The sequence below is a fragment of the Ptychodera flava genome, chromosome 17, assembly GCF_041260155.1.
Source record: "Ptychodera flava strain L36383 chromosome 17, AS_Pfla_20210202, whole genome shotgun sequence".
NCBI classification, from domain to species: domain Eukaryota; kingdom Metazoa; phylum Hemichordata; class Enteropneusta; family Ptychoderidae; genus Ptychodera; species Ptychodera flava.
The window spans coordinates 37,717,567-37,948,853 of record NC_091944.1 but is presented as its reverse complement, the minus strand read 5'-3'; the positions used below and the strand labels follow the sequence as shown (position 1 = coordinate 37,948,853).

Sequence of the window (231,287 nt, the reverse complement as noted above, 5' to 3'; positions counted from 1 at the left end):
ACAAAAAGTTTGACCTTAGAATTTCACCAAAGATGTTCATCAACTATACATGGGAGTCAATGATAAAATTGAGAATAATTTTTTTTCCAATGAAAAACTTGGTAAACTTGTACATATACAGACGTTCAATAATTAACATAATTGTACTTGATTAGAATATGATGGTTAAAGGTGCATATTATGTGTACAAGGTATCTGATTATGGAATTTCACTGAAAGTGTCCATCCACTATACATGGGAGTCTATGAGGAAAGTATGAATAATTTTTTTCCAATACAAAAATAGGTAAACCCGTGTATTTATGTACTCTCGATTATAATATGATATTAATGTACTTGATTAGATTAGGGCGTTAACAAATGGATGTGTTCGCCAGAAATTGGATTTTGGAATTATACAACAATGTAGATTCACTGTACATGGGAGTCTATGAGGAAAATATGCATAATTTTTTTCCAACACAAAACTATCAAAATCTGTGTATTTATAGACATTTGATAAATCATTTTAAAGTACTTAGTTAGCCTAGGGTGGCTAAAGGCTGATATGTGTGCAAGAAATTGGATTTTGGAATTTCACCGAAATGTTGATTCACTATACATTGGAGTCTATGAAAAAAACTAAGAATAATTGTTTTACAATGTTAAACTAAATTAATTTGTGCTTTTATAGGTGTTTGATAATTGATAGAAATTGTTCATTGCACTCAGTGGTATGATTGCGATTGTTTTACAATAAGACAAGCTTCAGAGTTGTCAAGTCAAGATGTTCATGTGACAGATAATTATACTTTTGTTCAGATTTACAGTTGAATAACTTCAGAGAATGAAATCATGCACCGAATCATTTTTATCTCCCCAGAATATTTCTGAACACTGACTCTGCTTTTTGACAGGACGGATACTTATGAAAATTAAGTGACCCCCCTCTGAGCTGTTTGAAAAATACATGACTCCCCCCCCCCCTTTGCAGTTTTCAAATTTGAGGTGACCCCCCCCCTGGATTTTGCCGGCCCACCCCCGGCCATAATAACTGAACGCTCCCTAACAACCAGCTCCTGCAGTTGCTACGTTCGTCGCCGCTCATCAGCCCCTCAGAATGGAGCGCGTCGCCGGACCCTCTGCTCCACCTGCTGCTCCAACTGCTCCACCACGTGCTTCTAAATCAGTACCCACAACTGGTACGGCTTCGGCCAGCAATAGCCAGGATGCTCAACCCTCGAGCAAAGAAAATAAGCAGGTATGTGTATTTTCAGTCTGAGCCGCTTCTTTTCCGTATTGAGGATATTTTATTTTCTTAGTCCCTGTGAGGGATGAAATGTAAGGTGGCTGCATGCGATGCCCACCCTGTCTGCCCTGCGAGGGTATTGAAAATGCAGTGACTGAGGTAACGTCCGTATTAGACGAAGTTCTCCCGGGGAGGGATGAAACGTAAGCTGGCTGCATGCGATGCCCACTCTGTTTTCCCTGATAGGGAATCGGAAATGCTGTGAGTGTGGTCATGAAAACCTGTGACGAATTTCTCCCTGTGACGGATGAAATGTATAGTAAGGTGATGCATGCGATGATGCGATGCCTACCCCGATCTCCTCTGCCAGGAAATTGAAAGTGCAGTGACTGTGGTGACATGGGACGAAGTTCTCCCGAGAGGGATAAAATGTATAGTGAGGTGGTGCATGCGATGCCTAACCTGTCCTCCCTGCGAGTGCGATGAAAATGCCGTGACTATGGTCACGAACACCTGGGACGAATGTCTCCCTCTGGAGGATGAAATGAAGTAAGGGACTGGTCAGTTTCTTCGGCCTTGGGGGTGGATTATTTTTTGCCGACGTCAAAAAGTGGCTGACCCCCCTATTCCAAATTTTGAAAACAGGGTGACCCCCCTATTCCAAATTTTGAAAACAGGGTGACCCCCCCCGCACGCGACAACTGTAATATGTAATAATATAATACATGTACTGTAATATATATATATATATATATATATATGTAATATATATATATATATATATATATATATATATATATATATATATATATATATATATATATATATATGTTATATTTTACATATATTTATATTTTAAGTCATTCTGTGTTTTAATGAAATTGTTGGCATGTCAGTTGTGTTACGTGCAGAGAAAACGAACAAAAGGGTGAACTCAGCAGTTTCCGTTTAAAACAAAATTTATTACGAAAACAAAACTAATTGCTAAGTTAGGGACAGAGTACAAGCTTTAAAAGTGTACAGACTACTTATCTCAGCTGGGACGGCAAAGCTCCAGTCTCAGAGTTGTAACAGTCAGTTGGATGAATGAACAGTCCTTGCAGGCTTGAAGCTGCACAAAGTCCACAGTATAAATCCAGCGTTGGCAGTGAAGGTCTTGAAAGGTCTTGAGAATGACTACTGCTGGAGTTTAGTAACACACAAGAGACACGATCCCAAAAGTCTGACTGGAAGCTGTGCACGTCCCTTTTATAAAGGCATATAAGAACAATCTAGAACTTTTATGACATGCTAATTACTGTTCTAAAATTATCTCTCTTACACAACTAATCAACTTTCCAGAACATTCCAAACATGACTAATTGAATTCAAGGTTGTGAGGTCATTAAGGGCAGTGACTTGAGAATGTTCTAGACTAATTGAACTCTGGTCATGATGAGTGTGGGGTAAATGACCTACATAACACACCCCCTCTTCAAAAAAGAAAATTTTTCAAAGAAAAATCTTTCTTTTACAAATGTAATCTTGAAAAGGATTTAAGTACTCAAATTTGTTTTACTCTAAAGTAAAATTTCTTGAAAGTGAACAACAATAAACTCTAAATACGAGAGAGACAGTCTGCAATTAAATTGTCTCTGCCTTTGATATGTCTAATATCAAGATTAAACTCCTGTAACATTAAACTCCACCTTAGCAATCTCTGATTTTTGCCTTTAAATTTCTGCAGAAAAACAAGAGGGTTGTGATCAATATAAACCACTATTGGCTGATTTGAAGAAGTAACATAAACTTCAAAATGCTGTAAAGCTAATATCAAAGATAAACACTCTTTTTCAATTGTAGAGTAGTTTCTCTGGGATTTGTTAAATTTGCGTGAAAAATAGCAAACAGGATGATCTATACCATGACTATCCTCTTGCAATAAAACAGCACCAGCAGCCGTATCACTAGCATCTACAGCTAATTTGAATGGCAAAGTGAAATCTGGTGCAGACAACACTGGGCACTTTGCAGTATGGCTTTAAGTGTATCAAATGCCTGTTGGCATTGCTCTGACCAAACAAACTTTACTTTCTTTTTAAGTAAGCTAGTCAAAGGCTCAGTAATTGTGGAGAAATTTGGACAGAATTTTCTGTAGTAACCAGCCATACCGAGAAAGCGCATCAGTTGTCGTTTGCAGTTTGGTATGGGAAAACTTGAAATGGCACTGATTTTGGCATCAACAGGTTTTACCTCACCCTGTCCTACAGTATGTCCGAGGTAAGTTACCCTCGCCCAACCAAACTCGGATTTGGCAAGGTTGACAGTCAACATTGCTTTACTCAGTCTCTCAAAGAACTTCCGCATGAGCTTGATGTGTTCCTCCCAGGTGTCACTATACAGGACGACGTCGTCAACGTAAGCTGCACATCCGTCTAGCCCGGATATGACGTCGTTGATCATCCGTTGGAACGTTGCCGGAGAGTTCTTCATTCCGAATGGCATCACCTTGTACTGGAACAATCCGTCTGGTGTAACAAAGGCGGATATTTCACGAGCACGATCCGTCAGAGGGACTTGCCAAAATCCCTTCAGTAGGTCAAATTTCGTCACGTACTTAGCTTTTCCCACTCGGTCGATGCAGTCATCAATCCTCGGGATTGGGAAAGTGTCTGTCTTTGTTAAAGTGTTGACCTTCCTAAAGTCCGTGCACATACGATAACTGTGATCTGATTTGGGAACAAGTATGCACGGCGAACTCCAGTTACTTTTACTGGGTTCAATAAAGTCATTGTCCAGCAGGTATTTGACTTCTTCCTGGAGATATTTCGCTTTTGTTGGATTCAGTCTGTATGGATGTTGTTTACAGGCTTACTGTCCCCAACATCAACGTCGTGATAGATGACGTTTGTCCTCGTTGGAACATCTTGAAACAGGTGTTTATATTCATGGAGCAGTTCTTTCACCTGTTGTTGTTGTTCTGGCTGGAGGTGTGCCAACTTTGTAGACTCCAGCTTCTCCAGGATTTCTGAGTTCTGAAGCTTGACCGAGCCCAGCTTTGAGTTTAGAGTATTTTCACTCAAGTCGTTTCAGTATCACTATCTTCATAATGGCCAGAACTGACTGTACTGACAGGCTTTGTTTTAGTAGGATTATCCCTATCCAAATATGGCTTAAGCATATTTATGTGACATAGCTGTTTTTGTTTTCGCCTGTCAGGTGTTATTATGATGTAATTTAAATCACTCATTTCTTATCAATTAGGTATGGCCCAAAGTAACGAGCATGGAGTGGTTTGCCAGGAATTGGAAGTAGAACAAGAACTTTTTGACCTGGTTCAAACTTCCGTTTTGAGGTGTTTTTATCATATTTGGTTTTCATTGACTGCTGAGATGACTCAAGATTTTCTCTGGCTAATTCACATGCTTTAGAGAGTTTTGTACGAAAATCTGACACATATTGCAAAATATTCAGACAATCATCATCGTCTGATAGGAATTTCTCTTTAACGAGCTTAAGTGGGCCACGGACTGTATGTCCAAATACAAGCTCAAATGGGCTAAAACCAAGAGACTCTTGAATTGACTCTCTAACAGCAAAGAGCAAAAAATGAATTCCTTCATCCCACTGCTTCTCTGTGTCAAAACAGTAGGTCCTAATCATGTTTTTCAAGGTTTGATGAAATCGCTCAAGAGCACCCTGACTTTCTGGATGATAGGCGGATGACCTATACTGTTTAATGCCTAGCTGATCCATTACTTGTTGAAAAATACCAGACATAAAGTTGGAGCCTTGATCGGACTGGACACATTTAGGGAGGCCAAATAAAGTGAAAAATTTGACTAAAGCTCTCACTATAGTCTTTGTCTTTATATTTCTCAGTGGTATGGCTTCTGGGAACCGAGTTGATGTACACATTATTGTCAGCATGTACTCATTTCCTGATCTTGTTTTTGGTAGGGGCCCAACACAGTCTATTAGTATCCTACAAATGGTTCTTGAAATGCAGGAATTGGCTGTAAAGGGGCCTTTGGAATGGTCTGATTTGGCTTTCCTACCATTTGACATGTGTGACAAGTTTTACAGAAATGTGCTACATCCTGCCTGAGATTAGGCCAATAAAAGTGACTGAGAATTTTATGATAAGTTTTCCTGACTCCTAAGTGACCAGCCCAGGGCGTTTCATGGGCCAGGCGCAATATTTCAGCATGGTAGGGCTTTGGAACCACAATTTGATGTTTTATAGCCCAATCGTCATCAACCAAAACATCTGGAGGTCTCCATTTACGCATGAGAATACCAGATTTTGTATAATAGGAAACAGAGCTATCTGAAGTTTTACCTTCATCATCTACCCTGTCAAACAAAGACAAAATATCTGGGTCTTTGTGTTGTTCTGCAATGAGATTTGATCTAGAAAATGTCTGACTTTGGTCAGCAGAAGTTTTATTGGAAGTTTCAAATCCACGAGGGATAACGGAATGATCCGTGTCAAACACCTGACTGAGAAAGGTGTCATTTAAGTCAACATCTGTGACATTATTTTTGAGAGTATTTTGATTCTCAGAAGTTTTCTTGGACATGGCTCGAGTAATGGCACATGAAGGAAATAAATCGGGTATCTCTTGTTCAATTGGCTCTGGATCCTGATCTAAACTAGGATTATCAGTCACAAGTGGATTAGTAATGACCTTGTCCCCAGCAAGGTCGTTTCCAAGAAGAAGGTGAATCCCTTCAAAGGCAAAAAAGGCCTAATACCTAAAGTCACAGGTCCAGAAACAAAGTCCGAAGACAAATAGACATTATGGAGAGGAACAGGAATGTAGTCATTACAATCTACCCCCTTAATAAGAACTTTAGAACCTGAAAATGACTTTTCAGAAAACGGCAGGGTATCTGCCAACAAAGAGACTGGGAAGCCCCGGTATCTCTTAAAATTTTGACAGGGGTAGCGGAAGAAAAATCACTAGAAAGTGATATAAAACCATCATGAATAAATGGTTCGAAAATACCCATAATGCTATCTTGAGAAGAATTGACCTTGACCTCATTAATTGGGGATAAGAGGGGTTTAACCTCAGAAAATGTGTTGCACACATTATTAGACTCTAATTGAGTTGATGAAGAAATAAAGCCGGTGGGCTTAGATCCACTTTGACCACTTTGACCTTCACGTTTTCTTTTCAATTTGAAACACTCTGACATTAAATGGCCGTCTTTCTTGCAATAATTACAAGAAAGTGTACCGAACTGTTTGTCAGAAGGAGATTGAGACTTGGGATCTGATGATGTGGAAGTGTTACTTGAATTTTGTGAACTGTTGTCATTTGATTTCCTACTCTCCTTTGAAAAATTCTTGGATGAAAAGGAGGAGTTAAATTTACCTGCATTGTTTCTGTATGAAAAGGACTGGGATGGTTTGCTGAGAAATGAAGATTTGTGGGTCAATGAATAATCATCGGCCAAACGTGCAGCAACCTCTAATGTATCTGCCTTTTGTTCATTGATAAACGTCTTGATGTCACTCCGGATGCACCTTTTAAATTCCTCAATCAAAACAAGTTGTCGTAATTTGTCATAATTCTGACTGACCTTTTCCGAAGAACACCAACGATCAAACAGTTGTTCTTTTGTTCGAGCAAATTCAACATAAGTTTGATCCTTCACCTTCTCACAATCCCTAAATTTCTGACGGTAAGCTTCAGGCACCAACTCATAGCCCTTGAGAATTAATTCCTTCACAGAATCATAATCTGAAGCCTGCTCTACTGACAACTGAATGTAAATTTCTCTGGCTTTACCCACCAAAGCACTCTGCAAAAGCATAGACCAGGACTCCTTAGGCCAATTCAGACTCTGAGCAATTTTCTCAAAATGAAGGAAATATTTATCAACATCCTTTTCTTGGAAAGGGGGAACTAACCTGAAATGCTTAGTGATGTCAAACTTGTCTGAAGGGAAGAATTTTCCTGACTGTCCAAGCTCTAAACGTTTTATTTCTACCTGTAATCGCTGTTCTTCTAATCGCAATTCTTTTTCTCTCTGTCTTTCTTCCATTTCTAATCTTTCCTGCCTTTCTTTTCCCATTTGTAATTCTTTTTCTTTCTGTCTTTCTTCCATTTGTAATTCTAGTTTCTTAATCTCCAAATTTGTCTGCAATTCTAATTCTAATTTTCTGAGTTCAGAGGAAGACTCAGGCTCATAATCTTTTAAGGCAGACTCCTCAAAATGGCCAGAATTAACTAAATGTTTTGCAATCTTGAACTGTATTTCTCGCTTGCGCATAGATCTTTTGACATCTACTTTAAGGAAATTTGCCAGTGCTATGAGGTTGTCTTTTCTGAGGGAATTAAATGTGTCCTGATCAAGGTCATCCATAAATTTGTCTGGCTTGAATTCCGCCATGATTGAATTTCGCTGAGTTCACAGTATACAGTAGTTTTGAAAAGGCTGTCAAAATGTTGTCAAACGGCTCAAAATATTCGTATCCCGGACAAGCCCCCAATTTGTTACGTGCAGAGAAAACGAACAAAAGGGTGAACTCAGCAGTTTCCGTTTAAACAAAATTTATTACGAAAACAAAACTAATTGCTAAGTTAGGGACAGAGTACAAGCTTTAAAAGTGTACAGACTACTTATCTCAGCTGGGACGGCAAAGCTCCAGTCTCAGAGTTGTAACAGTCAGTTGGATGAATGAACAGTCCTTGCAGGCTTGAAGCTGCACAAAGTCCACAGTATAAATCCAGCGTTGGCAGTGAAGGTCTTGAAAGGTCTTGAGAATGACTACTGCTGGAGTTTAGTAACACACAAGAGACACGATCCCAAAAGTCTGACTGGAAGCTGTGCACGTCCCTTTTATAAAGGCATATAAGAACAATCTAGAACTTTTATTGACATGCTAATTACTGTTCTAAAATTATCTCTCTTACACAACTAATCAACTTTCCAGAACATTCCAAACATGACTAATTGAATTCAAGGTTGTGAGGTCATTAAGGGCAGTGACCTTGAGAATGTTCTAGACTAATTGAACTCTGGTCATGATGAGTGTGGGGTAAATGACCTACATAACAGTTGTAAGAAAGGAATTTCAAAGTGTCAATCTTAAAGTTTGAATACAGTACATTTTGAATGAGCTGTGAATGTATTTCACACTTTCTATGCTTAACCAGATGTCCTGAACTGTTGTACAGAAATGGATGTCAATCATTAATATCAAACAGGAAAAAGCAGTAAATCAAAAACTTTGATGGGTGTTACGACCTGCCAGTCATCCAATTAAATCTCCTGAGGGACAATAGAGAGGCATTTTAGCCAAATCTGATGTGTGCAGAGTCTGAGATGACCTTTTCTTGTAACATTGATATTTGTGCATGTTGCTTTCTCATACTGAATTCTCATAGAGAGAACAGAAAAGTATCAGGAATTTGTCATGCTTTTCATATGAAATGCAGATTTCAACATCAAGATATCTCTTGCATATATCTCTGATTTATTAAAGTATGGCATCCAGTATGGCGCGGAGAAAAATATGAAACATCCTGATATAGGAGGCACCGTGGCCCAGTGGTTAGGGTAACGGACTCACTATCAGAGGGTGGTCAGTTCGAGACCCGGTTCAAGACCCAGTAGATCCTGAGTAATGGACTCACTGTCGGAGGACGGTGAGTTTAAGACTCTAGCACGGTGTTGTGCCCCTGAGCAAGGCACTGTACTCCTCAGTGCTCCATTGGGGGTAGTGGGTTATGCGTACCTAATTGGGCTAACGCCTGTTGGATGATGGATAGATTAAAAAAAATGATATCTCTGATATATATGTCTTGTATATTAAAGTAATGCACAGGAAGGGTGTACTGAAAAATGTCTGATATATTAAAGTAATGCGCTTGAAGAGCACGCTGAAAAATATTGAACATACATATATCTCTGATATATGTATGCCTGATATGTTAAAGTTGGGCGTGCTGAAAAATATGTCTGATTATTAAAGTTACGTGCCCGAAGGGCGCGCCGAAAAATGCAACTGGATGAAATTTGTGGCTGACACGATGCATTTTAGGCAATGATGAGCTTGTGTCGAAATTCAAAAACACACTGACCCCCCCCCCCTATTGGGCATTTCAAAAACATGGTGACCCCCCCCTATCACCAAAGTCAAAAACAGGGTGACCCCCCCCATGAATCCACCGCCCCCCCCCCGGCCGAAGAAACTGACCAGTCCCTAAAGTCTATGCATGCAACGCCCACTGTTACAGTTTCTTGAGAGGAAACCCGTAGACATTTAATGCGGGTTTACAGATGCAGTTACAACTCTGAATTGAAGAGAAAGTTTGATGAGCTGGAGAAGTCTGCAAGTACGTCATCAGTTGAAGATGCTCTCCAGAAAGTTATGGAGCTGGCCCACACACCATCTTGGTATGCCCGTCCGCAATTATTTAATGCATTACGTGTCTTGGTCGATAGAGCCACTAAAATAGCTCACCCAGAGCTAAATCCCGTTTCAGAGCTGTGCTTGCCCAATTTGAAACAAATGATTTTGGCGATGATGCGGGTCATCTCATCCTCTTGCTTCTAGGTAATAAGGAAGAAGAGGAAATTGCTTCGAAAGTGTCAAAATTTTTGCAACGTTCTCAGAAATATACTAGGTTTACTCCTTATTGCAATCGCTTTCGACATGATAAAAGTACACAAATTTAATGAGGTGAAATGCTTTGTGTGTGGTGTTATTGGGCACATTGCAAGAGATTGTAAGAACAAAAAGTAGAATGTTGACAGAAGTTTGCAACTGTTTTGCACTTTTTGAGAAATCAAATCGTTAATTATAACTTTCTTGAAGATTATAAGCATAAATGCACTATAAATAGAATATGTTGTGTTATGTATTGATAGTGGTTCCCTTGGACGAGGGGGGGGGGGAATACCAAAAGCCCTACCTTATGACTGCCTGTCATTTGCAGGGATCCTGTCTGGGGGTGCCCTCTGTACGTTTCACTAGGGCTCTTTCCCTTTTTTTCCAGTTTGAAATTCCTAACTTGGAGATGCTATATCCGGTCGATCGCAGTGTACAGCGACGAACAACTTTCACTGGGTAACTCTAGAGGGCCTACCCAGACATGGATGAGACACTTCTGTCCCCAGTAATGAAGCAGCTCTTGCAGGAAGTAAAGTCTCCCCTCAAGACTTGATTTTAAGAAACCCCGATGATTTTATTGCTGGAGAAGTTCATAATTACTTGTCAACTTGGCAGTTATTGACGTAAAATCTTACAAGTAAATCTCAAATTTTACGTTGGCTCTCTGACGGGGTAAAAGTGTCTGAGTACATAACTCCCTTCAAGGGCACTAAGGGAATGTTATGATCACCCGTCCCCGCCTCCTGTGACACTTCAGAATAACATGTCAAGTAAAAATTTCGGCAAGTTTATTGCATCCACCATTTCTGAGAGATTTATATCGGGAGCAATATCGGTTCGGGGTAAAGTTGGTCGAGATGCTCCCCCTATGTTAGTTATGCCTATTACTGTTTAGCCCAAGAAGCCCCGTATGTGCATCGACATGCATTATTTAAACCTTTGGATAAAAGATGCGCATTTCGGTTTAGATCAATTAGTGGAAGTTACGAGATACTGAGCCAGGAGATTACCATTATAAATGTGATGATAAAAGTGGCTATGATCATTTAAAAATTTTCGATGACTACAGAAGGCTTTTGGGCTTCCAGTGGGCTGGAACATGGTATGTCTGTAATACGCTCCCCCATGGATGGAGTTTTCTGCTTTTGTTTACCATACTTTAATAGGCTATTGCATCACTAGTTATGCTAGGTCTCTTAGGAGTACCGTGTTTGCAGTATATCGACGATAGACATGGTGGCCCATTAGTTCAAACCCGCGATTGTCAGAACCGTCGTAACCGAAGGGAATTGGCCGATACAGCTGCATTCATACTCGCTAAATTGTGTATTGACGCGGGATATTTTTTGGCCTTGCACAAAAGTGTCCTGATACCTGTCCAATCACTTGTAATGTTGGGTTTTACCGTTGACACGGTAGCAACGGCATTTAGAATACCAGAAGAAAAACAAAAAACGTTCCTAGAGTTGCTTGATATCGTCCTGAACAGCCGAACTGTAAGTTTGGTTATGTTGCGACGTATCATAGGCAAATACATATCATTCACACTAGCAATTCCATGCGCTGGAATCTTCATTCGGCCCACACAAGCCGAATCGCGGTCAAGTTCCCTCATTCCATGACGGAATGATCTTCGTAATGAACTCAAAGAATGGAAAGACATTATCAGTTTATCGGGTAGTTTTAGGTGGCTTCCAGAACATCAATTGGCCATAAACATGTTCACTGATTCTAGCTTATATAAATGGGGGATATTCTGAAAAATGCTGACCCATATGATACGGATGTAGAAGTATGCGATATGTCGGACGAAAAGTGGCGTAACTTCCCCATCATAATCAAGGAAGCTGGAGCCCTGCACCGAGCTTTGATATCGTGGCAGGGCAAAATCGGAAATGCGAGCATGGAATAAAGGTGTACAGGGAGCAAAGTCTACTCAGCTCAATGATATCACCAGAAAGATTTTTTGGCTCTGCCCTGACTATCTATACAATATGTACAGTCGTGTAAAAACCCCGCTGACGCACCGTCAAGAAATTCCAGTTTGGTGCATGCATCTCTAGCCGAGGAAAAGTGGAAGTACATCGACGCCATGTTTGGCCCCCATAATATTGATGCTATGGCAAGCGAATCAAACACAAAACTCATAGGTTTATTAGCCAGTTCCAACAGCCAGCCAGCGAGGAAGTGATTTTTTTCGGCCACAGATTTCAACCGACGGACAGACTGTATGTGTACCCTCCATCTAAAAGGGTACGCTCTGTCGGAAGACATGTAGGCTAATTGAGAATAAATTTGACACGACAATAATCGTACCCAAGAGAGATTTTCTTGACGCAGCATGGCTTTCCATTCAGGGTTATGCCATAGAGGAGGTATTGATCGGAACAATAGGAGAAAAGGGAGTTATTCTTGCCCCTACCAGATATGGATACAGAGACATCCCACTCTCCGACGAGCTGTGTATGCGGTAAAATTCGCAACTGTTTCAATGAAAATGTAATCTCAGTATATAGAAGTAAGCTTATGCAGAAAATAGTTCAGTGCAAGCATAAAATTTTTTGGTTTGTTCATGTTTAATATTTTTTGTTGTTCGCTTTTTCGATCTTAATTTGTAGAAATTCTGCTGGATTTGTGGTAGTAAGACAACGGATGGAAATATTACATGCCTTTTATGCGATACAACACTTGTCTCATCTGCCGACCCACCCACTATCATGACAGGAACTGGCCAGGAGCCAAATCTTCACGCCATTGATCAACGCATGCAGGAAATATTGGGAGAAAACTCGGCATACGAAAAACAGAAAGATAGTTTGATTAAACAACTTGAAAGTTTCCTCGCTCTTCTCCCAATTTTTCAATCAGTAGTTGAAGCAGACCCTGACGATATCGTTAGATTTTTTTATCTATAAAGATAAAGATGCGAAAACGCATGTCCACAAAGACACGTGTGAGTTTTTTGTTTTTTTTGGTTTTTTTTGGTTTTCGGGAATGTCGCAATGCGCATGCCCAAAACGTCTAAAAGCGAATACATTAAAAAATATGGTCTCAAAATTAAAGGCGTACTACCGTATAATTTACAAGGAATACAACGGCAAAACCCAGCAGACTCTGTCATGGTTGACAGGTATGTGAAAACGACATCGGAAGAGCAGGCAAAGCTCATATAACGACAAGATAAGCGCCACCTTTGTTCATACAAAAGATGCAGCTAATGTTTGACCTCATATTAAATAAAATGATTACCGCAACTACTCCAGCTACTGTGTATATTCTAGCAAGAGACCTAGCATTCTTCAAACTGTTAATTTTTTCTGGGGATCGTGCAGGGACATGCTCTTTAAGGTAATATGCACCTCGAAAGTGAAAGACTTAAACTTTTGCTCAAACTTTCCTAAATGAAACTTTCGACCATTCTCTTACCAAAGCAAGAATAAAAATCAGGGGTCACCGTGCAAACTTTGGTACCAGAGAGACAAATAACTTGCGATTTCTCGATATTTGAAATTCAAAATGGCCGCCATCCCTGTGTTAACTCTATGGCAAAAAATAAAATTTTTGATTTTTGAAAAACTAAGACGGTGAAAACTTTTCTTTCGCCAAGAGCTTCAAAATGAGCCCCCACAAGTGGTAGGTCAGAAGAAAATTGATAAAATTTCAAGGCCCGAATTTCTGTCCCCGAGGTGCGTTCTACCTTAAGACCCAAGAGATTCTCCGTTTCCATGATAATTCGGGGCTGGTGTTGAACCACACCTTTGGGAAATGTGCAAACAAGTTCTTATGTCCCATTAATTCCTTAGAACAGTACATTATACTGTCACAAGAATTAGGCATTGATCTCAGTAGAGGTCATCTCTTTCGCCCGAAAACCCCAAGTGGGCAAGTGGAACAACGCCACATTTCCTCACAGGTCATATATCACCGCTTAATAAGTTAAACATAGATGCGGGTGAAACACGCCACAGTTGTCGCAGTGCATGCGCAGTGTCTTTGTCACTGGCAGGTACTATCTCATGCGTCACATAGGATGGCGCTCGGAAGAAACGGCCCATTACTACTCTAAATTATCAAATGTATTAGCAATCGGGAATGCTGCACAACTTGAAGATTGACTGACATGGTAGATGCCTATGTGCTTAGGCTTTGAATAAAGTAATCCGTAATTTCTAAAGCTGTACAAGTGGTAGATGATGACTTTGTCTTTTTTACTTTCGCCCTGGTGCCTGCTTTTATTTCATTAGACGCCTTTCTTAAAAATGAAAATTGACCAAAATTCACCTAAGAGATCTTTTTATAACATCATTACTGAGACGTGGTTTGCTCTCTTCAGTCACAGTCATTGTTCACTTTTCTTGGTAGATTTTCTATAAAAAATCAATGAAAAAATTTCAATCAACAATAAAGCAATCGATCTATAAATCAATCAATCAACATTTAATTTTCCCATTTTGGCAAATATTACATATCAGAAATGCACATTTGTATAGGTTTTAAGGGTAATAGGAGGCGGAAAAATAGTCGATGCTAGTCAAGTCCCTTTCCCCAGCCATTTAAAATTGAACCTAAAGAAAATGAAAATCACAAATCTTAAGTGCTGACAGGTAAATAATCATAATAAACCCTATGAAAATAAGTAAATGCATGCATAAGTAATGTATAAATAAATCAGCATATAAATAAAATAAATATACCTACCCGTTATTTACAATCAAATCTTGCATGAAGAAACAAATGAGGGAGTGTAGAAAGGGGTTTCGAGTTTGTTTTGATTTGATTCGCTGAGGTAAACTATCCAATCAGGACGAGCCTGTTCAAGATATTGCGAATTTGTGCATGGATGTGCTGATACGAGGGACATCAAATTTGCCTTCGTTTTTATGACGTGTACTGTATTGCTGTGAGGGTAACTGAAACGAAGTGCGCCACGAGAGGCGTCCTAAAACCGTACCGTCCTACCAAGCTAATAGGACAGGCACTACCACTTCAGACGTTTGCCATGAGCTAGTCCACAGAGAAGAGCAAATGATATATTGGTCTAGAAGTTATGATGAATAACTTGAACTGCAATGCATTAAACACTTTATCATACAAGCCTTACATGTGTCCTTTGTGTGCCTGCAGCTTTACCCTCCCTATCTCCGTATATTATTCAGAAAACAGTTGCACTTGGAGGCACACACTGACATGGGCAAGGCTTGTATACTAAAAATGTTTGATACACATTTGTTCATCATAAGTTCTTAACCAATATATTGTTTGCTGTACCTTGTGGCTCGACTGCTGACGTCATCTCGCGCCTTCTTACCCTAACATACCTACGTTGCCACCGTGGCAAGCGCCGTCACCATGGGAACACATTACATGCTTTTCTCCCCAGCCGAGGGCTGAGGCATTAGAGCTGGCGATACGAGCGAGTGCCCAATCTTGTGCCTTGCGAAAATAATGGGGAAGCAAAGGTCGCAATGGCACACTAGGCTGTCTAAAATAAAGCCGTGAGTACGTTGGACATGTTTCCGAAACCCTATTAAGGATTCCTAAATATGAATACCGTTGACACGATGTTTCTCTCCGATATATAACGGGATTCATTATGTAGGCTATCGATGGTAAAACAAGTATTGAAAATGACTGTCAATTTTGTCTGTTTTGTAAAGGACGAACCACGGTGAAGCGGGGCTGTTGACAAACTAACGAAATGCGCTGGAACACACAAAATTGTGATAAATAATGAATAAAAATAATGTAACAAGATGTACGCTATCTGCTGTTTAAGTTCAAATTCATAGAGTATTAGTATTAGAGGAAATGTTAAACGGCCAAATCTAGATTTATAATCTGTTTTCACGATTTATCATCATGTTACTCGACAGAGACTGTTGAGGCACAAAACTTATCATCATGTAAACATACCGGCATATAAAATAGTAATTGACATCGAATTTTAAGTTACTGCAACGCTGACTTTCAGTTTCACCGATGCGACATTAATTAGCAAGACAACATTGATACAGTTAGTTGATCTTCATACTGTATTCCGGGATTCTATTTGCAATAGAACAACATCGTTTGTAGTTGCATGGCCAGCACGTTAATCATTCCAGTGTAACGTTAGTAACCAAATGCTTGGAATGTAGGTTCAACAGATATTTAATTTAATGCGACGCAAAGTCGCCTAAGAATTAAATTTAAGAAAGCGAATCGTTAGAATCACCAAATCATCTGAGTACCTTGTCAGTCTTTACTCATCATTCATCATTCATCTGATATCAAAGAACATTCAACATCCTACAGCGCCCTTGCCTCACCTTACTTTAGATCTGTTAGTAATCTTTGTGAGGTAATCATGAAAGCCTATTAAACATTAACCAGCACCAAGCCCCTGGTACAGCGTTATGTACCATCCAGTGGGACTATTTACAAAGCACGTAGCAAAATGGCGCAGTGGCGTGTTTGGTTACTCCCCGCACTCTTGTTCACAGGTAAGTGCTTATTTTTAGCATTTGTAAAGTAGTTATAAAAATGAAAGAAAGATAGATGTTATTTCATGTTTCATTACTCCGATTAGTGTCGATAAATACCAATCTGTGCACCAAAATATATGGCGCATTTAAGTAACAAGAAGGTAAATTGGCGATGCTAGTTCCCCAACTAAATTAATCCCAAATCCAGGCGAAATCCACATATGCACGCTTTGTCCTGTTTCGCATTCTATATTCTACGGTTGCAGGAAGACTTTTTAAAACAATGACAAATGCCCTTGGCAAAGGTCGATCGACTACGACACTTCTGTCAGAATATCTTCATAAAAGTTTAGAACGGACGGGGTTAGGTCCAGAGACAAACCATGAGTCAAGAGTACTTAAATTCACAAACCGTTATATTAATAACTACCCAAAAGACCTAATTCCAACTTGACTATAACGGCCATTTTTAAACACACCTCTGTGAATGATTTATTCTCGCACACATTTCAGTGTTGAGGTAATGTTTGAGTGCCGATCACTGATAAGGTGGGGCTGTGCATGCTATTTATTAACAGAGTGTTTAATTGTTAACGTTTATAACTGCCTGTTAACCGCTATGCGGAGGAGCATCGTTATGGTGTTTACCAGTCATGCCAGTTATTTTCTTCCATTGCAAATTCATCACCGTTTATTAAAGCCATATATTTTTTACTCAAGATTATGGTTATAATCGAAAGATTTGCAGAGATAAGCATGTACAGTTGAATATCCTTCAATTGGAAAAGACAATCAATTCTCAATGGTTATTTTTTTCCAATCTACAGGTGTTTGAATTTAAAATACGACAAAAACATTCTGTAACTTTTTACTTCAGTCATGATTTTGTTTTGGACGCTCATGTGTTTCGATAAATTAAAATTGGTTTGATTTTAATGCCTCAATGTTGGATTGGTTTTCCTAAAAGAGGTATTATATAGTGCCCACAAAGCAATTAGTGTAAGGTTTTGACGTATCTACACAGCAAAATTACCCCTCTCTCTCTCTCTCTCTCTCTCTCTCTCTCTCTCTCTCTCTCTCTCTCTCTCTCTCTCTCTCAGTAATCGTCTGCTGTTCAGCCCAGGAAGACTTAAATGTGGTGACCAACGACATATCAGAGGGGGTCACTACACAGTCTGTAACATTAAAATGCACGTACCACATTCCGGGGTACTATAAGGACAATTTCATAATTACTTGGTTCTTTGAACCAAGTGATGGCGGTGAGAAAATGGTGATCATGAGCAAGACAGATGACGAAAATCCAATCTATTACGGCAGAGCTTCTGGTAGGATGGAACATGTAGGCACTCGCGCTGATTTGAAAATAAATCGCCTTGAACTTCTCGATGACGGTATCTACACATGTGACGTTAATTTCTACTTGGCAAAAGCATCTGGAGATGGCAAAACCAATCTGCTTGTACACCGTAAGTTGTTTTATAGGCATTATAATTGTTTAATTTTGACCTTTTCTTAACGATACAGTTGAACACCTCAAACCTTGATAAGCAAAGAAAAAAGCCTGAAAAGTTAATTATTTACCTACATTTGTTATGACACCAGAAGCACAGTTGCTTGTGATGAGGTAGAGCTTGAACAGCCTCTGTTACCTCTTCTATGCATGTCATGTCCTAATATTAGGCCACGATTAGTCCCCTCTGATCACAGTGGCTTGTGATCAAGTAGGTGCCGGACAGCCTATGACCTCCTTTGTGCATGTTTTTAAGGCTGTCCGGTGCATACCGAATCACGAGGGACTGTGATCGGATAGGACTGGTCGTGGTGTAATCATCTGTGGTCCCGGTCTGTGGTCTATCCCGCTCTGCGTCTATGCGCCCATAGACGCATATGTTGGCACGTCTATGGGGCTCATAGACGCAGAGCAGAATAGACCTCAGGTGAATGTGCATACATCTAAACTTTCTGCTTGCCTTTGAACATTCAGATTTCGTGGATTTCGTTGACATACTGCAGTACAACGAAGGTGATTACGTGTGGGCACCAGCAGGCCAAGAAATATCATTCGACTGTAAAGCGACAAGAGCTAAACCCGCCGCAGTTTTATCATGGTACAAGAACAACGCTATCGTTGAAGCTGAGCCAGACAAAATCACAGAGAATAGCGATGGAACATTCAACACAGAAAGCACCATGACTATGGAAGCAACTCTGAAAGACCATAATGCACGAATCAAATGTGAATCAAGACAGGAACCCAGGTTACTCCAAGGACAGAGAAAACACGACATTGTCGTATTGAACACAAGTAAGTATACTTAATATCGTACAATGATTTTCGATCGGCGGCTATTTCACTGAACAGTCCCTATGCCAATTATTGTCTCACTCTCAAGGGGTATCGTATCAAAGAAAAAAACTATGGTCAAGGTCAATAGAACGCACAAATACATACTACATTTGACCAATGTCATTAACTGTATATGTCTGCTATCACTTAAAAAATTACACGACAGCTGATGGTTGGTGGTGGTGATGATAATAATGATGTCGACAATATTGCTATTGTTGTTGTTGTTGTTGTTGTTGTTGTTGTTGTTGTTAATCCTTTGATCCTTTGTACTTCTCACCTGTAGGTGGCACCGTGGTCACCGCTGGCAGTGTCATAGTAATGACGCTTTCAATATTGTTGAGTCACATACTGCAATAGTGAAGGTTGGTATCTCTCATGCAAATCATTGCAGGAATCACATAGAGAGAGAGAGAGAGAGAGAGAGAGAGAGAGAGAGAGAGAGAGAGAGAGAGAGAGAGAGATGATACAGGCAGACAGATAGACATACAGAAGAGACAGATGCAAGAGTCTGCCCTCTGTCTCCATGCCTCTCTCTCTCTCTCTCTCTCTCTCTCTCTCTCTCTCTCTCTCTCTCTCTCTCTCTCTCTCTCTCATATCCCAAGATTTAAGGTGTGTGAGCAATCAGTTTCTGTCTGTATGTCTTCCACACTCCTCATATCTTTGGGAGACTGGCAGACAGACTTTTGCAGAACTGACATATTTTAATCATTAATATTCTCGTATTGATCGATCATCAAAATGGTAATTGTTTTTATGTTGACCTAACACTTTGTTCTGATCGCTTTCTTCCCTAGATGCCACGGCCAACGTTGGATGGAATCATGAACAGTAGACTGCCACTGAATCAGTAACGCGCCGGAAACTATTTAGCAACTCACTTTCGCTCCATATGCACGCATTTTGATTTCCGTCGTTTTTGTCAGTCACTGTGTTTATTTTCATATTATTTGATATTATCCCGTGGATTCTAAGTCTATATGTTATCAAACAATTGTCCATTATTTTATACGAACTCAGACAGCTACCGAATAGAGCTCACTTCTGTTCCCATGTTAATCTCCGAGCTCAAATTCAGTAAACAAATCCACTTAGTGAAAAGTAAACTTGGTCACGTGTGTGTAATTTAGACCACACCTTTTTTCTATTTTCAATGAACATCTTCAATTGCAAGTTTCTTGAGTAGGCCACACTGTATGCAATTTGCTTTCTTTCATTTAAATACTCTATCTACACTTTCCCGGCAACAGCAGAACTTAGAAAAAAGTAAGCAGCAGTGTTGCGCTGCCATTCATTCCTTGTTACATGTACAAGCACAATGACTCCCTCAAGGCTTTTACAAAGTTTAAAACACGTTGATGCCACATATTCCTAAACCCCTTGCCATGCTTGGCCTTGTTTGCATTTAAACCCACATTTCTTTCATTTGCTTCTCACTTCAATAGAGTTAGCTTTCCCTTTTGTTTTCTCTACAAATGTTTAATATTAGATGTCAAGATAGACAGCTCATAAAGTTTTTTCATATAGAGGTTATATAGGGCCATTTTAACTATTTCGTAAATGTTGTTTAAATAAAGTAATTTTATATGTAGCAAGATATGACAGTATTATGAAATGAAACTTAATCATTGTTTTACAGACTGAATACTTTTTAATTTGTGATAACAACTAAAAACAGCCAGTTTATTTGATGTCAGCGCCAACATTTTTGGACATTGCCCTGTCTTAGTCAAAATAATACTTCTTATAATTGCACTTCTTGTATAGTTTGTTGCTGAACGATTACGTGTACTAACGACAGGGATATAATTTAAAGAATTAATTTTTTGTGTTGTTAAATATTTTAATGAGATCTTTGAAAATAGATGCATCTGGAAAAGAGGGATTGCCTTTTATTTGCAAAACTAAGTTTCGTTCTGTATCATCATTGTTATCTTTGAAACATCAGATTTTCTAAATAAAGCTTAAAAAGCATTACTCTGTTTGTGTTTTTAAATTGTTGATTATATACTACGTTTTCCAAACTCAAGCCTTCATCATTTAGATATTGATGTCACTCGTGTTTAGTAATTTATGACGTTGACAGTGAGCGTTTGACTGTTATGACCCTAATAGGCCAGTATACTGCAAATGTTATCTATACTGATCAATAAAAACAGGGGTCAGTGTGTTTATTCACTACCCACTACAAATTTCCAAATTCAGTAATTGAACAACATGAAAAAGCTCAATATAGGCACATTTCACTCACGCACGTGTGGACGAAGTGTGGTACAAGCAAGTTGTAAAATACTCCCATATGGATCATTTCTATGTATGAATTTATAGTGTAAGTTTTCCTCGTTCCTGTCAATGGCGGCATCGTGCGAAAACATTTGGTCTACTTAAGTGTTGTGAAGAGACACGTGGTTACAGTTTGGCATGCGAAATTCGAATTTTCGTTGAAACTAGGTTTGTGCCTTGTTTCATTTCGTAATCCCGTGTATTGCTGCTGTATTTTGTATGCGAATTCTCATTTTAAGTGATGCCAAAGGATCCATTAAACAAAACAAAACACTAAACATCAAAACACTAACTTCAATTTTCATGATGAGCAAAGTCCAGTACAGTGCACCTTCAGTTGTATGTGTCTACACGATAAACGTACTCGGTGTTTGTCAGACCGTCCCTTGGTCTACTCGGAGCTGTCGATCCAATCTATTGCTGACAATGTGTTGTTGATACTTTGCTCCCTTGTTCATAAAAGGTTTAAACAAATCTTTTAATACATAAGATTCAAAAAAGAGCTGATGTTTGTCGTGTTTCTCAGAATAAATGCAAGCAAGTGTATGGATGCCCTAAAGTGAGATTCCGGGACCTGTACTCGCCCTTCCAACCTACAGTCTGCCAGGGCAAGCCCAAGTTACTTTTCTGTTGTTGCTGTTGCTGCTATTGTTGTTGCTGCTGTTGTTGTTGTCGTTTTTGTTGGCTTCGCGTCTTTACTTAGTTTGACTGTACTACACTCCCACAGATATTCATAATGTGAAATTCCACGCCCTATTTCGGAATGCGTCGAAGCTGTCGCTGTTGAGAGGCCTGTAGTTAAATACTGAGACTATGTTGAAGCAATACGTCATGTGTTTGTGCACAATAAACCTTTGTACGCATTCCTCAAAAAATTAAATATTAACTGAACCAGTGGGCTGCACTCTTTCCATTAATTTATTGACATGGGTTGGTCAAACCAGTATTGTACACTACCCTGATACCGACTGATACGGTATGATAAGCTGTGCCCTGGCACTGCATGTGTGTTAGTTAGGTAAACTATCTGTGATAAATTTCACCACCAGAGGTTGTTTGCAGCGACCACCTCGCTGCCGATGACAGGTTAATCACGTGACTGTTGCATGAGCCTATCCAGTGGGCATTGAATCCAGGCTGATTTCTCTGATTACAACGTTCAAACAGGTAGTTCTACCAATATGGCGTCTCGCTGGTTTTGCAGCATTGTGCTGTTGTTATCAGGTGAGTGTGTATCAACGATTATGGTGTTGAAAAGTTTAATAGTTCATCGGAACAAGCATGGATTGTGAGCTTAATTCAGTACAGCTACTTCCGTTGAAAAATAATCGCAAATGTACTTTTACGTCATAGGTGAACCCAAAAAAACAATATCGCAGAAAAAAATAATTTTGCACCACTGAATACACAAAGGTATGGAAAGACGTTTTCAGAGAATTTCGGATGGCATTTAGAAACATTTTTCTACAATTCATCAACGATAAGTTTACTCTGGGACCTTCAAGAAGTCGATTGGATGATTTTTACCGTTGCATTAATATAATCTGAACTTCTTGTCAGTATCATATAAGATCAGAAGCAGTTGGTTTAATTTTTAACTGAAATGTTAATGCTTGATGAAAAATATGTGGGTGACCTCACGGCAAAATGGGTGGCGTCACTGTGAGTGGGGGAATATTTTGCCGTCAATTTCAACAAGAACTAGCTTGCAAATATCTCACGTCAAGCTTGTTACATAATTTGAGGGTCTACAACTGTATACACAGTTTTTTACGGATTGGTATATAACTTTCGGAAGTGATATATTTACTCGATGCGATGATACAAAATTCTAAACGGACATGATTGCCATATGAAAATGACCATGTTGTAATTCAAATTAAAAATTAGAAAATGCAGAAATCAAAATGGAGACTTGTTTGGTAAGTTTGTGGATATAAAGTGCAATGTTCAAACGTTAAGGCTGAATGGTTATACCGATTTTTTTCTCTGTTTGTCGATAAATTAACTGACCAACTGTATTTCACATGTATCACCGTTTTTCATATACCTGTGAATAAATTCGAAATTTCTATTGACATTGTTCGATCACAAAACCTTTGCACAACAAGATGTAGGCTCTTTACAAATCGTTTAAACATATTTTATAATAACTAAAAGAACCTAGCGCCATGTTTATTTTGGCACTACAGTAATTATCAGCGATAAAAGCTTTAAAAGTTTAACCATAAGTCGTGCACTGAAAATTTTACTGCACTTTTTAGCGTCCGTTTGATGTTTGTTTGTTCTTTTTTCAGTCCTACACGTAGGAAATGTAGTCACCTTAAATATTGTAACAGAGCCACTGCACACCGGTAATAGACTGTCGTCTACTACAATCAAATGTGACTACGAAGTTCCATCAACGAACAATAAAAGAGTGGTCAAAACCTGGCGAATGTTGTCTGACAAGACTGGCAAAGAAGAATTGGTATTTTCAGAAACCGATCTTAAAGACGGGTCAGGATACGGCCGTTTTCGAGATCGTGTCAATATCATTGGATCAAAAGCCGATCTAAACATTGCCCGACTTGAAGTTGCAGATACTGGTGACTATACCTGTGAAATTGATTACTACGTCCTTGGTGAATCGGGTGAAGGCGAAACACGACTGGAAATTTATAGTAAGTCTAATGTCTAAAACTTCGTATGTAAGACCCCTCTTCAAAGTTTCTGATGTATATATCACTGTTTAACATCATTAAGATCATAAAAAATTACACATTTACATTGTATAATATAAATATACCGTAAAGGAGAAGCCTACTTTGTAAACGGACTGCTGTGTAATGCATAGCCTAGAATCTATTCGTCCGGTTGCCTCCGAGTGGGTCGGAGGTACGGAGGCAAGCGGACGAATAGATTCTAGGCTATGTAATGCAGTGTTGCCATTGGATATGTGACCAGAGTATTAACGTCGATACACGAGACATTGTATCAACGTTAAATACTGAAGATCAAATGATTGAAATAACATTAAAAATTCCAATACTTTGATTGGATAATCGCAAAGACGTCATGAGATATCGGGATACATATTAAGACCAATAGCAGTATTAATTCAACAACTAAGGTTTTAGTAGATTTCTGTCGTAATGTTTGGCATACTTTCATTTACAAGTTCTGTCATAAAAAAATTAATAGTTTTCTGAGTAAAAATAACGATAATGAATGGAAAAAGTCTAGGCCTTGATCGTCTTTAATATCAGCTTTGCTGACGAAAACAAGACAGAAACTATACTTTAGCTTATTTCGTTGATGTGAAAGGAGACACATGGAAAATTATGTTACAAGCTCAATTCCTAGGTCTGAGATTTTCCTCTTAAACTCTCCATCGGTTGTAATTTGCTAGAGTTACATTTTCATCCGGGCGCCTCCCCGGAAACCACCTGCCTCGGTGGCAACAACTGGGCACGTTACGCTGCATTGTGCAGCAGAAATGATGCGCCTATATTTCCCTTGCGGTGGCCAGGCCCGCTTTCCGTCCACATAAAACTTGACCGACCCTCCTCCAGCACAGCAGATCCATGTTTACTTAGAGCAGGCCAAGGACGATAGTCAGCTATGAGTTGAAGTGTCCCAGCTTAACATTGAGGAGAAAGAAATGACCTACCAGAAGACAAATGTGTTTATGAATTTAACAGTAATGTGAGCAAACTCTTGCTTGAGTACTAAAAGTTTTGCACTAAACATACATAGTTTGGGTTGTTACTGTTGTTAGCCTTATCGTAAGCATAGTTGTAGAGATAGCAACTGTCATGCAAGCACATGCCAACTTCAACCCACCATTTCCATGTGCCCAAAGTACCAGATCAAGGTTATAACTCTGTTTTTCAGTCAGTCTGTCCGTCCAAAGACTAAATTTGTGGAAAACTCAACGAATACTTAGCCACAAGGACAATATGTTGAATGCTTGGAAAGTATCTTAATCCTAATGCTGTCTTGTAGAGGTGACTTGCATAATTAAGAAAATTTGTAAATTAAGTATTTTCACAAAATCATATTCCTGAAGGTTACAATAAATGCTCAGTTGATTTTTTAGAATTTTTTAGAATTTTTAAATCAATTTTTTCCATTTATTTTGAAACATCTTCTCTTAAATTGTTTGGCCAATAAAATTATATTTAGTATGTAAGTTCTTAGGGATGCATTATCCAGTTTATGAAAAAAATGATGAAATTTATATATGCAAATATTTCAGACAATTTTCCCATTTTTGGTCAAAACGCTGTTTTCTCTGTTACCTCTGGTTCTTACATCATGACTTCAGTATGTAGCGTACCTAACGTTGTGGTCATGATGAAAACCCTATTGTTTGGCATTAGGCATGAGAAATTCCTGCATTTTTCCTCAGGGCAAAGTTCATGACCTGAAAAGAGAGTTGTAAAGGGTTACAATTAGTAGATGCATAACTCAGTAGAGGTTTCATAACGGAATGCATAACTGGAGATAAACACTTTATTGTTGTTTTCGGCAAAACCTGAGAACAGAGCTGTATCGGTGACAAGGCCGCTCGTCAGAATATTTTTGTCAAAAGTATTAGAACATAATTAGAACTCCTATTTCAATTTCTATCATGCTTTATATCCAGGTACTTTGTGCCGACTCAATTTAATATAATTTGGTGATATGTATTATTGAATCTTAGAAATCTGGCATGATAAGTCGTCGTCAAAACCTTCTTCATTTCACAATCATAACTAAATGTTTTACATAGGGGACGTGACAGACTTTCGTTATTTGAATGTGTGTACGACACGAAAGAAGCAATATCCATTCAAATTCAAACGAAAATCTTACATTTACAAGAAACACGCAATTTACAGATTGAAAAACTCACCAAATCTATTGTTTGCCAAAATACTCATTTCTTGACATTTTCTTTTGTCAAAACTTAACAGTGACCCTCTGAAACGCGGGCGTTAATTTATTGGGGTAACCTTTCACCGAAATCACGTGATCATGAGTTGGTGTAGAGGATACTCGGCAGACATACTGAGCTCTTGGGTGCTTAAGGTAGAACGCGCCTCGGGAACAGATATTTGGACTCTCAAACTTTTTCAATTCTTTTCTGATCTACCACTTGTGGGGGTTCGTTTTAAAGCTCTTGGCGTAAGAAAACTTTTCACCGTCTTAGTTTTTCAAAAATCGAAAATTTTATTTTTTCTCCATAGAGTTAACACAGGGACTGCGGCCATTTTGAATTTCAAATATTGGTAAATTTTGGATGATTTATTTCTCTAGTACCAAAATTTGCACGGTGACCCCCGAATTTTATTCTTAATTTTGAAAGAGAATGGCTGAAAGATCCTTTAAGGAAAGTTTGAGCAAAAGTTTAAGTCTTTCACTTTCGAGGTGCATACTACCTTAACTAACTGACGTACTTGAATTTTAGATCGATGTTGGTATATACAGTATCTGCTCTCCCTGACTTCTACCTCGGCTACTTGTTACTGCCCTGGTTTCAGTATTAAATAGTAGCGTAGCGTGTATCATTTGCATATCACTCAGAAGTATGTGCCCTGGGGCGTTTTGCACTAAAGTAAGAAATAATTAAGATTGCAAAAAGCTTCCATACTGTAGAATACTTCATTCCGAAGCAGATGAATTCCTTTGAAGATCCTGTCACAAGCAGTGGCCAGGGGAACCGTCTTCATTTATGGCCTTGGGTCGGAGGAGGAGGGGGTGGGCTTTGAAAATCAAAAGCTACAAGAGGGTACTCAAAAATGTTGAGGGCTTAATAAGGGGATACTGTGCAACTAAAATATTTTTACGCACCATTATGTCGGGCAAAACACATCTTACTCATCGATGAGAACTTACTTATTACCATATATCAAAATGATTGACTGCATGTTCATGTGTGGGGACTAGTAGCATATATAATATCTCGAGATATTGTCACATCTGCTTCTAGTTGAACTCTGAACTGACATTGGCTTTCAATGCAGTTGCACAATAATTATGTTTCAGCAAATGTATGCATCTGAGGTCAAGTAAAATTCCAATCAAACTAAATCATAATTGTCGGCGCTCAAAATAACAGTAAGACCAAATGTCGAATAAGGGATAATTAAGGTTTGCTGTGTTAATTTTTAAAGTATACAATTTACTAACATTGTTTCAACATTGCGCAATCATATTAATGTGTGTTACTATTGACGCTACTGTCATTTGAATGGAAAAAAGTTTATATTTTTCAAACCTAATAAATGGAAATCTCAGAGACTTTAAATTTGATTTGTTTTCATTACTAAATAATGAGTACCTCCGTTAACGAATCTTATAGGTTTGCAATTAATTTTATATCTTCGAAAATAATATGAAAATAGTGAACACTCTTAAAGGGACAAAGTCGGCCATTTGTCATGAATTTTGTTTGATACACGATACGACTTATAGTGTTTGACATGTTGAAAGATACTGAATGAATGGGTGACCATGCATATACTCGACCCCGGTTTTAGACATGATAACTGAAACCATCGTGAAAATGAATTACTGGTCATGACCATTTATTCATTTTCGCGATGTTTTCAGTTAATTTGTCTAAAACCGGGGCCAAATATATACATGGTCACCCATTCATTCAGTATCTTTCAACATGTCAAACAATGTAAGTAGTATCTTGTATCAAACAAAATTCATGAAAAATGGCCGACTTTGTCCCTTTAATTACATTTCTTGCTATTAGAGCAGTTTCTTGTAAAAATTGTTTGTGCAACCATAGAGGTAGCAGAGACTACTTCCATGGTGCAACATACTTATTAGCAACATACTCTAATAAGATTCCCAAAGATGTCGCTTTACTTCGGTACATCTAATGCGCTAGGGTCTTTGACACATAAATAACTAACCTTTTCAAAATCAATTGTCATTGAGAAAGTTCTAAAAGTACCAATCTGAAAATTTCTTCTTTCAGCAAAACACGGATGTTTCAATCGTTTGTGCGATTGCTTACCGGCAAATTTTGCATGCCACACTTACACAAAACCAGAACAAATACATGTAGTAGCACAGTATCATGTACGCATTTTACTCATTCCCATAGGTCTTGTTGACAACGTTGACATCATCGAATTCAGCCCTGGTGCTGACCTCGTCGTTCCTGTCGGAGGAACGGCCACTTTGGTATGTACATCCACACTTGCAGCCCCGGCAGCGAAATTAATCTGGTTCGTCGAGAATGAAAATTTAGGCCAGGGAGAGGAATCAATCACAGAGAACGCCGATGGAACTTACAACACCAGAAGTACTTTCGTATATGAAGGCAAAGCAGAACACCATCTTAAACCATTGAAGTGTCAATCAGACCAAGATCCACAACTCCAAGGACAGTACAAAAATGATTACGTCAGAATTATCAGTGAGTTGAACTTTAAATCCTTCTATATATATTAGTTTTAGCTGTTGTACAAATACTATTGCTGAGAACAAACTCTTCAGTCAAAGTCCTTGTTTCACGCCGTGTAAGGTGTGTTTTCATCATTTGACCCTTAGCATATATGGGCTACGTTATTAAACACCTCTGAAAGGGGGATTTCAGGATTTGAAGGGTGACTTGAAAATACTGTGGGACTGAAATAAGTAATTGGCAGTACTATAATTATCCCATAATATTGAGTAAAAAATCATGCAATAATGGGCAAATAAAAGGTACTTTCTTACACCCATAAAGATTCGCACAAACTGTTACAGTTGATAACCTTATATGTTTAAGAGTAGTTCAAGCATAATAATCTAGGTTACAGTGACCCTCTCGTCTGGAGCAGAATGTTTGGGAATTAATAAAACATACAATTTGTAATATTCTCCTACATAGACATGAGACAAAAGATGTGTGTGAAATTGCCAGACTGACTAGCACATGTTTGTTCTGACAGACCACAGTCACCAAGTGTTCTATTCCGCTCTGCGCCTATGCGACCCATAGACGTGTGTACATATGCATCAGGACATACCGGTATGCACACACGTCTTTGGGGCGCATAGGCGAAGAGCGGAATAGAACACAGGTGACTGTGGACAGACCATGTGAGACTCCTATAACAACACTTGACGACTGAGTGCAGTAAATTAGAGGAGTATGCAAATAATAACTGGCCATGAGATATTAATTGACCATATAATTCCCCTTTGGTCAGAGCTATCCGTAACAATTCTTTGATACGATCTCAAGAAATAGATGATTTTTGTGAGACTCACAGCCATAGATTAAAGATGAATAAGACGTTAGTTAGATTGTTGTACCTCCAATATAACCTGTGAATATATGGTTTTGCATGCCACTGTTCAAATACTATGTAGGTGTAGTATTTTGCATACAATCATCATACGGTTTATTGACTTTTGAGGGGAGGTCTCCTAGTTTCCAACTTAGCTTTTCTAGTGATCAGTTTTGCTTTCTTTACGAGGAAACGTGTTTCCCGCGTGCAAAAATTGAAGCCAGCAGCCAGCCACTGCCTCTGCAGACATAAGATATAAATAATATCGTTTGAGAGTACTTCAAAATAATATGAATTAGAAGGAGGTATCTGAAATTTTTAGGTCGATTTTGGGAAGTATTTAAACAATCAGAGAAAATTTCTCAGATTTTCCTTCCTCTCAGAGGTGTTTGTGAACACATCAGAAGCCATATCATCTGCATCATCATCACCATGACTACAATTTTCATGGTCGTTATTACAGTTCTGTCCATTACAGCTTGGACATTATATCATATTGCACTGTAACCTGCATATTGCAATACTGAAAACGTATGTGTATCATGTAGCTCCATACCTGATTCGGAAGCTATACAGTTTGATTTTTACTAAATTTGCAAATATCTTTCTCACATTTCTCTTCATCAGATTTTCTTATGGCCATGTCCGTTCAATCGCTTTCTTTTTAAGTATTTCGCAGTTTGTCTGACAATTTATCAACTCATCATCATTTATATGTTGCTCTGTGCTTCGGTCAGTCCGTCTAAACATCCAACATACCATATCAACTTGCGTGGGATAGCTATTATGTCACAAGATGGTTGAAAATCATCCAACCAACCGCTACTTTAATTTAAAACTGCTAAAACTGGAATTTGAGTAAATTGTTGCGGAAAACATACACACACAATGAATTATGTTTGGACTGATCGACGACTAATCGTATCCATAAATAAAATACAAACTGATACAACCGGGCGAAAACACTATGTTATTAACTACAACAGTTCGAGTGATGACAACAGGTATTTCAAGAGCAATTGAGTGTCCAGTCCTTGACTGAGATAGGGCGTAGCAAATGGCGACAGTTGATGTGTTGATTGCAGGCTAGAAAACGGGACAATGCTCGTTTTCTTGACCTGGACATACGCGTGGAAGACATGTTGTTATGATTAATTGTTGGTGGTCTACACGTCGATCGGTTGATATTGATATATGGTGGCTGGAAAATGACCATGATGCTCATGGCTGGCTGATAGTGATAGGTCTGATAAGAGTGTACATCGGGCATTACAGTCCGTGGCTGTACAACATAAATTATTGACCCCAGGGCAGGAGTGGACAACAAGGTCGTGAAAAACAGGCTTATATAATGTCCGCCTCTGGTGATTCAAAATCACAGCGACGGCGAAGCTGATTGGTGTAGTCATAGGACTGTGCTGTAGTTTACGTTAAGGTGTAGAATGCGCCTCGAGGACAGATATTAGGACAGTGTCAGCAAATTTGAAATATAAATCTTCGTCTTGTACATATTAAACAGTATATTAAATCCTTCACTGAGGTGTCCATGTATCATTACATCTAATCATTCATCGTCAACTCGAATTCGTATACCTACTGCCTGACTGTATTTTTCTATTACAGTTGTTATCAGAAGTTTAGGCCTCTTTCAAGGCCTGCATACACTCTAAATTAAGACATTACATTTTCTGCTAGTTCCATGTAAAAATTCTCACGACGCATAGTTTTGAACTGATTGACTTCTTTTTATGATTTCAGGTTCAGGAATATGGATCAAGGCAAGTTCATTGGTGATGTTCAGTTGCGTGTTAATGAGTCTTGTGACGTCAGTCCTTGCGTAGATGTATAGATGCCACCTTTTTGTCACCCAAAGTTTTTACTGTTTCTGAATTATTATAGACATTTTCTAAGCAAAGCTTATTTACGCGGGGTTAATATTTTACTTTTGATGCATTCATTTAACCTGTGATTGATTTTACCTGTATTTCGACTTTTTGCAGTAGATTAAGCTGGCAGTAAGCGACGACAATAGACACCTAGAATATTCAAAGACAGTTATTAGTTATTAGAATACACCTCAACTGTACTAGTTATTGGAATACATCTCAGCTGTATCCAGTATATAGCCTTCCTTTGTTCTATAACTAAAGTTTCCGATGATCTCACTGGGATACAGTATATTTCTTAATTCTGACACATGCGTCTCTTTAAGTCGACGTTCATTCTTTCATGTATATAAATGTCAAGTTCCCGATAAGATTTTTCCAATGTAGCCAACCACTTTCTAGTTGGAATGATCCATTGAAGTCGGTCCTCTCCTTTGATTGAGAGATATTCAGTGTTCTGAAGAACGGAATAGATTGAAAACGTCCCAGGAAGTAGTCAATTCCTAAGAAGTTTGTAGTTTTACATAACTTACAAAATAGTAGCACAGAGTTAACTCTAGCCGTATAGGCTTATTAATTTTTTATGTCCGAGTAAAGGTTTACTTATAACATTTTTTAAAACTGATCTTGTGATGATATGCGATAAGGGAACTTACTTTATAAATCAAAGTTTGTGTATGTGTATGAGAGAACCTTATCAAGTTATCTTTGTAAAAGGGCAACGAAGATCACTTATTTGTGTAAAACTAATGTTGAAGTAGGGTTTTTATAATAAATGCAAAATGCGAACAAGCAAGGATTTATATCTTTTCTATGTAGCATGAGATTGGGAGAGAGTTGGAACAAGTAGAAAGACGAATCATTACTCGTATACTACTGAACCATGAGGCTATGGCCATTAGTTCCATAGATTTGGTAACATAACATTTTCTCACTGTAAATACAGAAGCCAAATGGCAAAAGCACTCCATTATCAACATCAGGGAAAAATTTGTACATCAGGGAAAAATTTGTTTAATTTATTGAGATAAATTAGAAGCACATCCAAAGTTGAACGTAAGTGAATGTCACAATTAACAGCAAGCCAAAGGGTTAGTAAAAGACCCATGATGTTGACAAAGAAGAAAATTTGTCTGGTGGATCGGTGATGACGGAAGTCGTGAAAAGTTTGTGACACAAGTTTGATAACCAATTTTTCAGATTAGTATTTATGGACAATGTCTTCGGAAACTCCAGTATCTGGAAGAAAACCAATTCGAAACAAAAATGGAAGAAAAAGGACTGTCTATATTAGAAACGAGCAATTCTTCGGAACAAACTATGGCACTCTACAATGGTTCTTCATTTCTAAACGGACCGTGAAAGTCATTGTGCATTTAACTTGGCTGAAAGTGCTGTACATGAGTTAGTGTGGGAAGAAGAACTTCGATTGGATAGCATATGTATAGATGTATCTTTTGAAATCACCAGCAAAGAGGTCAAAGTAAATAAAACAATTGGACGGTGCTATCTCAAATGTAACACTACATTAGTAACTCTTTTCTTAGTCAACTATTCAGGTGCAGCCAAATGAGCTATTCATCGAAAAAACTATTCCAGGAGCAAATTTTTGAGGGCAGGGGAAATTTTAATTTTGCTTGGGCAGAGGACATATTTTTTAGCTAGCAGGAGCAGATTTTAGTTTTTTGTCGGGCAGGGCAGATATTTGTGAACGTTGATTGGCCTGGGGACCGGGATTGGGGAAAACGACAAGGGAAGTTACTTGCTTTTTCACAGGGCAGGGGAAAATCGACAGGTTTTTTAATCACAAGGCAGGGGAGCTTCATGTCTGCAGGGGAATGATAAAATTATTAAGGGGATTTTTTTCCCGGACAGGGGAAATCGACAAGTTTTTTTCGCCACAGGACAGGGGAGCTTAAAAAATTCACAATGGGGAGGGGAAACAGGCTAAAACATATAGGGAGTGGGTAAAAATGAAGTTTGAATGCGGGAGGGTAAGTCGAAAAATGTACAGTTGGAGGGCAAAATATGAACAGCTAATTAATTACCCTCTGGACTTAAAATTAGTTAGTTTACATAACTTGTCATGTACAATATATCTTATCATGAAAAGGACCCCTTTAAAAGTGCACTGTTCGTTGGCTGCACCTGACTATTTGCTTTACAGTATGTGCAGGTACAACGGGAAGTAGGACTAACACTATGACAGATTGTTCTCTGCCATTCCAAAAACTTGTGGAATGCCATGCGGAGGAACGCTAGTGTCCGTGCAATGAGGCAATTAAATCAAATAACATTTCAACAAAAAGCAACGTCGAGCACAATAGAAGGTGGGTATTCAGAGAGTAAATATTAAACAGCGTATCTAGTTGAACAGTTTTCTCAAGCTTTTCCCGATGATGTTGTAGAGATTTTTGAAAGCGGGTGAAGGCAGGTGGTGAACAGATATCAAACCTCAGACTTGCAGACGAAATAAATTGAACGAGTGGCACCGAAGACTGGTCTCAGCATTTTCACAAACAAATCGGACAACGGAGATATCTTATTGAATTTTGATCAGTGAAGGAAACTAGAAAATATTGATAGCGAAGAAAGATAAAAGAATGTAGAAAGGGAGATCAAAGTAGCCGGACGAAGTTCAAAATAAGTACAATCTTTCAAATGTTTAGTTAGTAGAATTTCATCCGAGGGCAATCATCAGAAGAGACACCTGTACGATTATTTCTTGCAATGTTGTCTCCTGCTGAACTAAAGCCCTTGTATGGAAAACTTGATAGAATGGTAAAGAAATACTGACATGTCAGCAAAAGGTCAAATTAGACGACTTTTGGTGCATTCCCCAGAGTGCAATTCTTCTACTAAGATATGGATACAAATAAGCAAAGTTTAAAATGACTAAGGTCAGAGCTCCCTTCCAGATAAGGTAAAGCACACTCGACCTCGCTTTCTCAATTTAAGGTCCAGTACCTGAAACTTTCAATGCAGATGGTTTGGATTTTATTGTCTCCGGAATTTAAGAAAGCAATTAAAGGAGTGCAAAGACAATAAACAAGTTTTAATCTACTATGCAAATACAATAAAGTAGTGCTAATCTGCCATGCAGAGTCAACAAAGTAGTGCTAATTCGTCGTACAAAGACAGTAAAATAGTGCTAATCTGCCAAGGAAAAGTGGTAAAGTAGTACTAATCTGCTACGCAAGGTCAATAAAGTAGTGCTAATCTGTAATACAAAGACAATAAAATAGTGCTTATCTGCCATTCAAGGGCAGTAAAGTAGTGCTAATCTACCATGCAAAGTCAATTAAGTAATGCTAATCTGCAATGCAAGGGCAGTAAAGAAGAGCTAATCTGTCATGCAAAATCGATGGAGTAGTGCTAAAAACCGTGAATCTCAGACAGTGACAAACCAGATTATATCTTTGAGTGTTTGCCTAGTGTACGTGTACAATGAAAAGGTTTATCAGCCCAAGTTGTCAGGCTTAAACAGTCGCATCACAAAATTGCGAATTTTTTTCACATTTCAAATTTACGTGAGTTCGATGCGATAATTACTGGCGAATGCTTGAACAGCTGAAGGTCTTGATGTCTAATAAATTATAACGCAGAATATGTTATAGATTCATCGTATGTGTACGACAGAGATGGTTTCAATGTTGAACGTGTGTCAACAGTCTGAAAAAAAGAGATTGGTTTTGTAATTTTCTTCTTTCTTTGTGTTGCATCTTTAATTTGCTATGTGTCAACAGCTCAGTCTGTTTTGAGGCAAATCAAAGCGAAATTCGAACACACAAATGCTGGTCGATGATCATACTTTAGCATTACCCGAGCCGCTTTTTCAAAGCTGTCATCCTTTGATTCAGATAACACACCGAATCTGACCATTTTCCTTTTACGTTTTCTATCAAATTATTGGACGACACTGAAATGGATTATGTACAGGACCTGCAGACAACTGTGACGATGCTCTAGCGATGCATTTTTAGGCTGCATTTGCACTAGCTAGGGTAATCGCGATTGAAATCTAATTTGTTTAGATCCCCTAAATATCAGTGTAGAGAGGTTGGATTTGAATTCAAATCCAACCTCTCTACATGATCAAAACTTTTCAAATCTTCCCCACACTATTATATGGCCAAAATATGTGTTATATCTTTGTTTCAAAATATCATGTTGAAAAATTCAGTATTCAGTATTCAGCATTCAGCTTATCAACACAACCTGCGTGTATTTACGAACACTAACATTGCTGGCAGTTGCATTTATGTGCGGACATAAATTGAACTGTCGATATTACTGCACAATTATACTCTTAGCGTGTAAACAAGATTAACGCATTTCAACGTGATTTTAAAGTTTTAAGTATTAGAAAATGAATAAAATGTCAAGTTTAAGAATAAAAGATGTCAAGTTTAACACAGCTGCATGATCATTCAAATCTTTGTTACTCTCTATGTACTATGTTGCAAAATCTACCAATCACATTTTTTGGTATCGCTGACAATGAATTTCATCAAAGACAGAGCAATTGTCATCATCATCATCATCATTACCATCATCAACAACAATGGTAAAAAACATATACTAGCTTTGATGACAAGTTGAATATTGTGTGTTTCAGAATACTGCAGGGAGATAGCATGAAACTGTAATAAATATATAGAATGGAAATATTGAAAAGAATATCAACAGGTACAGCTTCTGTCCCCTGTTACAAGGTCTATTTGTTGTTTTGTCTTCAGCAAATTCGATTGCATTCATCCTATTTTTAGATTTTTTTGAAATACATAAAATAATTTAAAATGGTTCCAGAATTTTTAAATTTCTTATTAACATTACAACCATTCGATGACTTAACACTGTGTAATGTGAAAATGTATATAAATAGGGAACCAACATATTTTCAAATCCCCAATACCTAGTGCAAGCTTTTCTAAATCCCCCTCTACTTTCAAGCCCCCATTGAATTCCTCAAGTCTCTATCAGTATTTTGTGAATGCAGCCTTTCAAAAATGTACCTTGGCACTCCATTAAGTCAGCTTCTTTTGTAAATCTTTATAAGTCAACTAAATGAAAGATAATCAATATAAAAGGTTTGTAGATGATAATTCACATCCCTGTACCTCCGCGGCATATTACTCGATTCATCTATGTTTGCTGTAGAGAAATATTTATGGGTGTCAATTTTTGTTAATTTTATAATCTATTTATTTTCTTATTAACAGCGCCATGATGCAGCCACTCACATGTAAATATGTAGAAAAATAAAAAAATACTGAAAAATAAGAATCACTGCCTATACTAAGAGCTTCATGACAACGACAAGAAACAGAACGTGAAAAGACCAAAGCGACCGACATTTGACAATAACAACAGCAAATGAACATGTATTTTAAAAAGTTATCAGTCACAAAACGTATCTTATCACAGGGAAGCCAGAAATGTGGTTGTTGTTGTTGTTGTTGTTGTTGTTGTTGTTGTTGTTGTTGTTGTTTGTATTGATTGTTTATGTTTATTAGTCGTGTTGTTGTTGTTGTTGTTGTTGACCAATAAATATAATGAAATTCAACGAACAAAACTGTTGTGTTGTTGTTGTTGTTGTTTCAGACGTAATGTAGATGTCATAAGAAACGCTACAAGGACACTATCATTACTTGCCCGATACAACACTCTGCTAACGTACACTCTCTTCATACACTTAAACGAGAGTGTACGTTAGCATGCAGAGAGTTGTATCGGGCAAGTAATGGTAGTGTCCTTGTAGCGTTTCTTATGACATCTACATTACGTCTGAAACAACAACAACACAACAGTTATGTTCGTTGAATTTTATTGGTCAACAATAACAACAACAACAACAACAACAACAACAACAACCAGATTTCTGGGTTCCCTGTGGTCTTATATAGTGACAGCAAGAATTCCTAGGGTAGTCATATAACCCAGTGACTGGGAAATGACAAGTCATAAAGCGAGATTGGAAGTAATTTGGCTGTTTATTTTTACCGGTAATGGAGTTCCTGTAAATACAGAATACCAGGGTTCATGTTCACAGCACACATGTTGCAATGTGTTATTGACTACCACAACTAACTGAGCTATCACGTCTTGCACCGCAGTCCTTCATTTTGAAAATATAACATTTACATGTAGTTTTGTAAATTGAAATGAACAACTGAGAAACAAAAAAAAGTTTTTGAATAGCTATTTCATAATAAATGTTTTTTATACACTAGAAAAGACACAGATTAACAGATATGTCTGCCGTGGCTATGGACACCTTATGGTCTGGTATTTACGGGCACTGCATAACCAGTAATAAAACAGATTGCCAGATTTCTTCCAATCTCAACGTATTACTGGTTATTTTGCCAGCCATTTAGCGATATGACGATCTGAAGAATTCTTACGCTTGATAGTAAATGGTTGTGAAGTTAAGATTCATGCCCAAACAGATCTAAACTCTTCAGTAAAGAACATATGGTACAGATCCATGTCTGGCTTGGTATCGAAGCACACACATAAACCTACAAAAACAACAGAATCGAAGGAAGGTAAAAACCATGTACACTTTTAAATACAAGTGACAATTTTCAACAAAGAAGCACAGGTCGAATACAAACCAAGTTACGGGGGAATTTGTTATCACATTCACACCAAGGTGAAGTTTCAGAAATAAATTTGAAGTGATTCTAGACAAGAATATAAATCAGTCGAGACTGTGGGACAGATAAACGGTCGGACAGTCGGATCTGACATGATGTTCAATTATTCAAAAATAACTGATGATAGTGACTTCTTGACTGCACACTAGGACAACAGCATCGCTTTCGTACTTCAATAATACTTTCACAAACTGCGATTCCCGATATAGCAGAACAATGCAATGCAGTCCTGTAATTTACACACAGAAAGACATCACCTCAGAGGTGTAAAATCCTTCCACTTCCCAGGTATGCGTGTCTCAGTTTGTTTTAAATCCATCCAAGGTTAATCAGAGCACAGACTGTGATCAGAATAACACAAGAATGAGATCCTCGTCCTCTTCAGGCAGAGATGGACACGTAATGGACAGTATGACGACAAAAGGATAATCATGTACATATGATCTGATCAGCACCTGTGGATTTTTTCCGACATCATGAAGATCACTGGTTCTGATTTACTGTACATTTTGTACATGTGTCATCCTGTGCATCTGCACACTGAGTGGTAGCGTCACTACTCCTGTGTAGCGACCAATCAATAGATAGGGACTATTTTATGACAATCCGTTGCGGATTGATACTTCTAACCACTTTGTCATAACGTATTAACTGCACAAGTCGATCAGTTCCCGTTGATGGTATTGCACGGTAACGCTTTACAACAAAATTTCTAGACCAAGATGCCCAGGTTACTTGTGATTTTCCTTCTTTCAACAGGTAAGAGTTTTTTTTTTGCTTATCATCAATTTTAACAGCATAATTCTTGCCGGTTTAGCGTTTATTAAGATTTTGTTCAACTGATAACATGCATAAAGATCAAGCTTCCTGCACCAGCATTAGCGTTGTCCAGCAGCAACGAGTACATTTCACAAAAGATTTCTACAATTTTATGTTTCCGAATTGATAAATCGATAACAGTTTAGTCTGTTATTTTGATATGTAACAAAACTGTCTACCCATTCTACCCATAACTGTCTACTTATTCCTGGTCGTGTCACCTGTTAAGGTTGGCCGTTAGGTTGGTGAAAAAGAGGCGCGGAAATTGTCGGTATCTAAATATGTTTAAGTTCAGTTATCTTGTCCTGAAATCACAACATAATTCAAAGGAGTAATAGGCACATCATCTAGAAAAGACCATGGTACAATGCTGTGCAGTATTTTGAAGATTTTAATGTTTATAACCGTTATATTGTGTGTTTCAATTCAGTTTGAAATTTTTACTTGTTACAATGGCGTCCTTGATGAGTTATGTTGGATGGTAAATTATTCACCTACTAGATAAAAAGGATGAGTTTAATTAATAACCAACGTGACTGTGATAAATATCTCTCCCGTACAACATGGCGATGCATCCTGTGGCGTGGTGGTGTTGTTCGACAAACAGATATCTGATAGAGGTTTTAATGAATTCGAGAAAGAACACAATCGTGAGATGTGCTACAGATAAGGAGATAATATATCTGAAACAGGGATGCAGTTTTTTGTTCATTACAATGTAGGAATTCCTGACAGAAATGTCCAAGTTTGACCTACACGACCAAAATTTTATCTTAACTGGCAGGTAACCCCGTAACTTTGAACAAATAACAAGGTTTAGATCGTAAATCACATGAAAGATAGTGTCTTACAACTGTGGGTACATTTTGATGTACGACAGTTTGATCAGTGAGTGTTGTGAAGAAACGAGAGCAAAACATCCCCATGTTAGTATTAGATGAAGTATATCATGGAGTGAAGTTTCTTTACAATTTCAAAAGGAAATACATTGCTTCTCTTTTGAGAGAATCAGTTGAAAGACAATCAATATTTGTCCGTTGACCACGTGAAAGATACCAGTTAGGCACTTTGTGATTATCTCTCTTGCATCGGAAGCCGGCATTCATCAAGGCACGTTGTCTACGTTTGCGACTTTTAATAACAGTCAAATGACGTCACATCCATCTGACATAGCGTTACAGATGGGGATGGCCGCGTGGGCGAACTAACCTTCAGAAAATGTTACATATTACTAGACTTATTGACTTCTTTTGGTATCGACTTTGCCATTACATCATAGTTTAGTTCGCAGGTAATCTCAGCGAATGGTACCATGCAGTTCGTTGAAAGTTAATTATTGTTAGATTTGCTCTATGTAAGTAACTTGCCACCCCCTTGTTAGATGAGCTCAGGTAAATATTAAACATAACTGCAAGATTAAAGTTCGAAGTAGATATGTATAGACAAAGGCGTCTTCTCAGGTCGGGGACAGTGTTGTTTGCACAGACGACATCGAGAGGTCAGTTTGGTGTACTGTTCGTTTTTCCAAAATTATGACAAGTGACTGCAAATATCTTCGTCAGGGTTGACAGGATGGTATGCATCACCAGAAATGTGGCTAACTGTACACGACTCGGTACTAATAATGAAAATTTATAATTGAAGAATATATCAGTCGAGTTGTTGAAACTTGACTTTACAAAAAATACCTGATGTAGTCAGCAACAAACGATATTGAGCTTATAAACCAAATGGATGTCTGTCATTGCTACCTACTTGTCCAACTTACAACTTAATCTAATTATCCTGTGTGAAAGATGATTTCCAATAGTTCAATAATCATCAATTTGTCAATTTAAGTGAAAAACTGTTTTCGCAGATAACTTTACATTTGGCTTGAAAATTCTCGATGAGAACCCTTATAAGCAAAAGGTTTGGTGGGCACATTTTGATATGTTTGGTCAAAAATTAGAAAATTTGAATTTTCTCATGTTTTATCAAAACATTGTCTCAGAAACTTCGTGGATGGTCACTTACAAATTTCACAAGTGTGTTCCAAGGAATGACGTATTTCAGAGGATTTCAAACGCTGACACCGACAAACAATTATTCAGTCAATTTTCTCATTTTTGGTTCCGAAGTCACTATTGTCTCAAACTGTTGCCCAGATCGCTTCCACAGTTTGTCAGTATGATCCTAGAGGCGACTTCATTTACAGATATACAATTAGTAAACTTCGCATACGCATGTGTAATTTCTAGTGACAATTTTTTCATTTTAATTAAAAGTCGGCTTTATGTTTTGATAAATATCTGTGGAACCGCTGTTTCATTTGTTTTCATATTTAATTTTAGGCTCTATGAATAATTTGGGTTTCCCCGAGCCATATCGTTATTAACGCACACTTTAAAATAGTCAGTGTTAAGCGTGTTCTGAATATTATTGAACAACATAGGAGTAAGTATAATGTCATAAATGTTTCCTTTGGAAGATCTGAGTAGCAAGATATCACTTGATATAGGTCGCTTATTTTACGAAATAAATTATTTGTTTGTTTGTTAAACTTAATACCAGACAAAGACGGTTCCCTATTTTTTTGGAAAACGCTGTAGATTAATCAGTCCATGTGATGACCTAACTAGGTCGACTTGACCCGTATTGCCTAGGTGGTATATTACATCTCATGTCCTATTTTAATTTACAATATTGCAATATTTTGCAACTTAAGTCATTTCTCGATTGTGACAATTGAGAAATTTTCATAAATATCCAATTAAATATTGAATGCATAAGCTGATTAGTTGATCAGATGAAATCTAGGGACTAAATGGTCCAATGATATTTGTACCAACCAATTGCAAAAACTAATGTTTGCTCAATTGACAGAAAAATATCTATATCGACTGATATCTTGTCTTTCTTTAATAGCTGCATAGAATGTCAGCCAGCCTTGAAGGTTTGCCCCCTGTTACCCACCTTTTAATAGTCGGAATTGAAATACTTGCTCAATGAGGTAGTCTACGTAATCAAAAAGGGTGGATGGGCTAGGGCTAGTCTACGTAATCACGAAGGGTGGGTGGGCTGGGGCTAGTCTACGTAATCACGAAGGGTGGGTGGGCTAGGGCTAGTCTACGTAATCACGAAGGGTGGGTGGGATAGGGCTAGTCTACGTAATCACGAAGGGTGGGTGGGCTAGGGCTAGTCTACGTAATCACGAAGGGTGGGTGGGCTGGGGAGATAGTGAGGTTAATAATGAACCGTTCCCAGCAAAGTATTTTCTGTATCAGGCCGGACAAAATCTACCGGTCACGGTTGGCATTGGAAATCGTTCGCAATAGTTGAGAAGTTCATCGTCTCAGAAGCATACACATGCACCTTAGACTCTCTCATATTTCCTCCCTGGCAACACACTAATGTGTCATGGCTCAGCAAAATGCTGGTCTAGCCGGTTCAGCGAGCTGGCGAATCAAGAGAGGCATAGATCACTTAGCTAGGCTACACTAGCCACAGTGTGTAGCCAGCAAGGGACTGTGAGAGTCTAACATCTTTGCACCTTTGACGTTTATTATAACAGCAAGAATATTTCATTGTCATGACAGAGACAGTTGAACTGACGATCTAAAAGGTTTGTAGGGAGATTATAAGTACATGGGAACATTAGAAATATTCACTTCAAAGTAAAGAGTTCAGTTTTTTTACAAGGATGACTATTTCGATAATGTAAAAGCAATTATACAAAGATTTTTCAGGCCACTGAGCAGTGTTGATTAGACACTATCGCAACCTTACATCAATCTAGCGCCAAATATTTGATGCAATTAATTACTCGAGATGATTCTTGGCTATCTTCAAAAAGCTAAAGGCTGTCGAAACATTTTGATCGCGACCTGTGATCAAAGTTTCACCATACTAGGAAGGAAAATCTTAATAAAAGTGTATTCCGTGCCAGCGAAAGAAATTTTGAGTGAACGCCACTTTAAAAATATGATCGGCATGTTATTATAAGTAGCCAACATGAGTACAATGAAGAAAAGAAATTTGCCTCTCTTATCAAAGGGTTTATAAACGAACATACAATCTACAACGATAGCATCAACATCAAGAATGTGACATGGGGAGAAAATTTGCTTCGAAGGTTCATATGTTCATTATTATATTCAAGTTTGGCCATACCACTTCTGGTGGTGGTTTGGAAGTTCGTCAAGTAAAAGTTGGTTTCATGTCGGCATTTGAAGAGGAAATGAGAATGCATGTTTAACAGGATTGACTTCTCTAAGCATTATCATGAATAGTTTCTCTGTTAGAAAAAATGCATTTCTGTGTTACATCGGAATAACAACTGTCTCTCTCTCTTGTTGGGATTGTCCGTAATATCTTTAATTGTTTGTTCTTGTATATACAATAAAATTCTAAACATTCTTTGCTATTAGCCTTGACTTTGTTTCGGTAAGATTAGACATGATTTTCATAGCATGGATGTAAAATAGAGTGAACAATTTGTCAGATTGTTTTTGCGTGAGCGTGGAAAGTGTAAAAACCAAAATCGGGAAAGCCATTTCCCGAAGGATTCAAAACTACACAAAGTTTTCAACAGAAATACAACGAAATCGATCGTGAACGTGCAAGAGCTTGAAAATCAAGTACTGTATATGTAGGAATACATGGAATCCGGTTTTCCCTCTGCTGTTGTTTGAACGGTATATTTCATTATCTTAAAGGTTGAGGATGAGTTTCCATACAAACTTGCCCATGATTTTAACCCTCAACATCCAACATCTAGCTATTTCAATGCAACTAGGGAATCTCACTATACCGCATGACCTGATGCAGCAAGTACGGGTCAGGGTCCAAAAATTTGCCGTACCAGGTGACGTCTGGCCTTGTTGATGACGTAGTCAGTTTCTAGGCCTCATGTTTGTGTCGACGATACGCTGAACAGTGTATCATTAGTAAATATGGATTACTGATTGGGTGACCTCCTCGGTATAAAGAGGGATTGAGTCTGACGCAGTTGAAAACTATTTTTCCGCCATCTTTCTAAAAACCTACATTCGTAGAGTTGTTTGACTTCCAGTATACGTAGGAAATGTTCAGAAAAATAGATCAACTAAAACATCTTGAATGGTTTATTCCATACTTCGTAGGAAGGTAAAACTTAGGCAACGTCTAAGAGCGTGCCTCCGCTGGCACACAGTCCATGTAGCCGACAATGATATGCGTAGTGAACAAGTTTAAGGTCGCCTCTACTAACTTTCAGTTTGTTGCTCACTTTCTACTATTTTACAGTATTTTATACAAAGTAACAGGCTTATTCTACCTGCAACTTAAAACTTATAGTGATTTTGTAGCTCATTCTATACTACTTTTCATAGTATTTGGTAGCCGGTATCAGACAGTTCGTGTTCGTGTCGGCTACATAGACGATCTGCCGGCAGCGGCAGCCGTTTGCTTGGGTCAAAGTTGGTTGTAATATTATCAGGGCAGTTCATGCTGTTATCAAATATAAGTCTGCCTGACGAGGATAACTTGGTTTATTAAATACACATCTTCCAGAGTCTCCTTGCATGACTACATTCGCCACTGTTCTGACAACAAAGATTTTGCAAACAAACCATGTCTACATGATAAGCTTAGAGTCATAGACACATTTTTCACCATCAGCAAAAACGCACATACACTTCTAATTTAATGTAATAAAACAAGGACAAGGTATTGCCTAAAATAGGATATGAAACAACTTTTCAACTCCACCATGACCGTGTTGTTTAGTCAGTTTCAGTGGCAACCTCATAAACTACGACAGTGTCTTTATTCGTAGTGGCTACGTCGACATATACTGACCCTGGAGTTTGCCATAGCGAATATGGTGATAACACACCTCGACAATCCTGCAATAGAGTGTATGAAACTTGTAAGATTCACGCTCGTCTTGGAGCGGTTTATTTGGCTGATATGGTCTTTTTGGCAAGTTAGCTTTGTGTTCACGGGTACCGTAGGTTACAGTATTTGAAGCCGCAATATTGATAAACCGATTGAGACCCACAGTCAACAAGTGGAAACGTATAGCCTATACAATCACAGACCCAGACAAAGTGTGGGCATTGTACCATGCAATACCAGTATCCGACCAAAATCACATCAAACAACATGCTAGAAATTCCAGAAAAACAATAAATTACCATGCTAACATCGCCCACTCTATTGCAGCACTTCCATTCTCTGAGTCACTTTAGGTATGTACCAGTTCTGAGTCACCGTGACCAAGTCTGTAGTTGACCTTAATATGATAAAATTTATGACCATTAAGATCATAGACTGTTTGTCTTGTACTAAGGCGAACCCTTATGGAAATTTCATGATAATTCGTAAATTGTATTGATATAAATAGAATTATTGGCAGTTGAAGTAAAAATTAGGCTGATAGATGAACGCGAAATGCTCATGCTATATTTTCAATATTGTTAGTGGTGCATGCACCGGTGTTGTACCAGTTCCTATGTTTCATCGGTCTTAAATCTATCAGAACTCGTAAGCTTACAGTTTTATTGTCAATTGAGCTAGAATCGATGGCATCATAACAAAAGCTGTACATTTTTTTAATTCCTTATTTAGCGACCAAGACGTATCAGGAGACATTATTCTTGAAGCATAAGTTTATGTGTTGTCGTGCAAATATGCGAAACTTTTTTCCGAAGCTGATCATTTTGCTCTGAACATACAGAATGCGTGAGTGTCTGCGAGTACGCTATCGCACAGCGTGCTTGTCCTTCTTTATCCCTTCGTTGGCAACAAACCAAAATACGTTTGGGCTGGGAACGTCAAGTGTGACAGAATGTGTGCACATCAATCAGTGACAATTACAATGGATCATTTTAGAGGTTGTCACCTAAAAGTCGACTACATCGCTATTCTGTTATGTCGTACAAAATATGCAATGTAATGAGTTTGCAAAAAGTAGACATTTCTGTGTCAATTAGACTTGCAGATATTCAAATTTGACGATTACATTTGTTAAGACATGTAGTTAACACGTGTAAACTATATACATGTGAAGGCAAGCTTTAAAGATACTGGGTTTACGAGGTTAAGTTGTGAGACACACCAAAACAATTGTGACTTGACGTGATAATCACCGGTACGTACCCTCCCATAATGCATTTTGGTTTGTTTGTTTGTAGTTGTCCACACTGCATATGGGTTGAGTGTTACAACGGACGCGCTGCATGAGGCTTTGCAGGACGAAACAGTCACTCTTAAATGCCAGTTTTCTCCGCCGAGTGGGGGCGGTAATCAGTATGCCATTACTTGGAAATTCAGCGGAGAGTATGCTTCGACGAGCAATGAGATAATTTACGTTCATGAAGGTAGCGGTTCAAGCACGGCTTACGGCCAGTTTGCAGGACGAGCCACTGTTAGTGGATCCAGGGGAGATCTCCGTATCAGTAAAGTCAAACTCACTGATGTAGGCGACTTCGTTTGTGAGGTCAACTATTACGTCATCAATGACCAAGGTTCCGCATCGACAAGATTGGAAGTATATGGTGAGTATTCTGTCTTCGTCTTCTTCTGTTCCTTGTGAGATCCTCGAAACTTAGTAGGTAACATTAATTTGAATGGGAAGGTCTGTAACTCTGAGTGTTCATAGTATGTGGAACTTGTAATCACAGACCACTGCGGGTTCGAAACCATTATTATAATGATTGTGAAATAACATATTTGTATGATTTTCCCTCGTGTTTTCGGTAAAAGATCTCTTAAACCGTTTGTTCACAGCCTTTGACATTTCATCTGTAGATGCTTTTGGACGAATCCATTCATATTTCTCAAAATGTTAATTATATGAGCATATATTTACATCATGTTTACCAAATTCACACATGTGCAAATTATGATGAAACAGACATGTATATGTTTAGCTCAATTTTCTGGTTTTTGACAGAACGCCCCCGAAACCGGTTGTCTACTAGCTATCAGTGTTGTTTGTTGGTTACCATAGAAACTCACTGTAATGAACGGAAATTGCGACGTTATTTGCCTGGATACATTTATAAGGGCAAATTTCCCCATTTTTCTAAGTCAAACCATCTATTTATACATTTGAATCATTAGAACTGCTGTTTCACTTGTCTTACACAATGTACTGATTCATTCCTCCTAAAGGACGTACAGATCGAAGTTTCTGACTTGTAACTTCAACGTGTTAGCATTGAATACGCTCTATGAATTACTGAATAACGGATCGGGATATAAAATATTATTTTTATCACAATTGAGCTTTATCGGTTGCTTGTTTACACTGCGTTGATCAACTCAGTTTGAGTCGAGCCTATCTCAAAGTTTTTATACAGATTATGTAGCATAGGGGTGATCAAAAGTTAGAGGGCGCTATCATGTAAACTGCTCCTGTCCCCAATTTATAATATCCAGATAAACTATGCGATTGGTTGGAAGCAAACACAGTGTTACTACACTAACCGATATTTTACCAATGTTTGCGTAAGTTTTTAAGATTTAATGTGTATTTTTGATGAGCGCCGGTTAAAAACATGTTACCTGTAGCTGGCAAAACAACCAGCACTTAAAAAAGGACCCCCCACGCCATCCCGAACACTCAATAACCCCACTCCCTCATCAATTCAACCGCCAACTTCTGAAGTTATGCCATTTACTCTTCAGCACAGCACATCTTTGGCACCGGTAATATTTTACAACGATGTATTTTTTCATTGCTATTAGTAATAATCACTTTGAATAACATTGATTTCAGCGGTTGTTCAGAGAGTGGACATCTTGGAGTACTACACCGGATCTTACGTCTACGTAAAACCAGGCAGAACATTGGATTTGACTTGTAAAAGTTACAGAGGACGACCACAAGCCAAACTCATGTGGTATTTCGACAACCAACTCATCAGTGGTGGCAGTGAAAGTGTGGTTGATAATAGGGATGGCACATATGACACAACGTCCACCTACAGATATGTTTCCAAGAGAGAAGACCATAATAAGATTTTGAAATGTCAGTCGGATCAATCACCAAGGATACAATATCGTTTTGAGTACGACCAGATCTTCATCAATACAGGTATGTCACAAAGTTTGCTTTATGTACTTGTGTACGTCAAGTAAGATTTGATTAGGACATTGGAAATGTGTAATGTTGCTTCAGACCTGTTTAACAAACCATAGATGCTCGGATAGTTGTGGTCAAGGACAATAAAGAAAGTCAACTCATCATTTCATAAAAATTGGTCATCAGGAAACGGTGAATAGTTAATGGATAAACTTGTCTGGGTTATTACATCCGCAAGAAAGAAACATGAAATATTTGTTCTCGTTCTGATCATTGACATTGTTCTATTTTGCAATCTATTTTCACAGCCGGTGCTTCCACGACAACTGTCAGCATTGTAGCCTTTATTCTGAGCTTCCTTGTCATCGCTGTACAGAAATTATGAAGGTAATATGGACGCACAACCTCCTCCCAGCTCTCCTGATACTGCAAGTCTTTGTTATGCAAATCAGCAAAATGTCAATGAGGGGAACAAACATTTCTAGAAAACGAAATCACAACTTATTGTTAAGAGACATCAACAGGAATGAAAAGTATGAAATGGTCCCATCATGTGAACCCACCGTGATTTAAAAGTGATTCTGAGAATCATAACTTTATTACGAAGAATCAATCCAACCATCAAAGGTTCTTAGGATGGTTTGACTGTTTTTCAGAATGCTAAATTCACTGGACAACATTCCATGTTCGGCAGATTTTCAAGTCAAGAATATTTAATTTCTGTCATTGTATTGTAACATATCAAACGGCAATACTATTAATCATAATCATATTTCCATTTATGAGAAATATGCTCCAAACCCAAAATGAGAGAGAATTTTTTTATCTAGATATGTATTGCGTGTTTTTAAAAATAAAACAGCTACATAGTATGCCAAATACGATGACTAGCAGTAAAGGGCTGTTAAAATTCATATTTCTATACCGTTATTTTAGTTTGCCATGATATAGTGGAAGGTGAAGTGAGCATGGATGTAGCAGTTTTCCGCTTTGAAGTGGATCCCATGGACAAACCAGCAAAAAACAATTTATTGATAACTTGCACATAGCATAAACAGAGATTGTACATTACTTTATTTCCTTTGCTTCTATACGTAGATAATAGAACTGCCGAACTTTAATTGTTTCAGCTTTTGAAAATGTATTACTATTACTGTGACTTCATTATATTCAGCTCAAGACGTGAATTCATTGACGTTGCATTTTGCTTTTTGAACCATTCCGAGTCATTTTAGTCAAAAGTTACGTGTTCTAGTTTTGGTTAGAGTAAACATAGATATAGTGAATATCTTTCTGTTTCGATAGTTGTTTAGATAAATTTCAGAAAAAGAAATACACACATATATACACAAATGTAGACAGAGACTGAAAAAAGAGAAAGGAGGATACAAGGACTTCCTGATAGGTGTAATCTGTAAGGGATTTCTAGAATATTAACAAGCTTGCGTAATGTAGAAAGCAAATGTATTCAAGTTGTACAACTCATGTTAATGGTTTTATTTTCTTAAGTTACAGTAAAGTGGACGTTTCAATCCTTTGAGTGCCAAAGTCAATTTTTGTCGCCTTATGAAATTTAAACACAGACAATTTTTTTGAAATCCAGACAATTACTTTTTCGCATTTACCAAAAATTTTGATCAAAAGCTGTATCCATTGAATAGTGATGTCCATATAGTCCAAAATTGTAACAAGAATTACAGAACAATTCACAAAAAGTGGTAAATGTTCTCCTAAAATTTAGTGAAAATAATTACAGCACTCAAAGGATTAAATATATAGGGCTCTGCAATCAAGTTCCAAATTTGTACACTCTAGTTGATGGCAGTGTTTCATGTACGAGGTCCGTTTATTTTATGACGTCATTAAAACTTTCCATATTTTTAGAACATTTACGTTTTTTCTGCCTGGTCCTTCAATTTGTGTTGGTGTTGTTTTCTGTGCGTGTCTGTACTCCATACATACATGTCACTCTTATAAACTTACCTGAGAAACCTTGCAGTTTATACAAAGGGCCTGCGTATGTTAAGTTTTAGCACTTTTTGAAAGCAAAATAAAGTTTTCCGCCCTTTTCAGTCGTGTTTTAGTTTTTCCTTAAATATTCAATCTCTTTCTATCAAAATGCATGTCTTTTCATAGACAAGGGCCTTTTGACCCTCACATTCGATAAAATTCTGTCTTGAAAAACGAAAATAGACATCCTAGCACCATTGTCACGCGTGACGTCATGCAGCCTTTCTTTTTTTTATGACTTGTGGCTTATAGTATTTATAATTTAGAAATATTTCTGAGTTGTAAACATTCATGGAACAAGATCATTCCATTGTTGAAGAAATGCCATGATAGGATATTATCAAAAAAAAGCCTTGTAGTTCATAACAGGCCCTCATTACTTAAGTTTGGGTGATGTTGGATAGCAACTCGAAGTTCCAACCATTGCTTTCTGCATTTATCTATTTATGTCTACTATCTATTTATGTCCATGCCCCGTTGTTCTATTCATTTACAGTTGGGATGAGTTTGCTATGAATACTTAACGTCAAAATTAGTCGATTTCAGTACATAGTATGTGAAGGCATCAACATCTGCAGCCCTGAGGTTAAAGTATGCTTGCGGGAAATATAAATTTGAACAGTTCTTTGATGTCAGATTAAATCATAAAAATCATCATTAAATGCAGCACATATGGTCCATCCATTCCTTAGATATTATACACATGCTAAATCAACAAAACCAGAATCAGCCATCTTGTTCACGTGATCTAAATGCAAATATGCTAAAATTACTTTCCGGAGAGGCCAAAATATTGGGTATTATTAAATGGCTACATGCATATCTGAGTTTTATATTTTTTGCAGAACGTTTTGGACAATTTTTCAATGAGCAGTCGTTTATTCATGAGAATTACCGATAGATAGTTTTTCGCAACAGAATTGATCATATCAAGTTCCTATCTGGCATTAAGTTTGGCCAATAATCTTCCTCTGTGAAATTCAACAACCAATTTGTTAGATGCTTATGTCTCAATACATTAGTTTTGATCCAATGGTAACCCAGTGTCATTGACAGTGTTTTTTCATTTTGTGTTCCGTCATCTTCTCTGAAGCACTTGCCTGATAACTTTGACAGACGATGGTCGAGATGCATGTTAAAATTCTTGAGAATAAATTTCTCACCTTAGCTAAAAAATCTTTCTCTGAAATTAGTGTTTACATTTCATATTTTGAAATAATCAGTTCGGATCAAATTTGAGGAAAGTTTCAACTCTCTATTTTACATCCCATTCTACTATATTTATGGATTACAGTTCGAATCCTGTGCTTTTCCTTGTATGTATGTATGTATGTATGTATGTATGTATGTATGTATGTGTGTATGTGTGTATGTATGTATGTATGTATGTATGTATGTATGTATGTATGTATGTATGTATGTATGTATGTATGCATGCATGCATCTATCTATCTACCAATCTATCTATCTCTAGTATGTATGCATCTACGTACGTACGTAGCTATGCATGCATACGTATCTATGTATCTATGAGAGTGTAATTATATATGTTTGTGTGTATATATCCACAAAATTGAGAACTGCTACGTGTTCACTTCAATCTTTGGTTTGTAGCTACATCCTGGATTTCAAATGGTAATTTAGTTACTGAAACAGTGTTCCAAATGAAAGAGTAGTCCAAATGAAATAGTAGTCCAAATGAAATAGTAGTCCAAATGAAATAGTGTGGTCCAAATGAGAAGGTAGTCCAAATGTAAATTAGTCTTGAAACAATGAAATAATTTCGGCAAACTTTCTCATTTTTGGTTAGATCATCTTCTGACACAACAAGTCAGATAACCTGTGGCGAAAAAAAACTTGCCAATTTCCCCTGCCCTGGAAACAATTCCCCTCAAAACGTTTTTCGCCAAGCCCTGTCCCCGGGACAATCAACCGATATCCGCCCTGCCCTACAAAAAAAACTAAAATTTGCTCCCCTACCACCTAAAAACATGTCCCCTGCCCTAGCAAAATTAAAATTTCCCCTGCCCTCAAAAATTGCTCCTGGAATAGCTTTTTCGATGAATAGCTCCGTTGGCTGCACCTGCCTGTCGTCCTCCGTCAACTTTGCTCTTCTTCTCAGATCTTTCATATTGTGTATATATATACATATACAGGTCACTCAGGATGACTGAACCTTTTAATACGGTGAGGACGTTTTACATAGTGCAGTTTCTTTTGGTTGATTTTCTCGTTTTTGGTCGAACATCATTTTCTCAAATACCACTGGTCAAATTGCTTTCAAATTTGTCATTTCTCTTTGTAACCATGCCTTTATTTAAGTGACTGTGTGAATGTAAGATAAGTTTTGCATATTATCATTTTGAAAATTATTTGCTCATTTGTTTCTGTATAAATAACTCTGCTGTCGTAATTAGGCGTTTGTGCAATTTCTCAATTCAAAGTTCATTATCCTATCATATTCAAACCCAATCAGATCTACCATAATCACGTTTTGTAAAAGAATGCATATCTGGAGATCTGGAGACAATCAGTGATTCTGTTATTGTAAGTTGTAGACGACAACTCGCAGCAGGGCTACATCGGCTGCAAGCTCGCCTGTGATAAATTTGCTGTGCATGAAAATTCTGACTTCGCCCTCTTTTTGTGTTATAACTCTTCGCCGAATTTCCATCTCTTAAATCCCTGTTTGGTAGAATCATAATTTTTATGTCAAACTGACTTCAGCTCTGATTGAATGTGAACAGTTTCATGGATGGTTTTTGTGTCATTATTGTCACAAATCTTTCTAGTTATGTAGCTGGGAGTAGGTATTTTCAAATCATGGGATCGATAGTGGAGAAAGGTCAGATTACAATTGAGAAATGTTTTAATTATGAACACGAGAGCACATTACCCCATGGCTGCTCAGAAAAATGTAGATCAACCTTTTCCTTATGTTAACCAAAGGAACAGGACAGTTTGGTTAGCTGCTTGAATGTATTCTTCAATTCAGCGAATTTGCGGTGATTTATGAGTAAGCTTATCTATCCGCATGTCTGTCTGTCACTCCGTCAAACTAATATTACCAGGTACCGATCCATATCACGTGACATTTACACTAATGTACACAAAATAGTCAATGTATACATGTTTAATTCTTAATTTTCTTGATCTCCGTACAGCTGTTCAGCTGTCCATGGGACAGAGCGATCATGATTTAAATCTAGTTACTGATCCACAAAAGGAAGGACTGGTTGATTCAACTGTGACTTTAAAGTGTGACTACGAGCCATCTCCAACTAACCCAAACAGCTACATTGTCGAGTGGAAATTCGAATCAGAAGCTACAGACGAAGAAGTACTCATTTTTAAAAAGGATGGTGCTCATGCTGGAACACCGTACGGTGACTTCGTTGGAAGGACGGCTATTGTAGGGAACAAGGCCGATCTGCAAATAAGTCGTCTGAAGCTATCGGATACTGGTGATTACGTGTGTAAAGTAGACTTCTACATGGATGACATCGACGATTCTGGTGAAACAAGACTTGAAGTATACAGTAAGTTAACATTTGATATTTATTCTTGTGTGCTTTACTTACTGAATCTTGAATATTTTAGCTCCATCATCAGTGATTTACATCAAATGTAAATGTACTACTGTGCTTCGTCCATCATCATCAGTCGACAGTTTGGTATGCGGGATTTTTTATTACAAGTTGCTGGTCAAAATGCTTTCATTTATGCTAAATTGTTCCTACAGACGGTTTAATGTCCTCAACAACATTTTTCCTTATAGCCCCAACAGCTTTCAACATCTATTTGTAGATGCCTAAGGATGACAAAAGACTTTCAATCATTATCAATTTTACTCAGGTAGACTAAATTTCTAGTCTGGCAGCTTTCAAATTTTGTTAACTTGGCAAAGGTTTCAGTGATTTTATTCTGAGTTTGTGAAAATGATAAATTTCTACCTTTAAACTTTGGAACTACTTTCCTTGTAGCCATTTATTGTCTTCACAATTGGTTAGTAGGATATGATCTAACTCAAACATATTTAAAAGACTATAATATTTGCAGGAGCTATTTTGGGAGACCAGTTTTCTCATTCTGTTAGAAACATAATCTCTTAAACTGTTAAAAGGTAGCTTGAGGCTGATTCGTATTTTTCTCATGATTTTTCCATTCCGATTTATTCATGTGTATTAAATATGCATATAAGTTCATCATTTACGAAGTTTTCGGTGAAATGATTCCATGTTGGTATTTTTCGTTAAACTAAATTAACTAAAGTAACTAAATTAACTTTGGATGTTTGATAAGAGTAAATGATAATTGATCTGGTTATAAAAAGTTACACCTTGACACTTTTCTGTCAATATAATTCATCTTCACCTTATTACCACTCTGACTGTTACTTCATAAAACACAAATACATGGATGTGTCCTTGGCCCTGTATTTTGGCAAAACCCTCTCTGTACCATTTCTTTGCATTAATCTAACATAATACAAAGGTTATTTGGCTATATTGAGAGACAGTGTTTTAGTACACAGAATTCCAAATATTTCGTATAAAGCGTTCTCTAAAACAAAAAGAACAAAATAAAGGTGCAAGCAGCGTTACTGAGGCCCATGAATGGTGTCAATTTGCAACAAAAGCACTTTTTAGCCTAGGTAGCTCAGATTGTAGTGGTCCATCCTGCCCCATATAAAAGCAGGAACAAGTTATCTAGCCCTATTTGTCAGCCTTAAATTAGGTATGCACGTACATAATTAATGAGTTGGCCTTGACGTGAAAGTGATTACCAAGGGTAGATACCTTATGTCTAAACCTGTTGCAGATTGTTGAAGATGTCGAGATACAGGAAAGTAGGTCACAGCTCATCCAAATCTTCATAAAATTTTGGAAGTTTTTGTTGCTTAATGGTCAATATGCAAATGACCAACTCCTGGCCCCTGTAGCTACTGAACATGAAGTAGGTGCAAGTTCATCTTACATTTTGAAGAAAAAAATTTGGTACCATACTGATTATTATTATACATCTACCATCGAGAACAATAAAAAATTGCGTGCGCTGAAAAAAAAACGTACTGAACGCCCGTTCCCTAACACGTACGGTTTCAAGGCGCCCCATCCCCGCGGCTGTATCTATACGTGTTCACTGTTGAACAGTTTCAAGGGACGCATTGGACGAGTGCCAGAACAAGTCTCTCGCGCGCTCCGTAGTGCACACACTACCCAGAACTTGCAGAAGCGAGCGCTCCACACTTGCGCTATAAATTGGAAGAAAAATTGTTGACATTGCACGAAAAACGGTCATTAGTCTGACAATTTGATGCCCCAGTCACGAATATAAAATGTATAATACATGTAATAAGGTTAAGTTATTACGAAAATACCGCGAAGGATGCACTCGGACATTGGCGCCACGCATCGCCCTCCGCTTCGCGTCGCGTCGGGCGATACGCTGCGCTAATTTCCTCGTGCATCATTTTCGGTATTTTCGTAATAACCTCATAATATACCTGTTGGCATAGGCCCCTATTATGTCAAAAGAGAATGCATTGGTTATTCTGTAGTCCGTGCCAGCGTGCGAAGAAAGCTACGCCTCGCGCCTGATAGAGCAAATTTTGAGGTACAGCGTAAAAGGGTTATTGTACTTAGTGAACTTCATGATCGGCCATTTTCTAATTAGGTTGTCATTTGGTCATCATAATCTTGATGTTGCATCAATTTTGTTTTATCGTTAATTTTGAGTTATTTGCAATAAAATATTGAAAACTTTGAAAACTGGCTAAATTAACATTGTTTAACGTTATCAGGCTATATAAAGGCGGCTATTTAGAATTTAGTCGGCCATTTTTGCTATATGACGTCATCATATTAATTACATTGCATCAATTATTGTTTCATTTATAATTTGGGATGTTTTTGTCAGTTTATTCAAACAAATATTGAAAAATGCCTGAATTAAAAGTATTGTAACATTTTTAACAGTATATTGGCGATCATTTTGAAGTTATGACGTCATCAGGCCCAGACGGCCCAAAAGTTTTTGAGCAATAGATTTTTTGATCTACATATATATGCTAAACTCTGTAAGAAATTTCGCACTTTTGTCGTTCGTGTAACGATCTTGCTGATTTGTGTTGCAAAGCCACCTGACTATCACGAGAACTTATAGCAATAGCAAGTGCATACTCTTCTTTCAGGCGTATAGGCCTACTAAACTTCAAGACTAGGCAAATGACCCAGAAACCACCCAAAGCCAAGCAAAACCAGCACAAACCACCCATTTCAAGAAGTAAACGACCTGAAATGAGCACATTCGGTATCCAGTGGCAAAATATAATTCCAAACTCAACAGAACAGCACCCAGCAACATTCCACCCAAGGCCCGGCGGTGGAATATTGTTCGTACTATGCAATACTAAGTTGAAGGGCCCAATTCTGCTTCACCTGTTGGTTCATGTAGGGCGCCTGGCATTGTTGAAGTCGCCAACAATGTAATCATTATCAAATCATTCATCTGTTCAAAGCGTGATAACCAGAACATACTAAGCAACTATTAAGCACCTGGCGGTCATGTGATGTACATTCTCATTCATTTTCCATCACACTGTATATTGTAGCACTATTTCCTACCCAGCTGAAAGACGGACACATGTCAGGAATTTTGCAAATCTATTCGTATTCATAAAGTTGGAAGCAGTAAAAGTAATTGAGAACGTCAGAAAAAAGTATCGAATAAAATTGTCTTGTGAGGGCGTGAAAAATTACCCACCAATCCAACTGTCTTCATCATCTTCCAAAGAAGAAGTGTTCATCGATGAAGAAAATTAGTATTTCAATTGCATCATGGTTTTAATCATCTTTGGTTCCTTTACACTTATTACACAACCTTTCTGAGGATAGCTTATCTTTGAAGGTATCAACAACGCAGTTGAAAATTATCACCACAGACACCAGACTCTGTTGGTTGCCTGATCTTTTGAAGTGTTCTCTATTTTATCCATCAATAGTGAGAATTAGTGTTTTTGTTCTACAGCAGAACTTGGAGCACAGATATTATCGAGCAAGATTGTACAATATGTAACATTGCAACTATTGTTCGCACTTCATTAGCATTCAGTGTAATTTATTTGTTTCTCATGTGAAGCATAGGTGTGATTTGTTTTTGATCTTTTCATCTTTTGCACCTTTGCGTAACTCTTCGCCTTACTGATTTTTGAATACCAGCATGTCAGTATATCAGAGATACATCCTAATTTATAAAGTTCTATAGAAACCCTGTGATTCATATCAGATCACCATTACACAAATATATAGAGCGCTTTTGCATACTATGATGACAACAAACGTTACCATATCGGTACCCGTAAGTTCCGATTGTTCCAGGAGAAACCACATAAAAACCATGGCAATGTGTTCTCTTTCGTTAGAACCTGTTGATGAAGCCGACATAGTAGGTCATGAGAGGGGTGCCTACATATCAGCTCCTGTTGGCGAAGAATTGACACTCACGTGCAGGGTTGGTAAAGGGCGCCCTCAATCAGAAGTAAAGTGGTACAAAGATGACACCAAATTGGATTCACCAGATGAGACATACACCGACAATCGCGATGGCACATATAACAGCACCAGTACTCTAGTGTACACACCAGTGGCTATGGATTATGGAGCGATCATTAAATGCCAGTCCGATCAAACACCGGAAATCAGTGATATCTACAGAAGTGACACCGTTGTTCTGAATACAGGTACAATTCTTGTTGTAACCATAGAAATACCGTAATTTATTTTAAATCAGGTAAATTGTAGCTGTCTCATTTTACGAAGTACAATTGTTCAGTTGCATGTGACAATTTTGAACACTGCAAGGAGATAGCTGACATTATTGTGACTCAAGAAAGGTTCACGACATTGTTCAAAAACACAAATGAATGTGCAAAGATTTTATCAACACTAATGATTGATATGTCTTATTTGAATCAATAATGCGAACATTGTCAGCGGCAATAGGGGTCAAAGTGTGTTTGAATTATTCAAGACAATATCCACACATTACACTAAATTTGATGAATAATTATTAGACATGCAACTTTTATCTATCGACGGATTTTCCAGCCACTATCACTCCCCCATGTTTTATTACAGTATCTCGATTGTTCAAATCTGCTAAAACGTAACATACGGGACATGCTATGCCTGACTGGTTTTAACCAACTTGACCTAATGGTAGCTGCAATAATTGTCGCTCTCAGGCCATAGGCCGGGTTCTTGTGTTATGTTGGCTGTGTAGCAGGTCTGTAGTGCTACGCAGCCAACACGACAGAAGAACTCGGCAGACGGCCCATGTGTTACAATTATTGTCGTTGGACCGGGTGGTGGCTTAAGGATTAAAGGTTATGACGATCAAATTATAATTTTATAGCATGTATACGTTGTGGTTTGGTGTTGTATATTCATCACAGTTAAAATTTATGCGACTTTGCTTCCGTTTTTAGGGGGTTCGGGTTCGACAGTAACCGCCAGTGTTTTCCTACTTCTTGCCTGCATTATAATGTCTGTCTGGTCATAAGTTTTAGGTGAGTGGGGTAACTTTCATGATCAAATCTATAACAAGTTTGCCTTCGAGTAGACCTGACCGAAATATAGAATTAAAGCCAAGGCAAACTAACGCAAGGGCAGCTGGAGTATTTGTGTTTAGTTAGAAACACGCGAAGTCAAATACTATATTTAATCTGATCTGAAATTGACTGGAAGAGGACAGCAAATACTATAAGTTAAAAAGCCTAGTAAAGTTTCTACAACTTACCATGAAATACTGGATGATGTCTGCTTACTGACAATAACTTACATGCGACAGTCCGTTGAACTATCCGTTGGCAATCCATTGCCTGTACGGAGCGCGTACGTCGACTTGACCGAAGACTACAGACTAAAGCGCTAACCGACGACTATGGCCAGTTGACTTGGAAACAATTCTCTAAACCGGAGTAGTTGCAGTTAAATCCAGTCCACAGACTTTAGCCAAGGCTGGTAGACTCAACCCACTACTCAACCCATACTAGCTTGACACTAAGTCTACCATGGCTAAACACAGGCAAAGTTCAGATGTAATGTCTTGATATCATATTCACATACTGACGACAGAGATACACGTGGCAGAAAAACACGTGTATTGCCCAGCCTTTTATTACAACTGCCTGGCTGTGAACAAGTAAATGTACGCCCGCAAATGACGCCATACTTGCAACTTGATGCTTGTTAGTAACGCGTACAGACCAGGTGCTACAAATCTGATATGCAAATGTCAAAAAGAGTATTTCAATGAAAAGTTTGACCGGTACATCACTCCTCAATGTAAATTAACTGCCAAGACATCTGTATACGCCCTTCCTTTATGTATACTATTCAATGATGTGCTTATTTTCACTTGACTTTGTCTCCATTGGCTGTGTTTAATACGGTTTATATCAGCTTCACAGGCCTCTATTTGAAATTGACAGAGATCCTCACAGTCCAGTGCCAGTGCTGCATCTTAGTAACTAGTTACCTTTATTTCAAAACCATATTGATATATTTTCATGTCACTTTCACGTTCACTGTAAATTACCTTCCTCTCCACAGGTACACCAAAGGTTGATGATGAAGACTTGAGCAGATTTTTTGCAATGTTTGGTTTAAGGATGATTTTAAGTAAACACACACACAGATTACGTACATACGTACAGGAAGACAGTGAAATAGGTGATTTTGTCTATCGTCCTCCGCCTTTATAATCAGGCAATGTTCTTCTTTATAAGTTCAGAGGAGTGATCGTTCACATTTTTTCAGACGGTCGCAAAACCGTATTTGTGACAGTATATTCGAAGAAAACGAATCTTAGAAGACTTGTATGGTTTATATTTAGAGATCATTAGGTTTGCATTCATGTAGACTAAGATTCTGCCTCAAATCAAATGTAGCGTTGTTGTCCGTAGGTTTTGGAAATCGAATAGTTTATGCTACTAGCATGTTCGGGATTATTCATATTTTTTTTATTTCACGTTCTTGTGACACAATTCAGTGAAACAATATCAGGTATGAGGTGACTGGGTTTTATAATGTCAGTAGTACTAGTAATGAAGAAGAGGGTTTTCTTTATTTCTTTCCGTCTTATTCTTATTAACAGTTTGGCTAAAAAATCTGTGATTTTATTGATCCATTTTATATAACGTACAGTGAAGAATCAATATTTGAAACACGCATTTACGTGTGTTTGTACTTGTACAGCATATTAATTCATCAACAATATGATATGTCTATACGAAAGAAATAACTGACATTAACTGACTAATGTCACTGAATTACGGTTATCTTCAAGGTGGTACAAATGGAGGCCGTAGCATAGGAATCGATTGTTTAAATTGAAGTCGTATATTCTCTGCTTCTAAAGCACCCATTACATTAGTCATACCTGAAAAGAAGCCGATCTTGCCTCTATAATGTTTATGACATGTCAACGAGGCGCATGTTCTAGACATACTTGCCTTATTTTTTTCTTCTGTATGGTTCCAATTATTGTTTGTACACACCTATGTCTAGACAATTTGTATTGCTCCTTCCTAAAGCTATTCGCTATTACTTGCCTTAATATACCCAAATTAAGTGTATTCTGTTTTCTTAAATAGCTTGCCAACAATTTTCAAAAGAAGCCAATCTTGCCTCTATAATGTTTATGGCATTCCAAACTAAGTTACAAATCTTTTTATTTTGACGGACGGACTACTTGTGATTATCTTTTAACACTGGCCTGTTATTCTCAAACATTTTGATGGAAAACAAGTCATATTTTTGTTTTTATATCTGATTTCAATTCACACTGAATCACTCCATTTTCCATTTTCTCCCTAGTTGTGGATATATATCAGCATGAAGTGCAATTCCTGCCAAACAAAATTGATTGCGTAACTTTATCTTGAGTCAGACTCACTATCGTTGCCTTGTTAAATTGAGAACCAAAATGGTAATTAACACAGTCGACGTTTACCTTGATTTTCCTATGGTAAAACCGTTGGGCGTTCCTTCACGACTGCACGGTTATGCACTATAGTTATGTAAGGTTTTAAGTTTTCGAATGTAAAATGTTTTATATCAATGAAAGTTTGTTATGTGTTCTTTACTGTGCCAAGTAGCTGTATAATGGTGTTTTGATTTTTTGTGTTTTATGAGATTTTTATTCTTATAAATAATCAGGTCAGTGTTAGACACTAGTCTGCTTCTGCTGAAGTATTACATCCCATAATTTTTACTTTGTCATTGCGGATCTGCTCTACAGCAGATGACAGAGAGTTGATCAACAACGCTGTATCTTCTTCCAGCTTCTACCACTTTTTTTTCTAAAAGTGACCCGTATCTCAGAGCATGATGCCATTCAGAACTAATAAAGTTACAATGAAATGACAATGTCGTATTTTATGGCTGTCTTGGTGATTTTCTGAAGAAGATTATTTCAACTTTCTCATCCAGTTTATGTAACGTTCAGTATCCCAGTGTTACAATAACTGCATGCGGATGAAGGGGAGCACAACACACTGTGGTGTTATGTGCAAAAGTGTCGGTTTCATATACCTTCTACGAACTTTTACAAAGAAGATACGCCTAAAAACTACGATGGAAAGGAAAAGGATGAAGGCATATAAGCGAAAAATATCAATGTGTGAGTTCTATGGTAGCTGGAAATTTGGTAGACTTTCTCACAGCGCATCGCTTGCTGCGTAATAGTGTGGCCTGGCTCAGCGAGCAAGGCTGCAGGAGCTCAATGAGCTAGGACTGAACAAGCCACATTGTGTAGTCAGCGAGGGACTATTAGAGAAAAAGTTGCTTGTAAATGGGAGTTAGGTGGGGTTAGCCTAATGTGTATCCCATCGCATGGACCAAACGTTTGGACAATCAGCGTCATTCATCACTAGAGGACACCCTCAAAGATGGTATCCCTAGAGGGAACTCTTCGATTCAGTAGGCGATGTACAGGAAGGTAAAGTGACATGAAAGATCACGAGATTCCCGGGCTGCGAAGTCCGAGACAGCACTGAAAGACAATGATGACAAACAATGGCACAGTGTATATTAAGTGTTAACTATGTACGAAACAAGTTAGACTAAACAGTATTACAAAGTTAACCTGTCTTATATGTTTGCAGTCAAGTTTAATTTTCAAAATTGATCGAGTTTAATGCTTCCCTGCATCTTCAATAAGCTCAAAGTAATATCTGATCTGCTAATCGGCCTAATGAAGCCTGAGCTATGGAACCTGTTGTTGATCGCGCCCTACGAGAGCTGTGACTTGAAACATCGTGTGATCAATAGGCAACTCAGCAGAAGAGACATCGGAACTTCGACACTGGTAGGTAGTAAGTTTAAAAAAGAAAATAGATACGTTCTGAATGCTAATACGAGTCAAAGTCGATTGATTGACATCAGTGACTCAAAATTGCGGTGTAAATATCAATGTCAATTTTGAGCTTGATGTCGTCTTTTATTTTGGTTGAATCTGACTTAGATGATGGAATTTAAATAGACTTGTACAAATACAAATTAACGCCGGAAAGAACTGACGGCGACAGGCTGAACGAGCAAAAACCTCGGGCGTATTGTGAGAGAATCTGTGGCACATTGTGGCCAGTCGATATTCCAACTTATTCATTCAAATAGAAAATAAAAATTAGGCTAATAATCAATTTTGAAACGTTTCTTCGCGTTGATGAAGTGCTTTTTGGCCCTTGTCGAAATGAACAAGTTTTCAACGCTGCTGAAATTATGAGAAATTGGTAAAAACCCTTGTGAGGATGGTACATAAGGTCCGTGTCTAATGGCGGCCAAGTAAAATTCTAATATATTCCTAAAATCGACGAATACGGTTTTAGGCGTAATTTCAATTTTTGGGGGTTAGTTCTTATTCAGATATTGCATGTTTTTGTTCTCACCATTCAGAATTCGACACGATTTTCGAATTTAGTTTTGTCGATATGATCTCGAATCTCAAATTCGTTTTTCAAATTCAGAAATCAAAATCGGAAAAACAGGAACGAGCAATGTTAAATTTTACAGGGGTGCAAGGGAGTCTCACGACGGATTGTCACATTTGGATAGCAACAGTGTGGTGAAGATCAGAGAAAAGCGATCCTAATTACTGTATTATACTAGGCCTAATATTTGTCGTGTTTTAATGGCAATAATCTTCATTATCACATAAACTAGCCCGAATCGCCACCTGTGTGACATAGAACAGGACGGATAAGAAATCTGAATTACCCCTGTTCTACCTCAACAACCGGAACTTTTTTCCTGCACTTCACCGTGACGCTTTCGTGCACAGACCGATCTGTCGCGATCGATGCCGTGATCTAGTGACATTTTCACGAAGATGTAATGCGATGAATTCAGTCATGGAAACATGGAAGGCATTTCCAACGAAATTTAGAGTCCCTAAAGCTTTTGTGCTATTCCAGAGAATAGAATGGAGGTGCCGTCGCGGCTAGCGCTCCAGCTCGGACGGACGGCTCTGTCATCGTCATCGTGACATGTTGAACCTGGTGTGGCGATAAACCCGAAAGCTGCACCTCAACGTAATTCAACTGAATAAATAATAAGTACCGTATGATCTTCGGAAAGCGACATAGAAGGCAAAACATCAAATCATTCGATGATCAACAATTAAGTTCCTTCATCACATAAACATTCCGTAAATTCTCGATTGAATCGAACCTGCAGCGTTGCACTGTAGCGGAAACATCATGCAGCTGTCAGTTATAGCTGTAGCCTGAACTCTTCAGTGCACACCGTGCAGCGCTATGGATGTATTATCGAAAGTTGACTCGGACAACAGAACAGTGTTTCCGTCAAGTGACAAAATTTGGAGGTATGTGTCATTGCAAACATCAAAGTTCGTACGACATAAACATTGACGACTGGGATCAGGACTGACAAGTTGACACCGGCGGAGACCGGTACCGGTGGTGATGTTCCTTTGTGGCCACGTAGATTTGGGTCACAGTTATCAGTTGATGCCATCGAACTGAATTTTGAAGATCGTAAGTTTGTGATATTTTGAAAGCCACGACACCTCCTAGAATAAGAACTACCATTTCGATCTTGTTGTTGCCTTTCCTTCATAAATATATTTGAAAATATTATTCTGGTTATGATACTAAGGCTGCCAGGCGCTAGCTCGGTGAAGGTCCCCCTTGCCAGCCTATGGCAGACTCAATAAAATACTTATCGTAATGCCATCAGTCAGTGACGATACTACTCTATAATGCGCAGAATCATGAACAAATTCTCGACTAAAACTTGTTCATTTGAAGGCTGATGAAAGCGTTTTGACAAACACATCTACAGGGCGGGAGAATTGACTGGTTGAAAAAAGTTTGAGGGTATGCCGGGACAGTATCGAAAAAATACTGAGATGGTAAGGAGAACTTGAAATTGTATGGGCGTCCATGTCAGAATGCACAAAAGAGCACCATTTTGTCTAACAATTAAAAAAATTCGACAGACCCCTCCCATATCCACCCCTACTCACACACTATGTGTACCCCTTTCACCTATTACAGAACGAGAGATGCCGGGTAATCAAAACCCCCTACCTGGTACTCATGCCACGTTTATCGTATACATTTGTAATAGATCATAGAAACAGAAAGAAGCTAGCCCATGCTGTCTGTAATATTGTGCACTTTTCAATACAGGAGATAGCAAATAAGTCACCCCAATATTAGGGACAATTGCTTCAACTTTTGTCATTTTTTTCTGTATTTCAAAGTTATGGAGGGAATGGAGTTCGGGAATAGCGCACTATCGCTGAGAGTCCCGTTTAGTTGGATGTCGGGCTGCCAATTGGTCCAGTCAATCTATGAAATTTTGGAATAAATAGACAGCTGATCTCGGCGGGACAAGTGCCTTGTAACGTCGACTTAGAAAACTCCATAATCGGCAACGATGTAGTCGACTGCAAACCTTTCCTTTGCGGTGAGTCCAAATGTTACAAGAGAAGGTCACAAGAGAAGTTGTCTGATAGAGTGTGAATAGACTGGTCAGGAAACCTGTTGCCATGACAACTCGGAACATATGTAACGTTTGGCTTTAATCTTCGCTACACTGTAGATACCCAAATGTGAAATTTTATCGAGAGACTCCCTTGCATCCGAAAGAAAGTTACGAGTTTTCGTTTCTGTTTTCTCGATTTTGGTCTCTGAATTTTCAAAAACGAAGTTTGAAATTCGAGACCGATACTGCAGAACCAAATTTGAAAATCGTCCTAAATTCTTAATAATAAGTACAAAAACGCAATATCTGAATGAAAACTAACCCCCAAAATTGAAATTACGCCTAAAATCAAATTCGCCGATTTCAGGAAATATTAGAATTTTACTTGGTCGCCATTAGCCACTGACCGAAAAAATGGTTGGCCGAATAATGTCACGGATTGCCATGGATTTGAGAGCCACATTTACATTTATTTTTTCAGAGGTAGCCAACTATGAAGCCAATTTCGAGAAAATGCAGGGACGTTTTACATTGAAATATACTATTCTAAGGTGTTTTAAGAAATTGTGAATTAGAAAAGAAAGTCTAAGCTGTTCGCAACTGCCCTACGAGTTTGAAAATTACCCTCTCGCCAACCCCCAACTTGAACTGCCCCTATAACCTATCACCATTCGAATGGCCTCCACTGCCCTCTCTCCATAGAAGTCCCCAGTCGTCCTCCCCTGCAACATAATTTTGTCCTCCGTATAGGCGATCCCCCCCCCAAAAAAACAAACAAACAAACAAACAAACCCAAAACAACAGACCCGACGACCAGTCCCTCCTGCGGCCCACCGGACTCCTTTCACGTCATCGGTGCGCTGGTCAAGACTGCCTGCTCATCTGCTATGAAACCTCACACAACATATCTTGTTTTCATGAACAACTTGGTTGACTGTCACGGACTTAGGGATTTAGAAGTCAGTGTGTCTTTCCTCATTGCCAGAAAAAAACTTACGCAAAACCACTGACAACACGAAGTAATTATGTGAGTCACCAAACTGACGTTTGAAATACAGTAAAAAAAAATTAACAAAGTCCATATTCGTACCTAGCAGAGATTGCATTTAAAACATAAAATAAACAATAGACTGGAAAAGATAAGGTTTAAAAATTTCATTTTTCGGCGAAATATACTTATGTCATCGTGTTGACTGTCCGTGCGAACTGGTATATCAACGTCTTGTTGGTTGGACTTTAAGCTTTAGGTATGATTTCAAATTGCTAAAAGTTTTTCGTGAATCTCCGTTTTAGACATTGACTAATGTTCTGTTGGGAATTTGTCCTAACTCAATTTCCTAGTTACTACTTCGTTGTAAAGTGAAAATGTCGACATTCTTTAAACAGGTTATTGTCGGTATTTTACTTGTTTCTAACCTTTTGGTGTCTATCCGTATATCCTTGTTAGGATTCAGTAATTATATTTTCCCTCCAGTTATGCAGCTTAATTACTTTCGTCATCATATCACTTATATTTCTTATTATGGTATTTGTAATTTTATCTTACTGAAGTGTTATATGTAGGAAAGTCGTTGATAGTAGACTAGCAACCCTTTTATCTGTCGAACTATGAAGAGGGCAAGAGCAATTTCACAGACTAAAATACGTGTTGGCTCATATCAATAAAAAACTTACATCAGATCGCCGTTTACGGGTTTCCATGTCGGAAGAAGTTACAAAAAACACCGTTGCATCCCCAACTGATAAAATTTAAGTTTTATCTCAAATTCATTTCATTTTGAAATTAGTCATGCCAAATGTTTGTGAGGCTTATGTTATTTTATTTTTATGTCATATTATTTCTTTACTGTTATAAAAAATGAAGTACAAGTTTTGGAAATCTCTATACCAGAGATAGTAAAGTTTTGAGGAACCTTTAATTCTATATATTTCATCGCCATGTTTGTCTGTTTATATTGCCGACTTTGTACCTTGTATTTGGATTTGTATTGTCATTCTTACCGCAATAACTGTGTCAGTCCTCGATGTGATTTTACCAGAGATAGTTTTTACACAGCATAGGATATTTTCAAATGTGTGATGTATCCTCTTGGATCTTGTCAAAATTAATCCATACACGAAAATGAGAAGTATATCTAGTAATATGGCACCGGAGCTTTCGCGAGTGTATTCAACCCCTCCAGTCGTTGCAATACTCAAAGTGTGTCACACAGCATAGTGAGAAAGTGAGAAGTAATTAACATCCAATTAAAAGCAACTGTCCAGAGCTGTGTGCACGTGTTGTCTATTGTTTTTGGCAAGGTACTTTCATTCTGATGTTCCTACTTAATTGACATTTACCTCTAAATTACATTTTATAATGTAATATAATCATAGCAGTTTGTTTCAAGTGAAGAAGGCCAATGAAGCCATATTTGATTCAACCCAATACCACATGTTAAGACAGTGTCTCAGATTTCCACAGTACTAAGTTTGACATCAAGTGTTTGATTTCCGAGTTATGGCTGAAATCACTAATGTATTCAAAACGTAAAAACAAAGACCCTGCCGCCAGCACGTCTGACCGCAACTTTTTACGGCTGTCAGCAAGACTTGTCAACCGAAAACATGAACCCGCCAAATTCAAAACATCGACGCGCGAAACAGAAAAGTTTGACTGCCAAGACCAAAAACATAAAACCACGCCCACCTTCAAAACGCCGACCACCGCACACTTACACTGTGTTTGAAGCGTGTTTGTGGACAGCTTTTCTCTCGATTTACTTACTGGTTTACTAGACTTGGTTCAAGTTACATGATTTGTGAACGCGTGAGTTGGGTGAACCCTTGGAATGCAATGATTTGTGTTCCGTTTTCATGTGAAACGTGTGAGTAGGATGATATGAACGCGTTGAGTGGGGTGAACGCGATACAGAGAAGTTTCACCCTGCACAAACTAACTCACTGTAGCTGCACAGACCATGCACAGACTAAATAAAAACGTGGGCCGCCAAATTTTACACGATGAACTTTTACAGATTATTTTATTTTTTGAAAATTCACTGACTTGAACCAATTCTCTGGTTTACTTCGTCCTGTGACACCCTAATGGCTAAAACGGAGATTTAGGAGTGGGAAGACAATCTTGCCCGAGTTACAGGATTTGATTGTCATGGAAATCTTACTGCGTGGTGGGGATAAAGTTACTGGCGATTTTCTCGTCATTCAGAGAGGTGGCGAAAAGTTCCGTTTCAGCGATCGTGGGCCACGAAATTTATGGTAACGCTTTTGTATCGTGTAAAGCGTTAGATATCTCTCAAAGAAAAAGAAAATGACGAATATGGCAATAGTGCAGAAGATGTCTCAACCAGTGCCGTCACACGAGGTTTGAGAAGCCGATGGTCAGTTTGGGAATGGACTTTTAAAAAACTGACGCCGCGCCAGTAGCCTATGAGAAATTCACTGATGAGAATATTGCTAACTGTGATGAATATGTGATTTTTTTTCTGAACAACACCCAAACAAAATCCAGTTCTTTGATTTCCAGTTCTTGCATATTTCACAAAGTCCTAGTCCATGATTTCGAGCCATGCTTCTAGTTGCTTCTCCCGCGGTGTGTTGATGTTCTGTTCGGGTAAATCCTGTGCATCGTCTCACAATTTTACAATTTTCCAAAGATGAACGACAGAATGGCCGCCAGCCGCGCCAGTCGACAGGACCATGACCATAATGTCTGAACAACGTCTGAGAAAGTGGATGATCGTGAAATTTGAGGTCAAAATGGAGGCGTGGTTTAACAGATTTGCTTTGGCGGGTAGAACTTTTCTATTTCGCGCCACGATCTTTTGAGTTTGGCGGGTCGATGTTTTCACTTGACAAGTTGAGTGACAGCTGGGAATATCTTGCGGTAAGACGCGCTGGCGGCTGGGCCTTTGTTTTGACGTTTTGAACACATCAGTGATTTCCGAGTTATGGATAAATTTCTTCTATCAGTGTGAATTCCAAGCAAGTAATAAGTTTACCATTGCTGGAGGGTGTAAGTTCTTTCGTATTGATATTTGCTGTACGGACATGGCCTGATCCTTGTAACCCTGCGGTGTCACCATTCGCAAGCACGAGTGTATCATATAATGATGCTGCTTACCATATTCTGGCACAAATGAAATCAACTTTCGTCGTTTCGCGCGGATTAACGGGCGAAGTCTCCTTTGATTTTAAAGTGTAAGTCCTTCAATGTTGTTCCACCTTTTGTAGGACCGTGGAACAGGTTTTTCACGAATATTCTACGAGGGATGTTTATAGTATTAAAATCGGTAAACGATTTACTCTTTTTTAATACAAATCACAGATTCATTGCATGTGTCTTCTACATTCAATTCGTCTATCAGCAATTTCCTATACTCACTTTCATCTCCGTTACCATTATTTTTTTCTTGAATGCTTTGAAAATCAAATTATTCTTACCTCGTGTCCCCTTGTCCTGTTACAATCATCCTCAAGTCTTTCTATTATCTACCGCGAATGTTTATTCTCTTCGAACAAGCGTGATTATAGTTTTCAAGTAAGGTAGCCATCGACTCGTTGATATTCACTGGTTCCTTGTGTACATCATTAAAAACGACCTTCAAATCAAGTCGCAAATTCTTCATTTCATTTTGAATGTCATTCAGTACGTTGGAAATCTGGTTGTCTTCCGTGCCATCCTGTACAATATGAGTATGGCTTGACGATTTGCTAGTAGCAACAGGTCATGGAGTGATACCCGAACTTGTCAGTTGTTTTCCCTCTGTTGGCTGCAGATAAATAGCGGTAAGGAGTTGCTCACGGCACTTATCCGATGAGCGTTTTTTGAAATTAATTCTAGAAAAGTCTGTCCAATATACAGAAGTTTCTTCCAGCCAGCCGTGGAAAATGTTCTATAGCGAAGAGAACGCTATTTGTAGCCACCATCCACCTGCATACGAGCCTGTACCAGAATTCGTTCGCCAGGGGTCACTCAGTGTACGGAGTATACTGTTGAAACAACTTGTAAACTTTTCGGGTTGCAAAATAAACTAATGACTGCTTTCCATGTCCATGAAATACCAATGACCACTCTCCATGCCAAACCAATGACCACTCTCCATGCCACGCCAATGACCACTCATCATGCCACATCAATGACCACTCTCCATGCCACGCCAATGACCACTCTCCATGCCAAACCAATGACCACTCTCCATGCCACGCCAATGACCACTCATCATGCCACACCAATGACCACTCTCCATACCGCGCCAACGACCACTCATCATGCCACACCAATCACCACTCTGCATGCCGCGGCAATGAACACTCTCCATGCCTCGCCAATGACCACTCTCCATGCCTCGCCAATGACCACTCTCCATGCCGCACCAATGACCACTCTCCATGCCACATCAATGACCACACTCCATGCCAAATCACCGATACCCATGAGTGAACCCGCGTCAACGACCACTCATCATGCCACACCAATGACCACTCTCCATGCCACACCAATGACCACTCATCATGCCACATCAATGACCACTCTCCATACCGCGCCAACGACCACTCATCATGCCACACCAATGACCACTCTCCATGCCTCGCCAATGACCACTCTCCATGCCGCACCAATGACCACTCATCATGCCGAACCAATGACCACTCTCCATGCCACAGCAATGACCACTCTCCATGCCACATCAATGATCACACACCCCATGCCAAATCACCGATACCCATGAGTGAAGGAAAAACACTATTTTATTTAGCAGCCTTCAACTCTACTTTTTATGACTTGTATACGCACATACGCACGTATTTTATCTCTGACAAGGTGTTTACTGATTCTCTGTTCAAAAAGAAACAGCACACCAGTCCATGTAAATAAAAGTCCTCCAACACAATATGGCGTGTCTCTTGCTAAACATTGTACATCAATGTGACTCAAAATTTCCCATTAACTTCGAAACTTTTTTCTCGGTATTCATATTTCACTGTCCGGTCTGAAATTCCCTTTACAACTCACATAGTACACTGACTAATGGTCAATTATAGTAAAATCACGAAAGTGAAAGGTCCACTGTGGTCAAGGTATATTCACAGAAGTGCATGTACAAAAACTGCAAGAAAAACTCTTCAAAAACCGTTGAAAGACATATTATACAGAGGTAAACAAAGAGCATCGACATGAGTTGTTAATCAAAAGTGCTCTGTTGTGTGCATGCGTCAGTAGCAGCTTGCAAGCAAAGGTTCAATCAAAGGGAACGGTACGAAAATTTAAGAAATTCATGTATCTTTTTGATGATATCTGTCAATCAGTCAGTCAACATCTCGCCATGTTTGTCTATTATAGAATATATAGAATATAAAGTATACTAATTCCCTTGGACACTGTGTTGTAAAGAGAAGGAAAAATACAAATGCAATTTTTGGTCTGTGCAATACTTTATAATGGCTCTTTCATACATTGTGACACCTACCTGTTCAAGATCACTAACACGCACAAGCATTCCTATACACGCAAAAGGAACTTTAACGAGTACATATATTAACAGTAAGAACAAAACCTTTTATTACTTAAGTCAAAAGAAACTGCTTTTGATTCTTTTAAATTCGTTAATAAAACAAGATTTTTTCAATTCATATATCTTGAAATTCTATTTTGGCATTACATATATTTAATTTGGCAGTATGGTGATGGTCAAAATTACAGAGATGGAACAACATACTTAAGAAGTAATTTGTAGAAAAATACAGAGTGTATCAGCTTACAACAATTTCACAAAAAAAGGTAGCATTCAAATAATCCAATCATAAAAATGTTTTGAAATTAATTTCAAAAATTCTTATCTAAATTCTTAACATTTCTGTTTCCATAATGGTATTCACTTTCATTGACAAAGTGTTTGTCTGTTGTTGATGACTTAATTATCGTACAGTTAAATAAAACATCTATATATTACATTAGAGTTCTTACACTTTGAATTCAGGTCAACCTATCCGTTTATTTACTTTAACGAATGAGGAAATAAACAGCCCTGGCAAAGTGAATGGCTGTAACTTACTAAATTTGTTAATTATCGCAAAATATTGGGTACATGAACACTTAATCATTGCCAAGATTTACATCTTAGCGACATCGTTCAGAGATCTAATAAAATATGCAATCGGCAGTTCTTTATGTCTATTGCAGAATTAGTCACTGCAGAGTGACCAAAGGCTGACCAACTTCCATGTCTAAAATCGATGGCTAACACTCAATTCAACTCAATAAAATCTCACAGAAACATTGACATAAGGTTTGAAGAAAATACGACACACATTACGATAATTGCATTGGAGTAAATAGGTACTTTGCGACAGGCTTTAACTTATGACCCTGTCGAAAACATCGAGCGAAAATCACGTGATTTTACATCGATTGCTTCCCATTGGGCATGCGTCAAAAGTCAGCAGTACAAAGATGTACGAAGAAAGATAAACATTTCGTATTTGGCAAATCTTCACGATTGCATACCAGTGCAGGACGCCCTTCTTAGATTATGACAAAATAGAGAACAACGAAAATGTAACAACTATTTTTTACAATAAGAATCGGTAATAAGTTGCTTTTGTTCTCACTTCTCGTTTCACAGTATAAAATGAAATGATGTCAGTGTTCGCCTGCCAATATTTTGCGACAGTACGACGAATTCTACGTATGTACATACGTATATATGCATGTCCGCATCTATCTATCTACCTGGCTGTCTGTTTATCTATCTAGCTATCTATAGTTACGTGAAACTAGCTGACCACCTAGCGAGAGATGTGCAGATGGGTGTATAGATATGAGACACGCTGATATATAAAACCGAAAGGCAAACAAGGCAAATCACCAAAATATCAGCTTTCAGTAATCAAGGTAAAAACAAAACTTCAATTAATAATTGACAAAAGTTGATAACGTTGTTTTGGCTGATCAAAACTCATTTAATGACAGGTTGCACTGGGAATGGGCGGACACATATGCTGCATCTCATTAGGTATCACTTTCTAACACAAGGATTTCGGTATTACCCATAATGGCTTGCAAAGTCTCCACGAGAACCTTTTAAGAATTTGGCTGAAAGCTCTTCATCCAATGTTCAGCTGAGTGCCATTAAATTGGAGTCTTATAAATGAGCATTTGTTTGTAACATCACGATTGGGAAACAGCAAACTGTATTGTGTCTCTTATCAAAATGGCTGAAACATTTCAACAAATATTCAATTGCTCTGTACAGTGATCTCTGTTGCATAATCACCATGGCGATTCATCAACGTAAATTTAAGGTACATTTACAACTAGGACGAGAACAGACATAGTTTCAGGATGGGAGTATATCGTAAATCAGTAAATTCATATGGAAACCCTGAGAGACTGTTCAATGATCTCTCATGTACACGTTTGCGGATAATAACACATTACCAGTTTATCAAACTAAATAACAACTTTCAATGGAATTCCACATGTACAACAATATTGTTTATATGAGTATTCTAAATCAAAAACTGTTTTCCCCATAATAATAGATTATAGTGTTTGGTTTACTTATTTTTTTAATTTGGCGTTCTGCAAACTCAAATGATAGAATTCATTAATCATAACAAGGTGTCATTTTGTCAAGGCATCGGTGAACATGTTGATATGTGCATCATACGTCATTGGACTTCATTCAAAGCTTCAGAAACAAACAAAGTGAATAAATAACATTAAATATGCCAATGCATTTACTTTATCGTGAAAAAAACCAGGTAATAGAGCCTGGGGCTTCCGAATATATGATTACAAAAACCTGCTGACAAGTTGAGCGATCTAGGTGATTTGATGACTAAGTATACATAAAATAACTATAATAACACTGTTCTCCCATATAATTAGAATCCATGTAAGTTTGAAAAATAAAATTTAAAAGCTTTTTCAAAAGAGCTTTGTGCAGACAGTTTGCCTAAACGTGAGAAATTATCATTATTATTGCAGACTTTATCATTATTTGAACAAATCCCACAACCAAGTTTATATGCCATAGGGCAAATATATGACAAATATAATGATTTGACCATAGAAGATTGGTGTCTATGTTTTGATTTTAAAGAAAGTAGCCCTAAAAACTTATATTTGCAAATTTCATCATCTGCACAATCTGAATGAGATCATCCTAAGCGAAGTAAAATCATAATTTAAAAGGTATTCTAAAAATTGTTTCAGTGAGTTGTTTTGACAAAAAAAAGGGACATAAGGACCGATATGGCTCTACTAAACAGCAACTGACATGGCTCCCTCCTTGACAGAGATTTGTGTAATGGTATGTCTTCAAATTGCTTGTGAAATCTGAGATATGTCAAGAAAAGCACTCCATGAAGAAAAATGTAGCCCCTAAAATTTTCCTCATTATAAATGAATCAATCCAAATTTGGTCATTTTGAGTGACTTGCATACAGGTATGAAAGCTTTCTGAGCAGTTGTTTAAGAGAAGTGCAAAGTTGATGGAATGATGGTCTATGGATGCTAAGGCCAACCAACCAACCAATTTCTTGGCTAAAATCTCTTCTTTTTCAAACGTTGTCATCATTTGAACCTTCAGACTACAAATTGAAAGCCATTAGATTGCAGGGAAGATCATCTTTTAAAAAGACAAAGACAACTATTATGATAATTTGCACAAATCAGGGCATTACTAAGAACTATGTATTACACATCAAAGCAATTGGACTGGTAATTTTGAGTTTTTATATTTTGACAAATTTTCACAATTGTTCTCAATGCATAATTCTCAACTGTGCAGTGTGTGAACATGCAGACATACATACAGACGACATATGATGACTGGTCATATTAGCTGCCCATGCCCTACATACATATTGCAAATGGGAGCTAAATTCTGCTTTCTTCATGAGGTTCTACATAGCTGTCTATATACTGACATAATTTAGAATTCATTACTTAGTTGAACATGTTAAAAATAGCATAAGTGTAAATTTCATTAATTATGATAAAGGACTAATTACAATAATTGTAAAATTTGCATAATAACTAAATGATTAACATTCATAAATGATTGGTACAGTTACAATGATACTAGTGATCACATTAAAATATCAACTAATAACCAAGGCTGCTAAAAATAACACCATTTCTCATCATCAAAATAATTAATGAAATGTACATAAAATAGCAAAAAAATATCGCCATACATCTCCATTGGTTGTGTGATGTGTGCAGTTTCCACACATGAGAAAAGGTACTTCTTTGGGGCTTTAAGTCTAGGTAAATATCAATGCAATCCTATGCTAACATAACATGCATGAAAACTGGTTGGCAACTTTGCCGAATTTTTTTTGGGTAAATGCAATCATTTGAAGAGTAATCTTCACAATCTTTTATGGCATAAAATGGCATAATCCAGGTGACTCAAGAGTGAGAGGGAAACATCTTTCAAATCAAGAATTCTTTGTTAGTTACTGAATTTTCATCATGCAGCGAGATTATTCAATCTAAAACTGTCTTTTTTGTGATACCTTTTTCAAACTGTTCAGCATTGCAAATTTGGCTTCAGTTATGTACTTTTCTAATCTTGCCACTGTAACAGATATATCTAAAATCTGGACAGAAAATGCATCAACTAATTTCACTGTTACCAAAAAGAGTTATATTTGAATCAGCTCACATTTCCTTAGAAAAAACTTTCGCTGTGTGCTTCCTGTGAATTATATAACAGTGATAACAAAATGCCAGTGACGTGATTTCTCAGTGTAAAGACTTTCTGATATACTTTTGTGGCAGTTATACACTGGACAATTGACAGAGAACTCAACAAATGGTGGGAGTGTTGCTTCATCTTCTAAATCCCAAATATGCCATTGTCATTGCAATTAATTCTCCTTTGGTTCTTCTTTAATTGTTCCTGATTTTTCATCATTCTGCTTTGAAACAGACAAATCTAACACATCATCATCTTCCCATACTGCTTCTTTGTCAACTTTTTTTGACATCTCCTCTGGTTTTTTAGGTGATGATGGTGGCACAGAACGAGAAGCTGATGACTCTCCTTGCCTTTCTGTTGCACTCTTGGAGTGTATATGTGCTGCAGTAGTGATGTTGGTTTCAAAATAAGTATCTCGAAAACGTTGCATTAGCTCATCTCTTGGAGCACTGGAACTTTGGGGAGGAAATTGAAAGAAAGAATCAGCTAATTTAGATGTAGGTGTTGCAGGCAGTGACCTTGATGGTGGTTTCATGAACGATGGAGCCAACTTTGGTGACTTCGGACTATTTTCGCCAGTCCAGGCAGGTCTCGGATTATCTTGACTCCATTTTCTTTTAAATCGTAACTTGATTGGCATTAGTTTTTCTGCACCACATCTCTCATCATCACTTTCCTTGGGAGTAAAGGGCGCTTCATCATCAGCTCTTTCGGAGTCTGTGGTGTCACCAGCTTTACTTTCTGGGCTCATCAGTGGACTGGTCACCTCTATTTTAGGATATGTTGGGCTATTGTCAGCACTGCGAACAGCACTGATACCACGCGGTACATGCAACAGGCTTGGCATTCTCTTATCATCCATACCTCGCTCACTGAGTCTGCGCAGTAAGAGGGCAGACATGGCCTTACTATCTTCAGTCTTACTGTCTGTTTCTTTTGATGGGGATCCTTCACATTTAGTCTGTCTACTTGATAGACCGAGTTCTCTCATTTTCATTTCACTTTCAGCTATGGTTTGTGACAAATTGCCAGGAGACGTTTGGTAAATAAATCGTCTTCTGAATTCTTCCATGTTTGATCGATTTCTGTCTTCTTCCAGTTTTCTTCTCTCAATATCAGCTCTGAATCGCAGCTCATTCTCTATATATGCAGCAGCAAGATGCCTCTGTTCAGCAGCTGCCATTTCAGAGGTTGTAGGCGGTGGGAAAGCAAATCTTAAACCAGGTCTAGGAGCAGCACACAGAGGACTCATGGGGCTTGCTGGGCTAATTGGACTCATCGGCGGTGTGGCCATAGATGGCATTGAACAAGCATTGGGTCCAGGATGCATAGGAGGCATGAACTGAAACTTGGGTCTAAATGCAGGATGAGGTGGTATTTGATCTGCATAGCTTGTCTGTAGCATTGAATTGTCACCTCTTCTCAGTACTGTCCGTGGTTGCAACATGACATGTGGCAAGATGTGGGGTTGAACTCCCATTGGTTGGGGGCGCACTAACTTTGTCTCCATCTGTACTTTTGGTAGATCAGGATGTGATGTCTGGTGCAAAGGAGGATCTTCATCAGATGATGTTCTTGAATCTTCACTTGATGTTGATGAAGTTCGTTGCTGCCTTGGTCTTGATTGCTGTGTGTCTGTTTCCTTATCAGCAGTGACGACGTCGTCATCAGGGAGTTCAGACATTGGCATTGCAACATCACGAGGCATAAACTTGGGACTGTACTTGACATCGAAAAATGGATAGTTGACCAATATCAATTTGTTGAAATTGAACCTATAAGTAAATCTCTTTCCCTTTGTTTTGTTCAATATCCGTTTATTGTAGTAGTACCTGTAAAGAGAAGAAATGAAACAAATACAGAGTCAGTCAATGGCTCTCAACCAAGAGTTGACCATCACAAATGTAGCTGTGGTACTTTAATCACATTCTCCTTGGGGATGTTTCTTATGATCAGAATTTATTAATCAATTTGTTTACCACTGGGATTTCTAACACTTACACTTGACCTTATACCTCCTGATGACATATGCAACCCACTGCAATACATGTCATGATTCCAATGCTGGTAAGAGATTCATCTACTTGAATTTCAACACGCTACTTCTTTCTAAAGCATCATTGGACATCCCTCAGTATAGTATTTAATAGGTAATTGATTAACAGTCTATTTCAAGTACAATATTGGAATCTATGTCATAACATAGACAATTGAGTGAGCGAGGGTGTACGGTCAAACTCGCTCAGAAAGGCAAAATTACACACCCAAGCATGTCCTTGATGAAATAGTACTTACCGAAGTGCCCTGCTTAGTTTATCATAGTTCATGTGTGGCTTGCATTTACGCATTCCCCATAATCTAGCCAGTTCATCTGGATCCTTTATCACAAACTCTCCATATTCTCCTTGCCATGCAATCACATCATGAAACTCTTCCTTTTGTAAAAGTTCCAGTATAAAATGCCAGAGTTGAATCTGTCGACTTCCAGGGCTACTCTCAGACTTGTACGCCCATTCGGGAAATGCAAACCCTAGAAAACAAATTAGATCAGTTTTCACTTAGTCAATTTAAATAAATGACCTTGATCCATACAAAGCAGAACCTTCTCTCACATTGAATTGTACAAGTCTGTAATGGCACTGAATGAAATGCAATGTGTGTACAACAAATTGAACTGTATTATTCATAATAATCCATGGACTATCTTAAAGCTCCATCACTAGTACATTTTATTAAGTTTTTTTCTCAGAACAAAGTTTATTGTTCTAGTCTAAAATCGTGTCAAAATGTCAAGTGTTCAATGGCTTGTCTGTAAAATACATCTAATTTTATGGTTGACAACTGAAGATAAGTCCAGAGAATTTGATTGTCAACTTGAATACAGTAGTGTACAATAGCACATAGAACACACTGTGTGTTGGTTAGCTATTATAATTTCTATTTAAACATTCTGTAGGGAGAAGGATAAGAAAAATTGCCCATTTCATAGAACAATGACATAGTCCTCTCCTGATCAACTGTCTATAGGAGCTGTTGTAGGTACTTTAAAAATGCATGGTACATCAGTGACCTAGAGACCATATGACCTGTCTATTCAACATGACATGCATACCATCCTATATTGATCATTTCACAACAGCAATTGACATGCACAATCACCAATGTACATACAGTACACTGTCCTTTATATAAATAACAAGATTGATTGCCATTCGTCTGCTTAGACAAGTGTGCAAAATAGCACCAACAGTACTGAATGTATGAGCATCAAATGAAAGTCTGTTGATTACGAATATGTTGCAGTATTTGGCAGATTATATCCTGTATAACTTAAAAAGTGAATAAGGAGTCTGTTGAGAAGTATTGTTAGAATGTTATTGAGTACAGAAATAAAAGGACGTATTACAAAAGGCAAGGAAAATATCCGGAACAGAGCAACTTATTTTTATTTCATTGCAGAAACCGGCGACTGAAACCTTGGGTGATGTGTTATTGGTAGTCATTTGCTTCACACATTGGGGATAGTTTCTCTTGGGTCTATAGGTGTACAGAGTATAAGAGCAAAGATGCACAACAAGTGCCTGTGGCAGGAAATGTATCATATGTGAACTATTTCACAACATTGATACTGCTTAAAATTGATACAATTATGGAATATCTTTGATAGTTTCACAACCAGTGAAAATCACTTCAAGGCATTGTTTTCCAGTGATTTTTACTGCAGTTTGACACCAAACACAGTTTATCATATCGATGCTTTCTAAATCACCATGTTATATTCAAAGTTTATGTAGGAAAATATCACCAAAAATAAGAACATAAAGAAACATTCAATTTTGCTAATTTCAGCATAACCTGAATAAATCACAGTACGACCACACCAAATTTCATGACAGCATGGCTATTGGTTCCTGAGAAAGATGTTTGTCCTAAAATGACAAAAATATTCTAAAAATTTAAACAATGCTCTTTTCATCTGATATAAATATATATATATATATATATATATATATATATATATATATATATATTATATATATATATATATATATATATATATATATATATATATATATATATATATATATATATATATATATATATATATATATATATATATATATATATATATATGCATAAGAACATCTTAAGGAACTTGCAAAAAACATTTCAAATCTTATGGTGAAGCAGTATCTGACCAGCAGTTTCTAAGTTCTAGGTCTTTCACTATTTTCATATATTTTCAATTTGATTTCCATTTTTTCTGGAGTAGTACTTTCATTTGAACGATGGTAGCTCTAAAGTGCATTATCATCACCATACAAAATATCAAGACTATAAAGACTTTGTTTTTGAGTAGATGCGGTGGATGGATAAACAAATATACATACATATGTTTGATAGAATTTTGCCCAGGTATGATATAGAGTGTACAAGTGTTTTGTGTGGATTGAACAGCCACATGGCTGATGTATGTGGTAAGATTAATGGTTTGGAATTCATTGATACCTTTGAAGTTTTCAAATCTTGCAATAGAAATCTGTTAAACCGTGATGGTGTACATTTGAACCGTAGGGGCACCGCTGAATTAGCAATGTCTATTAGGAGAGCAGTTTATGGTAAGAGCAGTCATACAAATAACAAATTCAGCTTCTACCATCCATACTGATAATTTCCAAAATGACAGGCATCACCGACCCAATTTGCATAATAATAGTCTAGTATGGTAACCATGACATTCCATCGAATAAAAGGTCTGTACATTATCAACTGTCAAATTTAACAGCCACCAGACCCAGTGTTTCTAGTACACAAGTTTCAAATTCATGGGATCCATCACAAAGATGGAATGCTAATCCTAGTTATTCATGGCCAAGCCATCAAGCTTATGCTCCTTCATATCCATTGAATGTGCAAAGTCCTGTGTTTAATGGTGCTACAGGTCTAAAGCCCAGTGTGCTCCTGTTTGTCACTCAAGTGTGCATTATAATAACAGGGTAATGTCGTCAGTTAATCACAATTATCCATCTCAGACACCAATTGAAAGCTTCTAGACACTAGTCATTTCTAGTTCAGTTTGACCCACTTTGAGTCCATACGTTATGTACCTACTGAATATGGAAATATGTACATAAGTCTCATTACAGACAATGAAGTTACTGATTTACTAAGGATAACTGTTGTTAAAAATATGGATTTATAAGCTATATTTTATTTATGAACAAGTCATCGTTGATGACACAGTCCCCACTTGTTAATGGGTACTTTGATTACATGTCCTCAGAGAGGATAGAGTCCTCTTCATTAATTAGGTCTATGATAAAAATACTTTGATACAGATAGCGCTCAATGGCCAAGAATGACCTACATACAAGAAAGACCTACATATGTATGACATAGGTTAATGTCCTTGTACCAACTTTGAATAAAATCGGTTGAGATATGCCTGAGTATTATGGCTCTGTACATGAAAAAATCGTAACAAAATGGCTGCAGGGCAGCCATATTGGATCGTATCACATAACAAATTGACATGCATATGTATGACAGTAGTCAATCTCCTTGTACCAATTTGAATAAATTCGCTTGATACATGTCTGAGTATTATGGCTCTGTACATGAAAAAATTGTAATAAAATGGCTGCCTAGCGGCCATATTGGATCGTATCACATAACAAATAGACGTACATATGTATGACATAGGACAATGTCCTTGTACCAACTTGAAATAAAATCGGTTGAGATATGCCTGAGTTTTGGCTCTATACATGAAAAAATTGTAATAAAATGACCGCCTGGCGGCCATATTGGATCGTATCACAAAACAAATCGTCGTGTATATCTATGACATTGGTCAATGTCCTTGTACCAACTTTGAATAAAATTGGTTGAAACATGTCTGAGTTATGGCTCTGTACATGAAAAAATTGTAATAAAATGGCTGCCAGGCGGCCATATTGGATAGTATCACAAAACAAATAGACTTGCATATCTATGACATTGGTCAATGTCCTTGTACCAACTTTGAATAAAATTGGTTGAAACATGTCTGAGTTATGGCTCTGTACACGAAAAAATTAAAATGGCCGCCTGGCGGCCATATTGGATTGTGTCACAAAACAAATCAACGTGCATATCTATGACATTGGTCAATGTCCTTGTACCAACTTTGAATAAAATCGGTTGAAACATGTCTGAGTTATGGCTCTGTACATGAAAAAATTGTAATAAAATGGCCGCTGGAGGCCATATTGGATCATATCACAAAACAAATCGACATGTACATCTATGACATTGGTCAAAGTCCTTGTACCAACTTTGAATAAAATCGGTTGAAACATGTCTGAGTTATGGCTCTGTACATGAAAATATCGTAATAAAATGGCCGCCTGGCGGCCATATTGGATCGTATCACAAAACAAATCGACGTGCATCTGTATGACATATGAAGTAATCCTTGTACCAAGTTTGAATGAAATCGCTGCTTGCATCTCTGAGATATCTGCGTGAACGGACGGACGGACGGACGGACGCACGCACGCACGCACGCACGCACGCACGCACGGACATGACCAAACCTATAAGTCCCCCCCCGGACGGTGTCCGTGGGGACTAATATGCTGCAATATTTTGAATGTAAACAAATATAGGTTTGCTACTTCACTGGATTTATCTTGACGTTTAGATTTTTTCAAATGTGTTTATTTATCCCTTCTTCTTTTTTTGTGATGATGTCATGTTGCTGATTGATAGTCAATATTTGCCTAGTTCTGTAATATGGTATACTGTGAAGGAAGGGCTGTTTCTCAACCAATTATTAATGTGGCGTGTTGGAATATCCATGGTCTCAGTGATGATAAACTTTCAGACGTGGATTTCATTAATAGAGTTAAAAAAATTGAGATTTTTGGCATTGTTGAATCTTGGTAATCTGCTGATAAGCACTTTTCTATGATGACTATTATTGTTACAATTCTTATAGATCCATGGGTGTTATTGGTAGAAACCATTTTGGAGGCATTTGTATATTCATTAAATATTCTTTACGTGCTGGAGTTAAAATCTTACCAAAACAGCATGACTTTGCTGTTTGGCTGAAATTAGATAAGAAGTTTTTCAATCTCAAAAATGACTTATTCATTTGTTTTGTGTACTTTCCACCTGAGAACTCAGGTTACGTGTTAAGAATGAAAAAGATAACCACTGATATGGATCCTTTTGAATTAACTGAAAGGGATATGCAAACTTATCTCTCATCTGGTGAAGTTATTGTTCTTGGTGATTTTAATGCATGTACTGGTACGCTAGATGATTATATTTCAAATCATATTCCTGTTGACGTTCAAAACGATTATGATGACTCTGTAATTGCTAGAAATAATAAGGATTGCGTTATTAATTCTTATGGGAGAAAATTCATTTCTTTATGCACTGCAAGCAGATTGTTAATTTTAAATGGTCGTACTAATGGTGATCTTCTTGGAATGACAACTTGTCATTATACCAATGGTTGTAGTACAGCAGACAATGGTCTTGTTAGTCATGATGCTTTACATCTTTGTCAATATTTTCATGTTGATTATCCAAGTCATTTGTCAGATCATTGCATGATTTCATTAGGATTTAAGCTACCTTGTTTTGTAGTTAGTACAGAGAGTAATTGTATTCAGAGTGAATTTTCACATTCTTATTTATGGTCAAATCCTGATCAATTTGTGCAGGGATGATTTGAATGGTTGAAGGTCGGTGTCCCATACCAGTCACAGTTCCATAGACACCAGTCGTCTTTGACTCTTACGTAGGATAAGCCACAGCTTAGTTGCACAGGTGGGGGGGAGGGCAGGTCAAAGGTCATAAATTCTCAAAAATAATATTGTAAAATCTTCTCAATATTATCATGGCTTAAGACCTAGATATTTGAAATATAGCAACCTTACCATATGGTCTACAAAATTAATGTACAGAATTTTGATTGATCAATTTTTAATGTTACAATTTTATGGGCAGTGTGATTTTGAAAAATACCGGCCCTCCCTCCCTATAATTTCTCTCGAGTCCCTTTCTGCATATGCACAGAATTCGCTGGTCATTCGCTGGTCCCCAGTTCATGTATTTAGAAGGCGGCGTTGAAGCCCGAATGTTGATTTATCCATGAAAATGAATCAATGAATTAAATTAGAGTGAAAATGCACCTATTTCTAGTTTAACATGCGAATCGTGCATCGTGAACTTTGGCTCGCGGCACGTGAATTTGGCATACCACAATAACAGCAGCAAGCCCACATCTTCGCTTACAGCGCCCGCTTTCAGTGAAGATTTCCGGAAGAGCATATCGCCTCTGCGCAATTGGAGAAACGCTTGTTTTAGATTGCGCATTTTAAAGTCTACTGAAACGGAAACATTTAGGAGAAAGTAGCTAGTTATCCATCAGAGTTGTAATTTATAGAAAGGTTATGATGGCATAGTAATAGTAGTCACAATCTAGGAAAGAAAGCGTGAAATTGGCAATCGTCAAGCTACATACAGATCAGCTCAGGCTGTGACCGTCTTCAAACATTTTAATAGCTGAAGTCATTGAACTAAACTACAAATAAGGTTGACTTGCCACTGTCAATAAACCCTGACATATTCATTGTAAAACTGTACGCATCAGATATCTTCCTAAACCAATGCGTTACCTGGCAACACGTGAAGTGAATGTCAGAAAAAGGAAAATGTCAGTCTGACTATTTCTTGAGCTATCATTTTGATCATGCGATCTGTTAGCACCAGAAACATGAATAAGCTGAAGGGGAAGTGAATTCAAAAGCCTGAAATGATAATTTCCGTTGAATAGCTCACGATATAATTCTAAAACGCCAGATAAAATCGCCAGCTTTCAAACAAGGTTGAAGAGAATTGCGTCGCTGGAGAATAGGGATTGGGCAGACATCGGAAGTGAGCGGGTCGATTAGTGAAGTGTCCTGTACGCATTGGTTTAACAACAGCTATCTTTTCGGCTGACTAATGAGGTCTAACGGGACAGCTGCCATCAGTTTGTGTTTGATCCATCATTGAACAAAGTCCCGGTGGAAATCCATCAGGTGGTAGACAATACGACTGAACAACAATATGTAAAGGCTAAATCACAGTCCCTCCATCACAGGTAACATTGACGATTATTTTACGAGGATCGCCAATAGAAACGAAAAACAATGCCGCATACAGTTCACTTGGCAGTTACACGAAATGTTTTCGGCCATGATAAATCTGATATGACCGAACGTTACATTGAAACAATACCTAATGGAATGTGAGATCAATTCTGCAGAATTAGTTCCAGTCACGGAGACTACAGTGTACGTCGGAATTCTTACAGCTAGAAAGGTGCAACGTCCTTTTTTCATGTTGAAGAATGTATTCTGGCAAGTAGGAAACTTGTCTTATATCATTGCAGAAGTCATGTGATATACAAGTCTGAGGATAACGATTTAAAATTGACAAATAATGGACAGTTTACCATCTGAGGTAAAACTATTTGAACATATTCATCGTCATGGAAACCTTTTACCAGATGAAACATTGACACACTGTCCACTATCTGCATCGTCTGTGTGTTGTACGCCGAAAGCAAAATGTTTATATTTTGCATAGCCAAATCAACTTTCGACAACAGATTAGGACTGAATGAGTGATTGTTGGTGAAATCACATTCAATAAATCTAAAATGTGCATACCTTTGACAAGCACGACATGACATAAAGTTGTCCATACGTGTATAGGCTTAATTCCCAGCAAAAAGTTACCAATAGCTATCACAGATTGTAAAAACAAACAGATTTTTCTGTAGCAAAATCTCATCAATGGACATTGCAGTCGCTATTGTTATAAGTAATGAAATACGTATTTATTTAAATGCTATTTATTGGTTTGCGTTGTTTTCCATTTAATTAAAAAACATTGCATTACGGGACGAAAAAGCCTGATTGGAAGAATACGGTCATAATGACTGGCAATATAGATAACACTGAAATGGAAATCGCGTTGAGAATCCACTTTTATTGAACGCGATGCACAAAAGATTAGGGACGGCAGTACCAATAGCAATAGTGGCATGATGACTGGTGAGCTTCACATTATTTAGTCGATGTAATAAGGTCAGTCTGCGATAAGACTACTTTAGGCATCTGCTGCAATTAGAAATCAATATTAGGATGTAAAGTAACTAACTTCCTGTCAAATTACACATCTAAAATGCAACATGGATAAAGCTTGGCAAATAATCGTACTGTAAAGCGGTCGTGGAATGGAAACCGACAGCTTGAGTAGAGCGATTAACCAAGGAGAACACTTGAATATTTTGTTGTTGTTGGCAGGACACTCATACAAAGAAAACGCATAAATGTCGAAGACAAGGTTTGAATTGCGTGCACGGCATTGTGAAATCAAATGCGTGTAGAAGCTGAACTGAAGAGGAATGGTGTTGACAGACTAATGGGGAAAGAAGATGTCGACAATATGATTATAAATTAGCATTCTGAAGAGTTCATTTGCACCTAACTTGAATACATTTGACTGCACAGTGGTGAATATAGCGCCAATGTCGTCTTGCGTCGCGTTGTTCCCTAAAATTAAAAGAACCCTATCTAAATGTATCTGTTTATTTAGGCTTATATCGCGGGTTTCAATATGTATAGGATGGGTTGATAGCTTGTATATAAAGTGCATGCATGGGTGTAACAAATACAGAATTATATGTCACCCATCTCTGGAAGTGGTTTTTTAACACTTTGTCTCAGCTATCATCTATTAAATCACTGCGTGGTTTCTTATTTTAGAGATCAGGTCGAGGCTCTGTCCAAATGACACGGTCTGTAAACTACGTCTTATTTAGTTTACATAGTATTTTTCAACACTGATAGAAATTTAATGAACCGTGTCGAGTTTAGATTGACCTTTGATAGACTTTTAATAACAGTTGTTATCTAATAAAACAATTCCGCTTCCTCGGTGCTCTCTGGCATTATAGAGTTGGATGCTGTCTTAATTTGCATAACTTAAATAATAGAATGGAGAAAATGGGAAAATCAAGAGAAATTGCGATGTTAGGGAATTTGATTGGCATAAACAGTCACTATGTAAGGTTATGGTTACTAAGAGTAACGGAGATTTCAATAGGACCGTTGCCATAAAGTTGAATTTGAAATATGTCTGCGATGAATGATCAAGTTGGCATTTCATGTTCAATCACCATGACTTGTTATTACTAGCACAACTAACATCACCGCTATATGTATTTCATGGGCCAGTGAGAATGTAACTAAAGTAAGATTCAAATGTTACCTCAATCATTAGATGACGACTGTGGTGTTCCTCGTTTTGCCAGATACAACAACTAATTTCAAATTCAAGTCTCTAAAGTTGTCTGTTTTCTTATTTATATCCGTTCGTACAAATTTAGACTTTTCTGAAGCTCAATTTTGTATGAGCGCAATGTGAATATGTAAAACTGTAAACCAAATATGGCTATACACTAGAAACCAGAATCAGAACTAAATTAACAATTTATTTATGAGTTCACATGAGTGAAAGTAATTATGACAAGAATTTTCCTCTGGTAAATAAAACCATAACCATGTGGATATTTACGCAAACCTTCATTAAATTGTAAGTCGAAGAGTTCCCCGGGGAAATGATTTATAGAAGTTCTTTTAGAGTCGAAAGTGTCAGCATGGGGTCTAAATGGTATTGTAACTAGCTCTACTCTAGCTTGGCAATGTGACTGTTATCTGTGTCTTCTGGGAATCTGCCACTTGACCCTATCTTACTCCCTATTCTGTCTAATCATCTTAAAAACTCATTTTCCCCTAACCCCGCGTTATCTCTGTTGCCTTTCCAAATTTTATTAAATTTTAAAATCACTATATTTTCCGTGGAGAACATGCCCTGCTTTGACTCGGGGTGATTCTCTGAAGTTCTAACGCAGCTTTTCTATTCATCCATTGTCACGCTCTAGGCCATAATCCCAATCTAGATTTTCTAATATCTTGATTCTTGATTTATTTAATATAGGTGAGCTAGAAGATAAAATTATAACTTTATATGCTGTTGGAGTGCGCAGAATTCAGCCAAGCGGAAAATCCATCTTTCCGATGCGCCTTGGGCTTGGCTTTTTGATGTGACGGTAGCGTGTTGTGAGGGCAATAAGGAAATTAACTTCTTAATATAGTTTATCAACTTCGTGAAATATCTGTTTCCACCTTAGGTGCAACGATAGCAGAGTCATTTGACAATTTTCTGGATACATTGGAAAGGTCAATTTTAGTCTTCTAATCTTTCAGTGTCTTATCCGTTATTTGAATGTTGTGGATTTGCAAATATCTGCAGTAACCTGAAGGGCCTTTTCTTCATTTTCAGTCATGGTAGTCAAGACATCAACAAAACAGAAGAGAAGAAATCAAGCAATTAAAGCAAGTGCGTTTCTCAGCTTATTGATAGTAAACAATCAGAAAAGAAAATAAAAAATGTTGAGAAAACAGAGCACTACGCGATAACAGAGAAACAGGTGATTTTATGTCAGAGAAAAGCAAAGGGGGACGTGAATCTTGGGTGTAGCACAAAATCTGAAATACACATCTTTAATGTAAAGTCGTGTAAATGTAGATCCTTCGAATAAAACGAGACGAATGGTAGTCTTATACAAACAAAAGATGCGCTGCACTAATTTTAAGAAGACTAAGCATAAGACCAAAGAAACGGGTAGCTTTTGAAAGCGTCACTTGTTTGGTGAAAGTGTGACGAAGGTGTCCTTTACACTGAAATGCAGACATGTAGATTGTCCGAAAGTCGACACAGTGAATCAGAGACAAGAAACGCTTGTTACCGATATATAAAATACTTTTCCATTCATCGTAAAGCCCTGTGCGACTTTTTCATCGGGTAATACTTGTAGCTGATATTGCTAAGCAATTCTTCATAGATAACTCACATTCACTCTTTTACATGTCATTGGAGATGTAGCCTTATTCGACCCTTGCTTGGCCTGTGTAATTTCACGTGTCTCTTCTGATTACTAGTCTACACAAAAGACTCATTTCAAAATTTATTGAGACGGCTATTATCAGCAAACTATATAACAAACATGAATTTCCAGTTATGAAAGATACCAATTGGTCATGGCAAATTAGCAGTTTTCATCAATTGAAAACGGATATAGAGGGGATGTAGCGATGGTGAGATATAAAGGAGTATTAGGTGACAGTGCTAATACGACTGCATTCAAAGTAAGCAGTTCTCTCACTCGATGTGGATTGGGCAGGAATCAAGTGAATTGTTGAGTCACTTGGTCATACGCACATCAGCTCACAAAACATCACACAGAAAAAGAGAATCAATCTTTGTGTGAAAAGCTGTTCATCACCCAGAAATATATTTTCTGAAAGCATTGCATGTTGTTATGGCAACACAGGATTCAGATTTGCTGGGTACTCATCACCTTTATGACTTCATTAGCATTTTGATGACGTTCCTTTCAACTTATCATGGTCTGTGTCTCATTGAAATCTATCAAAAATGTATCATTTCCACAGTGGTATCCAATTTCCATTTCTGCTCTCATATTCATAAAGTCAAACTTTCATCTTCTGGCGTCATCTATCAGCAGAATACATTGGCCATTAAATAAATACCTAGAGTAACTTCAAAACGTCATGTATTAGTGATTTTACCCGCGAGCCTGAGTTTACGAAATCCTCTCATAAACCGATGACACAAATATAAAGCGCTCAACTTTCATAATGCCTGTAGAAATTATGATAGTTTTCACATTTTCTGTGTCAAATATTGTTCAGTTCCAATTTTTCAGTCTCTGTCTTTCTGAAAAGTCGACGAAAACGTGAAACGCACAATGGATTTGCGGGAAGCCAAGAAAACCTGAGGTCAATAGGTGAATCCCAAACGCAGTGAAATACCGGTATTATTAGCTTTATTATAAATATAAAAAACACCTATTATACATGAAGACCGATGGCTGGACAGTGACCGTGACAGTATGTCAATGATGGCTGGACGTTTTCAATTTTCCTTGCGAACAATTTAACGTGAAGTTGTGATTGGCGCAATGCAGTGAACATTTCCCTTGTCACACTCGTCCTATTTCACTGTCCAATTTGCCTACACATAAAGATACTTCAAGTTTGTTTAGCTTGACCAGATTACTTGATGTGCATTGGTCTTTCAGCAATCAGCAACCGTCGTTTGCATATCTAGCTTATCGAAAACAGTCAATGAATAGGCTTCACCTGTACCGCTATTAGACCATAGAAATACTACGAAAATTAAGACGGCTTACGATATTTTATGACATATCTGTATTGCGCAGTGACTTAAATTCTTAATTGTATAATTTTTGTGTCAATGTCTTTCATCACATTGAGCTGTATTAATTGAAACATACCTCGTTTACAGTAAATGAATGAAATATAGAATAATTCATGTATCACCTAATCGTTTCGAATTACTAGTAGCGATCTCATTGAGCACATATTCAGTGTTTTTGATATTTGCGTAGCAGTAAGACCGACAGATTTCGGAATCTTACATACGTTACAATGTTTCTTTTGTCTCTGACGATGTGAGTGTACCTTTTGCTATCTTTCTTGCATACATATTTTTTTCCTTACTTCTTTTTCTAGTTTTTTGTCTTTTTTTGTACGATTCGATTGTCTTTAAGAGGCGACCTTTCGGCTCTACTGAAAGGAACGAAATTAAAACATAATATGATAGAAATGTTGAAACTTCTGCCATTGTAATTACAGCTACCGAACAAATTTTCCCTTCGAAAAACCGTGGCCATATAATATAGCATGATTTTCAATAAAAGCAACGTTCTGAAGACTCGAATAAAGTATATAAAAAGAGGCTATGCTTTCCAAACAGGAAGATTTGCTTGTTATTCTTGTTGGCGTTGAGAGTAATTGCAAATGCATGATGCAAGTAAATTGATTTGTGCTTCAACAGTCTTGCCCGCAGTCAATCGAACCTATGCAAAAGTGGCATGATACAACTAAACCAACCACCGCCTGACTTCAAAAATTAATTAAAAATAGATAATGGATGTGTTAACTGAGGAATGAAATTTGACACCGTCTACAGGGTGTACGGTGTTCACTTAAACAAGGTTATAGGTCAAGTCAAGTATGTACTTGTTAATGAGTAGCCACACGCACCGATCACTCGGTTTTTATCGGAGTGACGATGATGCAAAATTCGTAGACGTGATTCCCAGTTCGATGTACATGGCTTCTCTTTTCGATAAACTTAATTTGAAGGTGGATAAAATAGATGTCAAAAAATACTTATGTTATGAATTCTTTGAAAGAAGACTAGAAAATCACCAAATGATACATTTTGAAAAGGAACAACCTAAAAGAAGTTTGTATTTGTAAGATCATCACCCATGTTACACAATTTATCATCCTGCGTTATATCGTCTTCGACAAGATCGTTCACGGTCGCGAAATTATGAAATGTTGTTCGTTGCGTAATAAGCTATCATTGTTCTCATCACTACTTTGTCTTCATTTACTATTTTCTTTGCTGCTTAAAGATTGTATCATATCACTGTACACTGATTTGAAATTCTGTAAAGTACTGGGTATATCGCGTTCTAAAAGCCAACTCACATTGTTGCACTTCTTCAGAACGTAAAAAGGTTCACCGATACAATCTCACCACTCCACTCGATACCAATAGTAACCGCGACAACAATTCATTGTCATGCCATGTACAATGACATCTGGAGTAGTCATAGGGTAAATATATCTCTGCCATTGCTTTACAGAGAGAGAGAGCAAATTCCTGAAAATTCGAAGCATGGATGAAGAAGCTTTGATGTCACGGGATAATGTTTAGAGCTCTATCAAAGAAAATGACTTAAGAAAGCTATGATTGCAATAATATGTGAATGACCATTGAGCCATTGAAGCAACGTCTGTCTTGTTAGAGACATGGGGACGTTGTGTCTTTCCCAGTTAATTCAACGACGAAGTATTATGATATGAACATACATTTCGAAACAAAAATGTTGAAACATTAGCGACTGGCACATGAAAATGAGTTGAATGAAATTCTTGCTAGGGGAGGGCGGGTCTATCGTATCATGAGGAAAGTGATGTTGATTCTCCAAACTATAGACGAACACTATACAGCTTTTCACACTATTACTTCTGGTAGCCATTATAGAAGGATCAATAAATGAATTATCAAAAACTGATTTCCATTTTTGTCTAAAGCAACATGGGTATTACGGGTAAAGTAAGGTTTTCTACCTGACAAGTTAACCGTCAATCACTCTAACAAAGACGTTACCGAACTTCAATCACTGAAATTGAAGCTGAAACGACTTGAATCTGTCTAATGTACATAGTTTTGATATGTTGTGATATATCTCCTACGGTGTAGCGCATCTTTCTAAAATTTTCAACGCGTAGAGTTAGTATTTTCCAACAAACAACATTAAGTTTTACTCACTAGTTAAACATTCAAAATAACTGTGAACAAGAAAGGCGTGTCAGCGTGGTTTCTATGAATTAACACGGCAAAAAATCCACATTGTTTTATCGGTGACGTGCTCAAGATGTTTCTTGATGTTTATGTGTTCATCTGGATCTGTGAGAGCTGTATACTTTGGACACAGCCTGATACTCCTTGCTGACAGAGATGCTGCTCTAAGTCGCATCTTGTGCACGTAGCATGGCAACTCTGCATAAAGGAAGATTGCCCCAAGACACATGTCCTAGTATGTACTCACTCATATCACTTCCAGCAAGGAAACCTAAGCTGAGTACAATTTCCTATCCCCTCTATTAAAACGGAAACGTCACTTTAGACATAGCATTTCCATGGTAACCGATTCCGACAGTGAATTTCAATTATTTTGTTGTGACCTGTACAGTAATTGCCTATACATGCTAATGTACAGAACTTAATGCAGACCGTGCGTCGAAGGATAGGCGCCCTAGGCTATATTCTATATTAACTTCTGGAGTTAAACTTTGCATCAAACGGTATGATTATGAGTGAATACCAAAAACCCTTCCCTTTGGGTCGCAGCCAATGTTTCGTTCCAACACCAGCATTACGCTGCGTTACATGATTGTTGGCTTTGGAAATTTAACAGATAACCAACGCCGATGTATTTTCATGCTAGTTTCTTTGGACTGATTACGTTTTCATACTTGTGTTCCGATGATTACTTATCTTTCAGCGGTCATAAAACCCATTAGGGAAAGCTGGAAGCGTTAGAGGCCGACCAGCATTGGAACTGACTGCAAAGGATTCTGTATACAAGTGATGACCGCCATGCCCCGAGTCTCCCTCCCCCTGGACGTAGGAGGTAGACGTGAACTAAATTTCAACTCATGTTCGGTTAAAACCAAGCGGCTCCAACGTCTTGATCAGATGCGAAAAAAAGTAAAATCATCTGAAACTGTGGGAGATAGTTTTCTGGGAGTATATCTGCACAGTGAGTGGAATTTGCCGACGGCGTGTGATAAATGCCAGAATCCGACAAAGTGTTACGAAAATATTCAACGTCAACATAGTGGATGACTTAGTTGGGTTTCTTGTTTTCAAAAAATGTGAATATGTAATTCATATGCAAGTTAACAGGTTCAATAGCATTATGATAATGACCTTGGAAGGCCCGGTTGGACGGGAGGAGGTTACACTTTTTACAAATAAATAGAGTGATGCAAATAATAGACGACAAGCAGGAACGGGAAATTGCCATGTTAGGTCAATTTGCAACATCAGGCGATGGAATCTCGCGCGCTTTATTGGTGAAAATGACCAAGTGAATTTGTCAATCTCAAGGCAACAGAAACCCTCGCCTGTGGGCAATTTACTGCATGGCTTCTATCGGAAACAGAACAACGCAAAGGCGAAAAGGGACAAATAGGCATGTGTTTAGGCTGTAATAACTAATTTGCGATGCGCTTTGGAGCATAGAATCGGGTATCAAGAGAGCTCTTATCATGGCAGACACATAGCCGATTAGGTCAGTGTATAAAATTGGATGAGAAGAGATGAGTTTGTAAGGGTGAATCCAAACCAAACTAGAAATACCTGAAAAAATGCCATGTCTTAACACGGCACTCTTAAAGTCAATTAACTGCCTTCATACACAGGCACGTGATTATGGATTTTCCTACAAAGAATGGTTAATTTCTCTCAAAAATTTGAATATCACTGAATATCGTTCGGACTCCCTTTATTGAAATCAAATGTTCTTATATTATGTACCTTGACACATACCAGCAAAAATTGCCAGTTATCCTCTCAAGATCCGTACACATATCAGACCTACCTTACGGCAACGTGTTCAGGCATTTATGTGAATAAAACATTGCTCTAAATCACATTCAATTGAATATTTTGAAATATACATGTTTTGCAGGGTTGAGTCCTTCAGGACATCGGCAATAACCATGAGACTTGTTCGAGTTTTGTTGTACAGTAACTTTACTCACTACTGTCACTCTGACCTATCAAGTGTATTTTTGACACCATCAAATTGTAAACTAAGCGCTCTTTTGAGTAGCAGTCTGGTAAATTTCACCGATATTGGAATATTTACTCTTTCATATGTCTCAGTTTTACGTCAGACGAAGGAAAATTGAAAGAAACATCTGGAATCTGTTAGGAATAGAGATTGAAACTGAAAAAGTGAAATATCTGATATTCGAACAATTTGTTGAAATTTAGCAGAAAACCGACATAGGGTGAGGTAAATAACGGCAAGACATAGGGTGAGGTAAATAACGGCAAGACATAGGGGAGGTAAATAACGGCAAGACATAGGGTGAGGTAAATAACGGCAAGACATAGGGTGAGGTAAATAACGGCAAGACATAGGGTGAGGTCAATAACGGCAAGACATAGGGTGGTCAATAACGGCAAGACATAGGGTGAGGTCAATAACGGCAAGACATAGGGTGAGGTCAATAACGGCAAGACATAGGGTGAGGTCAATAACGGCAAGACATAGGGTGAGGTCAATAACGGCAAGACATAGGGTGAGGTCAATAACGGCAAGACATAGGGTGGTCAATAACGGCAAGACATAGGGTGAGGTAAATAACGGCAAGACATAGGGTGAGGTAAATAACGGCAAGACATAGGGTGAGGTAAATAACGGCAAGACATAGGGTGAGGTAAATAACGGCAAGAATTGATAGATCCTATCAGCAAACAGTGATTGATATGAAATAAGAGAAAAGTAAATGATAGCGCTCACAACTGACGTCATATAACATGGCAGCATGGAGAGCTTATTCAACGGGGCATGCACCAAAATTTGAAAATTTTATGAAAGATCATTAAGCGGTTGTGGAAAGAGTGAAATGTTATGAACCAATTTGAGAAATACGTCTTCAAAGAGGAAATGAAAGTTAGTGATATGGGCGGAGTATGTACTTGGTGCTGTAAATAAAACTTGATGGGAGTGTATTTAATTGAGACTTGATGGGAGTGTATCTGACTGAGATGAAATATTGTAACAAAAAGAATCATACAACGCAGAAATCAAATTGATTTTGTTATATTGTCGTAACTGTAATATAATCAGAGAACGAATGATCAAATTTTGGAGTAAAATGGCAAAGTAAGACTTCAATGTACTGTTCAATGCGTAAAGGGTTGAAGATACTGTGTAACATTATTACACACTACTCACACTCTCTAAATTATAGAATAAGCGTATACTAGTTAGAAGTCGAATAATTGCTTCCTAGAAGATTATGAACTTTACCTTGAATTTGATATTATACGGCCGCGTCTTCTTTTAAATTGCAATTGTACATTAAAATGTCATGTAAAGCTGTACTTTCAGTGACAGTATTGGCATGTCATGTTTGTTGTGGACTAATCGGCGGGAATCTTGCCAGGTGTAAATGAACTCGTAAAACAACCATCTCATAAACCGACTCAGTATGACAACACTAATCCGTCAAACATCACAGTGTAAATGCCGGTTTAAAATCTTGTCTCAAGATGTGGATTATATAGATCAGCTAACAAATACATACAAGCAACAAGGCAATGGGCAATACAATACGACGAGTGTCCATGCAACTAAAGAGGGTTCTTCAATCATCGCGGTTATAACATAATTAATTAGTATAATTATTAGTAAACTTGAACCAATGCCACTGTGATTAGAGGTTGTTCAGATCACAGTCCCCAAGCCTGCGATGTGCAGGAGTGACTATGTTCAGATCACAGTCCCCGACCTGTGTAGGAGGGACTGTGTACAGATAGAGATAACGAACAACGTGAAACGGAGATGTTGCTTTTAACCATACCATATAAACCAGGATATTGGTTTGTTTTCAAACGTTTGACTTGTGGAAACTTGTTATTTCGCCAACTTTGTCTTTCTAATTTCCTTTTGAGGGAAAGCAGCTAGGAATCGATAATTCCATAATGCTGGCCTTGGCAAACACTATCATTTCTCGTCTTGCTTAGAATTATTTACATGTCGCGACTCCACCGTAATAGTTTTCATTAGATTCCGTTAACGTCGTAAAATGTTGAAAATTTCCTGACATGCGGCAGGCGCTTTAAAGAGAGACACGTGAAACTGAAGAGGTAGTGATTATGATGTGTAATGTTACCATTTCATGCCAGCAAGAGAACATAATTTGTTGGCATTGGACACTAACCGTGCTTTCATCAGAGCAAATTAAACTCAATACTTCAAAACATTTCAAAAAAATTAAACAATAAAAGTAAAAAAGGATGAAATAGAAAAATAGAAAGATCACAAAATCGGACCGGAAAATATGACTCGACTTTCACCTGGTCTAAGGAAACTATCATAGGTAACAACGTGTACAGAAGATAAAATACATATGATATTGAATAGGTCGTTTCTGTGGATGCAGTAAACACACGGTTACACAAGAAATAACAGAACTGCCGAGCGGCAAAGTACGACCAATCTTCATTTGATGATGTCGGTGACCTGTCTTTCAGTGACATCTTGGCAAAAATCAAACCATATTTTACCCAAAGAATCATGAAAAATGACCACACACTGAGGTGTAAGTGAAAGACAAACTAAAACAAAACCTACCGGTTCTCCACATGGATTGAGGTGGTGGTGGCGGTGGTGGCGGCGGCGGCGGCGGCAGCTGAGGCTGTGGTGGAGGTGGAGGCGGGGGTGGAGGCGGAGGGGCCAGTGGAGCTGGCGTAGACGTTGGTAACGACTGAGTAGGAGGCGGTGGTTTTGGTTCTACGCAGGTACACTGCATCATGCCAGGAATACTATGTTGATAGGGACGAAGCGGTGCGGTTGGCAGCGGTACGATGTTGTCGACGCCAAATTTGGCTCCGGGTGAATGGCTGCTGAAGCCCTGGCTCACACTCTCACACAACGTTGTTTGTGTAGGTGCAGTCCTGAAACGGTAATATCATCATAGCTTTCAGACTCGACAGCAAACTTAGAGTGCAATATAGTCGCACTATGTTGTTCCGAACGCAACATCGCAGTTCAGTCATTCACAGACAAAATGTTTAAAAAGGCTTCCCCTATGTCAAGCGCCAGTCTACTGTATCGCTTGGTAATAAGTGATAGGTAATGACGATCAGTTTGAGGACATATGTTACATCTGTCTCTATGAACTATCATTTTCTATACTTTCAGGTAAGTTTACAAAATAAAGGAGAATCGATTTTGAATTACGCAAACAATATAAGATATTTACGTGTGCACACATTGTTTGCTAAAATGTGATAAACTCACCAGACGAAGCCGAGGCCTAGCCTTGAAAAGAGTTCATAAGTATGCATTTGATGAGCAGTAAGCCAAAACATGACATACACTGAGGATGTTTGTACAGCATACGCACGTGTTGTCAATACGGAGACTGCTATAAAACTACACTGTACAGAACTTCATCGTGTTCGGAACGCCCTCTCACAAAATATTACAACAGATAATACGTGACGTCACCAATGTGCTTTAATCAGCATATTTCGGGACGAAACCACACGTCTGCTCAAGTCAAATAGATGACTGTGCCTACATTCTATTTGTTCACATTATTGGTATTATTATTCTAATGTTTACTATATTTTTACCGTCCCGGTATATTAAGACCGCGTTTTACTTTGATCATCCTTATCATATGAAATCAAATGGACTCGGGTGACGCCTTTTTCGAAAACCAAATGGGGCGACAAATCACTGCATGTCCACATATCGCTGATCATTTCTTTCCGCAATGCTTGATTTCAATCCCAACATTAAAGCTTGAGCGAACAATGTGAATTCAAAATACCTGTACCGACTAGCTTGTACTATTTTTATTGAGTGGATCTGGTCTTCTGGCAGACAAAATCATCACATCTCGTAAAATGTTTGTTACTGTTATTCACGGACAACTCTCATGGCCTTCACTGACATGTATTCGTATCATACTAAGATATCAGTTTAATTACAGAAGTGTCATGGAGGCTTTGACAGTGAGAAGGCCATCGTATATTAGGAAACGTCTAATCGATATTCAATGTAACTGTTAAAAACACTATCTACTCTCCAACCTTCCAGTTTTTTGATGAATTTAAACGAGCAACACTTACATCGGCCGACGAAACTGATAGGCGAGGTTTTTACGCCCGATGGCACATGTTAGAGAATTAACGGTAAATATTGGTACAAATGAATGTATTAATCGTTTACACAGTTTGAATAAACTTCACAAGAACTTTGATTTTTGACTGAACACAAAAACAAAAGAATGCGACACTCCATCGCATAGCTTTGTTGACTTGCAAGCTTGTCGGTTTTCAGCAATAATCAATTCGCGGAAGGTTAGACTGAACAACAACAAAAAATACAAAATGCAATTTAAAGATATGATCCCGATGACATCAACAGAGAACTGTTTTTTTTAAAAATTTTCTATGGTACTCTGCCTTGATACTTGTAGAGTACACTTGATGTAATCATTTGAAACGAAGCCACGATTTAGTTGTAATGTACTACACTCGGTAAATGTACAGAGTTCAGAAAGTGATCAAGACCCGGTTTCTTTTCATTCTTTCGCATGTAAATAATAAACGCATTTGTTCAAGACTTTCTTTTTCTGTTCGGTGGAATCGTCCACCGTGAAGCAATGGACCCATATACACAGGTATAGGCTTATTTCAGGCATCGTCCACGCATACCGGTGAAGCAATGGGCCGCCGTTAGTAATAAGGCTTATTTCAGGTAGAAAAGATTCAAAAGAAAAAGAGGAAAGTGACACTATTGAATGATATTGTACTTACATTGAGAGTGTTCGAAACCGTGCGACTTGTCAGGGAACATATACGCCTTTGAAATGTGAGCGAAGACAGTCTAGTCTAACACGAGTTCGTTCATCAACTAGCCGCTACTACTTAACCTTGTTTTCAAAGATTTTGAATATATATAGCGCAATGAGTCTATTTATTCCGACATATCCATAAATATGCAGAACAGTGTTTATTTTCTTTGCGGTTTTCCTCTATTTTGTGAAATCAGTAGTCTCCAGGCCAAGTCTAGAAATAAAATCCAATAATTCGTTTCCGCTTTCCATCATGTTGTTTTCAATCGCAGGAAGAAGCATCCCTAGCGGATACGTCATTGATTCAATTGCTGGCCGTCTTTTGGCGTATTTGCAAGATATTTCTGACAATGATGACTGGTTCACTGAAAATTAGGTAGCAGCTAGAGGGTCTCTGAAATCGAACATGTCTTATTGGTCACCCGGATGTCTGGTTGTGTTACAAACACACAGATCAATAACAACATTGCCCTCTATCATATTTTGCCAAGTGAGACCGTCGTTATTTTCATGTCAATAGTCGATATCAACGTTCAAAAACGGATGCTTTCTCTTCATAATTTAACTGACTTCATCAATTTTTCCATGTTTTTAAAATTTGAACGGAGTGGTAGATTACATTGGTTTGAGTAGAAGAAGACCATGTGCTGATGCATAGGGTTTTATCTTGAACAGCGAGCAGACTGAGCTGTCGAATCGCATCGATGATGTAAATTCCTTGACAGCCAATCAAAATGTTAATTTGAAAGAAATTCATCTGATTCAAACACTGTTTTTGTATTTCAAATAATATATTTTAGTAATTAACCACAATTCGTTAAAACTTAATTCATTACAAAATTAGCGATTATCGGTAATACATATTCTGACGACTCTAATTTTAATGAATTAACAAGTAAAATAAATCTAATCATTCAAATTTTCTTGCGTGTTACAAGGGCATTCATATACTCGCTATTATTTTGCAGGGCCACAAATTCATTTTAACCCTTTCACCCCCAGTTCCCTGTGTACAGGTCCAACTTTACCATAGAAAACAATGGATTTGGGACAACCATAGTGGTGAAAGGGTTAAACAAACAAGTAAAACAAGGAATATCAGTGTGTATCTTTACTGTTTGGGAACAATTAAAAGATTACCCCCATTTTAACAATGACAAGTCAGTATAAGTTGAGGCGTCACTTTGCGTTGGCAGAGTGGGCTGCTGCAATCGGTCATTATCCGTATCGTTTCCCTTTGGATAACCATTTCAATACCATGTTACTCATCAAGTCGCCCATACTCAAATATGTACATACACGTAATGCACGTTATCCGAATGAGATTCATGGATCCCATGTCGGGGATGTATTTGTTTCTTTACAAAACACAAATGATGCCAGAAATTTCAACGCCGAAAATTAATAAATGCCGATGCAACTCTGAGATTGGATAGATTGTTCAAAGTTAGTAGAATTGCATTGCATGTAAATCTAACATTTAAGCGTAATGTACATCAAAGCTTTATCGTGGTCGATAATAGCGGCATGCGATGAATGCTGGGGGCGATTCTATTAGAATACAATTTTTACAAAAGAAGAGAAATTCAGAAATAGTCAATCCCGTAAAAACTTGGTAATCTTTCGACTTCATAGCGGGCTTTATATTTCCCCCTCGGCGGAGATTTCCGTTTGTATGGGAGACCGAAGTCAAACAAAAAGGAGCCCGATTTGTAAAGGAATCACAGCGGATTGTAGCAAGAATACCAGGAAATGTGACACGGAAATCCAAGCAAAACACGGAGGTATTTGCCTATAAAATAGATGGATTTACTGGCAAGCTTTAAATAGACACTCGAAACAGATGTTGACAGGGGGGAGTGGAAGCTCAGTCAGTTTACACGAAATGATACGGAAACCCATTTATTCCAGCTACGTATGTACAAACACCAAGGCTTCAAAAACCTTTACTGAATGTCCTGCCAACAACCCACTCTATCCAATGGTTCATATATACGTAAACATTTGAACACTCCATCTTCACACCTTTGCGTCGATTTTACTAAAGATGATGAACAGAGTTCGCGAATTCCAAGAATGGCATTATTTAAGCACGGTCCCTCCACAAAGAGGTGGAGGGACCGTGATTTAAGACGCTATCTGGTTCAGATTTCGCTATGGGTAACAGTTTCGCGTCTTCTACAACAGTCTTCGGTTTAATCACCACAGATAGACGGGTGGCTGTCGAATAGAAGGAATGACCGTGGGAAAGCGAATGATTAGGATACATGTGCTTTCAAGGTGCTAAAATGTCATATCAAAGACGCTTTGAACTTTGAACACGTACCAAATTATAAATATATTTTGTCGTAAGATGAGTTTAGATTTCATCTGTACTCAGGCTGTTGACATAAAAATTACAGCAGCACCATAGCTTTTTAAACCCTCTACCCAACATATTCGATTGATTTGTTCCTGAGAAGAGTTCAATATCAAATGTGTGACTGGACACATACAGCAAATAATAATATAAACAAGGCGAGTGTACAGATTGTGTCAGCTTGCATGTGTTCTTCCACTTTAAAATGCACGAAGCTGTGCAACATGAAATCAAATTTTGATATCTTCTAAATTATTAAACCATGGTTTCAGGTGACGGCGATACAGTTGACACGTGTTTGTCGCCAGCTTATAAAAATTTGACGATTTTCCGTCTGATGGTACCGTACCTTGTAAAGGCCATGCCCCGGATGTTAAATGTGATAGGTGCACCAATGTCCTGCGACGCAAAGAAACTTGACGAGACAAAGACGCGGTGCGCACCCTCACAATATTTACATTCAAAAGCGAATCAGTGTCCGTATGGTTGATTTCAAATGGTTTATCCATATAATATTTTAATACCTCCTGCTTTTATACTAATCAACAACTAACACAACTGACCATAATCTCAAAGCAGGATATTGAGAGCAACACACGTACGATGTCTAGCCGATACTGGCTAGTTAACTCCCTTCAACACTGGCGATGAAATTCTCTAAATGTGAGACAACCGCAATAAAAATGAGTAAAATTCAGGGCATGATTAAATTGACCTTATGAATTGTAAAAAGTTTGACAAACTGTAAGAGCGTGGCACAGTGAATCTTGCAGATTTTAAGTGAATTGCTATCTTATCGCAGAAGGTATTTCACCGGGGGTGGGGGAGGAGTTATCATTAAGAATAAAGAGTCTGTATTGAAGGGCGCCGCCATGGTCTGTTTCAAAGACAAGGTACTGCTAGCGCAAAACAAAATGTAGCTCGTCATATTGATGAAGAAATTCTCTAACCATCGAACAAAACTGAATTGACTGTTTTCATTGATCTATGGTAAACCAAACCATCACATTCACCATCTACTGTACATTACTGTTTCTCAAAAGCACAAATCTAGCGCCTGCCTAAGAAAAGTGATCTGTCAAAATGAATCAGAGTGTTACCCGTTTTAATACTTCTCAATATTGTCCCCACATTTCCTTCCTAAATATAAGAATTTTCTCTGATTATTCTACACAGTTAATGTCCCTTGACTTTAACGTTGAAATGTCGTCACGTTGCAGTATCTCCTACGGCTTTCGAAATCATTTCGTAGCATCTGTCCTTGATGTCTGTGTAAAATAACCGAATTTTTAAGGGATTCTTAAATGGCATACAGAAATGAAGTGTAAGGAAGCTATCCTATCTTTCATCAATTAACAATGTCCATAAATGTTTACAACTTCGCATTATTTTTGACAAACGTTTTAAAATGTTGCCCGATTAATTTATGGTCATTCTTCAGAAGTGAAAAAACCGATGATTTTCTCCACGTAGAACAGTCTGGAAAATGTGAAAACATTCATGAGGTAATCTCCATCAATGACATTTGTCTTTGTTTCATTCCAAGTGAAATTAAGGTTGCTGACACATTATGAAAGCTAATTCCAAAAAGTGAAATTGAAGCTTCATTTCCGCGAAGTACAACTGGTTACCTTCGTATTACATTAAGCTAATTTTCAACCATTCTATATTTCCTGTTCATAACTTTTCCTATTTTCTGTCTAGGAGATCGATCCGTCTTGATGCGAACTTTTCTAACGAACAGACCTTTGTGCACCTTTGCTTTATTTCATGGGCAAATTATCTCAGGAACACTGAATAATTTGTGGATCTAACAACAAATTTCTTCATAATAAACCAAAATGCTTTGATCGATGTCGAAAGCACAGCTGAAAGCCGACGCAGTTTTGCCAAAACTTCACCCAGAGATTCATTATTTAAAAAAAAATGAATGCCAATACCCTGAACCCAGCAAACTTGCCATGAACAGAACATGACTGATACTGAGATGGAACTGATTTATATGCAAAAAACTTTCATTGACATTTTCAAACACGCTCCTTACTGATTTCAGATAATTCTACTATCGTTTCCATGGTGATATGTTTTGACACTGTGGTTTCACGCTCTTACCCCCGCAATGACCATCACGTGCACTTCGCCTATCAGATACCATTGTTTCTAGAGTGCATGTATTAGGATTTAGAAGATTACAACTCGAGACGCTGCTGACTTTTAATCAACAAACGTCGAAAACAAGACATATTTTTAAGAATAATTTGGAATCTTTGGGGCCGTAGGATGTTAACGAGGGACTGCAACATCGAGAGAAGTTTCCATTTTATGTTCGAGGACCCTTCCCAGTGTGAAAAAATCGCTGTATCCTCCCCAATGGTGCAAAAAATATCATGACCCTCCCCCGAGATTTATGGAATATTTTAATTAGTTCACAATCTACTTGCATGAACTGGAATATTGTGTCATGTTGAAGAAAGTGAAGGAAACTTCATATTGCAATACTACACACACTGTCATAGGTTTCTGACATAGTCACATATTTCAACGATCATGAATACTTTCAGGAATTTAAGTGTGTTTTTAACCCAATATTGACGACATCACGGCAAATATCAAGATAAGTGTCACATAAGTCGAACGCTGTGTAGTCTGACCTCAAATTTGGAGTTTCAGATGAAAAATTTGAAAAACCAGGTCCACTGTCACATTTCAAGATGTTGAGATGATCCTAAACCGTTCTCTCTTGTTCACTTTTTGTTTTCAATGTATTCTGACACTATAACGCTTAATCTATAATTCATGTCTCAAAACTAATAAACTTCTTTTACTTAGATGCTGCGCTTTTTTAATTTTACATAAATGTCACATTTTAATAAGAGAAGTAGAATCCTATGAAAACGTCGAAAGACCAGTCTTTAAAATATGCTTTCCTGTTACATTCAAAATCAGCCATAATACACGTAGTAAAAAAAAAATCATCTAGTAGTTTGGTCAGGCGACACCTGTTGACAACTTCGGCAATACCGCGACAAAGGTTATTTTGTGATCATCGCATGTTCCACCCGAAAGACATACGACCAGAAAAATATATCAGAACAATGAGACTTGATGTTTTAATGTTTATACACGAGCGCTAGAAACATTTTTAAATCCATCATTTGAATATAAGCTGCAATCGATACGATTAAGAAATAAATTACAGTAAGAAATAAGAAGGATGGTATCTACGATGGAACACAACCGACTGAAACAAGGGATCATACATACGGTGTGTCGAGTTTGATGTCCGAGTCATTCATTACATAACTGGGCGTCATTAGAGCCGCTGAGTTGACGCTTGGCACACAGCTTGCACAATACGTCTGCGATGTAATACGATTGTATCACATCGCAGATGCCATCTTTGTCATTCATATCAGCATGTTTATTGATTAAAATGCATTCAGGCTAGCGCATTAAATATGACGAATAAAGCAATATTTCTAGCGCCTGTGATTTACTTCACTCGTCGACTTCTGCTGCTCTATTCCAAGTACCTTTCAAATACTGTGCAGGGTTTCACCTAACCGTTTGTACAATACATGCGAGAGAGCATCCTACAGGATGCACGCTTAGTTCGTATACCCTTCATCAGTGTTTCTACTCAGAACGACACAAAGTCAAAGACAGAAGTTCTCGCACGATCGTTACATTTTTCTCGACCTGCCGTATCAGCCATTATTGTCCGTAAATGGCAGTAATTTACCATTCTGAAGATGAGCAGCAACCTCAAATTATAATAAGTTCAATGAATCGCACAAAAGTGACACGGCCCTCTTTTCAAAGGCCACCTCTTCCCCATAACATGAACATCCTCCAAAGTCGGAGCCCTCCCATTTTTGCTACAGCCTCTTTAAATCGCGGAGTCACTTAGCTAACCCTGTCTGTAAGTCTAATCTCTGTTACCAATTTTTCTTTCGTTCTTTTTTCTTATAAGTATCATCCCCGCTGATCGAGATCTTGGAAAATCAACACAATATATACTATTTTCTTAGGCTGAACACCTTCACTTGAAACATGGAGCGTGATCGATTATGACCAGGAGGAGGGGTTCGCACGGAAAAATATCATTTCTTCTAAAATAACGGGTCTGATGTTCGATCAGCCCTTGAATACTAGCGGAAGATTTCACATTTTCATGTCCTAGTACTCCAATTTGCCACGGCATTAACATCTCACAACATCACACTCAAGTGGTAATAAATATCCATATCGGTCCTATACTCGGTTGTGGCGTTTCAACCATCGAATTTGTCATGGAATTTCCAGCACTGAGGGAGTCTACATAATGGTTTTCAGAGGTTAAAAATGTCGACATTTTGCATTAAATTGGATATTCCTTGTATGCGATCGAAACGCGGTTTCACAGGTACAGATGACCTAGCCTGGTACAGTCAACTTAATTACCAATCAAGTAATGGTATGGGATTATAACAGCATTGAAGTAGTCCTTTTCGTGGAATTAAAGCCATCACGGAGAAAACTACTTCATTTCTTGAGGTACTGCTGAGGATTTTCGAAAACTGTCAGCCATCAAGAGAAGAAACAGTGTTCTCTAAGCAGCAGAGCAGAGAAAACCAGTCCTCTGCCATCAGCAAGGTTACATAGATTGTTGAGAAGACCGATGTCAAATCAAAAGATAACGTGCCAGGTACCGTAAAAAAACACAAGATGTGAACTCCATGCTCACGTGTTTTTGACAATTGGTTTCAGGGAAACAGAGAAAAACAGCCTAAATTTTACATTTGTCATCACTTTGTCATCTGTAATTAAGATGAACCCTTCAAACCTAGAATAAAATATCAAAGCTATTGGATCAAAGCTATTGGACAAATGCATTCTGGGAAATCGATGTTTTGACAAAAAATGACAAAACTGGCAAAACATTATATTTTATCATGAACCATTCACACCTGAGTGAAGTCATCCCTACAAACCAATACACCAATTTTGAAAACTATCAGATATGTAGTTATATAGAAAGTGGTATTTTGTCCAAACATGAGGAAATCGGATCCACAAAACGCAAATGTTACCATCATTTGAACAAATCTGATAGCAGCCATTCTTAACCACTTTTAAATCAAAAGTCGAAAGCTAACGAACAGATTGTCTAAGCGGATATGTTTTGACCAAAAACAACGAGGACAATATTCTCAAAGTCTAAATATGATGCAAATTCGCCTCGAACTGATGGTATTATTCCCTTACTATTTTGGGCACATCCTTTTCAATATCGTCACTTTTTGTGGTCGAAACGACAATAATCACGGTGCATCAAGAACAACCTCTTATGTAGTGGCTGATATGGAACAAAAACCAACGATTGCCATGGTATGGATCATGGTAGTTCTAATCTCATTCGGAAAGAATTTAGATGTACGTCTTTGAGATTTTACTTTTTTGATGCAGGGACAATACAAACACTAGTCTACACCTGTAACCTTCGTGACAACAATTGCAACCAGCTGCATGTCCTAGGAGACACCTCTATTGGTATTCAGAAGACATCGAATAAATTGAAGGCTTTCTGTGGATATTGTATGGCAAGTGCCCCATAATGTTATGGCACGTCACAAAGCTCCGAAACATCAAAAACTGCCCCTAAACAAGGGGCATTATGGGAAGGTTGTTTATTTGACCCAAACGTATGCTTCCATGATAAGCGCGAACTTTGTTATCCAACTTGAAAGCATCTCTGAATTTCAATGTATATCTCAGGGGAAGCAATCCAGTCGATTTTGAGAAATTGTAACGTCCTAGCGCTACGATTTGAAAAATTCCGTCGCGCTCACTTTCCCCTTGTCCAACTCCCGCTAATCTCCCCACTTCCGCTCTCCCGACCAAAAGACAAGTCATCGTTGATGACACAGTCCCCACTTGAAATGGGTACTTCAATGACAACTACTCGGAGAAAATAGATTCCTGTTCATTAATTAGGTCTGTGGTTAAAAATACTGGGATACAGATGGGGCTTAATGGCCGAGAATGATCAAGTTCTATGGTGGTGAAAACATAAATCCAATGTGGGCCGCCGTCCTAATTACAATAGGTCATTAAATGAGTCAATTAGTAATTAATCGACAGGATTTTGCCAAACATTTTCAAACATTTTCAACATTTCCAAACGTTTCATCAAATTTGATGCAGTATTTATGGACATATCACTCCAATTAGGAAAGTTCATCATACATATGCAATTACAAATTAATTACCATGACACTGATAAATGTCTTTATTCACTGTTAAAGCAATGTGACCTTAACATCTGTACCAAGTTTCATGAAATTTGATGCAGTATTTCTAGACATATCAGCCTAATTACGAAAATTCAATGATTGACATGATACTACTACATGTCGTGAAACAACTGATGTGTATATGTATGACGTAGGTCAATGTCCTTGTACCATATTGAATCATATTGTGAAACAAATTCACATGCATATGTATGACATAGATCAATGTCCTTGTACCAACTTTGAATAAAATCAGTGGAGACGTGACTGAGTTATGGCTCTTGACACGAAAAATTGTAACAAAATGGCCGCCAGGCAGCCATATTGGATCATATCATGAAACAAATTGACGTACATATGTATGACAATAGTCAATGTCCTTGTACCAACGTACAATAAAATCAGTTGAGATGTGCCTGAGTTATGGTTCAGGACATGAAAATATCGTAACAAAATGGCCGCCACGCAGCCATATTGAATCTATCGTGAAACAAATTGACGTGCATATGTATGACAAAGGTTGATGTCCTTGTACCAACTTACAATAAAATCAGTTGAGATGTGCTGAGTTATGGCTCCGTACATGAAAAAATGGTAACAAAATGGCCGCCACGCGGCCATATTGAATCATATCATGAAACAAATTAGCGTGCATATGTATGACAAAGATGGATGTTCTTGTACCAACTTACAATAAAATCGGTTGAGATATGTTTGAGTTATGGCTCCGTACATGAAAAAATCGTAACAAAATGGCCGCCACGTGGCCATATTGAATCGTATCGTGAAACAAATTGACGTGCATATGTATGACAAAGGTTGATGTCCTTGTACCAACGTACAATAAAATCAGTTGAGAAGTGCCTTAGTAATGGCCCCGTACATGAAAAAATTGTAAAAAAAACGGCCGCCATGCAGGCATTTTGAATCGTATCATGAAACAAATTAATGCGTATATGTATGACAAAGGTTGATGTCCTTGTACCAACTTACAATAAAATCACTTGAGATGTGCCTAAGTTATGGCTCCGTACATGAAAAAATCGTAACAAAATGGCCGCATGGTGGCCCTATTGGATCGTATCACAAAACAAATCGACGTGCATATGTATGACATAAGGAGTGATCCTTGTACCAAGTTTGAATGAAATCGCTCCAGGCATCTCTGAGATATCTGCGTGAACGGACGCACACACGCACGGACGGACGCACCGACAGGACCAAACCTATAAGTCCCCCCGGACGGTGTTCTCGGGGACTAAAAACTCGCCACTGCCCACGACTACAAAAGTTCCCACAGCTATTTCTTTGCCGCATCCCTCTTACCCATCTGTACACGCCCGAAAACAACCGAATCATACTTCCAAACTTCCGACCACTGAGCCTTTTTCAAGTTACCTGCTGAGCAACGGAATGACATTTCCCCGTCAGCTCATGAAGAAAACCGCACCCTCCCCTTCCTAAGCCGCCCGCTGATACTGAAAAAATACCCATTCGCCAAGACAAATCACTTACGACCAGCTTTTTGCGTATACAGCTTTGTTGGCCGCCCCTGATCTCTGACTAGAGTAGACACAGAGACTGTAGAGAAAAATAGGGTCTGTGAGTTCACACAGAGAATGTAGAGAAAACCAGGGTCTATGAGTAGACACAGAGTCTGTAGAAAAAACTAGGGACTATGAGTAGACACAGAGAACTGTAGAGAAAACCAGGGTCTATGAGTAGACACAGAGACAGTAGAGAAAACTAGGGTCTATGAGTAGACACAGAGACTGTAGAGAAAACCAGGGTCTATGAGTAGACACAGAGACTGTAGAGAAAACCAGGGTCTATGAGTAGACACAGAGACTGTAGAGAAAACCAGGGTCTATGAGTAGACACAGAGACTGTAGAGAAAACCAGGGTCTATGAGTAGACACAGAGACTGTAGAGAAAACTAGGGTCTATGAGTAGATACAGAGACTGTAGAGAAAACTAGGGTCTATGAGTAGACACAGAGACTAAGACATGTTGTCTGGGAATATTCTCACCTTGTAAATATCGGAGAGCCACGTTAAGAAAGTGTGCTCTACATGCACATGGTCTAAAAAGCCAGATTTCTCTGCAACGTCGGGAATGTGACTGATGTGACGTGTGTAGCCAAATACAGTACATAGTTTGCCCATGGTCAACACAACTGCTGCACTAGAGTATGAAAAACAGCACTCCTTGCTGATAATCTTCCTCGGCAAACAGTTTCTTGACTGTGAAATGTTGAGGTTTAAGATCTTGGATGTAAATATGGTCACAATAAATTTAAGTATGGTATCATCAGTTTTAATAGCGACAAAGGCAGGCGTGAACAAAGTGATGGTTTTGTCTCCGGTTGTTAGAAACCTGTAAGAAATATTACCTTCTAAATACTACGTTCTCGTGTGATTAAATGAAATCGTTGCTGGAACAGACATTACATTTCCAAATCCGTACATATACGTTATCGGCGTTTTGAGCATCCACACGATCGTCAATGCCGTCTTTCAAAAAGGATACTGGTGCGATATAAACGAGAAAGAAATACGCCTGTTCTGCAAATGGTCGAAAAATGCAATAGTGCTCCTCGCAACGCCATTTTTATCAAGGAATATGTAGTGGTGACACATCGTGCATAGAGTGACTGGAGTATTTCGGAGTGAGTCTTCGGTGACGGCAGATTTTTAGTGTGGTACAGTCATGGCCGTCAGAGGACAAGACTGACAAGATCAACGTTGCGTTTCGAATTCCTGTTTGTCTTGTCAGGCCTCTGCCTGCATTGACGTAGACGTGACGGCGTAGTAAACAATAATAGTTGAGGATACTTCAATAAAGTCGATCAGGAAAATAAAAGCATAAAAAATGATAAATGTAGCTGAATCAGGCTCAGTTGACCATCTTGTTTGTCTTCTTTTGTTGTTAGTGGCGACCATGATGCACCTTTCCTGATACAGAAAAACTACGGATAGATTTAGGACGGTGCATAGTTTGTTTACTAGGTAGTTTACTAGGTAGTTTACTAGGTAGTTTAAACTACCTAGGTGCATAGTTTGACCACTACGGATCAACTAACTTTACACGACGTAGATGCAGCTGAGTGTCGGAAGAAAACTTCGACCTTCTCGACGTATTTAATTCCATCAGCAATACAGAGCGGAATGCATGTTTGACGGAAAACTGCACTTAAATTTGTATCGTCTTGGTTGCCAGTGTTAGAGCAGGCCACGGTTAAAGTGCTCCACTACAATCACAGCAAACCATTGGCATAGTATTGGAGCAGGCTATAAATTTTGACCACTGCAAATCGTCGGCATGGAAACGACATCATGCGACATGTCATGGTGTTGGCAATGATGTTGGCAACTGCGCACCAAAGCCTGAGAATACTGCAATTTACTGATTAATATAATTTGCAAAAGCGTGGTCTAATCCAAATGAAAGGTTAAAGGGTTTATACAAGTACGCAAGGATATAAGCTTTAGGAATTCAAAAATTGGAGTAAAATATCAAAAATTGTGACAAGCAAGCTGGTGTCGAGGTAAGTGACATTAAAAAGAACACTCAATGTCCACTTATTCTAAAGGCAGCTGAAATTCAAGCCAACATTAAAGATTCTGCAAATTAATTCAAGCTACGGAAAGGTGTTCTCGTGAATTTAAACATAACTTGACTCGTTTCAGATTTGGAGCAGCTATATTTGTGAAATGGGTGATCATTTAGCACACTGTCGGAGTGATGCGGCGTTACTCAGGAAAACAGATAATCCCCGTGACCTCAGCAGGTCATACCTCTGTCTGCCTGTATAGTAGTAGGTGTTTATAAGCCTCTTCAACCGTTTAACAACTATTGATCTCCAAGTCAAGATGCTATTGGCACAATCATGTACAAACTATAGGTTCTATCAAATTTCGAACATAGGGCTAAAATATGGGTAGGCGGTTTGAAGAAAGTAGGACGCAGTTCTTGGGGATGAGTCTGTGGCCCAGTGTTAAGCACGACAGTTTGCAGGCAATACCAATGACTATTTATCTCTCGCGCTTACACAAGGTAGCTGAAAGTGTTCTGCTAGTTCCATGAGTTTGTTGGGAAAATTTCAAAATGACCGGATTTAAGGGACATAAGCTGTAACTTGTGGTAAGTTTTTCAGTATTCTGCTTCTGTATATCAACTACCGTGTCTAATCCTGATGCTGAAATCTCGAGTATTCTTTTTGTCAACACAGCTTGCATGTGTGTAGTGATCATTGTTTATTGTTTACAAATGAATTCTAGTCCGGACTTGAATACAATTTTCAACAATAACAATGGAGATTATAGTCATATAGGTTGTGTTGATATGCTAAATACTTGCATTAAATTACAGTTCAGGGATTCAACGGAGATAGTGTAGGGAAACCACAAAATAAAAGTTCTGAAAAAATAGCCAAAAGACAGCTTATGGAGCTTTGTAAAGCTTTGTGTACATGTGTGGTTACTGAATGTCACGAGCTGATTAATGTTTAATTACGTGGCTTTAACTTGGCAAAGTTATCAGGTCCTAAATATTTTCCCTCACATGGTCACTTATTGAAAACTGCTGAGTAACGTTATTAGAAGATCGCTTTGTACAGCGCCACCATAGAGTGTATTGTTGCCTTATGGGCTTGGCAATTCTAACAAATTGTGAAAATATGCATACTGCGGTATTTTCTGTTTAGAAAAGTGTGAAATTATAATAAATTCCAGATAGAACAAAAAGTGTCATTTATTCCAGGTTTACAACGACCCGTTGAACACGAGATACTTAAATTCTGTATCAATATGTGATAATTTGAATTGTGTGCAGTAAATAATTGTAGTAATATTCACTATGGATTGACAGTGATGTGCTACTTTGGTATAATATATCTTGGTCTTATTTTCGTGGCGGTTCTTTCCCAATTCAGATGCTTCTGGAATGATTTTACAAACAGGTAACGTAACTAACTGTCACGATATTTTTGTAGTTGTACGTCTGTAGAATCCATAGTATATTGACGATCAGCAACGTCCAGATGTGAAGTGAAAATCGGGCTCTGAGAGGGAGATAGGAATATGAAGACAGTGTTAATGAAAAGTGAAGGCTCATCTGCTTGCCTCCAATCTAGAGGATGGTCATTGCCTTGGTAATTTGAAGCATCTATTTGGCCAATGCATGGTTCAAGGAAGGTCGTGGCACAGTTAGTCTGACAATCTGCTAATGATTGAAAATCTAACCGACTCTTTCCACAAGAGCAGTAGATTACCCAAGATCTCAGTTCGGTTGTAGATCCTTCTTCCAAAATTTGTTTGCAATTGTAATTATTCTTCGACCCACTCCATGTGGTTCTCCTTGGTACTATGATTCAACCCCCCATCCAACTTGGGTTGTACTGGTTATTAAGATTCGACTTCCCCGACCCCCACAGTGTTTGGACTCCATCTTGTTTCTTCAGCATTTCGCCTGCTATGGCAACAATCATCGTAATATTCGAATACAAATTTCTTGCAAGTTGTTTCTGGAATTTTTCAGATAATACGTCACAATAGCTTCAGTCTCATGGTGGTTCAGGGAAGCAAACGTAATAATTCTAAAATATAAGTTTTAGAAGTGACACTTTCTCATACCATATTCGGATCAAATGCGGTCCATGAAAAGGGAACGCGCACAACGGCCAATCTATATTTTGTATCACAGCCTTGCCTGATTTCATCATGATAATTTCTAGTCATGTCTACAGTACTAAACAGAGTATCTAGCATCGAGGAAAATAACCTTTAAAGTGCATTTAGGATGATCTGGATTTTTCTAAACTTTCACATCTTAAAACTCCCTTACACCATACAGTGAGACTCCAGTCAATCGTACTTGTTGGTTTTAGTCATAATGTAACAACAAAATGAAAATTTCATGAAGGTAAGCAATGGTTTCACAGAGGTAAAAACAGGTAACAGTTGTTCACTTAGTTTAAACCTAGACATGAAACTCAAAGTTTACCATTTCATTGAAGTAAATCTTCTCCTATGTAGACAACCGGATGTTATTAGTATCTGTCAGTTCTCTCCTCTAGAACGGTAGATTTTACATTCAGTTCACTTGATGAGAAGATAAAAGATTAACTGTTCATGTAAGGCACCTATTCGAATTCCAATCCGTCCACTTTTATTTCACATGTACACTGTCTGTTTTTATGACTTCAAATTACCGCCAGCCTTCCATACAACCTTGAATACCAGAATAATAGCGTCAACAGATATGGCAATCATATTGTGCATATATTTTACAGCATTATGGAAACATCTCGGAGCAGGAAATCAACACAAATTTTGCACACCGATCATTGTGAAAAATAAATTGGAATATTTACGAGAGGTTAACGCAGGTCAATGCAAAGCGACACATTATGAAAACGACTCTCGTTTCTCACCACCATTCTAAATATATCATAATTTGAACTCTGACCCCAGCAAAGTATCCGGCTCATAGAAACCGCAGAGGTTGATATTTTACTCAGAAACCATGTTGCACAGGACTTTTTATGACGTCGTTAAAACCAAGAAAATTGGAGAAAACGCAATATCTGTTAAATAGAAGCGTAAAGCTCCATGTGAACGTAAGTTCTGCAAGTGGATAATGTTTGACCGTCGACATGTGAAAATGGTTGTGCAAAATAAGTGTTTGAAAAAGTCGGCAGTCGAACTGTTATCAGTTCCAGCAAAGTCTGACCTTTTCTGGCAGACTTATTAAGAGTGATTCTGTGTGACATACGACGTTGTCAGACAGGCGGTTCGGGAAATACAGATTGTTTCGACGACTTGTTTAGAACAGCAATACACGGGTTCGTTTGTAGGGGATAAAGCATGTAAGAAACCTCATTTATCTCAACATCTGATGAAAACCCATTGGTGTCATTTCTCAACGTTGTCGCAGCCAGTTTTAAAGAAATGGCACGAAGTTGCCTCGGGGCTGGAGTAATGAAATGACGAGTAAACTAGCAAAGCGACACGATCACACGCTTAGGGTCTTCAATTTGACGCAGATTTTTAACTAGTGCTTTAAAGTATTAATTGTATCTGTCATTAAAAGAGACGAGATAAGATAGTCTTATTCTAACAGTTTTACTGCCGTAGGCACAAACCATTCTTCCAAATGTTCTACGTCTACCAGTCTAGATAAATTTGGTTAATCATAAAGTATTTGGGGTTTGTAAAATGACACCGAGTAAAGCTTCAAAATGACATGTATAGAACTGAAATCAAAAGCGAAAGGTGAAATATTTTAATGAGAATCTCAAGTTCCGTGGGTGACTAAATATTCATCTGTGAGAGTACCTATGTCCCTACCCCAGTCTGAGAACCAGGAAATTGCTTACATTGAAATCTGTCAAACCCACGGCCCTTTTTCATGTCACGAAAATATCAAAACTAATCCAGTAAAAATCGAAGCACGACAGATAAACAAGAAATTTTTGTTTCTCGATTTGTACTTTTAACCTGGTCAAGTCGAATGAGTCCAACTTGGATGGTGATTCTGAAAATTGAGATGGGTTGGAATCCGATGACGGAAAGTCACATACACCTTAGTACTTTATATTTGCGTTAGCTGCATGATTGACATGGAAGGTATCATTGATATTTGGTTTTCAAAGGACACTGAAGGAATGACCAGCGCTCTGAGGAAAATGTTTTTCTTTTCGGAGTTATTAGAGAATTAAAAGACCTGAAAAAAAAGGCACATCTTCGCGTTGAATGTTTCGGTCCAGTAATCTGCGGTGACAAGAGGCGGATTTTTCAAACATAAAAACAGGTATTTGATCTCACTTGACAATACCTTTACATTCCTTGTCAGTGTGCAAGGGTATCCCCAAAAATATGAGACAAAATGACAGTGATATTGAAAAAAATTAAAAATCTGTACACCTAAGGGCATGTTATTTTGTTTATTTAATCATTGGATTTCATTTTGCATCATTTAACAAACATCTTCGGTGTATGGTTATTTTAATACGGGCGGGGAACGATCAAGGTGAGCTCCTCAGAGGATTTTCGGAGTATGTGCGCATTCACAGAGCGGATCCATGTGTACTCTAGGATTCACGATATGTCTTTACAATGTCTATACCCAAACATCCGCTATACAATTTCTAAAGCTGAATCAGGAAGCTAATGTTTCCAAGCACTAACCCGGCACAGCTCTACTATCTTCCCCACTAGAAAGGCTTGAGAGCTGTACAGCAGTTAGGAACACACAACTATAACGATGGCAGTACCTACATGTAAAACTCTTAATACTCAGTTTTCCCCCATATCTAATATTTTGGCGTACAAGTCGGAAAAATTTGGTTTTTCAAATCCCTGATCGATGTATTTGGTCAGATGGGTTCGGCATCAGTATACACAGGGGCTTTGCATCATCTTTGGCGTTGAAGGGTGTTCAAAAAGTTGTTGCTATCGTCTTCCAAACATAGGCCAATATTTGCCTTGACAGACTCTACTTCACTATCATTGTCAGGCTTGACGATGAGAGTACGACAGTTACTTTGGGTATAAGAATAGAAATTGTAGACGATATCAATTCTTTGTAAGGTATATATGCAAAAACAGGTATAGAATGGTCAGCTGTAAATGCAATGCAGGTGAATGTGATGACGTTAGGAGCGATCGTGCGGTGAGCCATCGGTGAAAATTAAATTGTTCTTTGTTGAGTCGCTCGGTGCGTAGAGATTGGTGTATGGTATTATTTACGAATGGAAATGAGACAACTTTTGAAATCAATTATTTCAGTACAGGGTGAATACATTGCCAGCAAGGTGTGTGTTTTTGTTACATTTACATTTTCATATTCTTACAAGTCGTCGGTACGCTTACTGTTTTGGTTTTGTCGGTTTGGTGTCGTTGTCCCATCGTTGTCATTGACACCCTTCTCGTTTACGCTTCCTTTTCAACCAGCAGATTTTGTTATTGATAAAAAAATAATTCTTTTGGCAAAAGTGTGGCGCCATGGAATACTGTTGCTGATAGGCTGTTTTGCAATAAAATGGAATTTACAGTGGCTCAGACGTTTGTCGCTAATTAGCTGTTTAAATAGAATTTACAACGGCTCAGAAGGTTGTCGCTGATTGGCTGTTTTGAAATGATTAATTTCAATGAAATTCATGCAACTAACAAGCTACAACCTTCCGAGACGCTGCACACCAGCTCAATCCGTTAAACGGCGAGACAGCATAACCCATTCGATAAAATGGAAGAATAAAATATAAACATGTATGTAGATGAAGGTAGGTAGATGGTTACGTATGGATGGACAGACGGGACTGTGGGTGAACAGAGAATCGATGGTTAGATGGGTGGATGGATGCGTGCAAGGGCGGATGATCAGTTGGCTCGGCGAATGGATCGTTGCATGGTTGGGCAAATTCACACATACTAGTGCTGATATGGGGGAGGAAGGTTTTGGTTCAATTGTTCCTCTAAGAATATCTCATTAAATTGAGCTCCGTCAATGATTGAAAGCTTGTAAAAAATTCTTACACAAGAAACAATGCTGTATTCTTTCATATTGAAATTAAAAATGGTGCCTGCAGCACATAACAAATATAACTTATGCCTGGTCCATAGAGATGTCCGCAAATTTTAAGCGTTCCGCTACATAAATAAAGAAATATGATTATGAGATGAAGAAGGCGAGATATAACAATAACCGAGTCTCTTGGGAAAATAACTCATTTCAGCAATAATTAGCACGAAAAATTTACAACATGGGGGTTCAATATCTCATTATTAGTTCCAAGCCATACCGCCAATGTGAATTGATAATGTTTCAGGCACATATTTTTGAAAATTTCTTGCACTCAAGTGTCGTTCGGTAATATACTATACAATGTAAATCTACCAACAGATTAATTTCAATTAGAAATACGTCATATTTTGCATTTATATCGAAACTTTGACCCGATCTCTTCACTCAAACATATTTGATTGATGTTGGCGTCAGCAATGCCTTTGTTCGCCTTTCAACGCATGCGTAGTTCGACTTCGCATGAGGAAATTCGAGCGGTGCCTCGGGTCATGTACATGGTGTCGGAACTTCGTTTCGTCTTTGTTTATGTCTTGAACATGTTCTCTCCCCTGATTAATCGCTGGTTATTAATTTATTTCTTACACGAGGCAAAAGCATTTTGCACAGGTCAATGAGAATTAAGGCGAGAGTTATGCGAGTGAGCTGTTCGCCGTAATAAAAGGCGGTCTCCCTGGTGTTATACGCTAACAACTCCATAAATCTTCCAACAGCCTAACATGTCTGTTGAGAATAGTAAAGCAACTGTAACCGTTACACCTTACGAAAATGACTTGCTTCTGCCGATAAAAATTGACGGCCATGCACTGTGGACAATAACGAGGAAGAGAGCTCATTTTAGTGGCTGTTAACTGGTCGTCTCCGATGAGTGATAAAATACACTTTGATACTTTAAACTATCAATAGATGAATTAAACCATAGTGGTCAATCAGTACGCTGATACTCTGAGGAAATGTTAGGCGTTTCGATGTTACTAAGCGAAAGAAGAGTTCCGGCCCGAGTTCTGATCAAAGTAGACATTCGTACAGTAAACTGTCCACTAAAGCACGTGCGATATTAGGATGAAGGACAAGAAAGACAAGTGAGATACACGCTTTGTTACCTTTATAGTGCAGGTATTGGGAGTTAACCGTAGTTGATAACGATAGTTGGACCAACTACTTGAATTGAATTGTGAATTGACTCGATATACTTTGACTAAAGTAAAAGCATCTTTGCTCGGTTCTCTGCGTTCAATCAGATTGTCGAGGAGACGCACAATTTTGGAGCTCGTCATAATAGACGGGGATAGGTGTTTAACAGAAACGGAAGCAGTACAGAAAAAAAAGATAAAATCTACGAGTACGACATGACAGACCGATAGATAATATGAAAATGTAGATAAAAATTGTAATTACAGAGAATAAAAAGATCGTCAAATTACACGTTATCCAGTGGAAAGGGTCCACACTGATTTCATGCAGTGTATTTTTTTTTTCAAACGCTCGCATGTGCCGCATTGCATTTTCGAAAACGCGGAGAGCAAAACCAAGTTGACTAGAGACAGAAGCAAAGTTAAGGTAATATGCCCCTCGGGGACAGATGTTCGGACTCTCAAACTTTTACGGTGCTTTTCTAATCTACCACCTGTGGGGGCTCATTTTAATGCTCTTGCATTGTATTTTGCCAATTGAGCTAACACAGGGATGGTGGCCATTTTGAATTTCACATATCGGTAAATATTAGATAATTTGTTTCTCCAGTACCAAACTTTGAACGGTAACTTTTGATTTTTATTCTTGATTTGGTAAGAAGAGGGTTGAAAGTTTTGTTGATGAAAGTTTGAGCAAAAGTTAAAGTCTGTCATTTTCGAGACGCATACTACTTTAAATGCTTGATAATTTGATTGAAGGATAATCACTTCACACAAGCACGATAGCCAATCGAATGATAGCATGAATCGTTTAATTTGGCTAGCAGGTTATTTGTAACTGGTGACACGACAGGCCATGGAGGACGTTTTATGTGAAATTATCATGTTGCTAATTGCACCCGAGCAATCGTGGAATACAACTTCAAAGTCGTGACCTAACCCGTTCATCTGTTTTGTGACATTAAATCCTGTTCTATTTGTGTGCGAGCTCAGTGGCTGTTACTGTTTTAGTATGCGTGTAAGGTGTGACTGGGAAATGTCAAAGGTCTACAGCAAAGAAATTGGCAATACCAAGGCAAAAAATTGAAATTTGCAAAGTCGCTGAAATACAAAAATACTAAAGTCTTTGAATATAAAGAACTTATGCATATTTTTAAAAAAAGACTTCTGTTTTCTTATTGAATTCTGTGAGGGTGGCACTCGTCTATCATTTTTCATATCTTGGGCAAAGTAATTTTTTGGTCGGCACTGGAGCGCCCTCTAGGGAGCATGGAAAAACAAGATTTATGAGTTCTGATATTTAGAACAACTTTGTTCGCTTGTGTTCTAGCACTAACTTTGACGCCTACTTGGCAAATAATGTAGTTCCTTTATGATTAGCCTTCTCTGGGAATTATTACTCTCTGAATGCCGCACAGCAGTTTCCTGGCTAACGGCTAGGAAATCGGTACCCCCTAGGTCACAATCAAATATGCTTGGATTCTGCTGGGAGCCATTGGATGGGGGAACATGTTACTTCTCATTACTGAAGGCGGTAATAAAATGGCAAGCTCCATACTTAAAAATAAAATAAATGCTTATGATGAATGTTTATGCCTTTAACATTTCCATGTATGATTTTAAAGTTTAGTTGGACAGAAATTCGCCTTGGCTATCATTTACTTGACGTTATTAATAAGTTTCAATAAATTCAATAGATTGAAATAACGTCACGACTTGTATTCCTAACTATGTAACCGTTGAGCTGTACGTGAGTCGTCCTTATCACATTTCTTAGCTCTTACAAATTATATGTGGTTATTGATGGTTTTCATTTATTAGTTGATGACAAGTTAAGCCTGATATTCGGTCAATTTCGTCAGAATAGTAATGTTTCAGCTTTCGATGTATGATCGAGATTTTCGTCAACGAAGAAATACTGAAACAACGTCTTTTGAATAGTAAGTTACCTTATCTGTGAATATTGACTCTTCAAGAGGAAAACTACTTGTCGACTATGAGAAAGTGTTTTTAAGGGAATCCCGGACACTGAAAACTGTCAATTTTACTAATTTCAGAATAGTTGCCAGGATAAATCAAATTTTTACGATGTTGCAATGGGTTGTTGTAGTTAAAGTCAAACCGAAGCAGACCCTATAAAGCAGATGATACTTCACATCAGACTGTGAACATCGACACATATCCATTTTAACACTTTTAGTTTTAATGAAATGGATTGTAAATATGGAGACCGCTTCAATAACCTTTTTGTAGTTATCGTTCCGTACAAGTGGTTCCTGAATGTTAGAAATTATCGAACCGATTATTTGTTACACGTCCCCATCCCCATCCATAACAGATACACTGAGTGACATACACAAGTACTTTCAAGTTTTGTAAAAAAATAAATTCGTACCAAAATAACGTCACATCAAGCTAGGGTGATCTAGTCGAGACGTTAGCAAGTCGTTTTGAATCACTTTGATTACATTAACCGACCATGGATACTGTTCATCAATTTAAGTTGATGGCTTGTGATCATTGCAAGTTTGCAGATTGCACGTTTCGTTAAAGGTGAAAATTTGAACATGTGAACATTTAACAGTACCGACTTTCTCAGAAAAAAGGTGATCTCGTAAACAGTCTTGAAGAGACATATCGATTTATGAGATTGTCGTCAACTTGTCAGATTTCCTGGACACAATGGCTTTCTTTCAAGCTCAGTAAATTTCACGAATTGAAGGACATGTTTGAATGATACCAAAAAAATCCAGATGAATATTCTATATCATTTTATCCAGTTGGTAGAAAGAACCGTAATTTAAACAAAGTGTTTGCCATCTATTAAACATGCAATCAACTCTGCCAAACGGTCACTACAGATAGAACTACTCTCTATTTTCCATATGTTAGTGCAAAAATTAGATCTCCGTTGCTGTGAAACACAGTTTTCCACGACAAAGCATACGATTACTTTGCAATGTTTGTAGGAAGATGAATAATTAACTGTACTATACCTGAAAGGAAAATACAATGGTTTCACCCAGGCTGTGTGATGCAGCGGTACCTGGGTAGGATATTGCTGGTACAGAAACGATGGCGGCAAATGAATAAACCCATACTGACTGTACATGTTCAATTACGACTCAAATTACGACTGCCAGTACAAATGTGGTACGCAGCATCGGATCCAAAAGCCAAATGCTCACACTAAATCTTACAAATCATGTATATGAAGGTGATCAGATAAAATATGAGCATAAACCAGAGAAATATATGCACATACATTAGTGACGTAAAATACTCGACAGGAATTCTGACCAATTGTGGTCAAATGTTTTATGTGGTCCCATCTGTCTCTTTCCAAGTCTTAGATATTTTGTTCCATGAAAAATATGTGCACACAGAGTTCCGCGACGGCTTTTTGGACTGGTGTGTTAAAAACGACATCTCAAAGAAATCCTGTAAGAACATTGTAAAAACAACTGTGGATGTTACCGTCAACTGAAATAAAGTCAGGGGTACAATAAATCGGATGCATGTTTTATAATTTTACATGGTCTAATGTATAGCTTTATTAACAATATAATCTTGCTCAAAGTAGATTTCACGAGTAATTTTTCCTCTTGGTACTTTCAGATTTTCTTTATTATTGGTTGCTTCCTGTTTAACCATGGCTTCATGGCTGAATAAAAATGAAATACAAAACGAAGCCAAACAACTTCAAGTTCAAAGTGCTGGAGGTAAATAATCAGCAGCTATACTTGGCAATGCACTGAGTCAAAGTCTTTACTGACACCAATCACTAGTAGTGTCTAATACCATAGACCCTCAAGAAAAACTGTTTTTCTCGAGGGTCTATGCTAATACTCATGAAATAATCTCACACACAAAGAATGATCGTGGACTTGAAAGAATGTGTTGTTCTCTAAACTTAACTCAGTGAAGCATACGTCTGTGAACTTCAGATCTTCATTTCTTTCAGCGAACAACCTTCGAAATTTTCTGGATCAGTAATAAATACCGTACTCGCAACCATCAAACTAAAAGAAAGCCCACAATTTTACAGCCATGCTAGCACGGAACCTTCAGTGGGTCCTTACGCCCTCTACGTTTAAACTCTAACACTTAGTAACAGAGGCAATATGCTCGCTTTGTATAGCGTCCACTGCTGATTCACATTTTGCTGGGCTACACAGCGCCCCTTTTACGGTGACTTTTTTCACAACTTCACTGTGCCACTTAACAACTGAATACGTATCTAGGTCACCACTTTCGCTATTGTCTATCCCGTCATGTACGAATTAATGAATGCGCGCACAAGTTTTCATAAATGTATTGCAAAGTTTCTAGGTTACAACACAGGACTCGTGACAATTGCGAAACAGTACATGCACTGACATGAACGAACAAGTGAACTTTGACCCAGATTATGGCTAATGATACGAGGACGGACCAGGTATATATTAATATCAATAGGAGCACCGATAACACAAAATGTTGCCTTGTAATGTAAGATATACTTTATGATCAGCGATACACAATGTTTTGAAAGTCGAGACCAGCACCGACAGATTGTTTCAACAATACATAAAACAAATCAAAAGATATCATCGTGGCTTTAACTAACCAACAAAATGTGACGAGTCATGTTCAATGTTGAACATTTGGTAGGGTGAAAAAAATTGTGCAGATTTTAGGTTACAAATCCCCTGTCAAGGCACATAAACTATATTTAACGACTATTAGCTGCCAATGCTTAGACGTTTTCGTTTTCATTTACTTGCAAGGGTTTAGTGTTTTGCGGCGTGGTACCTTTATTAAGGCACCCAAGGTGAAAGTGCTTGTATAGCCACCATGAAAGCCGTACGTTGTGGACGATGGGTCAACACAACAACTTCACCGATGAAAGTTTACATCGAAATACAATGATAAAATACTAAATAAGCTTATGTTCAACGCTTACAGTTGTTCTAATGAACTTACGAATACTGGACTGCATATTTTGAAACTCAGCGTTGCTAAAACAACAACAACAACAACAACAACAACAACAACAACAACAACAACGGCGACAATATAACTATTATTATTATAAGTCATCAGTTTTTGATTACTGAATTCATCTCTCCTTGTTCCGCTCTAAAGCGTCAGCTTTCACGGTTTGACCTCTCTACACTTTAATTCTAAAGCCTTCTCTTCGTAATTATATCTGAAATGTATAGACACCTCACATCAGCCATGAAGCGTCATGAAAAAAATACAAATTTTCATTCCAACGCCTTCTTTATACATGCAAAGCACAGTCACTTGTGATCGGTCTATTCCGCTCGGCGTCTATGCCCCCATAGACGTGTGTACATATGAGTTTTTCCCATGCATATGTACACACGTCTATGGGGGCATAGACGCCGAGCGGAATAGATCACAAGTGACTGTGATGCAAAGCTAAACTTACTATAGATACTGAATTCTCTTCGTCAATACAGCCTAACCTAATGCCTACCGCTTCGTTTACTGTTTACAACTGACTTAATGCCACCATAAATTGAATGTAGTTCGTCTAAGAAAAGACCACTAGCAATAAACAAAAGGTTTGGTTGACAAGACGAACACTAGATATCAAAACCTACTGTATGGAGAATAAACAAAGAAATCAACAGTTGAAAAGCTTGGCAAAATTTTCTAACGTTACCATGAACGTGACATGACCGTACCGTAAGTTACAATAGGTGATTCATCTAATGTCCTCATGAACTTCCTATGTTTATGGTAAAAATCTCGCCAGACTAACCTTGTAAAAACTCCCTCGACACAATTGAAATAGCTACGCTTCTGAATTGAAAGCCACTTCCGAGTCCCTACATTAAAATGTTTTGGATGACAGAAGGGCATCCTCCTCTACATATTCCAGGTTTCATTCATCCCTGCCAATCTTTCTAATGACCGCTTTAATGTACTGAACATTTCATTTATTACAGGTGTATTTTATACTAATTTACAGTAATTATGAGGTGTAACTTCTTTAACAGTTTCAGATGCACCAAATCTGACGCTGTTATATTTTGTGTACAGATTATCCGAATGAGCATTAACCAATTTTTGTGCTGGATAAAAAGTGGATTACCTTTGCCTGGAGTTGCGCGGGATTCACGTTAAGGGAGAAATCATCGGTATAATGGATGACAAAGTCATAGATGACTAAAGTTAAAGCCCCATTAGCTGTAGGCTTTCGTTTGTATTCCATTATTATGTCCTGTTTCTGATGTACAGTTTCTTGTTGCATGTTGAATGTGTCATGTCCAAATTACATTGCATATCCAAAGTTTAGTACGGATAAGAATTCACTTGTCAACAATGACACTGCATATTGCACACAATGCCCTAAGTTATCGAGGCTTATAGTTTTGATTTCAACATTCCATGGGTAGAAGAACAAGAAATGTTGTGTTATGGAACAAAATTAATCTAAATCTTATCTGAAGTTCAGCTATTGTCCCTTTAATGTAGCCACTTCCTCTAGGCCTCAACACAGCAAAGGCGTGTGCTGGACAGACAGCCCCCAGATCGGGTCACTGACCTCGTGAGTCTTACGGGCCGTGCGGTTACAATGGTTAAAAGTCCACCATGATTCATCGGCGTTTTTTATTTGAATTAAATTCACGTACGATGTGGCACAGAGCACGACTTGGCATCAAGAAAACATCATTCTCTTCAAATGTACCTTTCACTTTCCAATTACCTTTGGAAGTACCCGGATAGTACCTTCAAAGATTGGTTTTGACATATTAAAGATGTGGTAGTCATGGAGTGCAGACTCAAGTTGTGCCAACATCAAACTTTAGGTGACATTCAGAGCAAAGAAGACCAAACATGATGAACGATCTCGTGTACGGAATCCGGTAACTTCAATATACAGGAACAAATTGTGTGGTGTACGGGGAGAGAAAATGGGGAAAACAACTTTATCCAAGACGAACTGCTGATTCGTAAATCCATATTAATGACAATTTTTCGTGGCGGTTTTATAACTGCGTTGTGTGTCGCGCATCCTTATCTGATAACACAATTTGCAGTTGTGGTTATTGATGATATTATGATTTCAGATAGCATTCTCTGGCAGACAGTCAACTTGTGTGTCCTAAGCATTTAATGACACAAACGTATCGAATTTACACTCGTCCGGGTTGCCGAACCTCTAACGACCGTGTAATTTATATTCACATCGCCGTTTGCCGGCCGATTTGGGTGTGTGTGGCAAATTGTACTGCAACAATGACATTTAGACCTCTGAAGAATTTCCCCGTCTCGTTCTCCTTGTATGAAAAATAATAGTACAATTATCAGCCGAACAAAAAGCGCAGGCATCAATTGTGCTGAAGAGTCGCTCACCGGGATATTTTTGGTCTCTCGTTATACATTTCATTACGCCCACACATTTTAGCAATGACTCGAAGGAAACATTCGGCCATTTTAATCATAGGAGTGCAAATTAATGATTCAAAATATTTGTTTATGTGCTGCTGGGGAACTTTTGTGTGCTTATCTGTGTTTTCCTGGACGAGCTTAGGGGGTTTGGTACAGCTGATTGAGGCGCTCTGAAAGTTAATCTGGGTGGAGTCCTGTGAAGTTGACCTCCGTAAACGTCATTTTCAGAAATCTCGTTATTGTGCATGGACATCGGTAAATCTTCCCTAAGGGTACAATTAATCACAAACGTCGATGCACGGCTGCATAGCATGTTCGTGCGACTTTCCTTTGTTAGTTACGTGCACATTGTATATGCATATCTTGTATTAATGAACTTAAAGTGCACAACGGTACGGAAATGTGATGTGACCTTTCACACAAAAAGTTACATTTGTGGGGGTCAAGAGCGATCTCCAACATTCACGTGACAACCTAATGTCAGATTACAACGTTTGCTTCTATGATCAATATTTGGGAAAAATTGTTATTCTTTCCACATTTACTTGAAGGTATATGCTTTTCAAAAGGAGACTGGAAATGGAATTCAAATATTGATGTAAACACCTAGATCATGTATGGTGTACATCCAGATTTTACATTGCATCTCAAAGGTCGAGACAGACCCCAAACAAAACAAGCATGTACAGTCGACGAGGCCAGAAGTCCATGTTGACATTTTGCCAAGGGTATTGCGACACCAAGTGTGAATCAACACATCTGAGTCACGTGTTCATGTGATATCCTTTCTGAAAAGGACACGCAACAGTTGTGGCAAGATATACGGGTATGATGTCGCTTGAAAACACTGAATATGATTCATAACAGTGGTGACAATAACACCCGGATTCGCGCTAACTATGTTGACATGCAAATATGGTCGGTGGGAATCCCTGAGAAGCCCTACAATTTTTAGATTTATAGATTTATAGATTACTTCCAATCCCAGGATGTATAGACAGTTTCACGACTGAATCAACCTATTTGGACTATATTACAGTTCCAGGCGACAAATAAAACAAGCGTTACCTCATTTTCAAGTGACCGATTGGCATTTGACCGTGCGTTGCCGGACACCGAGTACCCGTATGACTCGGGGCAATTTGGAATTAACTTATTAATAGTCAAACTCTTTTACATCGTAATCAAACCTTAGAATTCAACTTATTAAAATCATGTCTAACACATAAATAAATTTCAACCGTATAAAGCATCGTAGAAAGCTAACATATACACAACCTATGCAGTTTGTTAGGACTGCGTAACATGCTAAACTTGATTGTCGCGTCTACGCATTGTTTCCTGTCAGAACAATTAGCACACACAGCTAACTGTTTTCAATAGAATGATAATGTAAAGACAAATGTCACCATAATTCAACGGCGGCAACACAAATTGCATGTCCGGCCGTGAACACTTTGAAGTCACGCAGCACTAAAATTGGTCCTTGGGTTCGCAATTTCCAATGCTGTAGCTATGTTTATTTTTACACTCCAAGGACACTGCACTTTGTTTGTCAGTTCTATTGTCTGGCTTTGCTAATTCTCTTCTGATGACTAATCGAATTTATATGGCAAAACACGGACGCAACGGGAAATCGAAAAACACAATTTTGGATATTGCATGGTTGAAATAATAACAGTGGGTCGCGTCGCCTCTGAAGAACAGCTGTTGTGAGACAGCGCCGGCCGGTCCTTGTACAGTCTACTTATTGTTTTTCTTTTTTGTGTGTGTCCGTACGTCATACCCACGCATTGAATATATTACTATTTCACCCCACACTACGCATGTTAAACTGCTCCGTGTTGCCCTGTGCAAACAATCGCCCAAGCAACCAGGATTAGTCTTTCTGCACACCCAGGGTGTCTCGGACTGTGAATGGGGATAAATGTACGCAGGGTGAAACGCAGACATAGCGAGACGAATAAAATGGTCAAAATTGCGTGTTATGATCATTATTAAACGTGCACAAACCCTCAGCGGCACTAAATTTAGCGTATGACTTCATACCATACTAAGTTGCACTGAAGTCGACGCCCGGTGGTTGACTATTCAATCCATTGCAGGCGAACACACCACCACACCGCAGTTATTTCCTATTTTGAAACATGCATATCGAACAGTGAAGTCCTGTTGTATTGACCGATGGTGCCGCATGATTTGGTTTACACTAAATTTACCCAAACAATAGCACGGAGCCTTCGTGGCCATATTTTGCACGATCGGCGCTGTTCTATTGCCTTGCATCACGCTCGTGACACATGTTGTACCACATTCAACACAAAACAAACCATGAAATGCAGTCCATTCATTTTAGCCTGCATCGTGCTTTTATACCGGTGTCAACCATTATTGCATACACCTACCTATAGATTATCGTCCCGGGATGTCTATCTTGCAGTCTTGCATGCACACAATTGGTACGGTCCCGCAAAATCAATGTTGTGAAGGGCTGCCTCTCAAACTGTACTGGTGTGTTGGCGATACCGTACTCTGGGATGGTAACGTGCAGTCTGTTCCCAGTACGCGGTCACTGTTCAATACACTAAGGACCCTCGAAGGCCCTGGATTCCAAACGGCGCGAATGCGTCATCCAAATACTTCCGCCTAAGCTTCTTTCAACGGAGTGTACGCTACAAGGTCCCACACCACCCAGCGAATGCACGCACATTGTATGCAGACAATAACAGACCCCTTAACCTATTGTTGCTTTGTGAACGACTACAACGGCACCGATGCGATGCCCACAGTTATTGTGCGAAACGCTTTATGTTGTGACGTTGCCTAATATTCATGAGGTCAGAGGGCGCTGTCTTAAAACTGGGGACTAGAAGACCGTAGCCATGACAACGATCACGCTGCCGATCCAGGGTATGAAATAAGAAACTGGGCATCAGATAACCGTGACTGGAACTGGAAGATCTCTCTCAGCAAACAAGGGCACGATTGGATTTTGAAATCGTGAGCACACATGCACGCCATAATGTTTTGAATGTCGGGTTGCCACTTCAAGCCAACGCTTGTGAGCTTTTAATTTGGCGTTATTTAAGTACTACGGCATAGACTATGAATGGAACTTGATTATATCCTCCATGTAAAATACCAGTTGCAAGGACAAAGGAAGACATGCTCTGCCACATAAATTTTTTGTCTATTACGAACTTACTATTTGCAGAACAAAGGCGTTTTTTCGTAATGTTATACCTGTTGCTCATTTAGATCGACTTCATGCCGCCTGGAGACAAGAATTATATTGTTTGTATGCTTTGTATGGTAGCGACGAAGGGGATGCAAAACTTCCGTTTACAAACAAACTGTTGAACGCGTCCAGACATGAAATGTTTCGGGTGAAATGTTCAGACTACAGTGAGGATTCCGATAACAACGGAAATACCATAGGCTGAGGCTCTATTCAGTTCAAAGTATGACCCCTGTACAGGTTGCTTCTACCAAGAATTCCAAAGCAGCCCAACGAATTAGGCCTATGCAGATGTTATTTTTTATCGCAATGTAGCTTCTCTTGGTGAGTGAACTATACATGATGTAGAAACGGTGAACAGAAACAAGACTTTTAAAGGGCTGGAAGTCAGACATACAGCAAACGTTAAAATGCAGCTGCGAATGTCATCGTGTAAACCACATGACTGGATGAGCAGTCCAAGAAAGGCGTGCCGGATATTGTTTTAATCCTATCCAGCCTTGCTCTACAATGACGTCAATATTCACATCCACCAGTACTTGTAATGAATTTATAATCCCAACTTGAGCAACAATCCCTCGGGCTGTGACTCGAGCAGTGGACTGTACTGACCACCACAGCGATCCGTGGAGGGACCGTGCTACCACCATTGCCTTTGAACCAATTTGCATTATGCGACGAACAGCTCGACTGTCGGGGCGTTAAATTTTAAAACATTGCACTATTTACAATTTCCTAACGTTTACGATTAAATTTCTTAAAATTTAAGTTATTTCCATTTCAAGGCGAACATTCTGGGATGACGCCGCCCTTTTTAGGAATTTGTTTTGGAATGGTAGCAAATAGCTGACATATTTTCGTTTTTGAAATTCTCATTATTTATTTTAATATTCAAGCATTCTTGATGACATAAACCCCTCTGTTTGCAGGTCATGATTATCTTTTCCATGTTGTGGACGTGTTTGGGGACATAAAGTACGCTACAATCTGACGAGCAACTCTGGTTACTCTTAGTTAGTGGTTACTAACATACTTCAGTGTTCATGTCTTTGATGTACAGAAGATACTGTTACAAATATAATTAACCTCACTTGAGTTTTCTAATACAATCTGATAATGTTATTTTTCACTTGATGTCGTTGCAATTCTTTAAAATAATGACGGAGTGGTTTCTTTCTGATTTGAAAGTCTGTTTTGATGTTTTCTTCAATTACGTTTTAATCCACTCATTGCACTTTTCCTTGCATTTTAGTAGTATCCTTGAAAGATCAGCTGTCATCCCTAGAATACATACTCACTCTATTTGAATTTCCGGGTAGTTTGCAAGAATACATGAGAACTTAATGCAAAACTTTGTTTTCTTCCCTTAATTGGTTTTAGCTGCTTTCCGATGAAATTTCCTCTTCTTCTTGCCTTCACAGTTTGCAAGCTGCGATAATTTCAAGCTAACTTTTCTTTATCAATCTTCCTTTGAATTTGATGAACGTATACGTTAATAGTTTAAAAAATAGGTTAATTGAGGGGTAGATATTGAGAGGTAAACAATGAAGGGTAATTGGACAAAGTGATCAACGATAAAAAAGTCAAAGAAGGACATGAGTCAGAGGCATATTTTGATACAACACCACCAGGAAGTACAGCGGCAGTTTTCGTGTCACTCGATGGGCAATCAATGTTGCATGACACAGCTTGTACCGTTCATGATGCAAATCTCATTCATTAAGTTGTAGTAGTTCAGGATTGAAAGCTGCAGCACAGTGCAGAACCCCAGTCAGAGACATGATACCGATATATTGGTTGCGGAGAGCACAACACTGAAGTGCTATGTCACAGGCGTGCTGTTTTCCTGGGTAGTTTCTATAAGTGTAGTTTATTCTACGTTTCGACGTTCTCTTCCGTAGCCTAATCACCAAGGTAAGAAACAGAATTATCCGGCCTGCCAAGAAAACTGCACGTTCTAGTCGAAAAATAAACACAAATCCTTCATTGAGTTACCTAGTTAGATGCGGAAGGATCTCGGCTGTCCAAAAAACACACTCATGTCACGATAAAATGAAAACTTTCGAAGAAATCTGCCGCGTTTTGACAACATCGGCGTTTCTGATGGCCACCGTTGTAATAACGCAACTCATTAACATAATGGACGGTGTCTGCACATAGAAAGTGGTGCATCTCAGTCTGACGCCGTTGATGGCGTTGCTCACGGACCAATCAGCGATGCGGACGGCGTACAATTATGATAATGAGTTGCGTTATTACAAAGTTGGACGCCAGAAATGCCTAGTTTGTCAAAACACGGCAGATTTCTCCTGAAGTTGTCATTTTATCGTGACATGAGTGTGTTTTTTGGACAGCCGAGATCCTTCCGCATCTAACTAGGTAACTCAATGAAGGATTTGTGTTTATTTTTCGACTAGAACGTGCAGTTTTCTTGGCAGGCCGGATAATTCTGTTTCTTACCTTGGTGATTAGGCTACGGAAGAGAACGTCGTAAGGTAGAATAAACTATAGAAACTACCCAGAAAACAGCACGCCTGTGCATGCTATGTCACCTATAGCAAGAAACAGTATGTGGCAAATATGTAATTTCCTGCAATATGACACTTAGGGTGCCTGACTACACCACAGTGGAACAAGTTTTTTCCAATATATTTGTAGATTTCCTTATTCTCGGCGAATGACCCTACTGATGACCTGTTATGTTGGTCGTTCCCAAATGTAAACCTCTAAAATCAAATGACATACTCATTACTAAGTTTAATAATTGGAATAGATTTGAGTGAAACCATTGGGCCACATACTTGTTCAAAATGAGGCGCTGTGTAGATAGCATAAACAAGCTCCATTTTTATACATTTATTAGTTGTATCGATGTGACTACATTATATGTAGAAGATATCGCCCAATACGTTGATATAATAATATAATTAGAGTTAAACAAAACAAGCAAATTAATTAGAAAGGCAAAAATTATAATCTTTATTCTAGAAGAAAGCAAAAAGATAACTTATGAAACAGTCAAATATGTTTAAAAGGTCTGCAGTTGAAATACGGTCCCGTTGAGTAAACCTCACATTTTATCTTGTCATTCAAACGCCGCAAACTTCCAATAAAGGCAAAGAATGACGTCGTCTGCATGACCCCAAACGATCCTCATCAACAGGTCTCCATACAAATACTCAATGCTGTGTTATTACGGTTAATTTAACGGATGAGTGAAGACAAAATTAACTTTATGTAAATTCGACACAAACCTGACTTTCTTAAAAAGATGATGATAAATTACTTACAGCTATCTGCAAAACTAGATGAAACAACAAGTCCGTAACCTTTGGAAAGATCGATCCGGATTCGGTTGGTTATCGGACAAAAGAGAGGACACGTGGCTATATAAGATATTGTACCGATAGCCTTTGCGTCAGAACAGAAATTAGAGAAATAACGTAGCTAGAAGATTATTGACATAATTCAGTGGTTGTTATCGGAGACGACGTCGTTTCTAACACGAGTTTATTTGCTGACAAATTCCCGGGTCAGAAGATCAACGTTATTAGTCACACTGTCCTGATCATAATGCCACTTCGAAATTAAACCTCGGCACTATTCAATGTTTTGCACTTTATTAAGAAGGTTAAGTTTCCTTCATTTATGCATCGCCCTTGGCTACTTGACAAATTAATCTCATTTCTGTTCTTCGCACTATGGACTGGCGACTGCTCACAACTATTGTCTAACTGACCTATAACTCTACAGTATCAACAATTTTGTCAGAAATCGTTTGTGTAAAATCTGTAAACTGATAGTGTTCGATATGCCATGATCAAAGAACATTGTCACAGGTGGAAAATTACGTAAACTTCTAAGCTGGTATTTGTCGAGTTTATCGAAGTTGATTTTTCCGTTATCTTCCGCTAATACTGATACTAGGATACTGATATACTGGCATGCTGCGAGGTCATTTCCCAAGAAGAACATTTCCCTTCTCTTAAGTTATTCAAATAGTCGCTTTGTTACAGAGAATGTCTGTATACAATGGTCATTCAGTAACACCAAATGGCCAGTAGGCAGTTCAAAACTGATATAGAGCATGCTCTGCATCAAACAACTTGAAAACCAGACCTTCCACTTTATCATTTATAATCTACATCATGGAACGGAAGGTGGTTAGGTTTTTGTACAACTATTAGGCACTGCATTTTAATTCCAGAGCGTGTCGACCACTGATGCAAATAGACAAAATTTACGTTCGGCCCATAGGATACAGTAGGTAATTTGGTTTTGGCGGGAAAACTATGGTTTGTGAAGTTAAATAACAATGGCGCCGGCCGCGGGGAGCGCCGAAAGCCTTGGGGAGGGACTGTGATCGAAATCCAGTAGTGTAATAATGGTAGTTAAATTCATACAAATTTTGTTGATCAGACGAGCAGATCTGTTGTACAAATCTCTGTCTTATTCAGTAATGTGTAAAATTAGTCCGACAATAATTAAGCATGGTTCTACTAGCACAAGACCTCTCTGGCCTTCATGTCTTCGTGTGATAGTGTACACAGATACAGAAAAAGAAACTCCGCTTCAATAGTGTCGGTTCCTTCATTCTATCAGATATATAGGGTTCGTATTCTAAAAATAAGGAATCCATTAAAACCAAAGAAGTACATCAGTATGGTATCAGCCACGGTGATACACGCCGTAAATAAAATAAAAACTCATTCAGAAACTGCCCTTCACTTTAATTATCGCAATTTTCCATATATTATTCTCTGTAATCTACCTATGCAATGGTTCAACAATGACACTTCCAGTGTCACCGCATGCTCTAACAAGGACTCACTGAAACTGACAATCACACAAGGCACACTCGATGCAGACCCGTTAGTTTGCAAAAGTTGTGGACGGTAAACGCCCCACCATTCTTTTTTTGAATTCCCAGCCGAATGAATGTAACATAAGTCAAATTGCGCTGCGGACAATGACTTTTGTCGACGTATTTCTCTTGCCTGGGAGGTTTTGGTACATGGCTTCCCTAGCAACCTCCTGACCTCTGACGCTTGACCTTTAAACATCTATATCATGATTAATGGTGTCGCCAGGCATAGCAGGCAGTACGTTGAGCATGGGGCGGCCATTAAACAAACCTGTTCAACTCAATAAACAGTTTTCCCGCCAAATTTACGATTCAAGCGAGTTTTGTGTTTATTTAGGAATAAAGACAACAAGTCAAAAGACTTTTATCTTTCCATGAGATATATTTCACGATATATGTATTTCATGGCCATGTCGTGAATTATATATCATGGCCATGAACACGGATAATAATGATAACTCGCCGTGCACACACGTACAACTAAGTAGTAAACTCCCTCATAGATACATACATACACACATAGATACATACAAAATAGATGCATCGATACATCGATACATCCATCCATCCATCCATCCATACATACATACATACATACATACATACATACATACATACATACATACATACATACATACATACATACATACATACGTACTACATTGTGTTGAAGACATATCTTGACATGGCATTAATTGATATGATCCCCATGAAACTCAGAAAACAAGTGCACAGTATGTACGTGCGATTATCAAGAAATCAGTATCCACTTGATGGATATAAACATGGCCAGGCTCGGTAAATATCACAGATGTTCACATTGTCATTGACAATATCGATGTAGCATTCCTCTTAATACCTCACTGGATCGGAAACTCAACGCGACTTAGTTTATGGCCTAAGTGAGTGGAGCATGCAACTTTGGTAGTTAATATCTCAATTTATGTCATTTGCTAGGCAATTATCAGATATTCATGATCTGTAAACTATCTGACTTTATGTAAAATTGTTCAACTGAAAGGACGAAGGACGAAAATTGGAAATATTAAGTATAATCGTCTCATGATTGGGAGTTTCAAAAATACGGGTGGACCATTTAGTGTTTGGGGCTTGAAAGATTGATTTGCAGTGAAATTTTCACTAGCACGTCCACTTACTTTATTTTTTACCTAACCATCGTCAAGGGTTTTGTCATTGTCAAGAAAAATGTTTTAAACACTGACTTCCTTTTCTTTGATACATAATCCATACATAATACATAATACATAATCCATTCACGTTTTTCACACCTTAAACCCATATGAAGGCAAGTTGCATCGCTTTGCCAAATACTATATCATATTTCACAGAAAGCTTTGGCAATATTAGTTTATGGCCAAAATATATTTCCGGTTCTGGTTTTGTGTATAAAGAATACCAGCACGAGCCAAACAGATAGTTCAATGTTTAACTGATTTTATACATATTGATTGCATTACATCAAACCCATTCTTGTATATTGAGATCCTTGCTTTGTATAGCGATGATTTTTAACATGAGGGAAAGGGATGCATCAAAAATTTACTTCGTTTGATAAAAAATAAAAATATAAAAGATAATTTAAGGGAAAAAAAAAGAGAAATTCCACGGTAGTGTTATATATAACTCAGTAGAGTTTAAAAAAGATGTTCGCCTTTCAATATTGAATATCCAAAAAAACCTGAAAAAATAGAAGATCAGATACGTATATATTGGTAAGAACAAATGTCTAAATGGGAGGTGATGTTCATAGTTGTGTTCAGCGACAGTAACTTTACTCTTAACTTTTGAAATGTTGAAGTGTTCGGCCAATATTTAAGGCTGTCAGCTTCAAAGATGTAATGTATGTTACCTGTCATTTGTCATTGACAATTAGCAAATGTAAACAATGACATTCAAAAAATTTTGAATATTAATATTAATTGCTGATAGTTAATGCATCGTTACTCTTACTGTAAACACTGCCGGTGCTGCGTATTATTGCGGATGGAAATTATGCGTCATGTACGTATGTTGACCGTGGTCCTCAGTAAATTAAAGATCCATTAGCTGTAACTTTGGTCATTTTTTATTTTGTTTGTTCTGTGTATCATCTGCAGTTTCTGGTTTGAATCCCTGAACCATGGAGAAAAGCCTAATGTCATAGAAAGTGCGCAGAAATCATTTGATAAAAGATTTTTTTACTGGATTATCATTTGATTCTTATAACTAGGTCTTAAAAGCATACACTTATTGGTGTAGTCGGGAAGCTGACCATTTTGTACTTAGTGTATCTATACATGTATTCGGCTGTGAATTGAAATCCTGATGAGACGCACAAGTTACGAGAAATAAAGCATGCATGTACCCATAGACCCGGACTGTTCTTTCAGTTTCTCTAGGGTGTATGGGTGATTGTTCATTGATCAAAGCTAGTGGGAAATGTGAGATGTGTAATTTGTAGTCTGTTAGATTGCACCTATAGCGCGCCCATCTCTCTGGACATGTCCTTGTATATCACGATGGCAGTTAGGGTGTCTTTCAGAGGACACGTCTGAACACAATCTGCTGAAAAACAAAATCCAGCGCACTTCGGAATGGCTTAGAAAGGCAATAAACCCACCCACGGACCGACACGACTCAACCAGTCTCCCTAACTTCATTGTATGAGAGCGCTTTTTAACTTTAAATACGATGACATAGGCTAGCACTTAACAACTGATTCCTTAGAAGGACTTTTATACCACCGCGATGTGACCGTGGAGGTAGGGCGTCCTCTCCTACCAGTCATCGAAAAGAAAACTTTGTGTGGGCTCACACACTGGTTACGCCTACACTAAACATACCAGGCATAGCTGAAATTACAAACTAATCCCAGGGTCCACAAAACGGAACTGTTTATCGTTACATTCATATGCAAATCAGCTCACCTGGATGTGTTGTCATTCCGTCCCTTGTTACCCACACAAGCCGGATTTCCTCTATAGGTCATGACTGACTGCAGTTTATGTACCGCCAAATGTATGCCAAGTCGTCGACTTTTAGGGTGTAGCTAGTATTGCAGACAAGATATATTTGTAACAGCTTCAGCTCACAGCCCAATAGCAAAATGCGTATGTCGGGGAATTTTTACGAACGGCATATGACAGAGTGTCTTTGAAACGATGGCCCCAACAAAATGCACGAGATCCAACATGTTCTCACGGGACGTGTTGTAACATGTTGTATGCAACATATCTCATGCAGACGGGATTAGAAATTTTACAATATCTACAAAGGGACATGTAAGGTGCAAGGAAACAGGTAACATGACAGCGAAGACATGACTTGAAATAATAAAAGCTTGCTTATTTGGTACATAGACCCCATATATGCCCCTACATAAAGAGCGCTTCTATCTGTGCACGTACCAAGGAGGTGGTCTCCATGCTGGCACTAAAGATAGCGTCCCCACAGTCATGACCCATTGAGAAGTACCGTTCAAGACAACTGCCTATTGTTTCCATTTTAATTGCTTTGTCAAGGATTACACACAATCTAATTACATCTGGTTGAAGCGGGCAATTCGGCATTCAAAGTTTACTTGCAGTATAGACAGTAGAGGGGGAAGGTGTACGTAATTATGCATATCAAGGGTGTGACTGTCAAGAAGATCGAGGGAGGATCACGTGCGTAACAATATTGTCTAATGATTTCCCGTGTCTAAGGTAGCCTTCATTTTTTACGGGAGGGGGCGGAGAATCGATGGAACCACAGTTACGTGTTACATGCAAAATTTGATCTGAATCGTAATTGAGTTGTATAATATAATGTTGAGTACACTTTTCGTTCAGCATTGTTGTTGTGCCCTACAAGTTCAAATACGGCGTCCCGAAACTTTCTATTGTAAAATTTAACCCCGTTCAAAACCATTTGGACAACTCCAGCATGCAGCTCTAATTTCCATCGACCTCCTCTCCTTGAAAAACGAGGTGGGGAGGACGAGTGAAATTTTGAGATAAATTGAAATGAATGAATTCTTGTTTATGACGTAATGGCGTTCATGGTCTAGTATAATGACTTTTTACATTGTTATTACATATTGGCTTCCAAGTATCGCTGAAGCGAGGTCAAAGGAACGATACGTGGAAAACCGGTTATTAAATATTCGCCTGGATATTTTCGGTCAAAGGTCAAATGTAAGAATTTGACTTGTTGGTAATATTTTTTTTCATAACACAGTATGCAGTTTTGTGACTGTTTTGTTAACAAAGCGGCGTTCATGTTTACCATGGAGAACTGGGGTTTCCAGTATCACCATTTTCAAATCCAGACTCTAAACATTATTTTTCCAGAAAGCTTATATATTATGTGATTTCCACTCATTGTTCAGCGCCAGTGAGCACTTTATCATAGTGGATACCAGGCGCTATACAAATCTTTATTATTTTATTATTATTATTATTATAGTTTCAACAAGAAAAACGTATAGCGAGATGTTGCGATAAGAAAACTTGTAGTGCGATTTTTGCAGCCAAACCCCTTCCCCCCTAAACACACAAGTAGCGTTTACCGTGCGCGTGTTTTAATTATCCACGGACCCTAAATTAAATTATAACCGGGAGAAGCAATGCAATAAAGGTGCGACAATAAAAAACCAACAAACTACAGTGCAGGAGACATGTCCTCATTTACCGTGTCGTCAGTAGTTTTACCTGATACCTAATCAAAAATCATGAAAATGCAAATAAAGATAAGATCCACAACAATGGGAAGCCTATCTGATAGGCATATTGTCCAGTTTTTGTATGCGTTTTGTTACTTAGACAGTCAGTCAAGTCTATCTGTCTCTTTCTTTCTTTCTTTCTTTCTTTCTGCTTGTCTGTCTGCCTGCATGCAAGCATGCATATGTATGTATGTACGTACGTACGTACGTACGTCTATGTACAAGACTGATTGTTTTCGTGATTTGATGATTTGGGTAGAGTTAATTTGGATTTGGTCATTTTCAATTTTGAGTTTTTTACTTATTTTTACTATTTTGAGCAAAAAAATTCTAATCAGACGAAGCCAGTTTCAAGATACCCCGGTAGCTTTATAAATTTGATTTACGGATCCCAAGAGATGTTCTCATATTTTCAAATCAAACAAAATGAGTATTATTGTATTTTATTAAAATATTGCTATCACTCGCCTCTTCAGAGTAAGTAAATATTATCTTTTAACGAAGTGTTTAGTGATGCCAAACAGTTCAAAACTCATTAATGTTTAAACATTACATTAAAAACATTACTGCAGTTGTGAAATGAAGTAATTTGAACCTCCAAAATAGACAAAGAGAGAGAATGGACAGTTTCTTCAAATTCGTCTGTATCTCGCGTGAGACATAAATTCGCAAACGTGTGAGTAATTCCATCTGAGACCAAGTTAATGAATTGGATTATTAGGTACACTCATCTCTCTGATCTTGTGCATTATCAAAGTGCAAGAATATGTTAAGAGATGATCTTAAGCGCTCTGGCACATCAGCAAAATTTTCTGTTCTTTATCTCGAATTTATTTATTTATTTATTTATTTATTTATTTATTTATTTATTTATTTATTTATTTATTCATTAGGTTTACCTAGAAAAATGTATTTTCAAACTCAAAAACAAATTCGTGGTACTTAGTGGCATATCAATATATCAACTTCAGGGGGGTTTATCAATAATATCGGGTGATTCTGAATGCTTTATGTTTGACTGTAAATAATGTGGAGATTTGTGTATGAGAAATGAGTCTGTACTTTGCGGCCTTTCAATTTTCTCTCTTACAAACCCCGTTAGGAACTTCATATGTCCGTTTGTTTTAGGGTTTGTCAGTTTGTCCCATATTAGCACCACATCTCATAATCTACTGTATTTAGCCGACTGACATTCCTTGACCGCTCGTTTTCTCGAGAGTCCACTGAGTTGAGGTAAAGATAGGTGGCGCTCTAATCACCGTCCCTCCACCCACCAGTCTGGAAACGCGGCACGTGCGCTATTGTTTAATTAAAGGTGTTAATTGCTCTACCTTAGGTACGAAGCGCGTTGCGGATGTAAATGCTTGCTTCGGGACGCCATGGATGTAAAATTTTTACATCCATGGGGACGCCATCAGTCGCGTTTGGCAACATCTTGCGGTGCAGAGTATTTTTATTTATTGTCATTTCTTTGCTCCTCAGGTAACTTTGTTACCATAGCCAGGATTTCTGATACAACTGAGAAACTGTTTTTATTGAGAGTATTTTCTTTTTAGATTTCCGTCTATGATTTTCCGTGTTTTTCCGTCGAATTTTCGCCCACCAAATTTGACCTCGCTAGGTAGGAAGAGGCACCTTATAGTACGAAAGTCTTCCCCCTTTCACTTGTAGGAATAAGAAGAAATCGAAATGACTTTGGCGTGATCAAGCACCCATGGGGTTTTAAAAATTGGTAGTATGTGTTTTTTGTCGTTTACTCTGTTCTGTTTCAGAAAACGCCCGAGTTTTCGACGATGCATTTGTTGTTAAAAATCAAGATGGCGGCCACCATAGGTCGGCCATGCGTTTTTGAACAACGAATATTGCCAATAAACCCGTAAAATTCCCCGTGGGATTTGACTTGCGAGGTGTATGCCTTCCTAATAGTTTATTTTTTAGAATCGATTTTCATTCTAACATTACTCGAAGTTAATGCTTTCGATGTTTCGGAGTGCTGTTGAGTTTGCCGCGACGCCATTTTGAAACTTTGATCGCGCAGGTTCTTCGGTCACGAAGTTTTTTTCCTCCCTTCCATGTTTGAATCTAATCCAACTCAGCATATTTCAGTCATTGAACATTAAATTTACGGTATTTTACGAACGGTCAGACACTTATTTTGATGTTTTTTCTTCCGAAACGATGATTTTTTGGATAGTGATTTTGTTTGTGTCTTTGTTTATCCGTTTTAAGACTTAGTGGTACAGTCGCGTACAGTTGTCTAGCAGCGATTCCTTGCAAGCTCAATCTGTTTTGGAGGCCAAAAGGGTACGCAACAACTTTGAAAAGAAATGAATTTTTATGTATAAAAATGTGACAGAACTTTGAGGCCCCTACCTCAATATCGAAACGTTTGTGTTACAATATATTCGGTCTCGACATGGAGGTAGCACCTCCATGGTCTCGACAAGTTTATTCAGCAAAATCGCTGTAGTGAATATCGCATTGCATTCTGGTCATTTTGGTTAAAATTTGCATATTTTTCATGCAAATTCACGTACTTGTCACTCCGTCAGAGATTCACGGATTTTTTGTTTACTCGCAACGCGGATCGGAACAAAGAAACAGTAGCTGTTTCCAGACCGATGGGTGGAGGGACGGTGCTCTAATAGCCGAATATGAGGGAGCGACCTCAAGCGACGGATTTCTCCGTCTTTCATCGCAACGACTCGTGGGCTGTCGATCGCACAATGTGTTACTCCTAAATGAGTAAGTTGTGCCGACCACATCACCCAAACCGTGATACCGTCTCCCCATCTCGTGTAGACCCGCAACTGATCACACAGAAATCACGTTCCTTTTCTCGGTATAATATGATACATTAATACTGCTACTGTAGTGTATGAAATATTCAAGGCCACATCAAATGTGCAAAGCTCAACCTTCGATGAATCGGAAATTGGATAAAAACAAATGTTGAAGTTACTAATTGAGTTTTTCGCAGGAAAATTTGAATTGCCGAAAAGTGGCATCTTTACAGTGATATTGATAAATTTCTCAAATTTTCACTCCAAAAATTTGTTTGTTTGTTTTTTTTCAAATATACCTCACAGCATGTGATCCAAACGATGATACCACTTTAGATGATAATTTCATAAATCTTTCTCGAGGGAGCAAATTGCTTCATTCGTTGAACAGACTGTATAATCAAGGATTGCATCAATAAAACAGGAGTTACCTCATTCAAAATTCAATCAAATTTTCTCTTGTCTGTCTGTAGTTACGGTACCTGAGTCAATCCTAGCACCTTTCATGGGTATTTGAAGGATTTTGAAAACCTTTAATACAAAATACTACCGTTTCACAGTGCATATAATTCTTTCTTCTCAGTTTAGCTGATACAAGATCTATAACAGATATGTACCGATTCAAGAAGAAATAGCCATCTCGAGGTTGAGCACGCCAATAAATCAACACGCTTTTTGTTGTCAACTAAAAACGATACTAATTTGCATAAACTCCTCTGGTACTCTCATTTACACAGATCTTTATGGACACAATGTTCTCACCACGTGGTACCATCATCTTTCCACATTAAGCTGTGTGATTTGACAAGGTGTAAAATTCGATAAACGATAGGTAGTACAGAATAATTGTTGATCACCAATTGCTAGACAGGCAATTTGCTAGTGGGCAGCAAAATTGCATTTACTTTTCAATGAAACTTTATATGACGGTAAACAATCTGACCACATACTTGCCAGCAAAACAGCGAATTTACCTGTCCCAGTCACAACTGAAATGCTGAAGACATTCCATTAACAAATTCCTAGCGAGTATGTCTTGTTCGTACTAAATGCACCTCCAAAACAAAACCAGAAAACACATTTAGCAATACACGTGCTCGCTGAGAGAAATTGAAAACGTTTTTCTTAACGTCCCCTTTTGTGGTTTTCAGTTGTGTTTTTGATTTCTAATCGATAAATATTTTGCAGCGAAGCTCCTGCCTCAATTACTTCCCATAACTTGATGAAAAAAACAACTGCGTTCAGTTATCACCCCCGATGCTGTGGGAATCATATGAAATCGTAAAACAGTAACGGGCCATCATGACACAACGCCATCAAAAAGTTGTTTCGATTCTTGGAAATAGAGGTGACTCTCCGTAAGTTTTTATTCATGGTAGTCTGAATACAATCAGTATTATCCGTTTTTGACATCTTGCACAGCAAACCATGTTCACAATCCAAACCCTTCTACATACTGCCCTGGCGTTAGATGCGATCAGTATTGTGGGGAGGATCACGTTAAAGGAGTAGGTCGGCAAGGAGTTGCCATTAAGTGTTGAATTGTGCCCTACACAAGAATCGTACACTTCGACTAAGGTTTTTGAATTGATCACGTGGGTTACGGGGTAATATTTGATTAGTAGGCTGATAAAAAATCAAAACCTGCTATGATGCGTAACGTCAATGATAGTTTGATAAACTTTAATGAATGGGAACAAATTGCAAAGTGTTTTTTCTGTCTCTCGCGGATAATACTAACTAATGATATTACCAACGCTGCCTTCATAGTACTGAATTAATTCTATTGTATCTTGAAGCTATCAAATTGTTCTCTAAAATACTGTAAACCACTGTTGGTGAATATAAAACGTTGCATGATAAGGATTGCAGCTGGATGAAAAATTTGGAGAATTTTAAATGCAATTGACTTAGAAATCTCTGCAAAATTATATTAGTCTTTGAAAAAATTATCAACTTTGTTAACAGATACGATAAGAAACAGGCATTTTATGACTGCGAGAAATAGGAATTAGAAATGTATCGTATACAATAAAACTAGAAAGTTTTCGAAATTGGTTGGTATTTGGAGTAGTGGTTAATTTGGAGTAGTGGTTGGTATTTGGAGTAGTGGTTGGTTGGTTGGTTGGAGTAGTGGGTCAGCACCGATATTGCAAGAGTGGCATGACTTTTGTAAAGTTTACTTAGAGAGTCGATAAGCCAGGGTTATGCTTCCCTTGTTCAATTCTATGATAAGTAAAATCTTTTCCGGGGGAGTTAATATCCATGGAGATTTTGACGTCACAGTAATTTATATGAATATGGTAATAATGTGGATCGAAATGAAAGTTTTACATGTAATATGATTTTATTTTTTATTTTGTCTTGTCAGAAAGCGTTTGCGCATATTTTTACATTTAAAACCACTCAAGTTTATAGACCGAGATGGTTATTTCAAGTTCAATTTTACCATTAAATGAACAAGCTCAATACGATTTATATTGGTACAAAGCTAGTTGGACAAATGTTGCAATAACTGAACTTCAAGAAGAGGTGTGGATAATGTATCAGATAAATGTATCTGTTGCGTCGCAACAACCGACTGTTTTATTGCTGATAAGATTTTAGAAGAAAATTAATATTTTTACTCTGACCCATCGACTTATCTCTGGGTCATCACCTAACGGTCAAAATGGCGTGTCGATCGTTTTGCGCATTCTGATGTCACACACTTGTATAAATTTATCGATAGGTTTTCAACATTTTTATCTATACGTATACATTTCAAAAATAGTCTTGATATGTTAATTTGCACAGAGTTACGCTTGCGTAAAAATACTTATTTATTTCGATATCAATCTGGCATCGGATAAGTTCAGTTCAGTCAAACCGATATATATATAACATCGTAGTGGATTTCACAATGAGAGAGATCATGCAACGTGCAATTAGCAGATTCAAAGCGAGTAGATATAAAAGAAATAGAAATATTAGCAAAGAATTTCCTCGCACAATATTGATGGAATCTCATTCCCTTAGGATTGTAAATGGAAACGTATTTTGTCTTCATAATGGATCGGGGTTTATAGATGCAATACGTCCACTTGAATCGTTTACACTGAGATTTATAGGGATATGTCCGAAAGACACCAAGACAACATTGATTGATATCGTCAAACCACTAGAACTAGACTTTTAAGTTTTACAGGTAGATATTTGACTTGATACATGTATTGTCAATTTGCCTCATAAACTACAGCGTTATATCCGCCAGATATTGACCCTAATTTCACCAAGTAAATGATTGGCAGATCTTCATCTTAACATTACCGCACGCGATGGTGATAATCATCGCTCTGCCAAGAATGGATGCTCACTGACATCACCACAATAGCTGTATTCCATGCTGGCAGTATTCATAACATACTGAAATATCTCAAATCATGATGATCATCATCATCATTATGATGGTTGTTTTTATCAATTTATAATGTCGTTATATGTATTCATTGCCAAGGTTGTTCTGGGCTTTGCTGTTTGCTGTTTTGCTGACTATCAGGGAACAGCTGTTCGCCGTAAAATTTCCCGTATAGAGTCGTGCCGATGAATTGAATGCAGGTAATTTATCTTTTTCTGTTGAATGTTTATGCTTCTATTTCATGTAATTCTCTTTATTTTACGCTGACTAGATATCCCATGATACATTTCAGCCACTATCATATCACACCAGCGTTCACTAGCAGGTCACGGCTACTTATAAGAGTATTGCGCGTGCGCATTCCGATTTGTCTGTCTCTCCACTGCAGTCTGCAGTTACAGGAGGAACAATTTTCTTAGAATATAAGTTGATAACTCATCTATCATATGTATGAGGTACTTTCAAGTAATTCGGTTATTAAATGGCAATAATGGGCCCATACTGACCATTTTATTCAAATCAACATTAGTCAAAGGGTTAAGTTGCTGATTAAAGCTTCCAGTTTAAATACGGGAAATTTGAATGTTTGAAATGTTTTCGAATCACATTCTACATGATAAGCTTTGTGAAATTAACAACTTTTTAACCTTTAAAATCTATTATTTACCCTGCACGATCTCCGAGATCATCCTGAACACCTCGCTGTTTCGAAATGGGTTGAGGCAAAACACAGTGTCTGACGCAGATTCCAATCAATGAAATGTTTCTTTGTTTGACATCACCAGGTGCAAGTGTTTTTCACGGAGCTGTATAACGTCTCGCCTTCGGCTTAAAGTTACACAGCTTCGGAAAAATAAGTATACAGTGATGTCAAACAAAAAAACTTGATGACAAAATACCTTGTACTCAGCTTGTCAACATTGACTTTTTATCATAACGTGTGGCTTGCATTGTTAGTGTTCGGGCTTGAATTCAATGGTCAATGTCACACATTGCCATGTAATCTATCTATCTATCTATCTATCTATCTATCTATCTATCTATCTATCTATCTATCTATCTCTCTCTCTCTCTCTCTCTCTCTCTCTCTCTCTCTCTCTCTCTCTCTCTATATATATATATATATATATATATATATATATATATATATATATATATATATATATACAGTTGGTATTATTACTCATCTATTGAGTAATCTGTCGGGATCCTTGGGTCCAAGACACAACCTTCCAAACAGTAGAATTGAACCGTGTACCAGATTTGATATATCTAAATCTCTGATAAGCTCTCCTGGCATACGATAGGTAACCTTTGTTCCATACCCGTATATTTGAACAATGCGTGATTTCTTTTGGTTTTAATGGACCGTCATAACATTATTTCTTGGCAGAATTGTATTGATAAGGTATTCAGACTAACGAGTCGTTAAATTATACATCATATATCGCTTGTCATTTATTTACTCGTATAAACGCCAACATACGGGAACTCGCAGTGGTGACTTTAATAAAGATTACTCAGTTACTCCACTTTCAAAAAGAATATGCTACTTCAAGTAGTTGCTGTCATAATTATTATTATTATAGGTTAAAGTAATTGTGTAATAATGCATATAAACATATTTGATCGATCTGTTTCATGAGCATGCATAAATCAAAAGTTAATGAGTAAGCTTATATCATTTTGGTAATGCAGGCGTGCCTGTTGATAATTATTTTCTGAGCATTGAAATGTTATTGTTTTCACACTACGATTATAAGCAAATAATAGGTAATTAAAAACCTTAACGCAGCTTACCCAAGGCCTCTACATGCCGGTAATTAAAGAAATGGTGAACTCGACAATACAAGAAGCAGGTTTTTCTTTCGCTGAACAACATTTATCAAATCAAATATTTGTCACTTCATCAATGTCCCTAGTTGAAGCGAAAATACTGCCGCGTTGGTCAGAAATTAAAATGCATTTCTGCAAATTTCTGCATTTTAGTGACTGCAATAGAAATGAAACTTTAAAAAGGTGACAAAGTAAAGCTTGATTTTTAATAAAAAAAGAGTTGGCTTGGCATTTAATAATTACAAATCATGAATCATGGTAGCTCCAACGTTCAATTTGAAATATTCTAATATTCTATCAATCACAGATACTAACTGAACTGGTATTCGAGCGATCGTACTTGTCTGTAGGCTACTTTTTCGTTTGAAAAAAACGCAGAAATCGACAGAAGTATGTCTGAGAGATAGCTCTTTTTTGTTCACACAGTTAGGCTAACTACAACAGAATAATTCTGTGGGTGAACATTGCATCATAACATTGTAACGACAGATATTCATCTCAACTTAGATCGAATAAACCAATAATACCAAATAATACCACGCATGATGTTTCGATTTAATATTCTTGTGAAGTATTTTGAGCTGAAGAATGTCGTCTGTAAGTTCATATCTACACAAGAATTGAATACACGTATTCCTGATAATGTCCTCAGTCGCATATCGTATAATTTTTCTTCACGATTCATTTCCGTAAGATTCAGTTATTTCCTTTTTAATCGTCTATCTTACCAGGCTTTATGCTATATTCAGCGATATCATTTTGAGCAACTTTCGACATGTAATGACGACAACTACGCTGTTATGGTCCAATAGTGAGACAGAAGATTAGCAACTTTTTACATCAATAGTCGAGATGACCTTAACCACGGTCCCTCTATCACGGTCCCTCTAACCCTAACCTCTATAGAGGGACCGTGCCTTGACATTGTACAGATATGATGAATATGAATATCACAACATGTATATCTCTTAGCCCGTGAAATACGTCTGGTATCGGATCAGGCACATTTCAACATTTTATTATAGAGGAGAACCCTCAAGATTGAGTTCTTACACCCTATTGAAAACTAACAAAAAACCTTTAATGTTGTTTTCTGTATAAGTCCTCTGAGCTATGTAACGAGAATTCAGTGAATAACAACAGTCCACAGATAAATGACAGTTCCTATGACCAAACCCCCAGCCTCGGTATGTAATATGTTTTGATACTTATGGTAAGAGCTATACAGTACACCTGTGAATTTATCTGTCCATATGTATAACATTACTTATCAATAATTCATTGGCGTCTTACAAGCCCAATGGGCCGAATGTTGCATATGAAAATTGTCATTCGGCTTATGTACTTAAATTATCTATAAACTTATAGATAAGTTGATAAATAAGCAAACACACAACAACAAACAACAACGACCAGTGTCGTTTCTCACTAATCGGACCACATATTGAAAAACAAAACTTTAATGCTTACCAGTGAAACTAAATAAATGAACAAATTATTTAAAGATAGCTCGCTGTCGGAGTCACTGACCGTGGTAACTCAAGCTTGGTGTGTTCACTGAAGTGTAAGTTAGTTTCTCTTTAAATACAGAAATCCAAGTGGACAGTTTAGTAAACAATGCCAACGTTAAGCTGAAGCGATTAGCACACCATGGGACTGATCAAATTAACACGGTCTACATAATCACTACTTTTTCCGATCGAGGGTAATATCATAATGTCTGTCTACTCTGGTAAATAATATAGATTTGGTACAAAATCCATATATATGTCTGCTTACAACACTGTGATTACAGAGATTTCTTTATTATTTAGTCATTTCACGAAGACAATAGGTTTTTGGTGTCTTTGTTAATCATTCAAAGAGTTAGATATCGTCAGGCGAGATTTAGATGTTGACAAGGTTTCGATTTTTATTAATAGTAACGTAACAGAGATTAGAAAGAGAAGAAGAAGCCGACATTGTGGAGATCCGAAATAATCATTTAACAAGTACATGCCAGGCATAGTAATCTTAATCAATGTAGAACATAGATTAAACAGCTCAGTTAAACGAGAAAAATTGTAACTTGGAGGTATGAATAAATAGATAAAGTAGGTACAACTTGTGTTGACAACATTCCGTCAGCTTTGAATACATATCCACACAAGCTTTTCTGTGGAAACAAGTGAAATTTATAACGTATTTTATGTCCTCACCAATAAATAAAGATAGATTTTAACAATCTAGTGTGGTGTAGAGTTACAATGTATGACGTTAAGCTCTGTCGGACGTCTCCTTTCCTCTTTTAACTTAATTTTTTAAAAAACATCCAAGGCTTCAGCACGATTTGATGAACCAATTAACCGATGAAGAGCGACCATAATGGCTATTAAGCTGGTACAATAAAGGACTCTGCTCTAATTAGCCTGTTTGGATTTCACCAATCTCTATTTTCTTAAGTCTTGCACACATCTCATCTTAATAGTCGCATCCCTTTGGTCGCAAAATTATCCTCCTTATGTTGACAAAAGGATCTACAGATACCCCCTATATGGACGAATATACAAACGTTCTCACGACATAAAAATCCCACTTTGTCAGCCATATCGGCGGCTTAAGCTGGATCGTTAACAAAGCCACACAGTTTTAATTCATGGATTGATTTTTAAGGTCAGCAAACTCCAAAAGCTGTCTTAAAAAAGACTGAGACGCTAATCAGAAATTCAACCGTGAATCTACCAATCCAATGTTTTCTCCTTAAAGACTTGCTTGACATTCAACAATTGAAACTGAACGACACGAAAGAATCCTAATTACGCTGGTGTTACGTTTAAGAATTACTACAACAAATCACCAGTGTTACACACACCAGTCATTCAAAGTCAAACAGCGTTACTCTGAACATTTAACGATGATCACTCAAGTACACTCCATAAAATTAGTAGCGCCAGTAGTAATTGGCAATGGTTATGTATTTAAATAATCGTCGTACTCGGCGACTAATTTCCAGAGAATATATAATTACGAAAGTCGAGATTGACAGTAATTGAAGACTACATTGAATGTTTTGACATCATTTTTTTGCAATAGAGATGTATAATGTTAGATAATAAGATTGGAACGCCAGGAAATGACAACATCTAAAGAAATTCTTATTTCATGGACGAGGAGCTTCTATATGCACTGGAGAATATTTGCCATCTAGTCTTCAACTACTTCATCTGTTTATCGGTTCAAATAAGAAATCGGAGGTGTTTTGTGTCTGTAGATTTACATGTCTCTTAGGTCATTTCAGGGTAACATTTTCAGTTCAGAAAATGTGGCAAAATACAGCAAAATGTCGGATAAGTACTTGTCAAGTTCATGAAATCTTATTCAGGCAGAGATTGGTCAACAAAGGGAGGCCAAAAATTTATCATGAAATCTGACTTGGTCGAAAAATCAGTTTTTTTAAATATTTGACATTGACATAGAAATGAAAAGTTGCTTTAGATACTGGCAATCAAAACTTCATCGTTAAAACTGAAATCGTTTCACTTGAGAATGCCAATGGAGCGTAAAATAATTTGAAATATTTGAATGTAACAGAAGTGCAAGTCTTTCGTAAATATCGCATATCGGCAATATTGGGCACATATGATAAGCTATAAGTAAATCGCTTTAAATGTCTATATACGTGTTCCATCGAGGCAGACACTTGAAATAAATTCGTGAAGGAAACTTATTCACGTAGTGTTTGCTGAATAGAAGGACCTTTGTCAATAGCCAGTGATAGCCTTTACCAAAATGAGTATGTGTAATGGTGTGGTGATGTGGCTATTTGAATATCATATACGGTGACAATCGTGTACAAGCATCTTAGCACTGACGTTCCAATGTGTCTCAAAAATCCCATAAAATATATCATTCACTTTTTTCGAGAAGTCGCTAAGTCAAGTGTTCAAGAACTATTATTCTACGGAAAGTTGAAACTGATATATGCAGCTTTGACCCGTGTTTCTTTACGCGGTGAAAATAATCAACTGTATTCAATGCCCTACGAAAGAATAAGTCTGCATCAAATGGCATCACTCCTCTCAATTTGTTTTCATTATGTGATGATGTCTATTTTGTGGCCTATTGCAAATATTATCAAAAACAAATTGTTGCCGAAATTCTCGGAAATAACAGACGAATAAACAAAACAAACAAACAAACAAACCAAAGCACAAACGAACCAATTATAGACAAGAACTGCTATTACGTGCACCATGCACATTTACAGTAAGGTCGTAAATGCCATAGAAATTAAAATGTAAATGACAAAGGCTATACGTCTACTTTGAATAGCTTATGAAAGTCTAAACATTGAAATATTCATTCAGAGGTTTGTGGAAAAGATTGCCGGACAAGTTGTCATTTTTAATTGTAATAATGTCCATGTATTTTAATCTCTACGGGCAAACTGTGTATAAATATAGAAAGAGGTGAAAGACGCCTAGACTGAAGTAGATCGGAGTTTTTTGTCTGCACCTCCACTCTGTGCTTACTAGTTGGTACTATTACTAGAAAATGAGTCTTAAATAAGAGGAGGTGTTGCTGGGTCATAATGTCACTGCCGTAATAGATTTACTAAATCGAGAACATTAACATCTTTTTCAGCATATCCAGATGTTACCATAGCAACAGTCTTCCAATTTATGAATGAGATGCAATATAAGAACAGTACACCATGACGTTATCGAATTGTTGATATGTATGGTCAGCATTCTTGTAATGCTTGTTACGTTTCTACAAATTTCACTTCTTGTCTTCTTTCGATTTGTTCCCAGAAAAGTAAAAAAAAACTGTCAAGTATCGAAATATGCCCTACTGAATTGAGTGTTAAGAGTTCAAAGATGTGTTGGTAGTTTACTTTGGTATTCTTTTCCATGCAATCTTACTTGCTGATGTCCATTAAAGTTGGCAGGTGTAGATTAGGAATGTAGTTATTGAAACGTGGGGTAACCTTTCTCGTCTGCTTGATAGGAATTTAATAGCTCAAGTTGTCAGGGAACTGGCAGCGTAAGTACACTTATATCTGTATAAGAATTTTATAACGTACGCCATGTTTGAAGAGTTTCGTCGTATCATCGAAATTTATTAGTGAGAGGATTCCCAGAGATAGGTAGCCTTGTTTATTTTTGTTGAAAGTGATAAGTTTTTGGCAAAATAAAATAAGTCAGACATTCACTCATGGATTTCTTATAATTATGTGGCCAATGTAACACAAAATGTTGAAATCTGCAAATATGGTCGACGCTGCATACGTATGTGTAAACAGATATTCCGTGATATAAGCACTGTGAGAATAAGGTATAGTGAATCTGAATTCTTATTATCACTCTCCTTGAAACATAACCTCCCGCATGAATGAATTCTCTGATTTTCTGCTTGGACTTCAAATGTTTTGAATAGACATTGATGCAATTTTATAAACGGATTACAACTCGGCGTCATCTGCGACCCGGAGACTTACAAATGTCGTAGAACACGATATTGATGTTGGCTTCTATCATGGCGTTGTTGAGAATATACCCGGTCTTAAAGAACACCGAGTGGACACGATCTTACAATGAAAGGAGAGAACGACTGCGGGATAACTGTTACCAAATCGTTTGTAGATATGAACATAAAACAAATAAAGTGACTTACCAGATTTGGTTGAGGTAATTGGTACAGTACATGTTGTTATCGAAATTGAAGCGATAAAATGTCATTGGAAATGGTTTCAGCAACATTTCTAACACTTGTGTACACGCAATGTTTCTCGCTCCTAAGCCTCTGGGGCGTGGCTTCAGAGTGTACGCTGCACATCCATCATGTTCACTCACTGGAAGGCGTGACTCTCATTCCACCCTTTCTCTGCATCAGAAGCCGACCTTTTAATTAAGCCCGTAGGCACATCCGAATTAATGAGATATTGCACTTCCTTTGTATTCAAAGAGTACAGCGAGAAGTAGCAGCGAATGAGACGAGACCGATAAATTGAACGGGAGAAGAGTACACCAGACTTGCATAGTCTTGTACGAAGACTGAACGAACAACAATAGTATAGACCCTGAAAGACTGGCAGATATAACCTAAACGAATGAGAGCAACGCCAGCTACCAATGGACACGTACTTCCATATTAGAAATATTCAAACTGCTTTTCTCATCACTCGGGTTTTACTGTTGTAAATTTCTATGAAATGAGGAGTCGCTCTGACCACAAGGAATCTGACAAAATAGCGAAATAAATGAAAGTCAAAGGGAAGGTCAGAAAAGCTGGATTATTTAGGTCAAATGAGAAACATACATAAACTCATCTAAAGCATGTTAATAATAGCACACGATGCAGTAAATAGTAACAGAGTAAATGCTTTGTTTGATCATGGTCGGGAGACCGTGGTCTGATGAGCTTTTGTAGTTCTGTGGGTATTGATTCAGTAGTACCATTCAGACATCGTAATTCAAAGACTGATAGTCTATTTTTTATAACTATCGTTTACAAATTTTGTCAAGCCAAAATCAATGCCAGACATTCTTTTTCAGTTTCAGAGAACGCCTTTTCTCCGGACAGCAATCATGGCAGCAGACGTTCTAGACCATTCCATTTGCATACCCTTGCAACATAATTTCACCTTATAGGGTACCACACCTGATGAGTCTGTTCTCAAAATAAACGATTTTTTAAACAGGGAAGTGTCAAAACCAGCTCAACCAGCTCTTTACTAAATCTTTCGGTTAGTGGGATTGTTGTTGGCATTACTAATGACCTTAAATTTGTCAGGCATTTCTGAAAGCATATATTTGTCAACACTATGCCTGCGAGATATACCCAAAACATTGTTGGTCTTACTCAGCAGTGTCTAAAACCAATGTCTTCAATACACGACTACAGTTTCTAGGTTAATTTTGATTCTCGGTTTGTATCCTGGAAATTGGTATAATCCCGGCTGTATATTGAGATTAGTCAAATAATCTTTGGTCAGATCAATGTTTGAGAATTAATCCCCCGGATTAATGAGTAGATCGCTGCTCGGAATTGGGCGATGGTTCAGTATCAAACGTTGTCATTTCATTCAGGTTTGTGAAATCGATGCAAAAATTGTGTGTTCCGCTCTTGCATATTACAATAACAACATAAAATACATTAAGGTGAAGCGGACACTGAGAATTCTCTACACTTCATAATTATTACACCAATCATCAATGTTGTTTTGACCACATTTGATCAGTACTTGTCTCTTTGCTTTCACATTCTTATATTTCACCGTACGCACACATCAGCAAATGTCTCAGCAAATTTCTGTCACCCACCCGTTCACTGTCACTGTTATACGTTCTACACATGTTTCTATGGACAAGAATTTATATTCTGAAAATATCAAAATTACTGATAGGTATGAAAATATATGCATATTTGTCTTTCGGTGAATGAAGTGACGATGAGAAATTCAAAGTAAAAAGGAGATATTAAAGCTACTTAAGATATCATTGCATTAGGCCTAATATCAAATCGGTATATACAAATTACAAATTACCCAAGGGGCCATTTTGTTAGTGCAGAAAAATAGATATGATGTCGTGGGCGTGATAAAGTATTTCGTTGAGCACGAGAAACTATTTCATACGTACAAAGCACTTTTCGCGTGCACATGAAACACTATTTCTTGAGGGCTACTTTGTGAACACTTGGAAAAATTGCTTGCGTTGTATAAACTAAATATTGAGTGATTTCGTAGTTTTTTTAACGCAAAAATGATATTCTGTGAAAGGCCAGCTATTTAGTTTTATCAGGGTCATGGTCTGTGAAAGTGATTAGTCAACAGGTATTTAGTAAAATTTCACTTGAGGTAAGGAGTGACGTCAACAGTTTATTGAAAAAAATCCACGTCGACTAAATTACAACTAAATTACTTAATTTTACATCGTTTTTATTATTTAATTTATTCTGCTCAGTAAATCGGTTTTTCAAAGACAAATGTTTTTGAGTCATTCTTAAAAAGTAAAAGATTGAATGTTTCATAGTTGACATTGAACTTCGACGACACTCCAGAGTTTTTCATTCTCGTTTTACCAGAGAGCATTTATTAAACCGGCACTTTCAGTCAATAGCTTTGACCTTTAGACTTGGTTGTGGTGTGATTTGATCTCTCTAAGTGATGTTTTCAGTGGAAAAAATCGTGAATCCGCGGAGCTTACAGAAAAACACTTGCAAGCCTTTGACCTCTGACCTCACCAACGACGCTTCATAGTCTTGACGTAGCATTTGATAAGCAGATTCCTTTCTAACAAACACTTGTAAACGTCTGTCAATACTGTAACTTATCAAATCTTACTAATTTCCAGAAAGCTTGACGGAAAGCTGCATTTAATGAGTGGCACATATCGACTGATGATGTTCATCTCATTGAGTTGATTAAAATTAATGTTTTCCTAACCACTGTTTAATTTTCCTTGTTCAGAGAATGTTTACAAAGTATTGATAATGATATGCAGAATTCGTACATTCCTTACACTAACTCTCCGATCGAAAACATTAATTGACAAGATGAACAATGATATAAATGGGGAAGTTATGTCAGTCACTTTATTAAAGACATAAATTCTAACTATTTTGTTCTCCCTTTAAGAGATACAAAAACAACGAATTGTCTGGACTCTTGGGTTTAAACTCCAAGTACTACTGTAGCAGCGCATCTAGGTTACTAGAATTTTCTGTAGGAAGTTTGTCAGGCAGAGAAATTGTTTTGAACCGCCGAAGAAAAATGGCCCGGTCAGGCGGTGGGAGTGTACGAAAGGGTCGGTGCTCCCTGCAGTACGACAATTTTGAAAATTCGAACACTAAATTGTTTCTGTTTTCAGAGTGAAACGAGAAATGAAAGTGTGTACTGATATTTACAAACAAAACTACTGTGTTTGGTGAACGACTAACGATATCCAGGAAAATCAATAGTGACTAAATCAAAGAAAAATTTGAACTGACTGGTGTACCCAACAAACCAATGTTTTCTTTTGATCTTTTTGCTGTATTCCTATATATATTTTTGCATCGTTCTAACCATGCCCTACTTTTTTCAATAATCGACTATTTTATGATTACTTCCTCACTCACTTTCTTTTGTTACAAAACTGTACAGTCTACCCGAGAGATTTAGAATAAAGAACTAGTAATTAAATCAATCATCTTTAGCAAGAGAAAGTGACAAATTACCAGTTTGGGCTTTTGTATTTTACAAACTAATGCTTTCATAAAAAGGAGAAAAAGATATCATTGTATGTAGATCCGTTTAGCTTAATTCATGGTAAGAGTTACCATTAATCTGTGACTCCATCTTCAAATGGCGATGACCTTTGAAATGAAATTATGACAGATTTCTAATCAGCAATGTGAAATAGTAAGATTGGGATTTTTACCTTAGATAATGTTGAGTAAAGATCAACATCTCCAGTCAATTTTATTGTCCTATGGGACTCCCGCAGGAATCCTATAAAACGCTTTGTATGGGATATCTCAATAAAGTGTTGTTCCACACATCCTTAGGCCAATGTGTGACAGTTACGAAAAGAACTCGTAGAAAAAATTTTGTTTTGCGCAAAGAATGTTTCTCGTGTGCTTAAAATAGTTGATTGTGCGTGCGAAATAGCTCCTAGGGGCTTCACTAGAAGCGGGCAACCGGCGAAATTTGATGTATGTACCAGCATTTTCGCCGGCAGGGATTTAAAACCAATATCATTGACCTGAACGGGGATTTTAAGAATTTTGAAAAATATCGCAGAATATCAAGCGTTCAGCATACCTGATGGATTTTTTGCTCGAAAAACACAGCAGTATTTTATTACGTTGTCAACGTCTCTCAATGTGACATTAACGTAATGGTTTAGCCTCACAATGTACGTTGTATCGTTCGTTAAAAGTACGCCGGTCTTCAGTAAAGATGTACTTCAACCATCAATGCCAAAGATGGTAAAGCATGCGCCTCAGACACAGAAGTGTGAACCGACCGTATCAAAAAACCAAGGTGAACAATCACGTCGGACTCAGAGAAAGCAGCGTCTCTATCCGAAACTGCATGTACAGAAAACATAATCTGACTAGACAGAAACGTGTGTAATACTATATGTTTAGCGGTAAATATCATTGTTACGAACAAGAACACAGTGTTGACCACATCGAATTCTAAAGAAGGCAATTCTTTGGCATTGTTTCGTACGACGCAGGTAGAATGGAAATTGAAAAGTCACTTCAATGATATGATCGTGGTCTGTTTGCACTCTTAGTGTTATTAGATTTCCGTGATTGATACTGTATTTGGAGTTGTACTTACAGTTTAATATTTCCTTTATACTCAGACATTTTTGTGGACAGAAACAGCAATTTGATGGCAGAATTGCAAGAACCGTGTTTTTGAATGACAGAAACAACATCAGTGAGAAGCTACATGTCAAATTTAGAAGCAATCAAAGGAAATGATGATTTGATCAAAATTTAATTTGATTGCATTATTTGAAATTCTAAGACGAGAGTCTCCTTCTGGATATAGGGTGAAAATTTAGTAATTGCTGGAATCGGGGGCCACCTAAACAAAATTTCTTAAAATATTCACTTATGATTATTCGTAGCTTAAGACCACAGTCGCTTGTGGTTAAGTATGGCACGTAAGGCTTCTATATCCCAGAAAACCTTGTTACAGGGGTCTTAAGCCGTGTACCTGACCACAATCAACTCTGCTTAAGAGACGTTTCATCGCTGCAATAATATAACGTCAAACAAGGTTACGCCAAGCTATACAGATGCCGTGCTTTCGTATACTGTCAGTAAATACCCTTATTTCTATCACCGCAACCGAGGGCAATCACTTACACGTATACATTAATTTATTTACAGTTCTTTTAAATCTGACCTAGAGGAAGAGTAAAATCGTTTTTCTTGGAAGACACGTCATAATAATAAGACAAATTTACTTATGTCCATTTACTGTGCGCAAGGCCATGTTTCCAAACGGCGTTTGTATGAATGCGTCATGAAATTTGAAATTTAATTTACACTTAAGAAAGGTAAATTTTGTGATTTGTTTCTAAAATTGTATCGACGTTATTGTTGAACGGAGCGAATGTATTGCACATAATGCATGATTTAGTCCGATAAATTGACTTTGTTGATAACGCTTCTTTATCAGTTGATTTGTACACTCATTTAGCGCCCGTCAATGCACTTTGCGGAACTTTGCGAGGTTGTCGTCGGAACTGCGCGCGTGCGACTTTCTTGTTTACAAACAATGCATTTCATGCAAGATATCTAGATGCATCACGTCAACATAGCTACGACATTTAAATTTGACGATATTCATTGTTGACAAACATGTTTTAACTGTCATCAATCACTAACGTACCCTAGATACAGTGTTTACATCGGTCGCAGAAGTCCCTGGCAACCTTTAAGCAGAGTTGGGACGACACCCTCCCATTAACGTAAGGATTCGAGCGATAGATGAAATTTGAGTACTTTGAAACGCCATACCACACACGTCGAAAAACGCGCTGCATTTAAGTTTCTGCGGGTACACACCGCTTACACAGAAACTGACGAAAGAAACAAGAAGCAACCGTTCTACAACTTACGCATTTTAAAATAATATATAAGTAGACAGAAATACATCCAATTACATTACAAACATTCCATTACGTGTACAGTATTCAGGAAACGACATGCTTTCTGGAGGGATCTCGAAAGTAAACACAAGATTTCCTCTTTTTGACGCACATTGAATGTTCCACAACAAGCTTGAGAAATCGTCCGTCAACTAGTGTATGTAAACAATACACGTACCTATTTACAATTATTGCATTATAATTTAGAGTGAACAGCGAGCAATGACCCATTTTCTAAAAGGAATGAACATTTCCTCATTACAGATGTTGATGACGTAAGCAAACTTGGCACTGTTCTGCACAAGCCACCCGTTAGTCTTAGCTCTACAACGACTAAAGGGGCGTCATAGAGTAAAATTATCGATTTTCTTACTTTCATTACAATTCTTGCGAGATTTTCTGTCGTACGGCTGTTCAATTTTGAACATTTTCGGACGACGCTTTAAGATAGAGTGTATGGGGATATTAGAGACACGCAAGTTTTTGTTCATTCTTGTCTGATGCTGGTGTTAGCGTCTGACTGATCAGACTGGCTGAAATGTTTGAACAATTGAGAGTCATAAGAAAATGGAGTAAGCTTACCTTAACAGAGCGAGAAACTCACAGAGACAAGTAAATTTTGAAATGGTATGAAATTTGTATAAGGGAGTACGTGCTTCGAAAATGAAAGCCTTAAACTTGTGCTCAAACTTTACTAAATGAAATTCTCAACCCTACTCTCACCAAATCGAAAATAAAAATCAGAAGTCGCTGTTTGGACAAGAGAAACAAATTAACTGACATTACTGATATTTGAAATTCAAAATGGCCGCCATCCTTGTGTTTCACCCTTAAAAAAATTAATTTTCTATTTTCAACAAGCTAAGACGGTGAAAATTCTTCTTACTCCAAGAGCTTTAAAACAATTCTTTACAAGAGGCAGATTAGAAAAGAATTGTAATAATTTGAGGGTCCAAATATATCCCGAGACGCATTCTATTTTAACTTTAATGTTCGGAACAATTTCAAAATATAAGGTGAATACTAGTTCGAATATGACTTGCCAGACATACAGGGTAATGTCGGTTTACTCACAAAAAATTGTGACAAACGATCCCGACGAAGAACATTTTATTTAATCCCTTGTCTCAAAAGGAAGGGAACATTCAGTTAGTTCATCAGAAATCAGTCTCAATGCGAAAAAATTGATGTCCTATACTTTCCAATGCAATCGCTGATCACTCGCTTCGTGAAATCATGTTAAGAAAATTAATACACATATCTTCATAACAACCAAGGATTGACTCAATGGCCATGGTGCCAGCATCACAGGCGCTCAGTCTGCTGACTTGCTCAATCTATCGATCCCGTAGTCATATGGGAGTATTTAGGATGCAGTGGCATATCGACTACGGGACCGACAAATCGCGCAAACAATCTTATCGATGTAGCAGACTACCCAGCCCACTAGCGCCTGTGGCCTGTATGCTGTTGTGTTGGAATTTATTATTGACTTTTCAGTTATCACCCTGACGGGTGCCGGTGATGGTGAACCTTGCTCAAATAATCTGTTACTCCAGTTTCTTGTATCCAGTACTTGAAGATGAATGAGTCGGCAATACTGCGAAGTATACAATGCAGGTTCAGGGATAGGTGTGAATGCGAGAGTTACGACAAACTATTGTTGAAGGAGGGTCATCCAAGGTCATGCCCGCCACATTAACAGTTTTACTACAGTTGAGTGGGTGACCTCGGGATAACCCCACTTCAAAAAATGCCACTGACGCTGTTGTATTCACAGCTATAGTTTCAGAGAATAATGGCGTGAATGACAGCCCAAGTATGTGTTAGACAAACGTAAACCACGCTAACACAGGACATTTCCCTTGTAGACATTAAAACCTCCATTATGTGTACTGCCAAGTCCAACTAGACGAAGAGTACTTCTTTCACATCGAGTTCAGTTTGATCGTCCCAGTTTGATTTATTATAATTATCTATAACCAGAGGCAAAAGAGAAATTGTGGTAATAATTTGACTATTAGCATCAAGTATATACAAGCTGTAACATTAATGGCTTCATTTGTATACAGTAAGAAAGAGCTTTGTGTAACCTTTAGAGGGCGAGATTAAAGTAGCTGTAAGGTGTTAAGTGCTTTTATCATTCCGTATTATACTAATCTCCCTTCTATCTTATATTTAGACTGTAAAGGGATATAGGCATTGGCAATTTAATAGATGGTGTTAACACGACAGAGGAAATTATACATTTATTTTAATGATCGCTGTTTCAATAATTGCTGTAACGGGACTTTCTGCACGCTCCCTATGTACCTTGCATAGCGTTGATAGCCGCACTGCTTGAAAGTCTTTCTCGCTTTCTCCATTTTACTAACTCATAACACGTGATACGTCGTACACCTTAGATTTCGTAAAAAATAAGTTAAAAAAGCACTGTTTTAAGAGGACGTTAGTCTGTACTCGGTCAAATAAGACATAGAATATATATTGTATTGTTTTCAAAACCGTTCCTGTGGTGGACGGTGTTGTTCTTTGGCCTTTCAGACATTTCAAAATGTAGTTTATGTACGTTAAGTCAAGACACGACAGGCCGGGACTACAGGTTTTCAATGTTAGCATAGCATGTGCAGACACTGAAGTTTTCTATTGCGACAACGTACGTGAACACACAATCACATTTACGTTTTTATGCGTAAACACGAGGTAAACGATGTTCCTATAGTGTTATCATTGCAAGTTTAACATTTAACACACACACATATTAAATTACTTAAAATAGTATACTTCGGTAATTTATTGAAAACGTATTATCAAAGCGTACATAAAAGCTATCACGGATAATATTATTGACAACAATGAATGTTAGATAAGGAAAATGATCTCTAACTTGCTGACTTTGCAAGTTAACCTTGTCGGCTCTCTAGTTTTCAGTTAGAAATATTTAATGTGTCTAAGAAATTGTCAATGCAGCTTTGATTGTTAATGAAATAGAACAGTTTATAAACAGAAAACTAAAGTCTAAACGTATGCAAGAGGGCATATCCATTACATAGATCAGCATTGCCTGACACTGATGTCCCATGATTTATGTCATCATTTACTGCGTAAAGTGGCAATTTCTCACCTGCCCTTATAGATCAGATTTCTTGAGGCGTAGAGATTTGTTCCTGAATTCCTGATTACTTTAATTTGTCCGAATACAACACTAAGCATTGCCCCGTGGCTAGATTTTATAGCCAGTCACACAACACTACCTTATACATTGTTCCAATCAAGGATGTCTTTAACTTGTGTGCTCATCATCATTCATCGCTATTTCATCGAATCTTTAAGTATGTTACTCACGATTTCCTTGTTCTCAGCCAGTCTCTATGCCTTTCAATTCCAACGTCTACCCTGTCTCCGCTGATGGCGACTTTTCACTGGTTCTCAGCCTGTGCATGTTTACAATTGTCTTTGCTACTTTCAGTGCTCATGTTTCATGGCAAACCACGGCCACAGAAAGCTTTAACCAGGAAATCCTCGTCAACGACGGCAAGATTTAGAATACTGGGCAGTCTGCAACAGTGATTTTAGCTCAAGTTTATAGGCCTACTCACATCAAGATGTAGAGTCCGGAGAGTTCGATTTAATGACTACAAAAATACTGAAAGAACAAATACAAAAGACCAAGACGCTTGATTTATGCTATGGTAATATTCCAGCCTGAGGGTCATATAAATCGAAGTTACTATCATGTATACAGGAATTGATGGCCATAATACCATCCGCCTGGTGCCAGCATAGCGTCCCAAAAACACAGAGAAAGGATTGCCAAAAGGGAAGTAGAATCATGGTCATACTCCAAAAGAACAGCAGTAAAACTACTTTCTTTGAACTGTTTGCATCAGACGGTATGTTTTGGAGAAAACTTACATATACAAAGCAATGTGTGCAGATACGTGGAAACCTTTCGAACAATTGTGCTGAAAGAGCTTGCCAGCGTTTTCAGTAAATTGTTCATCTAGTCGTTAACCTCTATTACTTGGATATTTGCCAAAAAATCTAAATTCCAGGCTGTAAATATTTTGCAGCAGTTTTTGCTGACGTCACAGCTGATCGAGGGGTGTTGGAGTGCCTGGGTTCAAAACGTTAACTGGCTGTCGGTCAGTTGTTTTAACGCCCATTGTAATGTTTAACGCCCATCAATATGAATTGTTTTGAACACGTCGTTCTACTGAACTACGCAAATTCCCGTCTTGACACGTACCAATTTCCTACGCTAACTGCAATCATGACACGTACCAATCCCCCATCAGCATCGTAACCTAAGGAAAGAAGATGCCACTGACTGCTCACAATTCAGCACAACCTTATGGATTATTAAAACTGATTTCAATCCTAGGCTCACTCTATAGATCATTGATTTGCTTGTTAATCGTTCTCAAACTGATCGTATAAATCAGCATACTGCGTACTCAAAACAAAATTAACTTTACGTGACTGCAACAGACTACAGATCTTCCCCCCGTTCCTGTTTACAGTCTCAATACTATGAATGTAGTAACTCTACTTCGCTTATTTAAGTATTCAGATGACTCAAGTCTAGTTGACTATCGAATTCAGATACGACGTGCTTCAAGGAAGTCGAGAGATTTGCATATTGGTGCCGGGACAAGTGTTTTGATTTGAATGTGAAAACACTCAAACTTTTACAATTCTTTTCTGATCTACCATTTGTGGGGGCTCATTTTAAAGTTCTTGGAGTAAGGATAATTTTTACCGTCCTAGTTTTTCGAAAATAGAAAATTTTATTCCTTTCCAAAGAGTTAACATAGGTATAACTGCCATTCTGAATGTCAAATATCGGTAAATCTTGGGTAATTTGTTTCTCTAGTACCACAATTTGCACAGTGACCCCCGATTTTCATTCTTGATTTTGAAAAAGAACAGTTGAAATATTACTTGAGGAAAGTTTAGGCGAATGTTTAAGCCTTTCACTTTGAAGGCGCATACTACGTATCAAAAGTATAATTAGGCTACGATGGTATAGAGTTATAATTTAAGAATAGCTTTTTCACCATCAGAGAGTTCTTCTGTCTGGAGCGTCGTAGCCCTAAAGAAAAATAAAGACTCTTATTAATCGTCCACATGTCTATACTTTGGCTGATCTCTGCCATCCGTCTTGTTGGGAGAACCGAAAAAAAAACCCGCTATTATATTAGTAACATTGGCAGAGTTGTAAAATGTCATATTTTAAGCAAAAGCTACGGGGACAGACAACCATATCTGGCCAAGCATTGATCTAAAGCCACTAATTTAGAACAAATACAACGATTTGACATTTTATGAAAACATTCTATCTGTTCGTCATTTAAAATATATTTTACTTACGTTAAGTAAAATATAAAGTTATATATATTTATTTATATACTATTCATCTATTTTACAGTGCCTGCTCATATCATGTTGTTGGTATTGTTGTTTCGAGATTCATGACGTAAATTTCTGTGTCAGAGACAGTAATATTCAGAAAACCTTGAATCTAATCAATTAAAGGAAAAGGGCTTATATTCAAAGAACTGTCAAAGGTCAGGAGCAATATGCCTTAACGATATTGTGTCAGTTTAACCCCTTAGGATTAAAGCCGAAATTTTCTATTGACGATTTAATTTACATTGTTTTACTCCGTGAAGTACCGATATCAGGTACATAAGTTCAACAAGTTTGGCCAACATCGTATGTAATGTTGAAAATGTTTATATTGAAAAGAAACTCAAGATGCATGTTGCAGTTTTCCTCATGGTCGACATCTATGATCAAAGGACATTTATTCTGAATCTGGCAAATTAACCAACCAGTAACCAATAGGAGGTGATTCCATATAGTTAAGACAATGTGAAAGCTTTGATTGGCGAGATTCATTATATTTGTAAAAACACTTATTGCAGGCAACAGTGTTCATTTTCAGTTAAATTTTCACAGAAAGGTACTGACAACCCCATTTTTCCTGGTCTGTAAAGATTACTGGTAAAATGAGTAATAGTAACATTTTAAGATTTTTTCCCTTTTACTTACAGCTAACCTCTATGGCTCCTTAATCGACTCCGTGATGAATGCATGCACGATAGAATACCCAGTATTTGTCCTGTCAACTATGATGTATTACCAACAATATAATTATTGAAGATTTCTGTCACTTGCCAATAGAAATATCGCATGTTACGGTAAATGGAAAGCATAAACACTATGAAGATCAATTTTGTCAGGGGCCAATCATCATCTGAATTTGCCACTATCGATGTATTCCAATAGATCTACGCCCATGGTGGTACTTATAATTTGATAGATGCAATCATTAACTCTTACATGCCGTTAAACAGGCCATGTTATAGCTATTTACAACCATTTTCCATTAGCTACTACAGCTGATATTTGAGGGAATAACCGTACATTTCCTTTGATTATGCGTAAAATGTGTCTTTACCCCCGCCTAGCGTATGCCATTACTGTCACCATGTGATCTCCTAATTTCCCTTCATTTCCTGCTTATAGTTTGTCTCCTGGAAGTGTTGGTCTCATTTGAAGATAGGATTACCATTTATTTAACATTTACATCCATCATTCACAATTATTAGCTTGTTTGTCTCATCAGGTCACTGTTGACAGATGAATGTGTTGAATGTAAGGTGATGCCAAATAGTTGAAATCAATCCATCAGATCCATGGCGGTGTTGAATTGTTTCAAGTAATTCTCGTGGCTGCTGATTGGCCAACTGTGAATTCTACAAGCCATGAGGTCCATCCATCAGCAAGCATTTGGTTGTCACAATTGTGCGCATGTTCCATTTTCTCTGATATTTATTGTTTGCAACTCGATAATTTCTCGTTTGCTCTCTCTTGCAATACATTTTAACATTTTGGCACAACTCCAACTGTAACCTAACTTTCCTTTGGGATGAGGGAACTATATAGAGTATTTTATTCTCAGTGCAAGGTGGTTACAATATCAGCTTTGCATTAGTATTTCAGTGACACATGTCAGTTAAGGAACCCACCTGTTACACCATCCAGAGACTAGGTTTCACGATTGTCCAAAAACGAACAAGTCATTGTCAATGACATAGTCCCTGCATGATATAGTGCAGCTGGATTAAATGTAACTGAATGAAAGTCAATACGATGTACCGATTAAAATGTGAGGTCACAGTGCATTATCCCCAACCAACCTGTCCATACACAGCTGTATCACACACAAAAAATTGAAAAGATTGTGTATGACATACAAGCAGAGTAATGTCCTTGCACTAAGTTATTGAGAACCATGTTCAGGCATAACAGTGGTATGGTACCAGACATGAACAAATTGCAACAAAACAAAAATTGCTGATGTGCAGTGGATTCAATTAACTTTTTATTAATACAACTTTACGTACACTAAACAATATACCATGTACAGTTATAAGGGACAGTCATTGCAATTTTAGACGTCATACGATAACCTAATTGCATATAAGTGCTACTTAGACAGATAATATATAACATATATGACTTATACCATATTCTGGATTTATATGGTCTATTCTCAAAGGTCTGTATCAGTATTTAAGCTACAACATACTATTCCCTGTTTGATTTTCATTCCAGTCTGTTCTGCCTCTCCCGATATTTTGATACCAAATGATGATGGGAACGATCTTGAAATGTCACCTACCAAATTTTTACAAATGCCAGCAATGTTACTTTCAGGTTTATATCATCCGCCATACATTTGCAGCCATTCAACTGTTAGAACAGGGAACTTTCCAATTTAACTTTGCATTAATTGCGGAATGGGATTTTCCATTGAGAAATGAGCAATTCTAAGTTCACTTATTTCAGATACTGCTATGGACCAAATTTTTTATGTTGTTATCAGAGTATCCTTTGAAAATGATGATTTATGATACGGCATAATGCTCACCCAAATGTTGCTGAAGGCAATTTCATACACAGCATTTTCCTGATGTTATTGTAACTCTTATGCGGGAAATTCATTGTGAAACAGAAATTTAGCTACACTGCATACATACTACAATATGGGCTGTCTTCAAAAGTTGGAAGGAACCAAAGCGACCCCGTCCATCATTTTGATGACCTTCTCTTATAAGTACCACCCCCCCCACCCCCCCCCCCCCCCCCCCCCGCCATAAATAATGATGGTTCCCTAATGGTGTACCTTCCCCCTTGGCTTTGGGTCAGTTTGGCTCTGTAACATATCACTTTTGGCTGAGATAGTCTACAGGTAGCTCTGTTTGGGTTCATTTCAGCTTCAAAATGGTTATTTTGGCTCCATCCAACTTTTGAAGACACCCCATAGTAAGTATATTTCTGAAGGATCAAGTCAAAAGTAGCAGATGCTGAAATTTACCACTGTTACTTGCCACATCTCTCTGTGTTGAAATCTCCATGGTGATGCATTTCACCTTGCAAAATGGTCAATGTCTGCTCAGAATTTGTTAGAGAAAAACACACAACATCAAGGATATTAATTAGAAACTAAATGTAGTTTGATATTATGACCAATTAATAATCACCTAATTTCATATCAATTACCCAGAAAGTCTTGCAGTTGTCGCCATCTGTACTTCTCGAATGCTCAATCTTTAATGGTGGTCGTTTGATATTGGCTAAAAGTAATACAATCTATGGAGTTATTATCCAAAAATTGCAGTTCCCGCCAACCTGGTAGCCTACGGGTGTACTGATCCCAGACAGTGAGTTACTTTAATATTTACATCGTGTCACCATGGCATCAAATCGTCTAGCACCCAAGTCAGCTCTAAAGACCCTCTGGCCAATCCCATCAAATTGAACATGCCATTCTGAAAATAGATAAATCTGTAGCCTATAAACCAAAATATTGAATGCAAACCAAGTAATGATGTATACATTATATTAAAATGATATAAATGAAACAATTGAATGGCCACATTATGTACAGTGAAGGAATAGAATGATTCAAGTTCATAAAAGTATGTCATTGTCATGTCATCCATAGAAAGGAAAATGACATTTTCAGTTGATATGTCTGTTTGAAATAGATACATTGTTTGGGCAGACATGGATATAGCTTTGCTTTTCACATTCTCTGTAAATATTTTCTACATAAATGAAGTTTTCCTGTTCACATCATGAGTAAATATTTTCCTTACTAATTGGCTATAAAGATAGAGATTACCATGGTAGCCATCATATCATTACAAAGTGGAAGAATGCATAAGATTCATTTAATCCGATCACCAACGATTACTCTGTTCACTCCCAAATTCCTTGTATACAAGTTCACATTCATCATTGATGACGTCAGGTTTGGGCCAAACCATGGGGGTAAAAGTGTTAAGATGGGGAAGATTAAAAGTGACCAACAGCTAGGAGTTCCATGCATGCATGGTATTAAGTTAGTATGTGCCTCGAAAGTGAAAGACTCAAAAACTTTTGCTCAAACTTTCCTACATGAAACTTTTAACCATTCTCTTACAAAATCAACGATAAAAATCAGGGGTCACCATGTAAAGTTTGGAACTAGCAAAACAAATTACCCAACATTTTCCAGCATTTAAATTCAAAATGGCCACCATCCCTGTGTTTACTCTATAGGGGAAAATAAATTTTGGATTTCCGAAAAACTAAGATGGTAAAAGTTTTTTCTTTCTCCAAGTGTTTTAAAATGAGTCCTAATAAGTGGTAGATCAGAAAAGAATTGCAGGAATTTGAGAATCTGAATGTCTGTCCCCGAGGCACGTTCTACCTTATTACCTTTACATTGAAAATTTCATTTCAATTAAAACACCAGGACACACAGGATTTCTGTACAATTCTTTGGAGACACAAATCTACTGAAATATGATTTACTGCATTGCAATACAAACCAGAAGCAATAACTTGGCAATCTTCATTGGGAACTATTTAGTATTCTCATGAACATTTACAAATGTTTTACTCTGAGGGTAAACGGTCCACTTGATATGTCATCAGAAGAGTAATGTGCCATCTTGTGGCGATAAATCGAGATTGTTTGAAGAACACATGCACATATATCATGATGTAATGTTAACTTTCTGGTGGAAAGGATCAAAGTAAGTGGTTCATGTGCCATAAAATTTACAAATGTTCAGACTGTAGTTACATTTCTCATAGGATAATATAGCATGTTGCAATATATATGATGAGTAATATGTCTACATATGAAGGATACCCTGTATCAGTATTCAGCCACAGCAAGTTGCAAGTTTGGTCATTGTTGGAAGTATTTCAGGTTTTGTCTTTTTCAACATATAAGGTAGAGTGTAGTTGGTTTATACAGAATGTATGACTGAGTACTGGTTAAATGTTTTCATAAAAAGTGCAATGAGCAATGAACTCATTAAATATTTTGTTCATATCCTGTATCCGGAGCACATCAGGCCAAATTTTATCAGCCACATTTTCAAAAGCTGAAAAAAGTCAACTCAATGGTTTCTCTCTTGGGTGAAATGTTAAACACCTATTACCTGGTCATGAGGGCTATAGGGCCTGTTCAGTATCCTGAGGGGTTGTTCATTACCAGAAACATGTCACTATTCCCTGAGGCTGTAGGCTGAGGGGTATAGCGATAATCTTTACGGCCCTGATACAGCTTTTGCAACCCGAGGTCATACGGCGGAAGGGCCCGAGCGTGCGAGGGCCTGTACGCCGTACGACCAAGGGCCACAAAAGCTGTATCAGGGCCGTAAAGGTTTTATCATATACCTTATGGAATGATAAATATGTAGTTTACATAATATTCAACATTGTTTAGGAGATAAAAATGTGTGCGATATCAAATATTCATCGCCATTTGTGTCAGTTTTCATAAATACGATGGTTGCTTCCCGTCACGGATTGACATACATAATGACGTCATTTGTTAACCTGCAGAATTCTAGAATGCGCAAAGCAACATCCGTACTATTACGTGACCAACAGAGATCAAGGTTGAAATCGAGGTGTAAGAAGGACAAAAGCGTGATGTCAGTTTCTTGTAATTTATACTGAACAGGCACGCACTTAGTATGCAGGATTTCACTAGAATTTAGAAATAAAAGCCGATGTGACCTGTGCGGCTCCACTGTCGCCACGCGCAACTACGATCTGAGCGAGCAGACGTTTTCCTAATCTCGCGCTGGCTTTGTGTTCGAATGAAATGTTAGCGGATAGCAACGCGCGCAGTAACCAGAATCGAGATAGTTCAGAAATGCAAGCGATTGCCCATATTTGGGCACCGGGCCAGGGCATGATACGTAAAAAAAAATGCACGGATCTGTGGGCGCTTTCTCCCATAGCTTTACACAGGCACGTGAATGTAGGTATAAGATAACATGTTTCTGGTATTACATGGCCACAAGGGGTAATAAACATGCTAAAGTCTGAATACAGACCAGGCTATAGGTGTTTTATAACATGCCACATGCTCATCAATGTTACTTGTTTTTAATGTGCTTTCAAATTGATGAAAGGCTCTGAAACAATACATTATGAGAACTTTGCTGGGAAATATTACACAGTGGAAAAAGTGGTGCCAATTTCTTGACAAAAAGACAAAAGTCAATATCATACCCTATAACGTCCTTGGTTGCACTTGAATCTTTGTTATCAATGAGCTCTTCAAGTTCCTACACTGTTGAAATAGAAAATCTTGCTGTTTTAGTGATAGGCTCTTTGCTCATCATGACCTAATTATTCACCATTGTTTCAAAGCTGCAGACAACACTAATGTAGTCACATGACCGGGCACTTTTTCGAAACTATTTCCCTACAACAATAGTTTTCTGAAAAATACCCTCTGAAGTAACTTTTTCCTGAACCAGCAGGGAATAGTTGTATCTATTTTCTCATCATGTGACGTGTTCTAGCGAATCGTGACATGGAATGAGCATGTGGCATGTTACAAAGTCATCAACTACATGGTTTCTCTCAAGGATGAAATATGGTCATCTCATCAATGATTTAAATCTTTGATAAAATACACTCATCCATGTTTAACTCTTAGTCTTAGATGAAATATAGTCAACTACGAATGGTTTCTCTCTGAGATGAAATTCATGTTTATCTTGTTTATCATCATCATTAAATCTAGATAACAACATATAGCTGAAATTTCATTTAGACTTCACAAGAACAACAAATATTGAATAGTTTGAAACCTAGCGATATGTCAGTTGGAGTGCTATAGCTATATATAAGTCACTTGTCAATAGGACAATTTCCGGCAAGGCCACACCCTACATTTGGAATTTATTGTAGCAGTAAATCAAGTTCTGTAATCTGAATGGATATAAAGAGGCTTTAAATGCTGTAATTTCCTAGTTATATTGACCACTTAGAAAAGTGATATTATCATTTTTGTACATTTAGAGCCATTTCTCCAGTAAAAGTGATCTTAGACAGGTGCTTCGATCATGTTTTCCCACTTTTACAGTCTTTCATAAGTTATAAGCGATGGATACAGGGTATATTCCAGAAATTGGTACAAGGAAGTGGAGCCAGACTGTAATAACGTATTATTTGAACTAACAGAATTAATAGGTGTGTGTAATTAATCCATTGAATCTAGCAATAACTGTTAGTTGCAAAAACATTCAAAATATCTTTAGATATTGTATCTGTATTGCATAGGTAAATCACATAGTATTTGTTAACTTCAATAGACGCATCATACATCACCCGTGTACTGAGTTTTGGCATGTTTCTTCCATCAAATATAAAATGCTAAAATTTAGTCTTCTCCACAAGACTGAAATTGCTCAAAACATACAAAAAAGCTAAAATCTCTTTTTCTGAAAATCAACAATACTGAGAAATTACCCTTCTAAAGCTTGCTTTCAATTTCAAATGACACAGTTTTCTTTCAGACAACCAAAAATTACCCACATACAACAAATATAGGATGTATTCTTGCTTTGAACATAATAGATGTGATTTAATCAGCTGTATCGAGCGGTTTTCCTTTATCTTGTACTGGTGTGGCTGGCGCTGAATCTCCCGGACACACTAAATAGTCTGATGTCTCCGCCCAAGGTTGAAGTTCACCTGATGACAGTAAGCCATAGACAATGGCTCCAAATAAATAGATACCCGCAGCAATGTAGAACACTATTTCCCATTCTGATGCAGTCTACAAAAAAATGATAAATGTTTGTTCAATAACTGTGTTAAATATGGGCATGTTTACTGGCATTATAGTTTCTTTGTCTTGTAATGATATTAAGATCCTAAATTAAACAAGTCATCGTTGATGACACAGTCCCCACTTGTTAATAGGTACTTTGATTACAGGCCCTCAGAGAGGATAGAGTCCTCTTCATTAGGTCTGTGATAAAAATACTTTTGAATAAATTCGCTTGATACATGTCTGAGTTGTAGTTCAGGACATGAAAAAATGGTAATAAAATGGCCACATGGCGGCCATATTGGATCGTATCACAAAACAAATCAATGTGCATATGTATGACTTAGGTCAATGTCCTTGTACCAACTTTGATTAAAATCGGTTGAGATATGCCTGAGTTATGGCTTTGTACATGAAAAAATCATAACAAAATGGCCGCACAGCAGCCATATTGAATCGTATCACAAAACAAATTAACGTGCATATGTATGACATTGGTCAATCTCCTTTTACCAACTTTGAATAAAATCGCTTGTTACATGTCTGAGTTATGGTTCTGGACATGAAAAAAAGTAATAAAATGGCCACACGGCGGCCATATTGGATCGTATTACAAAACAAATCGATGTGCATGTGTATGACATAAGTCAATGTCCTTGTACCAACTTTGAATAAAATCGGTTAAGATATGCCTGAGTTATGGCTCTGTATATTAAAAAATCATAACAAAATGGCCGCACAGCGGCCATATTGGATTGTATCACAAAACAAATTGATGTGCATGGCTATGACATTGATCGATGTCCTTGTACCAACTTTGAATAAAATCTGTTGAAACATGCCTGAGTAATGGCTCTGTACATGAAAAAATCATAATAAAATGGCCGCCTGGCGGCCATATTGGATCGTATCACAAAACAAATTTACGTGTATATGTATGACATAGGTCAATGTCCTTGTACCAACTTTGAATAAAATCAGTTGAGATATGCCTGAGTTATGGCTCTGTACATGAAAAATCGTAACAAAATGGCCGCACGGCAGCCATATTGGATCGTATCACAAAAAAAATTAAAGTGCATATCTATGACATTGGTCAATGTCCTTGTATCAACTTTGAATAAAATCAGTTGAAACATGCCTGAGTTATTGCTCTGTACATGAAAAAATCGTAATAAAATGGCCGCCTGGCAGCCATATTGGATCTTATCAGGAAACAAATCGACGTGCATCTGTATGACATATGATGTAATCCTTGTACCAAGTTTGAATGAAATCGCTGCAAGCGTCTCTGAGATATCTGCGTGAACGGACGGACGCACGGACGCACGGACGGACGCACGCACGCACGGACATGACCAAACCTATAAGTCCCCTCGGACGATGTCCGTGGGGACTAATAACTAGGGGGAAATGAAGTCAATGTAATCTTGTGATGACCTTGTGGGGAGGGGCTTATAATTGAGCATCCGATATTTGCTGCCACACGTGCTTTATCTATGAGCTCTCAAGCTGGAATTTCAAAATTTGTGTAAACTTCCAAATGTTGCACACGTCTTTGTGTTGAGAATATAAACCCTAGCTCCAGCCAATTGGCCTATAGCCTGATTCCAGTGAGGCATACTATAGTGTGCACAATATGACTTACCTGATGACGGACTATTGTACCAGTAATGGATGGGCTGACAATGCCTGGAATTGTGGCAATGAAATTTGATATTCCAAATATTATACTAGCATGCTGAAATACAAATGAGAAAAAGTTACAAACTCCTGTAAACTGTGACTTGATAGCCTTATTCACATTTACCATTTTTCAGCAGAGAATTTTAGAAGAAAAAATCTCTTCATGTGATTCATATATAAAAAAAATGACAGCTTTAAAATGCAAACATCGAATTCTTATGACTGAAAACAGGAGAGTCAGGTAAATCCAGTACTTCAGAATAAAGAATTATTTGCATCTGAACAGAATGGTATCTTATTTGATCAATATTATTATTCCTATCATTCTTTGATCTTTCAATACCGTATAGGGTGTTCACTGAGTCTCATAAATCCCTAGCAGAGTTGATCATCATTTCTGCTTCTTAAACTCTGACATCCTTGTCTACATTTTACACAATGTTTGCCAAGACATCAGTTAAAATGTAATTTTGAATGTTTCATGTTACTTTATATTAAGTTTGTACTCCTTGCTTCCTTTCACGCCTATCAATTTACTTTTGCATCAATCAATTGATTGAGTCAAAGATGCTATATTCTTCACTCTTCATTGTGTTCTCAACCATATTTGAAATGCAAACTGTTTTACCCCAAAATTATTATTCAGAGATTCTGCCTTCAATACTATTAGCATTGGGTCTTGATCCCTCCCATTTCAAATTGGGATTTAGATTTTCTATTATGTCTCATTGGGCAAAGTTGGGTCATAAGTTTTTGAGAACCAAACGTTTTAAACAATTTAAAACAAAATTCCTTGTGTATTGTGAAAAACCCCTAAAATTTGTGAGTATTAAAAACTACCTTGCATATACGGTGTCTTCATCAGAGGAAGACATTGCTGATAGGCATCTATGGTACATTGTATTTATGCTAGAGCCCATTTGATTGTACATAACTTCCTTTATTGCTCACAAAATGTGAAATGTAGCCTTTTAAAAAGTTTTTTATATAGTGTGTATGGCGTTAATGTTTTGTGTAACTACAGTGCTAGATAAATATCTATCTTGAAAGCAGCCTGTCATAATGCGCTGCATTGAAACATTGATCTTAAATGAGGCATGGGTATCAGGAATCTCTTGAATTTTACTTCACTTCAACCTCTATCGTTTAATATATTTACATTCTGTGAACGTTTAATTGATCGCAAATCTCTGTCATTTGTAGTTGTGTGCATTCCCATATCCAATTCAACTCAACCTTTTGGTAGCACGCACTGTAGGTCTGTACTTAATTAGCAGTTTTTGTATTTTATAACTAAATTTAGCTTTATGTTAGCTTCAATGATACAATTTTTAGCTTTTTTAATATCACACTAGGACTGAGCGCTGTAAGCTTGCACATTCATGTAATTTCAGTGAAGTGACAATTCACTGTTCATAGTAGATTGGTTTCAGTAAAGATATTTTTAAAATACTCCTCTTCATTAGCTAGATGTTGCCAGTTGCAGCCTCGCTGACTATGTGTGTAGCAGCTCAGTGAGATCCACTATTCAGCACGCTACAGCTTACTTTGTGGCAGGATAGTGACCCTGGACACAACACGGCCACCAGCATGGAGTGCATATGCACAACTAATGCTATCGAACAGTATGACATATTTTATCCCTAACGACAATATATCGATGCTTTTTAATTATTTTCATTTTTTCAGTTAACTTAGTAGTTATATAAGTTTACTGCTTGCAAATTATACTCAACATAAAAACTATAGAAGCTGAGCTGTGACGTACCATGATGCAATCACAAGAATCATGGGATTGCAATAGCGGCAACTATGGGGTCAAAAATTTCTTTACAAAACATGTTTCAGCTTGCAGAAAACACCTTTTGAAATTAAGCCAGAATAAACAAGTAGATATCAAAAGAGGGGACTGTACTTGCTAAGTTAGACTTGGTTCAAGTCTGTGATTTGTGAATGTTTGAGTGGAGTGAACGCAATGATTTGTATTTTGCTTTCATGTGAAACGCGCGCGTGAGTGGACGCGATGAGTGGAGTGAACGCTATACAGCGGAGTTTCACCCGGAATCACAGACTTGGCTTTCTTGCAGGGTTTGCGTTGCTATAAATTATTCATGAGATGACGTTTTCTTTACTCATATATTATTCATAAGATGACATCACTAAATTTTACACAATGGGAGGAGTAACCAATTGACCCAAACGAGACGTGCCTAAAACTCACATGGTGTGGTTGACAAAATGTCGAGTGCGATCACTCCCACAAAAGTCAGCACGACCTCTGTTCTATCACCGAAAACGCGTGAAAATATCTGTGTTGTTTGTTGGGCCCATGTTACAAAATGCGAAAATCGTGGCCGGTTATTCAAGGATGGAAAAAGACACCGTCCTTACAGTTGTAGCCTGTTCTCTTACGTGCCCAAAGCGATGGAAATCAAAACAATGTGGAGCGACTTCGTATGTCAGTGATTTTCCGTTGCCGGTTGGTGCGCAGACGAACACATCTTTTCCCTCAATCTAACTCTCAACACAGTCGTTTGGAGAGCTATTCAGCGCTGGGATTATTCGCCCCATAGACGAGTGTGCAGAAGCGTTCTCGCTTCTGCACACTCGTCTATGGGGCGAATAGACCCAGCGCTGAATAGCTCTCCAAACGACTGTGCTCTCAACAAGCTTTCTTTGGTAATCTCGCATGATTAGCGGTGGTCGACCGATCAGTAGTAAAACGCGGTTGATGTACGAACTTGATGCCATTATTCGCCCAGGTATAAAACGTACTCGATGTCTAGCTTTGCATGGAGATGACAACAAAGTGTTTAATGCATGCAGAGGTTTATTAGCAATGCGTTCTTCTTGTTGGCCAGAATAACGGCGGGGACTGTCAATCATTTTGTATTTGCTCTACATCACTGTGTACACAGTCCGTCTCACCGCCTGTACTTTGCAAGAAGTCCAAGTCGGTGAATCCGGCAGAAACTAACTCACTACTGCGCAGACTCAAACGTGACGCATTCAATTGCTGGGAAAACCTGGCGTGAGCTGCCAAATTCCGGATAGGTTTGTACGAAATAGGAGAGACACAAGAGAAACTATTATAAATGATTTTATTTTTTTAAAATTCACCGACTTGAACCAAGTCTATTGCTAAGTGAATGCAAACACACACTCTTCACACATGTAATGAACAACATTTAGACAGGTACATCTTACCTGAGGTGCTATATCAAGTGGATTGACACTAAAGCCACTCCAAGCAAATCCGCCAAACCCAACACCAATAGTTAAACACGCTACAGCCACTGCTGCACTCCTTGTGTAAGCAGTTCCTATCATAAATGCTGCTTGCAGTGTAAAAGCTATAGTAAAACAAAAACATTGTGGAATTGTTGACTTTTGACTTCTCAAAACTAGGTCACAGAAAATTTAAAGATAGTAGCAGAAGATTGTAAACAGTCTTCCAGAGTCTTCAGTCAATGTGTGACAGATTACTAAATTGAAGTAAGACTTAAGTACATGGACACCATGTGACAGAAGGAAAGGATCAGAAACACGGTGTAGTATCAAAAGTAACTAAAATCCTACTGTTCATCCAAGTTAATTTATGCAAACGGCACACAATCCATGTAGCCGACAATGAGATGCAAATGATATGCGGTAAAGGTCTCCTCGACTAACTTTCAGCTGGTTGCTCACTTTCTACTATTTTTATAGTATTTTATACAAAGGCACAGACTTATTCTACCTGCAACTTAAAACTGATAGTGATTTTGTAGCTCATTCTTTACTATTTTTCATAGTTTTTGGTAGCCGGTAACAGACACTTCGTGTTCGTGTCGGCTACATGGACGATCTGCCATGCAAACAACCTTGATGCTCCTTATTATGCTCACAATTTGTTAGTTAAACACAGGTCATTAATGATCATGCTTTGGCAATCTTGGCTAATAAGGAGTCTCTTTTTATGCAAAGAGAGAAAAAGAAAAAAGAAAAAACTCATAAAATTGAAATGTTTAACCAGATGTGTCGTGATTATCAAACTTTGACCATGATGGTTAATCTCAATATGATAAATATATGCCTCAGAAGTCAGATCAAATTCAGTGTATAGCTTCATTGTTCAGGCCACATGGCTTAGGTCAGGGTAATATTGTCTCCCTAACCAACCCATATGTGAAAGCCATATCACTGTCAACTGCAGGATTTCATCAATAGCTAAAAATTGAGTAGACCAAGGAAGGCCACTTTTACAAGCTCCCTTAGTTAAACACATCATGTGAAAAGAGCAAGCCAGTTTGCATGGTGGCTAGCTAGATAGGAATATGCGACAGACTATGGAGCACTAGTATTCCACGGATAGACGATCTACATGTATATTTGCCTAAGCCATAAAGGTAATGGACTGCAAACCTAATCCTACAACATGTGAAGTTATTTGAAAAATTTGGGAGAGGGAAACTTGAAAGACAATGATGGATCAAGATATCTCTGCAGACCATGCTTTGCTCAGTATGATTCAAAAAAGGCATTTTAAAATGAATTTATTGACAACAAGGTGTCACAGGTGATGGTAAATTTAATGAAAGGACAAGTGCCATTGTGGCGCAAACAAGGAATTGAAAAGAGTTCTCAAATATTTACCAACTCCCTTCAATTAAATTTACAAAAACTTAAACATATTCAGCTTGTAACTCTGTCATAGCTGCTGCTACTGGTAATAAAGACATTGTTGCATTTCAAATCAAGTTGACTGCTTTCCCTTTAGTGTTAAACAGATTGAAGAAATGCTAGCACTGCATTCCCCAGAAGAAACAGATAATGTGATTGGCTTCTCACAGGCCATTTCTCACCACATGATGGCACTGTCAACAATATGATTGACGAGTTCCATCGTGGGTTGTTTTGAGGGAGGGTCCCAGCCTGAATAAACACCCTTGACTGCTGAAGTTGATTCAGCTTTGATATACTGTCAAATTAATGAGAGTTATTAAATATCATAATTATGTAAATGAGAAATTAGTCAACAGTGTATGTCATCCTCATCAAACTTGCCGTATAACTTAAGTAGGATCATGCAATGTATCTCACTGGTCTGATCATGTATAGTTTAGCTTCATTCAGCTTAAAGACATTACTAAATTACTGAAACTTGTTAGATATATAATCAACTTTAACTGTAATAATGCAAGACCAATATCAAACTGCGCAATTTTGCCATCAGTAAATTGAAACTAGAGTTGCAGTCACTTTCATTTCCTCCTTGGAAGCCAATTAACATCAGTAAGTTGGCATCATTCAATGTTCAGTATACACTGACCTAGTTTCCAATGAAGAAAAGCCGCCTGGCTGAAGATTTAAATTGCATGATGAGCATCCCAGCCACCATATCAATTGAACTTTTTGTGACATGATTTTTTGGAATATTTTCCTTGTAAGCAAAAAAGAAACCTGGCAAATACCAACAAAGAGTATTTTTCTTACCTGTACAGTTGAATAATTTTCTGGCAAGAGTTGTTGACATGTAAGCATTGGTACGTAGATAGTCAACAATTTGTCCTCCAATAGCAACTGTAAATGCCATCATTATATACGGTAATGCAGCTAACATACCAGCCTATTCAAGAGTAATGTTAACAAAGAAAGATTGTGATGGTCCATGGGCAGAACAGCTTTGATGGTGAAAATTACAATGTAGCCAATACAACTATAATTACCAAAGAAAACAAAAAGCCACTATTTTGCATCATGGGTAATCTTCACCAAAATGACAAACACTTATTACATCTTTTCAAAGATGTACAGAAAATTAATTTTCTGAATGTGTAGTGTATCATATGGCAGATCACAATCCAGAAGTGCTGTATCGTGAAATAACTCACATCACAAAGGTATCAGAGTTTTTCCTGTCATTAACAGTGAGCAGCTGAGACTACCTTGGTGTACTAGTACGAGTACTGTCCTAGTACTTGGAAAAGTAGGCTTTACTGTACGTGCACCTTAAAGTTTGTGACCTTATAGTTTGTAATACTATTTTAAACTTTGTCTGGAATTTACAATCATACTTGTTGACACTCAAAAAAAATAATATTGCTTAGATTAATTCTTGCAAAAATTGTCACAGTGGATACAAACTGAATCCACTGTTAAAATGTCAAGCTTGGCTTGTCTCTGTGTGACGCATACTCTCTGTGTCTGCTGTCTTCTTGTAAACTGTGCCCATATATGTGTGTCTGTACCTGTAGGTCCATAGTGCTGCCTGATGTGAAATGCAAAGGTAGAATATCTTACAATGGAAGAAAACTGGCTAATGTACTACTGGTACACTTTATCATATTTAGATAATATAGTGTTTGCACTAACAGTTTTCAAAATGCCATGTGGTGCTTGTGAAGCTCAACACTGTGGCAGCTGGTCCTATCACCTGACCTTATACTATAAATGAAGAACTCAGGTACTGTGATATGTGATGTGAGATATTTCTGTCTTGGATAATACTTGGAAATAATTACCTAGCAAAGGCTCAAAGATGGCTCGGTGATTTCTTACCGAGCTTCACTTTATATTTTAAAGTTTTCCACTCAAATGTACGGTTTCATGTTCTATGTTGTAGCACAGGTGTCATCCGGCTGTTTATCACACTTTCAGTTTGTGATCTCCATGGGCATGATGCCATGATTGAGCATTCCTGAAATTCGCTATGGGTGTATCGAAGTTTAGATACAAGTATGTGGCTCTTGAAATGTGTGTAGTGTATTTAACTCCCTCTGAAAACCTTCTTTTAAAGTAGAGATTAGGACAAGGTCATCAGCGTAAAATAATGAGTTAATTGGAGTATTATTCAACACTGGTGGTTCAGTATTTACTTTGTCTAGATTTGTTGTCAAGTCATTGACATATAAATTGAACAGACTAGGACTTAGAACACAGCCCTGTTTCACTCCTTTTTCAACTTTAAAGCTTGGCGAGACAAAATTATTTGTTTTGATGTGTATTTTTGTGTTGGTGTACATGTGTTTTATAAGTCTGTATAATTTGCCATTAATGTTATTTTTGAGAAGTTTATGAAAAAGACCAAATCTCCATACCGAGTCGAAAGCCTTAGCAAAGTCAACAAAACAAACATAAATGTTCCGCTTATTGTTAATATATTTGTGTATTATTTTCTTCAGGGTAAATATGTGATCTATTGTGCGATGGTTTTTGCGAAATCCAGCTTGATTATTATGTATAATATGATTGTCATCTAAAAAACTATTTAGCCTTTCATTTAGAATGTAGGAGAGAACTTTTCCTACACAGCTTCCAACAGAAATGCCCCTAAAATTTTTCGGGTCATATTTATCTCCCTTTTTAAATAAGTGTGTCATAATGCTTGTATTCCAGATGTCTGGAAAGTTGGATGTATCTAGAACTGCATTAAATAATTTAGCTAAGGGTTTACATAGAAAGGACGAACCATGTTTTAACAACTCTATACAAAACCCATCAATCCCTGCTGCTTTTTCACTTTTTAAATTTCTAATTGCTGATAACACTTCTTTAGTTGTTATTGACTTATCCAGCTGCTGATTAGCCTGATTCATAGTTTGAATGAAATCAGGTCAGGCATGTGCCCAACATGGACGTAGATGAACAAAATAACTTCATGAGATGTCTTGAAAAATTCATGTGTAGAAAAAAAATCCTGGAGATATGGAGATAACTCATTGAATAGTAAGCGGTCTTGGATGACATAAAATTTTGATTTAAAATAGGACTGTAAGTGTAAAAGGACAAACTTGAATCCACTGCAATGTGTGAGAGATGATTACAAAACAACGGATATAGTATACCCTGTATGCACCCACATGTAATCCTTTAATGAACAAATGATATCCTTGGGAAAACTATAAAATTGAAGCATGTTTGTCATGTTATTGGATTTTATCCTAAATTATCATCTGCAAAGTGTACATATCACACAGTAGCTGCTTTAACTGCATCACAGAATAAAATACAGATAATAACATGATAAGAATCCTAGTATGAATTATATCACTGTGGATACTGGCACAGAAGAGATACAGGAAATATACCGGTATGTATATTTACCTTGAAAAGGTCAAAGCCAAGGACTTGTTTGAAGAAGGTTGGTAGATCCGTCAACATGGTGTAAAATCCCCAATTCTCACTGAAATGAGCAGCTATAATGGCCCATACAGGTAAAGATGTTAATATTGACTTCCATGGTATATTACCCTACAAACAAAACATACCGGAAGATTCACTCTGGATCAAACTAGATCATTTGCACATTACACAGTGTATTGTCACCAGTCTATCACTGTCACATTACATGTGACATTGTGCATGCTTCATCTTTTATTTTTTTTAATTATTATTTATTTAGTTCAGGAATCTATACATCCCATATCAAAAATACATATCTTACTATGGTATAAAGAAAATAATTAAAAGAACACAGGCAAGTATGAATAGATACACATTTAACATGGCCACAACATGGGAACAAGCATTATTGTTTTATATTATAGCTGTGTCAATACCAGTGAATACTGTGATGTCATCCCCTCAGACAAGTGAATTCTAAGATGATTAATTTTTACCAAAAATGGATGAAGTACCCCCTAAAAAAATCTCATAAAATTCTGACATAAAAAATCTCAAGGAACCTGTATAACAGATTTAAAAGCATGCAGACAAGCTGATTCTGAGAAGAAGTCAATCATTAATGGACGAAAGAAGAAATTAACATGGATTCTGATTGGATGTAGGTATTCACATAGCCAACCATGCTATGGAGATCTGTCCAATTTGCTGTTATTACATAACTATCTGTTTTTGTTTCATGGGGCTAATCTTGGGAAATGTTTCTTTTGCTTGGACATTGAAAATTGGTTGCATCATTTTCAAGAACTTGATGGAAACAGATATGTAGTTGAGTCATCCAGTGTTTGTAAAAGCCATAATCCACTGTGGACTAAAAGATGTGTCGCTTGAGGGCGCTCTCTAAGTAAGAGGGGGATGTAGAGGGCGTCCTTGAGGGACAGATCTGTCAGTCTAAATCTACTGAAATATCAATTTACACAAAAAATGATTGTGACAGGCATTGAGATGTCAATTCAATGATCCTGTAATTGTCACAGCTTTTAGTAGCACCTACCCTGTCAGCAGTAGGATAGTCAATACCAATGGAATCTTGGATGTAATTCAGTTCTAGGTGACCAATTGTAGGGTGTTCAGATGGAAAGTCACTGATCAGAAACCACCAACCAATAAACCATAACACTGCCAAACCACCTGTAATATCAAACTTCACATGGGTATTCTTGTAACTCATCTATAGATTCTTAGAATAGATGTAAAATACATATGCTATCGCGAGGCAAAGTTAATACTTGCTGTTGTGAGTTAATTCAGCCAGCCTAGTTTTAAAAGTGACCATGAAATAGTTGTTAAAACACGCAAACATAGGATCACTCCAAATGGCTGCATGTTTGGCTGACTTAAGAATAAAAATGTGAAATTGGCATGTTCTAAAAGTTCGACAAGTTTACGTTTTTGTCTTTCTCAAGAAGTGTCCAAGCTTACATATGTGTATAAAGTATTTCACATTTCTGTGATAGTAACAATGAGACAGGGCCTGTGACTGTATTGCATTGTAAGTTTGTTTTGAGGAGAACCATTTCAGTTTTTTAATGGTCTGCTGTTTCTTTGATTCTGCATACGGCCCAATACATCGGGCTGTGCAGTCCACTGCCACTATATAGCCATGTATCACTTGGTACTTGGTACAATATCCATAACGTAGTGGATTTTGCTAGCTGCATGCACACCTTTGGTGAGAACATCACCATGAATATCTCCCATAAAATTTTCTAATGCATATATGACTTAGAAAGAGACTTTTCATTGACTCTTTGAATTATTCTCCTTAAATAACATCATCAACTATTGCATTAATTCTCTTAGATTTATTGGTATAGCGTGTTAGCTTTGAATCACTTAGTTTGTTACTGTTTGGTAGTTGGTAATCTGCAACAACTTTTTCATGGAAGCATAATTCATCTTGTGTTTGACTTTAACCCTGTCACTGCCATTGTTTGACCCAAACCCTTTCTTATCAATACCAATTGTGGTTTACAGGCAATTGGGGATGAACAGGTTAAAGTTACAGCTTTGTTATCAACACCATCCAATTTTATACTCTCTCTCTTTTAAAAAAATAATGTCTCATGTGTTTGGATAAGTTTGGATAATCAATTTTCAACTTTACTTTTCAGAAGGCAATAATATCACTTTTATGCACTAAGTGCTAATTTACATAATTATGAATGTTTGTAACCAACTTGAGTAGAAATTAACAAATCACAACAACAAGAGTTTGAGTGAGGTGTGTTACAATATATTTTACTGGAGGGAATTATTTCCCCAACAGTGATCATAAAATATGCAAATAAACAAAAAATCACACTTACTCAGTGCCCTGTGACAAAACTGAAAACATCACAAAATGGAACACTTATCTAATACAAGGCCTTGTGACAATACTGAACACTAAAGGCAATGGAATACTGATACCTGGAAAACTCTAGCCTGAGACAATACTGAAATTCCAATAGAATGAAACACTTACCAAATACATAGAAGACTGACGGCCATCCCACATTCTTTGCCAAAAGTCCAGAAAGAGGCATGGAGACCACAGTACCTACATAGGACCCTGGAAAAATAAGAAATATACACAAGATATATTCCTTTAGTCTTAAATCTAAGGATATCAAAAAAAGCCACATTAGATTAAGTGATTGGGAGGAGTGTAATCAAGAAATTTGGTGATCTTCCAACAGTGAATATGCAAGTCACTAAACTCCATTTATTCTAACATTATTCAAGCACACCCTCAAATTTTTTGCCACTTCTCCACATCCATAAAAAGCAAATAATGATATTTGAAATTTTGGAAAATCTTCAAACAAAATTTAAATAATCTAAATTTTTTCCCACATTCATTTTAACAATTCAAAGTCAATGACATTGTGCAAGCTGTAAGAGGAAGCATAGACAGTAGAGGGGGTCTTCCCCCCTCTACTGTCTATGGTGGAAGTATCTGATTTTAAGCTGTTAAAGAAAGGTTGATTTTTAAAGGGTTTAACTGTAATTATTGGATATATCATTTCTGTAAACAAGTGACCTAGCAGATATAGTCCCACAATTGGTTTTTGCTGAAAAGAACAGAGCTGAAGATAAGCACAGGCCACAGATGTGGCGCAAAAGACAAGGTTTATTTTTATGAACTGAAGTCAAAATGATACACTTAGAATGATCTTCAGATAGCGAGTCCAATGAATCCAAGAGCATGGCTTATAATGAATGACACTGGACCAGGAGCCTGAAACAAAGGCTTGGTGATGCGAAGTGTCATGTGTAATAATTAGAGGGGTAATTAAATATATAGCATCTCGTCTATGTGATATCAACATTAGGTATGTGGCTTAAGGACTGCTGCATCTTAAAGAGGGGATAGCTCTATGAATTCACCAATAGATCTGTGTCACCACAGATTTTCACAAAATGTTTGATATGTAACAGTTGTAACATTATATCAGTACTGCAGGTACATATTTTTTTGAAGTACTTCATAGTGTTGATATAAAATTATATGTAATCTATAGAAACAAACCTACAAACATAATATTGTGTACTTTAAATAGGGCACCATTTCTCTTTTTGTGTTTGCATGGGCCATTCTGCAATTTTACTCTTAATTTGATATGAAAATGCTCTGTAAGCCTTGTTGAAATAAAGAGGGGAGACAAAAAACTAGTCAAAGTATGAGAGCGCCCTCACTGACAACATTGTTTGGTTTTATGACCATGCCAAGGGTTTGACATACTCTGCTGTTTCTGGCCAGAATGATTTGTGTCTTTCAGCGGAAGTCATAACACATTTCTGATTCAGTACTTTCTTATTATTCAAACAGGCAATTTGTCAATGAATAGAGATATGTTACACATTTGTGCAAGTGAGAAAATCGGTAAAATTGGTTAGCTACAGTACAAGGCATTGTTTTACTGGCAATCATCAATATTTGTGAAGAATTGCTAAATACAGTATATGTAATGGAATCTGTAATTATGATGGAAGCTATGTCAACTTCTGGATTGGCTATTTGAAATTTTCTGAGAATCTAGAAATGCAAAAAATTTTCCATTAAAAATAGTTGCCTTTCAAAGTTTTAGAAAGTGTACCGTGATATGACTAGTAAACAGACTTTCTGGTGTGGTGAGTTTGTTTCTATATCTCCATTTTCTAAGGTAAAATTTTTGGATATTTTTCAGGAAAAAAATTTTACAGGCTCACGAAAGGCCTTAATTGTGTTTGTTATGATGCTGTGATATAATCAGTGGTTCAACTACCTCCATACAGTGATGATAAGAACAAATGAGAAGTCAAAATTGAGGAATATTGACAGACAGGAAATATGTTGACAACTCATGTACTTTTCATTAAAAAATGGAATCTACGGGTAGAATATTGAAAATGTCTCCTTGATTGAACATTAACTAAACATGAAAGTTTGTAAGTACAGAACATCACATATAATAGCTGGGATTAACAGAATCTCACACCCCCAAGGACCTGGGATCAGATTTCTTACACGAGTTGGGGATATTTTGCCCAACGAGTGTGAGAAATCTGATCCCAGGTCCTTGGTCTGTGAGCATCGTTTTCTCACATGACCACAAAATGCGTTTAATTCATACTGGAAACATTGAATGTTTCACTGAATAGGTGACTAATCTACTTCCTGGCTATGTACAGTATTCTGTGTCACTGAAAAGTGAACTCTGTGGCAAGTTCCAATGCCGATACTTCAACTTCAGTTACGGACGGGATGTCCAACAGAAAAATAATAGCCATATGTTACAAGTAGCCTATGTTTACCCTTTTTTTTGAAAATTCGTCTGGTTTTTTGTTGAGTTTGTCACCATCCTGTAGTCACAAACAACGTAAAACATTTACAAAATCATGAAAACGCTGTCGTCTGCCCCCGTATTCTGACCTGCTTACTTTTTAGTTCTGGTCCATGTGTTACTCATTATGCCATTGGATAATATTTTGCGCGTGGAACGAAAGGCTATTTATAATCCAATCAGAGCTCGTGTATTATATACCACAGAGTATGGGACGGTTTCAGAGAGTGTGGGATCGATTTATCCCACACCGTTGATCCCAAACTCCCAGTGGCCAGGAATGTGAGAATATCAGGAATCTTGTATATCATGGCATAGCAATGTGGTTGGCTATTTCATCACTGCTTGAGTTTTCTGAAAAAAGTCATATATTTTTGATGTACCCGGTACTGTCATATCTATTCAGAAAACTTCAATCAAATGAGACCTGACATTTCCAACAAAAGAGGACGTTATTTGTGATTAAGAAATCAAACCACTTGTTCATCAAGGACTTACAAAGCGGCTAATCGTAATGAATCATCTATGATCATGAAACAAGAATCACAAAATCTAGTGAAAATAATGTGCTACAATGGCTGCAGGAACTTGTCCTGAACTCACGGGGAAACAGTCTGAGCCACTTCCAAAATATCCTGTCTAGTCTTCCAAGTCACATCTTGCTATGGTTATTTGCAGTTTAAAGGGAGGTCGTCATAAGAACTGCGCTCAAAGGTTGCAAGGGACCCCTACAACCTATGTAAATACTGTATCCAAGGTACGATGGTGATTGATGAAAGTTAAAACATGTCTGTCATAATCTACATCGTATAATTTAAATGTTGCAGTTATCTTGACATGATGCATCTATATATAGTGCATGAAATGCATTGTTTGTAAACAAAAAAGTCACATATGCGCAGTTCTGATGATTGCCTCCCTTTAACATGTAGGTACTACAACCCAACAAGATCTGTGCAAGGAGATATATATGGCCATGAAATGATTGTACCTGTTAAAATCATAACATTTTCCAACTTTACAGTTGCAGTAACTGTACTATGTATACTCACCTGCAAATGCAAAAGTAGCAAGTTTACTTCTCTCCATAGGGGGCGCCCATCTACTCCAGACAGAATGAATTGCAGGGTAAGTTACTCCCTGAAAAACCACAAAGAACTGTCACAATAAACTTGGCGTTTGAAATGCAGATGCATGCGATATATTTTTGTCATATCTATATTTGACAAACTTAAAATTAGGCAAGACAAAAAGAATGTTGTTCCTCAGATTTTTCTGATAAAGCTACAAAGGTGGAAAGCCAACTTTTTTATGAATCACACGCTGAGAGCTGGGTACCAGATTTGCATAAATTCAAGGCATGCAAATGATATTATAATGAGGGACAGCCTCTCTTTGAGATGCAGCCTTGAGAAGCATCATGGCAGCCCTGCCGACCGTAGGATACGGATCACCTGAAATTTCTTGCTCTATTAATCCGTAATCGTTCCTTTTCAAACAAACGAAAATCATGTATAAGCATTTTGAAGAGTAATGAACCACCAGGTACCTTGTTTGTGCAGTTTTATAGCAATAAAGTAAGCGAAACGGACATTTATTTTCCCCGTAGCATTGTTGCCTGGTCCATAGCAACGTCGTAAACATAGGGGGATACGCATCTGTAGATTGATTGGCTAAGAAACAAGGGTTAAAGGCTGTGAACCCTATTCAAACTCTGTATACATATTCATGATTGGTTTTCCCGCGTTTTGTATGAATTGGAATAGTGTATGACTATGTTAACGCGAACGACGCACTTGTAACTATGCGATGACCTCACCCCAGCGTTCAGCAAACTCCACGTATTTGATACCCGGTGGTAAGATGTTTAATGCTTTCATGAAGTTTACTGTTTATTATCTCGTGTATAAAGATTCTGTATACATTTCTTTTGAAATTGTTAGGGTTAATTGTCGATTAAAAGTGACGTGTAAACCCGGACGTTGTTTTGTCGTATAAATAACTACACCGTGCATGTGTGTCGGCGAAGCGACAGACGCTGCACAGACACGCGTGATACTTTGCATGGAGGGACATTACGTACAGATACCCACGTACCCTGTAACTGAAGTGGTACGTCCACGGTCAGTGTATACGTGCGCGTAAACTGGCGGCCATCTAAGTATGAATAGGGAGTGGCGAAGTCAGATTTAGAGCAAAGTTTCGCCGGCGATTTTTCAGTAACTAGACCTTGAACACCAAAAATAATTGGTTACACAAAGTAATGCAGGTCTGGTCTTGGAGAAAATACCCCATTGGGGTCGTCAAAGACTTGTTAACGAAAACGACGCAATTTTTAACGGGACCTTGCACTGGCCGCGGTCAAAAATAACATCGGGGATTCACGAAAAACTACTCCACAGAAGTTGATTTTTTTTTCCTCCAGACTATGATAACACTTGTTAGGAACGCATAGAATGGACAACTTGAAAATCTATGGAGCGCTTTAACGAAAATCTGTATTTTCCCACTACGGAGAAAACCGGCCAACCGTCACTTGTGAGCACTGGGTGTGCGTGTTGGTTTGAAGCAAAATCCTCATTATGCATGCAAATTAGGTACCCAGCTCTCAGCGTGATCATCCCCAATAATTATAAGACACTGATTGCTGAATAAATGTATATCAGTGGAGAGAACAAAAAATATTGTTTTTCATTAATTCATTTAGGGATCAATGATTCAAAGATTTTAGCAGTAACTAAAGTGTGTCTAGGAGACAGATAAAACCCATACTACCAAAGATATTCCTAATATGAATAAACCAATGCATGAAACTTTGATATCTCTAAAACACTCACATCCAAAAGTGCTATACAAAATCTATTGTTTACCTCAAACAGGCCTTCAAAAATTCTGATGGCGATCAAGAGGTACACACTCCACATGGTTGCTATGGGTGTTAAAAGAGTGAGTAAAGCAGTTGCTAGGATACCACTGCCAAAAACGATCTTTCCACCAAATTTGTTTGCAAGCCAGCCTCCAGGAATCTGTGTCACTATGTAGCCATAGAAAAAAGATCCCAACACTATCCCTGTAAATAGGAAAGAAGTTTGAACTGTAAATATTAGATATTGATAGCAATGTCAACCATCGTCATAGCGTAAGGTGCAATGTAGACTCTCCACAGTCGCTGTACCTCATTATGTGCATGCCGCGATGGGCCTGCATTCGAAGGCTACGCTGTGCAGCTTTGAGAGGACGCGTTGCCAGACACAGTGACTGTCGGTTCTTGCAAGGATATGAATGTCCATAAGGGTAGTGACATCAAAAGAAACACCTATCTAACTGAGTGGAGAGAATATTATACTAGTAGCTAGTAGACCTATATGCGCGGTATGTTTTTATTTGTCATTTTTAATTTTATTTGGCTATGGTACTTGTCATTTGTTTTTGATTGAACCCGGATCAGGCAGAAATCTGACCAGTCCCTTGCAAGAACATCCAGACCCTGGGATTCCTGTTGCGTCTTTGAAGGGCGTGCGCGTGTTCAAACTGATTGACAGGGAAGAACGCGAAATGCAGGGTCTCTGCCAGAGACCTAATTATTGAATATTGAACTGTGCTTACATGTATAGCTATACTTGCCAGTGTGCCAAGTTATGGTCAGAGTTAAGCCTGCCACACACAAGAGAAATTAGCTGAGCAAAATTTCATTCGAGGCTGTTTGCTCAGCTAGTTAACCCTCGTGTGCGGTCGATTTTTCATGAGTTTTTGTCCTCACAAGGCGTTGAGCAAAATATCAAACCTGTTTGATATTTTTTGCCTCGCGAGGCAAATTCCTCACCATGTGCGCCTGAGAAAGTCATTTTCCTCACGTCTTTTTGACTAAAGCGCGTGTGTTGAGATCACTTGTGAAAATTGTGTGTATTTCTTAAATTCCTACTTACCAGTTTATCATATAATTTTCTCCATTTTATTGATTAACAAATAGAAGACTGTTTTTGTATTGATTTACTGACATACACATTCTTCATTCTAAAACAGAACTTGTTTACCAGTTAACTGTACACTTTTTGTAAAACAGAACTTGTTTACCAGTTAACTGTACACTTTTTGTAAAACAGTACTTGTTTACCAGTTAACTGTACACTTTTTGTAAAACAGTAGTTGTTTACTGGAATGCATAATTAATCAGAGACAGACCAGATAAACTATACCATATTGACAGTCAGAGTAGCATGGTTTGAAAGATAGGCACGCAACAAAGAGTAGTATAAATATATATACACAAACTCCATACAGCTGATAACATGGCTACCGTTGGGGAGAGGGTGGGATAATGTGGTTCCGTGTAAAGCTGATGACACTAATATGTACATATCAAGCCGACAATGAATTGTACTTTTAATTAAAATCTTTTTTTGGAAGGCACTATTTTCAGTTTATTTTCAATTTTAAGTCAATACTTTACAAATTTGCTGGTATTGATAGGGGAATACAATTTGAACCAGATATGAACTGAAACTGCTAACGTGATTCATTATATATTGAAGTTATGTGTAAATTTGAACATTTGCCACATGTTAGCAACTTCATTGAAATTATTATGATCAAAATTATCAATATTATGGTCATGAAGTATACAAATATGTAATTAGCTGAAATAAAAATATTTAAGTTCTTTGACTGCTCTTATTGTATCACCACTTTATATAGCAAGTGTGATTACCGTTGGCCAAGTCCTTCAAGCCATATATGCCGAACTGTGAAAAGAACGCAATGGTCAATTTTGATCAAGTCAAATCAGATATATATCCCTAATTAGGAAAGTTCATTAAATATGCAAATTGGCAACTATCTTTCATGTCACCCCTTAATGGTTCCCACTGCTGATATATCTTGGTGTGATCAACATTAGTAGCAAATCTCATCAAATTGTGAGCAGTCGTTTTTAATGTATATCCGTTCTTTCTAAAATCATTAATTATGCAAAAGAGCAAAAAGTATACAAGCCACACCTACCAAAAACTAATCAGTTCTTGCCATTTGCTAACTGAATCTATGTACTAGATTTGATTCTGATCTGACCAGCCGTTTTTGAGATATCGGTCCAACAGAAAGACAGACAGACACACAGACACAGACATCGCTGCGACATTTGCTCACGTGTGTGAACACGTGAGCAAAAAATAGCGCATGTGGCATCAGACAATAATGTGCTCAGTATTTACATTACTAAGGGCTCGAAATACTTTTTTTCAACCACCTGTCCACTGGACAAGTCAAAATAAAAAGTACCTGTCCCAGTGAGAAAAGTACCTGTCCAAAATGGCATAATTTATTCTAAGAAACTATACTAGTTTCAATTCGATTCAACAAACTCATGCCTGTATCATATGCAAACTGGCGTAACAGCGGTGTCGAGATAGCCCAGAGAATCTCCCAATCGTAGAGATTTGAGACGTGACCTTAGATAAATCAATATGGCTGCCTCCTGTAAACAGTGATTAGATATTATCGAATTTTCTTTTACTTTTTTTCTGACAGGTAAATATCCAAATAATGATTTTCAAAATTGTAAAAGGTATATACTGTAACAGCGTTTCCGTTTACACAAAATCCTGCGTATTTTATGCAAAATAGTCTGAAATACGCAAAAAAAATCATGACTGTATAAACTAACGCATTGAGAAATGCCGCCCCATGACACGGACGTACTTGGCTCACACTACATTGCCTCAACGTGGTTCAATGCAGGACAAAAATAGAACATATGCACCTGCTTGCAGGTGACATTTATCATGATGCAACATTTTAGACTTTAGCGGACGGCAACTCTTTATGAAACCTTGTATTTCATCATCACAAAGCATCGTGTCAATCAGTTCTGTATAGACAATGACACTACAGATGCAAAAAATTCGAGAATCCATCGAGTCTACGTTGTTGGTAACACAATACAGTTAATCATGGTCATTAGGTCGCATGTTATTTGGAAAGTGTTTACGGGTGACGATTTACACTCTGTAGGGTTGCATCTTGAGAGGTTCCGCTGGACTTTGATCAGTATCTGCTTTTTGTTGGCCCTTTGAAAACACTAATTTCATTGTCACACAGTATTTTCTTTGAAACTTTGAACATGAAGTCATTAGGCTGCTCAACGATCATATACGAGACATGCATCACGGCATTGCAAGCGTTCAGCTACTATACCTTGAATCCCCCCACGTTATTGTTTTTTGTTAATAGAGCATGCGCATTAAAGGAAACCCCCAAGTTCGACAGAAAAGACTGCCCAACTCACTTCAGATACCGATTCCCACCGACACCGTACGAGTTGTTGATACATTTTACGCAAATAAGAACCAGGTTGCGTAAAATCGTACTCAAGTTTTGAAATTGTAATGGAAACGCTGTTATATAAATTTAAACTTATGAATATTTGCTGTAGTCAATAGGTTGAAATACTGGTTGCAGGCTGAAAAAACCTACCAGTCCACTTGGACAAGTACTTTTCAAAACTACCTGTCCCAGACCAAATTTCACTTGTCCGGGACAGGCAGACAGGTAATATTTCGAGCCCTGTTACTCATATAGTCGTCTCTACGCTTCATTGCAAAAAATATATATCTACTGAGTTGTCTTAGAGTTTTTAAATTATCTGCTGACATCAACAAAGTAAACTTATATAAAACAGGACGTTACTTTTTCCCAGTGACCCATGTACTATATTACTTATATTTTTGTACATTATGGCCGGTGGCCATAAGTACTGAAATAAACTTGACTTGATTTGACTTGATGTGCTCAGTACATTTTGTGATCTACAATGTGTTTGTTGGGCTGGCACCTTACACAGTACGTGTATGTCTCACAAAGTAATGGCTTTCTTTTATAACAGATTGATAGGATGTACACAATAGCTTAGTACAACAGAAACATTGTGACTAACCTTGTAGCTGGTAATCCCAATCAAAGTCTGCTGGCTGTGAGTAAATATATTCAAGAATATGGTGTAAGTAAAATCATAGTTGAATATCAAATAACCATAATTTTGACAAGTCAGAATAAGTTCATCTTTAAGAACGTAAAAACCACAATTGAAAGCTGTCTTAAACAACAGATCGTTTGACAAAAAATGACAGGATTATCACAGTAACTTTAAAAATAGAAATTAAATGGTCACGTAAAAAATCTAAATGAACTAATACCAAGACACATATAAACCAAATTTAAAAGCTAATAGCAACAGCAACAGCAACAGACAGGCATTTAAGGCAACCTGGCTTTCTTTACCATGAATGAAAAAACTTACAAAAAAAAAAAAAAAAAAATATATATATATATATATATATATATATATATATATATATATATTATATATATATATATATATATATATATATATAAAATAAATAAAAAAAATTACAAAAAAAAAAAAAAATATATATATATATATATATATATATATATATATATATATATATATATATATATATATATATATATATATCACACACACACACATGCATATAAATCACACAAACATTCATGAAGAGTCAAATTTGTATTTTCAATGAAAGTTTGCAATTGATCATGGTGCTATAAGGTAGATTAGACTTAGTTCAAGTCTGTGATAAAAAGTCTTTTGTGATAGTCTCTCTTGTGTCTCTCCTATTTCATGCAAATCTATTTGGAATTTGGCAGCCAAGGCCAAGTTTTCCTAGCGATTGAACGCGTTACCTTTGAGTCTGCGCAGTCGTTAGTTTCCGCCGGATTCACCGACTTGGACTTCTTGCAAAGTACTGGCGGCTAGACGGACTGTATACACAGTGACGTCAAGCAAATACAAAATGATTGACAGCCCTCCCCTAGTTATTCTGGCTGATAAATTATAAGGAGAACGTATCCACTTCGACATCGAGGATGTTACATGCTTAGCAAATGTGGCATAAAGTTTGCACATTGACTGCGTTTTGAAACTGATCGGTTGACTATTGCAAATCATGGGAGATTACAAGAGAAAAGTTGTCTGAAGTTTAATAGTCAGGGAAATAAGAAGCCAAGAAGTTGAACCAAAGAGGACTGATCAGACAGACTGAAAGCTGTGTAGGCTAATCAGCGACCAGATAGTTTATATGACTTGCGTAGTGGAAGCCTGCTTCAATTTCGTTTTCGGTGATCAGGCCATGCTGACTTTGGTGGGACTGATAATACTCGACATTTTATCAACAATGCCATGTGAGTTTTATGTACATATCTTGGGGGATCAAGAGGTAACTCCTCCCAACATGCCAAATATGATGATGTAATCTTATGAATAATAGATCAGTAAATACAAACGTCGTCATCTTATCAATAATTTATAGCAATACAGATCGTGCAAGAAAGCCAAGTCTGTGATTCCGGGAGAAACTCCCCTGTATAGTGTTCACTCCACTCATTGCGCCACCCCACTCACGCAATTCACATGAAAATAGACCACAAATTATCGCCTTCACCCCATTCAAAGATTCACAAGTCACAGACTTGAACCAAGTCTAAAGGTAAATGTAAACATAACTAAAGTTGTCTACAATTTATAAGAGACCATATTGTGAAGCATTTGTGAAAAACATGAGTGAATACATACCTCTGTAACTGTTTCATTACCCTTGGTTACTGTTTTGTTACTTGTCATGGCAACAATAGCAACACTTAAATTGACTCTCAAGCTGTAAATATTACAGAAACCAAGGAATGCCATAAATGTCAGGATGTATCTCTTGGGAATTTTCTGTAAGCATGACTCCACAGAAGTAACTGGTTTTCTTTCATCAAATTCATAACTATATGCACTGCGAAGAGAGGTTCTTTCACTGAAGATTTCTTGCATTGGTGTACTCTTTCCTTCATCTTTACTTGAATCCTTCTCCATGACAAAGCAGTGAAGTTTTCATTCCATTCTGTGAAAATAATAACACACCACAAATTGTTTTAAGGCATAAAATTTTTTTGTCATATTTATCTACCAGTGACTTTGTTGACATTTTCTGGGTATAGTCAGAAAATCTTGACTCTGAAATTTTTTAAGAAAGAGAAAGACAAAACAGGATCAATTCAATTGTTTCCATGGAAACAGCGTATGAAAAGGACCTTAAAAAATAGAATAAAATTGATATTTTTTCTAAGCTGACAAACATGAATAGTCCATTCTTTCACTGGTAGATTTTTCTGATAAAATGAGTTGTACATGCAAATCAATGCAATTATAAATCAATTCTGACACTGTGTCACTTTCATAAGCCATGCATTCATTTCAAACCTGATGCTGGACAAATTGACTGGATATTAGCTAATTTTGTCTGGTTTTTCATTTGTTTCATCATTGCAGACACTGAACACATGTGATGGCTGTTACCCTTCCTCTGTTGGTCAATCAAAGTCTGACATAAATTTCAACTTTTGAACAACTTCTTGACCAATTTTTTCACATGGAAGGAACTACCAACATTTTTTGGAACTTGATGTAACATTCATTATATGCACAATGTCAACAACTATAATGATAGCAATGCTGGCTTGGAATGAAATGATTGTGCAAGATTTTGAACAATTACTTCATTGTTCAAATATTTTCAGGCAAATATCATCTGATACCTTGATATGGTTGAAGACTACTGTAAAACACTTTGAATTAGCTGCATGCTTTTTTAGCGATCAATGCAATCAGCAATGCAATCAGCAGGTTGTTAATTTAGCTGAAAAGCCATCTTGACAATAGTAAATATAAGGGAAAGTTTAAATTAGCGGCATCTTAAATTAGCAAATTTAAACACTTAGCTAAATTAGCTAAATAAGGATGCTAGCTAAACAGACTTGTTTTATAGTATTATTCCACTGACCAAGCACAGCTTGTTAATTTTCTGGATTCACTACTTTTCTCAATCATGATTAGTTAACATAATAAATCATTATCACTTCATAAGATGGAAAATCAAGTCATGTAGTTATGACCCATAAATTAAAAAAAAAACTTTACATATGCAAATAAATGCTTATTTAAAAAACAACCAGTAAGGCCCTCCTCAAGACTCTAAGCATCAATGTCAAAGCCATTGATAAGAGGTGTTTTAACCAAAAATGAGAAACTTAGCCCAAAATATTTGCATGTACAAATTTCATCATCATTTGACCAAAATAAATGAGGTTATCCCTAGAGACAATAAACCAAATTTGATTTTCATTGGACAAACAGTTTAGGAAAAGATTTTACAGCAAATTGAGCAAATAATTCCGAACAAATTTGCACACCAATTTTGACAAGATTTAATGGGGTTTTCCATAGAAGCTACATATTGAATTACAAAATTGTAAGACCAGTGGCATAAAAAAAATAGTTGTAACCAAAATGAGAAAATTATCTAGAAAATTTGTATAACCAAATTTTACAATCATTTAAAAGAATTAAACAAAGTCATCCTTGGAAACTTACAAGCTCAAATTCGACTGCTCCTGGACAAATGAGTTTCAGAGAAGATTTTTGACAAAATCTAGCAGAATCAGAGTTTAAATTTGTCAATACTTTAGATGGTCAAATTTTGCAGTAATTTTAGTATAGCTCACGAGGGCCGTACATGTGAAGCTGTTGGTCAAATTTAAAAGCTGTCAGGCAAGTGGTATTGGACAAGAAGTCTTTGACCAAAATCAAAATGAGAAAATCAGCCTCTAAAATTTGCATATGCAAATTTTCTCAAACAACAAATCCAACTCCAGCCATTCTTACTCAAATATAAAACCAAATATAAAAGTTTTCTCTGAGCAGCAATTTCAGAGAAGTAGTACTCAGCTGACAGAAGATGCAGACATCAGCTGACAATCAAACTACCTGTTAATCTCTGCAACATTATCAGTGAAGTTTAAAATGTCTCTTTAGGTAAAGGTTACACTCTCTTCACAGCAAAACTAAATTTATGCTGCACTTCTAGAAGGTTCTGCCACCATGACATGAAAAGTATGTAACAGATGGACTGTTTTAATGATATTATAAACCCTTCTACTATCTCCCAATTAGAAGTCATAAGTACGTAAGAGTGAAACATCTAACATGTATTTTTATTTAGCATATGAAAAGAAATACTGACATGGCACCCCAGAGGGGCTATGTCCATATATCGGCTCATGTAAAATACAGTAACTATTCACAACCTTGGTTGTGCTCAGTACTGTGAAAATTATGGAACATGATTGAAAGGTTAGAAAATTCATCAAAATCATCTTTGCATTGTTTTCTACAAAATTTTTGGCAAGTATGATACCAAATACACCATACTGTATCAAAATGCTTCCAAAACATCATAATGTGTGCTCAATGAGGTAAATATGTTACTGTAAACAACAAATAATTAACATATAATATTTAATGTTGCTTAAACAGGAACTTCCCCTATAAAAGCCGGATTATCGTAAATCTATGCAAATGTAAAAACGCTACTCTGATCGGACGTGCCGTGTTTGGTCCAAGAATCCCATAATTTTGACATGCTTCAGGCGTTCATTGTCATTCAATCTTGCATATGATGTCCGTGAAGATATAGCGACTAAATTTGAGTGGAAACTAAACTGAAAGTTGTTCTGTTTTTTGTCAGAGAATGCATATGTTTCAAAATGTGTTCCCTTTACGACCATTTGACCCCTCTTCGCATACGTCATGAAAGTGCCCATCATCATTATTTAAATTTATCATACAGTCAAACTCAAAGCGATGCTCTGAGAATTCAAAAACTCCCGCCCAGTGTATGCAAATAGTTGTGTCATCAGTAATCCCCCTATTGTGCACCCACAGTCCTGTAACTTCTCATTTAATATTAGTTTGACAAATATTACATAGAATATTAGTCCATTAAAAGGAGCCTACAAAGAGGTACTGTATGCCTTTTGATTAATGTATAAAGATTTTTGATCCAAAATTACAAAAATATTCTCATGATTGTGAAATTACTCATTTCAATGTACATCAATGAGAATATCTCTAGGGCCCTACAAAGACTGCTTCAAAGCATAATTTACCAAATTGGAGAAAATGACAATACTGAACATATCGAATTGAAGGTAATACCGCTGTATAGAAAACCTTACATCAATTGACTCACACAATGACAAAATATCAGTTAAAATGATGTACTGCACTATTGACTAAGAAATGAATCACAGAATAAACCAACTACAGTGAGTTCCACAATAATAGGGTACTCAGATGTATTTAACAAATAAGAAATTCACAATAAAACCCTCATATTTTCTTGACCAGACTATGAAATAAATTTAGCATCATATATATCAGTTTGCCACTTTGCAAAAACAAAATAACTGACATTTAAATTATTGTTAATGACGACGACAAAAAGTAAGACAACTTTGAAGACCCAAATTACCCACTGGTACTAAAATAGTGGATAAAATTCAACAGAAGTCAACTTTGATTTGAAAGAAAATCTGTTACAAAAGTACAACATTATTAATATCTAATAATAAGATTTGAAGCTTGATGCAATGACAGCTGTCTTTGTGTATATGAGTATGCAAACTGAGACGTCATGTAGTACTTCATTACTAAAACTGTTAAATTGGTTTACTTAAATTTTAAGTTGGTTAATATGGTATACATACCGGTACATACATAATGTATGTGTTGAAAAACATGAATGGCATGGGTGAAATAGCCAAACTTGAACTAATCTTTGCAATTCTGGGTGCAATTCAAATATCAACACTGAAAATCACATTATATCATCTTTGGTTATGAGTGATATCTCACAGAATGAAATGTTTCAGTAAACAGTTACTAAATCCTAATGACTTTATCTTTCATTCTTTCTGTCTAGCTTTCTTAAAACACAATTTTTTTAGTTACAAACCCTTGACAACAATTGCCTGTAATTATCCTATTTACCATAGCCCCTCATTACTACATCACAAAATGTTGAACAAAAATATTGTCAACAGCAGACAAATCAATATTTCCTGTAGGTGAACTGGGAAAATATGTTTACACATGCTTTAACCAAAGGGCAATAAATTAAAAGACAAGCACTCAATTAAAATATTCTTATAAATCTAAAATATTGATACATTTATTCAGCCTTATTTGTCACATATTTTGTTAGTTTGTTAGCTTTTTACAGTAAGAAGAATTACAAGTTCAACAAGGCTTTCAACTTTTACTAGCATACATGTAGGTGAATATAAATTTTAAAAAATCAAAATCGAGTGAATCCTAAACTGCAGTACATGTTCAAGTTTATAATTTTCCCATTCATTTTCATTAATTTTATATCATTTGCCTTACCCATGCAGTAATTAAGTTATGTAACTGGACAAATTATGGACAATGGCTAGAGTAAACTGATCTTACAGAAATTATTTACTTTTTTCACCTTATTTGCATAAAAAGAGCTTTAATTGTTGCACAAATTTCTGTTTTTTCAATTATAACACATACTCATTACAGATATAGAGTAAAAAGAAATATATATTTATCATCTTAAGAAACTGATAATGTAACTTAATCAAACATTTTTAAAATGTGTGACTTTGTTTATATTCTGAGGCTACTCATTTTCTGACTCAATTATATTTTGATTTTAAAAACATGTCCCATTGAATAAACTGACACTTAACACTGTCATTTAGTACTGCTCACAACTCATGCATTGATGTCCTTTGTTGAAATCAATTGGGTGCTTGCTGAATGAAAAGCAACCGTTTTTATTGTGACACTTACCAATATCATATGTTTATATATCTCAAACCTTTAATCACTGCTATAATACTATTATCAGTTTGAGTGAAGACAATTAACATTTGCATGAAAAATCATCAAATTACCAATTCTACACACTAAATTTTATGATAAGCCATGTCACTTGCATTATTTCCAAATTGGATTCCCATTTGTAAGAAATATGGTAAATGCTGTCAAGACAATCAGATTTGACAATTTTCCGAAATTCCAAAATGTAATGCATACACTATGTTGTTAATTAGCAATTAAACATTTTAAGGCTAATAGATTTATTGATAGGGAAAACCAACAAGTTTCCATTATGGCAGAACAATTTATGTCACCAAGATTTGATTTTTAAGGGGCAGAGTATACCTTTCTTTTTCAGTTTTCACATGTCTAACATTGATGCTAGAAAACAAAATTCCACTATGCAGAGACAGATAACGCCCACAATTATCATGGTTTGCGTTCATCACGGCTATCTGTATTTTATGACCTTATTAAGACTCTAGGAGGTAATCTTCTAAATGAAAGAAAAGATTGTCAACTCAGCCAATGTTCAAGATGTCTTATCTGCATCCATTTGTGTACCTCTAGAAATTCTGTATGTGCTGTCAAAAAAATAAATTTGCATTTGAACAAGAAAGAATATTGCATGACAGATTAATTTTAGTTGATTTTTTCATCTGAAGCTGACACTATGAAGAGAGAAGATTAATTCTGAATGAACACATTTTTCTTGAAGTTGTAATCTGGCCTCAAGTGGGTTATAGCGATAACAGGTATTGAGACTTGTGTGTACACACAGATCGTACAGATGTACAAAACATATGGTGAACAGACGTCGTTCTCTTCAACCTTAGTATTCAAAGTGCTATGGTTCATTTGAATGCTAAAAGCACATACACTCAAAGAAACACATTAAAAAATTCACATTCAAAGACAAAACGGTAATTTTAACACAATGATTTAGAACCTACCTGTATTTGAGAAGAAAATGGCTACCACAGGTAGTGTCTACGAAGTGACTCTGATTATGGCTTCATAAATAATTAATTTTATGCAGTTGAGAAAAATTGCCTATATGGCAATTGTGTCAGAAAGACTGCTTGACAGGTATGTAACAGGCACACTGACTAGATTGTGATTTATCGTCATGTACAGTTTTCAATTACTAATAGTGATTCATAAAGATGTGCATGAAAAATGCAGGTCAATTTAGTTATTAGCATAATAGGTTGCAGTGAACGTTAAATGCTCATTTGGACTATTCCATTCAAGTCAAATGGGTATGTACCAGTTAAGTCATCATGTCAAGAACCATGATTACATCAAAATCTTACCTATTATAATCATTATGTTTTCACAATTAAATTTTTCTCTAGTGCTGAGCTTTACAGAATTCAATAATTATTATGTATAAGATAAGAGCCAGAATTTAATATGTCAAAATAATCACAAGCAGACTTTTTTGTGAGTGCAATTAATAATTATATATTGATCTAAATTGTTTAATGGTTTATTGACTGTGTAATAATTTTGTAATATTGGCATTTGCAGACTGTTCAGAAACAAGAAAGACAAAACTGTTATGCAGTTGTGATATAATTTAATTATAAGAATAAAATTCAGAAAAGTATTTGTGCATTCTGGCATCCAGTTAATTGAAATCAGTGAAGATCTGATGTGATATTGCTAAAATACTATCCGGTATTACTGTAGATTTTGCAGATATAACGTTACGTTTCACATAAGTTGTCAGTGTTGGGTGGATGAATCATTGGCATTCATTTTTGAACAGGCTGGGTCAAGTGTGTCTCCTCAGATAAAGGCACAAGTAGTTAACCATTGGCCACACCTGGCTACATACTGGTAAACACTGATCGTCATTCACAATGTATGAGTGTAGTATGGTACTTTTATAATGAGAGAAATATTAAATTTTTATCAAAAATATTCATAATCATAAATTTATTAATGACAAGGTCTGTACTACAACTGCATGGATTTGGTATGAATACTAATCATTATTCAGGATTCTACTGCAGTAGGGCACTTTTTAAGTATAAAATAATGACAGAATTATCAACAATATTCATAATCATAAATTTATAAATAGCAGGTTCTGTACTACAGCTGAATGGCTTTGGCATGAAAACTAACCATCATTCAGGATTCAAGTGCAATTATGTACTTTTGTATGCATACAATGACAGAAATATTTTTATCAACAATATTCATACTAGTCATAAATTTATTAACATGTTATGATTGATAATGCCTTATGGCCCTGTGACTCAATTGCAGACAGTTTATGCACTGGGGGAAAGGCATGCTGTCATAAAACTTATCATGGTACCATCTACCTCAATGGACACACCAAAAATCTCAAAAAGATTGTATGATGCATGCAGCACTTAACTTTCAAAGTTTTGAAATGCAAAGTTAAAGCCTAAATTTGTTCTTATCAGCATGGACAGAAAACCTGCCATGCTGGCAGCAGTCTAGTTTGCAGAAGAACTTGGGTCTCTTTCTCTTTCTTTTCTTTTTAGCTTACGTGTTCACAATACACATGAGCTAATGTCGCAGAGATGTCTGTCTGCCTGCCTGTGTGTCTGTCTATCTGTTGGCATGATATCTCAACAGCTTATCGGATTAGAATGATATATCGTACACTGATTCAGTTTGCAAATGGCAAGAACTGTTTAGTTTAGGAGAATGTGGCTCGCGTGTTTATAATTAATAAGAAGAAAAATGCCTATACATTGACAACAGTTGATATATTTTGACGAAAATAGCTACAAATGTTAAAGGGAAATGGTAGTTGGAACTGCGCCTGTGTGATTTTCTTGTTTACAAATAATGTATTTCGTGCACGATATCTAGATGCACATCATCATCGCTGCAACATTTAAATTATATGATGTAGATTATGATAGACATGTTTTAACTTTCATCAATCACAATTGTACCTTGGATACAGTATTTACATTGGTCATATGGGTCCCATACAACCTTTGAGTGCTGCAGTTCTGATGACTGTTTCCCTTTAATCACACTGGGATATGTCAGCAGTGAAAAGATACAAAGAGATGACATGTAAGTTAAACTCAGTACATACATTGAAGATACTTTGATATTACATTATTGAAATCATTAGCATATTTACTTTAGCTGATTACTAATTTGCATATTTAATACATTTTCTCAATTAGGGATATGTATCTGAATTTACTTTTTCAAAGTTGACGAACCTTGCTTTATAAATTACCAATTTTCATATTTCCTAATTAGGGATTCCGGATATATCTAAATTGACTTGATCAAAGTTGACAATACATGCTAAGTACAGTGAATATACTATGATAAATATTACACTGACTAGTTATTATTGTGTATATTTCGCTAACTTTCCAAATTCAGGACATAAGACTTGAAGGACTCTACACAAAGTTTATGAAACTTACAATGTATGCTGATGAGAGAATTATATTAGTGAAAGATATTTTGCATTTTCATATCAATGAATTTATAATTTGCATATCTAATGAGCTTTCACTGTTGGGCACATAAAGCTTGAAGGAGTCGACAAAAGACAATTACAGTTGCTATTAGTGGTGGTACAATGACAGCAGTCAAAGAAATGCAGTATTTCCATTCCAGCTAATTAATGTATGGTGAAAATTGTTCATGGTGTTTATCATAACAGTTTCAATGAAGTTGTGAACTTCTGTTGTAATATATACTCAAGCAGGGGAGAATTTTCAGTTCATATTTGGTTTTGAAAAGGGGTCATCCTGGGTCACACCCTCTTAAGTTTATGCACAATGCATACCTAAGTCACTAAGTGTAGGTGACGTCGAGATGCAAACTGCGCGCTGATAGGAGAAACCTCCATATGCTCCAGTTACTCACTGTTGTAGGCTGTATAGCATGGGAGACAAAATTTTGTTGAACTCTTCAGTTCTTCACACGTTGCAACACCACTGGCGCTCGGTTCGTGTTCGTCCCAAGTATGTCACTCAGGCTGTCTGTCACTGGAGTGGAGGGACCGTGAATCCGAGTGCGGAAGTAGTTGTTGCCGTTACTTAGGCTCGTGGTTATCGACGGGATTGACAAACGTAGCTGACTCACCGTGCATGCTGTGTATGTACTCCATTGCACTGCCCTCCTAATCTTTGAATCGTATTCGTCTTGGTGCAAACAAAAGCACATAACCTTTGGATGCTCGGGAGACCGATGCAAATCATAGGCGGCCCATACATATTGATAAGCTTATTATTGAGTTTTTCTCAGTTTTCTCTAGCACTGTCAGTCCCTCTCCTTTTCTTCATGCTCTGACTGATCGTAGTAAATAAAATAAATGACTATATAGCCTAACCTATAGCCTCTTGACTCTTTATTCATTTTACACTCCATTACAAGGACGTATATCTCTCATACACACATGCTGTAATTAATTAGTCAACACAACTCATTATGCTAATCCGTGGACTTATCAGAGGTCGGTCAACATCGGAAAGATAGTGATGTTAATGAAAAAGGGGAAGGTATGAAGATCTTGGGAAACATGTCCCGAGGACGTCCGTAAACCTAGTGGACGCTTATATATTCATGATATGCGCAAACAACACTGCTCATTATTCAAAAATAAACGGGAAGTTAGATTGAAAGGAACGCTGGAAACGCGCATGCTTTTCGTTGCCAAGCGCCAAATTCTAACATAACTAATTATGGTCCTGCTCCATGTAACAAATGCCACCCAGAAAGTATCGACCGACCAAGCAGAAAAAGATCACCGGAGTGGCCGTTTCATGAGTTTTTCAACAAAATTATATAGATGTATGTTTCACGTCGTCGTTTTCTGGGAGTGTATATACCAAGTATAATTTACAAACCGCGTCGTGATTCAAGGCACAATGGTGACACATTAGCAACAGCACGCACTGGAGAATTTTTGCCAGCACTGTGAATTTTTTAAACCAGTCACCTTCATTTCTCTGCACTCGCTATTAAGTCCATGTCTACCGGTAACATCGTTATTTTCTGTCTCAAAGTACGTATCAGCAACAGGCCTTTGACGTCAAAGTCGATGGTTTTCTGGTATACGGTAGCAACCAAGCTCGTGACTAGAATGACTCTACGGCGTCAAAGAGTTAATCTCGCCGGTTACTTTTTTCGCCTAATAAAAGAGAGTCGGTCGCTACATGGAGCTAGTTTCTAGCTCCATGGTCGCTACTAGTCTAAGGAATTCATCGATTTTCAATCGCGCCTTATGCTGTTAGTGCACAAAATTCCCGAAAGAAGCGGCGCACGGGCTATAAAACTTCGTTTGTACTGTTAGGCTAGCTTTGGGTCCATAGCTGTGGTGTTTTCGGACGGGATTTCTGCCTTTTACGGCTGGTTTTGACTTTAACGTCACCACCACAGCCATGGGAACGTCCATGTTCTGCCCGACAGCACGCTTGTCGCAACTTTGTTTGTCGATATTTCGAAATTTTCCACCCAAATTAAATATTGCCAACACTCATCGACAACATGGTTATTAGGGGCCTACCACTACCAGAAATCCGCTCAAAAATCACCAAACTATCGCCGTTTTCCAGCTTTTTCCGACATGACTACTCGCAGACCGTTCTTTTTCTGGCGTACAAGCGATTGACGAGGCTCAGTGCAGCCCTCACTAAAGTCACGTCAGCGGTTACCTCGCAACATCGAAACACAACTGACATCACCGATGATGTCGGCCACTACGTTAAGAAGCCTGTGAGAATTTTTAGCAGCACTGTGAATTTTTTAAACCAGTCACCGTCATTTCTATTCACTCGCTATTATCTCCATGTCTGCCGGTAACATATCGTTATGGAGAAGTTTAGTTACACGTAATTACGTTCCATCATCAGCTGATCAGTGATAACCATACGTCGCGTACGTGTAGAACATACGTTCGGAACGGCAAACAACACCTCTATACAAAATGTGGTCACAATTACGTGTAGTATTTTTTAGATATTCTTGATTATTTCCGCGAATTTAGACAAGAAACCTTGTAAACTATCATGGAAAACATCTTTGATATCATAATATTTCGTAGAGTTTGCACCAGCGTAAGAAGTACTTGCTATATGATTTCCTTACATGGACGAAATGTTGTTGTCTCATTCCACTTGTTATCTGACGCCGCCCCAAAGAGTTCTCCAAACCATATAAAAAACTGTATCAAGGAAAATCGGCTGATTTATAATTCGAGGATACGAGCTAGAATATTCCTCATATAAAAATTAATGTTTCTTAAAACCATGTTAAAACTTAACGAATTTCCAATGTTTGTGAGAAAAATACAGCAAATTATTATTACGGGCAGACCACCGTCCCTCCACCCACGGACGGTGGGCAGACAAAACCTTTATAGCAACACCACCCGATTGAGAGAACCACGTACACGAACTTTGACCCTATTCAAAATCAGACTTGTCCCTGGGAAATATGTTTACAAGTTTGCCCACATATAAACAACGTAAAGGTCAAAGGTTTCAACTTCCGACTTCCTGCTTTACGGACGTCCTCATGCCATGAACTGCAGGCAAGGCACTGGCAGGGTTTGCACTGTTCGCGACCATTTAAACGTTTGAAATTAGAGTAGCTGACTCTCCTCGGCCATCGAAATACATTGGCTGCAGTAGATTGTGGATAAATGGTCATGACTGGCCGCAATTTGGTAATTTCTGGACACATTTCAGGAGAGCTTCTTACCTTCCCGTTTAGTAAACCATTCCTATCTTTCGCGATGTTGACCAACCCGTAAAATCCCTGATAAGTCCACGGATTAGCATAATTAGTTGTGTTGACTAATTATTACAGCATGTGTGTATGAGAGATATATATCCTTGTAATGGAGTGTAAAATAAATAAAGAGTCACAGAGGCTAGGTTAGGTTATATAACCATTTATTTTATTTATTCCGATCATTCAGAGCATGAAGAAAGAAGAGAAAATGATAGAGAAAACAGTGTGAAAAACTCAGAACTTATTGGGTCGCCTGTGTGCAAATCAACACCAGAACATCGACACGATCGTTTCTTGTCCTACCGTTGGCGGCGCTGTGCAATCCCAAAAACACCCTTGTACTTGTGTGGCGAATCTACCGAATACTGTGAGAAGGGTTACTTAGCACAACACCGTTTAGAGCAGGAAGTAGTTTTACCACGGTCCCTCCGTGGTTTTACATATATAGTTTTGACTCTGACCCATCATGGTGCAGGTGCTGATGCTTGGGCTGGTAGCACAGTCACGTGTGATCTATTCCGCTCTCGGACAATGCGCTCCATACAATGATAGACGTGTGTACTCATGCCTGGTTTTTTCTCAGGCATGTGTACAGTCCCTCGTGAGCTATTCAGCTCTGGGACTATTCGCCCCCACATAGACTTGTGTACATAAGCGAGAAAAACCCAAGTTGTTGGGCGAATAGTCCCAGAGCTGAATAGCTCACGAGTGTGGCTGGTAGTTGAGCGCCTTGCGCTAATAAATGCGGTTAAAAAAATGATCATGGCGCCAGGAGAATACTCATAAGTGAGCATTCAGGTACTAGGTGTTACGGAATTGTGGACACGAGTAACACTTAGGTAGGGTAATTTCACGCTTGCTTATAGTAACGAACCCCACATTTTTATTTTGATCGTGACACAACTGAGAAATAAAGACGATGTTCTACTGTTGAAAATTTCCCCGCGCAATGTTACTGTACACAAACGCGTGGCAGATATCAGGATAATTCAGATGTAAAGTTAAATAAAGTAAGCCTTTATTGAAATCGTATCCCAGTTGGGATCTTGATCATAAAGTACAATAAAGGTTTTACAAAATCAACAAAGAAAGAGTAAATATAAATATCTATATATGAGGTCAACATATTACAGGTTCATAAATATTTTACTTTGTTTTTTCATTTTTTCTTGTTTGAGTTTAAAACATGTATGTATGTATTTTCCCAATTCACATAATGATGCTTTATCTGTCCTTGAAAAGATGCTTATAAGGTCTTGTGTGCCTCTGAATGCGTTTTTACAAATGTTTAGTTTACTGAAAAAATCATGTCTAATGTCTGTGTAGCCTTTGCAATGAAAAAGGAAATGTATCTTCTACTTGTTTGTTTTGACAAATTGGGCATGCATTGTCTATAACATTAAGATCTCTATATCTACCTGTTTCTATGTGTAATATGTTTATTTATTTTTCGATATTTCTGTTTCTGTCGATATTTCCTAAAACACAGATTTTTGCAAGTACAAACTCTTAACAGCAGTTGCCTGTAATTATCCTATATATCATAGATCCTCATTACAACATCACAAAATGTTGTACCACAATAATAGCAAATCAATATGACCTGTAGGTGAACTGGGAAAATATGTAAATACACGCTTTAGTCAAAGAGAAAGGGGGAAAACTTAAACACAGACACTCACTTTAAATAAATCCTACATACGGATTTATGAAATAAATTTATTCAACATTGTTTGTCATATTTTTTAGTTTATTAAATCAAGAAAATCAGTGAATCCTAAAATGCAGTACATGTTCAAGTTTATGAGATTCCCATTCATTGTCATTAATTTTATATCAAGTTATTTGCCTAGCCCATTATCACTGCGGCGTACCGCACGGGTGACTTTCATGCAACACATTGTATTTCACATACATGCATTTTCCTGCAACAAAATGTTGTATTTTGACTGCTGTCATACTGCTAATTCTACGGCAATAGTGACAAATAGAATGTAACGTCATGTAGGGATCATGAAATGGCCGAGTACATTCATATACATGTATATGCCTGGAAAATGCTGCCTTAATGCGCATGCGCACTGAAATTCTCGGGCGCATATTATTGTACAATGAATAAAATCTTCCGAATAAAAAGGTTAATCTTACATGCAAATACAATTAAAAAAAATGATTATAGTCCTAGCCAGATTATGTATACCTGAGTTACCGAAAGTTTTTGTCTTCAGATTTGCTTTGTGACCCTTTAATAACAGAGCGTTTTGGATAAAAAAACATACCTTGATAAGCTTACATATGCTTATCTCACGTCTATACAAAATTAATACTAGCTTATTTGCGTTTTGTAGCAGAAATATATAGGTTTTTGGTATATTAACTGCAAAGAGAGACAACTTTGATATCGTTTGGCAGTATTCTTAACAAATGTAAATATTTGAAGAGTCAAATCTACGTTGCCCTCCATCTTGGAAGAAGCCGAAACAAAGGTTTACTAAACACACCCTCAACTCCGCTTACAGATAAAATAGTAAATCGCAATTTTTGACCGATGCGAATATAGTTAGCGTTGCATGCCACTCTAATATGGTATAACTGAACAGTTTTGCACATCACTTATCATTCAATACAAAATTGTAAGAAGGTGCGTGTATTGAATAGTTTCCAGTTAAAAAGCTGATAAATACAGTAAAAAGAGCCATAGCACGGATATGTAGTTCCGTTAAAAGAATGTATGTTCGGAGTTGAACCGTTGTATACCAGTTTCTCCGGTAGAAATCTAAACGTAGATATTGAATTTGACAGGGAACGGTCTTACAGCAAAGGTATATTGGCTGAGAATGACTTATCTTGCAGACAGGGGACCCCACTGTAGCTTGTTTGTTTGATAATACTATATATATGATATGTGAAAGGAAATGATAAAAGCCGATGTCAAGAATGTATTATCTAGTATCTACCTTAAATTATTTTCCGGTCTTGTTCTTCGCGGGGGAGAACACAACAAGCAGGCCATCGCTGACCGCTTTTTACGGTCACATTTACTTCGAGTAGCTCCACATGGTAACGACAAACCTCGCGACAAAAATGCTGATTGCACATACTTCAACAATCACCCTGTAGCTCCCTCGCCGTCATAGTTCCCTCAAAGGATTTGTAGTTGATGGAATTGGTGTTTTGAATATAATCATTTCATAATTGGTGTTTTGAATATAATCATTTCATAACGTCATCACAATGGTAATATAATTTTCTCCTCTGAAAACTTATTATGCGTTGAGTGAGCTATAATATGAAACTGTGCCAATATGTTGACGTTATCTGGGTATCTTCTTTACAAAATGTACCCTTTGTTTATTTATTTATTTATTTATTTATTTATTTATTTATTTATTTGTTTATTTATTTTATTTTATTTATGTATAACTTTGGATAACTTTTACCTTTACACTTTGATGTAATAGTTTAAAGTCGATGTCTCTTTGTGATGGAGATATTTCAGTCATTTCAAAAGAACGAATTCATTGATGAATACTTCACTTTCACTTACCGAATTCTGTACAATTCTGAAAGGTTACAGCAGTTTCCTATGTCTAATTTCAGATTTGACAAAAGGGGGCGACCATAGATTTACTCACACTCGCATGATGAACTATGCTACCGTCATGTTTAATTATCACACTTGCTAGTTTCTCGTTCAAGACTCCGGAGCATTACTGTAAATAATGTTTTGATAATGTAGCCAGTGTAGCCCTTTCCAAAGAACAGTCATGTATGACTTGCTGATTGCCCCCACTTTCTCCATGCTGACCACCCCTTCTAGGTACTGGATGCTTCCTAATCGCTATTCAAGATGTATTGAAAAGACGCACAAAAGAAACAAACACGTCTCCACAAACGTTCAATAATCTTACTACCAGTCCACAGTAAATAGTGAACGTCGGCGACATTTTGAATATAGCAACACCTGTTCACGGCATATTTGACTTAATTATTTACACTTCTTGGTCTGTCAGGAGGGAGCAGCATGTTTATCACAGTTCGGTATGGAGGTAAGTTAGCTGAGTCCAGGTTACTAAAAACTGACTGATGACAGTCCACGTTGAGTTTGTGTTAAGTTGTTTGAAAAAAAAAACACACACTGTAATTAAGTACGAGACTGCGGTAACTGATTGAGGATATAATATACCAACCAGTACTCCTGGCGATCTGTTTGCAATACTTAACTAGTGAATCTGTGACTCGGCACAGAAACACCACATGTGAATTTACGCTTCAAGGATGAATTCAACTACATTTACAATTGTGCATCCTGGGAAATATTTGATTATTTGCCAGGAAAGACATTAATCGTCCCCAGTGACCAGTTTAAAACCCTTCTACAAACAGACACTGCAAATCTACTGAGACAGACGAAAACTTATGAGGTCGATTGACTTCAGTATCTATTAGAAAGTTAAATTATTCAAGAAGACATGTTAGTATCCCGTGGGCAAACACTGGCTGTTCGGTATTGTTTCATGTCGCTTTATGAATATATTCATGTCATGACAGTAATGTCGCTACGTAATTCGGCTTTAAATCAACAATCTTAACATGATCTTGTATTTGATAAGTATCGATGAATCATAATGTCAATGGATTTTGTCAACTTTTTTCACTGACATTCTCTTCCCAAGTTAACAATAGCACAACAAAGGTGTGACTCCCGGCTGAAACCCTCTTTTATTTGCAAAATGCTTCCCAAGGTCGTTTCTGTTAGTGAAACAAAAAAAGAACATGTTGACATACACCTATTCAAAGACGTCTTGTAAAGCGTCCATAGAGGGACCGTGTCTTGTAAAACTATTCACAAACATCGTTTGTGGTTGCTTACAACACTGTGTGCTGGTTGTTCGCAACGCAATGGTGATAGACAAATATTGAACTGTTTGTTTGTAAACGTTGTTTTTTGATTAACAGAGAGCATCGAATTGATCAGGATTTTTTTCGCATTTCAGATTCAGAAGAAGCATTGTTTAACCCAAACTGTCGTACAATGCTTTTACTGGAAAATATTAAGCAAAGGTGTCGATGTGATGAAGACGGTAAGAGTTCATTCGAAGCAAAATATTGATACATATCTTTGGTTTCAGGTGGAACCCAAAATTTGTTGATTTGTTTTATTTTGACATCAGTTAATATAGAAACAACTTTTTTCAGAATGACAACACTGGATTTAAATGACTTCCTTTTCACGATTTCAAAGTAAATGTACAGTTGAACTCCTGGACTCCCTTGCAAATTGAGATACACAGAGTTTCCTATATACAATATAGGAAATAGAGTCAAAATTATTTCCGAGTTTATAGATTTTGAGTCAAAATTATTTCAGAGTTTCAAATAAAAAATCGAAAGTATGTTTTAAGAAATATGAAATATGTTCCCAAAGAAGAATGTTACACGTTTCTTTTTCAATTTTAGTGGAAGTTGATCTGTCAGACAACGAAGGCAATATAAAATATCTTCATGTAGCAGAATCTCTTCAGAAGTACGCAAACGAAATTCTCAAGGAAAGGGAAACCTTCGTCTTAGTCAAAGTAGAAAGTAAGTTTCTAGTATTTTTCATCGCGTAGTAACAAATCATTAATCTCCCTTTCCCTAAAACTTCGAATACACATGAACCATATCTCCTACAACGAAACCAATATCTGTCTTGCTACCGTCTCCTGACAGGGAGACACAAATAAAAGTCGTATTTCGTCTGAAATCCATGTTGGAGCATATTTAACAACATAAATGACGGGTTATCACCGATACTATACAAACCCTGCTTTCGGTACTTGTGTACATGTGTAGGTACATACATACCCTGGATGTGCTTTTGCCATGGCGTTGTTCAGTCGCTCTGAACGAACGGTGACGCCCGAACTACATTCCTCCCCAGCTCAAGAATGAGGGAAATGGGTTTACAACATTGCTAACGTTTTACCCAATCTGTTCACAACATTGCTAACGTTTTACCCAATCTGTTCACAACATTGCTAACGTTTTACCCAATCTGTTACAACATTGCTAACGTTTTACCCAATCTGTTTACAACATTGCTAACGTTTTACCCAATCTGTTTACAACATTGCTAACGTTTTACCCAATCTGTTACAACATTGCTAACGTTTTACCCAATCTGTTCACAACATTGCTAACGTTTTACCCAATCTGTTTACAACATTGCTAACGTTTTACCCAATCTGTTCACAACATTGCTAACGTTTACCCAATCTGTTCACGACATTGCTAACGTTTTACCCAATCTGTTTACAACATTGCTAACGTTTTACCCAATCTGTTTACAACATTGCTAACGTTTTACCCAATCTGTTCACGACATTGCTAACGTTTTACCCAATCTACTTTTTACAGGAAGCGAAGAGAGCAACAAAGCACATTACGTTCCTCTGTTAAACGATGACACCCTTGATGCCGCCTTTCTAGGTAAGACACAGACGTTATACAAGACATTCAGTCAAAATATTACATATGTCGAAAAGACACATTTATAAAGTTCCAATAAAGATCACCTTTCCCTAATATTCTCACGTAAAGGATATTTTATATTTTTATAATGAATATCAAACAATAATCCGCAGGTATTTTATTGCGTACTTTAAAAGATACTTGATGAAAATTTGCAGCAATTAATCTGATTCGTTATTATTGTCAAGAAATACAATTTACTTTAGTCAGGCTGTCATTTGGGAAACAAAACTTCACTTCAAAGGAGCTTGAAATGGACGTTGTCACTATGGGTATTTGCGATTGCACAAGATAAAGTAAATTCTGCAGATAACGAGAAAAACACATTGTTTTAGAAATGTTATCTGGTACAAAACGGCGAACGTATTCAATCCGAACTTTAAAAAAAAATAACGTGCAACATTCATAAATTTGAATAAAGGATAAACTTTAAGAATTAATTGTCAAGGCTGAAACCGACGTTAAATCATTATGGTTCGAAATCTGTGGTACTAAAAATCGTATCATTGTTGGTGTATTTTATCGCAAACCAGGTACTAATATTGAGAAATTTGAAAACAGCCTTTCTGATGTTCTTTGTGTCGTTAAATTAGACAAAAAGTATTGTATCCTTATGGGCGATTTTAATCTCGATGTTACAAAATCAGACCACAATGTTAGAAGCTTTATATCTAGAATGCAATGTTTTCACCTTGAGGGGTTAATTTCATTACCAACTCGGCTTACAAGTACATCTAGGTCAACAATTGACCACTATACAAATATTAGCTCTTGTCAGATAAATGCTGGTACAATTATTGCAGATATCTCAGACCATTTCCCAGTATTCTGTATTTTTGATAATTTTCACATTCATTTACCAATTGTAAGGTCATTTTATAAGAGAGATTTCAGGCGGTATAATCGTGACAGTTTTGTTTCTGACCTACGTAATGTTGACTGGGATAGCAATTTTAAGACAGGTGATAGCAGTGTCGACATTTCTTTTGATTTGTTTAACAATCTTTTTACTCATGCGATCGTCATGCTCCCTTGAAAGTCAGAACTGTTAAAACAAAAAGGAAAATAATCCTTGGATCACTAAGGCTATAAAGAAATCTATTAACACCAAGCGTACGCCCAAGTTATCTCCAGTCACCATGATCCCAAGGCAGTTTCTCGTTTTAAATCGTACAGACTAAGGAATGCAAAAAAGAATTACTATGCTAATTTATTCAGAGTAAATAATGGTAACGATATTTGGAGTGTTGTTAAAAATTGTTTGGTAAGAAGACCAACCCTGATAAACTACCAGACCGCCTGCAGGTTGAGGTAAATGGTGTTGAACACATTTGACTGACCCAGCTGATATTGTACTGATGGGTTTTAACGACTTTTTTGTACATGTTGGTGAAAACTTGGCAAAAAATATTCCACATTCTGCAAACGATTTTAGGAATTACCTTAGTCAGCCAGTGACACACTCATTTTTTCTCTAACCAGTAACAGAGTATGAGGTTCACCAACTTTTAGTAAATTTAGATACGATGGCAAAAAGCAAGTGGATGGGACAATTTGCCCAGAGACTTCTCACTGATGCAGCCATTGTCATTTCAAGACCTCTGGCCCATATTATAAATAATTCTTTTTCAACAGGTGTGTTCCCCACCGCTTTGAAAATTGCCAAAGTTACGTCCATCTTTAAAAAGGGAGAACGAGAACTTGTTGGGAATAACAGACCAGTGTCTATTCTATCCTTGTTCAGCAAAGTAATCGAAAAAGTAGTTAACAAGCAGCCCACCTCATACCTTAATAAGTTTAACATACTGTACAAACATCAGTATGGTTTTAGAAAGAAGCACAGCACGAAGTTATCTTTGATTAACTTAGTAAATTATTTGTTGCATGAAATTGACAAAGGAAATTCTACTTTAGGGGTATTTATCGACTTTAGGAAAGCTTTCGACACTATAAAGCATGACATTTTGTTGTCAAACTTGAGCATTATGGGTTCAGGGGCCCCTGCCTACACTGGATACAAAGTTATTTATCAAACCGTTTTCAATTTGTTCAATTAAATGACAATGTGTCAGAGAAATCTAGCATTTATCATGGTGTACCCCAAGGATCAGTGTTTGGTCCGACTCTATTTTTAATATATATAAATGATCTTCCAAAGTCTTGTCCTTTTTTTGATTTCCGTTTATTTGCTGATGATTCCAATCTTTTCCATACTTACTCTGGTTCAGATTGTATAGACCTTGCAGCTGTATCATCTTACTTAAACGATATGCAATTGTGGTGTGATTCCAACAAACTGACAATAAATAGGAGTAGACAAATTTTATCATATTTAGAGGCCGACGTAAGAAACTGAATGTCTCGGGTTCTGTTTACATCCGTGACGAGCAAATCAGAGAGGTTGATGTTGCCCCTTTTGGGGGTATTTTGTTGGATAAGCATCTCTCTTGGTCTGAATATATTGACAAGATAAATAAGATTATTCGGAAGAAATGTGGAATTTGGTACAGTCTCAGATCCATTTTACCTTTACACATTTTGTTACTTTTTTTCCCCATATCAGCTACGGCCTAGAAGTCTGGGGAAGTACGTACTCTACACGGCGCTTAAACTGTATCTTAGCAGCCCAGAAAATGATTGTTCGCACGATGATGTTCAAATCAACCACAGACCACTCAGCTCCTTGTTTTCACTCAACTTACTAATATTCTAGATGTCGTTAAACTCCTTTAATTCCTCCTAGGTACCTTCGTTTACAGCTTGATTCACAAGCATGCACCACATACATTATCAGATTACTTCAGTGTCAGTTGTCATGACTATAATACTAGAAATTGTCAACTTCAAAACCTACGTCCATATCATGGAATGACAAATTCAGGCCAGTTTGCTGTTTTTTTTTTCTGGAGCAAGAGTTTGGAATGACATACCTTTTCATATAAAGTCCACAAACTCTCTACATAACTTCAAACAAACTTTTAGACAATATTTGATCAATCAGTAACAGGTTTCACTTTTGCCATGTTGTAATTTAGTGATCTTCTACGATATTGTAATTATTTCAGCACTTTTCTTTTATTTACTTAAAGAACTATTCGTCATTGTTATCATGATCCCTCTTTGCTAACTCTGTTTTTTTTCAGACAAGCTACCATGACGGGGTTTGGGCTAGACTAGCTGTAAGCTATTTCCCGCCTCGGATCCCTATTTACCCTCTACTTTGTTATTTTCTCCCTCTCGAGTTCATGTGTCATGTAACTGACTTTTTTTAAATCGGGTAAATAAACCAATTATAAGACCGTCTTGCCCAGGAAAAGATATCGCGCTGTGATTCATATCTGTCTTTTTGGTGGATTTTTGCGAGATGCAAGAAACAAATTGCCTTCATAACTTAAATGCATCGTTTTGTACAGAATGTACAACGGCTGAATAAATAAAAGAATAACTAAACATTAATATGACTCAATCGAATAAATATTTGAATGTCATCAGCCTATACAAATGTATGCAGAATCTCCATCTGTTGGAGATTCTGCAAACATTTGTATAGGCTTTGAAGCATTTTTCTTGTAAGAATTCCCATGAGGTGCTTTATTATTGAAGATTAGACTAAATATTATAGAAAGAGTTTGCTCTATTTCTTTACTCTAATTTACATTGTATATATTTGGACTGTTTTCATTATTCAACAGCAAAACTCGCAAGAAAAGATGAAAATGCCGGAACTCAAAGCAGTAAACGAAAGAAACGATCTGATTCGAAGTCCACAAATCAAGGAAATTCGCGAGGACGTTCCGGGTCCAGACCAACTCCATCAACACCCTCCAAATCGACGACCCCAACAGGAAAACCAAAAAGGAAATAGTGCCTTTGCGGTAACCTTAGGCGCTGATGCAGAAGAAAGACGTTTGGAATTCTCAGCTTCTTTTCTGCACCATGAGACAATCCTATGATTGAAAATGACACCAAGCGTGAAACCTCAACATTCAAACATGATTTTCCAAGTAATTCGAGGCCAGCAGTTCCATGCCGAGTGATGGATAAATATCTGATTAAACAGCGTAAGAATGTCTCAGAAAAATAGGTCATGTCATGGTATTTTTAATTTATTAATGTCACTGTTTCATGTGGAACTCAATAGACACTCAATAATCTGACGAACACATCAAATTTGAATCGCCAGCGTAGCATCGAGTTGACACTCTCTCATATTTTGCCACCTAAACCTTTTCCTCGTACACTGGTCAAATACAATAAACATGTCCAGCGTGGTGATGCCTAATACGACCTGTGCAGTGTTAAAGCCCCGACACGTGGCTTAAAGTCAAGAACAGGGGGAGCATCGATAATACTTGATTGGATTGGCCAGAAAAACTATATGCCTTAACAAACAAGGAGGGGGGTGGACAGTTTCTAAGAGTTGCCAATTTGCGTCTTCAGAGAGTCATACCAAGATGGCCTTTCCAAGATAATATTTAACCAAAATCGCTTTTCTTTGCAATAAATTTAAATAAATCGATATTCAAGCATGTTTGCTTCGTGCAAGTGTTTGTTTGTGTGTGTATGAGAGAATGTGTATGTGTAGTGTACATTTAGTGTGTGTGTGTGTGTGTATATATGCATATATAATTTACGGGAGTATAATATATTATATTATATATATAATTTGTTATATATATATATATATATATATATATATATATATATATATATATATATATATATATATATATATATATATACACAAATTACTTGAAGTACAAAGTTATAAGATCAGTTTCTTAAGTTTCATGCATCTAGCAATCGTCAGACAGCAGGATGCATGAAACTCAAGTTATTATATATACATGTATTTATAACGCTCTACCTTAAATCGGAAGAGGGTCTTTGTAACTCTGAACTAAGACGTAAACTACTCTATGAAAGCCCGTAAGAGACTTTTTCAATTACAATAAGTAAAAACATATTGTTATTTTGTTATCAGAAGATAGATTCTTTTAGGAGCCCAAATCAGTAAAGTAAGTCGCACAGAGTATTAAGTGTATAACACAAAAGTACACTCAGACATTAACGCCATGCACTCATCGCCCTCCAGCTCGCATCTAGCGACACGCCGTGCTGATGTCCTTTTTCGTCGTTTTGCGATACTTTCGTAATAACATCATTAATATCGCGGGAGGATGCGGTGTCGACTTCCTTTTAGTCCTAAAGCACCGACTTAAAGTCAATGAAGTTCACGTTAAAGGGAGGGGTCGGCCTGTCCGACGGCTTATTGATATACTAAGTAAACATGGCCTCTTTTCAGAAATTGGCAATGAATGCCTTGCAAATTTGAAACAATTTCAGCATTTGATGCCAAAAACGGCATATGTGACGTTCGAGGTTTCGAATCTCTCTTATTCTACGCTCAATACAAATTTAAAAACTTTCTTAAACTTATAAACCTACGTACAAAAATATCATCATTATACAATGGTCGTCTCATGGAAATTTACATTAGTCTTTGATTCCTTCTTTTGATAAACAAGATCACATCATGAACTGTTCAATGTTCCATTTTCGATTGTTCTCATTCAAGTTTTACTGATTATTAACTACATGTAGAGGTGTGACGCTATCTTACACGGCTTGGGACGCTTCGAGATCAGTTGTTTACAACTTAGAGGGCGTTACATACGCCTTCACATACCCGAGGAAACGGAAGACATCATTCCACACGTTTAATGACGGCTCCCATACCGTGTGGTATATGTGTCTTGTGTTACGTCATAGATCCTTCCCTATGGTATATGGTTACGTATAGTTACTTTAGTATAAGTGATTGTCTTGTCACGTTAGGCTGCGTCCACAAACATATCTGGAGGAGTGGGGTCGCGAGAGTAGAGAACTTTATCTAAGAATCTTTCAGGTACCCCATTTACAACTTAAAAAAATTTATGTGTAAGTACCTTCAACTTTTTCGAGTTCACCTCAAACCCCCTGGCACCCCTGCAGGGATGTTTGTGAATGTAGCCTTATGTCGAATAGTAATGTTATTAAGTTACAATATTGTGATATTATGCTGCATCTTGCCGTGATGTTTCAGTATCGTCATTACAATATGCATATGTGTATGGTATTGTAATTTTGTTATGTAGTGTACTAATCATAACATTATGTAATTATGACAGTGTATCTCGTTGAATGGCCTTACCATGGTGTTTTATCGTGTTCGATACAGTTATTTAATTAATTAATATAGCTGTGTTATTATAAGAGCCATTGTGTTGCATTCATAACTGAATTTTACACTGATGATTGACAAGGAACCTTGTTTTGACCATATTGACCACAATTATGAACTTCTTCAATCTATATGATCATGTGACTTTTAGAAACACCAGGCATGCAATCGTTATCTATGCTTCACTTCCGTATGTAATCTTTTGATAGTATTAATAATGGGACCTTGCTCCGTTAGTACACCAGATTAGATAATTTTTAGTAATCAATGAAAGACGGTTACGCGTGAAGTTCAAAGTACATCTTGACATTTCCGACATTCTATCAGCAACACTTGACAAATCAATAAATAGCGCGAGTTGTGTAATTGAACACGGACGGAAGCACTTGAACATTGGACATCATCAGCCTATAGGCCGGCAAAAAAATCTACCGGCCGCTTCTCTCATGAAGACTTTAACAATACAATTACGGTCCATTAAGACAATACATAACGTGTCATAGGATGACAAAACAGAACAACGACAAGATCATATACTCTTAGGCCAAATAAAAAATATGTTTGTTTCCGGTAACCTGCCTGGGAAAATTAAGACAGTAATAAATTAAATGGCGTCCACAAGTCATTGTGTAAATCTTGCAAAGCGTTTCTCTGTTTTTTGCTTGCGGTTCTACATCGTTTTCTGTAAAGCAATAATTATCTGGCGGGTGAAAAACCCCTAGTCGGACACCTTTAACAGTCTGAAATAAAAAAAGGTAGGGTAGATAGTAGATAAAAATCCCAGACACACTTTTCGAGTTCATTATGCTGTCAATCATTGTGCAAATTTTGACGGAAATATTGATGAGGTTTTTGAAATTTTCTGTCACATTTTCGTCATGTAAAGAAGGATTACAAAAACATAAATCACAGTATTCGCCAGTATCTATAGGCTTTAAGAACTCGGTTGTTTGCGGAGAATTCACTGTTTGTAAATGCCCAATACTTGTTCTGGAACATTATCCAAATACTCTCAGTGCTATTTTAGATCAAGGTTCTTTGTACCTTATTTTCATCACTCTATTTCATACCAGCATTTTCCGGCGAAACCTTACTTATGTTTCTTTTCATCAATCTTCAACCCCCCCCCCCCCCCGACATTGAATGGTCCGTCTTCCAAATTCCACAGATTAGTAAATCAGCAGGTGTTTATTTGGCAACTCTGCAGATCACATGGTAGATCTGCAACAGGCGAAGTGTGAGGGCACGTTTTCTAATTTTAATGAACTGCTCTGGCAGTATAGGCGTCTTAAAGCTTGAACGGGTGAGAAGTCGTCCCGGGAGTTCGTTGGAATCAACATAAAATGTCCATGGGTGGCTGTGGTTGGACTTTCGATAAGTTGGTATAATTATGTAATGCATATCTGATCACTGATATATGAACGGTGTTTGAGGGATGAATGACATGGTGTGGTGAAGTGGTGTGGGGATATTTTTAAAATCGTAGCGGGAAGGCAGTTGCGAAAATCTTTCATATTCCCATCAATATTTGCGTTTTATTATAATACCCAGAAATAGTATTTGTGTGCGTCAAACAGCCCTGGCAGCAACATATCAAAAATCGTCTCAACCGTTGAAGAAGAAAGGGGTTTACCGGGGAGCATTTCATATCCGGGGAGGGGGGACTTAGAAGATTTTGTGCAAGGGGGGTTCCAATAAGTTGCCTTGGAAAACAATCCATCCAGCATGGCAGTGAACATGAAAAGCGATTCAAATCAGACACGAAGTTCAAAATTAATGCACCGACAGGTACTTGCTATCATTCCGTTTCATTTTCGGAGCGCTCGATTGGCACCTTTTTTCAGAGTCTGATTTCATTGCATTTTTTCACCTGACTTTTAGGCTCCGTTATGAAGAATATCACGAATTATCATAATTTTTCATTTCTTAAACATGATACTTTGCTAGTTTGTTTTATTGTGCTCTGCCAAAAATTCTGTTTTAAACCACTCCCCAAAGCATGCTGGGAATATTCGTTATCCACAAGCCTGCACTGGATATCTGATATCTACTGTTGTTCTTGACAATCAAGTGCCAAGGATTATCATGACTTGTCGACAAGAGTTGCCGTTATTCAGAAAGTGGTTCCCGCATGCATGCTATTGTCCCTAATACATTTGCATTGCAATTTGACAGGGGTTCAGTAGACCTCCCCAAGTAGTTGATTATTTGTGTCTCTTCAGTGCATATAATTCCTCTCCTCTCTAATGCATTGTGCAGTCTTTCAAAACCCTTGGGTTTGTTTGGAATGCTTTCATCGCCCAGATGAAACTTTAATCACTGAACAGTGGTAGCGGCATTATCACAGAGTGACTTCACAATAACTTCTTTTGCAATCTTCTTGGCCTCCATCACTAATCTCGATGCAGCAAACGCTGCTTCTATTCTCCTCCCAACTTCCTGATGTAGACGCTGTTTGCATAAAATTGGATGTCAACTTTGTGCAGCTACCACAATTCGCTTTCGATACGCCATGCATGGACCTCCATGCGCCTTGTAAAGGAAACCACTTTGACAAACTGGGACATTTGCGTTGAGGTACGCGCATAGCGTGAGTAGGAAAAATCCTCTTGGAAAGAAAGTATTAAAAACACTGCTAGAAATGGCCATGTTGAAAAATATAATGCCTAGTCGAGCAGAGAGAAAAAAACAAACTGCTCCCGCACGCTCCCGAAGTATCTTCCAAGCCCCCTCAATATCACATGGTCCATCCCTAAGGCCCTCTTTGACCCCTTTGCTTTCAGATACACGTTGCGTTGCATCTCTTGGTAAGGCGGGCCGACACGAGCTTTTGCACTCTTCGAATATTCTCAGTCCATTCTACTGTTTTTCTTTCCCACCAAGACGACTTGGTGGTACCATGGAGGCAGCAATAAACATTTGTACACATAAAATGCCGTGTCCACATATGACATTTTAATATACCGCCATGATAGTACTATTCGGAGAGCTGGCACGTTGGCATATCTTCTGGTTGCAAAAAAGTTGTTCTTGGAAAAGTACATTGACTTCGAAAAAAACAGCAATTTCTGTTCATTAAAGGTAGTGCAAGTGAACATTTAGTGATAAAATGGGTTTTAAGAAAAAGAAAGTTGCCCGACACTTCATCGTATCCCGTCTACAATCAACATTCAGGTATTGTGGACAAAATAGTTTTCTATCGGGAAATTAAACCCAGGAATCTGAATAGTAGCAAGATATTTACCCAAAAGATGATATTCTGTCGTGCAAATTATCGCATATACACATAGAATGTTGCTTGATAGAATTCGTGTGCAAATGAACTGCCGTGGTATTGTTACACCCTGGTGAAGCCATTCAGTGTGTGGTCTCCTCGACAACAAGTGGTATGACCAATGATGGATGATATTTGCATAGTAGCCATATCACCGGATGTATTCAATTATTGAGTGTCGCTGTTAAGTAACTGACCTTAGACAAATTCTCAAACTAACAGACCTTACTAATACTATACCCCTTCGTTGATCGTCACATCCAGTAAAATAATTTGCTATCACGGCCAGTCTATAAGTCAATTACCGTTTAATGTGTGATAAGAGATTTCGCGTCTGCATTGATGCTATGCAAACATTCGTGAAATCACGTGGTACTGTTATCGGTTGCATTCATTCCTCTAAATCCTATTCATTCGTTTCTTCAAGCCATTGTTATTACTTCCTGTGCTGACACAAGATTTTCTGAACTGTAACGCCCCATCGGCCACCAGTATTCTGATCACGTCTGTACGGTTGGACTATGGACACAACATTAGACGACAAACACTGAGTGGAAATAGTTTGGCTTCGTCACTCCTTTTGTCAACATTATAGCAACCTAAGCAAATGACGTAACCTATAGACAGTTTGAACGCGTATGCTTTAGATTACGATTTGTGACCAATTAAACAAGTCTGAGTGAAATTAGATACACAATGAGAACGCACAAGAAGCAGGAACAAACGGAAAAAAACTCCCAAAACAAAATACCAATAAACAACGATCTCGGTTTTCGGTGTGTTCATTTCTGAGGTTGTGGGACTGTCCAAATCTGAAGAAGTGCAATCTCATTATGCTGTCAACCAACAAGCAATAAAACTATTCAATACTATTCAATAGACTCCATATGTATCTTTGAGTCACTGATTTCATTGACATAACTTGGTATAAATAAACGCAACATACAAAACACGGCTACTGGTGTCATTACATGTTTATTTGACAAAATATTCCTAAAAATCACAATTTATACAAAATTTATATATATATTATAAATATGTATTTGTAAAAGGTAAAATAAGTAGAGTAAGAGTAAGCTGATACAATGGATATTACAATCAGTAAGGTAAACCATCAAAAGTTTATGAAGGAACATTACCTAAAAACCATCTTCAATCCTCACTCCAAATGGGAACACTGATTTAGCCATTACTCCAGTTTTTTAACAAAAAAATTGCATTTCTTTCTTTATTGGAAGACTTCCTTGGTCCACATTCCAAAATTTACACTATATCAATCTTAGACGGTTTCCCAATGTTGTAAAGCTAAACACTGCTTGTACAAATACCATGTCACTTTACCTGATAAAAATGTTCTATGACTAACTAAAATACAATTACCAAACACATTAGCAATGACATTAAATATAACAGACACATTATAGTGCAAATGTCATTTGGTTTGCAAATGGCAGTGTTACCATGACAACTGACATAAAGGCAGTGTGTTTTCATCTGTCAATATGACAGTAAAAAAAAGGTTTTTGTTGGCTGATGACAAAAGTTAATGTTTCTTATTCAGTTTTCCCTGGTGTATGGCATAATAGTATGTTGATAGCGATTATCTAAAACATCTTACATCCTCTGACATCTGCATAATATGCCCATATTATTAGAGGTTCTATCTAACCATGTGATTCATGCTAAAGGGACTCTGACAGTGGTTATTGAAACTGCAATGAAAATTGAAACCTTTTGATCCAAAAGAAATATACCAATCTAAGTATTAGTTTTAACCTAACTTGGTTCATCCTCATAAAAATTAAAGATAAATTTGAGGGAAAACAGAAAAGTTTCAAAGGAGTAGACTTTTTGTCCCCAAAATGACAAGCATGTCAAAACAACTGATATAAGTGATTTTTTTTATGGCATTTGGCAATATTCTACTAAAAAAGCATTCCAAGGTCCTAACAACCAAAACCAAATGCTACTGCTATGTAATATCAAAGTTTTGTTTCTGACCAAAGTGAGAAAAATATTATAAAAATTTTATATGAAATTATAAGGGTATCCCTAGAAACTTTCATAAAATTATCAAAGTATTTGTGTCGCAAGCATTTGTCGAGTTTCATTATTTTTGACAGTTGTAAATTTCTGCTTGCATTAGCATATTTTGGGGACTCGCACGTTCAACTTCATGGTTTTTGCAATATATGGGTAAACATACATGCATAAATATGACAGACATCTAATCACAAAAGCTCCCAATGTACATATGCTGTAAGGGACTAAAACGAACCTAACTTTGTAGTATGATTTAAAGAATTACAAAAAAAAATACACTCGGAAAGCATATGATTTTTAGGAAAAGTCGTAACAATAATTCTTTTGATACATGCAATAAGCAGTGAAACTTAATTGCTCTTTTACAAAGGGTAATATTGATGCACTGAGGATACAGTTTGTACATTATCATTTCTTAAAACAGAAACTTGCTTAATGTTCTCAAAGTAAACACTACCATGGAAAATGCAGGGTCTTAATAACACCAGTCCACATTCCTAATCAAACTCACGATTGTGTAACTTGGAGGAGATCATCTCATTAAAGAACTACTTGAATGTGTACTGCAGTATTCACTGAGATGTGGGATAAATTAACATGCTTAAAAGGTATCCCCGAACTTGTGCTGTAAAAGAATGTTGCAAAAGTTTCAGTTACGAAGGACAGAAGTATATGCATAGTTACATGCAAAGCAATTTACATGCTGCCTAAAAAAGTAGGGCACAGCTGTTATTTACAATTCGTAAATGACTTAATATCAAAGACGACCATAGCAATTTTTGTTTTGTATATCAACATGTATAATCTATACTACTGTTGGGCTAGAATGAGTGCAAGTTCTTAAAACAACACTTCACAAGGTGCAGACTTGAATGTGCGGCCTAATAGTTTGATTGACAGTGGTGGTGGATTTGCAATCATTGCTGTCAATCACTTTACTGCAGAAATTTCTGTGGTGTCAAGGATTAAACTAGTTTCATCATAGGACAACTCTGGAAGATGTCCTGTACAACTGTTTTTCATTCATCTTGAGCATCAAACAGGTATGAAAGGGGTAAACAACGAAAAGACTTCTGTTATCCATGACAGCCATATTGATTGTATTGAGTTCAAAGGTCAATAAGTGGGACTCAAAGATGGGAGGATTCAGTGGAGTGCAGACCAAAATTTTTCTTATCTTACCCAAATCTTGGGACCAGACCCAAACACACCCTTGGGCTTGAATGTGAAGCTAGCATTAGCAGCTGGCAGTTGATATTATCACAAGCAAATCTAAAAAGTCTGCTCTTCATATGAACTAGTGTTTGACATATTAGGCCACTTAACTTACTAGTTTAAAAAAAAAACACACTTCAACATCTTCTGTTTTTGCATGCCCTATCCATCCAATTGTAACCTTAGCCTTACATAATTGTTTGAATTTCCTGTGGCAGATTTTTAAAAAGTCCAAATGAGACTTACAAAATACATGATAAAATCGAAAATTTTCTGTAAACAATTTCTAGTTATCTAGCACTCTGCTACACCAGTAACATACAAATTATTTCTAGAGGAAATTATTTACATGCAGTGCAAATACTTGTCAGAAAATCAACCTTGACAAGCACTAGGCACTGTATAGTATGGCAATGTATACATGTGTAAACTGTAAATCACAATGTCATGTTAATCATTGACCAAGAGTGACCAACTCTGGCAAGCGAATAATCTCAAATTGTTACAAGCAGACTTTTATAGGATCCCCTAGGCACAAAGTTAGAAATAAAGAAACTGTAAAAATGAAGTCCAATGTTACTTGGGATCAATCACTTCTTTTTCCTCTCCTTAGAAACATCATGTAAGACAGAGAGACTTCATAAGTTTTGCAGATGATAGTAAACAAACAGATATGAAAACATATCATTACAAAGGGAAAAAGTTACAAAAGACTTTCAGGTAGGAAGTAGATGAGATATTATGGAGTGATACATAGTATATGGTATAAAAGAATTTTTGATGGGCCAAATATACCAAGTTCAATATTGCTGGTTGAAAAGTTTCATTTACAGCAATAGGAGCATCTGCAGAATTTGTTTTGGTACTTTTGTTTGACTTCTTGCATACTGTTCTGATGCAACAATCATATTAAAATCCAATAGTGACGAAGGTTTCTTTGAAGTAACTGTAACATGTGACCATCATCAAGGTTTATATGCAGTAGCAGATGCGAACTAATCAGAAAGCACATCAAGCAGGTCTCCATGCGTTCACACTCATTGTGTGCATGTGCAAACTGCAATGTATATAACAAGCTAGAAACACTTCGGCATGGCAGTGACAGTTCAGTCAGTAATGAAATAAAATCAGTATTCCATTGAACAGTGCCTCTTCCTTTTCTTGTTCGGTGATATTTGGTTTGATTTTGTAAACAGTCTATCCGGTTTGTTCAAGACTGGACTATGTACACAGCTTGTATCTTCTTTAATCTTCTTTTCATGTGGTGATGTTACCAACAAAACAGGCAGATAATTGTCAAAACCAGTGAAGGAGCTCTGGTAGAGTATGAGGGCAGCTTGAATTGACAGCACACGGTCGTGATTCTTAGCACCATCAAACAAATCCCAATAAATGCTGTGTTCCCACAGATGTTTCGTAAAGCAAACTTTGCTCTTGTATAACTTTCCTAAAAAAAAAAATTAGGAGCGAGATGTGAGCAACCTAATGTAAACAATATGGCTGATTTCCCGCCAAAATCAGACGTTAGAGATTCAGATTACATCGGTGCATTCATGAATATCCATTTAAAGGCCACCACTGGCACCAGATTAAGAGGCACTACAAATCCCACGACTGCTTCCATAAGAGACAGTGGTCCTTAAACCAAGTGGAAGCTTTTACCTCAATCAGCAATTTAAAAAGTGTTTCCATATTTTGTGCGATGTTATAAATGAAGCAATTTCAGTCGATGACAGCGCGATGGCAATGAGATGTTGCTACTGTATACATGTACTGCCAATGTCATGTCAGGCAATATTAGTGCACGGCCAGTATCATGTGCAACCTGAGAAAATGCATAATATTGTTTTGGCAATAATGATTTCAGAATTTTCAGAGAAAAGTTGTCATTGTTTGCTATGTTTTAAACCGCTTGCTGGTGTCGACGGGAGGTGGTTGTGTGCCAAGGAGAAATATTTTGGTTTGCCTGTAGTTATCCACTTGATACTATGATAGTGGCACTTCATTCTTCCACTGATACCTCAAAATAAACAAGTCAATAATGTGATAAAACTACAAAGTTACAACATAACTTCAAACTTACCGCATATGCAGCAGTTTATCCCTCCCTCACAGGAATCGTACTCCTTTAAAACTTCAATAATGCCCTTTAACTCCAATGTTTTCTGTGGGACAATACCATTACTTGCGTCAGTGTACTTCTGCGGTTCGTTTCGGGTTCTTTTGGGGCGAACTACATAATCAACACTCTCCCTGAAGTTGGTGGCAACTTCAGTCATCATCGTCATAAGAGGAATGACACCAATATTGGCAATGTCACACGGCTCTACAGCTGGAAACTGTGCAGGAGAACCCCACCGAATGCGAATACCTATACCTCGCTATTCACAATTTCTTTCAAGAAACACGAGGTCTCGTATTCTATGTTTATTAGTCTGTGACGTTTAATGGGACCTTGATCTGATTGGCTAAATTGTATCAAGCAGCTATCGTCACAACCCGCCTCTTCAAATTGGCCAATGAACGCCACGTTTTCTTACACTGATTTCTAACGACAAGACTGATCATTTCCAGCTGTAACTTAAATGGAACCCTGAAAAAATTATCGAGAATGAGCACACGACGGCACAAGAGTCAGCGAATAACTTGCTATCCAGCTTCTTCATTCTCGGGTTCAACTGTCTAAGCGCGTAGCTGACAAGGAACATGTATCAAACATTATCTGTGAAAAGTTTTCTGAGATACATGAACGTGCTAGGGGGTGAGGGATATCAATCCATACAGCCACACCACCGGCGGTGGCACAAGAAGCATTTGTCAATACTACCTACTATATTAGCTTGAGTTATTTACACTCATCAATAGGCAACGAATAGCGTCCACATTCCTCGCACATTGTTTCCATAAAAAAGGAAGGTACATTTGTTTGTAGTTGTGCAGCAAAGCATGACGATCGATCGGAAATACCCAAAGTGTACCTCTTTATTTCCCGCCAAAACTTGTGTCTCACACTCAATCACATTCCACAGCATCCATTCACGTTGGGCTTGTCATATGTTAAGGGACAGACCAGCGTAATTTCAGAGGTAGTTATCAAAGCTGGGTTGGGGGATGTCAAATAACAAATGACAAATAACAGTTTTAAAAAGTCAGTCTTGAATCCATACTTTTTTATTATATTTTTTAATTTCTTTAAATCAATGCATCCATAAATGAGGGATATGGAATAAATAGAATAATGAATATGACAAAGTTAAAAATAGGGGAATATAAGTTGACTTTTTCTGAATACTTTTACATTCTCTTTGTGGAATGACTAAAGGGCACATTAAAACAATTCAGCATATCTTTCTTGCAGTACTTTCCATATCACATAATTTAACACAGCCAGTTGTTTAAAGGTATGATATAGTTACAAAAATGCCAAATTGTTCTACAGTAGCAAAGTTTGACATCTACTCCAAGTGAAATTGGCTGAAATGCCTCAAGTACTTTGTCCTTTCTCTCAATGAATGTTTTGTGAATGTACCAGTACATAACTACAGTGGTTTAGTCTTTCATAGTACACCAATGTGCAGGTTAATTGTGTTTTGTAGATCAACTTAGTGATGCTAACTTCTACAGTTACAGCTGATTTTTTCCCCAGAATAATTTAGGTTTCAATTTATCATTTACATTTTTTTTGAAATTTCCTTTTAAAACAAATGGTGTTCATAAGGGGTGGACCACGTGATATTAGGGAGATTTGACAGATTGACTATCGAGCTTAATTTTTTTTCTTCTTCCTTCGCCAAGAATAATGTTTTTTTCAACTGTGTTAACCTGGCATCTTTGTTTTTCACTTCTATCAAAGGAATCTTTTTTTTGATATCTAGCGCGAGCTAAGTGGACAAACTGGATTGAGTATTGAAGATATTTTTAGGTGTAAAGATATGAAACTTTAGCAGAAGCACAACACCATTGGTACATAAAACAACAGTAAAAGTGCAATCAAATCATTAATCAAATTAGGGTAGAATTCAGAGGGGAGTGTAAAGAGCGCCCTCGGGCGGCGGATCTTTCAGTCAAGTTTAGGCAGACCATTTGATTTCGGGGGGTGGGGATGTGGGGCTGAAAGGCTTTTGGAACGAAAAAGAAGAAAACAATTGATTCGGTAATGTCTTTAGAGGAAAATATTGATCATAGCAGACCAAAGGGAATTGTCACAAAATTTGGGAAATCTGTCTTTCTCTGGAGGTGCACTGCCTTTGGCAGCACTAACCTTCTCAAAATACATGAGGAAGTCCAATGTCTTCAATGTTGGATTGCTGACTATTATTACTCAAACACTAATTATACAAAAATATAATAGAAATATTTGGGTCCAATGTAATTTTCAAACAGACTTACTTTAATAGTGCAAAACGAAAAGAAACACCTCGGATTGCACTATTACCACATCAACTTTAAAAAAATTTTGATGCGAGAGGGGGACACCCTCCCCTCTCCCACCCCAATTTTCATGTGCAAAAAATGTGACACTCCTCCTGTGTATCACAGTCCAATCATTTGTGATACAATTTTTCATTTGAGCTTTGAACTTTTGAAAAATACCTTTTAACCTTTACAAATATGAAATAATCATCTTTATACAAATTTTCAAGTAATTCTCAATAAAAAAGAGATCAAATTTCATATTATAGTACGCTTAGCTCAAATGTAACCATCTGATTGGCTGGGTCCAGTTTCTGTAAAAACCTACTGTTGTATAGCTGCCCTGATATCAATTCCCTACAACAGATAAACAATTCTATATCACCATGAAGTGAAACCATAGCTCTGAAAGACAGAAATTGTGGCACTATGTAAATCTCAGTAATCAGGAATTCTTTTAGTACCCTATAGATTCTTGAAAATGTTACAGGAGAGAGAAGTTTCACAGACATACAAACACATACTGTCTATGTTGAATCACAGTAGCTGAAATCTTCGGCCCTCTACCGTCTATGCTGAAATCGGCGCTAGTTAACTGGCTGATTTAAACATACGAATACTGAAGGTGTTGTAACATGTAAATATTCAAGATATTGTAAACAAAGTGAAAGTTGTTCACCACTGGCCTCCTGCTTAAATTTGGAACTGTCCCCTCCCTCTGCAATTCCTGAACCAGCCACACTTACTGCAGACCCTCTTCTAATTTACAAAGATCCCCACTGCCCTCTCCCTATCATATACATTCACTTCCCCACTGGCAAACCCCTGACAATAACCAAATTCTACTCCATGCATGTCTGCTTGGCTTTTTCCAAGTTGTCTGATTAGCAACAGAATAAAAAAAATTTCCTGCCAACAAATAAACATAGGGCCAAAGTCCCTGAAGCTACTATAGACATGGATACAAAATTAAGTATTTCCTTACTGTATGAAATTATCTCACTAAGGTCATCCTACGGACAAGTAAACTAAATATTAAAGCTGTCTGACCAGCGGTTTTGAAAGAACAAGCAACTCAACAGTTGACAGAGCTCTGTTGAGTTATGTAGAGAATAACCTTTTGTGACACATGTATTGATGAAGAAGGTGGATATCTTTGATTAACATTGTGAGTTCTGTTTAATAAGTTGAGACTGTACATACTCAGAGAAAGCACACTGAAGAGACAAAGGTTTGAAACTTAAGAAGTTCAAGGTCATCAAAAGCATTATAAGGAATCATGTTACACTTTAATTGCACTGTTTACACAGATTGCATAATTGCTATAAATAGCACATGAGGAATCTTT

The 231,287-nt window shown here is 37.5% G+C and overlaps 7 protein-coding genes and 1 long non-coding RNA gene across 14 annotated transcripts; 5 read left to right on the top strand and 3 right to left on the bottom strand.

Annotated features, from left to right (window-relative positions):
• The first annotated feature begins 16,170 nt into the window (after window positions 1-16,170).
• LOC139116262 (cell adhesion molecule 3-like) lies at window positions 16,171-20,627 on the top strand. The gene is made up of 5 exons (XM_070678855.1): window positions 16,171-16,321; window positions 17,404-17,772; window positions 18,291-18,611; window positions 18,940-19,018; window positions 19,451-20,627. The coding sequence occupies exons 1-4, from the start codon at window positions 16,276-16,278 to the stop codon at window positions 19,011-19,013; spliced, it is 810 nt and encodes a 269-aa protein (XP_070534956.1). The 5' UTR covers window positions 16,171-16,275; the 3' UTR covers window positions 19,014-19,018; window positions 19,451-20,627.
• Window positions 20,628-21,980: 1,353 nt separating this feature from the next.
• On the top strand, window positions 21,981-31,878 carry LOC139116261 (uncharacterized). The gene is made up of 4 exons (XM_070678854.1): window positions 21,981-22,160; window positions 23,234-23,599; window positions 28,027-28,341; window positions 30,959-31,878. The coding sequence occupies exons 1-4, from the start codon at window positions 22,118-22,120 to the stop codon at window positions 31,039-31,041; spliced, it is 807 nt and encodes a 268-aa protein (XP_070534955.1). The 5' UTR covers window positions 21,981-22,117; the 3' UTR covers window positions 31,042-31,878.
• A 6,206-nt stretch (window positions 31,879-38,084) lies between these two features.
• On the top strand, window positions 38,085-61,065 carry LOC139116260 (CD276 antigen-like). 2 transcript variants are annotated; one of them, XM_070678851.1, is made up of 5 exons: window positions 38,368-38,507; window positions 52,794-53,168; window positions 57,053-57,370; window positions 58,118-58,198; window positions 59,244-61,065. In XM_070678851.1, exons 1-4 carry the CDS (start codon window positions 38,471-38,473, stop codon window positions 58,189-58,191), a joined length of 804 nt encoding a protein of 267 aa, XP_070534952.1. In that variant the 5' UTR covers window positions 38,368-38,470; the 3' UTR covers window positions 58,192-58,198; window positions 59,244-61,065. The 2 variants fall into 2 exon arrangements, with proteins under 2 accessions (XP_070534954.1, XP_070534952.1); XM_070678853.1 differs by lacking the exons at window positions 52,794-53,168; window positions 57,053-57,370; window positions 58,118-58,198; window positions 59,244-61,065 and adding exons at window positions 45,725-46,087; window positions 47,314-47,631; window positions 47,928-49,507 and having other exon boundaries at window positions 38,085-38,507.
• Window positions 61,066-69,679: 8,614 nt separating this feature from the next.
• LOC139116420 (uncharacterized) lies at window positions 69,680-70,375 on the top strand. The gene has a single exon (XM_070679059.1). The coding sequence runs from the start codon at window positions 69,680-69,682 to the stop codon at window positions 70,373-70,375; it is 696 nt and encodes a 231-aa protein (XP_070535160.1).
• An 806-nt stretch (window positions 70,376-71,181) lies between these two features.
• LOC139116259 (ETS domain-containing transcription factor ERF-like) lies at window positions 71,182-161,909 on the bottom strand. Of its 3 annotated transcripts, XM_070678849.1 has the most exons (5): window positions 161,840-161,909; window positions 161,270-161,482; window positions 96,474-96,796; window positions 77,654-77,888; window positions 71,182-77,190 (listed from the first exon to the last, which is right to left on the bottom strand). In XM_070678849.1, exons 3-5 carry the CDS (start codon window positions 96,652-96,654, stop codon window positions 75,528-75,530), a joined length of 2,079 nt encoding a protein of 692 aa, XP_070534950.1. In that variant the 5' UTR covers window positions 96,655-96,796; window positions 161,270-161,482; window positions 161,840-161,909; the 3' UTR covers window positions 71,182-75,527. The 3 variants fall into 3 exon arrangements, with proteins under 3 accessions (XP_070534950.1, XP_070534949.1, XP_070534951.1); XM_070678848.1 differs by lacking the exons at window positions 161,270-161,482; window positions 161,840-161,909 and adding an exon at window positions 136,495-136,729; XM_070678850.1 differs by lacking the exons at window positions 161,270-161,482; window positions 161,840-161,909 and adding an exon at window positions 127,871-128,273.
• A 5,542-nt stretch (window positions 161,910-167,451) lies between these two features.
• LOC139116257 (vesicular glutamate transporter 1-like) lies at window positions 167,452-203,818 on the bottom strand. 4 transcript variants are annotated; one of them, XM_070678846.1, is made up of 12 exons: window positions 203,607-203,818; window positions 194,340-194,652; window positions 192,660-192,693; window positions 188,599-188,798; window positions 186,781-186,868; window positions 183,388-183,474; window positions 181,915-182,051; window positions 180,843-180,989; window positions 178,233-178,365; window positions 175,965-176,110; window positions 172,720-172,812; window positions 167,452-171,077 (listed from the first exon to the last, which is right to left on the bottom strand). In XM_070678846.1, exons 2-12 carry the CDS (start codon window positions 194,622-194,624, stop codon window positions 170,883-170,885), a joined length of 1,545 nt encoding a protein of 514 aa, XP_070534947.1. In that variant the 5' UTR covers window positions 194,625-194,652; window positions 203,607-203,818; the 3' UTR covers window positions 167,452-170,882. The 4 variants fall into 4 exon arrangements, with proteins under 4 accessions (XP_070534947.1, XP_070534946.1, XP_070534948.1 ...); XM_070678845.1 differs by having other exon boundaries at window positions 168,674-171,077; window positions 203,388-203,637; XM_070678847.1 differs by lacking the exon at window positions 203,607-203,818 and adding an exon at window positions 203,308-203,392 and having other exon boundaries at window positions 168,674-171,077.
• A 6,326-nt stretch (window positions 203,819-210,144) lies between these two features.
• On the top strand, window positions 210,145-217,302 carry LOC139116256 (uncharacterized protein CXorf65 homolog). The gene is made up of 5 exons (XM_070678843.1): window positions 210,145-210,307; window positions 211,256-211,342; window positions 211,719-211,841; window positions 212,658-212,729; window positions 216,464-217,302. Exons 1-5 carry the CDS (start codon window positions 210,283-210,285, stop codon window positions 216,634-216,636), a joined length of 480 nt encoding a protein of 159 aa, XP_070534944.1. The 5' UTR covers window positions 210,145-210,282; the 3' UTR covers window positions 216,637-217,302.
• A 5,922-nt stretch (window positions 217,303-223,224) lies between these two features.
• Window positions 223,225-227,958, bottom strand: LOC139116255 (uncharacterized). The gene is made up of 2 exons (XR_011548269.1): window positions 227,610-227,958; window positions 223,225-226,973 (listed from the first exon to the last, which is right to left on the bottom strand). It is a non-coding gene; the product is annotated as an uncharacterized lncRNA (long non-coding RNA).
• Between the last annotated feature and the right edge of the window lie 3,329 nt (window positions 227,959-231,287).

Excerpts from the sequence above, each read along its gene's own strand:
- LOC139116420 (XM_070679059.1), top strand. The coding sequence starts at position 69,680 with ATGACTGCTTTCCATGTCCATGAAATACCAATGACCACTCTCCATGCC.
- LOC139116257 (XM_070678846.1), bottom strand. The coding sequence starts at position 194,624 with ATGGAGAAGGATTCAAGTAAAGATGAAGGAAAGAGTACACCAATGCAA. Across the intron at positions 192,694-194,339 it reads GTAATGAAACAGTTACAGAG|CCAGCAGACTTTGATTGGGA; the intron begins GTATGTATTCAC and ends ATTTACTCACAG. Across the intron at positions 188,799-192,659 it reads TTGGGATTACCAGCTACAAG|GGATAGTGTTGGGATCTTTT; the intron begins GTTAGTCACAAT and ends TCCTATTTACAG.
- LOC139116256 (XM_070678843.1), top strand. The coding sequence starts at position 210,283 with ATGTTTATCACAGTTCGGTATGGAG. Across the intron at positions 211,842-212,657 it reads CGTCTTAGTCAAAGTAGAAA|GAAGCGAAGAGAGCAACAAA; the intron begins GTAAGTTTCTAG and ends TACTTTTTACAG. Across the intron at positions 212,730-216,463 it reads CCTTGATGCCGCCTTTCTAG|CAAAACTCGCAAGAAAAGAT; the intron begins GTAAGACACAGA and ends ATTATTCAACAG.
- LOC139116261 (XM_070678854.1), top strand. The coding sequence starts at position 22,118 with ATGGCGTCTCGCTGGTTTTGCAGCATTGTGCTGTTGTTATCAG. Across the intron at positions 22,161-23,233 it reads CATTGTGCTGTTGTTATCAG|TCCTACACGTAGGAAATGTA; the intron begins GTGAGTGTGTAT and ends TTCTTTTTTCAG. Across the intron at positions 28,342-30,958 it reads TGATTACGTCAGAATTATCA|GTTCAGGAATATGGATCAAG; the intron begins GTGAGTTGAACT and ends TTATGATTTCAG.
- LOC139116260 (XM_070678851.1), top strand. The coding sequence starts at position 38,471 with ATGCCCAGGTTACTTGTGATTTTCCTTCTTTCAACAG. Across the intron at positions 53,169-57,052 it reads AACAAGACTTGAAGTATACA|AACCTGTTGATGAAGCCGAC; the intron begins GTAAGTTAACAT and ends CTCTTTCGTTAG. Across the intron at positions 57,371-58,117 it reads CACCGTTGTTCTGAATACAG|GGGGTTCGGGTTCGACAGTA; the intron begins GTACAATTCTTG and ends TTCCGTTTTTAG.
- LOC139116259 (XM_070678848.1), bottom strand. The coding sequence starts at position 136,556 with ATGACCTATAGAGGAAATCCGGCTTGTGTGGGTAACAAGGGACGGAAT. Across the intron at positions 96,797-136,494 it reads CGGAATGACAACACATCCAG|GACTGCACCTACACAAACAA; the intron begins GTGAGCTGATTT and ends TTACCGTTTCAG. Across the intron at positions 77,889-96,473 it reads TCAATCCATGTGGAGAACCG|GGTTTGCATTTCCCGAATGG; the intron begins GTAGGTTTTGTT and ends TTTGTTTTCTAG.
- LOC139116262 (XM_070678855.1), top strand. The coding sequence starts at position 16,276 with ATGGCGCAGTGGCGTGTTTGGTTACTCCCCGCACTCTTGTTCACAG. Across the intron at positions 16,322-17,403 it reads CCCCGCACTCTTGTTCACAG|TAATCGTCTGCTGTTCAGCC; the intron begins GTAAGTGCTTAT and ends TCTCTCTCTCAG. Across the intron at positions 17,773-18,290 it reads AACCAATCTGCTTGTACACC|ATTTCGTGGATTTCGTTGAC; the intron begins GTAAGTTGTTTT and ends TTGAACATTCAG.